Source organism: Phalangium opilio, unplaced genomic scaffold (assembly GCF_054372755.1).
Source record: "Phalangium opilio isolate 3A_F unplaced genomic scaffold, DU_Popi_V2 ptg000002l_1, whole genome shotgun sequence".
Lineage (NCBI taxonomy): Eukaryota > Metazoa > Arthropoda > Arachnida > Opiliones > Phalangiidae > Phalangium > Phalangium opilio.
The window spans coordinates 8044885-8333242 of record NW_028324144.1 but is presented as its reverse complement, the minus strand read 5'-3'; the positions used below and the strand labels follow the sequence as shown (position 1 = coordinate 8333242).

At 35.4% G+C, this 288358-nt stretch overlaps 13 protein-coding genes and 2 long non-coding RNA genes across 31 annotated transcripts; 9 read left to right on the top strand and 6 right to left on the bottom strand.

Moving 5' to 3' along the window:
- Nucleotides 1–23494: 23494 nt before the first annotated feature.
- LOC149718629 (uncharacterized) lies at nucleotides 23495–53980 on the bottom strand. 2 transcript variants are annotated; one of them, XR_016372358.1, is made up of 7 exons: nucleotides 53830–53980; nucleotides 53057–53168; nucleotides 52831–52927; nucleotides 32259–52671; nucleotides 28509–32159; nucleotides 23637–26937; nucleotides 23495–23509 (listed from the first exon to the last, which is right to left on the bottom strand). XR_016372358.1 is itself a non-coding variant. In XM_089850866.1 (3 exons), the coding sequence occupies exon 1, from the start codon at nucleotides 53664–53666 to the stop codon at nucleotides 53307–53309; it is 360 nt and encodes a 119-aa protein (XP_089706992.1). In that variant the 5' UTR covers nucleotides 53667–53968; the 3' UTR covers nucleotides 40393–52671; nucleotides 52831–52927; nucleotides 53057–53306. The 2 variants fall into 2 exon arrangements, 1 of the variants encoding a protein (XP_089706992.1); XM_089850866.1 differs by lacking the exons at nucleotides 23495–23509; nucleotides 23637–26937; nucleotides 28509–32159 and having other exon boundaries at nucleotides 40393–52671; nucleotides 53057–53968.
- A 535-nt stretch (nucleotides 53981–54515) lies between these two features.
- LOC149718628 (uncharacterized) lies at nucleotides 54516–57089 on the top strand. Of its 2 annotated transcripts, XM_089850717.1 has the most exons (4): nucleotides 54516–55196; nucleotides 55262–55402; nucleotides 55631–55930; nucleotides 55992–56130. In XM_089850717.1, the coding sequence occupies exons 1-4, from the start codon at nucleotides 54792–54794 to the stop codon at nucleotides 56022–56024; spliced, it is 879 nt and encodes a 292-aa protein (XP_089706843.1). In that variant the 5' UTR covers nucleotides 54516–54791; the 3' UTR covers nucleotides 56025–56130. The 2 variants fall into 2 exon arrangements, with proteins under 2 accessions (XP_089706843.1, XP_089706842.1); XM_089850716.1 differs by having other exon boundaries at nucleotides 55631–57089.
- Nucleotides 57085–59323, bottom strand: LOC149718627 (uncharacterized). 4 transcript variants are annotated; one of them, XM_089850865.1, is made up of 5 exons: nucleotides 59003–59323; nucleotides 58761–58906; nucleotides 58086–58689; nucleotides 57953–58011; nucleotides 57844–57894 (listed from the first exon to the last, which is right to left on the bottom strand). In XM_089850865.1, exons 1-4 carry the CDS (start codon nucleotides 59167–59169, stop codon nucleotides 57999–58001), a joined length of 930 nt encoding a protein of 309 aa, XP_089706991.1. In that variant the 5' UTR covers nucleotides 59170–59323; the 3' UTR covers nucleotides 57844–57894; nucleotides 57953–57998. The 4 variants fall into 4 exon arrangements, with proteins under 4 accessions (XP_089706881.1, XP_089706918.1, XP_089706991.1 ...); XM_089850792.1 differs by having other exon boundaries at nucleotides 57695–57894; nucleotides 57953–58689; XM_089850829.1 differs by lacking the exon at nucleotides 57844–57894 and having other exon boundaries at nucleotides 57931–58011.
- A 5129-nt stretch (nucleotides 59324–64452) lies between these two features.
- Nup133 (nuclear pore complex protein Nup133) lies at nucleotides 64453–68236 on the top strand. Its single transcript, XM_089850655.1, has 2 exons — nucleotides 64453–64611; nucleotides 64709–68236. The coding sequence occupies exon 2, from the start codon at nucleotides 64730–64732 to the stop codon at nucleotides 68159–68161; it is 3432 nt and encodes a 1143-aa protein (XP_089706781.1). The 5' UTR covers nucleotides 64453–64611; nucleotides 64709–64729; the 3' UTR covers nucleotides 68162–68236.
- A 1426-nt stretch (nucleotides 68237–69662) lies between these two features.
- Nucleotides 69663–72311, bottom strand: LOC149718625 (THAP domain-containing protein 2-like). 3 transcript variants are annotated; one of them, XM_089850715.1, is made up of 7 exons: nucleotides 71973–72311; nucleotides 71792–71909; nucleotides 71528–71708; nucleotides 71284–71454; nucleotides 71011–71207; nucleotides 69965–70152; nucleotides 69663–69846 (listed from the first exon to the last, which is right to left on the bottom strand). In XM_089850715.1, the coding sequence occupies exons 1-3, from the start codon at nucleotides 72309–72311 to the stop codon at nucleotides 71578–71580; spliced, it is 588 nt and encodes a 195-aa protein (XP_089706841.1). In that variant the 3' UTR covers nucleotides 69663–69846; nucleotides 69965–70152; nucleotides 71011–71207; nucleotides 71284–71454; nucleotides 71528–71577. The 3 variants fall into 3 exon arrangements, with proteins under 3 accessions (XP_089706841.1, XP_089706840.1, XP_089706839.1); XM_089850714.1 differs by having other exon boundaries at nucleotides 70007–70152; XM_089850713.1 differs by lacking the exon at nucleotides 69663–69846 and having other exon boundaries at nucleotides 69942–70152.
- Nucleotides 72312–72736: 425 nt separating this feature from the next.
- On the top strand, nucleotides 72737–83192 carry BBS8 (tetratricopeptide repeat protein 8). Its single transcript, XM_089850699.1, has 11 exons — nucleotides 72737–72887; nucleotides 73255–73431; nucleotides 74575–74913; nucleotides 75699–75833; nucleotides 75900–75985; nucleotides 77214–77301; nucleotides 77892–78002; nucleotides 79414–79553; nucleotides 80280–80451; nucleotides 81751–81873; nucleotides 82940–83192. Exons 2-11 carry the CDS (start codon nucleotides 73291–73293, stop codon nucleotides 83138–83140), a joined length of 1536 nt encoding a protein of 511 aa, XP_089706825.1. The 5' UTR covers nucleotides 72737–72887; nucleotides 73255–73290; the 3' UTR covers nucleotides 83141–83192.
- Nucleotides 83193–85736: 2544 nt separating this feature from the next.
- Nucleotides 85737–105091, bottom strand: Past1 (putative achaete scute target 1). The gene is made up of 5 exons (XM_089850613.1): nucleotides 104834–105091; nucleotides 104401–104715; nucleotides 102094–102604; nucleotides 93664–93923; nucleotides 85737–88345 (listed from the first exon to the last, which is right to left on the bottom strand). Exons 1-5 carry the CDS (start codon nucleotides 104920–104922, stop codon nucleotides 87910–87912), a joined length of 1611 nt encoding a protein of 536 aa, XP_089706739.1. The 5' UTR covers nucleotides 104923–105091; the 3' UTR covers nucleotides 85737–87909.
- Nucleotides 105092–107931: 2840 nt separating this feature from the next.
- On the top strand, nucleotides 107932–116037 carry Ype (yippee zinc finger protein). Of its 5 annotated transcripts, none has more exons than XR_016372193.1 (4): nucleotides 107934–108518; nucleotides 110379–110566; nucleotides 113548–114918; nucleotides 115227–116037. XR_016372193.1 is itself a non-coding variant. In XM_089850612.1 (3 exons), the coding sequence occupies exons 1-3, from the start codon at nucleotides 108358–108360 to the stop codon at nucleotides 113261–113263; spliced, it is 357 nt and encodes a 118-aa protein (XP_089706738.1). In that variant the 5' UTR covers nucleotides 107932–108357; the 3' UTR covers nucleotides 113264–116037. The 5 variants fall into 5 exon arrangements, 2 of the variants coding, with proteins under 2 accessions (XP_089706738.1, XP_089706736.1); XR_016372192.1 differs by having other exon boundaries at nucleotides 115124–116037; XR_016372190.1 differs by having other exon boundaries at nucleotides 115091–116037.
- A 3445-nt stretch (nucleotides 116038–119482) lies between these two features.
- GEFmeso (Guanine nucleotide exchange factor in mesoderm) lies at nucleotides 119483–259143 on the bottom strand. The gene is made up of 14 exons (XM_089860605.1): nucleotides 258414–259143; nucleotides 174695–175449; nucleotides 138159–138262; nucleotides 128399–128515; nucleotides 127807–127864; nucleotides 127637–127729; nucleotides 127386–127547; nucleotides 127158–127313; nucleotides 124619–124714; nucleotides 124405–124534; nucleotides 124130–124276; nucleotides 124017–124027; nucleotides 123789–123926; nucleotides 119483–122359 (listed from the first exon to the last, which is right to left on the bottom strand). Exons 1-14 carry the CDS (start codon nucleotides 258697–258699, stop codon nucleotides 119672–119674), a joined length of 4941 nt encoding a protein of 1646 aa, XP_089716731.1. The 5' UTR covers nucleotides 258700–259143; the 3' UTR covers nucleotides 119483–119671.
- On the top strand, nucleotides 196661–198939 carry LOC149718621 (uncharacterized). The gene is made up of 4 exons (XR_016373413.1): nucleotides 196661–196827; nucleotides 196907–197184; nucleotides 197477–197513; nucleotides 198747–198939. It is a non-coding gene; the product is annotated as an uncharacterized LOC149718621 (long non-coding RNA).
- On the top strand, nucleotides 199871–201191 carry LOC149718620 (uncharacterized). 2 transcript variants are annotated; one of them, XR_016373139.1, is made up of 3 exons: nucleotides 199871–200172; nucleotides 200250–200555; nucleotides 200632–201191. It is a non-coding gene; the product is annotated as an uncharacterized LOC149718620 (long non-coding RNA). The 2 variants fall into 2 exon arrangements; XR_016372409.1 differs by having other exon boundaries at nucleotides 200250–200679; nucleotides 200755–201191.
- Nucleotides 259144–268399: 9256 nt separating the features above from the next.
- Nucleotides 268400–283088, top strand: LOC149718616 (uncharacterized). Of its 2 annotated transcripts, none has more exons than XM_089850609.1 (6): nucleotides 268400–268669; nucleotides 270800–270900; nucleotides 273396–273578; nucleotides 273664–273747; nucleotides 281145–281312; nucleotides 282880–283088. In XM_089850609.1, the coding sequence occupies exons 2-6, from the start codon at nucleotides 270835–270837 to the stop codon at nucleotides 282973–282975; spliced, it is 597 nt and encodes a 198-aa protein (XP_089706735.1). In that variant the 5' UTR covers nucleotides 268400–268669; nucleotides 270800–270834; the 3' UTR covers nucleotides 282976–283088. The 2 variants fall into 2 exon arrangements, with proteins under 2 accessions (XP_089706735.1, XP_089706734.1); XM_089850608.1 differs by having other exon boundaries at nucleotides 268413–268669; nucleotides 281142–281312.
- Nucleotides 274861–277447, top strand: LOC149718618 (uncharacterized). 2 transcript variants are annotated; one of them, XM_089850604.1, is made up of 4 exons: nucleotides 274861–275554; nucleotides 275620–275760; nucleotides 275989–276288; nucleotides 276350–276519. In XM_089850604.1, exons 1-4 carry the CDS (start codon nucleotides 275150–275152, stop codon nucleotides 276380–276382), a joined length of 879 nt encoding a protein of 292 aa, XP_089706730.1. In that variant the 5' UTR covers nucleotides 274861–275149; the 3' UTR covers nucleotides 276383–276519. The 2 variants fall into 2 exon arrangements, with proteins under 2 accessions (XP_089706730.1, XP_089706729.1); XM_089850603.1 differs by having other exon boundaries at nucleotides 275989–277447.
- LOC149718617 (uncharacterized) lies at nucleotides 277443–279527 on the bottom strand. Of its 3 annotated transcripts, none has more exons than XM_089850606.1 (4): nucleotides 279361–279527; nucleotides 279119–279264; nucleotides 278311–279047; nucleotides 278056–278252 (listed from the first exon to the last, which is right to left on the bottom strand). In XM_089850606.1, the coding sequence occupies exons 1-4, from the start codon at nucleotides 279525–279527 to the stop codon at nucleotides 278199–278201; spliced, it is 1104 nt and encodes a 367-aa protein (XP_089706732.1). In that variant the 3' UTR covers nucleotides 278056–278198. The 3 variants fall into 3 exon arrangements, with proteins under 3 accessions (XP_089706731.1, XP_089706732.1, XP_089706733.1); XM_089850607.1 differs by lacking the exon at nucleotides 278056–278252 and having other exon boundaries at nucleotides 278289–278369; nucleotides 278444–279047; XM_089850605.1 differs by having other exon boundaries at nucleotides 277443–279047.
- A 1548-nt stretch (nucleotides 283089–284636) lies between the features above and the next one.
- On the top strand, nucleotides 284637–286687 carry LOC149718615 (uncharacterized). The gene is made up of 3 exons (XM_089850872.1): nucleotides 284637–284803; nucleotides 284907–285119; nucleotides 286397–286687. Exons 1-3 carry the CDS (start codon nucleotides 284696–284698, stop codon nucleotides 286637–286639), a joined length of 564 nt encoding a protein of 187 aa, XP_089706998.1. The 5' UTR covers nucleotides 284637–284695; the 3' UTR covers nucleotides 286640–286687.
- Nucleotides 286688–288358: the final 1671 nt, after the last annotated feature.

Below are 288358 nucleotides of genomic sequence, written 5' to 3'. Positions count from 1 at the left end.
GGGTAAATGTCAACTGTCATTTTGTAACACCTCAATTGTAATTCAAATGTCGCTTTATCATACCTTAGTTCTATTTCAAATTACGCTTAATCTTGATATTACCATAAATGTCGCTTTACCATACCTTAAATGTATTTCAAATGTCGATTTATCATACCTTAAATCTATTTCAAATGTCGATTTATCATACCTTAAATCTATTTCAAATGTCGATTTATCATACCTTAAATCTATTTCAAATGTCGATTTATCATACCTTAAATCTATTTCAAATGTCGATTTATCATACCATAATTATGTTTCAAATGTCGTTTTATCAAACTTTTCCCTTATTTCAAATGTCGCTTTATAATAACTTAAGTTCTATATCAAATGTCGCTTAATCATACCTTAGTTCTATTTCAAATGTCGCTTTATCATACCTCACTTCTATTTAAAATGTCGATTTGTCATACCTTATTTCTATTTCAAATGTCGTTTTATCAAACTTTACCCTATTTCAAATGTCGCTTTATATACCTTAGTTCTATTTCAAATGTCGCTTTATCATACCTTAGTTGTATTTCAAATTACGCTTTATCTTGATTTTACCATAAATGTCGCTATATCATACCTTAATTCTATTTCAAATATCGCTTTTTCATACCATAGTTCTATTTCAAATGACGCTTCTTCTTTATTTTCCAATGAATGTCGCTTTATCATACCTTAAATGTATTTCAAATGTCGTTTTATCAAAATTTACCCTATTTCAAATGTCGTTTTATCAAACTTTTACCCAATTTCAAATGTCGCTTTATCATACCCTAGTTCTATTTCAAATTTCGCTTTATCATACCTTAATTCCTTTACAAATGTCGATTTATCATACCTTAATTATGTTTTAAATGTCTATTTATCATACCGTAATTAGGTTTCAAATGTCGTTTTATCAAACTTTTACCCTATTTCAAATGTCGCTTTATAATAACTTAAGTTCAATTTCAAATGTCGCATTACCATACTTTAGTTCAATTTCAAATGTCGCATTACCATACCTTAGTTCAATTTCAAATGTCGCATTACCATACCTTAGTTCTATTTCAAATGTCGCTTTATCAAACCTTAGTTGTATTTCAAATTACGCTTTATCTTGATTTTACCATAAATGTCGCTTTATCATACCTTAAATGTATTTCAAATGTCGCTTTATCATACCTTAAATTTATTTCAAATGTCGCTTTATCATACCTTAAATGTATTTCAAATATCGATTTATCATACCTTTAATCTAATTCAAATGAAGATTTACCAAACTTTTACCTTATTTCAAATGTCGCTTTACCATCACTTTACTTCTACTTAAATTGTCGCTTTATCATACCTTAGTTCTATTTCAAATGTCGATTTATCATACCTTAGTTCTATTTCAAATGTCGATATATCATACCTTAATTCTATTTCAAATGTAGCATAATCAAATCATAGGTTACAGAAAATATAAAAAAAATTAAATGTCAAAGATGCCTTAATTGCCGTATATATATACATTTAGAAATTGTTTTTCATTAAATTGGGGAGAGATATTTAATTGCAAATTTACGGGTAAAATTATAATATTTAATTCATTGTTGGGGTAAAAATGTTCTACTTTTCTAGGAGTTTCCTGTTTGGGGTAAATGTCAAATGTCATTTTGTCAAACCTCAATTGTATTTCAAATGTCGTTTTATCATACCTTAATTCTATTTCAAATGTCTATTTATCATAAATTTGTTCTATTTTAAATGACGCTTTATCATAACTTTAGTTCTATTTCAAATGTCGCTTTATCATACCTTAGTTCTATTTCAAATGGCTATTTATCATACTTTAATAATGTTTCATATGTCGATTTATCATACCATAATTATGTTTCTAATGTCGTTTTATCAAACTTTTACCCTATTTCAAATGTCGCTTTATCATACCTTAGTTCTACTTTAAATGTCGCTTTATCATACCTTAGTTCTACTTTAAATGTCGCTTTATCATACCTTAGTTCTATTTCAAATGTCGCTTTATCATACCTTGGTTCTATTTCAAATGTCGCTTTGTCATACCTTAAATCTAATTCAAATGTCGATTTATCATACCTTAAATCTATTTCAAATGTCGATTTATCATACCCTAGTTCTATTTCAAATTTCGCTTTATCATACCTTAATTCCTTTACAAATGTCGATTTATCATACCTTAATTATGTTTTAAATGTCTATTTATCATACCGTAATTAGGTTTCAAATGTCGTTTTATCAAACTTTTGCCCTATTTCAAATGTCGCTTTATAATAACTTAAGTTCAATTTCAAATGTCGCATTACCATACTTTAGTTCAATTTCAAATGTCGCATTACCATACCTTAGTTCAATTTCAAATGTCGCATTACCATACCTTAGTTCTATTTCAAATGTCGCTTTATCTTGATATTACCATAAATGTCGCTTTACCATACCTTAAATGTATTTCAAATGTCGATTTATCATACCTTAAATCTATTTCATATGTCGATTTATCATACCTTAAATCTATTTCAAATGTCAATTTTATCATACCTTAAATCTATTTCAAATGTCGATTTATCATACCATAATTATGTTTCAAATGTCGATTTATCATACCATAATTATGTTTCAAATGTCGTTTTATCAAACTTTTCCCTTATTTCAAATGTCGCTTTATAATAACTTAAGTTCTATATCAAATGTCGCTTAATCATACCTTAGTTCTATTTCAAATGTCGCTTTATCATACCTTACTTCTATTTAAAATGTCGATTTGTCATACCTTATTTCTATTTCAAATGTCGTTTTATCAAACTTTACCCTATTTCAAATGTCGCTTTATCATACCTTAGTTCTATTTCAAATGTCGCTTTATCATACCTTAGTTGAATTTCAAATTACGCTTTATCTTGATTTTACCATAAATGTCGCTATATCATACCTTAATTCTATTTCAAATATCGCTTTTTCATACCATAGTTCTATTTCAAATGACGCTTCTTCTTTATTTTCCAATGAATGTCGCTTTATCATACCTTAAATGTATTTCAAATGTCGTTTTATCAAAATTTACCCTATTTCAAATGTCGTTTTATCAAACTTTTACCCTATTTCAAATGTCGCTTTATCATACCCTAGTTCTATTTCAAATTTCGCTTTATCATACCTTAATTCCTTTACAAATGTCGTTTTATCATACCTTAATTCCTTTACAAATGTCGTTTTATCATACCTTAATTCTATTTCAAATGTCTATCTATCATAAATTTGTTCTATTTTAAATGACGCTTTATCATAACTTTAGTTCTATTTCAAATGTCGCTTTATCATACCTTAGTTCTATTTCAAATGGCTAATTATCATACTTTAATTATGTTTCATATGTCGATTTATCATACCATAATTATGTTTCTAATGTCGTTTTATCAAACTTTTACCCTATTTCAAATGTCGCTTTATCATACCTTAAATCTATTTCAAATGTCGATTTATCATACCCTAGTTCTATTTCAAATTTCGCTTTATCATACCTTAATTCCTTTACAAATGTCGATTTATCATACCTTAATTATGTTTCAAATGTCTATTTATCATACCGTAATTAGGTTTCAAAAGTCGTTTTATCAAACTTTTGCCCTATTTCAAATGTCGCTTTATAATAACTTAAGTTCAATTTCAAATGTCGCATTACCATACTTTAGTTCAATTTCAAATGTCGCATTACCATACCTTAGTTCAATTTCAAATGTCGCATTACCATACCTTAGTTCTATTTCAAAGGTCGCTTTATCAAACCTTAGTTGTATTTCAAATTACGCTTTATCTTGATTTTACCATAAATGTCGCTTTATCATACCTTAAATGTATTTCAAATGTCGCTTTATCATACCTTAAATGTATTTCAAATGTCGCTTTATCATACCTTAAATTTATTTCAAATATCGATCTATCATACCTTTAATCTAATTCAAATGAAGATTTACCAAACTTTTACCTTATTTCAAATGTCGCTTTACCATCACTTTACTTCTACTTAAATTGTCGCTTTATCATACCTTAGTTCTATTTCAAATGTCGATTTATCATACCTTAATTCTATTTCAAATGTCGATATATCATACCTTAATTCTATTTCAAATGTAGCATAATCAAATCATAGGTTACAGAAATTATAAAAAAAATTAAATGTCAAAGATGCCTTAATTGCCGTATATATATATATTTAGAAATTGTTTTTCATTAAATTGGGGAGAGATATTTAATTGCAAATTTACGGGTAAAATTATAATATTTAATTCATTGTTGGGGTAAAAATGTTCTACTTTTCTAGGAGTTTCCTGTTTGGGGTAAATGTCAAATGTCATATTGTCACACCTCAATTGTATTTCAAATGTCGCTTTATCATGCCTTAAATGTAATCCAAATGTCGATTTATCATACCTTAATTCTATTTCAAATGTCGCTTTATCATACCTTATTTCTATTTCAAATGTCGCTTTATCATACCTTAATTATGATTCAAATATCGATTTATCATACCATTATTATTTTTCAAATGTCGTTTTATCAAACTTTTACCCTATTTCAAATGTCGCTTTATAGCAACTTAAGTTCAATTTCAAATGTCGCTTTACCATACCTTAGTTCTATTTCAAATATCGCTTTATCATACCTTATTTCTATGAGAAATGTCGATTTATCATACTTTAATTCTATTTGAAATGTCGCTTTATCATACATTAGTTGTATTTAAAGTTACGCTTTATCTTGATTTTACCATAAATGCCGCTTTATCATACCTTAAATGTATTTCAAATGTCGATTTACCATACCTTAGTTCTATTTCAAATGTCGATTTATCAAACTTTTACCCTATTTCAAATGTCGCTTTATCATACCTTAGTTCTATTTCAAATGCCGCTTTATCATACCTTAAATGTATTTCAAATGTCGATTTACCATACCTTAACCCTATTTCAAATATCGTTTTATCAGACTTTTACCCTATTTCAAATGTCGCTTTATAATACCTTTATTCTATTTCAAATGTCGTTTTATAAAACTTTACCCTATTTCAAATGTCGCTTTATCATACCTTAGTTCTATTTCAAATGTCGCTTTATCATAACTTTAGTTCTATTTCAAATGTCGCATAATCAAATCATAGGATACAGAAATTATATAAAAGTAAATGAAAAAGATGCCTTTTTTTCCGTATATATAGAAGTTGTTTTTCATTAAATTGGAGAGAGATATTTAATTGCAAATTTTCGGGTAAAAATATAATATTTAACTCAGTGTTGGGGTTAAAATGTTCTACTTTTCTAGGAGTTTCCTGTTTGGGGTAAATGTCAACTGTCATTTTGTAACACCTCAATTGCAATTCAAATGTCGCTTTATCATACCTTAGTTCTATTTCAAATTACGCTTAATCTTGATATTACCATAAATGTCGCTTTACCATACCTTAAATGTATTTCAAATGTCCATTTATCAAACTTAACCCTATTTCAAATGTCGCTTTATAATAACGTTAGTTCTATTTCAAATGTCGCTTCATCATACCTTAGTTGAATTTCAAATTACGCTTAATCTTGATTTTACCATAAATGTCGCTTTATCATACCTTAAATGTATTTCAAATGTCGATTTATCATACCTTAAACCTATTTCAAATGTCGTTTTATCATACCTTAGTTCTATTTCAACTGTCGCTTTATCAAACCAGAATTCTATTTCAAATCGCTTTATCATACCTTACTTCTATTTAAAATGTCGATTTGTCATACCTTATTTCTATTTCAAATGTCGTTTTATCAAACTTTACCCTATTTCAAATGTCGCTTTATCATACCTTAATTCTATTTCAAATGTCGCTTTATCATACCTTAGTTGTATTTCAAATTACGCTTTATCTTGATTTTACCATAAATGTCGCTATATCATACCTTAATTCTATTTCAAATATCGCTTTTTCATACCATAGTTCTATTTCAAATGACGCTTCTTCTTTATTTTCCAATGAATGTCGCTTTATCATACCTCAAATGTATTTCAAATGTCGTTTTATCAAAATTTACCCTATTTCAAATGTCGTTTTATCAAACTTTTACCCTATTTCAAATGTCGCTTTATCATACCCTAGTTCTATTTCAAATTTCGCTTTATCATACCTTAATTCCTTTACAAATGTCGATTTATCATACCTTAATTATGTTTTAAATGTCTATTTATCATACCGTAATTAGGTTTCAAATGTCGTTTTATCAAACTTTTACCCTATTTCAAATGTCGCTTTATAATAACTTAAGTTCAATTTCAAATGTCGCATTACCATACTTTAGTTCAATTTCAAATGTCGCATTACCATACCTTAGTTCAATTTCAAATGTCGCATTACCATACCTTAGTTCTATTTCAAATGTCGCTTTATCAAACCTTAGTTGTATTTCAAATTACGCTTTATCTTGATTTTACCATAAATGTCGCTTTATCATACCTTAAATGTATTTCAAATGTCGCTTTATCATACCTTAAATTTATTTCAAATGTCGCTTTATCATACCTTAAATGTATTTCAAATATCGATTTATCATACCTTTAATCTAATTCAAATGAAGATTTACCAAACTTTTACCTTATTTCAAATGTCGCTTTACCATCACTTTACTTCTACTTAAATTGTCGCTTTATCATACCTTAGTTCTATTTCAAATGTCGATTTATCATACCTTAATTCTATTTCAAATATCGATATATCATACCTTAATTCTATTTCAAATGTAGCATAATCAAATCATAGGTTACAGAAATTATAAAAAAAATTAAATGTCAAAGATGCCTTAATTGCCGTATATATATATATTTAGAAATTGTTTTTCATTAAATTGGGGAGAGATATTTAATTGCAAATTTACGGGTAAAATTATAATATTTAATTCATTGTTGGGGTAAAAATGTTCTACTTTTCTAGGAGTTTCCTGTTTGGGGTAAATGTCAAATGTCATTTTGTCAAACCTCAATTGTATTTCAAATGTCGCTTTATCATGCCTTAAATGTAATCCAAATGTCGATTTATCATACCTTAGTTCTATTTCAAATGTCGTTTTATCATACCTTAATTCTATTTCAAATGTCTATTTATCATAAATTTGTTCTATTTTAAATGACGCTTTATCATAACTTTAGTTCTATTTCAAATGTCGCTTTGTCATACCTTAGTTCTATTTCAAATGGCTATTTATCATACTTTAATAATGTTTCATATGTCGATTTATCATACCATAATTATGTTTCTAATGTCGTTTTATCAAACTTTTACCCTATTTCAAATGTCGCTTTATCATACCTTAGTTCTACTTTAAATGTCGCTTTATCATACCTTAGTTCTACTTTAAATGTCGCTTTATCATACCTTAGTTCTATTTCAAATGTCGCTTTATCATACCTTGGTTCTATTTCAAATGTCGCTTTATCATACCTTAAATCTAATTCAAATGTCGATTTATCATACCTTAAATCTATTTCAAATGTCGATTTATCATACCCTAGTTCTATTTCAAATTTCGCTTTATCATACCTTAATTCCTTTACAAATGTCGATTTATCATACCTTAATTATGTTTTAAATGTCTATTTATCATACCGTAATTAGGTTTCAAATGTCGTTTTATCAAACTTTTGCCCTATTTCAAATGTCGCTTTATAATAACTTAAGTTCAATTTCAAAGGTCGCATTACCATACTTTAGTTCAATTTCAAATGTCGCATTACCATACTTTAGTTCAATTTCAAATGTCGCATTACCATACTTTAGTTCAATTTCAAATGTTGCATTACCATACCTTAAATGTATTTCAAATGTCGATTTATCATACCTTAAATCTATTTCAAATGTCGATTTATCATACCTTAAATCTATTTCAAATGTCGATTTATCATACCTTAAATCTATTTCAAATGTCGATTTATCATAAATTTGTTCTATTTTAAATGACGCTTTATCATAACTTTAGTTCTATTTCAAATGTCGCTTTATCATACCTTAGTTCTATTTCAAATGGCTAATTATCATACTTTAATTATGTTTCATATGTCGATTTATCATACCATAATTATGTTTCTAATGTCGTTTTATCAAACTTTTACCCTATTTCAAATGTCGCTTTATCATACCTTAAATCTATTTCAAATGTCGATTTATCATACCTTAAATCTATTTCAAATATCGATTTATCATACCCTAGTTCTATTTCAAATTTCGCTTTATCATACCTTAATTCCTTTACAAATGTCGATTTATCATACCTTAATTATGTTTTAAATGTCTATTTATCATACCGTAATTGGGTTTCAAAAGTCGTTTTATAATAACTTAAGTTCAATTTGAAATGTCGCATTACCATACTTTAGTTCAATTTCAAATGTCGCATTACCATACCTTAGTTCAATTTCAAATGTCGCATTACCATACCTTAGTTCTATTTCAAAGGTCGCTTTATCAAACCTTAGTTGTATTTCAAATTACGCTTTATCTTGATTTTACCATAAATGTCGCTTTATCATACCTTAAATGTAATTCAAATGTCGCTTTATCATACCTTAAATTTATTTCAAATATCGATTTATCATACCTTTAATCTAATTCAAATGAAGATTTACCAAACTTTTACCTTATTTCAAATGTCGCTTTACCATCACTTTACTTCTACTTAAATTGTCGCTTTATCATACCTTAGTTCTATTTCAAATGTCTATTTATCATACCTTAATTCTATTTCAAATGTCGATATATCATACCTTAATTCTATTTCAAATGTAGCATAATCAAATCATAGGTTACAGAAATTATAAAAAAATTAAATGTCAAAGATGCCTTAATTGCCGTATATATATATATTTAGAAATTGTTTTTCATTAAATTGGGGAGAGATATTTAATTGCAAATTTACGGGTAAAATTATAATATTTAATTCATTGTTGGGGTAAAAATGTTCTACTTTTCTAGGAGTTTCCTGTTTGGGGTAAATGTCAAATGTCATTTTGTCACACCTCAATTGTATTTCAAATGTCGCTTTATCATGCCTTAAATGTAATCCAAATGTCGATTTATCATACCTTAATTCTATTTCAAATGTCGTTTTATCATACCTTAATTCTATTTCAAATGTCTATTTATCATAAATTTGTTCTATTTTAAATGACGCTTTATCATAACTTTAGTTCTATTTCAAATGTCGCTTTATCATACCTTAGTTCTATTTCAAATGGCTATTTATCATACTTTAATTATGTTTCATATGTCGATTTATCATACCATAATTATGTTTCTAATGTCGTTTTATCAAACTTTTACCCTATTTCAAACGTCGCTTTATCATACCTTAGTTCTACTTTACATGTCGCTTTATCATACCTTAGTTCTATTTCAAATGTCGCTTTATCATACCTTGGTTCTATTTCAAATGTCGCTTTATCATACCTTAAATCTATTTCAAATGTCGATTTATCATACCATAATTATGTTTCAAATGTCGTTTTATCAAACTTTTCCCCTATTTCAAATGTCGCTTTATAATAACTTAAGTTCTATATCAAATGTCGCTTAACCATACCTTAGTTCTATTTCAAATGTCGCTTTATCATACCTTAGTTCTATTTCAAATGTCGCTTTATCATACCTTACTTCTATTTAAAATGTCGATTTGTCATACCTTATTTCTATTTCAAATGTCGTTTTATCAAACTTTACCCTATTTCAAATGTCGCTTTATCATACCTTAGTTCTATTTCAAATGTCGCTTTATCATACATTAGTTGTATTTCAAATTACGCTTTAACTTGATTTTACCATAAATGTCGCTATATCATACCTTAATTCTATTTCAAATTTCGCTTTTTCATACCATAGTTCTATTTCAAATGACGCTTCTTCTTTATTTACCAATGAATGTCGCTTTATCATATCTTAAATGTATTTCAAATGTCGTTTTATCAAACTTTTACCCTATTTCAAATGTCGCTTTATCATACCTTTATTCTATTTCAAATGTCGTTTTATAAAACTTTACCCTATTTCAAATGTCGCTTTATCATACCTTAGTTCTATTTCAAATGCCGCTTTATCATACCTTAAATGTATTTCAAATGTCGATTTACCATACCTTAACCCTATTTCAAATATCGTTTTATCAGACTTTTACCCTATTTCAAATGTCGCTTTATCATACCTTTATTCTATTTCAAATGTCGTTTTATAAAACTTTACCCCATTTCAATTGTCGCTTTATCATACCTTAGTTCTATTTCAAATGTCGCTTTATCATAACTTTAGTTCTATTTCAAATGTCGCATAATCAAATCATAGGATACAGAAATTATATAAAAGTAAATGAAAAAGATGCCTTTTTTGCCGTATATTTAGAAGTTGTTTTTCATTAAATTGGGGAGAGATATTTAATTGCAAATTTTCGGGTAAAAATATAATATTTAACTCAGTGTTGGGGTTAAAATGTTCTACTTTTCTAGGAGTTTAATGTTTGGGGTAAATGTCAACTGTCATTTTGTCACACCTCAATTGTAATTCAAATGTCGCTTTATCATACCTTAGTTCTATTTCAAATTACGCTTAATCTCTATATTACCATAAATGTCGCTTTACCATACCTTTAATGTATTTCAAATGTCGATTTATCATACCTTAAATCTATTTCAAATGTCGATTTATCATACCTTAAATCTATTTCAAATGTCGATTTTTCATACCTCATTTCTATTTCAAATGTCGTTTTATCAAACTTTACCCTATTTCAAGTGTCGTTTTATCAAACTTTTACCCTATTTCAAATGTCGCTTTATCATACCTTTATTCTATTTCAAATGTCGTTTTATAAAACTTTACCCTATTTCAAATGTCGCTTTATCATACCTTAGTTCTATTTCAAATGCCGCTTTATCATACCTTAAATGTATTTCAAATGTCGATTTACCATACCTTAACCCTATTTCAAATAACGTTTTATCAGACTTTTACCCTATTTCAAATGTCGCTTTATCATACCTTTATTCTATTTCAAATGTCGTTTTATAAAACTTTACCCTATTTCAAATGTCGCTTTATCATACCTTAGTTCTATTTCAAATGTCGCTTTATCATAACTTTAGTTCTATTTCAAATGTCGCATAATCAAATCATAGGATACAGAAATTATATAAAAGTAAATGAAAAAGATGCCTTTTTTGCCGTATATTTAGAAGTGGTTTTTCATTAAATTGGGGAGAGATATTTAATTGCAAATTTTCGGGTAAAAATATAATATTTAACTCAGTGTTGGGGTTAAAATGTTCTACTTTTCTAGGAGTTTAATGTTTGGGGTAAATGTCAACTGTCATTTTGTCACACCTCAATTGTAATTCAAATGTCGCTTTATCATACCTTAGTTCTATTTCAAATTACGCTTAATCTTGATATTAACATAAATGTCGCTTTACCATACCTTTAATGTATTTCAAATGTCGATTTATCATACCTTAAATCTATTTCAAATGTCGATTTATCATACCTTAAATCTATTTCAAATGTCGATTTATCATACCTTAAATCTATTTCAAATGTCGATTTTTCATACCTCATTTCTATTTCAAATGTCGTTTTATCAAACTTTACCCTATTTCAAATGTCGCTTTATCATACCTTAGTTCTATTTCAAATGTCGCTTTTTCATACCATAGTTCTATTTCAAATGACGCTTCTTCTTTATTTTCCAATGAATGTCGCTTTATCATACCTTAAATGTATTTCAAATGTCGTTTTATCAAACTTTTACCCTATTTCATATGTCGTTTTATCAAACTTTTACCCTATTTCAAAAGTCGCTTTATCATACCCTAGTTCTATTTCAAATTTCGCTTTATCATACCTTAATTCCTTTACAAATGTCGATTTATCATACCTTAATTATGTTTTAAATGTCTATTTATCATACCGTAATTATGTTTCAAATGTCGTTTTATCAAACTTTTGCCCTATTTCAAATGTCGCTTTATAATAACTTAAGTTCAATTTCAAATGTCGCATTACCATACTTTAGTTCAATGTCAAATGTCGCATTACCATACCTTAGTTCAATTTCAAATGTCGCATTACCATACCTTAGTTCTATTTCAAAGGTCGCTTTATCAAACCTTAGTTGTATTTCAAATTACGCTTTATCATACCTTAAATTTATTTCAAATGTCGCTTTATCATACCTTAAATGTATTTCAAATATCGATTTATCATACCTTTAATCTAATTCAAATGAAGATTTACAAACTTTTACCTTATTTCAAATGTCGCTTTACCATCACTTTCCTTCTACTTAAATTGTCGCTTTATCATACCTTAGTTCTATTTCAAATGTCGATTTATCATACCTTAATTCTATTTCAAATGTCGATATATCATACCTTAATTCTATTTCAAATGTAGCATAATCAAATCATAGGTTACAGAAATTATAAAAAAATTAAATGTCAAAGATGCCTTAATTGCCGTATATATATATTTAGAAATTGTTTTTCATTAAATTGGGGAGAGATATTTAATTGCAAATTTACGGGTAAAATTATAATATTTAATTCATTGTTGGGGTAAAAATGTTCTACTTTTCTAGGAGTTTCCTGTTTGGGGTAAATGTCAAATGTCATTTTGTCACACCTCAATTGTATTTCAAATGTCGCTTTATCATGCCTTAAATGTAATCCAAATGTCGATTTATCATACCTTAATTCTATTTCAAAAGTCGTTTTATCATACCTTAGTTCTATTTCAAATGTCTATTTATCATAAATTTATTCTATTTTAAATGACGCTTTATCATAACTTTAGTTCTATTTCAAATGTCGCTTTATCATACCTTAGTTCTATTTCAAATGGCTATTTATCATACTTTAATTATGTTTCATATGTCGATTTATCATACCATAATTATGTTTCAAATGTCGTTTTATCAAACTTTTACCCTATTTCAAATGTCGCTTTATCATACCTTAGTTCTACTTTAAATGTCGCTTTATCATACCTTACTTCTATTTCAAATGTCGCTTTATCATACCTTAAATCTATTTCAAATGTCGATTTATCATAACTTAAATCTATTTCAAATGTCGATTTATCATACCATAATTATGTTTCAAATGTCGTTTTATCAAACTTTTCCCCTATTTCAAATGTCGCTTTATAATAACTTAAGTTCTATATCAAATGTCGCTTAATCATACCTTAGTTCTATTTCAAATGTCGCTTTATCATACCTTACTTCTATTTAAAATGTCGATTTGTCATACCTTATTTCTATTTCAAATGTCGTTTTATCAAACTTTACCCTATTTCAAATGTCGCTTTATCATACCTTAATTCTATTTCAAATATCGCTTTATCATACCTTAGTTCTATTTCAAATGTCCCTTTATCATAAATTGGTTCTATTTCAAATGACGCTTTAACATAACTAAGGTCAATTTCAAATGTCGATTTATCATACCTTAATTCTATTTCAAATGTCGTTTTATCATACCTTAATTCTATTTCAAATGTCGATATACCATACCTTAATTCTATTTCAAATGTCGATATACCATACCTTAATTCTATTTCAAAAGTCGCTTTATCATAACTTTAGTTCTATTTCAAATGTCGCATAATCAAATCATAGGATACAGTAATTATATAAAATTAAATGTCATAGATGCCTTTTTTGCCGAATATATATATTTAGAAGTTGTTTTTCATTAAATTGGGGAAGCAATTTAATTGCAAATTTTCGGGTAAAAATATAATATTTAACTCATTGTTGGGGTAAAAATGTTCTACTTATCTAGGAGTTTCCTGTTTGGGGTAAATGTCAAATGTCATTTTGTCACACCTAAATTGTATTTCAAATGTCGCTTTATCATACCTTAGTTCTATTTCAAATGTCGATTTATCATACCTTATTTATATTTCAAATTACGCTTTATCTTTATTTTACCATAAATGTCGCTTTATGATACCTTAATTCTATTTCAAATTACGCTTTATCATACCTTAATTCCATTAGAAATGTCGATTTATCAAACCTTAGTTGTATTTCAAATTACGCTTTATCATGATTTTACCATAAATGTCGCTTTATCATACCTTAAATGTATTTCAAATGTCGATTTATCATACCTTTAATCTAATTCAAAAGCCGTTTTACCAAACTTATACCTTATTTCAAGTGTCGCTTTACCATAACTTTACTTCTACCTAAATTGTCGCTTTATCATACCTTAGTTCTATTTCAATTGTCGCTTTGTCATACTTTAATTCTATTTCAAATGTCGCTTTATCATACCTAATTTCTATTTCAAATGACGCTTAATCTTTATTTTACCATAAATGTCGATTTAACATACCTTAAATGTATTTCAAATGTCCATTTATTAAAATTAACCCTATTTCAAATGTCGCTTTATAATAACGTTAGTTCTATTTCAAATGTCGCTTCATCATACCTTAGTTGAATTTCAAATTACGCTTAATCTTGATTTTACCATAAATGTCGCTTTATCATACCTTAAATGTATTTCAAATGTCGATTTATCATACCTTAAACCTATTTCAAATGTCGTTTTATCATACCTTAGTTCTATTTCAACTGTCGCTTTATCAAACCAGAATTCTATTTCAAATGTCGCTTTATCATACCTTAAGTCTCTTTCAAATGTCGCTTTATCATACCTTAAGTCTCTTTCAAATGTCGCTTTATCATACCTTAGTTCTATTTCAACTGTCGATTTATCATACCTTCGTTCTATTTCAACTGTCGCTTTATCATACCTTAGTTCTATTTCAACTGTCGCTTTATCATACCTTATTTCTATTTCAATATCGCTTTATCATACCTTAAGTCTCTTTCAAATGTCGCTTTATCATACCTTAGTTCTATTTCAAATGTCGCTTTATCATACCTTAGTTCTATTTCAAATGTCGCTTTATCATACCTTAGTTCTATTTCAAATGTCGCTTTATCATACCTTAGTTCTATTTCAAATGTCGCTTTATCATTCCTTAGTTCTAATTCAAATGACGCTTTGTCATACCTTAACTCTATTTCAAATGTCGTTTCATCATACCTTAATGCTATTTCAAATGTCGTTTATCATACCTTAATGCTATTTCAAATGTCGCTTTATCATACCTTAACTCTTTTTCAAATGTCGATATATCATACCTTAATTATATTTCAAATGTCGAATTATCATTCCTTAATTCTATTTCAAATGTCGCTTTTTCATAACTTTAGTTCTATTTCAAATGTCGCTTTTTCATAACTTTAGTTCTATTTCAAATGTCGCTTTTTCATAACTTTAGTTCTTCTTCAATTGTCGCATACGCCATTATCAAATCAAAGGTTTTAGTAATTATATAACATTTAAAAGTCAAAGATGCCTTTTTTGCCGTAAATATACATATACTGTATTTAGAAGTTGTAGTTCATTAAATTGGGGAAGATATATGTTGGCAAAGTTTCGGGAAAATATTTAATTTATTGTTGGGGTAAAAATGATCTATTTTTCTAGGAGTTTCCTGTTTGGGATAAATCTCAAATGTCATTTTCAAATGTCGTCTTATCATACCATTAATCTAATTCAAATGCCGTCTTATCATACCATTAATCTAATTCAAATGCCGTTCTATCAAACTTTTACCTTATTTCAAATGTCACTTTACCATAACTTTACTTCTACTTAAATTTTCGCTTTATCATACCTTTATTGTGTTTCAAATGTCGCTAACTGACACCTTAATTGTATTTCAAATGTCGCTAACTGATACCTTAATTGTATTTCAAATGTCGCTTACTGATACCTTAACTCTACTTCTAATGTCGTTTTATCATAACACAATTTTATTTCAAATGTCGATTTATCATAACTCAATTCCAAATGTCGGTTTATCATAATTTCAATTTCAAATGTCGGTTTATCATAACTTCAATTTCAAATGTCGGTTTATCATAACTCCTATTCCAAATGTCGCTTTATCATAGCTCCTATTCCAAATGTCGCTTTATCATAACTTCCATTTCAAATGTCGCTTTATCATAACTAAGGTCTATTTCAAATGTCGCTTTATCATCCCTTTAATCTAATTCAAATGCCGTTTTACCAAACTTATACTTTATTTCAAGTGTCGCTTTACCATAACTTTACTTCTACTTAAATTGTCGCTTTATCATACCTTAGTTCTATTTCAAATGTCCCTTTATCATAAATTAGTTCAATTTCAAATGACGCTTTAACATAACTAAGGTCAATTTCAAATGTCGATTTATCATACCTTAATTCTATTTCAAATGTCGTTTTATCATACCTTAATTCTATTTCAAATGTCGATATATCATACCTTAATTCTATTTCAAAAGTCGCTTTATGATAACTTTAGTTCTATTTCAAATGTCGCATAATCAAATCATAGGATACAGTAATTATATAAAATTAAATGTCATAGATGCCTTTTTTGCCGTATATATATATTTAGAAGTTGTTTTTAATTTAATTGGGGAAGCAATTTAATTGCAAATTTTCGGGTAAAAATATAATATTTAACTCAGTGTTGGGGTAAAAATATTCTACTTTTCTAGGAGTTTCCTGTTTGGGGTAAATGTCAAATGTCATTTTGTCACACCTCAATTGTATTTCAAATGTCGCTTTATCATACCTTAGTTCTATTTCAAATGTCGATTTATCATACCATATTTATATTTCAAATTACGCTTTATCTTGATTTTACCATAAATGTCGCTTTATCATACCTTAATTCTATTTCAAATTACGCTTTATCATACCTTAATTCCATTAGAAATGTCGATTTATCAAACCTTAGTTGTATTTCAAATTACGCTTTATCATGATTTTACCATAAATGTCGCTTTATCAAACCTTAAACGTATTTCAAATGTCGATTTATCATACCTTTAATCTAATTCAAAAGCCGTTTTACCAAACTTATACCTTATTTCAAGTGTCGCTTTACCATAACTTTACTTCTACTTATATTGTCGCTTTATCATACCTTAGTTCTATTTCAAATGTCGCTTTGTCATACCTAAATTCTATTTCAAATGTCGCTTTATCATACCTTAGTTCTATTTCAAATGACGCTTAATCTTTATTTTACCATAAATGTCGATTTAACATACCATAAATGTATATCAAATGTCCATTTATCAAACTTAACCCTATTTCAAATGTCGATTTAACATACCTTAAATGTATTTCAAATGTCCATTTATCAAACTTAACTCTACTTCTAATGTCGCTTACTGATACCTTAACTCTACTTCTAATGTCGTTTTATCATAACACAATTTTATTTCAAATGTCGATTTATCATAACTCAATTCCAAATGTCGCTTTATCATAACTCCTATTCCAAATGTCGCTTTATCATAACTTCTATTCCAAATGTCGCTTTATCATAACTTCCATTTCAAATGTCGCTTTATCATAACTAAGGTCTATTTCAAATGTCGCTTTATCATAACTAAGGTCAATTTCAAATGTCGATTTATCATACCTTAAATCTATTTCAAATGTCGTTTTATCAAACCTGAATTCTATTTCAAACGTCGCTTTACCATCCCTTTAATCTAATTCAAATGCCGTTTTACCAAACTTATACCTTATTTCAAGCGTCGCTTTACCATAACTTTACTTCTACTTAAATTGTCGCTTTATCATACCTTAGTTCTATTTCAAATGTCGCTTTGTCATACCTTAATTCTATTTCAAATGTCCCATTATCATAAATTGGTTCTATTTCAAATGACGCTTTAACATAACTAAGGTCAATTTCAAATGTCGATTTATCATACCTTAATTCTATTTCAAATGTCGTTTTATAGTACCTTAATTCTATTTCAAATGACGCTTTAACATAACTAAGGTCAATTTCAAATGTCGATTTATCATACCTTAATTCTATTTCAAATGTCGTTTTATCATACCCTAATTCTATTTCAAATGTCGATATATCATACCTTAATTCTATTTCAAAAGTCGCTTTATCATAACTTTAGTTCTATTTCAAATGTCGCATAATCAAATCATAGGATACAGTAATTATATAAAATTAAATGTCATAGATGCCTTTTTTGCCGAATATATATATTTAGAAGTTGTTTTTCATTAAATTGGGGAAGCAATTTAATTGCAAATTTTCGGGTAAAAATATAATATTTAACTCATTGTTGGGGTAAAAATGTTCTACTTATCTAGGAGTTTCCTGTTTGGGGTAAATGTCAAATGTCATTTTGTCACACCTCGATTGTATTTCAAATGTCGCTTTATCATACCTTAGTTCTATTTCAAATGTCGATTTATCATACCTTATTTATATTTCAAATTACGCTTTATCTTGATTTTACCATAAATGTCGCTTTATCATACCTTAATTCTATTACAAATTACGCTTTATCATACCTTAATTCCATTAGAAATGTCGATTTATCAAACCTTAGTTGTATTTCAAATTACGCTTTATCATGATTTTACCATAAATGTCGCTTTATCATACCTTAAATGTATTTCAAATGTCGATTTATCATACCTTTAATCTAATTCAAAAGCCGTTTTACCAAACTTATACCTTATTTCAAGTGTCGCTTTACCATAACTTTACTTCTACTTAAATTGTCGCTTTATCATACCTTAGTTCTATTTCAAATGTCGCTTTGTCATACCTTAATTCTATTTCAAATGTCGCTTTATCATACCTAATTTCTATTTCAAATGACGCTTAATGTTTATTTTACCATAAATGTCGATTTAACATACCTTAAATGTATTTCAAATGTCCATTTATCAAACTTAACCCTATTTCAAATGTCGCTTTATAATAACGTTAGTTCTATTTCAAATGTCGCTTCATCATACCTTAGTTGAATTTCAAATTACGCTTTATCATGATTTTACCATAAATGTCGCTTTATCATACCTTAAATGTATTTCAAATGTCGATTTATCATACCTTTAATCTAATTCAAAAGCCGTTTTACCAAACTTATACCTTATTTCAAGTGTCGCTTTACCATAACTTTACTTCTACTTAAATTGTCGCTTTATCATACCTTAGTTCTATTTCAAATGTCGCTTTGTCATACCTTAATTCTATTTCAAATGTCGCTTTATCATACCTAATTTCTATTTCAAATGACGCTTAATCTTTATTTTACCATAAATGTCGATTTAACATACCTTAAATGTATTTCAAATGTCCATTTATCAAACTTAACCCTATTTCAAATGTCGCTTTATAATAACGTTAGTTCTATTTCAAATGTCGCTTCATCATACCTTAGTTGAATTTCAAATTACGCTTAATCTTGATTTTACCATAAATGTCGCTTTATCATACCTTAAATGTATTTCAAATGTCGATTTATCATACCTTAAACCTATTTCAAATGTCGTTTTATCATACCTTAGTTCTATTTCAACTGTCGCTTTATCAAACCAGAATTCTATTTCAAATGTCGCTTTACCATACCTTAAGTCTCTTTCAAATGTCGCTTTATCATACCTTAAGTCTCTTTCAAATGTCGCTTTATCATACCTTAGTTCTATTTCAACTGTCGATTTATCATACCTTCGTTCTATTTCAACTGTCGCTTTATCATACCTTAGTTCTATTTCAACTGTCGCTTTATCATACCTTATTTCTATTTCAATATCGCTTTATCATACCTTAAGTCTCTTTCAAATGTCGCTTTATCATACCTTAGTTCTATTTCAAATGTCGCTTTATCATACCTTAGTTCTATTTCAAATGTCGCTTTATCATACCTTAGTTCTATTTCAAATGTCGCTTTATCATACCTTAGTTCTATTTCAAATGTCGCTTTATCATACCTTAGTTCTATTTCAAATGTCGCTTTATCATTCCTTAGTTCTAATTCAAATGACGCTTTGTCATACCTTAACTCTATTTCAAATGTCGTTTCATCATACCTTAATGCTATTTCAAATGTCGTTTCATCATACCTTAATGCTATTTCAAATGTCGCTTTATCATACCTTAACTCTTTTTCAAATGTCGAATTATCATTCCTTAATTCTATTTCAAATGTCGCTTTTTCATAACTTTAGTTCTATTTCAAATGTCGCTTTTTCATAACTTTAGTTCTATTTCAAATGTCGCTTTTTCATAACTTTAGTTCTATTTCAAATGTCGCTTTTTCATAACTTTAGTTCTTTTTCAATTGTCGCATACGCCATTATCAAATCAAAGGTTTTAGTAATTATATAACATTTAAAAGTCAAAGATGCCTTTTTTGCCGTAAATATACATATACTGTATTTAGAAGTTGTAGTTCATTAAATTGGGGAAGATATATGTTGGCAAAGTTTCGGGAAAATATTTAATTTATTGTTGGGGTAAAAATGATCTATTTTTCTAGGAGTTTCCTGTTTGGGATAAATCTCAAATGTCATTTTCAAATGTCGTCTTATCATACCATTAATCTAATTCAAATGCCGTCTTATCATACCATTAATCTAATTCAAATGCCGTTCTATCAAACTTTTACCTTATTTCAAATGTCACTTTACCATAACTTTACTTCTACTTAAATTTTCGCTTTATCATACCTTAATTGTGTTTCAAATGTCGCTAACTGACACCTTAATTGTATTTCAAATGTCGCTAACTGATACCTTAATTGTATTTCAAATGTCGCTTACTGATACCTTAACTCTACTTCTAATGTCGTTTTATCATAACACAATTTTATTTCAAATGTCGATTTATCATAACTCAATTCCAAATGTCGGTTTATCATAATTTCAATTTCAAATGTCGGTTTATCATAACTTCAATTTCAAATGTCGGTTTATCATAACTCCTATTCCAAATGTCGCTTTATCATAACTCCTATTCCAAATGTCGCTTTATCATAACTCCAATTCCAAATGTCGCTTTATCATAACTTCTATTCCAAATGTCGCTTTATCATAACTTCCATTTCAAATGTCGCTTTATCATAACTAAGGTCTATTTCAAATGTCGCTTTATCATCCCTTTAATCTAATTCAAATGCCGTTTTACCAAACTTATACTTTATTTCAAGTGTCGCTTTACCATAACTTTACTTCTACTTAAATTGTCGCTTTATCATACCTTAGTTCTATCTCAAATGTCGTTTTATCATACCTTAATTCTATTTCAAATGTCCCTTTATCATAAATTAGTTCAATTTCAAATGACGCTTTAACATAACTAAGGTCAATTTCAAATGTCGATTTATCATACCTTAATTCTATTTCAAATGTCGTTTTATCATACCTTAATTCTATTTCAAATGTCGATATATCATACCTTAATTCTATTTCAAAAGTCGCTTTATGATAACTTTAGTTCTATTTCAAATGTCGCATAATCAAATCATAGGATACAGTAATTATATAAAATTAAATGTCATAGATGCCTTTTTTGCCGTATATATATATTTAGAAGTTGTTTTTAATTTAATTGGGGAAGCAATTTAATTGCAAATTTTCGGGTAAAAATATAATATTTAACTCAGTGTTGGGGTAAAAATATTCTACTTCTCTAGGAGTTTCCTGTTTGGGGTAAATGTCAAATGTCATTTTGTCACACCTCAATTGTATTTCAAATGTCGCTTTATCATACCTTAGTTCTATTTCAAATGTCGATTTATCATACCTTATTTATATTTCAAATTACGCTTTATCTTGATTTTACCATAAATGTCGCTTTATCATACCTTAATTCTATTTCAAATTACGCTTTATCATACCTTAATTCCATTAGAAATGTCGATTTATCAAACCTTAGTTGTATTTCAAATTACGCTTTATCATGATTTTACCATAAATGTCGCTTTATCAAACCTTAAACGTATTTCAAATGTCGATTTATCATACCTTTAATCTAATTCAAAAGCCGTTTTACCAAACTTATACCTTATTTCAAGTGTCGCTTTACCATAACTTTACTTCCACTTATATTGTCGCTTTATCATACCTTAGTTCTATTTCAAATGTCGCTTTGTCATACCTAAATTCTATTTCAAATGTCGCTTTATCATACCTTAGTTCTATTTCAAATGACGCTTAATCTTTATTTTACCATAAATGTCGCTTTATCATACCTTAGTTCTATTTCAAATGACGCTTAATCTTTATTTTACCATAAATGTCGATTTAACATACCTTAAATGTATATCAAATGTCCATTTATCAAACTTAACCCTATTTCAAATGTCGATTTAACATACCTTAAATGTATTTCAAATGTCCATTTATCAAACTTAACTCTACTTCTAATGTCGCTTACTGATACCTTAACTCTACTTCTAATGTCGTTTTATCATAACACAATTTTATTTCAAATGTCGATTTATCGTAACTCAATTCCAAATGTCGCTTTATCATAACTCCTATTCCAAATGTCGCTTTATCATAACTTCTATTCCAAATGTCGCTTTATCATAACTTCCATTTCAAATGTCGCTTTATCATAACTAAGGTCTATTTCAAATGTCGCTTTATCATAACTAAGGTCAATTTCAAATGTCGATTTATCATACCTTAAATCTATTTCAAATGTCGTTTTATCAAACCTGAATTCTATTTCAAACGTCGCTTTACCATCCCTTTAATCTAATTCAAATGCCGTTTTACCAAACTTATACCTTATTTCAAGCGTCGCTTTACCATAACTTTACTTCTACTTAAATTGTCGCTTTATCATACCTTAGTTCTATTTCAAATGTCGCTTTGTCATACCTTAATTCTATTTCAAATGTCCCTTTATCATAAATTGGTCCTATTTCAAATGACGCTTTAACATAACTAAGGTCAATTTCAAATGTCGATTTATCATACCTTAATTCTATTTCAAATGTCGTTTTATAGTACCTTAATTCTATTTCAAATGACGCTTTAACATAACTAAGGTCAATTTCAAATGTCGATTTATCATACCTTAATTCTATTTCAAATGTCGTTTTATCATACCCTAATTCTATTTCAAATGTCGATATATCATACCTTAATTCTATTTCAAAAGTCGCTTTATCATAACTTTAGTTCTATTTCAAATGTCGCATAATCAAATCATAGGATACAGTAATTATATAAAATTAAATGTCATAGATGCCTTTTTTGCCGAATATATATATTTAGAAGTTGTTTTTCATTAAATTGGGGAAGCAATTTAATTGCAAATTTTCAGGTAAAAATATAATATTTAACTCATTGTTGGGGTAAAAATGTTCTACTTATCTAGGAGTTTCCTGTTTGGGGTAAATGTCAAATGTCATTTTGTCACACCTCGATTGTATTTCAAATGTCGCTTTATCATACCTTAGTTCTATTTCAAATGTCGATTTATCATACCTTATTTATATTTCAAATTACGCTTTATCTTGATTTTACCATAAATGTCGCTTTATCATACCTTAATTCTATTTCAAATTACGCTTTATCATACCTTAATTCCATTAGAAATGTCGATTTATCAAACCTTAGTTGTATTTCAAATTACGCTTTATCATGATTTTACCATAAATGTCGCTTTATCATACCTTAAATGTATTTCAAATGTCGATTTATCATACCTTTAATCTAATTCAAAAGCCGTTTTACCAAACTTATACCTTATTTCAAGTGTCGCTTTACCATAACTTTACTTCTACTTAAATTGTCGCTTTATCATACCTTAGTTCTATTTCAAATGTCGCTTTGTCATACCTTAATTCTATTTCAAATGTCGCTTTATCATACCTAATTTCTATTTCAAATGACGCTTAATGTTTATTTTACCATAAATGTCGATTTAACATACCTTAAATGTATTTCAAATGTCCATTTATCAAACTTAACCCTATTTCAAATGTCGCTTTATAATAACGTTAGTTCTATTTCAAATGTCGCTTCATCATACCTTAGTTGAATTTCAAATTACGCTTAATCTTGATTTTACCATAAATGTCGCTTTATCATACCTTAAATGTATTTCAAATGTCGATTTATCATACCTTAAACCTATTTCAAATGTCGTTTTATCATACCTTAGTTCTATTTCAACTGTCGCTTTATCAAACCAGAATTCTATTTCAAATGTCGCTTTACCATACCTTAAGTCTCTTTCAAATGTCGCTTTATCATACCTTAAGTCTCTTTCAAATGTCGCTTTATCATACCTTAGTTCTATTTCAACTGTCGATTTATCATACCTTCGTTCTATTTCAACTGTCGCTTTATCATACCTTAGTTCTATTTCAACTGTCGCTTTATCATACCTTATTTCTATTTCAATATCGCTTTATCATACCTTAAGTCTCTTTCAAATGTCGCTTTATCATACCTTAGTTCTATTTCAAATGTCGCTTTATCATACCTTAGTTCTATTTCAAATGTCGCTTTATCATACCTTAGTTCTATTTCAAATGTCGCTTTATCATACCTTAGTTCTATTTCAAATGTCGCTTTATCATACCTTAGTTCTATTTCAAATGTCGCTTTATCATTCCTTAGTTCTAATTCAAATGACGCTTTGTCATACCTTAACTCTATTTCAAATGTCGTTTCATCATACCTTAATGCTATTTCAAATGTCGTTTCATCATACCTTAATGCTATTTCAAATGTCGCTTTATCATACCTTAACTCTTTTTCAAATGTCGAATTATCATTCCTTAATTCTATTTCAAATGTCGCTTTTTCATAACTTTAGTTCTATTTCAAATGTCGCTTTTTCATAACTTTAGTTCTATTTCAAATGTCGCTTTTTCATAACTTTAGTTCTATTTCAAATGTCGCTTTTTCATAACTTTAGTTCTTTTTCAATTGTCGCATACGCCATTATCAAATCAAAGGTTTTAGTAATTATATAACATTTAAAAGTCAAAGATGCCTTTTTTGCCGTAAATATACATATACTGTATTTAGAAGTTGTAGTTCATTAAATTGGGGAAGATATATGTTGGCAAAGTTTCGGGAAAATATTTAATTTATTGTTGGGGTAAAAATGATCTATTTTTCTAGGAGTTTCCTGTTTGGGATAAATCTCAAATGTCATTTTCAAATGTCGTCTTATCATACCATTAATCTAATTCAAATGCCGTCTTATCATACCATTAATCTAATTCAAATGCCGTTCTATCAAACTTTTACCTTATTTCAAATGTCACTTTACCATAACTTTACTTCTACTTAAATTTTCGCTTTATCATACCTTAATTGTGTTTCAAATGTCGCTAACTGACACCTTAATTGTATTTCAAATGTCGCTAACTGATACCTTAATTGTATTTCAAATGTCGCTTACTGATACCTTAACTCTACTTCTAATGTCGTTTTATCATAACACAATTTTATTTCAAATGTCGATTTATCATAACTCAATTCCAAATGTCGGTTTATCATAATTTCAATTTCAAATGTCGGTTTATCATAACTTCAATTTCAAATGTCGGTTTATCATAACTCCTATTCCAAATGTCGCTTTATCATAACTCCTATTCCAAATGTCGCTTTATCATAACTCCAATTCCAAATGTCGCTTTATCATAACTTCTATTCCAAATGTCGCTTTATCATAACTTCCATTTCAAATGTCGCTTTATCATAACTAAGGTCTATTTCAAATGTCGCTTTATCATCCCTTTAATCTAATTCAAATGCCGTTTTACCAAACTTATACTTTATTTCAAGTGTCGCTTTACCATAACTTTACTTCTACTTAAATTGTCGCTTTATCATACCTTAGTTCTATCTCAAATGTCGTTTTATCATACCTTAATTCTATTTCAAATGTCCCTTTATCATAAATTAGTTCAATTTCAAATGACGCTTTAACATAACTAAGGTCAATTTCAAATGTCGATTTATCATACCTTAATTCTATTTCAAATGTCGTTTTATCATACCTTAATTCTATTTCAAATGTCGATATATCATACCTTAATTCTATTTCAAAAGTCGCTTTATGATAACTTTAGTTCTATTTCAAATGTCGCATAATCAAATCATAGGATACAGTAATTATATAAAATTAAATGTCATAGATGCCTTTTTTGCCGTATATATATATTTAGAAGTTGTTTTTAATTTAATTGGGGAAGCAATTTAATTGCAAATTTTCGGGTAAAAATATAATATTTAACTCAGTGTTGGGGTAAAAATATTCTACTTCTCTAGGAGTTTCCTGTTTGGGGTAAATGTCAAATGTCATTTTGTCACACCTCAATTGTATTTCAAATGTCGCTTTATCATACCTTAGTTCTATTTCAAATGTCGATTTATCATACCTTATTTATATTTCAAATTACGCTTTATCTTGATTTTACCATAAATGTCGCTTTATCATACCTTAATTCTATTTCAAATTACGCTTTATCATACCTTAATTCCATTAGAAATGTCGATTTATCAAACCTTAGTTGTATTTCAAATTACGCTTTATCATGATTTTACCATAAATGTCGCTTTATCAAACCTTAAACGTATTTCAAATGTCGATTTATCATACCTTTAATCTAATTCAAAAGCCGTTTTACCAAACTTATACCTTATTTCAAGTGTCGCTTTACCATAACTTTACTTCCACTTATATTGTCGCTTTATCATACCTTAGTTCTATTTCAAATGTCGCTTTGTCATACCTAAATTCTATTTCAAATGTCGCTTTATCATACCTTAGTTCTATTTCAAATGACGCTTAATCTTTATTTTACCATAAATGTCGCTTTATCATACCTTAGTTCTATTTCAAATGACGCTTAATCTTTATTTTACCATAAATGTCGATTTAACATACCTTAAATGTATATCAAATGTCCATTTATCAAACTTAACCCTATTTCAAATGTCGATTTAACATACCTTAAATGTATTTCAAATGTCCATTTATCAAACTTAACTCTACTTCTAATGTCGCTTACTGATACCTTAACTCTACTTCTAATGTCGTTTTATCATAACACAATTTTATTTCAAATGTCGATTTATCGTAACTCAATTCCAAATGTCGCTTTATCATAACTCCTATTCCAAATGTCGCTTTATCATAACTTCTATTCCAAATGTCGCTTTATCATAACTTCCATTTCAAATGTCGCTTTATCATAACTAAGGTCTATTTCAAATGTCGCTTTATCATAACTAAGGTCAATTTCAAATGTCGATTTATCATACCTTAAATCTATTTCAAATGTCGTTTTATCAAACCTGAATTCTATTTCAAACGTCGCTTTACCATCCCTTTAATCTAATTCAAATGCCGTTTTACCAAACTTATACCTTATTTCAAGCGTCGCTTTACCATAACTTTACTTCTACTTAAATTGTCGCTTTATCATACCTTAGTTCTATTTCAAATGTCGCTTTGTCATACCTTAATTCTATTTCAAATGTCCCTTTATCATAAATTGGTTCTATTTCAAATGACGCTTTAACATAACTAAGGTCAATTTCAAATGTCGATTTATCATACCTTAATTCTATTTCAAATGTCGTTTTATAGTACCTTAATTCTATTTCAAATGACGCTTTAACATAACTAAGGTCAATTTCAAATGTCGATTTATCATACCTTAATTCTATTTCAAATGTCGTTTTATCATACCCTAATTCTATTTCAAATGTCGATATATCATACCTTAATTCTATTTCAAAAGTCGCTTTATCATAACTTTAGTTCTATTTCAAATGTCGCATAATCAAATCATAGGATACAGTAATTATATAAAATTAAATGTCATAGATGCCTTTTTTGCCGAATATATATATTTAGAAGTTGTTTTTCATTAAATTGGGGAAGCAATTTAATTGCAAATTTTCAGGTAAAAATATAATATTTAACTCATTGTTGGGGTAAAAATGTTCTACTTATCTAGGAGTTTCCTGTTTGGGGTAAATGTCAAATGTCATTTTGTCACACCTCGATTGTATTTCAAATGTCGCTTTATCATACCTTAGTTCTATTTCAAATGTCGATTTATCATACCTTATTTATATTTCAAATTACGCTTTATCTTGATTTTACCATAAATGTCGCTTTATCATACCTTAATTCTATTTCAAATTACGCTTTATCATACCTTAATTCCATTAGAAATGTCGATTTATCAAACCTTAGTTGTATTTCAAATTACGCTTTATCATGATTTTACCATAAATGTCGCTTTATCATACCTTAAATGTATTTCAAATGTCGATTTATCATACCTTTAATCTAATTCAAAAGCCGTTTTACCAAACTTATACCTTATTTCAAGTGTCGCTTTACCATAACTTTACTTCTACTTAAATTGTCGCTTTATCATACCTTAGTTCTATTTCAAATGTCGCGTTGTCATACCTTAATTCTATTTCAAATGTCGCTTTATCATACCTAATTTCTATTTCAAATGACGCTTAATGTTTATTTTACCATAAATGTCGATTTAACATACCTTAAATGTATTTCAAATGTCCATTTATCAAACTTAACCCTATTTCAAATGTCGCTTTATAATAACGTTAGTTCTATTTCAAATGTCGCTTCATCATACCTTAGTTGAATTTCAAATTACGCTTAATCTTGATTTTACCATAAATGTCGCTTTATCATACCTTAAATGTATTTCAAATGTCGATTTATCATACCTTAAACCTATTTCAAATGTCGTTTTATCATACCTTAGTTCTATTTCAACTGTCGCTTTATCAAACCAGAATTCTATTTCAAATGTCGCTTTACCATACCTTAAGTCTCTTTCAAATGTCGCTTTATCATACCTTAAGTCTCTTTCAAATGTCGCTTTATCATACCTTAGTTCTATTTCAACTGTCGATTTATCATACCTTCGTTCTATTTCAACTGTCGCTTTATCATACCTTAGTTCTATTTCAACTGTCGCTTTATCATACCTTATTTCTATTTCAATATCGCTTTATCATACCTTAAGTCTCTTTCAAATGTCGCTTTATCATACCTTAGTTCTATTTCAAATGTCGCTTTATCATACCTTAGTTCTATTTCAAATGTCGCTTTATCATACCTTAGTTCTATTTCAAATGTCGCTTTATCATACCTTAGTTCTATTTCAAATGTCGCTTTATCATACCTTAGTTCTATTTCAAATGTCGCTTTATCATTCCTTAGTTCTAATTCAAATGACGCTTTGTCATACCTTAACTCTATTTCAAATGTCGTTTCATCATACCTTAATGCTATTTCAAATGTCGTTTCATCATACCTTAATGCTATTTCAAATGTCGCTTTATCATACCTTAACTCTTTTTCAAATGTCGAATTATCATTCCTTAATTCTATTTCAAATGTCGCTTTTTCATAACTTTAGTTCTATTTCAAATGTCGCTTTTTCATAACTTTAGTTCTATTTCAAATGTCGCTTTTTCATAACTTTAGTTCTATTTCAAATGTCGCTTTTTCATAACTTTAGTTCTTTTTCAATTGTCGCATACGCCATTATCAAATCAAAGGTTTTAGTAATTATATAACATTTAAAAGTCAAAGATGCCTTTTTTGCCGTAAATATACATATACTGTATTTAGAAGTTGTAGTTCATTAAATTGGGGAAGATATATGTTGGCAAAGTTTCGGGAAAATATTTAATTTATTGTTGGGGTAAAAATGATCTATTTTTCTAGGAGTTTCCTGTTTGGGATAAATCTCAAATGTCATTTTCAAATGTCGTCTTATCATACCATTAATCTAATTCAAATGCCGTCTTATCATACCATTAATCTAATTCAAATGCCGTTCTATCAAACTTTTACCTTATTTCAAATGTCACTTTACCATAACTTTACTTCTACTTAAATTTTCGCTTTATCATACCTTAATTGTGTTTCAAATGTCGCTAACTGACACCTTAATTGTATTTCAAATGTCGCTAACTGATACCTTAATTGTATTTCAAATGTCGCTTACTGATACCTTAACTCTACTTCTAATGTCGTTTTATCATAACACAATTTTATTTCAAATGTCGATTTATCATAACTCAATTCCAAATGTCGGTTTATCATAATTTCAATTTCAAATGTCGGTTTATCATAACTTCAATTTCAAATGTCGGTTTATCATAACTCCTATTCCAAATGTCGCTTTATCATAACTCCTATTCCAAATGTCGCTTTATCATAACTCCAATTCCAAATGTCGCTTTATCATAACTTCTATTCCAAATGTCGCTTTATCATAACTTCCATTTCAAATGTCGCTTTATCATAACTAAGGTCTATTTCAAATGTCGCTTTATCATCCCTTTAATCTAATTCAAATGCCGTTTTACCAAACTTATACTTTATTTCAAGTGTCGCTTTACCATAACTTTACTTCTACTTAAATTGTCGCTTTATCATACCTTAGTTCTATCTCAAATGTCGTTTTATCATACCTTAATTCTATTTCAAATGTCCCTTTATCATAAATTAGTTCAATTTCAAATGACGCTTTAACATAACTAAGGTCAATTTCAAATGTCGATTTATCATACCTTAATTCTATTTCAAATGTCGTTTTATCATACCTTAATTCTATTTCAAATGTCGATATATCATACCTTAATTCTATTTCAAAAGTCGCTTTATGATAACTTTAGTTCTATTTCAAATGTCGCATAATCAAATCATAGGATACAGTAATTATATAAAATTAAATGTCATAGATGCCTTTTTTGCCGTATATATATATTTAGAAGTTGTTTTTAATTTAATTGGGGAAGCAATTTAATTGCAAATTTTCGGGTAAAAATATAATATTTAACTCAGTGTTGGGGTAAAAATATTCTACTTCTCTAGGAGTTTCCTGTTTGGGGTAAATGTCAAATGTCATTTTGTCACACCTCAATTGTATTTCAAATGTCGCTTTATCATACCTTAGTTCTATTTCAAATGTCGATTTATCATACCTTATTTATATTTCAAATTACGCTTTATCTTGATTTTACCATAAATGTCGCTTTATCATACCTTAATTCTATTTCAAATTACGCTTTATCATACCTTAATTCCATTAGAAATGTCGATTTATCAAACCTTAGTTGTATTTCAAATTACGCTTTATCATGATTTTACCATAAATGTCGCTTTATCAAACCTTAAACGTATTTCAAATGTCGATTTATCATACCTTTAATCTAATTCAAAAGCCGTTTTACCAAACTTATACCTTATTTCAAGTGTCGCTTTACCATAACTTTACTTCCACTTATATTGTCGCTTTATCATACCTTAGTTCTATTTCAAATGTCGCTTTGTCATACCTAAATTCTATTTCAAATGTCGCTTTATCATACCTTAGTTCTATTTCAAATGACGCTTAATCTTTATTTTACCATAAATGTCGCTTTATCATACCTTAGTTCTATTTCAAATGACGCTTAATCTTTATTTTACCATAAATGTCGATTTAACATACCTTAAATGTATATCAAATGTCCATTTATCAAACTTAACCCTATTTCAAATGTCGATTTAACATACCTTAAATGTATTTCAAATGTCCATTTATCAAACTTAACTCTACTTCTAATGTCGCTTACTGATACCTTAACTCTACTTCTAATGTCGTTTTATCATAACACAATTTTATTTCAAATGTCGATTTATCGTAACTCAATTCCAAATGTCGCTTTATCATAACTCCTATTCCAAATGTCGCTTTATCATAACTTCTATTCCAAATGTCGCTTTATCATAACTTCCATTTCAAATGTCGCTTTATCATAACTAAGGTCTATTTCAAATGTCGCTTTATCATAACTAAGGTCAATTTCAAATGTCGATTTATCATACCTTAAATCTATTTCAAATGTCGTTTTATCAAACCTGAATTCTATTTCAAACGTCGCTTTACCATCCCTTTAATCTAATTCAAATGCCGTTTTACCAAACTTATACCTTATTTCAAGCGTCGCTTTACCATAACTTTACTTCTACTTAAATTGTCGCTTTATCATACCTTAGTTCTATTTCAAATGTCGCTTTGTCATACCTTAATTCTATTTCAAATGTCCCTTTATCATAAATTGGTTCTATTTCAAATGACGCTTTAACATAACTAAGGTCAATTTCAAATGTCGATTTATCATACCTTAATTCTATTTCAAATGTCGTTTTATAGTACCTTAATTCTATTTCAAATGACGCTTTAACATAACTAAGGTCAATTTCAAATGTCGATTTATCATACCTTAATTCTATTTCAAATGTCGTTTTATCATACCCTAATTCTATTTCAAATGTCGATATATCATACCTTAATTCTATTTCAAAAGTCGCTTTATCATAACTTTAGTTCTATTTCAAATGTCGCATAATCAAATCATAGGATACAGTAATTATATAAAATTAAATGTCATAGATGCCTTTTTTGCCGAATATATATATTTAGAAGTTGTTTTTCATTAAATTGGGGAAGCAATTTAATTGCAAATTTTCAGGTAAAAATATAATATTTAACTCATTGTTGGGGTAAAAATGTTCTACTTATCTAGGAGTTTCCTGTTTGGGGTAAATGTCAAATGTCATTTTGTCACACCTCGATTGTATTTCAAATGTCGCTTTATCATACCTTAGTTCTATTTCAAATGTCGATTTATCATACCTTATTTATATTTCAAATTACGCTTTATCTTGATTTTACCATAAATGTCGCTTTATCATACCTTAATTCTATTTCAAATTACGCTTTATCATACCTTAATTCCATTAGAAATGTCGATTTATCAAACCTTAGTTGTATTTCAAATTACGCTTTATCATGATTTTACCATAAATGTCGCTTTATCATACCTTAAATGTATTTCAAATGTCGATTTATCATACCTTTAATCTAATTCAAAAGCCGTTTTACCAAACTTATACCTTATTTCAAGTGTCGCTTTACCATAACTTTACTTCTACTTAAATTGTCGCTTTATCATACCTTAGTTCTATTTCAAATGTCGCTTTGTCATACCTTAATTCTATTTCAAATGTCGCTTTATCATACCTAATTTCTATTTCAAATGACGCTTAATGTTTATTTTACCATAAATGTCGATTTAACATACCTTAAATGTATTTCAAATGTCCATTTATCAAACTTAACCCTATTTCAAATGTCGCTTTATAATAACGTTAGTTCTATTTCAAATGTCGCTTCATCATACCTTAGTTGAATTTCAAATTACGCTTAATCTTGATTTTACCATAAATGTCGCTTTATCATACCTTAAATGTATTTCAAATGTCGATTTATCATACCTTAAACCTATTTCAAATGTCGTTTTATCATACCTTAGTTCTATTTCAACTGTCGCTTTATCAAACCAGAATTATATTTCAAATGTCGCTTTATCATACCTTAAGTCTCTTTCAAATGTCGCTTTATCATACCTTAAGTCTCTTTCAAATGTCGCTTTATCATACCTTAGTTCTATTTCAACTGTCGATTTATCATACCTTCGTTCTATTTCAACTGTCGCTTTATCATACCTTAGTTCTATTTCGACTGTCGCTTTATCATACCTTAGTTCTATTTCGACTGTCGCTTTATCATACCTTATTTCTATTTCAATATCGCTTTATCATACCTTAAGTCTCTTTCAAATGTCGCTTTATCATACCTTAGTTCTATTTCAAATGTCGCTTTATCATACCTTAGTTCTATTTCAAATGTCGCTTTATCATACCTTAGTTCTATTTCAAATGTCGCTTTATCATACCTTAGTTCTATTTCAAATGTCGCTTTATCATTCCTTAGTTCTAATTCAAATGACGCTTTGCCATACCTTAACTCTATTTCAAATGTCGTTTCATCATACCTTAATGCTATTTCAAATGTCGTTTCATCATACCTTAATGCTATTTCAAATGTCGCTTTATCATACCTTAACTCTTTTTCAAATGTCGATAAATCATACCTTAATTATATTTCAAATGTCGAATTATCATTCCTTAATTCTATTTCAAATGTCGCTTTTTCATAACTTTAGTTCTATTTCAAATGTCGCTTTTTCATAACTTTAGTTCTATTTCAAATGTCGCTTTTTCATAACTTTAGTTCTTTTTCAAATGTCGCATGCGCCATTATCAAATCAAAGGTTTTAGTAATTATATAACATTTAAAAGTCAAAGATGCCTTTTTTGCCGTAAATATACATATACTGTATTTAGAAGTTGTAGTTCATTAAATTGGGGAAGATATATGTTGGCAAAGTTTCGGGAAAATATTTAATTTATTGTTGGGGTAAAAATGATCTATTTTTCTAGGAGTTTCCTGTTTGGGGTAAATCTCAAATGTCGCTTTTTTCATAACTTTAGTTCTTTTTCAAATGTCGCATGCGCCATTATCAAATCAAAGGTTTTTGTAATTATATAACATTTAAAAGTCAAAGATGCCTTTTTTGCCGTAAATATACATATACTGTATTTAGAAGTTGTAGTTCATTAAATTGGGGAAGATATATGTTGGCAAAGTTTCGGGAAAATATTTAATTTATTGTTGGGGTAAAAAATGATCTATTTTTCTAGGAGTTTCCTGTTTGGGGTAAATCTCAAATGTCATTTTCAAATGTCGTCTTATCATACCATTAATCTAATTCAAATGCCGTTCTATCAAACTTTTACCTTATTTCAAATGTCACTTTACCATAACTTTACTTCTACTTAAATTTTCGCTTTATCATACCTTAATTGTGTTTCAAATTTCGCTAACTGATACCTTAATTGTATTTCAAATGTCGCTAACTGATACCTTAATTGTATTTCAAATGTCGCTTACTGATACCTTAACTCTACTTCTAATGTCGTTTTATCATAACACAATTTTATTTCAAATGTCGATTTATCATAACTCAATTCCAAATGTCGGTTTATCATAATTTCAATTTCAAATGTCGGTTTATCATAATTTCAATTTCAAATGTCGGTTTATCATAATTTCAATTTCAAATGTCGGTTTATCATAACTTCAATTTCTAATGTCGGTTTAACATAACTCCTATTCCAAATGTCGCTTTATCATAACTCCTATTCCAAATGTCGCTTTAACATAACTTCTATTTCAAATGTCGCTTTATCATAACTAAGGTCTATTTCAAATGACGCTTTAACATAACTAAGGTCAATTTCAAATGTCGATTTATCATACCTTAATTCTATTTCAAATGTCGTTTTATCATACCTTAATTCTATTTCAAATGTCGATATATCATACCTTAATTCTATTTCAAAAGTCGCTTTATCATAACTTTAGTTCTATTTCAAATGTCGCATAATCAAATCATAGGATACAGTAATTATATAAAATTAAATGTCATAGATGCCTTTTTTGCCGAATATATATATTTAGAAGTTGTTTTTCATTAAATTGGGGAAGCAATTTAATTGCAAATTTTCGGGTAAAAATATAATATTTAACTCATTATTGGGGTAAAAATGTTCTACTTTTCTAGGAGTTTCCTGTTTGGGGTAAATGCCAAATGTCATTTTGTCACACCACAATTGTATTTCAAATGTCGTTTTATCATACCTTAGTTCTATTTCAAATGTCGCTATATCATACCTTATTTCTATTTCAAATGTCGATTTATCATACCTTATTTCTATTTTAAATGTCGATTTATCATACCTTATTTCAATTTCAAATGTCGCTTAATCAAACTTTACCCTATTTCAAATTACGCTTTATCTTGATTTTACCATAAATGTACCTTTATCATACCTTAATTCTATTTCAAATGTCGCTTTACCATACCATAGTTCTATTTCAAATGACGCTTCTTCTTTATTTTCCAATAAATGTCACTATATCATAACTTAAATGTATTTCAAATTCGATTTATCATACCTTAGTTCTATTTCAAATTCGATTTACCATACCTTAGTTCTATTTCAAAAGTCGATTTATCATACCTTAGTTCTATTTCAAATGCCTATTTATCAAACCTTAGTTCTATTTCAAATGTCTATTTATCAAACCTTAGTTCTATTTCAAATGTCTATTTATCAAACCTTAGTTCTATTTCAAATGTCTATTTGTCATACCATAATTATGTTTCAATTGTCGTTTTATCAAACTTTCACCCTATTTCAAATGTCGCTTAATAATAACTTAAGTTCAATTTCTAATGTCGCTTTACCATACCTTAGTTCTATTTCAAATGTCGCTTTACCATACCTTAGTTCTATTTCAAATGTCGCTTTACCATACCTTAGTTCTATTTCAAGTGTCGCTTTACCATAACATTACTTCTACTTAAATTGTCGCTTTATCATACCTTAGTTCTATTTCAAATGTCGCTTTGTCATACCTTAATTCTATTTCAAATGTCGATTTATCAAACTTTACCCTATTTCAAATGTCGCTTTATCATACCTTAGTTCTATTTCAAATGTCGCTTTATCATACCTTAGTTCTATTTCAAATGTCGCTTTATCATACCTTAGTTGTATTTCAAATTACGCTTTAACTTGATTTTACCATAAATGTCGCTATATCATACCTTAATTCTATTTCAAATATCGCTTTATCATACCTTAGTTCTATTTCAAATGTCGCTTTGTCATACCTTAATTCTATTTCAAATGTCCCTTTATCATAAATTGGTTCTATTTCAAATGACGCTTTAACATAACTAAGGTCAATTTCAAATGTCGATTTATCATACCTTAATTCTATTTCAAATGTCGTTTTATCATACCTTAATTCTATTTCAAATGTCGATATATCATACCTTAATTCTATTTCAAAAGTCGCTTTATCATAACTTTAGTTCTATTTCAAATGTCGCTTTTTCATAACTTTAGTTCTTTTTCAAATGTCGCATGCGGCATTATCAAATCAAAGGTTTTAGTAATTATATAACATTTAAAAGTCAAAGATGCCTTTTTTGCCGTAAATATACATATACTGTATTTAGAAGTTGTAGTTCATTAAATTGGGGAAGATATATGTTGGCAAAGTTTCGGGAAAATATTTAATTTATTGTTGGGGTAAAAATGATCTATTTTTCTAGGAGTTTCCTGTTTGGGGTAAATCTCAAATGTCATTTTCAAATGTCGTCTTATCATACCATTAATCTAATTCAAATGCCGTTCTATCAAACTTTTACCTTATTTCAAATGTCACTTTACCATAACTTTACTTCTACTTAAATTTTCGCTTTATCATACCTTAATTGTGTTTCAAATGTCGCTAACTGATACCTTAATTGTATTTCAAATGTCGCTTTCTGATACCTTAACTCTACTTCTAATGTCGTTTTATCATAACACAATTTTATTTCAAATGTCGATTGATCATAACTCAATTCCAAATGTCGGTTTATCATAACTTCTATTTCAAATGTCGGTTTATCATAAGTCCTATTCCAAATGTCGCTTTATCATAACTCCTATTCCAAATGTCGCTTTATCATAACTCCTATTCCAAATGTCGCTTTATCATAACTCCTATTCCAAATGTCGCTTTATCATAACTTCCATTTCAAATGTCGCTTTATCATAACTAAGGTCTATTTCAAATGTCGCTTTATCATAACTAAGGTCAATTTCAAATGTCGCTCTATCATACCTTAATTCTATTTCAAAAGTCGCTATATCATACCTTAAATGTACTTAAAATGCCTCGTTACCATACCATTATTCAATTTCAAATGTCGTTTTATCATACCGTAACTTTACTCGAAATGTCGCTTTATCATAGCTTAGTTCTATTTCAAATATCACACTAATATTATTTCAAATGTCGCTCTATCATTCCTAAATTCTACTTCAAATGTCGCTATATCATTCCTAAATTCTACTTCAAATGTCGCTTTATCAAATCACGGTTAATATGAATATTTAATCGTCAAAAGATGTCTTTTTGGGCCGTATATTTTTTCTAAGGTGTCGATTAAAAAATAAGGGAAGACATTTTCTATTTGTTTGTAATTTTTCGGGCAAATATTTAATATTACACTTAATGTTTTGGTAATTATTTTCAAATTTTCTTGGCGTTTGCTGTTTGGGGTAAATATGTATGTAGGCTTTTATTTACATTGAAGTTTGTAAATATTTTAATTCGTGAGTTGGGATGAATATTTCAACCTCCCTTGTGCATTTTCATTGAAAAAATTATCCTGTAATATATTGAACTTAATATGTTTTCAACTCATATGTCTTAGGGTACATAATTTACAGTTTTACCCTATATCTAACCTTCAATAAATTTCAAAAGTTGGCATTTCATACGTTATTGTAATTACATTTGCTTCTTTTTAAGATATTAATTCAATTTCAAGCTATTAAAAAGCAATAACTGCCATATACCATATTTTAAATTTCAGTTGTTAACAATGGAATCAGCTCTAAGAGTTGTTGCATATCATTGATGTTAATTTCAAGTCGGAACCGGACAGATATCAACAGATCATAAACTTTAATTTCAATCTCAATTGTTATTCACTAGCAAGTCCTTTTCAAGCGTTATATATTTCTTAAAATATAAGCCAAACAAGTCCTACAAATTGGACACATTTTAAGTGTTCCTGTACTATGTATTTTAATTTCAAGCCTTAAATTACTACCGTTCAAGTGTTACCATAAATGCGTCTTAAGTTTTTAAGCATTACCGTATGTTATATATCTTAAGTCAGGTTTCCTTACAACATATTAAATCATTTCATAGTGATCTGTATCTTAAATTCGAAGTACCATTTTAATTTACCGTTCACAAAATCAATAACCCCATCCCATAAAATAATTTTAGAGTTAAATATATCGTGTTTACCTTATAAGTCAATTTGAAATAAAAATTGAACTTTTTTTACCCTATACCTTTCATCAGAAGGGGATAATAGAAGAAGGATGACACTCTGTATCCTCTTAATACTTTAGTTATGTAACGTCATTCTTCCCAGGCTCACCCCTTTTAGTTTGCTTTCCCGCTCATCAAACTACAAATGGGCATCGCACCGTGGGGTCAAATCTATAACTGTTTGGTACTAAATCCTCAGCATTCAACCCTCAAACCTTATCTTGACATGGGACGAAAATTCACAAGCGTGCCTTGGCAAATAATTAAGCGTAATAGAGTAATAATGAGGGAACTATTTATCGCGTATGTGATTCGGTTTAGTAACCTTGCTCCAAATGTTCCGATGTTAGGAAGATTGACGGTACACTTAACCCGTTTTGTGGAACACTTCTCTCGAAGAGAAGTATTATATACTTCTGCTTCCATTAAATCATTTCTTGAAGTGTGAAACTTATTTTAACAGATCTTAACATTGAAACTACCTTAATTCCATTTAAAGCTTAGCGTTTAACATGGCATTTCTTATATCAATTTGAAATGTTACTTAGTTCTTCTTGACTCATTATTAGCGCAATTTAAGAGTGATTGAACCACCCAAATTTCATTTAAAGTGATATTTACATTATTTTTTAAATCAACTCAATATGTTACCGTTTACGATCTTTATAACTTAATTCGCAATTTGGTGTTAGTTTCAAAGTAATTTTTACAATATCATTGAGATTCGACGTACGGATATCATACATTATAAATTTCTAGTGCGAACTAAACCTTACGCACGTAAGTCAAATCATGTTGTTAATTTCGTCGAATTATTTTACCTTACAACATACCTTGGGGAAAAATTAACTTGTTAATTAATATAGGTTTAATTTATACCATCGAAGTATTTTTTAACCCTATTAGGGCGACTCGACGTAGGGATATCATACATTATTAATTTCTAGTGTGAACTAAACCTTACGCACGTAAATCAAATCATGTTAATTTCGTCGAATTATTTTACCTTACAACATACCTTGGGGAAAAATTAACTTGTTAATTAATATAGGTTTAATTTATACCATACCTTAACAATTTCAAAACTCTTACCATGTTTAGTTGCTTGAAGCTTGCATAGTTAAAAAACGTTTAACATGAAACTATTATGTTAATGTGTTTTTTTTAACTGGGAAAAATTATAAATCCACAAAAAAAACAGTAAATTATCCGAGTTTTAATTTAACCGTTAAATTATGGCGGATCATTTGATTTTATATTAGTGTTAGTTTCAATTACTACAAAATACTAAAGAGTAAAATAACACTTATGTACTTACTAGAAATATACTGGAAAAATGTTTCAATATTATTAAGACCATTAAACTCACCACCAACGATTATCAAAACCTACCTACCTAGTTATCTTTAAGAACCATCTCGATTTCGAAAGCCCTTGTACCAAAATAAGTTCTCAAATTTACGAATCGGAGAAGCTAATAAGCTTAAATTATTATGTAAAATATCATCATTATCAAGAGACAAAAAGCGACTCGAATGAGTTTAATTTAAAATTAATTTAATTATTTTTCTTTCTCTTATATTTTTTGTCATTTTTTTTTCAGTTTACAGGGTTAATCTGAACCCACTTTTAACTGTTTTTCATTTTTCTTATTTATTTTTCATTTTTTTTTGGTTATTTTTATTCTGTTTTTTTTTTCGTTTATGGGTAAAGACCCGTTTTTTTTTTGTTTTCGTTTTTTTTTATTTTTGCTTTTTCAATGTTCGTTACCAAGGGTTATTTAACAAACCCATTTGTTACCATATCACGTTTCATGAAATATAAAACAAAAAACCACAAATGTGGGAGGTTGTCGGCAAACTAACGGATTTTAAGGATTTTTGGGTGTTGTTTTACAAACAGCGAATTATATTCTATATTAAAGCAGGATTTGGTTTTTAAAACCCATAAATTAAGTGCGAAGATGAAAACAAAGCGTTACGGTAAGTGTGTGTTAAAAAGAAATGGAAAAAAAAACGAAAGGGAACACCTTGGGTTTGAATCAACCGAATTTCAATAATCTATACTCAAAAATGTTTTGCCATATTTACGAAACGAGGTATCAACCTAAGAGTGTAATTCAATATTTTGAATACCATAGCGATCAATATTTTGAATACCATAGCGATCAATATTTTGAATACCATAGCGATCAATATTTTGAATACCATAGCGATCAATATTTTGAATACCATAGCGATCAATATTTTGAATACCATAGCGATCAATATTTTGAATACCATAGCGATCAATATTTTGACTATTAAAATAATTTCGTTATATCTACGTGATTTATACCGTTATTTCTTAAGTTCATGTAGAATTCACATTCATCGATTGGTTTTGGGTACAGAAAATTGATTCAAACCTAATCCTTGATATAAAAAAAATTGAAAATATACCGTGATAAAAAAAAAAGAAAAAACACCTTTAACACCTATTATCATTCATAAAAAAAAGTTCATAATTATAGAATAATAATCATACCTACTATTTGTAAATCATACAGCTGATTAAAATATTAGAAGGAAAAAAGATTATTATTAGAATTTTTCACTGCCTTGTATGGCTTTTACCTTAAAATAGATTCACGCTCATATTTATCGAACACAACCTAAACAACAAGAATTTAAGATCACTCCTTTTACGTTTGGGGGAAATAGTCAATTCTTTGACGTACTTAAGACTTAATAATCTTAATAGCATGTTAATTTTTAAAATAATGTCGGCGCATTTACTTCTACTTTCGCTTTTAGGAACAATAAAACGAATTAATTTTCTGGGGTTACGTTAGGCACTTTGGGTTAGGGGAAACAATTTGGTTGTGTAATTTCATCAGTTACTTCTCTATTTCATCAATAAGGGTGAAAAAAGTAGGAATTTATATTATCCTTAAGTGTTTAGACAAAAGAATTTTAGCATTACTATTCATTAGTGTTGAGACGATTTTCCTTCATTGATAATTAAAAACAATTTTTTTAGATAAGGATATCAATTAATTTCGTGTAATTTTCCAGTTCATTCAGTTTAGCGTAACATGTTTTATAAATTCATAATATTCGGTGGAAAAATTTTCCAATTTCAAAATATGCGGTGGAAAAATATTTTCTAATTTCATAATATGCGGTGGAAATATATTTACTAATTTAGTAATTTTATAATATTCAGTGGGAAAATGTTTACTAATTTTATATATTCGGTGGAAAAATGTTTTCTAATTTCATAATATGCGGTGGAAAAATGTTTTCTAATTTCATAATATGCGGTGGAAAAATATTTTCTAATTTCATAATATGCGGTGGAAAAATATTTTCTAATTTCATAATATGCGGTGGAAAAATATTTTCTAATTTCATAATATGCGGTGGAAATATATTTTCTAATTTCATGGTATTCGCTAGAAAATATTTTCCAATTTCATAATATTCCGTGGAAAATATTTTTACGTTCAAGATATAATGGGTAAAATATTTTTACGTTCAAGATATAACGTGTAAAATATTTTTACGTTCAAGATATAACGTGTAAAATATTTTTACGTTCAAGATATAACGTGTAAAATATTTTTACGTTCAAGATATAACGTGTAAAATATTTTTACGTTCAAGATATAATGGGTAAAATATTTTTACGTTCAAGATATAACGGGTAAAATATTTTTACGTTCAAGATATAACGGGTAAAATATTTTTACGTTCAAGATATAACGGGTAAAATATTTTTACGTTCAAGACATACGGGGTAAAATATTTTTACGTTCAAGACATAGGGGGTAAAATATTTCTACCTTCAAGATATAGGGGGTAAAATATTTTTACTTTCAAGATATAAGGGGTAAAATATTTTTACTTTCAAGACATAAGGGGTAAAAGTTTTTTATTTTCAAGATATAAGGGGTAAAATAATCTTACTTTCAAGATATAAGGGGTAAAATATTTTTACTTTCAAGATATATAACGGGTAAAATATTTTTACTTTCAAGATATATAACGGGTAAAATATTTTTACTTTCAAGATATATAACGGGTAAAATATTTTTACTTTCAAGCTTTCAAGATATAAGGGGTAAAACATTTTTACTTTCAAGATACAAGGGGTAAAATATTTTTACGTTCAAGATATAAGGGGTAAAATATTTTTACGTTCAAGATATAAGGGGTAAAATATTTTTACGTTCAAGATATAAGGGGTAAAATATTTTTACGTTCAAGATATAACGGTTAAAATATTTTTACGTTCAAGATATAACGGTTAAAATATTTTACTTTCAATATATAACGGGTAAAATATTTCTTATTCCAATAATGTACGGGTTACAATATTTCCTATTCCAATCAAGTACAGGTTTCAAAGATGTACAGGGTAAATAATATTGTAGTTTCGAAGAAATACATGGTAAAATGTATTTTCAACGATGTACGGGGTAAAATGTATTTTCAACGATGTACAGGATGAAATGTATTTTCAACGATGTACAGGGTGAAATGTATTTTCAACTATGTGCAGGGTGAAATTTAGTATTTTCAACAATGTTCATGGTGAAATTTTGAATTTTCGACGATGTACAGGGTGAAATGTATTTTCAACAATTAACAGAGTGAAATTTTGTATTTTAACGATGTATACCGGGTGAAATTGGGTATTTTCAACTGTATACAGGGTGAAATTTCGTATTTTCAACTGTATACAGGGTGAAATTTCGTATTTTCAAAGATGTACAGGGTAAAATATATTCGTTTTTGCACTCTGTGCTGGGTAAAATGTATAGCATTTGATTTTAAAAACTGTACGGGGTGAAGTATTTTCTATTTTTAACTATGTATGGGATGAAACATTTAGAACTTTACAATTGTGTACAAGATAAAATAATTCGCTTTTTTTGTGAATGTACATGGTAAAATATTTCATTAAATAATTCATACTTTCAGTGAATGAACTGGGTATGTTTTCCTACTTTCAGTAATGTACAGGGTATAACGTTTTCCCACTTTCAGTAATGTACAGGATATAACGTTTTCCCACTGTCAGTAATGTACAGGATATATGTTTTCCACTTTCAGTAATGTACAGGATATAAGTTTTCCCTACTTTCAGTAATGTACAGGATATGTTTTCCCTACTTTCAGTAATGTACAGGATATAAATTTTCCCTACTTTCAGTAATGTACAGGATTTAAATTTTCCCTACTTTCAGTAATGTACAGGATTTAAGTTTTCCCTACTTTCAGTATTGTACAGGGTATAACGTTTCCTACTTTCAGTATTGTACAGGGTATAACGTTTCCTACTTTCAGTAATGTACAGGGTATAACGTTTCCTACTTTCAGTAATGTACAGGATATGTTTCCGCTACTTTCAGTAATGTACAGGATATGTTTCCGCTACTTTCAGTAATGTACGGGGTATAATGTTTCCTACTTTCAGTAATGTACGGGGTATGACGTTAACCACTTTTAGTAATGTACAGAGTATGTTGTTTCCTCCTGTCAGTCGTGTACAGGGTATGTTTCTCGTTGTCATTGATATTAAGGGGTATAATTTCTATTTTCATTGATGCAGAAGGGAAAATATTTCCAGTCATCCATGTTGTGTGGCCAATTTTGTATAAATTTAACTTGATGTTCTTTTAAAATTTCAGGCTATAAAAGCATTAGATCATTCGGGTAAATATTTTCTACGTGAATTTCTAACCTATACTTTCCGTGGGCTAGCATAAATACGGTAAATTTTCCTGTCTCTTGGGTATCCTTGGTTTTTTGGGTACAAAATTGCCATTTTAGTTTATATATCCTCATTTTCATAGATTTTTTATTGCGTATTTTCATCTACATGTTCATGGCTTTTTAGGGTGTATCTTTTCATGGATTTTTAAGTTGTATCTCTATTTTCATGGATTTTTAGGTTGCAGCTCTACTTTCATGGATTTTTAGGTTGCAGCTCTACTTTCATGGATTTTTATGTTGTAGCTGTATTTTCATGGATTTTTATGTTGTAGCTGTATTTTCATGGATTTTTAATGTAAATATTTCATTTTTCTCTTTGACTTTAATGTAAATACCACATTTCTTTGAATTTATACCTAAATATTTCATTTGTTCTTTGAATTATAATGTAAATATCTCATTCTTTAGGGTTAAAATTAAACATCCTTTTTTTGGCTTCTACTTTTAATTTTCTTTGGTTTTCCTAAAAAACATCTTAATCTTTTCTACAAAATTTTGGGGTAAAAAGTTTCTACTCTTAAATCAGATTGACTTATGGGGTAATTATTCTTCTTTATGAGGAAATGTCTTCATGACACATGGAGTAAATATTTATTGACGTTTTTGGGGTAAAAATTATCTTGACGTTTTTGGGGTAAACATTTTCATGTGGTTTTTCGAGATAAAGTTTCCTTCCGTTTTAGGGATTAAATTTCCTGCCGATTTTGGTGTCAAATTTCGAGCCGTTTATTGGGATACCCAGTAGAAATTTTCCTGCCTTCATTGGGGTAGAAAAGAGTTTTTGGGTTTTAACTATTCACTTGACGTGATTTTGGGATTATCTTTCTCTTGATGTGTTTTCGGGTTAATAATTTTCTTGGAGTGTCTCTGGGTTAAACATTTTCTTGACGACTTTTTGGGTTCAAATTAATTTCTTGATGTGGTTTTGGGTTCAAATTATTTTCTTGGCTTGGTTTTGGGTTTAAACTATTTTCTTGGCTTGGTTTTGGGTTTAAACTACTATTTTCTTGGCGTGGTTTTGGGTTTAAACTACTATTTTCTTGGCGTGGTTTTGGGTTTAAACTACTATTTTCTTGGCGTGGTTTTGGGTTTAAACTACTATTTTCTTGGCGTGGTTTTGGGTTTAAACTATTTTCTTGGCGTGGTTTTGGGTTTAAACTATTTTCTTGGCGTGGTTTTGGATTTAAACTATTTTCTTGGTGTGTTTTTGGGTTAATCATTTTCTTCGGGCTAAACATTTTCTTGACGACTTTTTGGGTTAGAACATTTTTTTGGGGGCTTTTCGGGCTAAACATTTTCTTGGCGACTTTCAGGGTTTAAACATTTTCTTGGCGTGGTTTTGGGTTAAACTATTTTCGTGGTTACTTTTGTGTTAAACATTTTCATGATTTTTAATTATTCTTTTTTTTTTTTGGTTAAATCTTCTTCGCATTTTCTTCACATGGTTTTGGGTTTAAACTATTTTCTTGGCGTGTTTTTGGGTTAATAATTTTCTTGGGCTAAACATTTTCTTGGCGTGGTTTTGGGTTTAAACTATTTTCTTGGCGTGGTTTTGGGTTTAAACTATTTTCTTGGCGTGGTTTTGGGTTTAAACTATTTTCTTGGTTACTTTTGTGTTAAACATTTTCATGATTTTTAATTATTTTTTTTTGTTAAATCTTCATCGTATTCTCTTCACATTTAGGATAAAAAGTTTCTTCGGATTTGGGGATTTAAATATTTTCTTTGGATTTGGGGATTTAAATATTTTCTTCGGATTTGGGGATTTAAATATTTTCTTCGGATTTGGGGATTTAAATATTTTCTTCGGATTTGGGGATTTAAATATTTTCTTCGGATTTGGGGATTTAAATATTTTCTTCGGATTTGGGGATTTAAATATTTTCTTCGGATTTGGGGATTTAAATGTTTTCTTCGGATTTGGGGATTTAAATGTTATCTTCGGATTTGGGGATTTAAATGTTTTCTTCGGATTTGGGGATTTAAATGTTTTCTTCGGATTTGGGGATTTAAATGTTTTCTTCGGATTTGGGGATTTAAATATTTTCTTGGCGAGGTAAACATTTTAATAGTGTTTGGCGTATTGTTTTCCTAAGGTTTGGCGTTAATATTTTCCTAAGGTTTGGCGTTAATATTTTCCTAAGGTTTGGCGTATTGTTTTCCTAAGGTTTGACGTATTGTTTTCCTAAGGTTTGGCGTATTGTTTTCCTAGTGTTTGGCGTATTGTTTTCCTAAGGTTTGGCGTATTGTTTTCCTAAGGTTTGGCGTATTGTTTTCCTAAGGTTTGGCGTATTGTTTTCCTAGTGTTTGTGTCTAATATTTCCTTGAGGCAAAATATTTTCAATTTAAAATAACATCGGTAAATACTCTGTAGACATAGTTTCGATTCAATTGTGATGAAGATTTTCAACTTCCTATTAGTACTACGTACTTTTATTGATGAGTATTACTAAATTTCGTGTGTTGTGATGAATAACTTCTATTTTCACAGTGAAATGGGGGATTTTCTACTTCCATTGGGTTTTTGATTTATTCTCTTTTTCATTTTGCTTTGTCTTTGCTTTCCCGATTTTAATTCAGTTATAAATAACTTGTAAATATTTGGTATTTTCATGATATTATAAAATGCATTGCTACTCTTCAGCTTCCTTTGCCTAAGTAAAAAACTTTAAATGAAAACTTGCATCGCGTTTAGTATTTTCGTAATTTATGGTTGGTTGGGATGAAATTCTTGATTTCTTGCATTTTACTTCTTTTTCTTGAGAAAACTAACTACTTTGTGTGTTTAAATTGGAATACATCTTCGACCATTAAAATTATCTTCTTCGGTCAAGGGGGCAAGCTATTTTAACAACGCGTACTTGTTTTTAAAATCTTCTTTGATCTTGGAGTGATGAGTGGGTTCATTGTAATTTCTCAACCTTGAACTAGAGGCTTTAAATAATAGAAATAGGTACTTCATATCTTCTAAATGGTTTTCTAATAAAAAATATTACAACTTCTTCGAAAGTTTCCTTTTAACCTATAGGCCGTTTCTTTACGACGTCTGAATTAGAATTTTTTAAAGCTAACTTCTTCATCTCAAATCTCTCCTACGAGCAATTTATCTTCTATATCTTTCAGTATTACATATTTGTATATTTATAATATATTCATTACTATTGTTTATACTTGTTTAATTCCTACATATTTATACTTCTAAATTATTTTCCGTATCCTGCATTCTTAACGTTCTAGTTTTCCTACTTGTGTTATCTTTATTACAAAGACCAGTAATTTTCCGTATTCTAAATTTGTCACCATCTAAATGGTTTTTCTACTTGCTTGAGACACTCTCCTCTTGATGTTTTCTATCAATTTCTTTATTTCCGTTTTCGCTTATCCACTCTTGAAAAAGGGGTTTCCTACTTGTAACCTCACACGTATAAAAGATTTAACGATTTTTCTATCAATTTCTTCGTATGACTTATCTTCACTCTACTCCTAGACCTACTTGGTTTCTTACTAGTTTTTAGTGCTGCTAGAGGAAGTCTATTGTTTGCTTCCCTAACCCGACTTGATTACCTTTATCTTCAGTCTACAATTGATTGGTATCTTGTTAATTTCTACTCTTGGAACCTTATTTCTTCAAAAATCTTCATGTGGTGATTATTTCTGACATTTTAGTTTCCCTAATTTATATCTACTCTTGGAAACAACTTCCTTATGTTCTCTATTTCTATTATCTGTACTCTTAGCTAGTTTAATATTATATTCTTGTAATGGTTCCATATCGAGAATTATTGGTGTAATTTCTTCTTTGAATATGTTTTAACCCTACTCTTGTTAATTAGTTAATTTTCTTGTAATAAGAAATTTAAGTTGTTTTTCGTAACTTTAAGAACTTGTTTCTTACCACTCTTACCTAAATTTTTATTCTCGACGCTGTTCTATTGTCAGTTTAAGTAGATGGTTTCTATATTGACCTATTTTTGTGGGTTGATATACTATATTACTTCTTGTTCTTGACTTTAAAAAAAAATACTAGATCTTTCATAATCTCTTTGACGAGTCCGTTCAATCGAGTGTAAATTTTTCTTGACCCTTGATTATGCATATTGCATACTTCCTGAATTTTGGACATTTCTGCGATAATTAAATTCGCTTGTTTTTCTTTTCCTTGTAAGTAGTTATCCTTTCGTCATAATCCGAACAAAGACGTCTCATACATAGCTTGGCAAAAGTTATTCTCATTCCAACTGAATGTTTAAGATTTCAGCAATATCTTGGCAGCGTGACCTTTAACATATTGGCTCAATACTCTTTACCGAGGGCTCAGCCCTTAAGTGAAGATCTAGCTCTATGGCTTTTATTTCTTTTAATTGCCAGATACATAATTGTAACAGCATCTTTGTATTTACTTCCCCACTTTGGTGGTTTCGTGATGGTTATTTTCCCTTTCTCGCTACTACATTTTAATGAACCTTTAGTCATCCGACTATCATTGGCTTAGAGGTTGCGAACATCCTTGTAGAGCGAAATTTATGTACATTTTCTTCTTAGATCTTGGGCTTTTACACTATCTCCCTTTCATACCAAAATTAGCAAGGGAAAATTCCTTATCATACTTTACGTCACTTAACGATATATCATTTAGGGGGTAGACGGGGGGGGCATATGTACAATCAAAAAAAAAATGCAATTTCAATTTCCATTACGAAATTAAACCATTAATGCAAATTAAATTCTTAATTTTAAACCAATGAAAATAATTTTTGATTGTATTATTTAAAGCAGTGATCTTAAATCTTCGCGAACTAATAATAATTCCGTATTTCTTTTCAACAATAATTAAGCAAATTACCTTTGATTTCTTCTATTTTTCCTACAATTATAATTTGTATTGTAATTGAAAGATTAAATTTAAAATTTTGATACGTAAAACACTTAAAAATAACTTGTTAAAAATCGCTTTCAGCGTGATTTTGTAAAACCGTACAAGGTCATTTCAACCAGCGTGTTAATTAAGTCTTTGCATTGATATTAACTCAAACGAGAAAGATTTCACGTAAACAGAAAAGTTCAGATGATGAGAGAGTAGACCGTCCTGCGAGGGGGCACTGCGTAGAATAATCGAGGATTATTGGGCCCTGGTAGGTAGACGATAGATTCCGCTTCGCTAACTGGGACACTGCTAGGATGGATGGATGGATTCCGGAGCAAATGGGGATCATGGCACGAGATAAAACTCCCGACGCTTAACCCAGGCTAACCACTGAAGACTGGCTTCCGTTATTATGGAAACTACGCTCGCTAATGAAGGGCTGTAGACCCGATTGAGAGCAGCAGGAAGATCCGAGGTCGCTGACGGGGACGCAAACATTTGACGCTATACTGAAACTTTTATCACCGGTGATCGACCTCCAAAAGCTGCGTGAACCCTTCTCTGAAATTGACTTGGCATCGCGCAAACACCTTCCCCATTTTTCCTACTTCACTTTTCTCGACATTTCGGACTCTTTCGCTGCATCTCATTCACTTCCTTTTTTTTTCAATTTTTTAAGACTGCCCAGAATTTTAGAGCTAAAAATTTCCCTATATCCCTAATTAGGAACAAAGTGTGTTAGAACTGCTACTGATGTACCAGAATTTTTACGCATTTTTTTTTTCAAACGATTTGGGTATATTCTTTAACGAATCCATCCAGCTGCGCTCCCGTTCGAATATGACTAGATCATTCGGAACCTCCCATTAGTAGTTACTTTGCGACGCAGTCCATTTAAGAAACGACCTCCCAAGGATTAAAAACGAAACTCTAGACGCCGAGATACTGTGTTACACGTCTCAATCAAATCCGTTTAAAAACACCCTTAGCTCCCACTTTTGATTGCGCTCTTTTTTTTTTTAACCGCTTTAAGCTTGGGAAGAAAATGTTACGCATGATGTAGGCCTAACAAATATTTTAAAAACGAAAAATTTTCAAACTATGGACGTGTTATGAAATGGCCGCTTGGCTCTTTGACTTTCCAACATGGCATCCAGGAAATCTAATATAAAATACTATTTTGCGAGGGGTTAGAGTATAAAAGGGAACCACATCTACCATTACGAAGTTTGATACAATCTTATCAGCTCTGCATTTTTCTAAGGGGAGATTTTTATGGCTTTATATTATGTCCTAAACTGTAGCTTCTATTTAAAAACAGGTTACAATTAACAGAAAGAATGGCGTAAGACAATAAAAGTGAAAAAACAGGTTCAAACTCCATCCGTAAGAAAGGCCTCCAACGCACTTCAGATCGAGCATTGCTCAAGGTCCGGTTAAACCACGCTACTCAATATCCTTAACCTTATCTGAGTTTGTGCAAAAGAACCATAGTTAGTTACACTACATAATTTTTGGTCTTTCAAGTAAAGTTGAAGAGTTAAGTTTTCAAACTATATTGAGTCCATTTCTGAGATACAATCTCCAGCGTGGAACGTTTTTCTAATTGTTCTACATTTTCTTAAAAAGATACTTTAACCTGGCAACCAGGAAAAGAAATAAAATTAGTTCACAACTACCGAAGTTGTCTAAACTCAACAATCATGTTAAATTGTTCAACTTAGTGATACTCTTAACCCGGCTTAGCCGGTAAGCTTCCTCGTTTAGCCCAGAGTTCAGTAGCAATCGAGGTTCAGACCTAATAATTTTCATTTTAAAAGAGAAAGACGCTAAGCCTAACATTCTACTTTTAAGTTAAACGTCAAATTTTGTTTAAAAAAAACTTCTCGGTCCCAATGATCACGTGGAAACGTTCTCCAGCGTCGAAATGTATAGCTCTACCAAATGACTTGGGAGAAAATGAAGTCTGGGACCGTAGAAAATCATTACATTGAAAAACAAGCTAAATAAGGTGGTATTCGTTAATGTAAAATTTAAAAATAAGGCTTTGCTTTAAAATAATTAGAAAAAGAGCCTTTGATACAATGATACCACCACATCCGAAGTGATTAAAGCCTTGGATCCAAAATTAATTAATACAAAAGCATCCAGATCAAGGATTAAAAAAAAACCATTACACGTTCACCACTAGTGACAAAAAAATGTGAATATTAGCATTTTTACCTAACCTATGGTTGATCACACATTCATGCTTAAACTTTAAAAAATATTTTAAACGAATTAAAGCATACTGCGTGAAATTATATATTGATCATGTGAAAAATACGATACGGATCGATTTTTGGATACTTTTCTTTCTCGTCTCCCACCAACATGCAGAGCTGTAAAACTTTTCTTATCAAGACACTACTGGCACGTAAAAACCTACTTCTCAATGGGACTATAGACCTGAAGCAAAAATAGGTTTGGAAAGTCATTTTAGTGATAACTTTTCGGGAAAAATAATTATTAATAACTCATTAAAACGATACTCTTGACCCTTAATTTGTAATTAAAATTAAGTTTCACTCGAGGGAAAGAATGTCAATTGAGCCCGTTATCCACTCCGTGAGTTTAAAATGAAATCATGTCTCCCGAGTTTAGACCAAACCTATTAAATTCACATGACAAAAAAAAAACGACAAAATTGGTGTCAAACCCATTAGCTGGCAAGCGTGAAATATTTTTCATGGCCTGATTAATTTTCGAAGATAGTAGTTGAAAAAGGAAGTAGACTTTAACACGAGGATTTGGTTTGAGCAAATGCACGTGACTCATCAACAGTTTACATAAATAACCGTATGGTTTCTTTAAAGGGACACCTTAAGATGTTGAAAGAAAAATTTAAGTGAAATGCGCAGTAACACAGTACTTAACTCAAACCCATAAGTGAAAGCGATACTTCTTAAAACCATCGTGACGCAGTTGACGCGAGACTAGCATTATACTCCCTTAACAACCTGTCAATGGATTTGAAAAGATTCCCCAAAAGTCACACGGTAAGGAGGAAGCGCCACCTATAACGAGATCTCCCAAACCCCGGGACATGCGCACGAAACCTGACCAAGGCTTAATGGAAAATGAATCTCTCTCTCAGAAGAAGAATGGCTAACGAAATCTGCAGGATGTCCTTTCACGGACAAAATGGGACGATCTGTAAATTAAAGGGAAATTTATTTTTTAAGGATGGCTATCCCGCGATAGCCAACCATTCCTAATTTCTAAAACCTAATTGTTTAGTACGCATGTTTTTACTAGTAACTCAAGTTTCATATCTAGAAATATTAAAAATCTTAAAACATTAGGTGCTTACGAATCTCCAAGTCAAAGTAGTAGTTTTTCCAACAGGTTGAAATTTTAAGCGTTTCATCCTCCATCTCCAAGGTATGTTACGCTCTCAATAACGTTTACTACAAATTGGTTAATTTAATATAAAAATATTTAATTATCTAACAATTTATCTTATTTACAAGTAAAAAATCGATAGTGGTTATTTAAAAATGTCTGTCAAGCGCTTAATTCTCAAAAAAGACAATTACCATAATTAATTAAATGGTCAATTGGTTGCCTCCGTAGTTTATTCAAAGAAAGGAACTTAGAAATTTTATCCTTTAGTGGCATCTTGTGGGTTTGCCACAGTCGGATTTATGACTGAAAAAAGAACCCTTCGATTAGCTTGTGGCATATGGCACCATTCTGACCCTGAGGATTCTGTTATCACAACGTTCGAAATATATTTGAACTTCAATAATGACTTGTTTGGTATTGGTAAAAATGTCGTTTGCCCGTTTATCGTACACTGACAGTTTTTAACTTGGAAAAAAACTCATCTAAACCAAAAGGGTCTTCTTCAACCGACTCTGCCATAGGTATACGCGTATCAACCTCTTCTCGGCGGCTGGTTACGCACTTAAGTTTCTTAATACAAAGTTCGTTTCTAATTTCGCTCCATCTACGCTTTCTGCGACTCTGTCTTCGACGTAGTTCCTCGTCAACCCATTGATAAGTGGCTTTAAGGATAGCGTATTTTCTTAAATTGTTTCTCGCGTTCTTTTGTTTTCTAGCGACGCTAGTTATCATAGTACCGAGGGACGGAGAATAACGTTCTTCGGAATAATTATTTTTAGTAGAACCGCCATCGCTACCCATCTCAACTTTGAGATACAAAATACCGTATCTATATATACACCTAGACGCAATGCCTAGGCGCAAATGTTCCTTCAATACTGACGCGAACAAATTCAATCGCGGTAGTTCAGAATATCCACCGAAATACGCTTAAAGCTATATAAAACAACTAGGTTTAGCTTACCTTAGCTACGAAGTTCCTTGAAATTGACCTCGATAGGGCCCGTTGCGATACCTTTGTTCTGATTTTGGAACGCAACGTCGACTAACGCAACTTCAGATACGAAGGACCGACCGAAAATGCGCTTTTCCTGCGCCAGTACTCTCTTATATGGGGAAAATGGGCGCGTTACTGTGACGTTACGCCAAAGAGTCGTAAAGAGTTCCTGTGGTTTTTGTATCTGAATAATTAAATACTCGTAAAATTCGTTATATTTTCAGTCTAGCGTTTATAACTTTGTTTTCTTTAATTATGAATTTAAAATTAACTTATAAAAATGTCTCTGGAAATTAAAAGTTAAATACACGAGCGTTGAGGAGTAAATTGGTCGGAAAGCGTTTTGCGTCTCTTGTTGTATTCGGTGGTGATTCGGCTCAAAATATAGTTCTAGTGTTTTTAGAGAATTGAAGTAAAAATTTCATTTAAAATTTCAAAATTAGTAATATTTATTAAAGTAATATAAGTGTTTAAGTATGTTTCATTTTCAATTTCTCAATTTAATTTAAAACGTACAATTTTGAAAGTCGATATAACAGTGACGTCAATAATGCGTCAGTTGCTCCTCCACGGAATTTTCCAGAAATTTCCTGTTCCTTAGAAACGCGGTGAGGGTCGTGGGGGGGGGGGGGGGTATGAAGAGCGTACTGCTCGATAATTCAAAAAAACGGTCAATTCATCCCCCTCTTAGCACGAGCTATTTTTCGAGGAGATGGCGTTCGCCATTTTCGGAGTAGCAGGGCTGCCAAGCCTGCCATTAGAGCATCTACACAAAGACCATATAGTCGAGCAATGTGTCAGCTATAGTCTGTGGTTATTTTTATCAAGGAAAACGTCGTCTGCTAAAACTGTTAACGGTGATTTAGCTTCGTTAATAAAATTTGCTTTTTAGATTAAGATAAGTGATTTAAGATAAGTGATTAATAATAATGAGTATTAATAGCATTCCTAAGAGAGGTAGACCTTCTAAAACGTCCAGTAAAACTTCCAAAAACTGTTTTTACACGAACTGCAGATCTTTCAGTCGTAAAGCAGACCTTAATGAGGCGTTGAAAGATGATCATGATCATAATTATTGTTTAAAGATTTCTTCAATCACTTTCTTCCCTTTTTATAAACCGTGTTTGAAGTTTAGACAGGGCGATCCTACACATGATGAGTTACAATGTGACGTGTGTTTAACATCAATTAAGTGGCTTAGGTGCTGTGGTAGGCTGGACTCGTTAGATAGTGTAACAAAAAATCGGTATGTTTGCTCACTGCATTTCGTTAACCAAGATGGCCCTACAAAAGAAAATCCATACCCGGTTCCATACTTTGAAAAATTACAACTAGTAAGTGGTTCAAGCATAAGTTAATTACAAAATATTTGGTTATTAATGAGGTCTTAATTTGAAAGGACTCAAATAACGATGAAAGTGTTAGTTGCGGCCAAAAGAGGAAATTGATTGACATGAACACCTCTGATAATCAATTTAATTTTGATGATAGCGAAAACACACCTCTACCTAAAAAAAAAATTTGTCTCTCACCGAATTTGGTAAGAGAATTTATGGACTATTTTTTCACTAAAGGTATTTCAACCATGGGGCCAGTCACTCTAAGCGTAATAGGTGTGCATTGCAGAATATTTGACTGTACTAAATCAATGTACAGGGAATATGAGTGTGATTAGCCCCTCGCTCGTTGAAACCAATAGTGAATTTTTCTTCATTGAAATAGTGCCTATGTAGTTTTGAATTAACTTGAGTTTAAAATTTATTATCAGCAATCGACATCTGATGGTCAACTAAGCTGCTCTACTTTTGAAGAGGTTGTTTCAACAACTGTACCTTGTTCAACACCTTCTGCCAAAATTATTAATAATTCAACTTGGCAATCAAACGAGACGTTTCTTGCCACTTCAACTCCAAAGGCTAACCAACTTAGTGCTAATTTTACTAAAACCCCTGGCCGCAGCATTTCTCCAGTTAGTTCATTAACCCCTCACCATTCAGCTTCATCGCTATCCAGAAAAGAAGGCAGTGATTTTCTAAAAATAAGGATTAATAGAAAGAAAGGGTTTAAGGTTTGTAGCACTCAAACCAATGAAATTAAAACTAAAAGCGTCAAAGTTGACTGCATTCCAGCAAGAGCAAATAAGCAAACACAGACGACGTTAGATTTCGTAGAAGAAAATAAGGCATTGAAACTGCGAATTGAAGCCTTGAATAGTAAGCTTGCCAGCTGTGTTTGTGGAAAAACGAGTAAAACTGCCCAGATAATGGCGTTTGAGTCCAAAATTAGGACTGATTCTAAAATGTGCCTGTTTTATACTGGATTGTATTTCTCGCAAATTTTGACAATTTTTGAATTTCTTGGTCCTGCTGTATCAAAATTAAAATACTGGAAAGGACAGAAAGAAAATGAGAAAACTCCACATAAATTTGGAAGGTCGTCAAGGTTTAGCCTAATTCAACAACTAATTATTACTCTACTTCGATTGCGATGCGGTTTCCTTGAGCAAGATATTGCGTATCGGTTTGACCTTAGTAGAAGTACGGTTAACAGTTTTGTTACAACATGGGTGGTTTTTCTATACAAAGAATTTCAACTTTTGAAACCTCGAATGTTTCCACCGCGCTCAGTCATTCAAGCAAATTTACCATCTTGTTTCCGTTACCACAAAAATGTTCGAGTAATAATTGATTGTACTGAATTTTTCACCGAAGCACCGAGCAATTTTGCTCAACAAGGCAACATGTATTCACACTACAAGAGCAATACAACTTACAAGGTTTTATACGGTTGCTCACCCACTGGAGCAATAACTTTCATTTCTAAAGCTTTTGAGGGCGCAATCACGGACCGCGAGATATTCTTAAAATCTGGATTGAAGGATTTGCTGGACCCCCTTGACTGTGTGATGGCAGACCGAGGTTTCACTATTGCAGATTACCTTTTAGAGAAGAAAGCAACTCTAAACATACCACCATTCTTGCATGGTAGAGATAACCTCACTCCGCAAGAGGAAATCCAAACAAAAGAAATTGCAAAACTAAGAATTTTTGTCGAACACGCAATCGGTCGGGTGAAACGATGGAGAATTTTGAAGAAAAAAATACCATTAGCTTCACAAGGAATTTTTAATGAAATAATTTTTGTTATTGGGTGTCTTGTGAATTTTCAAACACCAATTGTTAAATACTGACTTCTTGGCATTAAAACCAAATTTTAAAACAATTTTATTTTTAGGAACTTTTATTTAAAATAGGAAATTAATTTTGTATCCAACAGTAACATTTATCACAGTATCATTAAGTACTTAGCAGACTAGTTTACCACCCACTACATATTTCCTCAGATCAAAGGGCATGAGCTTTCTAGGTATCCGTTGTTCAAAATATTCAGGAACAAGGAAGCCTTGGTGAAACTCAATTAATTTTGGGTTAAATCTTTCCCACATTTCTTGGTCAAATTGAATTCGTTGAGATGAAAGACCTTTGGGTGTCCATACAACAAAATCACACCATTTTCTTTCGGTTATGGCCATTTGCATTTGTATTTGATAAAAATATTTGTGGTTTTGTTTCAAAGTTAGGTGGCCATCCTTCAACTTGCAGCAGAAACTGTTTCTTTGGGTTGGTTTCAGATTTTCTATCTCTTCAGGTTTAAGAGCTTCAAGGACTTTAGGGCATTTAATTTCAACTAAACCATCGGGTGGTAAAGCTGAAGAGTCAGTAACAAGGCCATCAGGTGAAGCTGCAAGCCCAGGATATTTTGGGTTTACCCACAGACCAGTGTTTTGTACTACAACCAATTTTTCCTTTTCATAACATTTTAAAGCAATGGGCTCGTGTTTTGTTCCATACGCCATGGCCCTAGTTTGAAAAAAACTTTTTTCCCAGAGAATGCTTTTAATTAGATTAAAAAAAGGCTTCATATTGTTTCCGGTTTTTAGCATGTGAGTATACACATCCCTACACCTTGAAGCAGTGACTAGCACACAACGGACGCTTTTCCAAGTTTCGGATTCCCCTTGTGACATTGTAGCTTTAACCATGTACGGGCAATTTTGAGCTTTTACAATATTTTGCATAAATATATTTACTTGTGCAATTAGAACAGAAAGATGAGCTGCATCTAGTTCATAGTCATCATAGTGAATGTCTAAAATTTGTTCCCACATGCAAGGAAATTTTAGATTTTCAATAACAGTTGTGCGTTGCATGTTCACTAACAACCTGTTGACTCTATCATTGTTAATTTCACTTGTGATGTACTCTTCCGGACGTGGCTCATAGTCTTTCCTCCCATTTGTCGCCTTCTTATTATAATTAGCTAATGATATTTCGGTTGGTGATCTTTTGGATTTGCGTCCTTGATTCCATCCGCACATTTTGCTTGTGCAGCTTACGGGTTCATTCCCAAAAAGCGTGACATAGTCTTCCAAGGCAAAAAGCACTGCAGCAACGTGGTTGCAACGCGCCATAGCTGATGCTTTGCAATGGCAACTGGCATCTACAACTTTTCCTTGCATAGATAGCATGACTAACACACTATAAGTAGTTTCCATATGGTACGATGACATGACATCAGCTTTCAAACAATAAAACTTCTCGTGATTGCTAACATTCCTATCTTTTAGATTTTTTACATTCCCAGACGTAAAATATACACGTCCTTTTTTTAAGGGCTTTGATGTATGGATGTCAGGTTCATCATCGCTGTCCCGTAAAGTTTCGCCACCATTGAGTGTGATGTTAACAGAGCTAGTAACAAGGTGTTCATGAATATGATGATATGAAAAGTTTTGTGGTATTGATACCGAGGGAAACATTTTCCAACCTATCGTTAAATATAAATGTACCCATTATTTTAGATGACTTTATTTAACTAAAAAATAATGTGGCACATACCAGTTACAGGAAACTGAGGTGGTCTGTTACATTCAATATTTGACAAAATTTTTGATCGAGCAGCTTTGACACTATGTCCTAGCAGTTCCCCATTATCAACAACATTATTAATTGACGAATTACCAAGTTTAATAAATTTGTTACACCTAAGAAAATACATCAAAATATATCACACGTTTTCCACGAAAAACTGCTTGGCAGAAGAGCCAAGGCTTATGTTTTTACTACACTTATTTACTAACCTTTCTATTAGTTCTTCTTTCTTCCCTTTTACTGGCAATCCCCTACATTGGAGCCACCTTTTCAACTGAATTACACTGTGCCTACCAATATCTTCATGGACAAAAACTGCACCAGGAACATCATTTTCACTTAAATTAACTGCAGCATAGGGTAAAGAGGCCGCCATTTTCAACCACGACCACCGAATCCGAATAGGCCGAAATCACAGGAGCAGGTTTGCCAGATATAATTTGAAAAGAATATTCCACTCCGAAAATGGCTGACAACCACGGGAGGGGACACCGCGTGCGAAAGGGGGGGGATTATCGAACAGTACTATTCTAGCAGTTTCTAGACTGCCGAGCCTTTCCCACAATACCAAAATCGAAATACGAAAATGAAAAATGTGATTGTTGTTGGTTCTGCCTGATGTAATACTTCGACCTTATTTCCGTAAAAAATTTGCTTTTTTGGAATCTCAAAAAAAGTTATATATATTTCGGGCCTTATTTTGGATTTTTTTAAAACCAGCCGCCCTCATTAGTGAATTTGATACTAGTGATGTTAGCATATTATAAAATTTGGTTTATTTCATAAAAAATATAAGCCTATTTAAATTCTCTATCTACATTTTCACGTTTGTTGTAGTGTTTCTGTTTATTTCATTAATTTCGGTTATATCAACTGAAATAGTGATACTGCCTTGATTAAAAACCAGGACAAGGCACAATCTGCTTGCTTGGATTAATCCAAGCTGCTTGAAAGTTGTGGCGTCCATTTTATGATTCTCTTTTTTCATGATTTAATCAGGTCAATAAACAAAAATTTTTACTAAGCCTCGGTGAATAATACAAGTGGCGCCATCATAAAATAAATTTGAAACTAATTAATTTAAATGTTTTAATAAAAATAAAAAAATAATAATTAAATTTATATTAATTACATTTATAATAACTATCAATTGATAATTAGAATAATTATATTATTAATTATAATAAGTAAAGATTTTCCCAATTTAAAAGAAAAAGTAAGCCTCAAATTCCTAAATTCTGCTACACGCTTCTCAAAATACCTTCGCCAACATTATTAATACTTTATTATTAATAATAATGTTGGCGAAGCAAAAATTAAGTGACGCGACCAAGGGACGAAGCATTTTGGTTATTGTCAAAAAATGCTTCGCACTAGGCGAATGCGACCTGCCTATTTCCTTCACAGAAAAACGGATTTTATATACTCCAGGCTTGGAAATAAGGTTTATTTCTGAACTAGTCCTCCGGACCAGTGACCCCTGATGTCTTAAATATAAAACTGGTCCCGGGACCAGTGACCCTTCCCCTATTTATTTTTCTACTAGTCCCAGACTTGTGATCGTTCTCTCTTCTAAAAAAATCTCTCTCAGCTTAGGGTTGTATACACAACTGGACTCATGGAGTCGAAATTTATGTTAAAATGAAAATAATTAAAGAGGTCCCCATATCAATTTTAATAAAAGTAGGAATTAATAAACTAGTCATTGGGTCCAGTGACCCTCACGTTTTGAATAAAAAAAGTGGTCCAAGCTATTAATAAACTGGTTTTTGACCTGTAAACCTGTCTTATTTCCTAGCCTGATATACTCTCTCTACAGCGGGAGCAGCTTGCTCCGTTGAGCGCTTTTTTTTTTTTTTTTTTTTTTTTATTTAGTTCAGTACAGGTAAGCCATTAGAGCTTGGTTAGTACAACCGAGAGAGATTAACGATTTAGTTATACAGAGATTAACGATTTAGTTATACAGAGATTAACGATTTAGTTATACAGAGATTAACGATTTAGTTATACAGAGATTAACGATTTAGTTATACAGTAGTAAAAAAAGAAAAAAAAAAAAAAAAAAAAAAAAGAGATAAGTAACAAAGTAAAAAAAAAAAAAAAAAAAAAATAAGTGACAAAGTAGAAAAAAGATAAGTAACAAAGTAAAAAACGGTATGACTACAGGTCAATTTGGGGTATTATTGAAGTGAGCCGATAACTTAGCGCGAAATTTTGATTTATCTGAGATGGTAATAATAGATTCAGGGAGTGCGTTCCAATCTGAGATAACAGTGTGGGTGAAATGATGTTGGCGGATAGACGTCAGGGCGCGTGGTTTTGCAAGTTTAAGGGAGTGTCCACGGGTAGAGGGATACGGTGCAGGGTGGAAAAAAGTTTCAACGTTAAGTGCCAATTTGTTATTAAAGAAGTCATGAAGTAAACATAGGTTGTTAATTTTATGGCGGATAATGACGGGATCAATTTTAAGTTTTTCTAATCGAGAAGGGGCTGGGAGTTTATCTAATTTTTGAGTTAGTTTAGTAAATTTGTTTTGGGCTTTCTGTAGGGCAGTAATACCAAGGGAGGAAGATGGTGTCCAAATAGGGGAGGCATAGTCAAAAATAGGGAGGGCCAATGCATTATAGAGGGTTTTAATGAGGGCTGGGGAGCGGTTGTTAAAATTACGACGAATTAAGCCTGATAGGGAATAAATCCTTTTAGAGACTTTATTGGTGTGGGAGGTAAATTTAAGGGATGGGTCCATTGTAACACCCAGGTCAGATTCAGATAGGGTGGCACGGATAGGTTGACCGTAGAGACGATAAGTATACCGTGGGTTAGAGGATCCTAGGTGAAGTACAGCGCATTTATTAATATTGAAGCTGAGGCCATGTTCAGAGGCCCAAGCTTCTACGGAATCCAGGTCAGTTTGCAGGTTTAGGGAGTCAGATAGGGATTTTATACGGGATGAAAGCTTCGTATCATCTGCAAATAGCAAAACTTGCGAAAATTTAACAACACTAGGGAGGGAGTTGATAAATACATTGAAGAGTAGTGGACCTAAAACTGAACCCTGGGGGACACCTTTCTCAATGGGGGCCCAGGGAGAGTGCTGACCCTGTAGGACAACTCTTTGGCGGCGGTCAGTTAGATAATGGGATAACCATTGCAAAGCCTGGTCAGTAACTCCGGCTAGAAATAGGGCACGCAGTGATCGAGTGGGCTCTGATAGAACGGGATTAGCGCGGAGCAAGTGGGCTGGGCTGTGACTGTGGTTTAAGATCAAGGTCAGGGTGAAAAATAATGATTTTTATTAAACTGTACATTTGACCAGCAACCCCCACCCCTGGCCTGTAATAAATAAACTGGTCCATGACCATTGACCAGAGCACGTCGTCTGCTAAACTCAAGAAGTGGATAATTAAAATAGTTGAGTTAATATCTGAACTCTGATTACCCTTGAATTTTCTTAGTGGTCCCGTGGACCACTGACCCCCATCCGATTTAATTTTTAAACTGGTCCAGGCAAATTTTAAACTGGTCATTTGCCCTGTGCCACCGCCTTATTTCCTACACTGTTCAAGGTAAGAGAAAAGCATATGGTTCAAGATCTAGGTGGCTATGCTCTGTGGAACACCGGAACAGTGATGCCAGATTGAGGCAAATTTCCCATATCTAGGGAAATTTTGACTTCTAAAAACGGTAAAAAGGGAAAAGGGAAATTGCACCAAAAATTTGCTAAATCTAGGGAAATTCCACGGGAAGAAATATTTTATTGAAAACCATCAATCTCAACATAGAAAACTAAACAACTTCATGGGAAATTCCACGGGAAGAAATATTTTATTGAAAACCATCAATCTCAACATAAAAAACTAAACAACTTCATGAAATTGACTTATTAATTGCGTTGGATTCACATTAGATGGCAGCCCTGTTACTGTTTTTACTAAGTCCAAACATTGAATTATTGAAAGTCGTCTGCTAAATAACTGACACTGTGGTCGTTACGAAAATGCATTGCTAAAAACAGTTGTCACGCGAGCTATATCAGTTGAAGGGGGGAAACGTCACAGTTGGGCCTGCCAATAAACGGAGCCGGTTTTCACCCTCCCTCCGTGCGGGCCGCTGAAGAACTCTATGCTAAATTTCCCGCACAATACGGGGCCTAGGCGGGGACTACCGAAACCCCGCCTCAAAATCTCTCCTTTCCCCCCCCCAATTGAAATAGCTCTATTATTCTATCATTTTCTATCAGAGTTGGGCACTCCTCCTTAGATAGATTTTTTTCCTATCAAACTATCATAGATGGCGAAACTATCAATTCTTCTGGCTATATTTTAGACTGACACTGCTGGTTAGATAGATATTTTTCCTCTCAAACTATCATATTTGGCGAAACTATCAATTCTTCTAGCTATATTTTAGACGGGCATTATTTGTTAGATAGATTTTTTCCCTCTCAACAAATCATAGATGGTGAAACTATCAAATCTTCCTTCAATATGTTAGATTGGCTCTCATTGTTAGATAGATTTTTTGCCTATCAAATCAAATTGAAATCTTTAGGAACGACTAAATTAATCGATTATTTAATTTCCGGACTTTAAATTTGATTGTTTTCGATCAAACTGATTTGGGCTCTACCTACTTTTACTCTGTTTAATCGATTCCTGATATTTCCTGATTTTGTAGAATTTCTAATATTTTCATATATTCATATAATTTCCATAATCTCATTTCTCAAGTTTGACTTTTAACTGTCTATAGTTCAAAAGCTACTATCCAAACTTTTTCAAATTATTCGCCCTTGATTTAATCTAAACCATCTACTATAAACGGTTAACTAATAATAATTGAAGGCAAAAATTGCAATTAAAACTGTGGGTAATAAAAATCAGAAAATCTACACTTTAATTTATCTAATTCTACGTTTGGATGATTTCGTGGAATCGTTCTTCCTCCTCGAGTAGTCGTTCACATCAGTGACAGCACGGAGCTTCTATATACAAGAAGCTCCGTCTTCACAGTTTGAACTGTTGAACCATCGTTTATTTTATTTTTATTTATTTGTTTGAGAGGGTTATAACGACCACCAAGTACAGAATCTTCTTATAGAATAAACCTACACTTGCTAACGTTCAAATATATTAAAAACTTCGATATCATTCAAAAAACGACTTATCTTTCCAGAAATTTTCATAACTATCAAAATTGCCTATCAAAGATTAGCACATAATTTTTTAAAATGAAATCAGAAAACAGATGTCGCCAAATAAACTCACTCAAAGAATCAATTTATTTCTCAAGGAATAATGCCTATCATTTTTTATGATTTCTAAAAGATGGGGTTAGTAGCCAGATCACGTTGAGAATCGATATTTTTCTCTAGAAGATTTCAACGAATCAATGAATCATATCAACTTCGAGTGCACTTTCTAAGCTATCAAACTCAATCGATCATTATAATTCAAATTTTTCTCGAAAATAACTATCAAAATTGATACTTTGATAGGGGCAGATTTAGTTTTCTATCGTATCAAGTGGTAAAACTATCAAATGATATGATAGTGCCCATCTATGTTTTCTATGCGCGGAATCTGGCAGCCCTGAACTAGGGAAATTTTGGTCCAAAAAGGGAAATTTTAAGGATTGGAATTTTGGAAAGGGAAATTCCATTTTTCCCACCTGGCATCACTGCACCGGAACTCAAAGGATCCATTTTGAACTAAAAGCAAGTTAATCCGGAAAATTTAAATCTTCCCCTTGGCATTTTTTTCCCTTATAAAAAAGAATTATATCTTGTCCTTTGAATTACCTTGTGAAATCTGCAACGGTGGGTTAAGTTTTTAATTAAATATTTATTATTCTCATTCGAGACGTAATTGTCCTTAAAGTCTTTATAGAAAAATATTTATTTTTGTTATAAATAGATTAGTAAAACAGCGCTTGAAATGTTTGCCACTCCTTCAAACCCACGAAGTGGAAGTCACACGCCGGGTAAAATGTTATCATCGAGAAAAAGAAGCGCATTTGGTGGACGTTTTTCAATTGGGGCTTCGTTAATCGAAAGTGGTGCTGGGTCACCCTATGGTTCTTCCAGAAGATCAAGAGGTTTCTCAATGGGAGGCACCTTAAACTCGTCACTGACTTCGCAAAGGTCCATCCTTGTCTCCGAAAGTACATCGTACCAGCTCGAAAAATATGGGACAACGCTGCCAGCTCTAGTCACGGAGGCTTTGACTTTAGTAGACAGAAACGTACAAGTCAGCGCTAAACTCTCCGAAACTGGCTGGGGTTGGCTAGTCTGTAATCGGCGCCTTTTCATTTGGAAGTTCAAAAATATGGGTTCAAGAAATTCAGTAACTTTCTGTAAAGAGCTCACTCTACCACCGAGTGATTTGGCTCACAAAGCCGAACTTGTTAGCGTCTTTAGTTTAAAAGAGACCCAAAGTCCCTCCGCTATCGCGGTTTCTCCCGAAGGAATAGTTAGATATTGGGCCAATATAGCTCACGAAGTTGCCTCTTCAGAATCATCAGCGGATTTACAAGGGCAAGAATGTTACTCATTGACGAATATGCAATCTTTGGGTTGCATTCTAGCAACTACTACCAGTTCCCTCGTACATTTAATACCTACAGTTTTAGATGGGCAGCATACAATTTTAACGCAAATATTACGGGCGCCTCAAGGGATCCTGGCAGGTCTAGGACGTCGAGTTTCTTCATTTATATTTGGAGCAGTCCCAAACCAGTCATCGGAAACCAAACAGCTTTCCCGAGTTCTCGCCGAAGATAGTGACGATGAAGATTCCAAAGAAATCTACGTTGTAGTCGGAAACAGCCTTCAAAAATGGCTTTTAATCGCAGATGAACCTGAAAAATTACTCTACGAAGTCGATTTGGATAGAATCCTTAATGACGAATTCCTCCAAGCTTTCTCGTGTCAAGATAGCCTTCACGTACAACGTTTAAAAAATTGGATCATAGACACTCAGTTATCCGAAGATGGAATATTTTTACTAGTAGCCAGTGTCAACCCTCAAAGTTCGCAACAAATCAACTACGCTTTTTTGACTATTGATCGCGACTCCCCCGGAACTGTCGTCTCTTTTACAATGATTAAACATACGGAACAGTTTAACGAAAGATTCAATGATCGGAATGAAGATATGCAAGAAAGACCCATGAATTTTCGCCTAATCTTACCTGATTTGCGAAGCAAGACCGCTTACTTTTATAATGATCATAAAATTGTTTGCGTTTCTTTGACTACTCGAGAAGCCAGTGTCCTCGAATTTATGAGTTACGAAGATAAAATTATTGGCTCTGGAGTTTGCGAAAACTTGCCATTGTTTTTTTCCAACATTCATGGAATTTTATCAATTGTTAACGTAGACGATAACGTATTTATGATGAATTCATCCATAATGGAAAATACATTCGAAGACGATTTAGAAGAACTAAGCGTAAGCGAAGATAAAACGTCTCGTTTAAGAGTGGCGTTCTTACTCTTTTGCCGAAATGATATGGTCAAATGTCAGAGTATAATTGAAGAAGAGTTTTTATCAGAAAACGGTGGTCAAAGTCCGAGGATTGATTCTAAAATTGATACCGCCGTGGTTGCTTTGAGTGAAGAGATGATTAACGACTACCCATCATTGGATCCCCGATGGGCTGATTCGGCCAAAGATAAATCGAGTTACTCTGGCTCTCTCATCTTGCAAACTCAGCTAAACAATAAATTGAAGGCCCACGAATTACTAGTGAAATTTTTGAAAGGCACTGGATTATGGAATGAGTTGTATCAAATTAACGTCCGAGAAACACCGATGGAGACGAGAATCTTGCTCTGCGAACACGCTGAAAAGCTGAAAGCTGCTTTGAGCTTAAAAGAACTCCACAACCAGCACGTGGCTTTGTTAGAGGCCGCTATTCAACGCATCGTAGATGCTAGGAATGTCAGTGTTTCTGACAAGTTAACGGCTCAAGATATTTTTTATCGGGACATTGCTAGTATAGATGAAATATATCTCTCACTATACGACATGGAGCAACAAAAACTTCCCAGCATGAATGAAGAAGAAGCCCTATCATTCATCTCGACCATCAATTTGATATTCATAGAATCCTTGCAATCTGTAATCCAACACCGCCAGTCTAGTACTCAAATGTACCAGATTTTTGAAAGCGAGTTCTCTTTGGAATATATTCCATGGACTTCCACGGAAGGAGTTTCTGGCTTGAGAACCATTCTAACTAAGCAATATTTAACGACAGTTGATCAATTTCAATCTATTTCCGGAAAAACTGACCAGTCTCTCCTGTTCCAACAAGCGTTGGAGATGGCCGATCTTATATTGGATGGTTACAGATGCCAATTAGAATCTTTACGGAAATCAGAGAGCCGTTACGAAGAAGTTAATGAAAAATATATCAGGGACAGACATAACCTAATCAGTCCATTGTTAGACGCGAACCAACACGAAAGAGCCATGGCCTTGGCTGAAAAATATTGCGATTTCGGAATATTAATCAAACTATGCGAAAAAATTAATAACCAGGAAAGATTGCAAAGATACGTGACGCAATTTTCCGAGCAAGGGTTCGCTGATTTCTTATTCAAATGGTATCTTGATGAGGGGAAAAGGGGTAAATTACTATCGCAACCCACAAATCAACACGGAGAGTTAACGAAATTCTTGGCTGATCACGAGAGCTTGAGCTGGTTACATCACATCAACACGGGAAAATTCGATACCGCTCACAACATACTGAAAAAATTGGCTCTGGAGGAAACTAAATATATGGCGAAAAAGAAAACCATCCTCAGTTTGGGAAAGCTTTCCATCTTAGCCAGTGACACGAGTATGAGTGCCAAAGAAAAAGCCCTCAACATTATTAACGATGAACAGAATTTGCTTTTGCATCAGGAAACTCTACCGGCGACAATTTTGGAAACTTTCGATATGGACTCTGAGACTATGAGAGTTTTAAAGCCCGAAGAACTAATTGAAATGTACATTTGCGACGAAAATGTTAATGCGAATGAATACGATTTCAAAAAAGCTTTAGATTTGCTAGATTATTGCAAAAAAAGCCTGTCGGAAGAAAGAATTAATGAGTTGAGGTTAAATATTTGGGGTAAATTAATTTTAAGAGATGCCTGGAGTGATTTGGATACTGATAATGCCTTAGAGTCAGTGAAAGAAACCCTCTTTTTCAAAATAGTTGATTTAGCCAGTTCTCAAGGGGTGGATTTACAAAGATTTGTTATTCCCTACGAAGTTACTTCAAATATGCCCGAATTACAAGAGTTAATTAAAGAAAAAAAGAATTTGTTTCTCATTAAAGTGTGTTACGAATATGTTAACCAGTTTTTGTAATTTCAACATAAATATCTTTTGTAATTTCAACATAAATATCTTTTCTACTATTAAAATTCTAACCTTTTACTCTGAGCGTAGCCTTTGCTTTTTGACTTACTAGTATAATAATAGACCTTGAATAGACATTAAAGGGAGAATGAAGGGGTCTGACACCGGCTATTTGTTTTAGATTGATGATAGAAAAATTATTGAATTTACAAGGTTTAATACGGCACGATCGCGGAGTCCCTAAGCGTGTGTTATAGGGTTAAATTCTTGTGGCGCCATCTACACGCGTAGATATAAACTAAAATATTACTTAAACCATGATAATACTCGTCCGATCATGGAAGTTAAGCAGTATAGAGCGCGGTCAGTACTTGACAGAGGGATCATTCACGATTTAATTCCGCCATTAGAGTGTTTCTAGGATGCATGGTGGTTGTTAACATTTACATTTCTTTATGATTGAAATTTAATATATCCTTCGCTAGTCGACAGATGGCGCTACGAAATTTACACCCGCCTTCGAAATATTGTTTTGTAGGCTATTAATGTTCTAACATCAAAGTCGTTAACAAAACTTAATTTGCCAACATTTTCCGTTAATTTTTATAAAGTTACAATAGTTGACATGTTAAAGTGTTAGTGACATAATTTTCGTCACCCACAAACTTAAAATGCGACAAAATCCTTGAAAAATCTAGTTTATTATGATATGTTTACTTTTTTATTTGGTTTCGTAGCAATTTATAAAATTGCAATCAAAGTACAGTGTTTGTAAAAAGGCCTAGTTAAAATTTTGTTTCGTTTGATGACGTAGTAAGGAGAAATTTTCTCTCTAGATATCGCTCACGTGATATACTCAAGAGAGTATAGGGGAGGAGTGGAAGCTCCCCCGCTCCACAAGGCTAAATTAAACTAGTGGTACGAGGGAGTTTCCGGCTCAGTCGCGCCACCTACGATACCATTTAATGTCTCAAACGGAAATGCCTCGGTACTGCGCATTGAAGATGCGCGGTAGAAAAGAGCAACAAGATTTTCCCCTCTTTCCACTCCTCCCTATACTCTCTTTGCTTTGTGACAGATGTCCAAAGACATAACTGCCAACCTGGTGTTGGTGGAGCGATTGTGTGCCAAACAATATAGTAGGGCGCCATATTACCGACGTAAAGTCAATATTTAGCACTATATATTTCCGTTTGAGACATTAAATGGTATCGTAGGTGGCGCGACTGAGCCGGAAACTCCCTCGTACCACTTGTATAATTTAGGGGCAACATTGTAATTTAGCCTTGTGGAGCGGGGGAGCTTCCACTCCTCCCCTATACTCTCTTTGCACAAAGTGAACAACTTGGTTCCCGCTAGTGATTTCTATGATCACTGCTGTGTCAGTTGGACGAAGGGGTTTTATCTTTTGTACTTATCAGTTGTCTTTTTTTTTTCTTGTTGATAATTTCACACACGGTATAGGCTAGGAAGTAGTCCTAGACCTCAAATGTGAAATAAATAAATTGACTTTTGTTTAAAAAATTTTATTTTTGTCATGGTCATAAACAAAGAACTATTTTTCTTCCTTAAAACGCCGTCGTTCGATAGCGTGATAGGCCTCAACAGATGAAGTCTGGCAAACTGATGACATTTGTTTTACATCTTCCTGCAGAGACTTCACAATTTTTTGCAAAATAAGGAAAGGTTTTTCCCTGGAAAAATACTGATTATTAGCTAAGCGGTTTTCAAATGTAACGGGCGTAAGTAACACTAAAACTATAGTTATCTTCAAAGATCTTAGAAATAGTTCTTAGTAAATATGTCACGCACTGCATAAACTCAGCCTTGTTGTGTTTCATCGAAATAACAAACCTAATTCCAACCAATATTTGGGTCTTTCCTCGTCTAACTCTCATTGGGCGCACTCATTGTATGGCATTCCATGATCCTTATGTTGGTTAGTGACATGACGTAACACAGATAACCATTTAGATTTCATGAGTTCACCATCTCCACCACTGGAATTGGCCAACCAATACATATGATTTTGTATACTTCTACTCCAAGACTTAACATCTCGCATGTATTTTTTTGTCCCGCACGCTTGAGCCATGGATTAACTAACGCTAGGGATTGTTCACTAACCGGGTTTCTCATGTAATGCTATCGCCAACTACATGTTCCGAATTATTCCTTGATTCCCCCTCTTCATTCCCCCAATTTATTGGACCAAAACGGATGTAATTATAGCGCCATCTCTAGGCAAAATAAATCATTTTTGCCCAATTTAGGCAGTATTTCAATTTTGACGTCATAGAACACGTGATATTTGGTCCAATTTTCTTAAAACTTCCTGTTAGGGATAGTAGCTGCTGCTAGGGGGCGTTTGGAACACGCATGCTTTATCTTTTGGGGGGAACAAACTATCCCTAGCGTTAGTTAATCCATGCTTGAGCAATCTTAGATTTCAGGGCTAAAAAAAGTTTTCACTTACTCGATTCATGGATTAACTAATGCTAGGGATAGTTTGTTCCCCCCCAAAAGATTAAGCATGCATGTTCCAAACGCCCCCTAGCAGCAGCTACTATCCCTAACAGGAAGTTTTAAGAAAATTGGACCAAATATCACGTGTTCTATGACGTCAAAATTGAAATACTGCCCAAAATTGGGTAAAAATTATTTATTTTGCCGAGAGATGGCGCTATATCTACATCCGTTTTGGTCCAATAAATTGGGGGAATGAAGAGGGGAATCAAGGAATAATTCGGAACATGTAGTTGGCGATAGCATTACATGGGAAACCCGGTTAGTGAACAATCCCTAGCGTTAGTTAATCCATGCTCGATTGAAAATTTGAGAATTAAACTAATTCTTACATTTCACTATAAGTACCAGCAGTCAAATAAATGCGTTGTTCTAGGATAGTTTTCCTTGAGATAGTAGCGCCTTACTTGCTTGTGTCTATCCGTAACTAAATACGCCACAGTCATACCTTTATCATATAAATATTAACTTAGCCCCTTTTTTAGTCCTTCGAGTTCCATCGCTACACTGTTTTAGCTACTTGACTACTCTATAGGAAAAAAAAACAAGAATCATTATATTTATAATTCTTCAGGTGTTGTCCAACAGGCGTGGCAATTGATTACCTGTATCAAAACCAGGTGAATTATTTTTTTAATGGAACTCTCTAAGAAACAGTAGCTGCCATATTTAGCAGAAAATCCGGGACTGTGGCATCTTCCATCCCCACCCAAGCAAAGAGCTAGGTTTCCCCTGCAAAGGACTCGAGAAGACATCTTTGTTCGCTCTGACGTGAACTACACAAATGGTAAAATTCCATCAAGAACTTTTTTCGCCAGGCACTCGTTTCAAATAATTATAAACTCATACAGATTGACTTCATCTTCGGATAATTGGGAAGGAGTGTAGCTGGGATCTCATTAATTCTCCAGCATCTGGGATTTCCTCCTCTTCCTCTTTGTAATCGTCATCTTGGTCTCATGTAGATAATTCAAATCTTCGTCTGTTTGCGTAGATGCCTCTTTAGTCTTTATTGGGTCAGTTTGGGTTACTACAGATTTGAAATTGATTGAAAACAGGTATAAATTCATTATAGGTTGAGAATAGCAATCGAGCTAGGGCCTAAATTTTCACCTCTATGAGACACAATCCTACAAAGTCGTTCATCAGTTTGAACTTTTTTTGACTGATTTTCAACACCAAGATTTTTAGGAGTTTGCGTTTCTACCTTTACTCTTAGAAGACTAAATTCCTGGCAAAAAATACTAGATGATGAATATAATTTATTATAATATATCTAATGAGAACATCTTACCATTTCCTTAACTCGTGACATTGAGGGCTCGTTTATAAAGTCAAAAATAGTGGGTACCACATTTGGCAATATATTACGAAATCCAGGAACTGAGCTAGCACTGAAACTAGATGCAGCATCTCTGTTTCGTACAAAACACTCGGACTCAAAATGTAGAGAACATATTTTGCTTGTTTTTGTAGGCTTAAAATTTGGTTTTTTCACGCTTGCCAACCATTTATTTCTTAGTTCAATATCACTTGGAAAAGAATGAAACGTAAGCCTTTGGCCTTCTCGATTGGTATTACTATTATTTCCACAATTTGGAGCGACACAGCGATATTTCACTGATTTCTTCATTCTAATAAACACAAGGGGCCTAAAAGTTGAACTTGGTCAAAATCTCTAAACTACTAAACTCTTGTGAACTTTCGTCTTACAAGTAGCAAGCCCGAATCGTCGGGACTCGGGAGCAGGGCCGGAAATAAGCACAGGACACTGGACATTGTCCAATAAAATTTTGTAATGTCCCATAATTTTTTTAAAAACTAAGGGGGTCACTGGACATTTTGACCTATAAATTTTCCGAAGATTTAATACCTTGACTATGGAGAAGCGACACCATTTTTGCACACTCCAGTGGACAATGTCCTATAAATTTTCCAGTCAAACAGGGGGTCACTGGGCACATGTCCTATAACCGATTTTTCTTATTTCCGGCCCTGCTCGGGAGTCTCGGGCGCGCGCGCGCTTGGCTTTTCCGCGAGATGCCGTGAGTGACGTAGCAAGGAGAAAACCCGCCAAAAATCTTCTCCGCAAATTTGCTTTTGCCCCCCAAATTTCAAGTTTTCAAAGTGTTTTTTCTGTGTTTTCCTTCATATTTAAATATTAATCAAGCATATTTTTGGAATCAGAAGAGTTTAAACTCTCAAAAAAGTAAGGTTTTCTTTAGATTTGAGATAATTTTTAAATCACGTCGCTATTGTTTAAGCTTAAAAATCATTTTTGATAAACGAAGCGTGTATTTTTATTTCAAATGCTTATAACAAATTACCGCCAATTGGTTATAGGTTTCCGATAAAAAATACGTTCCATTCAAATAAATTTGCATTAGCATAAATTACAATTTATTTAAAATTAACGGAGAGCGTTCTTTAACTATTTTGATGTTATTTTATCAATCTAAATTGATGAAAAAGTGGTTGTCTAACCAATTCAATCTCCCTTTAAGACTTATATGTGGGTCTACATGTTCGAAAGAATCGAAACCATAGTAACGGTTTGTTTACAAAATAAACTTTAGTGTATTTCCAGTTTGCGTTGTAAGCGGGTGCAAAAGATGGACTCAAATCAAAATGTACCGACTAAAACTGGTGTTGTCGATCCCTTGTTTAAAGCTTTAAGTTATTTTCGAAAGAGAGAATATGAAAACTGCGTTACTCTGTGCACTGAAATACTCGAGAAGAATCCTTATGATCAGGTAATGATTGATTAATACTGCCAAAGGGTTCATTAATTTAGGTCTTTTTAATCACAGTCAAAAAAAATTATTTAATGTGCGAGACTAAAGGGACACTAAATTGCATATCAGTAAACATCAGTGTGGCGTTCCTTACCAGGGATTAGTTATATCACACCACTAATAGGATAAAATGAAAAAAAAAAACCTATCTGCAATTTTTATAGGGTTTAGGTTCAGGCAAGAAGTGATATCTAGTTTATTAGGGAGAAGGTATAAATTCCTCACATTTCCAGCTTTATTTCCAGTCCAAAAGTAGGTCCGGAGTTAATCCCCGCCTCTAAATTATAACCAGCATTATCTCATTTGTTCTTGAAAACTCACGTCAACGCGACGTGAATGACGAAAACTACTATACGTATTTTCCGACTGAGGAGAGGCGAAATAGCCCGGCCTACTTTTACGCCCCCCCCCCTTGTATTTTGAAAGGGGGACTGGGACTATGGCGCGAGAATTCTTAGGCATCTTATACCTTCTTCCTAATGAACTAGATATCACTTCTTGGTTTAGGTGAAGGTAGAACGAAATAGACAAACCCTTTTTAATGGATTTAGATTGATGAAACGTTTTCCATTAATTTTGTGTATAGGGAGCTGCCAGAGAGGAGTGGCTTAAGATGACTCCTCCCCTTTCCATCAAAATGGCGGCAAACTTCACAGAGTTAAAAGCTAGTGGGGGAAGGCTCCTGATTGGTATAGAGCTATATCAGTTGAAGGGGGGAAACGTCACAGTTGGGCCTGCCAATAAACGGAGCCGGTTTTCACCCTCCCTCCGTGCGGGCCGCTGAAGAACTCTATGCTAAATTTCCCGCACAATATGACGCCTAGGCGGGGACTAGCGAAACCCCGCCTTAAAAACTTTCCTTTCCCCCCGAATTGAAATAGCTCTATAAGTGAGGGTCTGACGCTTAGTAGGGGAGATTTTCACCCCTTTGCCCACTGCCTATAGTTTCAAACTTGAAGAACTAAGCCAAAATCTCATCTTTTTATGTATGAAGCAACGCCGCCTATGCATACATATTTAAATTGTTTCAGTCACCCTGGCCAAGATGTTAATATTGTTAAGAAAATTTTATCAATTATTAGTTTGGATTTCATTTGAAAGGGAGTTTGGACGCTAAAAATGCGAGCACTGACGGAACAAGTTTACGTGGATGATTTGGAAGCTGATGAGGAAGGAATAGCTGAACTGTTGATGGATGAAAACGCGATAGCGCAAGTGGCCAGACCTGGAACGTCTCTCCGTACGCCGGTTAAATCAACCGGGACCAGTCAAGCTATACGACCAGTTACCCAGTCGGGTAGACCTGTTTCTGGAGTAGTCCGTCCAGGAACCCAAAGTGGTAGACCTGGCACAATGGAGCAAGCTATGAGAACGTCCAGAACAGCTCGAACCGCTAGACCAGTTACAAGCGCTTCTGGTAGATTCGCGAGGCTTGGAACTGTAAGTACCTACAAATTTCCAATGAGATTTCCGAGAGACACCAGATTAGCTAGGTCATAATAAATATTTCACATTTGTCCAACAGTGATCTGACCTTTAATAGACTTAGGTCAGTGGTATATTTTGGCGGCCATACTGGTGTGTTTCAGCTTTCGCTTTACATTCAAACCCACCAGTATTCCGTTTGAATTAGCGCCTTCCTCAACTGAAAGCGCACTATTTTTCAATCTTTAGTAATGATATTCAAATTTTATACTTCATGGACTTGCCAAAACATTTTGTGTCCTATTTTTATCATTTATGTAAGCTGTATATCAGATCATAAGTTTATAAGATAAGTTTCGGCTCCTGACGCACAATTTTTACCTTGCCAAAGGTAATAGTCAATCAGAACTCGTCCATGAGGGAGGAGCTAAAACTAGCCTTCGATAAGCTTAGAGTGTCAGTCAACTCCACCCCTCGATTATGGGTGGACATTTGTTTAAATTTAGCCACATCCAAGACTTACTTTAAATATTTTCCCTCACTAGTAATTTAGAGACCACTGATGGGTCCGTAATCTGAGGGAAATCGGCCCGCTAACTGTGGAACGACTCAGGTCCGATGGGACACTAGAAATGGGGGAGGAATAGTCGGAAAAATGGGGGGTGGTCTTCCTGATTCGTCTAATGTAGACCACCCGCCATTTTCCCGACTATTCATCCCCCATTTTTAGCGTCCCACTGGACCTGAGTCCATCATCTTGGCCATTAATAAATTTAGATTATTCTATGATCGACTTTCAGGCTTCAATGTTATCTCAACCGGATGGCCCTTTCATAAACTTAGGAAGACTGAATTTGTCAAAATACGCTGCAATTCCGACTGTTTCTAAAGCCCTCTTCGAGTACATTTACTATCATGAGAATGATGCTAGACACGTAATTAACTTTCACATTAAAAATACGTTTTTGGCATCCATTATTACTTTATCTTTTCCAATTTAGGCTTTAGATTTGGCAGCTCAAGCAACCCAGTATTGTAAATTTCAAGATTGGTATTGGAAATTAAATTTGGGAAAATGTTATTATAGGTAGGTGTTATATAAATATAACTAAATAATAGTTAAAAATGCGTAAGAATTTATTTGATATAAGCTGGAATATGTGCAGTTTACCAGGCACTTTTTAAAATTTGAAAATAAAGTTCAACGGGACTGTTCGTTCCCCCTAAAAGATAAAGTATGCATGTTCCAAAGGCCCCCTAGCAGCAGCTACTATCCCTAACTGGAAGTTATAAGAAACGTGTACTATGACGTCAAAATTCAAATCCTGCCTAAATTTGGCGCGGCCATCTTTAAAATCCGCAAAAACGATTTATTTTGCCTAGAGATGGCGCTATATCTACATCCGTTTTGGTCCAATAAATTTAGGGAATGAATAGGGGAATCAAGGAATAATTCGGAACATGTAGTTGGGGATACCAATACATGGGAAATACGGTTAGTGAACAATCCCTAGCGTTAGATAAAGGGATTGCGAATTTACAATTTCATATCATATTTTTTTCCACGAAAGTGGTATTATCTTACACTTTCAAGTCTCTACTTTTAAAATATCAAGTTTTTAATATAATTGAACCAAATTTTCTATTTTTAAAATCCATTGAAAAATCACGAAAATCAGTTTCGATATATCAATATTTTGTCTTGTCGAGCTTGTTCGCCCGTTTGATGACATCACTATGACGTGAGGAAAAAAAGCGCGGGAATCCTAATCTTATACGCGTCTCGAGCTTCTCGCCAGTCTAAACTCTGGGTCTGATAGCGGAGAGAGTGGCACCATCTCGCGTGAAAAATATATCTGTGACGTCAGCCTACGGGAAACGTTTTAGCCTTTCATAAAAAGGGGATTTCAAATAATTTCAAATGAAGCATTTTCAAATGCATATTGCCAAATAACCAGAAATCGGCGAATTAAAAGCTTGATATTTTTGAATTCACAGAAATTAATTCTATCTTTTGTTATAAAATTCAGAGGTTTTTCAAACGAAGCTTCTCGTTCCCTTTAAATATAAATGAAGACAGGCTAAACTTCTTAATAGAAAATGTTTTTCTAATTTTTTTTTCATAACCAAATATTTTCGGACAAACAAATTTTATTGTTTCTGATCTATTTGAGGGTGTTGAACACTACATTTTCAATTTGAAAAAGTGCTCGAAAACTGCACTTATACCGGAATGACGCAATGAGGTCAACTAAATTTGTAAAATTGTGCCACGCGTATTAAACTATATAAATTTACACTTCAAAATCTTTTAGGTTTTCAATGAACCGTGATGCTGAAAGACAATTTAAATCGGCAATTGAACAACAACCAATAGTGGAAACTTATTTGTGGTTAGGGAAAGTATGTAATAATTCAACAAAATTTAGTACATTGGAAAGCAATGAGAAATTGGCATCTGACAATAGCTACCATCTGCCATCTATCACAAAAATTTAGGGGTCCAATTTATTCTCGAATATTTTATAATAGGGACTTTGCAGTACTAAGTCATGCAACGTCACGCTACCTTCCACTAGTGCTAAAAAACAGGAGGAGGGGCTTATAGCTTTCATTCTGTAAAAAGAAAACATGCCATAATGGCGCTGGGGGCGGAGTTAAGCCCGGATTGCCAAGTCCCTATTCTAGACTTTTTCCTCAAGAAACATATTCGAAATCACATTTATTATTTGAAGTTTTTAGCGACTATCCATAAAAATTTGAAATAATTGACCATTACTAAAATCTCACATTCGACTCGACAATTCGATTAAGCGATTCGAAATGGACGAAAAATATTCGCGCTCAGAAAATAGCGTATATTTCTCGTCTTTGTCCAAACTGGTTAATTACTTAATTAGTTTTTAAAATATACTGCAATTTTTTTCAATGTTTGAACATTTTCCTCCGAATTTTGCAATTTGTCTTTTAATATAAAATTTTATTTATTAAAGGTTTACATTAGACTCGACCAACCTCTAGCGGCTCTTGATGTTTATAAAAATGGTTTAGAAAAATTCCCAGGAGAAACGGCGCTACTAACTGATATTGCCAGAATTTACGAGGTAATTTTTAAGGGATAGTAGTGTTTAATTTCGACTACCAAAATCAAGTTTGAAATACTTCAAAATGGGAATAGTTTAGCCTACGATCTTGATCGAGGAGAGAGGGGTGAAGTGGTAACCCCATACCTATAACGTTGCCTCTGCACCCCCACCTACGACACTGAAGTCCTCCCAGCATCCTCAGCGTTTAAGTAGCGTTTAATGTATATGTATTAAACCTAGAGTTACAATTCAAATCGGCTTACCGCGAAACACATTGTTTTATCAAGAACGTTAATCAAAACATGACGGCGCCACCTGGGAGCCTCTAGCGGAACTAATTACAACTTTTACTTGCTTATTTGCAATCAGAAACATCGTTATGATTTTTATTTCATCTATTTATTAGATTAAAAAGGACTAGAGTTTTTTATTTAACTCTCGTATTTTATTTAACACGTTTAAAAAACTATCTTGACAGCTTGTTACGCTGATTATTGCAGCACACGGTAATAAAAAAATGTTCTTCAAGTGATTAATAGGTGGCGCCACCCGTATTTGATAAAGATTCATGCTCGACAAGAAGTGTATGGCGAAACGTCGATCTCGAGATCCCACGTTGTGACTCTAGGTTTAATACATATATTTTATCTCATTGGTTCGTAGTTGTACAGTACGAAATCGTCTTAAAAATAGAAGCTGGTTCTCAAAGGTTCTCGTACAAATACAACGGCGCTACGCGGCAGCACTTAACAATCGCCTAGCAAATGGTAGGTGCGTGCGCGAGGTAAATTGGGAGAGTTTCGGTGCCGCAGGTCGCCCATTATCTTTTATCATTAAAATCAGGTATATTTCTCTAAATATTTGTTTTAGTATTTCAAAGATTTTTTTAAATTCTATTGAAAAAAAAAAATGTTTCAGTCTTAAAAGTTAATGAAGGAATTATACACTACTATGATACTATCCCTTTAATCATAAGTATATAAGATATGTTCCATAAGTATGGCACTACCTACACTTCGTCATACTAGAGACTTACTGAGAGATAGTTCGAGAACGACGTGTCAATTGACTACAATCGGTTTTGCAGTCCATCCTTCTATTTAGTCTGTTGAAAGCCCCTCACCAGGCTTCGTTTTACGAGAATCTATGACGTTTCACTTCATGACAAGATCTCAGTAACCAGTGACAAACTTATGGAACATATCTTGAATATGAACTTATGCTTTAAAGGGCTCCTTCGGACCCTTAGACACATGGCCCCGCGGATTTCCGAACCCCCCTACCTAGCCAGAGAGAGGGAGAGTACTGAGGAAGATCGTCTATGAAGAGGGGATGGAAATCCGCGGGGCCATGTGTCTAAGGGTCCGAAGGAGCCCTTTAATATAAATCAATTTTGAGCTCAACAATTAACACACGTGTTAATGATTAGGCACTGAATGATCTCAATGTTGCTGTGAAGTTCTACAAAGCCGTTCTGCAACATGACGCCGTTCATGTTGAAGCCATCGCTTGTATAGCCCTGCATCATTTTTACGCTGACCAGCCCGAGATTGCTTTAAGATTTTATAGGTACTTATAAAGATTTTGTTTTATTTAGTGGAAGGTCATTGTTACCAAATTGGATCCAATGTCTAGTGGCAGTTATGGCTTATCTGTATTATTACTTATAGCATAAGTTCATAAGATATGTTTTCCATAAGTTTGTCATTGGTTACAAACTGGAGCTTTCATGAAGTGGCATAGGTCATAGATTTAGATAGACGCCTGGGGTGATGGACTGCAAAATTAACCGAGTGTAGTCAATTCTGGCTTGTCGTTCTCGAACTAGCTCGTAGTTTCAAATACATGTAGTAGGTTGTAGGCAATTTCACACGCATTTGAAACTAAGGTCCGTGCACTCGAGCTAAAAAAACTCGTGGATATTTTAAATCCTGAAGATCCTGAAGTTTATTGTCTCTTGTCAGCACGCACAAACTTAAGTTGCATAGAGACCTAGCATTGCGCGTGCTGACAACCGATGTTGTAACAGAGTATATACAGAATAAGCTGTCGTTCGAGATACTAGGGAGTTGCCTATTCTGTAGAGTGAAAACAAATTTCCTCACGCGCATTCTTTATCCATGGTCATACATATTGAACATATCTTATAAACTTATGCTTAGGCTTATAGTGATGGGAATCAGCTGATCTCTGATTGGTAACACTAATACAATGACCATCCGCAAAAAGTGTGTTTTTCACTCGAAATCATTAATACCGTTTGTTTGAAAGTAATAAATTTATTGCACCAAACAGACGATTACTTCAAATGGGAATATGCAACGCGGAACTCTACAATAATTTGGCATTATGCTGCTTCCATTCGCAGCAGTACGATTTAGCGGTCACGTGTTTTGAAAGGGCATTAAACATGGCGTCGGATGATACCTTAGCGGACATATGGTACAACATAGGACAGATTGCCATTGTAAGATTGTCTTATTCTCTAACCAAGATCGGAATATTAGAACATATAAATCATGATTTTGGTAGAAAAAAATTCTCCCTCCCAATTATTATTATTATTAATACATTATTTTATATCAGCATTTATTTAATTCAGTGTGGAAATAAGATTATTTACTAAAACCAACCAATTGTTTACAATTCACTTTTCCTAACTTTGATAAAAGGGCCCGGGTTATTCATAAATTACGTCATCACAATATTATTCAAAGGGAGAATGAAGATTGGAAATTTTATATTGGCCAAAATTAACCAGTAAAAAACTGGAGTTCCTACGGCTACGGAAAGTCAACTTGTAGGAGAACCACGTGACCCGCGCTTTACTTTAAAATTGAGCTGTCTTAAAGGAACTGCAAAGAAGGCATCGGCGGGTGGGTAAAAATTATTTGAAATACGTCACAGACATCACGTGATGCCAAGATACAAAGACTCTTCATGGAATGGAACTGGACATCTAGTCCTTGTTTTTTACCAAGATTGCAGCGCCAATTCCATGAAGTGGTAGTTTTCGAAATGAAACGAACTAAGCTTCTTTGAACCACGCCTCTCCTCGGTCACGTGCCTCTGACGTATTTCAAATAATTTTTACCCAGCCGCTGATGCCTGCTATACAGTCCCTTTAAAGCGACTGAAAGATGGCAGCAGCGGTGATTAGATGAAATATTACAGCATAACACCGTGCAACGCCATAATCCAAAGACTATATGGATTGGAGTGGGACTGCTCTCGTAGTACTTGAAATTAGTAAGCTTAGGTGGAAAGGGGCGTGGCTTAGATTCAAGGTGTTTCATCACCTTTTTTCTTCTTAGCCAAACATTTTTTGATTATTTTCCAATGAACAAATTGTTTTTATATAGTGATGGGCAGAAATTGATCTAAGATCGGTATTGGTTTCAGCTTAATTTACTGTATATTCCGATTTATTGGAAAAACCTCTTACCGATATTCTAAAAAAGTCGAGAAAAATTGCCTTTTTTTAATTATTAGCTAATGACATCACGCTATTTTTTAATCATGTCATTTGGTACTGATAAAAAAAATTTGCAACGGTATAAAATAGATGTCAGTGATAGTTTGCTACTGAAACTAAAACATTTGAACTAATTCCCATGACTTCATTCTCCCTTGAAACTCGTGGTTAAACAGAACCCAAAGTTCTTAGCAGGTCCTCAAATTAATTAATAATACCTAAAATTGTGATTATTTTTATCGTTCGTGTTCTCAAAGAACCAAATTCAATTTTTTTTAAAAAATAATTTAGGGTGTTGGTGATCGTAATTTGGCATCTCAGTGCTTTCGTCTTGCTTTAGTCGCTAATAATGATCACGCTGAGTCGTACAACAACCTTGGGGTCATTGAAATGGCCCGAGGAAGATCGGAACAGGTAAAAAATATATCATCATTCTTGGATTTTCAAGAAAATTTTTGATAGGCACGGAAAGAAAATTGTTAGTGATGGGCACAAATTTATATGAGATTGGCATCTGTTACAGCTTAATTAACAGATTTTTTTCAAATTAATAGGAAAAATCCTTAAAATCCATTTTTACCGATATTCTAAAAACCGTTAATAGATGACGCCCTATACTTATTTAATCATACTAGGCCTTGGTGTAAATATCAGTCAGTAAATTAGCCTTATTCCTGATCAGCGCCACCTACCCATAGCGGCGACTTTGAGAACTACCGTAATCGGCGAGCCAACCAGATGTCGCTAAAAATCTGGTGACGTCACTGACGGGCACTCTCGGGGTCTGACCAAAAATTAGCACGCTTTAAAGCTCGTTGAAGTTAATTTCAGCGTCATTATTTGAAAAGGTAGAAACCTATTTTATGGCGCTTTTGGAGCTTTTAAAGTAGTGCTACTAGCTAAGCCTTGGCGAGCTACTTTAAATAAAATAAACCGGGCTAATTTTTGGTCAGACTCCGAGAGTGCCCGTCAGTGACGTCACCAGATTTTTAGCGACATCTGGTTGGCTTGCCGATTACAGTAGTTCTCAAAGTCGCCGCTATGGGTAGGTGGCGCTGATCAGGAATAAGGCTAATTAGTTCAGCAAGTAAGCAACTTTGGAACGACTCAAGTCTGGTGGGACGCTAGAAATGGGGGAGGAATATTCGGGAAAACGTCGGGACGAATCAGGAACTCGCAGTCTGGGAAATTAGAATATTATTTAAACTAGTCCTTGGGACCAGTAACTCCCTTAGTGTGCAAAATAATAAACTGGTCCCGTATTAGTTTTGCTATACAGTTTGCAATGAATTAACTGGTTCCGAGGACCAGTAATCCCAACTTCTTGAATTTAAAAATAAGTCCAACTACTAAACTATAGGTAACTGATATTTACACCAAGGCCTAGTATAATGATTAAATAAATATACTGCGTCATCAGTATAAGTTTTAAAACACTAGCCATCATTAAAAGTTATTTTAAAAAATTCAAATCATTCAGGCGAAAGCTTTCTTTCAAACTTCAACTAATCTGGCTTATCAATTATTCGAACCTCTTTACAACAACGCTCTCTTGGCTGAGCAAACTGGAGACCTTCAAGGTTGCTACACGACAGTCCAGAAAGCCATCGAAGCGTTTCCGGAACATGTCGACTCGAAAGATTTATTCGATAAAGTGAAAACTTTATTTTCCGCGCTCTAATAATGCATCAAATATGACAAAAAATAAGTTGAAATAAAGATAATTTTTTTACATAGGGGTTTTTTTCCTTGATATTTGTAGTGCGGGAACAAAAAAGTGAAGATTTTCTTATAAGAATTAGAGATTTATGTAAATTTTTCTATAAAACAAAGGCACTTTCGTGTTCGGTAAAAAATTAAAACCTTTAGCGTTTTAAAGGGTAACTGAAAAATTCAATTCCTATTTATTTATTTATAGGTTAATTAATAAGATAATTTTAATTAATTTTCTAATTAAAACAATTAAGGAAAAATTTTGAAGGGATAGTAGCGTCTACCGTGTTTTGGTAGTTTCAAATCCACCTTATTCCCTTTCGCCGGAAGTTAGGCTTAGCTCCGGATTCATGGGGGTGAGTAACGGGAAGAAATTAGTCTGTCGTCTGCTACAAAAGCCAAAAATATGTACTGTAGCGGACGACAGACCAATTTCTTCCCGTTACTCACCCCCGTGAATCCCGAGCTAAGCCTAACTTCCGGCGAAAGGGAATAAGGTGGATTATTCAAAATGTGGAAATTGAGTCGATTAAGTTGAGTTGAAAATCAAAAAAAAAAAAAAAAAAAAATACGAAATTGCAATGACGTCACAGTCACTTTAGTGTCGACATCTGGCGTAGAAGAGCCGCAGTTCACCATGCTGAAACCATAGCAACAGCTAGCGCGACATCATAATGATATGTCGTTTAATTTCTTCTCAATGTTTCTTTCCAAAGATTAATTAAACCGCAACAAAACTTAATGAAGTTTAAATCAAAGAATTTTATACTGGTAATAACAGAGGAACAATCGTGTTGTATTTTGCAAGTTTGCAAAGCTACAACAGGATCGACTGTCTCATGAATCTATAGGCCTACAACAATGAATATACATCAGCAACCTCTGGGTAAGATTTGGGTGGGGCTTGGTTAAAGACGAAGTAAGTCACGTGGTAAGTTTATTTCTCAAGTTTGAACGTGAACGTGAGGCTAAGAGCCACCAGTGACTGCATGCATGGATATACTAATAACTAGCGTTACTGGACTGATTACTGAGTGTGAAACACGGCCCTTGATTTTCTTCTAGCGCCGGCTGGCGAGAACATTGCGAACTTTTAACCGGAAATTCTACCCTGTTCCCGTCGTTCATTGACTATTTCGCGATAACGTATTTACATTTTGGACTGATTACTGAGTGTGAAACACGGCCCTTGATTTTCTTCTAGCGCCGGCTGGCGAGAACATTGCGAACTTTTAACCGGAAATTCTACCCTGTTCCCGTCATTCATTGACTATTTCGCGATAACGTATTTACATTTTTTCCTGCTAATTCGTGCTTGAAAGAGAGAGGAATGGAGTGGAAACCCCCATACCTATAGCGTTGCCTGTATACCCCACCTACGGCACCGTAGTCCTCCCAGCATTCTCAGCGGTTAGGTAGGGTCGTACGTCACTCGTACAGGAGGAAATTGTAAAGGGCGCTCCCTCTATCTTAAAAATAGAAACTAGCTCTCATACAAATAAAATGGCGCTATGCGGCAGCACTTAGCAATCGCCTACCGAAGGGTAGGGGCGTGCGCGAGGTACATTGGGAGAGATACGGTGCCGCAGGTCGCTCATCATCATTTCCAATCCATCTCAACTCCCTTATCCCTGATTCGTGCACAGCTACAAATTTTAGTCAATGAATGACGAGCGCAAAAGACTACCGTTTGTACCATCGTAGAACTTCCGGTTGAGTTCATACCCCTTGATGCCTACCCCACGCCCTACTCATAACATAGCAGAAATTAACGTTTGGATCGCCAGCATCGTGTAATACTTTCTAAAGAAGACCAATGACAGCCGGGAGTGTGGCGCACTCCTGTAAGCCAAGCTTCTGGGCGGCAAAGTTTGAGGGCATAAGACACATGTCGGCGATCCTACCCTACAGGTGCCGACTGCCCCGTGTCCGCCGGAGGTGACTTGACCCCCACAGGTGACTTGACCCCCACACCCCGTCCGTCACCTCCCAAGCAAAGAAAATATACGCTCCAGGAATGGAAGGTATGTCTCGGGGTTGGGTTGACAAGGAACTTCCGGTCTATGCAAGTTCGATGTAGCCGGAAATACCTCGGTCGACCGAGCCTGCCTTTGGAGCGTACTAGGAGGGGAGAGACAAAAATTTACACTAGAGGAAGCTACAGTTTCCATTCCTGGGGCGTGTATCTTCTTTGTCCCAAGTAAACCTAATTTCCTTCCCCTGCTTACACACCTACTGAAACCAGAGTAATCACATCCTTGCCGCGGTCCACTGATCCTATTCGCATTGAAACCTCAAAAAAAGAAGAAAAAAAAGAAAAAAGACCTATGACGCCAAGAAGCTCTTCCCTGATTGGTTAGTTCGTGTAGGGAGTTGAGAGGCGGATAGTTTGCTTCTCAATTTACATGTCGTCTACAACCAAAGGCAGGGAATTGTTAATGAAGCGTACTTTTGGCAATACGCGTCATAGGCTTCACTCAAACTGACAGCAGAGTTCATACGAAATTTCCAAAATGAATTTCCCTGATATTTCCAGAGCACTTCTGATAATTTTCCAGACGAAATTTTTACATTCGAGGAGTCCAAGTGGTGTTTTCACTTTATGTAATTTCCGTGATTGTTTGAGAAAAAAAATCATTTTCCCTGAATTTTCGAAGTTATTTTAATTTTCCCTGATCTTTTCCCTCTATACCAATTTCCCTGATATATCCAGGTTTTCCCGGTTTTCCATATTCGTATGAAGCCTGGGTAGAAGGCGGGGTTCATAAACAGATGTATATTCATTATTGTATAGATTCAGGATGGTAATTAATCTTCATTAAGAAATTAATCAAATAGAAAAGTAAAAATTTCAGCCCTTACATAATCTAAAATACCATAACGTAAGTATTCTTTGGATACTAATACCTTCTTAACTATCAGGAAATTTGAAAGTATTTCGAAGGATACACATATATATAGCACCATCCGTGTCCGTGTCCGTATCGAGCGTATAGTCATAAAATTTTTCATTTCCATGATCAAGCTACGCAGTTAAATTTAATTTTAAACTCCTTCAAAAATACTTTTTATTTTATTTTAGATATATCTTTTTAAATAATTTTAAATAATAATAACAACAACAACGAAAGCTTTTTATAATAAATCTGTAAATAACCCCATATTATTTTAGAGCAGATAATTATAATAATAGAAAAAAAGAAAAGAATTATTTTACAGGTATTCGAAATTATTTTAAAAAATAATACGTAATATCAGTATGACTTAATATATTTTTTTTTCGTTGCTACATTGTTTTTTTTTTGGATTGAAAAAATAAGCTAATTTAACAGCTTTTTATTTAAACTAATGGCTGATACTAATTAAAGATAGTTATACAAACAAGTATGACGACATTTTTCGCGCGTTTTTCTTCTATAAGTACAGCCATTTATTTATTTACTTTATACAATTAATTAACAATCGCGGCAATGAAATTTTTTGGTCTAATTTTTGCAATATTTTAATATTAATAATAATATAATATATTTTAAAATAAGAACTTTTTAATTTTTATTTAAATAAGCTGTAAGAAGCTAAATTCTTAAATATATATATAGCAAATTACTGGGCAGGACAATATTATTTTTAAGCTATAGAGAGAGAGAGGCCATAGGGGGTGTGGTTTAATATGGCTTCTCCCCCTCCCCTTTCCACCAAAATGGCGGCAAACTTTACACAGACTTGTGGGGAATGCACCTGATTGGCTAAACGAAGGCTGGTTAATTACTGGACAGGACAATATTATTTTTAAGCTATAGAGAGAGGCCATAAGGGTGTGGTTTAATATGGCTCCTCCCCTTCCCCTTTCCACCAAAATGGCGGATCGAAGACTTGTGGGGGAATGCACCTGATTGGCTAAACGAAGGCTGGTTAATTACTGGGCAGGACAATATTATTTTTAAGCTATATAGGGAGAGGCCATAGGGGTGTGGTTTAATATGGCTCCTCCTCTTTCCACCAAAATGGCGGCAAACTTTACAGAGACTTGTGGGGGAATGCACCTGATTGGCTAAACGGAGGCTGGTTAATTACTGGGCAGGACAATATTATTTTTAAGCTATAGAAAGAGAGAGGCCAGAGGGGTGTGGTTTTAATATGGCTCCTCCCCTTCTCCTTTCCACCAAAATGGCGGATCGAAGACTTGTGGGGGAATGCACCTAATTGGCTAAAAGGAGGCTGGTTAATTACTGGGCAGGACAATATTATTTTTACGCTATAGAGAGAGGCCAGAGGGGTGTGGTTTAATATGGCTCCTCCCCTTTCCAAACTTTACACAGACTTGTGGGGGAATGCACCTGATTGGCTAAACGGAGGCATGACGTTCAATGGGGGATATTTTGACCCTTTTGCCCATACTCCCTATTATAAGTGTGTTCAAGTAAAAACCACAGATGTTATATTAAAGGTTACGGGTTTTTTTTTTATTTTTGAGAGTTCTGTATTCCGTAGATATTTAATTTTATTAACTTTCTTAATAGCTTAAAAATAATTAGTCACTCTCCAAGTATTCATCGCTGGAATGCAAATTAAGTTAGATCAAAAAACTTCAATCCCTTGAAAAAAAAATGGAGAGATTTATAACCAAATTTGCCTATCATCGAATTTTGGTGCGGTAGAGAGAATATCGCTTGATTGGATTTATTTAGAAAATAATAATCTTTTTTTTTTTAATTAAAGTAATTTAATTTTAATTTATCAAGGATGAAAGCCTCTTTTGCCAGGCGGAATTAAATGATCCGGTAATTCAGTGGGTATATCGTGGCCCTCTAACTTAACGTTAATAAGATGCATGGCCAATGCAAATTCATCAGCGTCTAACATGCCATCCTTATCAATGTCCGATAGTTTCCAAATTTTACCCAAAACTGAATTAGGTAATTTCGTCTTGACCATTTGCGCTTTAGCAGCGGCACCAGTGATTTTTCCATCAATCGGATTGAGTTGGTTGAATACTTCGTCAGTCTTGTATCTTTCCTTGGCTACTATCCATTCGCAATCGAGGGAACCGGCATCGGCCCCTTCGCCTCGGCCGTAACCGAAAGGACTCTTGTCCATTCCGTCAAAGGCACCTCCGTGAACATTGCCTTGATCTTTATGCTCAATTTGCTCTTGCGGAATCATAGACATCAGCCTAAATAAAAGACGAATATTCCGTTAATTAGTCAATTTCAAACTATATCATGCCTAGTTAATGAAGAGATAGTACAATACTCCACTAGCAGCTTAAACCCCCGTAAGTATTGGTTTAGAGAAAGCCGGGAAAGCAAGCATAGCCGGAATATTCTCAGAAAGATTATGAAGCAAAGTGACCGTCGAACCAATTAAATTACACTCCTGGTTGACGTATTCTCGCTTGCGGGGTGGTTCAGAAATTAACTAACGCCTAATTTTCCGTCACCCCTTTGCAACAAAAAGTAACAATCACCACTTCGATGCAATTAAGAGGGAAACACACGGGGTAACCTTTCTCCTCCCATCTTGCTTTTTTGGAGCATACTGTGAGTGCGCAGAAACGACAATATATCAACCCTCTCGTACGCCTCGATACCGAGGCTTGCCCAACCCTTTTTTTACATCGAAAAGGTCTATAGACCACTTCGAGCAGAGACGGCAAGACATCAACCACCTTGATACCTAAGACCATTAAACACAGATGAACTGGAATGATAAGCTAAAACTCGTGTTCTTCCAATGGCATCGCCTGTCGTCGCCCTTAGAAGGAGAGTCCTGAAACTTTTCGACTCGCATAATGTTTGAGTCGATAAAGTTTCAATACTGGTCGCGACATGGCGCTATAGAGGCGCTGCCCTAAAAGAACCACGCGCGGTATTCTCCACTCCAGTTCATCTGTGTTTAATGGTCTTAGTTGATACTGAGGGTTGCCTACCTACTTTTTTTACAACGTAATAGTCTATTACGTAAAAAACTTCTGAACCCCCCCTATGACAATAGTCTTCTGCTTTATTTCACATTGGGAACACATTTATCATGTTTTATAGTCTTAGGCCATCTCTTTTTACATGGTAATGTGAACGAACATGCTGGGAAACGCCTTTTATGATCTTAAGTTTTCCTATATCAGGGATAGATTTAATTTTCGAAGTAGGAATGGAGAACGGTTAGTATTTACTTCAGTCCGACTCACAGCCCAGTATAGAGCCCCGCCCTCCAACACGTAACGAAAAGTTTAAATTATCTTACTGGCTCACTTAAGCTACGTTTTGATGACGTTGCTGACGGGGATGGCGAAAAATACGCAATTCCTTTTTACCTCTGTCGCTATGACCCGTCCGCCTCTTCTTTCATACCCCTCCGTCCAGTGGAAGGAGGTCCGGGACTTTGACGCGCGCCCACATTACTCTGTTCCCCATTCCTACTTCTAAAATTAAATCTATCCCTGCCTATATTGATTATTGAGGTGGTTCATGCATGATTTGTTACGTAACACTTTAGTTCCTTACATATCCCTCTCTCAATGTAACAATTAGTAGTAACACTTAATAAAACCCACTCCCCGTCTCTGCATTACGTAATTTGTGAACAGTTCCTTTAGTGAGTCAATGGAAGAAGTAATATAAAAGGACACTAAATTTCAAAAACGTCATTTAGCGTTATTTCCTTTTTCACTGCATAGTTTCACCAAGAAGTTATATCTAGTTTATAAGGAAGAAGGTATAAGATGCCTAAGTATTCGCGCGCCATAGTCCCAGTCCCCCTTTCAAAGGAGGCCGGGCTATTTCGCCTCTCCTCAGTCGGAAAATACGTAATTTTCGTCATTCGCGTCGTGCTGACGTGAGTTTTCAAGAACCAATGAGATGCTGGTTGTAATTTAGAGGCGGGGATTAACTCCGGACCTACGTTTGGACTGGAGATAAAGCTAGATTATAAATGTGGCGAATTTATACCTTCTCCCTAATAAACTAGATATCAACTCTTGGTTTCACCCTCTCATCTTTTACAGACAAAAAGATGACGTGTTTTCAAAATTTCCCTAATAAACTAGATATCACTTCTTGGTTTCACCCTCTCATCTTTTACCGACACAAAGATGACGTGTTTTCAAAATGTTTATTTCCGTGCATCTTTAAAGGGAACGTGAAATGCTTTGTATAATTTATTATTAACTAAATAGCATTTTTCATTTATGGCTTTATGCGCTCCTTTGAATGGTAGGAAGTGAAATTAAAAGGGTCACTGTGCAAACCAGGAAAAAGTATGTAGTATGGTAATGGAAGATCGTTCCCTTCCCTATTATGTCGAATATTAGAGTACACGCTACTGACATATTGTTATATACGAGTAATGAACTCGTTACGCGTGGCTGATTTTTACTCCCAACATGTAGGCCTATGAATAAAATATACGCGGACAATTGTTTGTATAGGGTGCGACGACTCTTGTCTATGGGCGTGTAGATTTCAAGGCTAAAAGATATTTAGAGGTCAGATAGGTCGAATATTTGTATTTGCTTAAAAAACTGTTAAGTGAAGTTTGTGGCAAGGCTCTCATTCGGGGAAAGAGGATTTTATAGGACTTCTTTCATTTCTTGTTACTATTCAAATGCTTGTACAAAAAGACTAGCTTGACCGCTATTTCGAATTTTACTCAAGTTAAAATTGACCACGAGTGCAAGACACTGGAGTTCTGGGAAAAACTAAAACTGAAATATGCCAAAGACATGATTGTTTTTAATTATAGGTCTTTAACTAGTTAAGTTTCTTAAACTATTACTTGGAATCTTAGAAAACATTTTTTAGAAATAAAAATAAATACTTGATTTTAATCAAATGATTTTTTTAAAAAAATCGCTTGATTTAAATCCAACTGATTTAAGTCAACAATATAATTTAATTAGTCTTAAAAATGAGGGCTACTGCGCCGCCATTGTTATAATTATAATGGTACGAAATGTATAGAGGAATGCGTAAGCTTTCATTTGGTAATGCAGTAACAGGTGGTTTTCTTCAAAATTGCGATAGTTTTCCTTTTATATTTATAAAAAAAAGCCGATCATTTAAGGTATAATGTTATGTTACCTCTGACCTTTTTCTTTAAATACGACCCTGATTAATTGATTTTATGAATTTAAATAGTAATTATGAACAAAACTAAGTGAATTTTGCTGTAATTACGAACTACCTTCAATTTTGCTATATACAAAATTTACCTTTTAAATTTTAGGCCTAACGATACACAAAGGACTAAGGTGAAAGTTCAGGCTTCTAGGGTTAATGTCGTAAAAATTCCAAAAAATATAGGGCTTTATCAGGGATAGATTCAATTTTAGAAGCAGGAATGGAGAACAGTGTAATGTGGGCGCGCGTCAAAGTCCCGTACCACCTTCCACGTGACGGGACGAAGGGGGGGGGGGTATGAAAGAAGAGGCGGGTCAAAGCGACAGAGGTAAAAAGGAATTACGTATTTTTCGCCGTCCCCGTCAACAACGTCATCAAAACGTAGTTTAAGTGAGCCAATAAGATAATTTAAACTTTTCGTTACGTGTTGGAGGGCGGGGCTCAATACTGGGCTTGAGTCGGACTGAAGTAAATACTAACCGATCTCCATTCCTACTTCTATAATTAAATCTATCCCTGGCTTTATATAGCACCTCTGAGGGCCCTCTAACTTGCACACACGAGAAACGTTTTTCCCGTATCCCTGGACATGAATGATCTGGCACGATTTGAATAAACAAACGCGAAATAAATCCTATTGTCATAGGCCTTAGGTCGGCGAAACACCGGAACAAATACAATGATAATTTATATGAACTATTTGTTTAGCCGTATCTTAAAACAATTATATTTACCCCGCCCCCCTTCCTCCATTCCTCTATCGTATTGTTATTGTTATAGTTTCTTCTGCACGGTTACTAAAATTCAGAACCCAAATACATGTAAAATCTGGAATACATACAGCTTATAGGAATAATTGTGTAGTTGTACTATTCTCAGTGTATCTAGGAGGATTTTGTTGGAACAGCTAGACTAATCATTGCGCGTTTGACCAGGGATAGATTTAATTTTAGAAGTAGGAATGGAGAACAGAGTAATCTGAGCGCGCGTTAAAGTCCCGGACCCCCTTCCACGGGACAGAGGGGTATGAAAGAAGAGGCGGACGGGTCATAGCGACAGAGGTAAAAAGGAACTACGTATAGGGAGCTAACAACTGGCTAGGGGGAAGAGATAGTATGACGTCACGCAGCCCCCCTCTGGTTGGCATTTTTGCGCGTAGAATACTGTTTCCAACCGTTAGGGGGGATGAAACTCCAGTAAGAGATAGAAGGGTGTGACGTTTCAGGGTCAGAACTGTTAGCTCCCTATTTTTCGCCGTACCCGTCAGCAACGTCATCAAAACGTAGTTTAAGTGAGCCAATAAGATAATTTAAAATTTTCGTTACGTGTTGGAGGGAGGGGCTCTATTCTGGGCCAAGAAGTGATATCTAGTTTATTAGGGAGAAGGTATAAATTCGCCACATTTATAATCTAGCTTTATCTCCAGTCCAAAAGACGTAGGTCCGGAGTTAATCCCCGCCGCCTCTAAATTACAACCAACATCTCATTGGTTCTTGAAAACACACGTCAGCGGCGACGCGAATGACGAAAATTACAGTCATATTTTCCGACTGAGGAGATGGGCGAAATAGCCCGGCCTCCTTTTACGTCCCCCCTTGTATTTTGAAAGGGGGAATGGGACTATGGCGCGCGAATACTTAGGCGTCTTAAACCTTCTCCCTAATAAACTAGATATCACTTCTTGGTTAGACTAATCATTATGTTTGACGAATACTCTATCTCGCTGCACCTCGAAACATACGCGTGCCTTGGAACTCGCTTTGCTACCAACCAATGAAATCATCAATCGCAATTATGATTCAAAGCGTGAAGGTCGGAGTACATAAGCCCCGCCTACAAAACACGCAGAGAAATTAACAGGAAAGATATAGGGCACAATGATTGTTATTAGTTGTATGTATTCCGTTTCACCTACGTCACACTTCATGACAAGTTCTCAGTAACCAGTGACAAACTTATTTATGAAACAAACTTATGAACTTATGGTATGAGTGTTGGACTGATTAGGCAACAGGTTTGCCATAAATTAAAGAGGTGTGATATGTCATGTTACTTATAACCAGGGATACATGTAATTTTAGAAGTAGGAATGGAGAACAGAGTAATCTGGGTGCGCGGCAAAGTCCCGGACCCCCTTCCCGGGACGGGGGGTATGAAAGAAGAGGAGAGTCACAGCGCCGCCCCCGTCAGCAACGTCATCAAAACGTAGTTTAAGTGAGCCAATAAGATCATTTAAAATTTTCGTTACGTGTTGGAGGGAGGGGTTATGAGTCGGACTGAAGTAAATACTAACCGTTCTCCATTCCTACTTCTAAAATTACATCTATCCCGGTTATGACACAAAAGAATAATAAAAAAATTACTATGTTGATACCTTGATATATCTTCGGAAAGCATATGATCGACGGTATCTAAAAGTTTCTGCCTCAATGGACTAAATTTGGTAAAATCGTGATCTATGAGTTTTTCTTGCATCTCGGCAATATCGGGGAAATCTCCGGGAGATATTTGATGTTCGTGTTGAATTTCGCTGTAGACTTTGGAGAGTCCTCTAATAAGCTCTTTCTTTTTACTTTCCTTTCCAAACATGGAGGGCATTTCTTTCCGCAAAGCGCTGATGATAAGAGCGTGAACCTATATTTAAAACGACGAGGAACCAAAGGAATTAAAATTAATTTAACAAGGATGTTTAAATTTAATAAAATAAAATATAGATAAACGTTATCACATAAATAAATTAACAAGTCAAAGCAGGAACTAGACTTCAAAAATTAAATTTATAAATTAAATTTAAAATAAGTTACAAGCATGACTTTTAATCCTAAGGGAGGGTGAAAACTAAAAAGGAGGAAAATTGTTTAATAGTGATTTTTGTTTGATTCTACTGCGACTGCGCGAATATTAAAATCAGAAGTATATAATACTTCTCACGGAGAGAAGTGTACCAACCACAAATCGGGGTAATTGCAACACGATTCTTCCCAACATCATTTTACATTTGGAGTGCGCAAGGTTACTAAAACGAATCACATACGCGATAAATAGTTCTCTTATCATTACTCTATTAGCGCTTAACTATTTGCCAAGGCGCATGCGCTTGTGGATTTTGGTACCACGTCAAGATATTCAAGGTTTGTGGGTTCATTGCTGGGGATTTAGTAAATACCAAACAGTTATAGAATTCACCCTAGCACGGTGCGATGCCCATCTGAAGGTTGATGAACAGGAAAGCAAACAAAAAGGGCTCATGTGCCTGGGAAGATTCATGTTACATAACTAAAGTATTAAGAGGATACAGAGTGCCATCCTTCTATTACTATTATCCCCTTCTGATAAATGTTTTAAGAAAGTTCGCGCATCAAAATTCAAAATAGGAGCAGTTGTTTGTAATGACATAATACAAAAAACGATCTGAAGAAACCAATCTATGCCTTTCCTTAAGGACTTAACAGCTCTACGTCATACAACCTCAAGCTAGCTTCCACTATAGCTAGACAAGATACCAAGAGAGGCTAAAAAAAGGAATACCAGAATGGCAGCAGAGGGCGGAGTATAGTACATATGATAGTAGTGGACCTCATTCAGGGTTCGAATTAAAAAACCCAGCCCATAATAAACCCACTTAATAAAACCCATCACCAAGATCTTCAATCGTGATGAATTTGTGGTTTCAATTTCAAAATTATTATTTTTTTATGAAACATTAAGCACAGTGACATTTGAATGACAATTTCTACATTCTACAACGCAAAGATAAAACCCGGGTTTTTTCGAAGGTTCGAATAAAAAACCCACATAAAAGTAACCTATCACCAAGATCTTCAATTTTTGAAGAATTTGAATTCTAAGATGAAAAAACCTAATGAAACTCAATAAAACCCGATGGACTGGGGGTATAGATTTTGAGGCTACACTTGCAAGAGCCATCTTTAAAAATTACGACACAAATGTATCAGTATGTCCCGTAGCAGGGACTTGGCAATTCGGGCTTAACTCCACCCCAGCGCCATTATGGTATGGTTTTTTAACAGAATGAAAGCTATAGTGTGCTACCACGAAGCTAGGGGGGAAAAACTGTGACGTCAATATTGGGTCCCGAATTTGTATTGCCCAAGCTGACGACGTCTCTCGACTGCCAATATGGTCGCCTGAAAATAAGGTAAGAGATAAGAGCATGTGACGTCACTACAAAGTTCCTCCTGGTATGTTTTTTAGCACTAGTGGAAGGTAGCTTGACGTTGCATGACGTAGTCCCTATTTACTGAGCACTAGTTACTATTTATTCATCAGTTCATCATAAAAATAAAAAATCAATTTCCTTTGGCACATAAAAACTCCGTAAGCCTAAATCGATGTTTAAATTCAAATTCCACGGGGGCCATTAAAAATTTAAAATAAGTTTAACAGCAAGTAAGTACAAGGGAGAAACTACAAAAGAAAAACAGAATATTCTTTGTCCTAGAATAGAATCATTTCAAAACAGAATCATAGTCTGTTAATCTGCCCCACCACCCACGATAATACAATAATTCCATTTAAAAGGAGCATTCAGAAGCAGAGTACGTGAAACGCTCTTTCAACACCCTCAACTCAACTAGGCCTCATTTTTAAAGATGTTATTCATTCATTCAGCTCAGCTTTGTAGGCTACTTTAAAGGGAATGAGAAGCTTCGTTTGAAAAAAACTCCGATTTATATAACAAAAGATAGACTTAATAAATATCAAGCTTTTAACTCTCCGATTTCTGCTTATTTGGCCGCAATATGCATTTGAAAATGCTTCATGTGAAATTATGTGAAATGCACTTTTTATGAATGGTTAAAACGTTTCCCGTAGGCTGACGTCACAGATATATTTTTCACGTCAGATGGTGCCACTCTCTCCGCTATCAGACCCAGAGTTTAGACTGGCGAGAAGCTCGAGGCGCGTATAGGATTCCCGCGCTTTTTTCCCCTCACGTCATAGTGACGTCATCAAACGGGCGAACAAGCTCGACAAGACAAAATTATTGATGTATCGAAACTGAGTTTTCGTGATTTTTCAATGTGACAATAAGCATTTGAAAATGCTTCATTTGAAATTATTTGAAATCCAATTTTCATGAAAGGCTAAAACGTTTCCCGTAGGCTGACGTCACAGATATATTTTTTCACGTCAGATGGTGCCACTCTCTCCGCTATCAGACCCAGAGTTTAGACTAGCGAGAAGCTCGAGACGCCGCGTATAGGATTCCCGCGCTTTTTTTTCCTCACGTCATAGTGACGTCATCAAACGGGCGAACAAGCTCGACAAGACAAAATTATTGATATATCAAAACGTAGTTTTCGTGATTTTTCAATGGATTTTAAAAATAGAAACTTTGGTTCAATTATATTAAAAACTTGATATTTTGAAAGTAGAGACTCGAAATAATAATAATACCACTTTCGCGGGAAAATATGATATGAAATTGTAAATTCGCATTCCCTTTAATAAAACCACAAAGCACTTGATAATAGCAGACGCTAAGGGAATCTTTTTCTCTCTTATTTTTCATCCCTTGGAGGAAATAATACTCCAAAAAAGAAAAAAAAGACCTGTTCCATTTAGATACGACTAAACTGATAGACCTAGCCCCTAAAACAAGAGCAAATTTAAAGGTTAAACAAAGTCGGCTAGCTGACACAGCTGGCTGCTGTACCGTATTTTCAATTTCATTGGTAATTTCTATGACGATGGTTTTTCGTATTTACAAAATTTGATTTGAAGGAAGCAAACATAACATTATACATTAAAAGCACAGCCTTTTTCAAAATATAAAAGGAAAACTATTAAAATTAGATTATCTCTTACTAAAAAATAATTAGCATTTAATTAGTCTTAAAAACGAGGTTTAGTGGCGTCTGCTAAATCGAACCTCTTACCACTACGGGATTGGTTGAATTCTAACAATGGCTGAGAGAGATAAGGGTAAGGTAGGAAGGAGTAAGAGGTTCGGTTTAGCAGACGTCACTAAAGCAATGGCGGTTTAATTAGTCTTAAAAACGAGGACTACTGCGCCAACCACCATTGGTTTAGTGGCGTCTGCTAAAACGAACCTCTTACCCCTACGAGATTGGTTGAATCCTCACAATCGTGACGCGAGACATGGAGCGTGCCACGAGAATTTTGTTAATAAAAAGGCAAGGCGTTACGCAATTGGTCGGAGGTCCTTTAAAATTATCCTTAAAATCTGAACCTAATTTGAATTTCAAAATCATTCAGAAGTATTTCCTGTGCAGACTGGTCTTATAATTTGCAGAAGAATCGATAAAAAAATCACTTGATTTTCTACTTCACCCTCCCTTTAAAATGTAAAACGTCAACAAAACTTCGCGTTGCATTTCTACTTGAAATCGCAAGTCTCATTAATACATCATATTAAAATCTTATTTTTTCAAAATACCCATAAATCTTAAAATATATTGAAAATCTCATTAATTTAATTCCCAGTCTTTTTTTATAACTCTCAAGATCTGGTGTTAATTAAGTCCGTTTAAATGAATGTGGGCCAGAATTTTAAGTACCGACTGCAACTACCCTTTCGTAATTTAAAAAAAAAAAATTAACGTAGACCTAATTTGAATAAAAGATTTTAAAAACGATATAGCGGAAGCGTAAGTTTGACAATGGTTGAAACGACGTCACAGATTATTCTGAAGTGACTCCTAGTGAGACAGAGACTCGCTTTAAAGTGTCAAACGTATAGAATTTATCTTATAATGAATTAATGATATAATATACGTGGAATTTGGCATTAAATATAGATTAAGCAATTAGTTATCAATTTGTAAACTCCCATTGAGATTACCTAGCTAATTATCTACTCTAGTTTTACAGCGTTCCTTGATTATTACAAAAAAACGGAAGGTTAGAAAAACAATAGGGTGATTTCACCCACATAGTAATATAATCAAAGTGTATACGCAACACCATTGATACAAAAATGACACTTTTTTCTAATAATGTGCATTCCAGTGGAAAATGATGGTAATAACAATAATAATAATAAATTCGAAATAAATGAAAAAATGTGGTTTGTAAAGGTTAAAATAGCCGGTAAATATAGGGGTAAAATAGCGGGTAAATCTAGGGGTAAAATAGCGGGTAAATCTAGGGGTAAAATAGCGGGTAAATCTAGGGGTAAAATAGCGGGTAAATCTAGGGGTAAAATAGCGGGTAAATCTAGGGGTAAAATAGCGGGTAAATCTAGGGGTAAAATAGCGGGTAAATCTAGGGATAAAATAGCGGGTAAATCTAGGGGTAAAATAGCGGGTAAATCTAGGGATAAAATAGCGGGTAAATCTAGGGTAAAATAGCGGGTAAATCTAGGGGTAAAATAGCGGGTAAATCTAGGGGTAAAATAGCGGGTAAATATAGGGGTAAAATAGCCGGTAAATATAGGGGTAAAATAGCCGGTAAATCTAGGGGTAAAATAGCGGGTAAATCTAGGGGTAAAATAGCGGGTAAATCTAGGGGTAAAATAGCGGGTAAATCTAGGGGTAAAATAGCGGGTAAATCTAGGGTAAAATAGCGGGTAAATCTAGGGGTAAAATAGCGGGTAAATCTAGGGGTAAAATAGCGGGTAAATCTAGGGGTAAAATAGCGGGTAAATCTAGGGGTAAAATAGCGGGTAAATCTAGGGGTAAAATAGCGGGTAAATCTAGGGGTAAAATAGCGGGTAAATCTAGGGATAAAATAGCGGGTAAATCTAGGGGTAAAATAGCGGGTAAATCTAGGGATAAAATAGCGGGTAAATCTAGGGGTAAAATAGCGGGTAAATCTAGGATAAAATAGCGGGTAAATCTAGGGGTAAAATAGCGGGTAAATCTAGGGGTAAAATAGCGGGTAAATCTAGGGGTAAAATAACGGGTAAATATAGGGGTAAAATAGCCGGTAAATATAGGGGTAAAATAGCCGGTAAATATAGGGGTAAAATAGCGGGTAAATCTAGGGGTAAAATAGCGGGTAAATCTAGGGGTAAAAATAGCCGGTAAATATAAGGGTAAAAATAGCCGGTAAATATAAGGGTAAAAATAGCCGGTAAATATAAGGGTAAAAATAGCCGGTAAATATAAGGGTAAAATAGCGGGTAAATCTAGGGGTAAAATAGCGGGTAAATCTAGGGATAAAATAGCGGGTAAATCTAGGGGTAAAATAGCGGGTAAATCTAGGGATAAAATAGCGGGTAAATCTAGGGTAAAATAGCGGGTAAATCTAGGGGTAAAATAGCGGGTAAATATAGGGGTAAAATAGCCGGTAAATATAGGGGTAAAATAGCCGGTAAATATAGGGGTAAAATAGCGGGTAAATCTAGGGGTAAAATAGCGGGTAAATCTAGGGGTAAAATAGCGGGTAAATCTAGGGGTAAAATAGCGGGTAAATCTAGGGGTAAAATAGCGGGTAAATCTAGGGTAAAATAGCGGGTAAATCTAGGGGTAAAATAGCGGGTAAATCTAGGGGTAAAATAGCGGGTAAATCTAGGGGTAAAATAGCGGGTAAATCTAGGGGTAAAATAGCGGGTAAATCTAGGGGTGAAATAGCGGGTAAATCTAGGGATAAAATAGCGGGTAAATCTAGGGATAAAATAGCGGGTAAATCTAGGGGTAAAATAGCGGGTAAATCTAGGGATAAAATAGCGGGTAAATCTAGGGGTAAAATAGCGGGTAAATCTAGGATAAAATAGCGGGTAAATCTAGGGGTAAAATAGCGGGTAAATCTAGGGGTAAAATAGCGGGTAAATCTAGGGGTAAAATAGCGGGTAAATATAGGGGTAAAATAGCCGGTAAATATAGGGGTAAAATAGCGGGTAAATCTAGGGGTAAAATAGCGGGTAAATCTAGGGGTAAAATAGCGGGTAAATCTAGGGGTAAAATAGCGGGTAAATCTAGGGGTAAAATAGCGGGTAAATCTAGGGGTAAAATAGCGGGTAAATCTAGGGTAAAATAGCGGGTAAATCTAGGGGTAAAATAGCGGGTAAATCTAGGGGTAAAATAGCGGGTAAATCTAGGGGTAAAATAGCGGGTAAATCTAGGGGTAAAATAGCGGGTAAATCTAGGGGTAAAATAGCGGGTAAATCTAGGGATAAAATAGCGGGTAAATCTAGGGGTAAAATAGCGGGTAAATCTAGGGGTAAAATAGCGGGTAAATCTAGGGGTAAAATAGCGGGTAAATCTAGGGGTAAAATAGCGGGTAAATCTAGGGGTAAAATAGCGGGTAAATCTAGGGGTAAAATAGCGGGTAAATCTAGGGGTAAAATAGCGGGTAAATCTAGGGGTAAAATAGCGGGTAAATCTAGGGGTAAAATAGCGGGTAAATCTAGGGGTAAAATAGCGGGTAAATCTAGGGGTAAAATAGCGGGTAAATCTAGGGTAAAATAGCGGGTAAATCTAGGGGTAAAATAGCGGGTAAATCTAGGGGTAAAATAGCGGGTAAATCTAGGGGTAAAATAGCGGGTAAATCTAGGGGTAAAATAGCGGGTAAATCTAGGGGTAAAATAGCGGGTAAATCTAGGGGTAAAATAGCGGGTAAATCTAGGGGTAAAATAGCGGGTAAATCTAGGGGTAAAATAGCGGGTAAATCTAGGGGTAAAATAGCGGGTAAATCTAGGGGTAAAATAGCGGGTAAATCTAGGGTAAAATAGCGGGTAAATCTAGGGGTAAAATAGCGGGTAAATCTAGGGTAAAATAGCGGGTAAATCTAGGGGTAAAATAGCGGGTAAATCTAGGGGTAAAATAGCGGGTAAATCTAGGGGTAAAATAGCGGGTAAATCTAGGGGTAAAATAGCGGGTAAATCTAGGGGTAAAATAGCGGGTAAATCTAGGGGTAAAATAGCGGGTAAATCTAGGGGTAAAATAGCGGGTAAATCTAGGGGTAAAATAGCGGGTAAATCTAGGGGTAAAATAGCGGGTAAATCTAGGGGTAAAATAGCGGGTAAATCTAGGGGTAAAATAGGGGGTAAATCTAGGGTAAAATAGCGGGTAAATCTAGGGGTAAAATAGCGGGTAAATCTAGGGGTAAAATAGCGGGTAAATCTAGGGGTAAAATAGCGGGTAAATCTAGGGGTAAAATAGCGGGTAAATCTAGGGGTAAAATAGCGGGTAAATCTAGGGGTAAAATAGCGGGTAAATAAAAGGGTAAAATAGCCGGTAAATATAGGGTAAAATAGCCGGTAAATATAGGGTAAAATAGCCGGTAAATATAGGGTAAAATAGCCGGTAATTAAAGGCTAAAATAGCCGGTAAATATAGGGTAAAACAGGCGGTAAATAAAGGCTAAAATAGGCGGTAAATAAAGGGTAAAATAGGCGGTAATTAAAGGGTAAAATAGCCGGTAATTAAAGGGTAAAATAGCCGGTAATTAAAGGGTAAAATAGCCGGTAATTAAAGGGTAAAATAGCCGGTAAATAAAGGGTAAAATAGGCGGTAAATAAAGGCTAAAATAGGCGGTAATTAAAGGGTAAAATAGCCGGTAATTAAAGGGTAAAATAGCCGGTAAATATAAGGGTAAAAATAGCCGGTAAATATAAGGGTAAAAATAGCCGGTAAATATAAGGGTAAAAATAGCCGGTAAATATAAGGGTAAAAATAGCCGGTAAATATAAGGGTAAAAATAGCCGGTAAATAAAAAGGTAAAATAGCCGGTAAATAAAAAGGTAAAATAGCGGTAAATAAAAAGGTAAAAATATGGTTTATAAAAGTAACTGAAAATCTCCCCTATTAATCATCAGACCAGTGAGTATATTTATCCTTATAGCAGTTTAATAATAAAAAAGGTAGCATATTACCTTGGCCAATCTTGCTCTCTTGATTAAATCATTCAATTTTCTAAGGGCGGCATTTCTTGGCAAACTTTGAAGATCCATAAATAGATCCTGTTCTTCGGCTTCGAATAGTTTGCGATTCATGTCGTATCGCAGAGGTTGATCCCAAAATGATCCGATATAAACTCTGGCTACTTCGGGAGTATTAAGAACTTTTCCTAGCGACCACATGAGCGCTCCGTAAACTCGCATTAATTGCTGATGATCGATCATGTCGGCTTTGTTTAAAATAATACGGATTTTATCATCGTGGCCGCGTAAGGCTTCGATAGACCGCCGAAACTCGTCGGAAATATCCAATTTGTGGGCGTCGAAGAGTAGGATAATACGATCCACTCTTTCGGCAAACCATTCTAAGACACCGGTGAAGTCGTAGCCGCGATCTAACCTTTGTTTTTCTCCCGATAAAATACCGGGAGTATCTACTATCGTTATACTTTGAAGAACCGGGCTATTTAATAAGGAACATTGAAGTCTGAAACGAAATAATTGCCGGCGCAATTAGCTAATTATATTATTAAACGACGTAGATTGAAATGGCCTGACAACCCTCCTATAATTGTTTTAGATAATAAAATACACTAATATCATTGACAACTTATCGAACAGTTTATTAATTTAGCGTAAATTTTCTAAGTTTAAGCATGGATAAAGAATGCGCGTAAGGAAATTTGTTTTCACGTTATAGGATAGGCAACTCCCCATATCCGACGGCAGCTTATTCGATCAGGGTTCATACAACTTTTGGAAAACAAATTTCCCCGAATTTTCCAGGTTTTTATATCCCCATATACTTCCCTGAATTTTCCAGGTTTTTATATCCCCATATACTTCCCTGAATTTTCCAGGTTTTTCCCGTATTTGGAGTATCCTATGGAGCAAATGTTAATGAAGGAGGGGGCGGGCAAATAGGACTATTACATAATCAAAGGACATCCCCGTATCTCTAATATAACCAGAGTTATGAGCCTCCAAAGTTGGGTGTAATGTTAATCCTATGGAGGGAATGTTCACGAACATTTTGCTTAATTACTCGGCCACTGTTTGACGCAAAGTTCCCTGATTTCCCTGAATTTTACGAAAAATTCTAAATTTCCCTGAATTTTCCCTTTGGTTTTTGTCAACTATAATTTATTTCCCTGATTTTTCCAGGTTTTCCAGGTTTGCATGAACCCTGTCGATATATACTGTACGTATACTGCAAGTACGTTTTGTTAACAATTTTGATTTTATCATCTATAATTACTATCACAAAATTTTTTATAGGCAATTTCACTTTCCATTAAAGGACGCGCGATTATCCAGATCAGAATTACTATTTTTGGTTTTGAATCAAATAATTTAACCAGCTACTTAAATTTCATAAACCTGACATTATCAATCATTTATAAAAACTATCAACTATTTTTGTAATATTGACAAATAAATAAACATATAGGTACAATAGAGTGCTGTCAGTTGTGACGTCAGATCCAAGGTTAAACGTCACGAGTCTGCCTTTAGCAATGAGCGGCCATGACAGTTACCGTTTTTTCTTTATGGGAAAACAGCATGGGTGACGTCACACCGGCTCTTCTGATAGCACTCTATTATATTTTGGGGATAACCAGCCATAACAGGTCTAATTCGCCTTGTATCAAGTGGAAACTATTTTAATACGTGGTTTAACAGGGTTCGACGGTTCGTACGAAATTTTTACATTGAAAATCCCTGACTTTTCCAGGTTATCCCTGACCAAATGTTGCCTATATCCCTGACCATTTTAACGTGTTTACCAGAGCCAACTTCATCACACCTGGCTCATATTTAGCATTGCACGAAGAATGGTTTGATATACCAAACAAAATCCCTGACATATCCCTGACTTTTTAGGGAAATGTTTTAAATCCCTGACTTTTTCCCCTATTTTCCATATCCCTGACTTATCCAGGTTTTCCAGGTTATCCACGTTCCGTACGAACCCTGTTTAAGCTAAAAGGCAGTTTTTTGCCATTCTACCAGTGTTGTCACGACGCTATTGAGTCAAAATATTGCAGAGAGAAATGCTATCAACCCTATTCTTGGTATCTTTTCTAGCATGAGTGGAAGCTAAAGTGAGTAACACTGAAATGTCAGTTAAATCAGACTTCGAGGACTTCCAACTTATTTAACTTTAACTAAACTTAACCATACATCTACCAACTTTTCTATGTTAAGGCTGGTTATCCATAAACTATAGGCCTAATTTCACCCCATTCGGAAACCCTTATAATATATATGAAAGATTCTCACCTATTCAAGAAGGCATTACCGAATTTGGATAACGGTCTATATTGTTTCTTGGGGTCTACAACTAGAGCATTTCCAGGTATAACACCATCTTGGTCACCGTACATAACCGCTATAAACCTATCTGTCGTTGGTTCTGGCCCAATTCTTATACCAGGGAAATCTCTTTCCAAAAGATGCTTGATAAAAGTGGTTTTTCCCGTTGAATATTGACCCACGAGTAAAATCATGGGTTTAGCGTCAAAATCGGGATCATCCAACATCGGCGAGTGAAAATCGTGGAACATGTATTCTTGTTCCAACGGTAAAATCTTCGTCCTGAAAAAAAAAAATTAGGAGGTGTCAATTAAGTTACAGATTAGTCATATAGTCGTGTTGGTTTCGTTTGTGCCATACTGCTAGGAAGTTGGAAACTATATTAGTTAAGCCTTGTTACCTGTAAACTTTTTTAAGTCCCTCGGTAACATTTCCGTATATTTCAGGTTGTCTTTTACGATTTTCGTCTTTACCTAGCCAGCTAAACATGGCTACTTTTTCGAGGATTAAGTTAAATTACTTTTTCAAAAGCGTCGTGGACTGTACGCCCGTTTAGATTGAAGACGAGAACGCTCCTCCGCTACGAACGAAGCCAATTTTCTAGGCCAATGCCTTGAATGTCGCCGAAAAATACCACTGCCCCTTTTCCCGGGAAAAAAAAAAAGAGCGTCATAGTTGTATTAGGCGCTCACTGGCGCCCCCCAGCGAGAAACATCCTTCCTTTTTGCTTAGAGGAAAGAGGCGAGAAGCCTCGAGATGGAGACTACAGTCACTAGTAGTCACTACAAGACTAGAAATCAGTCTGGGAAAAAAGGATATTTTTTAAACTAGTCCTTGGGACCATAGAGATACAAGAGGAACAGTTGAGAGTCATTTTTGTGACGGTTTTAGGGCATTCGCTCCTTCGCATGTGTGATGGGGTGAAAGACTGGTGGCGCCCCCTATCGACGAGCGAAGGAGTTATTAATAAGGTTGAGCTTAGAGTAGTGGCACTCTATGTTAACTCCCTATAGGGCATAATAAGTCAAACCCTCGGAGATGCCATTACTCCATTTTATACGAGCTAAGAGCGGAAAAACGTATTTTATAAATTTTACACCTGTAAAATCTTTTAAAAAACACTTGGAACTTGTATTTCTACTTACTTTCGAGGAAATACCACCGTTTTCTGAAGGTAAGAGTCTTTTTTTATACATTTATTAGTAATAAAAACATTTAAGGCGAGCTAAGCCTTGGTCTTGTAAAACACGGCAGATTAGTGATTAGCGCGAGGATTAGCGTCGTTTTCAAAATCACTAATCTGCCGTGTTTTACAAGACCAAGGCTTAGCTCGCCTTAAATGTTTTTATTACTAATAAATGTATAAAAAAAGACTCTTACCTTCAGAAAACGGTGGTATTTCCTCGAAAGTAAGTAGAAATACAAGTTCCAAGTGTTTTTTAAAAGATTTTACAGGTGTAAAATTTATAAAATACGTTTTTCCGCTCTTAGCTCGTATAAAATGGAGTAATGGCATCTCCGAGGGTTTGACTTATTATGCCCTATAGGGAGTTAACATAGAGTGCCACTACTCTAAGCTCAACCTTATTAATAACTCCTTCGCTCGTCGATAGGGGGCGCCACCAGTCATTCATCCTATCACACATGCGAAGGAGGAGAAGCGAAAAATCCCTCACAAAAACGTTCAAGGACCGCTTTCCCCAATAGTTTGTCTAGGCTTTAATAGTGTTATAATGTCTATGCTTGGGACCAGTGACGCCCCTAGTGTCCTAAATAATAAACTGGTCTCAGGACTGGTTCCTGCCTTTGTTCTCCTATAAATTTGCTATTAATAAACTGGTCGCGAGGACCAGTAACCCCACTTGAATTCAAAATCGGGTCCAAGCAATTAATATACTGGTTTCGGACCAGAGGAAGCGTGCCATTTCTCAGACTGCTCCCCGTAGCTGTCTGGGAAATAGCACACTTCCTCTGGTCCAAAACCAGTTAATTAATTGCTTGGACTAGTTTTTTAATTCAAGAAGTGGGGGTTACTGGTCCTCGGGACCAGTTAATTAATTGCAAATCTATAGGAGAACAAAGACTGGGACCAGTTCGGAGACCAGTTTATTATTTCGAGCCCTAGGGGGTCACTGGTCCCAAAGACTAGGTTTAAAAAGATCCTTATTTCCCAGACTGCGGCCCGTAGATGAGGGTGCCATAGCTTACTCGATCACGCGCTCACAGAAGCAAACTGCTCGCGCTATAGAAGCCAGTTTCATCGCAAAATAAATAAAATCAAAATAAGAAAGTTTTTCTCGGATTATCGATGGGAAATTCAAAGAAACCCGAGCGAGTTTGGAGAAGGCCCGTTTTTTGGTCTAATTCAGAAAATACTGGGAAAAAATCTCTTGAAATCTTAATATGACACGTGTAACATAAAGTTTCTCATTGTTGTGCAAAGTTTTAAAAGTTTCTTTCACATAGATTTTGTTCTTGTAAAAACATAAAAACGGAAATTAGCCATAATTTATGGTGTATTCTTCGGTTTCACTGGTTCAAATCTCTTGCAATTTTAGTGACAATAAAGAGTTTTAAGCTATCGCGCAAAGTTTCAAAACTAATAGTTCTTTTCCAAAATGAATTAAAATTTTGTTTACGGATAATCACAACCTAATTATAAACAAAAAGCGGATAGATCTAAAAAACAATGAAAGAAAAACTTTGCACAAAAATTAAAAAGAAAATGCTTTTTTTATTATTTTGCTAATCTCATTAAAATTTCAAGAGATTTGAAGGGATACTTACAGAATTAGGGCCAAAAAACTGGGGTTCTCCCATAGACGGCCTGATTTTTCGAGCGGAAACTGAAAAGCCAAAAAGCGCTTTCACATAGGGAAAAAAATTGTTCAGGGGGCTTCTATCAGACGCTTTTCAGAGTAGAGCTGGGCATTTTGCAGAAAATGTCTGGCTATAACACCGCTTGAAGACAAAGCGTGATCTAGTGGGCTGTAGTAGCGCGGGATCCTGTGGGCTATGGTGAACAGAGCCGGAAATAAGAAAAATTTCTTATGGGACACGTGTCCAGTGAACCCATTTTTACTGAAAAAAATTATAGGACATTATCCACTGGGGTGTGTAAAAATAGTGTCGAATCTTCATAGTCAAGCTATCAAAACTTCGGAAAAATTTATTGGTCAACTGTCCAGTGACCCCCTTAGTTTATGGCAGTCTGGGAAATAGCACACTTCCTCTGGTCCAAAACCAGTTTATTAATTGCTTCGACCCGTTTTTGAATTCAAAAAGTGGGGGTTACTGGTCCTCGGGACCAGTTTATTAATTGTAAATCTATAGGAGAACAAAGGCTGGGAGCAGTCCTGAGACCAGTTTATTATTTAATACACTAGGGGGGTCACTGGTCCCAAGGACTAGTCTAAAAAATATCCTTATTTCCCAGACTCGTTTATGGGACATTTTAAAATTTTATTGGACAATATCCTGTGCTTATTTCCGGCTCTGAATTGGTGGAATGAAAAGAAGAAATTTTAGGAAAACATTGACATTCATTGGTCACTGCGACTTTCGAGTGTACTGTCGAGTTTTGCCACGATAGAACTAAGGTTTCGGTTTCATCATCATTGTTGCTATGCGGTTTTCCTTAATTAAAAAACTTTAAAAATTTTGTCTTGAACTTGTATTAATATTTAATGCTTTAGAGTTCTTTCAAGAATACGGGCCTAATTATATATGTTTCGCAGAATTCCGAAGCAGTTCCAAGAAGTTCAGGAAGCCTAACTTTAGTGAAGAGGCTAGGCCTCATTTCGCGATCTGTTTGTTTTGGTTTTTTGCATCGCAATTGCATTGCCAATCTTGCAGCTAAAGTTTCGAGTATTTGAGTCGACTATAGAGACGTTATTATAGAGAATATTCTGGAACAATAACGCAATGGGGAGAATATTTTTGGATCACATTGGTGGATGCCGATTATTCTCGTGCGCAAACTGCGATACGATTCTGACAAATCGTAATGAACTAATTAGCACAAGATTTACGGGAGCCACTGGTAGAGCCTTTCTTTTTAGCAAAGTCGTCAATTTAAACTATAGGTGATTTGGTTTAAATAATAATTATTTAAATGACACAATTTGAGTGTAAAATCATGATATTTTTGCTCAGTATGTTGCTTTGAACGAAGTCAATATTTGTGTTCAATACCCTCAAATTTGGGCAAAAATCGGTTTTTTTTTCTCAATTAGAGCTGTTAATTTTTTAAGCCTAAATTGACCCTTAATCAACTGACCCCCAAAATAAAAATATAGGGTAATGGCAGCCCTCTGCCTTTGACTGTATTAAGCTCTATGGGGAAATAACATGGGGTACCATTAGTCTATATTAGTTACTGATAAGGTTTAACAGATGTCATGTGATCATCTATGCAATTAGGTTAGGTTTAACTGCTTTGGATTTTTTCCCATTGTTTATAATTTCTATTATGTAATATGTTGCTGAACACAAATATTGGGGGACAATTTTGCAATTTTTTAATTGAGTTATCATCAGTGATAACTTTCAATTAAAGGGTTTGTGTTGTGATTTTATGAAAGCGAGAGATAGATAAAAGTAGGCGAGTTGCTATGAAGAGGTAGTAATATTGTCGTGACGTCGCCTCTTATCTAGTACCTCGGTTCTGGCAACCATATTGGAAGTTGTCAGATTTGGCAATAGTGCTATCTCAGTTGTGACGTCAGAGCCTAGGTAAAACGTCACGGGCTTAGCTTAGGCAGTCGGCGGCCATGTTTGGTACCGCTTTGGTTCTATGGGCAAATAGCATGGGTGACGTCACACTAAGGCTTCTGAGATAGCTCTATACAATTTAGACCCCCTATAATATTGACATCACCGTCATGATTTTTCACTTTTGCACTAGCTCGTGCACTTTTGGCATTTCACTAAAACAAAAAGGGGTCAAATTAGAATTTTACTGCTTTTAATTACAAAGTAATATTTTAATTAAGGGTTGAGCCATTCATTTATTTATTATCACTCTTTTGATCATTTTAAATGGTTAAATTATAATTTGACCACCTAGTTTTATTAGCACGATAGGAATTGGATTCAAGATACCACCATCGCTTACCTTTCAAATTCCAATGGCATCAAAAAACGAATCATTTATTTACCTATTGCTTTCTCATGATAAAACCGCAGTTTAACGCTAGTTATCCAGGGTTCATACAAACCTGGAAAAATCAGGGAAATAAATAGTTGACAAAAACCTCAGGGAAATTTCGAATTTTTAGTAAAAGTCAGGGAAATTTCGAATTTTTAGTAAAAGTCAGGGAAATTTCGAATTTTTAGTAAAAGTCAGGGAAATTTCGAATTTTTAGTAAAAGTCAGGGAAATTTGCGTCAAACAGGGGCCGAGTAATTAAGCAAAATGTTCGTGAACACACCCTCCATAGGATTAACATTACACTATACTTTGGAGGCTCATAACTCTGGTTATATTAGAGATAAGGGGATTCCCTTCGAGTATGTTATAGTCTTATTTGCCCCCATCCAACAATACTATAAACTTGGTCTTTCGTCAAACAGGGGCCGAGTAATTAAGCAAAATGTTCGTGAACATACCCTCCATAGGATTAACATTGCACTATACTTTGGAGGCTCATAACTCTGGTTCTACTAGAGATACGGGGATGTCCTTTGATTATGTAATAGTCATATTTGCCCGCCCCCCTCCTTCGTTAACATTTGCTCCATAGGATACTCCATATACTGGAAAAACCTGGAAAATTCAGGGAAGTAAATGGGGATATAAAAACCTGGAATTCTCAGGAAAATTTGTTTTCCAAAAGTAGTATGAACCCCATGACAACTCAATACAAAAAGAATCGACCTCACTGCATTTCGTATGATTTGGAAAATAATAATGTTTTGTTTTGTATTTCCGATAATTTATTATAGCGAAGTTCAAGATCGCGTCATGTTGACGGGACGTCACATGGTTCGCGACGTTTCCTGCAAAAATTGCGACACCAAATTGGGCTGGATTTACGAATTTGCCACCGAAGAGAATCAAAGATACAAGGAAGGGAGAGTCATCCTGGAAAGAGCTTTGGTGACGGAGAGCGATGGAATTGAAGAACGAATGGGTGATGATTGAAACTAAACAAACAAACAAACAAACAAACAAATCACTATTTGATACTAAATATACATTTTATAATTTTTGCTCATAAGGCCTACTATATATATATATATCTTATCTCCCGGTTTTTCACACAATCATCTTTAGTTTTAAAAGGCCTAAACGTTTCATAATCGTAAAAAGAATTTAAGAAAAACAAAATAAATATTTTATATATGACAACACACGAAGTATAATTACAAAAACAGTAGTAAAAGTCATTTTAGATTAGATTGTACAACATTTCAGAGTTGTATCATGAATCTATATAACTATGAATATACAGCTCTATCATATGCCCCTTCTATAATGTCGATTTGGTTTGGGTGTTACCCTCGTAGCTTTGACGGGTTTTGCGTAGCCAATTACAAGACAAGAGGAAGTGACCTTTCGAATTTACACACCCCCGGACTCTCCCTCCCTTCTCCCGCTCCTAACACTAGCAGACACGTGACTGATGTCGTCTTCTTTCGCTAAGCCCCGCCCAAACCTTATCGGGAGCTTAGACAGCGTAACGCAGCTGTATATTCATAGTTATATAGATTCATGGTTGTATTTAATAGGTTTTCTTAAGTACCAAGTCAAACCTCCTTTGAAGTAACGTTATTTATTTTGTTCACTAGTGTTGGTCAGGGCCGGAAATACGGCGGTGGCACAGGGCAAATGACCAGTTTAACTATTGCCTTTACCAATTTATAAATTAAATCGGAGGGGGGGTCAGTGGTCCACGGGACCACTAAGAAAATTCAAGGGTAACCAGGGTCCAGACATCTCAAATATTTTAATTATCCACTTCTAAACTTTAGCAGACGACGCGCCCTGGTCAATGGTCACGGACCACTGGACCAGTTTATTTATTCCAGGCCAAGGGGGTTGCTTGCTGGCCCAATGTCCAGTTTTAATAAAAAAAAATCCTTATTTCCAACCCTGATTTGTTCACCAGTGCTGGCTGGTCAGGGTCGGAAATAAGTGCAGGATACTGGACATTGTCCAATAAAAATGTCCCATAAATTTTTGGAAAAATAAGGGGGATCACTGGACAGTTGACCAGTAAATTTAAACTATGAAGACTATACACAATTTTTTCGCACTCCAATGGACAATGTCCTATAAATTTTACAGTCAAAGGTGGTATCACTGGACACATGTCCTTATTTCTGGCCCTGGTGCTGGTGAACAAATTATGTGACGAAGTTTCCAAATTGAACCATGTTTATTTGCGCCCATTTAGTTTTGTCCTTCCTCATTTTACCATTTGTATGACACAATATTATCCGAAAACGTTTTTCTAAAATAGCATTGAGTTGTAAAGACATTAATGTTCTCCGTGGGGACATGGGTTCTGGCTTCTGGTGCTCTCAAGGACATTGCAACTGTCTTGATTAGTTTTATTACTTATCTGTTGTTCATAGACTGCGTTAATACAATGCAATTTAACAGACAGTATACCCTTGGTAAATTACGCTAGATGGCGCCAGTGAAAGCAGTTCACACCTATCTGTACAACAGGCTTCGAAATAAGGATTTTTTCCAAACTTGTCCTCCAGACTAGGGACCCCAAGTGCCTTGAATAATCAAACTAGTCCCAAGGACAGTATTGAAGTTGGAATTATTAAAGTAGTCCTTGGGACCAGTGAGGCTCGGGGTTAAAATTATAAAACTGGGTTTTTATTTCGCAGCCTGCTGTAGAACATTTATTACCCCTTATGTTTTATTTTCACTAATAAACAAATTTCCAGGGTACAGTTATTCAGCTAAAGCCCCTCCCCCCCTTTTTAAACTTATTTTGGATCGATTTTTCTACGGATTATAAGACCAATTTGCATAGTGAAACATCCAGGAAATTGGCCTACCTCCGAATGATTTTAAAATTCAAATTAGTTAAATTAGATTTCATAGATAATTTGAAATTTGCACCTCCGACCAATCGCGTAATGCCCTGCCTTCTTGTTAACAAAATTCACGTAGCCCGATCAATGCCGAATGAAATTTGGTGCGAGATTTGATAAAAACTGGGCTCGATGTGACGATTGTTGCGGGAAATATCGAGCGTGCCACATAAATTTAGTTTACAAGAAGGCAGGGCGTTATCATTCGGGGTTATTTCCTGGATGTTTCACTATTCAAATTGTTCTTATAATTAGTAGAAGAATTGATGAAAAATTACTTGATTTTCCTTTTCACCCTCCCTTTAATACTGACGAGCGTCATATTTCTTAATATATTTGGAAATTAGTTTAAGCAGGAGTTCATAATAACCCCAACCGAAGAGGGGTTATTATGAACTCCTGGTTTAAGTAATTATCAAGAAGTTATATCAGTATCTCAGAGAGAAGGGATAAGATGCCTTTGTATTCGCGCGCCATAGTCCGAGTCCTCCTTTCAAAATACAAGGGGGGACGTAAAAGGAGGCGCCGGGCTATTTCGCCTCTCCTCAGTCGGAAAATATGACTGTAATTTTCGTCACTCGCGTCGTCGCGCTGACGTGAGTTTTCAAGAACCAATGGTTGTAATTTAGAGGCGGGGATTAACTCCGGACCTACGTTTGGACTGGAGATAAAGCTGGAAATTTGGCGAATTTATGCCTTCTCCCTAGTAAACTAGATATAACTTCTTGTAATTATTTTATGTTTCAAAATATGGTCCATTTGCAGAATTATAAATATTTTCTTGAGAGAAAATATAAATTGGCACAGAGTTGAACACTTACCACTTACCAGTCTGTTCCGTACAAAAACTTTTACTTCAAAGGAGGCCTTAATCACGTCTGATATATTATTATTATTATTATTATAATTTCCCTGCGTTGTAATAAGCAAATGAACAAAAACAAAAACATACACAAAGACATATTGGAGAGAAATACTAGAATATTATTCTCTCTCAAACTTTTCAATATATATATCGTAACGAGAATGTTGAGATACCATTTTCAAACGCCCACAGGATTCGTACCATCGCATTTCAATACGCTATGAAGTTTTCGGAACCGTGGAGATAAAAAACAAATATTAATACCACTATATTTTAAGATCGCAAATAAAAAATTTTGCTAAATTCAAAACCAATGTGACAAAAAAAAAAAAATTACGCAAGAAAAATGCTATAAATGAAGAATTAATGCATATTTCCTTAATTAATTTGTCAGGGATTGAAAGTTTTTAAAATGATAAAATTAAAAAAAAAAGTGCATTAACAATTAATATTGTATAAAATCGAATATTAATTAAATTTTTAACATCTTAATAATTACTTGTGAAATTTATCAAACGTTGAAAAGGTCGGTCACGTGACCAAACATTTTAGCATCTTTTTTTTTTTTTTTTTTTTTTCAATTTAAAATTTGATATTAACGTCAAATTACGTAAAACTAAATAAAAATAAGCAGACGACGTTACAGGTTCAATTAGCTTTATGATTCGTTTTGAACCAATTAGCCTTATTCCTGATAAAGCGCCATCTACCCATAGCGGCGACTTTGAGAACTACTGTAAGCGGCAAGCCAATCAGATGTCGCTAAAATCTGGTGACGTCACTGACTGGCACTCTCGGGTCTTACCAAAAATGACGTCACCAGATTTTAGCGACATCTGATTGGCTTGCCGATTACAGTAGTTCTCAAAGTCACCGCTATGGGTAGATGGCGCTTGTCAGGAATAAGGGTAATTTTTTTAACCAGCATTATTAATTTTGACATTTCGATGATGTAAATGTACGTGTTAAAAAATGTTTTTTTTTTTTTTTTTTCGTTCTGCGAGTAAATAAGGATAAGATATACTTTGAAATTCATAATAATAATAAATTACGGGGGTTTAAAACGTACGTGTTTTTGATAAACTAAAATTTGAATAAAATTAATTGTGTCAACGGAAAATTAAGTCAATCGAAATTGGGGGTACGGCTAAATATTTTAGTTAGTTGTCTTAATTGATTCACCAAATCATCTTTACGTTTTATTTCAAAATTCTGGTGTCTTTATTTCGACTTCGAGTGAATAATAAGGGATGATGAACTTACAGTGAACATCGGATTTCTACGAAGATCGAAAATATCCTTGGAAAATTTCTCCTTTAAATATCTGACATTTTGGATTTAACTTTGACAGTGACGAGATTGACATAAATAGGCTGTAAAAACTAAGAAAGAGTGTAATGACGTAAGACCATGATGAAAAATAACAAAATTTAATATAATGCCTTGAATTTTGTCTATAGGCCTACTTCTTTAATCAAAATAATGATTTAAAACGTTGATTATTTAAGAAATCAAATCAGAGCTAGAAAAAATCTACAACAAACTAGAGTTCTTAGCCCCAAGGCAAGGCTTAAAACTAGAGTTCTTAGCCCCAATTAGCCAAGGCTTAAAATTAGAGTTCTTAGCCCCAAGGCAAGGCTTAAAATTAGAGTTCTTAGCCCCAAGGCAAGGCTTAAAATTAGAGTTCTTAGCCCCAAGGCAAGGCTAAGATAAAACTAGAGTTCTTAGCCCCAAGCCAAGGCTTAAAACTATAGTTCTTAGCCCCAAGCCAAGGCTTAAAACTAGAGTTCTTAGCCCCAAGCCAAGGCTAAGTTAAAACTAGAGTTTTTAGCCCCAAGCCAAGGCTTAAAACTAAAGTTCTTAGCCCCAAGCCAAGGCTTAAAACTAGAGTTCTTAGCCCCAAGCCAAGGCTTAAAACTAGAGTTCTTAGCCCCAAGCCAAGGCTTAAAACTAGAGTTCTTAGCCCCAAGCCAAGGCTTAAAACTAGAGTTCTTAGCCCCAAGCCAAGGCTTAAAACTAGAGTTCTTAGCCCCAAGCCAAGGCTTAATAGTTAAACAACTGAATTTTTTGCATAACCCTGTCCATTTATTTTGGTATTATGTACCTTAACGTAAAAATAGACTAAATTTCAAGGCTTTATATTAAAATTTTGTAACCTTATCACAAAATTTAACAGTTCATTCATTCAGATTGTGTTAAAACTTTCAAATAGTGAAATTATATAAGAAACCCCAACCAACCTATGATGATATACAGGATGCCTTCCAAAAATTATAATTAAGTTCTACAATAATTTTGACGTATATGTAGTGAATATAGTGTTTTTTCACTCGAGTTTAAACGTGTCCAATCAACTTTCAAAGAAGAAAACCCCTATTTCATCATCATCTTAACTAAACCCCAAGGCCCACTTTACTAATGGTGGTCATCTTAAATGTTACTGAGTATGGTTATGGGAATATATAGATTGTTAAGATTATAAGAGTGAAATCCTTTTTAGTCCATGGATTAGAACAGTTACAATCTAGAAAAATAATAATGGAAACATAATAATTAAGAAATAAAAATCCAGTGTAATTCGTATCCAGTAAAACTGTTAAAGAATAAAAAAACGAATTTGAATTTTTGTTCAATTTCAATTTTAATTGTATATTGGAGAGAATTAAATGATAATTTCCTACACATTCTGCATCATTTAGTTTCTTTGTATCAAAATGTAAGGATCGACTCTTTTTGAGTGTTTTCCTTATTTACACTTAGTTATATATTGTTATTTACAAAAAGTAGTAGCTGAAGTACAAAATTTTAATTAGCATTTATTTTTATTTTTATAGCGTACAGCATTTGCCTATGTGCTTTCAAAATTCAAATGCGTTGATTTTTATTAAAAGGCACAAATTGTTCGCGTAATTTTCAATGTTTAATGGTGGAATTCATAAATGTCGGACGCAACGCAATTTAGTACAGGCGAAGGCATAGCGTCGTGCACGAACGTCCTGCCTACTACTGTACTAAATTGCGTTGTGTCCGACGTTTCCGAGCTTCACCTTAAATTATTTAAAGGGAATATAGCCTCTAAGGGGTTCCTTTGACTAAAGTATGCATATCTTCTTGTACCAACTGCGCGTTCTTTCACTATCAAGGGCGATAAGTGAATACCATAGACCACGAACGAACGAACAACAAGGAATTGTTAATTCTCATTTAAAATAATGTCTGGGCCTTTGTAACCTCAAATATTGCTCGAGGTCGTGCCCATGGTATTCACCTACTGTGTGACCGATAAGTGAATACCATAGGCCACAAACGAAGGAACAACAAGGAATTGTTCGTTCATTTAAAATAATAACGACTGGGCCTTTGTAACCTCAAATATTGCTCGAGGAGTCGAGGTCGTGCCTATGGTATTCACCTACTGTGTAACCTATAAGTGAATACCATAGGCCACAATTAAACGAACACTATGGGCCTTTGTAACCTCAAATATTGCTGCTTGCTGGAGGTCGTGCCCATGGTATTCACCTACTGTGTGACTCCGCCTCATCTTACCATTAAACTTTCGTTTGTGAGTTACGAGTAACGAATGAGGATATATTCCCTTTTAACAGTGACTAGTACTTATAAATTGGTTTTTCTTAAATCTGGAGATCACGTACTGTTTCTTTCTAAAATGGATTTTAAAAAATGGGACACTAATCGTGATATGTTTCATATTTGTCGAGCTACTTGTTTATTTTTGGTCTTTTAAAGTCTTGGTATTTAAGTTTAGAAATTGATGGATTTGGTCCCTAGAGGGCGCTTGCTTTTACTTCTTGAAAAGCTTACCGTGCCCGCAAGATTGGTTTGGTTAAACTACGTTAATTAAACCGGGTGAAATTAAAATATTACATTGATAATGTTAGCAGTTTGGCCTAAAAACCTTATAGATTCTTTCAAATTTCTTGGCCCGTAAAAGAGATCGTGCCACTACAGTTGGTATAACAATTAGTGAACGTAACTTCGATACCTCTTGTGGAAGTTGCACTTGGACTTATGACCGCTAATTGACTATTGGCAAAGAACCGGGTTATATAAGCGTGATTAAACCTAAGACCATTAAACACTGTGTTTAATGGTCTTAGATTAAACGACGTTTTGCTGGAACCGGAAGATTAAGTAGCGACGTACGTTTGTATTTTTATAGTTAGAAATTGCATCTGTTGATAGTTGTATTGGCAGTACAATAAGGGTTAAACAGTTCAGTGAGTGGTCAAGTGGTCAAATTTCTTGGCCCATAAAAGAGATCGTGCCACTACGTACGTAGAGTTGGTATAACAATTTGAAACATTACAAGTGAACGTAACTTTGATACCTCTTGTGGAAGTTGCACTTGGACTTATGACCGCTAATTGACTATTAGCAAAGAACCGGGTGATTAAACCTAAGACCATTAAACACTGTGTTTAATGGTCTTAGATTAAGCAATACATTCAATTGTAAAACGTTTTGCTGGAAACCGGAAGAGACAGTAGTTATAGTTAGAAATTGCATCTGTTGATAGTTGTATTGGCAGTACAATAAATGTTAAACAGTTCAGTGAGTGGTCAACTGGTCACTCGGACGTTTTAGTTAAAATTATTGTCAACTTCGCTGAGACAACAACCCGATTGATTCCTCATTCACTGGGTCACTGGTCACGAATACCGGTATTTAATAGCTAGTAGCATGAATTTATTTATTAACATGAATATATATGTGTATCATTAGCCTTTCTATCATGTTATTCGGGGATGGGAGGGACCTTTCTATTACATACGCGTTTAACGTCATCGCGGTAGCCAATCAACATCAAGACACCTGGAAGTTCGAACAGCAGACGACCAGTTTAACAAAATTGTATGAGGGATACAATTTTCGGTTAGGTTCACCAAACTGCGTCAACTGAATATTAAAAATGATCGCCAATACGTGAATAAATATCTCAACATGATGTCCGAAAGTGATAGTGATCTTTTAAAGGAAATTATAATAAGTGCCTGCAATGTTTTTCCTAATCTGAAACTGAAAACTGTTGGTAAAGTGCTAAGCCTTGGCCATTATGAAAATTAATGTAACGGTTGAAAGTAAACTACTAACATTTTAAATCGTGAGAATTGATGATGCTGGTTTTTCCCTGCTGTTGGAGTTAAATTAATGCGGTAGTTGATCAATTTACAAGCATAATTAGCCTTCCGCGTGACAAGAGCTTTAGCTTTAAAAACAAACCGACAGAAATCCTCTGACGTCACTCAAACTAAGCCCCTCCCATCCCTGAATATGTAGTTTAACTAGTCAATGCAGATATATATTCATGTTAATAAATAAATTCATGCTAGTAGTAATTGAGTTACAAACTCTTAGATAGATTTGGACGTATTATACAATTACAAGTATTTTTAAATTTAATCAAAATAATTAAGGCCTCTCAGTATATTATATTTCGCTTCTTAAAAATGGCACATGTTTTTATTTATTTGTTTTATTTATTTATTTAAGTCAAGAATTGAATTAGGCTGTAGCTACGTACGTTATAAAAAAACGTTTAATCGTTGTAGTGTGCATCAATCAAAATACGTCGATCATAATAAATTACTTTAACCTAATAGAAAATACACAATATTACTTTAATTTTAATTTTTCATCCAAAATTTACTAAACACTCTAATATTATATTATATTATTATTATTTTTCCATTCCTTTTAAAAAAGGCAGGATATGATAAAAAATTTATATATATATTCATTTTTGAAAGCGGGTCTCAAAAAGTTAAGTTTCACTACGAGAAAAATGTTTTCTAGAAAACTATAAGTTTTGCTTTGATATGTTAACTTCTTGGTTATTAATTTTCTCTTAACGAGGTTAATTTTTATAAAACGAAACTAATTAGGCCTAATATCTACATAAAATATTTTACCTAAAATTGACTACTTTTGGTAAAAAAAAAAAAAAAAAAGAGGGGGAGGGGCCTAAATAAAACCACCGATAGACGACAAAACTACAAAAGTTTTCTTTCGTGACTAGAGAAAGTAGAAATAAAATTTGAGAGTCAGTTAAAGCAAAATTAAATTACCGAAACAGTTCTTTTCATCAATCAATCATTAACAATACTTGTTTTTTTGGTAAACTTTTAAAAAATAGCCTTTTTGGTTTTGAAAAAGGGCGATGTGTTTGATATTTGGCACACTGTTCTGTTCAGCAAGGCACAGTATTTATTATATAATCACTAAGCGAGCAATAAATATTTTTGGCACAGATGGATATTGAATATGGCTGCAATTGCTGCAATTCGATTTTTTTTTACAAATGCTCCGATTGTAGCTTATGAACTACGTGTTTAACCCAGCCTTTCATTTTTGGAGCTCCGATCTCGGGGTTTTCCGCTAAAGTAGTAGTAGTTGCGGCGGTTTCTTTCCATTTTGAAAGTACAGAATTAGCAAAATCATTCTCATCGTTATTGATCGCCGTTTCCTCGGTTTTCCCTTGGGCCAAACATGATTTTTCCAACTCCTGTCTCCGTTGCCTAATACTTTTGATACCTTCTAAAGTCGATCGTCCATTATTTGGATCACCTTTACGAAATTTCGAGTTTTCTTCCAAGATTTTCAGTCTTTCCATTATGATCGATTCGGTGGTTTTTTCGTTCGTAGTTAAAGAAATTTCGCAATTCATATTTTGTACGTTATCGATAGAGAAATGTTCTTCGTCGGTTTTGTAATTATTTGTCAGCTGCGAAACATTAGCCTTTCCTTTGTTCTCAATCAAATGATTTTTCAATGTGAAATCGCGAGAATGACGGTGATATTGATGGTAAACTTGATTGTTTAATTCCGTCGAACTTAGATCGGCTTCTTCAGGATCGCTATAAATGGCCGAGTCACGGAACATTTCATCAACAAGGGCGTTTTCTATCGCTTCAAAAGTTCTCTCGTAATAGCTATCACCGGAAGCTACACTGGTATCAGAGGGCGAGTCATCCTGGTCTAAATCTACGTTGAATAACGGATTTACCGCAGCCAATACCTCTGGAACGATACTGTTCCGAGAGACGTATGTAGAATCCTTCTTCTTGTCACCGTCACTGGAAGATGTCGTGTTGGACGATTCGGATAAAACGCTATCAGGACGTAGGTCCTCTTTCTTGCGACTAGTTGATGGCGATGGTAAATGCATCAAGGTTTTAGGAACGCAGTACTCGCTTTCCAATGGTCTGGCCATTCTTGCACCGATAACGGAACTGTTAGGAGATGGTCTGTAGGGAGGCATGCCTTTGCGAATTGAAGCCGGAGTATTAGAACCACTTTCAGGTAGCTTTATAGGGTAATTTTCCTTTCTAAGTCTTTGTTTTATCATAGCTGAGTAAGCCTTGGCGATGGAGTTCATAACTTTGTTAGTCAAGGTACTGGGACTGAGTTCTCGATCAAACTGACTGCTGCAACGGCTTGGAGAATGGTCAACGTACAGATTTCGTTTTGAGTTGAAGAAGGATGGCACTTCACTGTCGCCCGACACTGTTGAACAGGATTCCGCGGCGGTTAGATCACCCCCTCCGGAAGTGTTTGGCGAGACCGAAGCCTTTAAAATAGCAAACTTTGACCCAACATTGGAAAGAACGTTTTTAAACGCTGCGTACTTCGACGCTGAATGATGGTATATTTTATGCTCAGGGTGAATAGTGTGGTTGACATTTTCCAAACTAATAGACGGAGAATTTATTTTAGGGAGGTTCTTTTCTATTCCACTTTCAAATTCATCTTGTTGAACTGGAAATCGGTAGGACCTCCTTTTCCGACTGGCATTGTCCATGTATCCCTCAATGTCATCCATAAAATCCACTTGCATAGGTTTATCAGAGGCAATTGTAATTGGTCTTTGCTCCATTTGGTGGTTCATGGGATTTGGACGAATGATGGAACCTTCGGAACGCATCCGAGGCCTACACGACGTTTCTTTCTCTATAGCAGTTTCATCCGAGACTGACGCGATTGTAGAGGATGAATTGCTAGCTATGGAATTTGCCAAAAATTCGTCCGTGAATCCCAATTGAAAACTACGAGGCAGAGAACCGCATTTGTTTTTACCATCCGATAAGTGACCTTCTTGTCTCTTCAGCCAAATTGCCGGAGCAGTAGGACTTAAGACCTCATCAAAACTATCTGCGGGCAAGAATCTACCGCTGCTGCCCTCCGGGTCTGACAACTGACCACTTCTGGACGGACTTTGTTTAAAGGAAAACGAGTGCTGAAGTGAGGCCACTTTGGCGCGAGCTAAACCAGTGAAGGACTGCACCCGTCTAACTGCCGGGTTTCGTCTCCATGAAAAGTTTGTCTTAGGGTTTCGAATGGTAATTTGCTCCAAGTCTGTACTGAAACTGGCACTCTCCAGAAGTACCGGCGGTGGTAGTATAGATGGTGGGATATTGTCGTCGCAGTCTGATTTCTCTTCTTCGTCAGTTTCTAAGTTCTTGAGGTTTACCGTACCAAGTTCAGCCCATAAAGCCGTTAAGTTATCGTAATTGTCAGACTTCTTACTAGTTTTCTTTCTTGGCAATGGCGCTTTCTCGGGCTTGATATCGCGTCGAAATATTTCATCATCATCATCCCCTTGGTCAGCGAAGGCTATGCTACTTCGATCCCCCGCTGCACAAGCGGCTAAGTAGGAATTGTTAGCGGCAGCTTCACGATAAGCGTGGGCTTGCGCAAAGAATAAAGTGACATATTCGTCTTCCACAGAGGCGGAATGATGCAGGCCAGGAATTCCACTCCTCGAAGTTGGAGGTCGATACTGAAGAAGTCGACGGACATTGGCTTGGTCATTTCCGTCTTCATTTTCGGTATCGGTAGTTTCTTCGGGTAAGCTTTTCCAGGCTCGGAATGCTGGATGCATGGCTTTTTTTGGTTTTGTATCTTTATTCGCCTCAGTCTCGTTAGTTCTCGAACTGGAAGTTGGTGAATAAGTTTTGACTGACACCCCATGGTTGTTCTCGACCTAGGATATAGAAAATTAATTACAAACTACTAACGAGAGATCTTTACTATCAACCCAATTTCCCCTTATATTTAAAGTTTTAAACCAATCAGAATGAAGATTTTCAAATCTAAAACGGTTTCTGTTAATTTGATACAAAGTTTCAAAGTTTTAGAGAGCTTTCAGATGGGATAGTAGTACGTCACACTCTCCCAAGTCTTACCGCTGTTCTGGCAGCCATATTGGGGGGTCTCAGCTTCATTCCTGCTTTAAACCCACCAATATGGCAGCGAGACTCAGCTCCTCCTCCAACTGAAAGCTCTCTATATTTGATAGGGTCTTAAGCAAGTAGTCCACTAAACCTTGTGAAACCGTACCGTTAATATAACGTCACGTATCCAAATACGAACAGAACGCCATCTGATAACGTTTCTTAAACGATGCTTTCGGATTTAGGTAATGGGCGCCCTCTTTCGGATGATTTACGAACTTAAAACGGTAACGATACGGTTTCGCAAGGCTAAGTGGACTACTTGCTTTACGCTCATTTTTGATAAATGAAACTCGATATACCACTAAAAAATTACAGCACCAGTAGGCCTATATTTCGGTAATAGAAAGCGCAACCTAAATGCTGAAACGTGACAGCAGTGTTGCAATCGCAAATTGGTTACTGGTTTCCAATAATTAACTATCCTGGACCTGGACATTGGTTTCAGACTAGGAGATTTGATACCATTTACACCAGGAGGCCAGGGTACTTGGAGGACCAAGTGCAGAACCAAGTACCATGGCCTCCTGGTAAACGGTATCAAACCTCTTAGTCTGAAACTAGGAGAATTGATACCATTTACACCAGGAGGCCAGGGTACTTGGAGGACCAAGTGCAGAACCAAGTACCATGGCCTCCTGGTTAACGGTATCAAACCTCTTAGTCTGAAACTAGGAGAATTGATACCATTTACACCAGGAGGCCAGGGTACTTGGAGGACCAAGTGCAGAACCAAGTACCATGGCCTCCTGGTAAACAGTATCAAACCTCCTAGTCTGAAAACTATTTATAGAAACTTTGACAATTAATCTTAAATTAACACAGAGTTTGGTAAGTTAATGACTTTCATTCTTGTTTTATCAAGAAAAATCAATTAAAAATGGTATTCTGGTCATTTCTTTTTCCCTTTAAAAGCATGCAGTGTTCATTTAAAAACACGTAATGTTTACAGCCAACAATACAAAAATAGACAATAGAGGGCTTTCAGTTGGAGGAGGAGCTGAGTCTCTTGACATAATTTACCATGCCATATTGGTACGTTTAAAACAGGAATGAAGCTGAGACCACCCAATATGGCTACCAGAACAGCGGTAAGACTTGGAAGGTTTCCCATCTGAAAGCTCTCTATGGGTCCTTTTGACAAAGGCGATTTCTAATATTTCGTCACCATCTACTTACCGGGCTTGTTAATCGTTTGGATGGACTAGAATTGGTGGTCGTGTCAGCGTGTCTCGATTCTTCGCAACTCAAATTACTATCTTCGTTATCTAGCGGAGCTTGTTCTTGAGTGCTGCAACTACGAGTGCGCCTTGACATCTGATAATGATCATTAAGATTTAAAATTAAATTTCCGAGCTAAGCAAATGACTTAATTAAGTTATAATTTTAGTTAGGACAATTAATTACCTTTTTCGAACCTTCATTTTTTTTTTCATGAAAAAAAAAAATCAAATTTATTTCAAATTTTAACAAAACAAAAATATTATTTTACAAAAAATAAATAAATAAATAAATAAACTAACTCTTTCGTAGCTTAAACGCTCTGTTTAAGCTAATTTCGGATTTTCTACGATCTCTATCGTGTTTTCTCCTTTCTAAATATTCAGGAGCGGAAAGTAATCGACTTCTACTACTACTATTGTTCGTTTTTTCCATACTCAGCATTTCTAAACAAAAAAAAACCACAAAAATATGCAAATGATGAATAAGAAATATATTTTATTCAGTTCAAATTACGAACAGCGTTCCAGATTATTATAATACTTAATAAAAATTAATTAATAAATTAAATTACCCCCAGGTTTATTTTGCCCCAATTCCATAACCAATTGTCTCGCGTGTGACGGAATAACAGCGTTGTAATTCTCTAAGATGACACGTTTCAACTGTAGACACCATTCTCGTTTTTGCTCCAAGTTTCGCGCCTGCAATATTCAAACGAGTAAATATTAGCAACGCGTTATCCCTATGCTTTTTATAATTTAAAACTTTGGAATAACTTGGTTTACCTGAAAGGTGTATTGCAATTTCGGATAATCAAATGGTATGACGTGAAAACACAATGGCTCTCCTTGTATACTTTCAATGAGCATCAGATTGGAACACTACGAGAAAATAACAGAAAATGTAAAATAATTATCACGAGAAAAAGTAGCCAAAAATTTATAGGAATTATAGGATTTTATAGGAGAAAAAACGTGTTCTTATAGGAAAATATAGGGCTAAAAATGCTCATTTATAACACTATTTTGGCTTAAACAGGGCTCCCACCATGTCCCTAAAATACCTAAAACCCCCTACTTTTTTTTGAGGTCCCTAAACCACCATAGAATTGTGATTTGGTCCCTAAATCACCATATTCCTAGTTTAATGTGCCATCAGCTTGTAATATTCAACCCAAAGTCCAATTTACACATTTATATTTCTTATTTAATTGAAAAACGAAAAAAGACTGATTGTTAAGTGTGATAGAATTGTGATAGATGAAACGTAGTAATGTAATAAACAAAAACTAAGTCAGTTTTATGATAAAATATTTTTACAAATATCTGACTGTCATTTTGTGAAAACAGGGATAGATTGGTGAAAATATGAGTTCAAATAAAGATCCCATTTTGGTTCCTATTTGGTCCCTAGTTTAAAAAATTCGGTGCCTATTTCACCCTATTTCTAGCCTAAAAAATCCCCTATTTCCCTACTTTTTTTTAAGATTTTGGTGGGAGCCCTGCTTAAACTATACAGAAATATCTCAAAAAAATGAACAAATTGGATTTTACATCGAAAAGAGGAAATTATAAGATAGGTTAAAAAATATAGGATTACAAAAGACAGGTTCCAAAATATAGGATTATTTAAGACAGGTTCAAAAATAAAGGATATTATAGGACAGGATCAAAAATAAAGGATTATATAGGACAAGTTCAAAAATATAGGATTATATAGTTCAGGTTCAAAACTATAGGATATTATAGTTCATGTTCAAAACTATATAGGAAAAGTTCAAAAATATAGGATTATATAGGAAAAGTTCAAAAATATAGGATTATATAGGAAAAGTTCAAAAATATAGGATTATATAGGAAAAGTTCAAAAATATAGGATTATATAGGAAAAGTTCAAAAATATAGGATTATATAGGAAAAGTTCAAAAATATAGGATTATATAGGAAAAGTTCAAAAATATAGGATTATATAGGAAAAGTTCAAAAATATAGGATTATATAGGAAAAGTTCAAAAATATAGGATTATATAGGAAAAGTTCAAAAATATAGGATTATATAGGACAGGTTGAAAAATATAGGATTATATAGGACAGGTTGAAAAATATAGGATTATATAGGACAGGTTGAAAAATATAGGATTATATAGGACAGGTTGAAAAATATAGGATTATATAGTTCAGGTTCAAAACTATAGGATATTATAGTTCAGGTTCAAAACTATAGGATATTATAGTTCAGGTTCAAAACTATATAGGAAAAGTTCAAAAATATAGGATTATATAGGAAAAGTTCAAAAATATAGGATTATATAGGAAAAGTTCAAAAATATAGGATTATATAGGAAAAGTTCAAAAATATAGGATTATATAGGAAAAGTTCAAAAATATAGGATTATATAGGACAGGTTGAAAAATATAGGATTATATAGGACAGGTTGAAAAATATAGGATTATATAGGACAGGTTGAAAAATATAGGATTATATAGGACAGGTTGAAAAATATAGGATTATATAGTTCAGGTTCAAAACTATAGGATATTATAGTTCAGGTTCAAAACTATAGGATATTATAGTTCAGGTTCAAAACTATATAGGAAAAGTTCAAAAATATAGGATTATATAGGAAAAGTTCAAAAATATAGGATTATATAGGAAAAGTTCAAAAATATAGGATTATATAGGACAGGTTGAAAAATATAGGATTATATAGTTCAGGTTCAAAACTATAGGATATTATAGTTCAGGTTCAAAACTATAGGATATTATAGTTCAGGTTCAAAACTATATAGGAAAAGTTCAAAAATATAGGATTATATAGGAAAAGTTCAAAAATATAGGATTATATAGGAAAAGTTCAAAAATATAGGATTATATAGGAAAAGTTCAAAAATATAGGATTATATAGGACAGGTTGAAAAATATAGGATTATATAGGACAGGTTGAAAAATATAGGATTATATAGGACAGGTTGAAAAATATAGGATTATATAGGACAGGTTGAAAAATATAGGATTATATAGGACAGGTTGAAAAATATAGGATTATATAGGACAGGTTCAAAAATATAGGATTATAGAGGGCAGGTCCAAAAATATAGGATTATACAGGGCAGGTTGAAAAATATAGGATTATATAGGACAGGTTGAAAAATATAGGATTATATAGGACAGGTTGAAAAATATAGGATTATATAGGACAGGTTCAAAAATATAGGATTATATAGGACAGGTTCAAAAATATAGGATTATATAGGACAGGTTCAAAAATATAGGATTATATAGGAATTATAGGACCTCCTGGCGTCCATAAAAGTATTAATTTACCATTATATGCGTCTTATAACTAAGTATCGCTTCTTCCTTCTTCTTGGCAATAACCAGCATTTTGTCAAATAGGAAAATATGACGTAAAGCTTTGGCTCCTAACATTCGAAAAGATCCTTCAGCGACTAATTCACCGTAAGTTGTTAAATCATGACCCTGAAAATATATTTATAAAATTTAATATTAATTTAATTAAATTTAAAAGGTAAAAAGGGGCGGGTATTTTACCTGCCAACCGTATAGCAATGATTGAATTTCTTGAACTCTGACTGCGTGTTCATGTTTTCGTTTCATATCATTTATATGATAAGCGATACCAGTCATAACTGACAGAGCATTTTTAATATCAGGATAATCTCCGCTTTCTTTGTCTGAATGTTTGACAATATTCTAAAGGGCATAAAATAAATTCATTTTAAAAAATGTAAACGAAAAACAAACATGATAAAGTATAATAAGCCAAAATTTAACAAATTAACCTGTAATAGTAAGTGATATTTTAATATTCTCTGCACCGGTTTTAAAAGATACGATCCTAATGGTAAATTATGATGCAATGCAGTTTGCCTTTCCTGTAAAACAAAAATAGAAGAAAATTAATTAAAAAACCATCTTTAAATAATAATAAAATATTAAAAATATAATTTACTTTAAAAACCTCCGCAGTCTTTGGTTTACCCATAAGTTCGGTAAGAACTTCTACAGTCCTAGTTAGGGAGAAAAAAATTGTAAATTTTTGCACACAAGCAAACATGGATAGATTTAATTTTAGAAGTAGGAATGGAGAACAGAGTAATGTGGGCGCGCGTCAAAGTCCCGGACCCCCTTCCACGGGACGGACGGGTATGAAAGAAGAGGCGGTCATAGCCGCAGAGATAAAAAGGAATTACGTATTTTTCGCCGTCCCCGTCAGCAACGTCATCAAAACATAGTTTAAGTGAGCCAATAAGATATTTTAAACTTTTCGTTACGTGTTGGAGGGAGGGGATCTATACTGGGTTATGAGTCGGACTGAAGTAAATGCTAACAGTTCTCCATTCCTGCTCCTAAAATTAAATCTATCCCTGCTTCAACTATAAAAAACCCACTCCGGTTCTGATTATTCAATATATATGGGGAAAAACGTAGAAACTTCATGGAAATATATGGGAAAAAACCTGGAAAACTCAGGGAAATCGGTTTTCCAAAGGTTTTTTCCCCTGGCCTTACTGAAAAGTTTTCAATTTTAAAAATGTAAAAACCTTGGATAATTGGTGCAGTATTGTGTGTAAATTGCGAATCCATTACTGTGTTGTACAAACGCTCTGGCTACACCTACAGGATCAAAACCACATTGTTCCAATTCGGAGAGGAACATGCTAAAATAAGAAAATAAAACATAAATAAATTAATGATTAAACGTAGCAATAACAAATAACAAATTACCAACTAAAATAAACTGTAGCCATTGACCCACAATTTTTGTAAATTTTAAAATAAAACCCCATATTAGTGGTAGCAGGAAAAAAATTCCAATTCCGCTTATGTAATCTAAAAAGCATATCCTTTCCCTTTCAACGTCGATTTTTTTCCCGCGATGGATTTATAGTTGAGTTAAAGAATAAATTAATTTATAAAAAGTTTTCCCAGGTAGCTTAAAGACCGACTTCCAGCGAAACTGAAAACCGAGCATCGAGACTAACAATGAAGCGACCGTGCCGATTTTCGAAGCCCCGCTGGGTCAAAAGTTGGAAGGGTTCTCGCTAACCGAAAGCGGTGCAATGTGGTTCTAGCGAACTGAAGATGAACAATAGAAATCCTTTTAAATTTATTTCCTCTCGAATTTTTGCTTCCCCCTGAAGGAAATTCTCTATTGCGTATCTTCAGTTCGCTAGAACCACATTACACGGCTTTCAGTTAGTTAGAACCCTTCCAACTTTTGACCCAGCGGGGATTCGAAAATCGGCACGGGCGCTCCATTGTTAGTCTCGATGCTCGGTTTTCAATTCGCTGGAACTCTTTTCGATGGAAGTCGGCCTTTAAACAACAAAAACCAGAATCTAAAATGGGTAATCAAGCGTAACTGATATAGAGAATAAGAAGCGGAAAACTTTTCGGTATAGAATCTGTGGCTAATGGAAAAGCCAGTGCCACCCACGTATTGTCTGCCACAGTTTCAGGAGGCTTTTACATGTGTTTTCGTTAATTCATTAGGAATGTGAAGAAAGCTTCGGAAATACATCCGAGTATCTCATTTTCGCGTCGCCTATTTAAACCTAAGACCATTGTTTAAAACTTTCAGCGCTGCAAAGACTGAAAAGCTGAAACACTACAGCAGCGAGTCAGTCAGTTACTTTTCACCAGAGAAACACAGAAGCAAAACAGGGAAATCTTGCTGTGCTCCCATGATGCTTAGAAATGTGGGAGGAGCTTGTATAATACACCGTAATGACGTCACGTCACCATGGCCAAAGCATCGTGAGTTGATCTGCCATACCTCAAAGTCGCAGTGGGGAAATAAACATTACCAGAGCTGCTTCTAGTTTTTTCTGTTTTTACTATAACTTACTTAACCTGTCTATTTCGATATTACCCGTTTCAAATGGAAGTCTGCATGCCATCCAAAAGGGTATACATGTCAAGGTTAATTTCAAAATGAAGCTTGTTCTTATTTTCAACTATTATAAAACTGAGAAGTGTTTGTAGTGATTTTGGGCCAGTTCTTTTTGAAAGTCATAACTCAGGCGACGACGTACAACGCAAGAATTTGTACTTAGTAATAAGATACTTGATGATGGAGTTATGGAAAATTACTGAAACACGTACTTTCAAAGCGTAGACCTAATTCGTAAGAATTTATATTTGAATTCTTGTAATTCTTTCGCGTATTTATCTGAAGTGTTTTCTAAGCTACTTAAAATTCCAATTAAATTTGTAAGTCAAGTTTAATTATGCACTACACGTAATAGGATTAGGTTTACTTTATTTTTTTGGTAGATAAAAACATTGGGAAGAAGGTAATGTTTCACAAGTGCTGGTGGTGACATTAATCAAGAGAAAGTTATAAATCTCCTCCTCCCTCGCGTTTCATTGGCTTATAGGACAACCGTGGGGTTACTTGTTTAGAACATGCAAAGAGAACTTGTTTACATTTGGGTTCTACACGTCACAGGTTGTGGAAGTGTTGGCACAGATCGCTAGCTACGTCAATATCGCGTGATATCAATGTTCAAATACATTATGCATGACGTCAGGGGTGACGGTTTTCATAGGTCTTCCCCTTCAGTTCAAGCAGAAAGGTTCAGAAAATGGCCCGTTAAGGATTCCAAGTCGAAGAAATCTATGTAGTTCCCGCATAAATTTAAAATATTAATCCCACGCTTTATTTTGACTAAAACAAAAAAGTTTGTTTGTTTCCGAGTGAAGATTGTGTCCATTCGAAAAATCGTAGGGATTTAAATTCTGCAGATCTAATGAGACTCGCTATACACTAAAACAGAAGTAGGATGGGGACTAGAAGTAAAGGGCTGTAGGAGTAGCACTGGCAGTAGAGCCTGCCGTTAGTGAAGAAATTTCGGTATTTTAAAGGGGCTTCCGTTGTGCGTAGTCCTGAGAGAAAACATTGGCCAAGTTCTAAAATTTTTGACAGCCTTCTTTGCCCTCCTTCTAAAACTTTTATCTCTGTCTTCTCTGTGGCGAGGACCTACCCTCCCTCATTTAGTTTGACCATAAGTTCATAAGAAATGTACCATAAGTTTATCACTGGTTACTGAGAGCTTGTCATGAAGTGACGTAGTTGAAACGTCATAGATTCACGTAAAGCGACGCCTGGTGAGGCGCTGTCAAAGGCTTAGTTCAGACTAAAAAGGAAGATGGATAGTCAATAGGGAGTGAAAATTTCCCCCACTAATCGTCACACCCCTGCTAAGCCAATCAGAGTATCAGACTCATTCCCTCACTAGACTTCCACTCAGTAAAATCCGCCGCCATTTTGGCGGAAAGGGGAGGAGCTATTTAAAGCCACACCCCTCTGGTTTCTCCCTATTCTCGCTTGTCGTTCTCGAACTGGCTCGAGCTGTAAGTCTTTAGTATTACGAAAAATAGCGTTGCCTACGTTATATCATATATAACGTAGGCAACACGTATAAGTTGTGTCATATACTTATGGAACATATCTTATAAATTTATGGTTTGACCATATTCCGATTGGAGAGCCTTTCGTGTTCTTTTCGAATAGAAAATTCAGAACCACTACCTGGGGTCAGCTCAACTGTCGATATCTTTCCCAGTTTATTTATTTATTCCAATCAAATGAGAAATTGGGTTTCCTTACACAAACTTCTAGTCTTCATATCCTACTTCTGACTTTACGTGTAATGAGTTGTATACCCACGATGGTCGTGATAATCTAAATGAGGGAAACGAGTAGTTTTTCGGGCGACATAATGTCTGACAGATAATTTGGATAACACCACGGGAAGCTAAAAAGCAATTTTTCAAATGAAACCCACGTACAAAATTAGAAAAAAAAAACAACTCGATTTTCTAACAGTTTACGAGCGTCAAGCAAATTACGAGGGAAATTTTTAAATGCATTCGCCAACGCAATTTATCTGCGTACTATAATTTATTCCGAAGTAACAGATATTGTAACAGAACCGCTATGTTTTGGCCGCGATCTAATAATAATAAACTCGAATAATAAAAATTCGAAACTAGGTGCATAATTTGAAAAAAAAAGACATATTTGATTTCAAATAGATAACGAGTAACATGGTGATACAAAATCACTATGAGGACTATACTTAAAAGCATAAGTTCATAAGATCAGAAGTAAATAATACTTCTCTTTGAGAGAAGTGTACCACAAAGCGGGGTAATTTGTAACATGATTCTTCAACTTCAGAACATTTGGAGCAAGGTTACTAAACCGAATCACATATACGCGATAAATAGTTCCCTCATCATTAGTCTTTTTGCGTTAAACTATTTGGCAAGACGTACTTGTGGATTTTTCTCTCACAGTCCCACCCCAAGACGAAATTAGGGAGTTGATTGCTGGGGATTTGGTAAATACCAAACAGTTATAGAATTCACCCTAGCACGGTGCGATGCCCATCTGTAGTTTCTGATAAGATATATTCCATAAGTTTGTCACTGGCAACTGAGAGCTTGTCATGAAGTGACGTAGGTGAAACGTCATAGATTCTCGTAAAGCGACACCTGGTAAGGCGTTGTCAAAGGCTTAGTACAGACTAAATAGGAAGATGGACTGCAAAACCGCGTGTAGTCAATTCTCGCTTGTCGTTCTCGAACTAGCTCGAGCTGTATGTCTCTCAGTAGCATTACGAAGTATAGGAAGTGTCATGTTTATGGAATATCTTATAAACTTATGTTAAAAGTAACAATATTTGTGTGGCTAAGAACTTAGCAATCATGACAACAAACAGAAGAGTTTGAGAGGAGCACAACGATCGATGTGTTTACCATACTTGTGTTGGTGTAGGAACTCTACAGTCTACAACACAATGTTCCATACATTTTCAAGCGATCCAGGAATTATCGGTAACTCTCAAGCATTATGCCATATTGTTAATTTTATATCGCCCGTAATTACTCATTACCCAATAAAACGATAATTGACAGTTATAATCAAAGACATCTTGCTTATTTCCAATTGCGAAAAGTGCTCGCGCCAGTTCGTTAAAAGTAACCACAAATGAGCAAATCATTGTGCTAATTCATTATCACACTTCAACGTGACAACTCATTAGGGTGTAGGCATGGAAAATAAAATTTTCATAAACAGTTATATAAGTCTCAATAAAAACCACTTTCCTATAAGGAGTGAGGGTGGAGTTTAACACGTATTTTAGAAGCGAAAGTTTGTATTGACCCCGGCTTTTCAAACTTAATCAATGAGACTCAAATTTGACATGATTTATGGGGTTTTCCGGTTAAAACTTCAAATCGTCAAAAAATCAAAAAATAAAAAATAATATTTCGAAATTGACATCCTTTTCGTTTCTAAATAATTTAGGTTCGACGAAATAAATAAAAACGATGACCCAAAAATCAACGTAAATTTTAAATTTAAAAAGGGTTAGAAATGACTTAAATTGCGCGATAAATTCTGGAAACTTATTTTAAATAGAGGGTAAATAAAAATATTTAGAGAAAGATTTAAATCTTGAAGGTGGTAATTTACCAAATAGGAAAAACCAATGCAAATTATACTGATTTATAACATATGGTAATTAAACAATGAGGCAAATTACTAATAACAGAAGTAAGATGAGACTAGAAGTGAAGAGCTCTAGCATTGGTAGTAGATCCTGGCACTAGTGAACAAATTTGAGGATTTTATGCCGCTTCGATCGCGCCTACACTAGAGAGAAAAAAATTGGTCGAGCTCCAAAACAATTTCCTACCCCCTTCCCCTCATCCTAAAGCCGTGGAACACGGACGCGGGTGCTTGAATCTAGTTCGGCCGTCTACCGCCCCGAGCGTCTCACGTTTTGGAGGGAAAATTCAGAAACCGCTACCAGAGGGCCAACCGTTGGTGTGTTATCAAGAATATTCACTTTCGCCAAGTGAAGAATTTGGTTAGCTCGATTTTTAATTTTACACGGAATTTTTCCGTTTAAAATTTAAGAAACGGCACCAAAACCCCTGTCCCTGTCCCTGTCCCTGTCCCTGTCCCTGTGCCGGACGCGTCCGCGAAACGAACGCTTACGATAAGAGAGGGAAACCGGTCGCGTCCGCGAAACGTACGCTTACGATGAGAGAGAGAGATCGCTAGCGTACGCGGTGGCGATACGAAGCTCCGCGTAGAGAGAGAACTGCCTGCCTGGTATATTAGTGAGAGGGGGAAGAGGGAGAGGGGGCATCCCGCTCGGAGAGAGAGGAAAGAAAGGTAGTTTAAATCTCGCGGGCTTTTTTGAGTGAAGGGAAACAAGATGATAATTTTCGTGCACTACTGCACTTTTTTAATTTTACACGGAATTTTATTCCGTTAAAATTTTAGAAACGGCACCATGCGCGTGATACATCAGAGATTATGCTGAATGGTTAGGTTAGGTTAGGTTAGGTTTCGTAAAATAGAGGGGACGGTTTACGGTCATAGTGATTTCTGGTTTAGGGGATCCAGGATTTGGTTTTAGATACATTATTTGATTCGTATGGTTTTGAAAAATTATACTTTAGTGGGGTGCACAATTTAGTTTCATTAATATTATTTGAAATGTGACGTTATTAGAAATTAAGGGGATACACGATTGCGTTTCAGAAATGTTTTTAGTTGTACGATTTATTGGAGATCAACTATACGGGGGGTCACGTGAGCCGTGTAAAATTACTATTAAGGCCCAGCCCTTGGGCCATCTTGTTCTAGTCTCATCTTACTTCTGCTAATAATTGATGTCAATGATTTTATTTTTGACATACAAGTCCTACTTGTAAATCCGTAACGGTGCTAATATACCAAATATCATTGCAAAATAAGGATTTATAATGGTAATTTGGCCGATTAATTAACATTCGTTTTTGTCAATGATTTAGTATATATGGCGCTAAAAACCTACACGAAAAAACCTTTAATTACTAATAACATAAGTTCATAAGGTATGTTCCATAAGTTTGTCACTAGTTAATGAGTGTTTGTCATGAAGTGAGTGACGTAGGTTATAGATTCGAGGTAAAGCGACGCCTGGTGAGGTGCTGTCAAAAACTTAGTACAGAATAAATAAGATGGACTGCAAAACCACCGAGTGTAGTCAATTCTCGCGTCGTTATCCAACTCGTTCATGCAGTAATAGGGACTTGGCATTACTACGTCATGAAACGTCAGACTACCTTCCACTAGTGCTAAAACATACCAAGAGGAGGGGCTTATATAGCTTTCATTCTGCAAAAAACATACCATAATGGCGCTGAGGGTGGAGTTAAGCCCGAATTGCCAAGTCCCTATTAAGTCTAGCATTACGAAGTAAAGGTAGCGTCATACTTATTTAATATATCTTATAAACTTATACTATTAATTACAGACAAAACACTAATTAAATTAAGCCTGGAATTTCAAATTCATAATTTACTCGGTAAATTATGATATTTATAAATCATGGTAATTGAGCAGTTAAACTATGAAGACTTTTGACGCTACTTTGTTTTGGATTGAAACTTTACAGTTCCATCAACCCTTTAAATAATTCATCCCGTAGCAGACTGAAATTCGAGGCCACCAAATTAGCGGCCTGGTAAAAAAGAAACCGAAAAACATTTTGGCGCCAACCATACATTTGACGAGGCTTAAGAAATCGCAGCTGGGTCTTGTTTCCAAAAAGAAAAGAACTTTGAACTTTGTTCACTGCATTAAGTGACTGCATAAGTTTATCATGCCTATAAGTAGAGATATGGCTGCTTCTCCTATGGCAACCCTATACTCTCTCCGTATCATTTATTACCTCAACTTCAATACAAAATTGTACTGCCTATCCTAGCGTTTCTTTTATCCCATTTAGAATGTTTCAGGACTGAAACCGCCTCTATCTCACGAGAGAGAGTTAGGGATTTTGACGTTGCTTAAGTAAAATTCGTGCCCCCCCCCCAATTCCTGCCTATACGAAACGTAAAAGTCTCCTTTATTCCATTGGATGATTTTCTTCCATGTGACCCATTTAGTAATCGTCTCGACCGTTTGGTGGCTGCACCGCGACAGAAATTTCAAAATTTTCTCTCTTCGGATCTTAGCGCTATACGAGTTCTGACGTCACAGTAGCCTGCGGAAGATGCCCAGTTGTAACCCATATTTGTGTACTTAGAGGCATGATAAACTTATGGTGACTGCGAAAAAATACTAGGAAATTTTTTTTGTGTGTGTAGAAATGATGGGGTATCCAAATTAATGATAACCTTTAATTACAAGATTATTTAAATTAAGATTCCTTTCATCGCGTGCTAAGTGTTCGATAATTTCCGCGCCACACAGGGTGTAAAAAATATCAAGGGTATGAGATCACCGAAGATCAAAGAGGGAAAACAAATAAATTTGGAATTAGAACTTTAAGCGGATTCGACAAATTCCTAGCATTTTTCTGGGTGAAATTAACGGAAGTCATTAGATGCTTTTAGGTATTAATAAACTTAAAATTAGAAATAGTATAATCAACTACTTCTAAGAAATAATACGATTCAGAATTGCAATATTCCATACAGGTGGGGGGTTCAGGAAACATTATTCATTAAAAGAATGACGTTTTTTCAAAAAATAGAAGGGAAAATATTAAAAAAAACTCTTTAAAAGTAATTTAGTTGGTCTTAAAAAGGTGACTACTGCCTCGCCATGTTTAGAGGTGTCTGCTAGCCAGAACCCGCATGGGATTGGTTCAACGTATGTTGAGAAAACGTCTACACCATCATTCCTTTTAGCTGTATCATAAGTTTATAAGATATATTCCATAAGTATGACGCTACCTATACTTCGTAATGCTAGAGACTTACTGAGAGCAAAGATAATATACCAAGAGGAGCAGCAAATTTAGCCTTTCACAAGGCTTTTGAAAAGAACGGGCAACAGCTTTGGAGTAACTAAATCCGGTTTTTTTTTTTCTTTTTTGAATGGCTAAGCAGCGACATCTTTAACTGGTTAAATTAGGTCGACTGCTTATTTTTGGTGGTTACAAAGGGCTGATCTCCGGGTTGATAGTTGTCGCACAAAAGGTAATTTTTAAGTAGACAACACGGTCACGTGAACAACCGGAAATAGTTTCTCCAAATTCAGAGCCGCTCCCTATTTCCAAAGTTTCCTCTCCCCTTGGTATATTCTTTTTGCTGTGAGCTAGTTCGACAACGACAAGCGAGAATTGAAGTCCTATACTCGGTTAATTTTGCAGGACTACCATCTTCCTATTTGGTCTGTACTGAGCCTTTGACAACGCCTCAATAGGTGAATCTATGACGTTTCACCAACGTCACTTCATGACAAGCTCTCAGTAACCACTGACAAACTTATGGAACGTATCTTATGAACTTTTGGCTGTATGAATTTCTGCTTTTATATATTAATGTCATAGGTTTTGAGAAAAATTCTAAAATCTTCGTCCATCTTGATGGAAAACAACCCTTATACTTATGACGTGTTGTTATGGGTAATTACTGCCTGCTAACTCGAATGAGGTGCGCACTTCTATGGAGTCAAATGTCATTCATAGTTACAGAGATTTTGAAGCAGTAGGCGCCACAATTATGGATGGATCTTTCCGAAATATTTATGTTTCTTTCAAATAACAATACGCTCAAATTTCCCCATTTTCAAATATATAATAAAAAGGTTCAGGCAACATAACATAACACCTTAAATTAAAAGAACGGCTTTTTTCTAAATATGAAAGGAAAAATAATATTAGCAAAATAAACAATCTCTTATTGCAAAATAATTCCCATTTAATTAGTCTTAAATACGATATTACCGCGCCGCCATAGGTTTGGTGGCGTCTGATAAATAAAACCTACTAGTGCTAATTATTTTGCAATAAGAGATTATTTTTTTTAAGGATTTTTTCTTTTATATTTATTAAAATGCAGTTCTTTAAAGGTAAAATCAAGAAGTGATATCTAGTTTATTAGAAAGAAGGTTTGAGACGCCTAAGTATTCGCGGGCCATAGTCCCAGTCCCCCTTTCAAAATACAAGGGGGGACGTAAAACAAGGCCGGGCTATTTCGCCTCTCCTCCGTCCTCCTCAGTCGGAAAATACGTACTTTCGCGTCGCGCTGACGTCAGTTTTCAAGAACCAATGAGATGCTGGTTGTAATTTATAGGCGGCGGGGATTAACTCCGGACCTACGTTTGGACTTGGAGATAAAGCTATAAATGTGGCGAATTTATTCCTTCTCCCTAGTAAACTAGATATCGCTTCTTGGTATAATGTTATGTTACCTGACCTTTTAATTTAAAACTATGGGGGAACTAAAATAATACTGTACCGTTAATTATCATTCGTCGAAGATTAAAATATTGGTACTGACCTGTTAAATCTGTATATGTCTTCTATATTTCCAAAAAGTTCGGCGAAATCCGATTCGCTGATCTTGGCTTCACGACCCGTAGTTGGAATTCGTTTCAGGTAACCCTGAAAAAACAATAAAATATGGAGAACTTTAGAATTCAATTAAATGATCAAGTTTCATTTAAAAACAAAAGCACATTTATTTTATAGCCACAGATTCGGTCGGTAAAAGTGGATGCAAGTATTGAGTTACAAAGAGAGACATAGATATAATATCTCTCTATTACACATTCACACAAAATCCCGAACACTTCTAGCGAAACGCTTGAGATGAAATCCCAAACCAAAGTAGAAATCATAAAATCTAAAAGATTTCTAAAACAAAAACGAAATTTGTTAAATTTTGGAATTAGTTCCATTATATCTTATGCTTATAGTTAAACTGAATCGAGTTTGATTAAAATCCATGTTAATATCGAAAAATTACGGTTAGAAAAGTAATTAAAACATTAACATAACGGGTTGGAATTTTAACCTATTTGAACAAAAAGTATTTTTTTTCGTAGAGAATTAGCGATACCAACTGAGAATCGATAATTTTAAATCGACACGAATGGCTTATCAATTTGTAAAATGGTTCAATTAAACCAATATTTAACAGATAAATTTTCCAATATCAATATTATCATAAGTTCATAAGATATGTGCAATAAGTTTGTCACTGGTTACTGAGAGCTATAGCATTACGAACGAATTATAGGAAGTGTCATACTTTTGGAACATATCTTATAAACTTATGATATTACCAACAAATAAGGAACTTTAAGCGCAAATTGAGCTTGTTAGAAAGCTTAAATGATAGATTTGTCAGCTAGTTATCACGAAATAATAGAAAATAGAACCTGAAAAGGGTTTAATGACATCCTAAACATCTCTTGTAACGACATCTATGATTACAATTGGTGAAATATATAAAACCTGATGGTGCTATTAATATAATATCGATTATTTACGAACCGATACCGATGTATCGGTACATACCCAAATACCGGTATTTATTTCGATACAACATCGGAACTTAACGCCCATCTTTAAGGACAAACAGCTGTAACGTAGATAAAATTAATCGTATGATTAAACTGAAGGAGCCTCTGCATAAATTTATTTTAAATCCACAAAGTGGGCGTTCTTTATGTTTTTTTCTGATAAAATCTAATATCTGCAGTGAGCAAAACCTCTACACGGAGGAGAAATTTCTTGAATGAAATAGTTTTATGGAGGTCATGAAATGAGGCATATAATGCAGTTATCTACAGAAGTCGAACAACTCCGCAACTCCTACTCATAACGCGTGGGCAATATTTATTTTTTCTTCAGCTTCACCATTTTACTCTATCAAAAAATATCACCCTTAAAAATTTGTATCTCAAATTTATCTTTCTTGACAGTTTTTTCAACCTCGTTCGAGTGACTTCCGCTTTTTTTTTTCAAACTGCCACACTATCTTAATGCTTGCACTTCATAGAGCGAGTCTTTATAAACCGAATGAAACCTTTAAAGGTCGAGTTCCAACGAAAAAGGTTCTGGGGAACTGAAAACCAAGCATCAAGACTTATAAACAATAGAATAATCGTGCCGAGCAACAGATACCTGCACGGGCCGAGTTTTTCAGGACCGATCCGAGCCCGGCCCGGGATTGAGCATTTAGAAAAAGTCCGAAACCCGGCCAGGGTCCGACTAAATAGGTGGTTTCCCGTTACATGCATTAACCAAGCCCGACCCGACATATTGCATGAATTTAACAGGCTCGGCCCATTACGCGTAGTGCAGTTGTAATTTTAATATTTTTTACATAACATCAATGAATTGAATTCATATTTGCTTTAGCGTCGTGTATTATTCATTTCTTTTGATAATTGTTTGTCACATTTGTTCTTAGAAGCTTATAAGTTATCTTTCATTTGAATTTTGGATTAAACGAGAATCAAGTTCTGAAAATTTTGAAAAATGAAAAAAAGCCCGGCCCGGCCCCTTAATTTCCAAAATTTGAAAAGCCCGACCCGGCCCGGCCACTTAATTTCCAAAATTTGGAAAGCCCGACCCGGCCCGGCCCCTTAATTTCCAAAATTTGAAAAGCCCGACCCGGCCCGGCCCCTTAATTTCCGAAATTTGAAAAGCCCGACCCGGCCCGGCCCCTTAATTTCCGAAATTTGAAAAGCACGACCCGGCCCGGCACCTTAATTTCCGAAATTTGAAAAGCACGACCCGGCCCGGCCCCTTAATTTCCGAAATTTGAAAAGCCCGACCCGGCCCGGCCCCTTAATTTCCGAAATTTGAAAAGCCCGACCCGGCCCGGCCCCTTAATTTCCGAAATTTGAAAAGCCCGACCCGGCCCGGCCCCTTAATTTCCAAAATTTGAAAAGCCCGACCCGGCCCGATACAATTTTCAAATGTGGAAAACCCGGCCCGTGCAGGACTCTGCATGCCAAGCAAAACTTTTGAGGAGTTTTTTAAAGCTAACTGCGGTTCTAACCATGTGAAAGCCGTGCTTTCTAACGAACTGAAGATAAACAAATCTAGACTCTCTTAATTATTTTTCATTCCCAATTCATAATTATTGTATCCCTCTGACGAAACATTCTCTATTGTTTATCTTCAGTTCGGTTCTACTTGAACCAGAAGGAAACCAACCTCCCCTAATCCTCAGATAATAGAATCTGACGTTTGACACGAGTAGAACATTTGAAATATTTTTTCGATACATTTTTATTTTCTTTAGGTGTAAAAAATAAAAGGAAAAAAAAACCTCGGTCATAAACCCACGATCGGATCAAGAAAGAATACTTTTAGGGATTTTAGGTCTGCGGGATCTTTAAAGAAAACCTTCAGCAGAGTGGAATGGGATCGAGCTACCAGATTCGCTTCTTAATGTTTTAAAATGGAGTCATACTAGGGGGTCTCTTTTCAGATCCGTTTAAAAGATTTCTTATTTTTATTACTGGACTGTTGGCTGTTGTGGTTATGTTTGAGATAGAGATTATGGAATAAGTTTTGCTTTTTAGTAGAGGTGATTGACATTATAACATTTGCCCATTACATTACATGAACGTGCAGGAATATTGCGTTTCAAAGAAACTGGGGAAAACGGAAAACGATATACTTGCATCCTCGGATTTCAGTGTCAAATTGAACTATGAAAATTGTTTTTTTCTTAAAACTTGTGTAAAGTAACCTTAATCAAGTATTGTAACCCGATGTATGAATTTTGTAATTTTAAACCCATTAAACCTAATTATGGAGCAAAATGTCGCCGCTAAAATATGCCTTTCGCAACGCCAAGGGTCGGGGTTGGGTTTTTCCTGGACAAAACTCTTACGGCCGGAAAATCTTTCAAAACTCTCTTAAAGGCCGACTTCCAGCGAAAAGGGTTCTAGCGAACTGAAAACCGAGCATCGAGACTAACAATGAAGCGAACGTGCCGATTTTCGAAGCCCCGATGGGTCAAAAGTTGGAAGGGTTCTCGCTAACTGAAGATGAACAATGGAAATCGTTTTAAATTTATTTCCTCTCGAATTTCTGCTTTCCCCTGAAGGAAATTCTCTATTGTGTATCTTCAGTTCGCTTGAACCACATTGCACGGCTTTCGGTTAGCTAGAACCCCTCCATCTTTTGCCCCAGCGGGGATTCGAAAATCGGCACCGTCGCTCGCTCCATTAGTCTAGATGCTCGGTTTCCAGTTTGCTGGAACCCTTTTCGATGGAAGTCGGCCTTTAAAACACAGGCAAGAGACATCCTATATCCCAGGCTTGTCCTATAACTATTATCTGAATTGAGAGTTAATTTAAAATTAAACTTAATTTATTGACATGGTACGATACCAATCTGAAGTTTGATAAGCAGGAGAGCAAGCAAAAAGGGTGAACCTGGGAAGAATCAAGTTATGTTACAGAACTTAAGTATTACACAGTGTCATCATCCTTCTAACATACCTTTCTGCCTACCTACTAACGCCTCAGCAAAATTTCAGCTTCCTAAGTAAATCGATTTGGACTGGATGTTCTTGAAGTAGTCAGTCAGACGGAAGTTTAACTTACAAATAGCAATGTTTTAATTGCTATATATTTCCCGAACATTATTTTTAATAGCTACTCAATCGCTCGAGAGAAAGTGTCACGTCATGCGTAACAAAGTATTACCTCCTTTTTTACATTTATTCTCGATACGCCCAATAAAACTATACTGATTAAATAATCGCAATTTAAAAAGCCGTAAAGTTTATAATAATTATGCAAATTATCTGTCCTATTCGCAATTAAGAGAACTTGAAAAAAATTATTGTAGTAATTTATTCAATGAACTTGGAATTTAAAATGAAAATCACTCGAGCGTAGCGAAAAGAAAGAAAGAAAAAATTTTAAAATGAAATAAAAGCAAAAACCGCAAGGTTAAAAGATTTAAATTACTGTAAAATTATTCGCCCATGTAAACGTGATTCTAAAATAATAAAAAAGGGCTTTTCTTTTCGTATTTTTAAACAAGTTGGGAAACCAAAATAAACCTCTCCGAGTCGAGCCCGGAGCTATCTTACCAACGGTAGAGGCTTTTCTTGAGTAATTAAGTAAATATAATTGATTTTAATTATTTTAATCGTCAGTAATTTACCTTAATTCCAGTTAAATCGTTTTAAGAAACTTTATTCCTAAAATCATTTTAAACATAGCTATTGTTGACGTTTGAATTCAAGCGTATGCCTCTTTAATAATTTTTGGAAATTTAGGGTATACAGGGTGTTTCTGAAAAGTCCATCACAAATTAAGGGGCGTGTTTATGGGACCAAACTGAGCGGAAAGTACCAAAGAACATGGGGTGTACAACATTTTGTTACGGAGATATGGCCTTCCAAACATTCGCCCCTAAAACAAGGAAATATCCAAAAATGAGGAGTAACACTTAAGACCGACTAACCAGCTTGTTTAAAATTACTAGACAATTTCAATAGCCTTTAATCGAACAATTGATTTCTACCTTTACTAATCAGAAGCGTATAAATGAGTAGAAGTATGCCTACGGTGGTAATGTAAAATTAATCCCAAGTGACATGATGTTTCAAGATCTTCCCAGCACCAAGTAAAATGGTTCTGATTGAAGGGACTTTTATTAGCACAGCGTAAACAACGTTATTTTCAGGAATTAGTCCAAATGTCCACGGGCGGCATTACAAAAACGAGGCAGTCTTTCGAATGATACTTGGACATGTTGGAAGATCCCTGGCTTGTTCCTGTTATCTCAAACCGTAAAAAGCTACGCAAATCTTCATCATCACGGACAACACTCTTGTACGTTAGGTATGACCTTGAGAAAACCTAAAAGGACATCTCGAATGTATTTGAAAAACCCATCTCCAATTAAGGGGCGTGTTGTTTGTTTCCAACAGAGTAAACTCGCCCAGAGAACAATTACAATGCAGAGCCACGTTTCGGCGTTAATGGCCCACAAAGGTGGTCCCAAAAACAAGAACAAACTTTAATTTGTTTCGTTCAGTAAGTGTTTCATGTGTCATAGATAAAACGCCATGATTAATGCACGAAGAAAATGAATTTATTGACAAGTTTTAACATTTAATTGCAACTAGTTACAAAAATTGTTCAAAGTGTTCACCACCCGCGTTAAGGCACACATTAGCACGTCTTACAAATGATTCCCTTACACGTTGAAAAATGCCTGGAGTTTCGCGAATTGTTTGACAGCCGTGAATTATTCGTCGACGTAGCTCTTCAACATCGGGCACTTCAGTCTGATAAACTAAGTCTTTCAGGTGGCCCCAAAGAAAGAAATCACAAGGGTTCAGATCGGGTGATCGAGCAGGCCACTCCACAGGTCCACCTCGACCTAACCACCGCAAAGGGAAGGTCGCGTTAAGATAATTTCGGACCGCGATGCTGAAATGTGGTGGTGCACCATCGTGCATGAACCACATTCTGTTTACCAAACCTAAGGGTACGTCTTCGAGTAGTTCCGGTAAATCGTCCCGTAAGAACTGCAAGTAAGCCACACCGTTTAACCTGGGCTCTAGGAAATTTGGCCCAATTAAATTGTCACCCACAATACCACACCACACGTTTAAACTGAATTGTACTTGGTGACTTCTAACGCAAGTTGCGTGGGGGTTTAGCTGGGACCATTGATGTTTATTATGTAAGTTAATAATACCATCCCGTGAAAAGTTAGCTTCGTCAGTAACCAACAAATCCCGTGGGAAATCGATATCGTTTACTTTAGCCAGAAACCACTGACAAAACGCCGTGCGTCGTGGGTAGTCCGCTGGATTCAAACCTTGAACTTTTTGAACATGGAAAGGATGAAACCGGTGGCTTCTGAGGATTTTCCACACGAGCGTGTGGTTTACGCCTAATCGGCGACCAACTTGGCGGGTACTTGATTCAGGCTCGTCCTCGAAAATGGTGAGAACTTCGTCTTCTACGGCCTCTGGGATGGCTCTCGCTCTAGGTTGAGGTCCAGCCGGTTGGATTCGTCCATCTTGCCTCAAACGTCTGTCCACAGCCTCGAACGTCAGTCGATTTGGTAGTCGCCTCTGCGGAAATCTTTCCTGATACAAGCGTACAGCTGCAGCGGCATTCCCCTCGGCTAGTCCATACATTAGGTGCATATCCGCATATTCGGCATTTGTGAAGAAAGGCATTGTAACAGACTTCGTTGAATTATGAGTTTAATAAAACAAACACATGTACGTGAAACCTCTTTTATTCCTTTCTTAAAAAACATAGTGCTCTGTTTTAGTGCTCTGTTTTTTAAGAACAGGCGAAGTTCTCACTATTTTCGAGGACGATCCAAAAACAAGCAGCCGCCAATTGGTTTGCTGATTAAGAAAAAACCACACGCAACTTGCGTTAGAATTCACAAAGTACAATTCAGCTTAAACGTGTGGTGTAGTATTGTGGGTGACAATTTAATTGGGCCATATTTCCTAGAGCCCAGGTTAAACGGTGTGGCTTACTTGTAGTTCTTACGGGACGATTTACCAGAACTACTCGAAGACGTACCCTTAGGTTTAATAAACAGAATGAGGTTCATGCACGATGGTGCACCACCACATTTCAGCATCGCGGTCCGAAAACTTGTCAATAACATTTTCTTTGTGCATTAATCATGGCGTTTTATCTATGACACATGAAATACTTACTGAACGAAACAAATTAAAGTTTGTTCTTTTGTTTGGGACCACCTTTGTGGGCCATTAACGCCGAAACGTGGCTCTGCATTGTAATTGTTCTCTGGGCGAGTTTACTCTGTTGGAAACAAACAACACGCCCCTTAATTGGAGATGGGTTTTTCAAATACATTCGAGATGTCCTTTTAGGTTTTCTCAAGGTCATACCTAACGTACAAGAGTGTTGTCCGTGATGATGAAGATTTGCGTAGCTTTTTACGGTTTGAGATAACAGGAACAAGCCAGGGATCTTCCAACATGTCCAAGTATCATTCGAAAGACTGCCTCGTTTTTGTAATGCCGCCCGTGGACATTTGGACTAATTCCTGAAAATAACGTTGTTTACGCTGTGCTAATAAAAGTCCCTTCAATCAGAACCATTTTACTTGGTGCTGGGAAGATCTTGAAACATCATGTCACTTGGGATTAATTTTACATTACCACCGTAGGCATACTTCTACTCATTTATACGCTTCTGATTAGTAAAGGTAGAAATCAATTGTTCGATTAAAGGCTATTGAAATTGTCTAGTAATTTTAAACAAGCTGGTTAGTCGGTCTTAAGTGTTACTCCTCATTTTTGGATATTTCCTTGTTTTAGGGGCGAATGTTTGGAAGGCCATATCTCCGTAACAAAATGTTGTACACCCCATGTTCTTTGGTACTTTCCGCTCAGTTTGGTCCCATAAACACGCCCCTTAATTTGTGATGGACTTTTCAGAAACACCCTGTATACTTATTGTTCAACTACCACGACTTCAAGGCTCGGAGACAATAAACACGTTCAATGAATCTCAGTTTTCTCCGTAATGTTTTCCATAAGCTTACTTCCTTAACTCTATCTTCCGCACGCAAGATATATCGAATAACACGTCCCTTTATATAAAATTCAGTGAATTACCCATTTTGAAAGCTGAATCTTAACCTTGACTTAGAAATTTAAAAGGATCACGTTCTAACCCAGGTAGCCAAATACGTAATATTTTAGTATAAAATGTAGAAGTGCAGGGTGAATCTAATCCCGCTTCCTTTTCTCTATAAAATACGGTTTCTAATTTCAAGAAATTTAATCCCGACAATGCGGAGAAAAATCTCCATAAAATTGTAGAAAATCCCTTATTTTTTATCATAACTCTTCCATCCGCCTGATTAAAATTTCTAAGCTTTTTACCTCTCCTAGTGACGATGGCGTCACGGAGAGGTATTACACTGGACCTGTCTGTGTGTCTGTCTGTTTACACCGTGTTCGTAGTTGACAAATTGGAGCAAACGTGTTCGCAGTATCCGGACCGCGTTTGCAGTTCTCAGAAAGAAATATTGGTTTCTACTTCATTATCATCGTTAGGGTAAAGATGTCCTCGGCAATCGGCTATAGGGTTACGAGAAACGTCTAGCCTCCCAATGGCAGGGCTTCCACCAAAGGTTCACGAAATTGCGCTATGTCTTACCCTATATCTGGAATCAGCCAACTTATACAGGGTGTTTCTGAAAAGTCCATCACAAATTAAGGGGCGTGTTTATGGGACCAAACTGAGCGGAAAGTACCAAAGAACATGGGGTGTACAACATTTTGTTACGGAGATATGGCCTTCCAAACATTCGCCCCTAAAACAAGGAAATATCCAAAAATGAGGAGTAACACTTAAGACCGACTAACCAGCTTGTTTAAAATTACTAGACAATTTCAATAGCCTTTAATCGAACAATTGATTTCTACCTTTACTAATCAGAAGCGTATAAATGAGTAGAAGTATGCCTACGGTGGTAATGTAAAATTAATCCCAAGTGACATGATGTTTCAAGATCTTCCCAGCACCAAGTAAAATGGTTCTGATTGAAGGGACTTTTATTAGCACAGCGTAAACAACGTTATTTTCAGGAATTAGTCCAAATGTCCACGGGCGGCATTACAAAAACGAGGCAGTCTTTCGAATGATACTTGGACATGTTGGAAGATCCCTGGCTTGTTCCTGTTATCTCAAACCGTAAAAAGCTACGCAAATCTTCATCATCACGGACAACACTCTTGTACGTTAGGTATGACCTTGAGAAAACCTAAAAGGACATCTCGAATGTATTTGAAAAACCCATCTCCAATTAAGGGGCGTGTTGTTTGTTTCCAACAGAGTAAACTCGCCCAGAGAACAATTACAATGCAGAGCCACGTTTCGGCGTTAATGGCCCACAAAGGTGGTTTTCTCAAGGTCATACCTAACGTACAAGAGTGTTGTCCGTGATGATGAAGATTTGCGTAGCTTTTTACGGTTTGAGATAACAGGAACAAGCCAGGGATCTTCCAACATGTCCAAGTATCATTCGAAAGACTGCCTCGTTTTTGTAATGCCGCCCGTGGACATTTGGACTAATTCCTGAAAATAACGTTGTTTACGCTGTGCTAATAAAAGTCCCTTCAATCAGAACCATTTTACTTGGTGCTGGGAAGATCTTGAAACATCATGTCACTTGGGATTAATTTTACAATACCACCGTAGGCATACTTCTACTCATTTATACGCTTCTGATTAGTAAAGGTAGAAATCAATTGTTCGATTAAAGGCTATTGAAATTGTCTAGTAATTTTAAACAAGCTGGTTAGTCGGTCTTAAGTGTTACTCCTCATTTTTGGATATTTCCTTGTTTTAGGGGCGAATGTTTGGAAGGCCACACTCTTAAAACTCATGGGTTGAACGAGTTGGGCTATTTGAGTTTTAACTAAAATTTGGTTAAAAAATAACCCAGTAGCAGTTGAATAAACATTCCCTGGTAGTTTGGGATGGGGTTGTTTCAAACCCAAAAAATTTGGTTATTGCATTAACCCAAATTGGGTCATTTGCAATTTTAGGCAAACCTAGCATACAAATACACGATATTGTACACTAGATGGTTGTTTAGGCGACTTTGTTACTCTTTCTCTATTAATTTTGAGTTGATAAACATGATAATCTTAAATATTAAGAAAAATACAATTACTATTACACATTTTCTTCGATAGTTATTTACTTTATTGCGGGTTGCATCGTTTTAAAAAATAACTATTGAACATTATTGAGATACGGACTAATATTGACGTTTTAAATAAAGTATACGCCTGTTGTTTCGTCTTACTCAAATACATAAGGCTTCGAATCTTAGTAATGGATCAGAACAGCGCAATTGCGTGTACCTTTGGTGGAGCCCCACAATTGGTATGCAATGCATTTGAATGCAAATTTCCGGGACCTGTAAATGCGGTCCGGAAATTGAGAGCACGTTTGCTCCGATTTTCCAACTGCGAACGCGGTGCCCTGGGGTGTAACAACGGACGAAATTAGAACCACTCCGTGACATACGTCAGGTAAAACTAATCAGCGATCTTACAATATGGTGGAAGCTGAAATATGGAACGTGAGGTGGGAAAAAACGCTTAGCTATGTAATAAACAGCAATTTGGGTTCTATTTTGAGAGGTTTTAAACAACACAAATTAGGGTTTTGTTCAACCCAAAATTATGGAAGAATTTAACCCAATTTGTGGCTACCTTTTATCCCAAAGTTGCGTCAAAATTACAAATAACCCTTGCTAGGGTTGTTTTTTACCCAAATATGATTTTACAATGTAGCCAGTAATAAGGTTACTGTTTAGCCCAAATCTGAGTTATCGTTTACGTTGACTCAACATTGTGTTAAATAAACAACCAATTCTAGGGTCAAGGATCAACAACCCAAAAAATGGGTCGGTTAAATACTGACCCAGCAAAGAGTTGAAAAATAACCCACTTTGGGTCAGAAACAACCCAACATTTTTAAGAGTGCATATCTCCGTAACAAAATGTTGTACACCCCATGTTCTTTGGTACTTTCCGCTCAGTTTGGTCCCATAAACACGCCCCTTAATTTGTGATGGACTTTTCAGAAACACCCTGTATAACAACTGGTCATATAAACCAATTTTGGTACCTCTTTACCCTTCTTTTAAGCCCATCTGATTTCGATGAATTGTGCTATAAATTAGAAATTTCTTTATTTTATTTATTTATTTGGACTAGATACGTACAGGCAAGCCGTAGGCTTTTGGGGTACGGACGGAATGGTTGTAACATTAGTAAACAGATAGCGGAATTAAATGAACAAAGTGCTTATAAGTAAATTGATGAGAGATTATAACATGAGAATTGTAAAAAACATTAACATTAAGAAATAAATGAACAAAGTGCTTACAGGAAATTAACTAATGATTTTAACATGAGAAAAAAAAAAGTAAACAAGTATTAAGATTTAAAAGAACAGTGCTTATAGGGAATTAATTTATGATTTTAACGTGAGAATATTAAAATAAGGATTTAGAAGTAAATTAACAAAGTACTTATAGGTAATTAATTATTAAGTTTAACATGGAATAATAAACGAATATTAGGAATTAAGTGAACCTATTGCTTATAGGTAATTAAATAATGTAGGAATTTTTGATTTGGACATGAGAGTAGTAAACAAAGTTAAGATTTAAACTAAAAGTGCTTGTAGGTAATTGATGAATGAAGGAATTTCCAGGACTAGAGGAGAGGAGTGACAGGTGGATTATATTACAAGTGGAAATGTTGGGAGAGGGCAGCGCGGAACTTAGACCTTAAGGTGATAGAGATTATAGACTCCGGGAGTGCGTTCCAATCAGAGATGACCGAGCTTGTGAAGTGATGTTGACGGACTGAGGTCAACACTCTAGGTTTTAGGATTTCGAGGGAGTGACCCCTGGTAGAAGATAAAGGTGCCGGTTGGAAGAATGTATCGATATCCAACGCGAGCTTATTGTTAAAAAAATCATGTAATAGGCAGAGATTATTAATTAAATGTCGCGTGGGTACCGGGTCTATTTGGAGTTTTGATAACCTTATATGGGCAGGGAGCTTCTCAAATTTGTTGGTTAATTTAGTGAATTTGTTTTGGGCTTTTTGCAAGGAGGAAATGCTGGAAGAGGACGACGGTGTCCATATGGGGGAGGCGTAGTCAAGAATTGGTAATGCTAGGGCGTTGTAAATAGTTTTAATGAATTTTTGAGACCGATTGTTGAAATTACGACGAATTAGCCCTGAAAGGGAGTGAATACGTTTACAGATTTTGTTAGTTTGAGAGGTAAATTTTAGGTTTGGTTCTATGGTGACACCCAAATCAGATTCGGATGGTTCACGGGTAGTTGAGCGGTTTTCAAAAGAGCGTTTTGGAATAAAGCGGTGCCCAAAACAGCGGTTTGCAAAACCGCGTGGAAGCAAAACCGCGGTTGCTGTTTCCGCGTTTCTCAATACAGCGCTATTTCCCAAAACAGCGGTTGCTGTTTCCGCGTTTCTCAATATAGTGCTATTTTCCCAACCAGCGGTTTAGCACTACAGCGTTTCATAACCGTTTGTGATTCTCAGGTTATGGACTGGTTCGCGGAATATATTTTGGAAAAGGTGGCAGCAAATTAATAAGAGTATATTTTGGAAAAGGTGGCAGCTAATTAATAGGAAAATATTTTGGAAAAGGTGGCAGCTAATTAATAGGAAAATATTTTGGAAAAGGTGGCACCTAATTAATAGGAAAATATTTTGGAAAAGGTGGCAGCTAATGAATAGGAAAATATTTTGGAAAAGGTGGCAGCTAATTAATAGGAGAATATTTTGTAAAAGGTGGCAGCTAATTAATAGGAGAATATTTTGAAAAGGTGGCAGCTAATTATTTCGAGGATATTTTGGAAAAGGTGGCAGCTAATTAATAGGAAAATATTTTGGAAAAGGTGGTAGGTAATTAATAGGAGAATATTTTGGAAAAGGTGGCAGCTAATTAATAGGAGAATATTTTGGAAAAGGTGGCAGCTAATAGGGAAATATTTTGGCAAAGTTGGCAGCTAATCAATATCAGAATATTTTGGAAAAGGTGGCAGCTAATCAATATCATAATATATTGGAAAAGGTGGCAGCTAATTAATAGGAGGATATTTTGGATAAGGTGGAAGGTAATTTATAGGAGTTCAAAAAACCCATCCCAACAAAACATTAAAACGCATTAACACACTAGACCACGAAACTGTTTGTTTGACAACCACTAAAATTCAAACCTAAAGCTGAAATTAATACTAATTAGAGCTCGGCATTATCCATCCGTTATCCGTAAATTAGTGAATAATTGACTATTTATAGATAAATGTTGTGGACATAATTCGATTTAACATACAACTTCTGTTGATAATTATGGATTATGGATAAAATAACGTGGATGATGGATAGATAATGCCGAGCTCTAATACTTATACCTTCAACAACACGAAACAACGCTCAAGATGTAAACGCTGTAATCAAAATGCGCTGAAACGAGAAATGGCTATAATGGCAAACGCGTTTATGAAAAAGCTGTTTTGGACAATGCTGTTTTGATAACACGCCCAATCGATAACATACCGATTCGGATAGGGTGCCTCTTATGGGCTTACCGTAGAGGAGGTAGGTATGATGCGGGTTAGAAGAACCCAGGTGGAGTACAGCACATTTGTCCACATTGAAGCGAAGGCCATGATTAGTGGCCCAGGCTTCAACAGAGTCCAAATCCGCTTGGAGGTTGGCAAAGTCTAGACCAGATTTAATGCGATAAGAGAGTTTAGTGTCGTCTGCGAAAAGCAGAACGAGCGCGAATTTCACAACAGATGGAAGTGAGTTAATAAGGACATTAAAGAGACGGGGACCTAAGACCGAACCCTGAGGACACCTTGCTCGATAGAAGCCCTGGAAGATTACCCTTTGTTTGCGATTGGATAAGTAATTAGTCAACCATAATAGAGCAGTGCCAGTAATTCCCGCTGTGAATAAGGCCTCAAGTAGTTTATAGTGGGGAATGCTATCAAATGCTTTGGCTAGATCTAGGTATATGACATCGACGCTAAAGCCATCGTCGAGCCATTTGGTCCAATGGTGTGTAGCTACGAGTAGGTTAGTCACGCATGAGTGTTTGTGGAGAAAGCCATGTTGGGCTTGGGAGAAGAAAGTATTCTTGTCGAGAAAAGCTAATAATTGGTTTTTATTCAACAATTTATGTCCCCTGGTTCTCCAGGTTTGTATGAACCCTGGTTCTAGTGTTCATTCAAAGAACTTTCTAGATCCAATGTTTTGAAAGGCTTTTTGTTATTTGTCCGGGGCAGGCGTCAAAAACACCCTAACAGAAGCGAAATGCTCCATTTATGGCAATGAATTAAAGATGATGATGACCTAATTTTATTACTCTCCATAGAATAGCAAATTTAATTAAAAAAACTGTTTACGAAACTCAAATAGTTAATATTAAGAATAACAAATTAGAACTAGAAGGGTTAAAATTGGCGATCGTTGTTGAAACGCGTAAATATTTGAGACGAGGCAAATTGAGTTTTCGTTATGTCACTAATAGGAAAGTTTATGTTTATTAATTAGTTGGACCACTTAATTTCAACCCCGAACCTCACTGGTCCCAACGACTACTTTAAAAATTCCAACTTAAATACACTGTAAAAATGTGAGGTTCATCTTTGAATGCTTAGGCGTGCGTAGCCCCGACACTGTGGTGGTACGCTTTAACGTTCAAATTTGAATAATTTCTTTGCGTTCAAATTTGAACAGAACACTATTGTTCAAAATAAGACGCTCACACATTCACATTTGAACGGTGCGTAAGAGGTAAGTATATCGTGTAAATTTAAGCACAAAACCGCTCAAATTTAATTGGAAAATTAAACGTTTAATATTGAACCTTTATGCATTCATTATTGAGCAACATCGGAGAGTTTGATCAAGCGTTCATATTCAATTGCTTACGTTCACAATTGAGCAGTTCAACATTTATTAATACATGGTGGACAAGCGTTTGATGAAGCATTGAAATTTGACAGTTATAGCGTTGAATTTTGAATAGAGAAATTTGATTTCAAATTTCATCGCTGAATGCCTCATGATAGGGCATACCATATTAAATATACGCACTGATAAGGAAGAAATCTAATGTGTTTAAAGCTTGTACATCTTCTGAGGGCGGGTAAATTTGAAACACATCAATCGTTGTGTTAAATAATAATTCAGTTATATGAAGAAAGTCTGCACTTAAGGAAAGTGTTCATTATGAAGTTCTTTCCGATTAAAACGTTGTTGCAATAAATTATATTATCAAACTATTTGAAGGTCTATGTAAACATAAGGGAAAGGTGAAATACGCAATAATCCGTAACATTTCGTTTGATATTATTGTATAATTATGTTTATACAGACAAATACATATTTAATTCACAGTAAATAAACAAGTTATAGTTAATTGTTGAGAAGTTATTGTATTTTTATTGAAAGCTTTATTTGTAGTAGAAATTTAGAGCAGTGGAATCAAGTAATTTTAGGGCAGAATTAATTTTGTTTTGCACACCTTTTGCGATTGAACAATTTCGTTCACATTTGAATACCCATTAAACGCTTTTTTCTTAGAGTGTTGTTTTAAAGCCAAAAACAATTCCATTTGAACGCCCATAACGCTCTCGTGTGAACGCCCATATCGCTCTCGTGTGAACGCCCATATCGCTCTCGTTTGAACGCCCATATCACACTCGTTTGAACGCCCATATCGCATTCGTTTGAACGCCCATAATGCACTCGTTTGAATGCCCATAATGCACTCGTTTGAATGCCCATATCGCACTCGTTTGAATGCCCATATCACATTCGTTTGAACAACCACAATGCACTCGTTTGAAAGCCAAAAAGTCCTTATTTGAGCGTTTGAAACGCTCTTGTTTTAATACTAATACTATTCCAATCCTATTAGAACGCCAAAACGACTAAATCTGAACACTTCATTAGCGCAAGGCGGTTATTGAAAATTGAATGGGATAAGGATTCATTTTTGAATGGTAATATATAAGCTGTCTAAAAATGAATGCTAGAGTTAAGTTTTGATCGATATGACGGTAGTTTGTTCAAAAATGAATGCTCATGGCTGGTTTTGAATGCCTAAAACACTCCTTGTTCAAAATTGAATGTCTCTGGTTAAATGTGAACGCGTCAATAGAGGATTGTTCAAAATTAAACGGCCACTATAATTTTTGAATGCCAAAAGTACGCTTATTTTTTACAGTGTACAAAGGGTAAGGGGAACTGGTCCTTGGGACAAGTTACTTTATTTTAGACACCAGGGGTACCAAGTCTTGAGCACCAGTTTGGAAAAAAAATCTTATTTGGAATCTTGCACTTTGTGTACGTTTCCTCTGTTACAAAAACACGCATAGATTTCTCTAAAACAGTTTTGTGTTTCTGTCAAGGACCCATGTCTCCCCGAATAGAGCTTACTTAATTCAGTTTATGAATTAGTATATCCCTTTAACACTGCAGAAAAGAGGTACTCATAAGTATCATCACAGGTTTATAAGATATGTCCCAAAAGTATGACACTTCCTACACTTCGTAATGCTAGAGACTTACAGCTCGAGATATAGTTTGAGAACGACAAGCGAGAACTGACTACACTCCGTTAATTTTGCAGTACTTCCATCTTCCTATTTGGTCTGCATTACTAAGCCTTTGACAGCGCCTCACCAGGCGTCGCTTTACGAGAATCTATGACCTACCTCACTCACTTCATGACAAGCTCCAGTTTGTAACCAGTGACAAACTTATGCTGAACATACCTTACGAACTTATGGTATCATTTCTCATATAGATGCAACTCTAACACCAGGAAGTTAAAAGTTGAACAAAACCCCTTTTGAAAAGCTCATATTGAAAAGAGAGAAAGAGAGAGAGGAAACTCTAATCCGGCTCTCATTCGAAGAGATTAGCCGAATGTCTCGGTTGTCATTTAAACGAATTATTTTTCGGCCTGTTTTTACTCGAGCTAAAACTCTAATTCGTTATTTCCCCCCTCCCTCCCTCTCTCTTGAGCCGAATTCAATCCACCCTTGGTTTCATTACGGGCCATTATGTAGCACTTAAAAATCGCCAAGACAGACGCCGACATTTCCAGATTTGGTCAGTAGAAGGCGAGGTTTTGATACGTAGACGTAATCAACGGGCGCCGACAGGCCGTACCGACATCTAAAAGGGCCACGAGCGACAATGATTACAAGAAGAGGTCGCTCGACCCATATTTTTTGATCCTCGATGAAAAGGGGTGAAAGGACTTCTTCGACACGCTGATAAACAGTGTAATGTTGTCTAATTTGGTTCCTTCTTCGTTCAATATTATATAATATATGTTTTCAACAACTAGTTTAAAGTGAAATGGTTACGTTTTTTATATAAATGAAATATAAACGATTATTCGACAGAAATTTTCAACTAGAGCAGGAAAAGCTTTGGCGATACTAAGAATTGCATTAACAAATAACTTGTGCTTTTACAATCGTATTTGGGTACCAAAAAAAGATACTGTTCAATTTAAATATTGCACACTCAAGGTTCATACAACTTTTGGAAAACCCATTTCCCTGAGTTTTCCATTTTTTTCCCCATTTATTTAACTGAGTTTTCCATTTTTTTCCCAAATATCGAGTAATATCATTGGGAGTTTTTTTATAATTGAAGCAATTACTACAGGGCAAACTCACTCAAACTTGAAAACAAATTTCCCTGATTTCCTAGAATTTTACTGAAAGTTCTAAATTTCCTTGAGTTTTGTACGTTTGTATGAATCCTGACAATATACGTCATCATTAAAATCATCATGAAGTTATGTCATAAAAGTAGAAACCTCACATTACTTCATGCAGTATCTTACGGGTAAAATACGTTTTCGTAAGGATTATCTCTTTAAAAAAAATCCGGCTAACATTCGCATATTGTTGAAATGTAGATTACCAATTGCGGTGGCCCAATGGGACTAGGCAAACATCGCTTTCATTTTTAAACACTTGACAAGTCCCGTATTATCTGGCCCAATACAGAAACGGAAAACCAGAACGGGTACGATAGTTCTATATTTTCTTTGACCGGAATATGAGGTGTTAAAAATTTGACGAAGAATTGAAGTATTCGGAGACGTGGTTTTTTCAACCATTATGGTAGGAAGATACTGTTTGACTCAAATACTCCGCCATGTACGTCATCAATAAAGTCACGTAATAAAACTAGAAACCGGACATAATAACTTTTTTCGCTGGTGAAATATTTGGGTCTACATTCAGTATCGAAGTTTACCCTGTTGGGAGCGGCCCAACAAGACGGTAAACATCACTTTCGTTTCGATAAAGTTAAAGTATGTTTTAACTAAATATCATTTTGATTTGACAAGTGGTATAAATCTGGCACAAATACTCTGCAAACATGCCAAGAAAGAAAAAACAAAGTTCTGAAGTTGTAGGTAAAAGCAGTCTAAGAAGTTGATTTTTACGAACCGAGTATTTAAACAATCTCTTGAACTTTATTTTGAATGCAGAATAATAAGGCTAAATTATACTTGTTGAACTAATGAAGTGACAACTAAAGCAGTCCCAACTTGAAATTTCTAATAGGCCGTCTTGATTTTTCCTGAACATCCTACGTCATTGGTATCAGGAATAGATTTAATTTTAGAAGTAGGAATGGAGAACGGTTAGTATTTACTTCAGTCCGACTCATAGCCCAGTATAGAGCCCCTCCTTCCAACACGTAACGAAAAGTTTAAATTATCTTATTGGCTGCTCACTTAAACTACGTTTTGATGACGTTGCTGACGGGGACGGCGAAAAATACGTAATTCCTTTTTACCTCTGTCGCTATGACCCGCCTCTTCTTTCATACTCCCCCCCCCACCCGTCCCGTGGAAGGGCTCCGGGACTTTGACGCGCACCCACATTACTCTGTTCTCCATTCCTACTTCTAAAATTAAATCTATCCCTGTTGGTATCTAATAGTGTTTATTAGCCGATAGATCACTAACGAAGATACGAAAGCAATTAGCGTAAAGTTCAATTTATATAGATATTAAATGAACGTTTCTCAGCTATCTCAGATAAAACTTCAATAATATAAATAAGATTGACAGGTCGTTGTTTGAAGAGGCACTAAATTCCTATATAGCGACTCCTTTGTTTTGTTGTATTTGGAGGGCGGAGGCGACACAAAGTCTAGTCAAACAGAAATTGCAAAGTTTTAGCTATACACCGCGTTATTTAGCGGCCAGTCATTGCACGATCGATTTTATCAATGAAAGATATTGCTTCTTGCAACAAGGTCAGCTAGAACAAATCACGATTAAGAATCTTCCATAACGTCATTCTTAACTGACAGATCAGTTATCGATATCTTCAAATCAAACGCATCAAGCCTATAGCAAGATTGTATAGGCCTACATCTTGGCGCCAAAATATAACTTCAAATAAGCGAGGAGTCTTCTGAAGCCGAAAATAATAGAACCAGAACGTAAAATGTCAATTTTGGCGACTTTCAACTCTGAAAACTGTTTCATTAAACTATAGGCTTAGTGTTCAAAGGGTTTTAACGATGGCGAAACAACAATTGCTAGAGAATCCCGGATCCAAAGTCAATGTACACTTTGACCCTGATAGTTAAGGAGTCCTTTTGTCGTCTGCTATAGTCGTAAGTTACGACTTGCAAACGCAATTAGGTTTACATTTAACCTAACACTATATTTGAGTAATCATCTTAAGTGTTGTTCTCACTCAAAAACACAGAAAGCTTTAATATACAGGGCGTTTCTGATAAGTTTGCCATAAATTAAGGGGGATGTTCTTTGGGTGCACGATTTCGAGTCAAAAATGTAACTTCTATGACATTTTGTAGTCCGGGACACTGTTTTCAAGTTAAGATTGTTCAGTATTTTAAGAAGGGTCCGTTAAATTTAATTAAGAAACTGAGAGACAATGATTTCTATTTTAATTAAGGGGTCTTCCCCAAAATACTCAAATCATAACTCGAAAACATTGGCGCCGGACGCCAAAATGTCAAAGAAATTACATTTACAACTCAAAATCGTCCAAAGAACATCCCCCTTTATTTATGGCAGACTTTTCAGAAACACCTTGTACATGTGCCATAATTGTTGTGCATCATCAATTATAAGGACGATTAAACTTGAGTTTAATTTCACATCACAGCACAGCAGAGCTCTTAAAGGGGTCCATTTTTACCCTATCCCTTTGTATCGAGCTCTACAAGGAAAATTCGTTGTTTGCCACACGGCCCCTAAAACTTTCATATCTTTTTCTATTATTTTCCCTATTCAACGGGCTAGACATAAGTCTGGATTGGCGCCCGCAGATGGTTTAATGGTTTTGAGAAATTGTTTCAAGCACCATAAGCATGCCCCTTAAAAAACGTTTTTGACGAGCGAGCCTCCCCTCTTCTTGTTCCCACTAATCTTTGCAAACAAAAGTATCGCAGTTTGTTGGGATGACGAATGAGAAGAGGGAAATGGTACAGACACTGAGCATTCATCTATAAGGGGAGCCTCGGAGTTGGACAAAATTCGTAAAGATCCTCATTCCCTAACACATATTAGCAAAAGAGGATAATTATTAGAAGGATGACACTCTGTATCCTCTTAATACTTTGGTTATGTATCACGATTCTTCACTGGCTCATGCACCTTTTAGTTTCCTTTCCTGGTCATCAAACTTAATTTAAGATGGGCATCGCACCGTGCCAGGGTGAATTCTATAACTGTTTGGTACTAAAACCTCAGCAATCAAATAGACACAAACCTTGATTGTCTTGACGTGGGATAAAAATTCACAAGCGCATGCGCCTTGGAAAATAGTTAAGCAGCGCTAATAGAGTAATGATGAGGGAACTATTTATCTCGTATGCAATTCGATTTAGTAACCTTGCTACAAATGTAAAATGATGTTGGTAAGAATCATGTTACAATTACCCCGCTTTGTGGTTGGTACATTTCTCTCGAAGAGAAGTATTATATACTTCAAATATTAGCAAAAGTGTTAGTCGTTACATAGCAACCTGTACCCGTTGTTATGTATTTGTGAAAGGCTTGAAAAATATATTTAAGCAGAAGTTCTCTTCTCTATTTGAGAGATGTGTACCACAAAGAGGGGTAATTGTAACATGATTCTTTCCAACATCATTGTACATTTCGAGCAAGGTTACTAAACCGAATCACAAGCAATAAATAAATAGTTCCCTCATCATTACTCTATTAACGCTTAACCATTTGCCAATACATGGCAATTGTGAATTTTTGTCCAACGTCAAGACAATCAAGGTTTGTGGCTTGATTGCTGAGGATTAAGTACCAAAAATAGTTATAGAATTCACCCCATGGTGCGATGCATCAACTGAGAGAAACAGGTAAAATTATTTCGTTCTCAAAATGAATTGTTTTACTAATGCATACCAACTGTGGTTGAGTTATATTGTTTGGCGTGTCCTTCACGAAGTTTAAAATATTACTTTCTTGTTTATCAAGGTTTGAAAATATGAAGTTTGTAAGGGTTATAATAAATTCCGTGTCTACGGCTATTTGTGCGAGTAAATATAGTATTTAGGAAAGGGTTCAAGCTGTCGAAATGATTTGTATCAAATTTTAAACGCCACTAATTCAAGGATACATTTCAGTTACACTACCGTATTTGGAAATTATATTAAAAATAAATTAAATAAAAAAATACAGACTACAATTTTTATCTACAACTCATATTTGAGAAATGGGTTGTTTGTTCGTTTGTTCTTTTTGATTATACCAGGGATAGATTTAATTTTAGCAGTAGGAATGGAGAACAGAGTAATCTGGGCGCGCGTCAAAGTCCCGTACCCCCTTCCACGGGACGGGGGGGGGGTATGAAAGAAGAGGCGGGTCATAGCGACAGAGGTAAAAAGGAACTACGTATTTTTCGCCGTCCAGTTAAGTAAGCCAATAGGATAATTTAAACTTTTCGTTACGTGTTGGAGGAAGGGGCCCTACACTGGGCTATGAGTCGGACTGAACTAAATGCTAACCGTTCTCCATTCCTACTTCTAAAATTAAATCTATCCCTGATTATACATAGTCAAAATTCGCTACAGAAACACAGAAGATGACCAAATTACATTAAATTAATTAAATTGATTAATTAACACCAGGGGAAGCTTTTAGAAGTGGATTGTTTAAGTTCAATGAGGTTAGGTTCTCGCAGACGCCAAGTTATTAGGTTATTGAAATTTCTAAAAACATGATAAAAACGTATCATACGCATGGGCCAATACTTTAAGGAAGTGTTGGCTACTGTGGCGCCCCTAACATGCTGGCTAAACTTCTAGACACGAATTTTACCTTGCCAAAGGCAGGAACCTATCAGAATTCGTCCAGGAGGGTGGAGCTAAAATTAGCCTTTGCTAAGATTAGCAGGCCAGTCTACTATGGGAGCATCTATTAGAATTTGTTTCAACTAAACCACAGCCCAGACTTACTTCAAAAAACCAGGGCAACGCATACCAAATTACATAAATACTAATAGAAAAGACCTCTATGCGGCGACAAAAGCAACTAAATAGTGTATTTATACGCTATATATTATTTATGATAGCACTTAAGTACCAAATTATTAATCGAATCCAATCTGAGAAACAACACAAGAATCTAAACCGTATATAAATGCAACCTAAAAAAACTAGTTTAAAATTCAGGTCCCGGTCATCATTTGGCGGTAAATTTCACCGCCATTTTCATTAAAATTTAAACTATTTAGACCACAACAAAAAGCATGATTGCAATGAATGAAAACGGGCCTCCGCATTGCAAGAAAATAAATTCTGAGAATGCATATGGGTAACGCGTTTTTACACCGAGAAAAAAAGGAAGTTTCAGTTTGACCTTTAAACCTTGCTCAGCGAGGGTCTTTTTCTTCATCGCCTTAAAACCACTTTCGGATCATGCATTCAAGACGCAAAAAAAACAGAACCTGAATAAAAATCGTGGTGCAAATAAAAATGTGGCTCTTTATACCAAATAAAAAATATATAAGCTTTAAAGGAGAATAGAGTATAGACTCTTCGAAAATTTTAAGCAAAGCATAATGTCACAAGTACCGTAGCTCAATTCTCGGTCAATAGACCATTTCAATGCTTTTTGTCGCCTACGCTGTATCTTTTCCAGAGACAACTCAGGCTATGTAACATTGACGGTCAAAAAGTTACTGCTAAAACATTCTGGAGGAATAACGTTAGGACATTTGAACCATTTTTACAGGGTTCGTACGAAATTTTTACATTGAAAATCCCTGACTTTTCCAGGTTATCCCTAACCAAATTTTGGCAATATTCCTGACCATTTTAAAGGCCGGGAAACGGCTAGAAGGGTTCTTGTCAAACTGAAAACCGTGCATCGAACTAACAATGGGCGACCGTGCTCCAAACTTTTTAGGGGTTCTTGTCAAACTGAAAGCCGTGCAAAGCGGTTCTTGTCAAACTGAAGATAAACAATGGACAGTCTCTTAAATGGGGGATGCAAAAAGTCGGGGAAACAAAATTTAAGAGACTGTCCATTGTTTATCTTCAGTTTGACAAGAACCGCTTTGAACGGCTTTCAGTTTGACAAGAACCCCTAAAAAGTTTGAAGCACGGTCGCCCATTGTTAGTTCGATGCACGGTTTTCAGTTTGACAAGAACCCTTCTCGCCGTTTCCCGGCCTTTAAGGTCTTTGCCAGAGCCCACTTCATCACACCTGTCTCATATTAGCATTGCTAAAAGCATGGTTTGATATACCAAACGAAAACCCTGACATATCCCTGACGTTTTAGGAAAAACTTTTAAATCCCTGATTATCCCCGACTTTTAACCCTAATTTTCATATCCCTGACTTATCCAGATTTTTCAGGTTATCCAGGTTCCGTACGAACCCTATTTTAAAAGGGATTACAGCGACCATGCCTAGAACCTTTGCAACAAGCAACAAGCCTTCACTAGATAACTGGAATCTTCCCAAGGCCCAAAACTGGAGTTTAACCATAACTAACTACAAACGAAACCACAAAAAATTTACTTTCAGTTCTCCTTTATAAAATAAAAACCGCAAAACGTTTTCAACGAAATCTGGCGTAACGCGTATTAAGTAATTCGCGTAAAACATTTTGGAGAAGTATAGGGCTGGCACTTTCGTACCTTTTACAGTGTTTTACTCATTGGAAGAAACACATGGGGTGCCACGGCTTTAGAAGATGATTGATTCCCCAGGGTGATTGTGTACGAGTGCTGGGAGAGAAAAAGAAGTCTTCTAAAAGCCTTGACAATGGGGGGTGTAGCTCTTAAACGATGGAAACCATTAAGTTAAATATTTATTCAATTATAAAAAAATTTATTTATAAAATTTTTATAATGCGAGACCTGTTCGATTCGGTATACTTAATCATATACTCGTTTGTATACATGCATATGAGTAATATAAAGGCCTCCCAGTTTGTTAGGTCGCACCTATTTGTAACAATACAATCGTAAGTAACATAACAGTTATAAGCATCTGAACGGAGCTTGCTTATTTGAATTCACCTCAGACAACCTACCAGGTGGTCCGAGGTATTCACTCAAATCTGACCAAGTTCAAACACTTTTTTCTCAGTAACAGACCAGGGTTCGTGCAAATTTTTGAAAACCGATTTCCAACATCAAACTTACTCAAAACTCACAAATTTCCCTGAATTTTACTTAAAATTCTAAATTTCCCTGAATATTTCCTAAGTTATTTGTCAACTATTTATTTCCCTGAGTTTTCCAGGTTTTCCCTGTTAAAGTTTTCAGGCTTTGTATGAACCTTTCCGACCCTAACCAAAGGGGAAGCAAATAATTCTCTTTTCAGGTCAGTTGCACCAGGAATTTAAATACTTAAAAGCAGGAATAAATAACTGTTTATGTTTCCTACAAAATTGGCAATAGGAGACGATCTTCTACGACATTACGTACGCATTAAGCGTTGTCTTTTGTCAGGTAAGCTTATCTTAGATTGGGCAAATGTAACAGATATGTGGCATGTGGTTAGTTATTAATTCCAAAGCTTCAGCAGTACGTTGTCTTGCCCTAAAATCTTCAAAATAAGACGCACTAAAATACTCTGATGAAAAGTGCATCGTGAGGAAGTTTCTTTGTGATAATAGCCCCTTTTTAAAACGCAATAGCAGCTAGGCCTAGTATTGCATATTTTCAATTTAAGGAAGGAACAATTCTCTTCACATCCTTTTACTTTACGGAATCGATCCAATTTTTCGATGAAAAGGTTTTTTTTCATAGTACGATATAAATTAAGAAACTTTTATTTGAATGCTCTAAATAATCTATAAATAACGTAATGGGTGCAAAGATAAAATCAAGGGATCCGACACTGCAAAAAAATTAAGGATTAGATTTTGTGATTTCTTCGAGCATTTCAGGAGCTCGTCTTTCATTTCGAGCATTGTTTAAAGATTTCTGGACTTCAGACTTACGAAATCTTTGACATTTCAAAGTAATTTCTGAACAATTTTTAGGTGATCACCAGAGTTCACCCAAAGAAATCCCTCACTTTTTCTCTCCATTACAGGATTTGTCAAAGATTTCGTAATTTCTTCAAATACTTCGAAATCTTTCTGAACAGTTCGCAATTTCTTCAAAGATTTCGAAATCTTCCTGAACAGTCGGTAATTTCTTCAAAGATATCGAAATCTGCCTGAACAGTCGGTAATTTCTTCAAAGATTTCGAAATCTCCCTAAACAGTTCGCAATTTCTTCAAAGATTTCAAAACCTTCCTAAACAGTTGGTCATATTTTCAAAGATTTCAAAATCTTCCTGAACAGTCGGTAATTTCTTCAAAGATTTCGAAATCTACTAAAAAGTTCGCAATTTCTTCAAATATTTCAAAATCTCCCTAAACAGTTCGCAATTTCTTCAAATATTTCAAAACCTTCCTAAACAGTTGGTCATATCTTCAAAGATTTCAAAACCTTCCTAAACAGTTGGTCATATCTTCAAAGATTTCAAAACCTTTCTAAACAGTTGGTCATATCTTCAAAGATTTCAAAACCTTCCTAAACAGTTGGTCATATCTTCAAATACTTCAAAACCTTCCTAAACAGTTGGTCATATCTTCAAATACTTCAAAATCTTCCTAAACAGTTGGTCATATCTTCAAATACTTCAAAACCTTCCTAAACAGTTGGTCATATCTTCAAATACTTCAAAACCTTCCTTAAACAGTTGGTCATATCTTCAAATACTTTAAAATCTTCCTAGACAGTTGGTAATTTCTTCAAATATTTCAAAATCTTCCTAAACAGTTGGTCATATCTTCAAATACTTTAAAATCTTCCTAGACAGTTGGTAATTTCTTCAAATATTTCAAAATCTTCCTGAACAGTTCGCAATTTCTTCAAATATTTCAAAATCTTCCTGAACAGTTCGCAATTTCTTCAAATATTTCAAAATCTTCCTGAACAGTTCGCAATTTCTTCAAATATTTCAAAATCTTCCTGAACAGTTCGCAATTTCTTCAAAGATTTCGAAATCTTCCTGAACAGTTCGCAATTTCTTCAAAGATTTCGAAATCTTCCTGAACACTCTGTAATTTCTTCAAATACTTCGAGATGATGGAGATTCCTTGTAAATGTCGGATCCCTCGGAAAAACATGTACACTCGTTTTGTTTTGATAAATTAATAAAAACGCTGGCTTATTTATATCGAACTCGTAAAATAGTTTTAAATTATTTTGATAGAAAACCGCATTCAGTGATGCTGAATGAATTTTCATTATTAGGGGCAACCGTTTTCTCCACAAAAAAATCTCCATTCACTCGTGATTGACGCAAATTACGATTAAAAAACAAAAGGCGATAAAAAATACCGGTTAGCTAAATGATTTCGTTTAAAATTCCGGACAAAATAGTATTAGGAAGTAGGTAGCACACGATATTGACCCTTGAACTTGACGGAGAAAAATCCTCAATTCCGCATTAATTAATTTCAGGTATTTTGAGGGAAATATATACTATACGGAAGCCAATGAACTTTGATTTATTGCGTTAGAGTTTCCAGAATATAAAAGGAATCTATTCAGTATTACACGAGAAACAATTTTGAAATCAAAATATTACCTCTCCGAGTCCAGAGGACCATATCACTATAGCCACTTAATTACCTGAATATGCAATGTAATTAATGTAATTAATGTTATTTATTGATAAGCAACTGTAGCCATTAAGATTAAAATAATGAATTATTCAAGCTATATAAGAAGTTCTATTCATAACTCGAATATTCAATATTCTTAGTTTTCCTGTATGATAGCTTTGTCTATATTAGAGCTGACAATGAGAATGTGCAAAAAAGATCGTACCAGGGTTGCAACGAAATTTTCACTCAAATTCCCTGAGTTTTCCAGGTTTTCCCTGACCTTTTTTTTTACGATTTACCGTCCGGTCCACTGTTTTTAAACTTAAGATAGGAGTATTTTAAGGATGTCCCCTTAAAATTAGTTGAGAAACTGAAAGATAATGCTATTTTAATTAAAGGGAGGGTGAAGTGGAAAATCAAGTGGTTATTTATCGATTCTTGTTCTAATTATAAGACCATTCTGCATAGTGAAACATGCACCCGGGAAATATCTTCGAATGATTTTAAAATTCAAATTAGGTTCAGATTTTATGGACAATTTGAAATAAGGACCTCCGACCAATCGCATAACGCCCTGCCTTCCTGTTAACAAAATTTCAGTTGTACGCTCCATGCCAAATGAAATTTAGCGCAAGATTTGATATGACAATCGTGGCGCGAGATGTAGAGCGTGCACCTGGAATTTTGTTAACAGAAAGGCAGGGCGTTACGCGATTGGTCGGAGGTCCTTATTTCAAATTATCCATAAAATCTCAAACTAATTTGAATTTTACAGCCGTTCGGAGATATTTCCTGAATGTTTCACTATGCAGAATGGTCTTAAAATTTGTACAAGAATCGATAAAAAAAAATCACTTGATTTTCTTCTTTAAGGGGTTACCCCTAAAACACTCAAATCATAATTCGAAAAAAGTGGTCCTTACAGCAAAATGTCATACAAGATTTTCAACTTAAAATCGCCCAAAGAACACCCAGCTTAATTTATGGTAGACGTATCAGAAACAACCTGTATATTCAGATATTTAATAAACAAATTAAGAACATTCTAAGGATCTGCTTAACCAGACTACACAAATATTTTCGTTTATAAAAAGATGGTATTGCTCTATTTTGATTTTAAATGACCCAGTAAACTAATCAATATACTAATAAATAGATAATACAAGCCAAGGAAATATTTGAAATATTATCCACATTGCACCAATGATGATAAAAGCGAATAATTTCAAAACATTATGAGTAAAATTGGATAAAATATAAAAGTGACAGACTTCTAGTGTTCAAAGGACCTTATTTTAGAGTGATAAGGCATTGATAGAAATACTGGGCTTCGTCGCTTTATCGGTTGTGAGTCGAATTCCGATTGAAATTAAATTATAGGGGGGGAGGGACTTAGTAGTCTCGAAGGGCGACAAAAACCAGACTCGACAAGTATTAAGTTACAATAACAATGCCATATACACGCATGCAAAATAACAAAATCACCATTTCTCAATTCGCTGTACAACTAAAGCCTGGTTTTCACTGGCCTAAAACGCAGGAAAACCGCGTTCAGAGTTAAACTGCCGCAAAATGTCGCGTTGTCTGGGCTGCAAAGTGCAAACACGGAATTGGTTTTCTATTTTTGCGCAAATTTTTACGGAATGGAAAGCGGTGGCCAATAGGAATCGACGAATGCGTGACGTCATAGGCTTGGTTTTAGTCAGTTCGCGAGAGCTTTATTTTCGACCCCATTTTTTTTAAATTGAAGGCGATTGTGTTGTTGAGTTAAATTTCTAAAAGTGTATAGTGAACGATTTGTTTCGCTTAATCGTTATTTATATGATAAAAATTTAACGTTTTTACAAAGAAAATAAATTCTAAGAAACTTTTTAGGTTGTTATTGGTGCATTTTCGACATAACTGGTGGTAAGCCTTGGTCTCTACGAGCTCGCACTCTTTGATATTACAAGTTTTAGTGAAAACATTTTGCCGCCGTTTCTTAAGGAATTTTCTGCAAACGTTTGTGGATTGTTTTTACTTTTCCGTAAAATTTTCGGCATAGAAAACCAGGCTTTAAGGCTTGGGAAGACTTTCATCTGCGATATGTAAAAGTTCTCTGTTCAACAGCACTTTTTTATGAAACAGCTTGGTAAGCTTGATAAGGAATTTACTGCAAATTCAATGTTCAGTGATTCGCAAACACAGGTCTATTTACATTTACTTTTTCCCCCATTAACGCTGTGAGCTTTAAATGGCTTCACCGATAAATTAACTTCATTTTACCTAGGCTGGTAGAAAACTCCGTTAACGAAGTGTAAATATTTTATCTTTATGAGATAATTGCGGTTTTCGAAAATTACAAATACCAGACTTAACATTAAATATGTACGTATTTTTGGTCGATTTACATTATGTGGTACCGTGATTTTGCCATGGTAATTCACCCGATAAAGTGTCATTGATTTCAGTAATTTTGGGTGACAGCAAAATGTCATAAAACATTTTCCTATGAAAATAGCCCAAAGAACATCTCCTTAATTTCTGACAGGCCTTTCAGAAACACCCTGTATATAAGATTTCGTTCAATTATATTCAGAGATTTAAAATTATAATAATAGAGTTTGGAGAAAAATTATACTTTGCAAACTTTTCTTGTACGTACCATACCTAGAAGCGATATCTAGTTTATTAGGGAGAAGGTTTAAGATGCCTAAGAATTCGCGCGCCATAGTCCCAGTCCCCCTTTCAAAATACAAGGGGGGACGTAAAAAAAGGCCGGGCTATTTTGCCTCTCCTCAGTCGAAATTAAATACGTAATTTTCGTCATTCGTGTCGCGCTGACGTGAGTTTTCAAGAACCAATGAGATGCTGGTTATAATTTAGAGGCGGCGGGGATTAACCCCGGACCTACGTAACGTTTGGACTGGAGATAAAGCTAGAAACGTGGCGAATTTATTACCTTCTCCCTAATAAACTAGATATCGCTTCCTGATCATACTTCAAAAACATAATGCGATCTATTAAAACTAGTTTTATTAACGAAATACTGTCGCTTATTTAAATTTAAATTTACCTCATTTCTTTTAAAAGGGGAAAGTATTTATTTGCTTTATAGGATTATGGAATATTTCCAAGTGTTTCCGGTCTGTATGAAAACCAGTCGTTAAGTACGTTGTTCAATCGAGTCTGATGAGTTTCCCTAAGAAACCCTACAAGTATGAGAATGATTGAAATACGATATTAAGTACATGTGGCCCCTTTTCAACTAAAGATGGTCTTACACATTTTAAAAGAGAGTTTTTATAGACTCTATTTTCGGTATAATATTAAGTTTAAATGAAAATATCCCATTGTGAATTTAAAATAAAGTTGTACTTAAAGATCATTAAAGTAGTTTGGCCTAGTTTAAAGACATTTTTATTTTTTATTTTTGGGTATTTACATAACAAAACGGTAACTGCCTAAAATAAATATCAATAGTATTTAGTAGTAGCTTGGGAGATATTTATTTATTGAAAGTTCTTCTATCAACTCTGACTATATCTATTCATAAAGCTCGGGGATAAGAATTAAAGAGTCTCAATTTATGATTAATGATAAGTTTGTTATAACTCCGATATTTTAAATTCCATGAATTTGCCCCTAGCGTTTTTGACTAATTTTCAAAATTTATTTTGTCCCCATTGAGCCAAAATTTCCTGATGTTTTTTACACATAAAATGTTTTTAATACTGTAGAATTTTCTATAAGAAAACAACCCCTAGAAAGTCTGCTGATATATTTGTAACAAGCTATACCGAGTTTTGAAACTGTCAGAGATGTCACGTTTGACTTAACTATATAATGAATTTATTTAAGCAATTAAAGTGATGTACACCAATTAAGTCCTTTGACTATCAAATATTTATAAAGCGCAATATATAACGACATTACAGGTACTAAATTAGTAAAGATCTTTCTATTAAAATACAATAGAGATTAATTATAGCTACCTACAGATCGCTATTAAAAATCGCTAACATTGGCTAACATAACAAAACACTTGTATGCTAACAAAGGGAAATTAGCTCAACTAATTCCCACATCGTCAAGGCTCATACTGATTAAACAATAGTTGATCCCCACTCAATTTGGTTAAAATCATATTTAGAGAATATAATACTAAAACAAGCGAACGTTATCTCTCTAATTAATCCCAATTGTTCCAGAAATTACGCAATAATTACCCAAGAGAATCTAATCCCACGCCAAAAACGGTTGTCACGATCTCAGCTGCTTATTATCACAATACCGAAGCTCCGATTTAATTACTTGAAATTAAAATATGAAACACTCGATCCTCATCCACATTAAGAATTAAAGGAAAAGTTCAGCCTGTTCAGGTAACATAACATTATACCTTAAAAGAACGGCCTTTTACTAAATATAAAAAGAAAAAAATAAATCATTTCTTATTACAAAATAACTAGAATTTTATTGGTCTTAAAAACCCTAAGCCGAAGTTTGAAAATATTTAGAAGAATTATAGGTATTTTTTCATGAAAATAAAGGATTTTATAGGAGGTTTTTCCAGAATTATAGTATTATATGGGACACTAAAATATAATTTTTTTAATTTTTTAAAGAACCAGTACGGCGAAAAAAATTATTATTTCCCACCATTTTCTGATTTAGTAGACGACATTCACGACAACTAATAGATTTCCTATAGCTTCCAAACGAAAAGCACACCATGGTGGTGAGCACTGAATAGTGAACATACATTTTTCTTAACCATAATATACCCAGGCATTTCTAACTAGTTAAGCAACAATATTGGGGAACCCATCCCCATTTTTTAGACCCGAGTCCTGATTTAACCGATGGGTTGCTTAAAATTTCAAAATTATAGGATTTTTGCGACTTTTGCCAAAAATACTGGATTATATAGAACAATTTTAAAAATATAGGATTTTATAGGAATTATAGGACCTCTGGGGGCCATGAAAAACGAGAACTGGTAAACCGAAAACTCTTACCCCTACAGGAATGGTTGAATTCTGACAGGCTGAGAGAGGGAAAAGGGTAAGAGGTTCGATTTAGCAGACGCCACTAAACCCATGGCGACTAATTAAATGCTAATTACTTTTAATTAAGAGAACCTTTATTATTTTTAAATATTATTCCTTTTATATTTAGAAAAAGGCCGTTCTTCAAAGGTATAATGTTATGTTACCTGAACTTTTCCTTCAAATAAACTAGAAAAGAAAATCATGAAAAATCGTGGCGATATTTCAAGCTGATTCGCGTAGGATATTTTTTTCGCGTTTCTCATTAAGTTCAACCATATATCATTCCAATTTAGGCCCCTCGTAAACCGATAAATAAAGGCGATAGAAAACAAACGCACGATTTGACTAAAACGCAAAAATAAAAAATAAAATATAATTTAAATTTCAAAAACAGATAAAGAATTAAGAGGAAAAAGATCACGGCCGTGCCACGAATTTCGATCTCTCGTCTCTCCTTAACAAGTCTCTCGTAAAACGGAGGTGGGAAGGGGCAGGGAGGTAAAGGAAAGGACTAATAAATATTTAAATGGGAATGCATCTATCGCTGAATGCGTGTTACTTTGTTTCACAGATGTTCAAGGCACAATCTCAAATTTATTTCTAACAAGTTTTACCACCTTTACTTGTCAGTTTATATTCTACATAAATCTCAAATTTTATCACTTTAATTTGTCAGTCTAATTATCAATCTCAAATTTTATGACTTTAATTTGTCAGTCTAAATATCAATCTCAAATTTTATGACTTTAATTTGTCAGTCTAAATATCAATCTCAAATTTTATCACTTTTACTTGTCACTCTTTCCATATCTTAAATGCCCAATCTCAAATTCCATAGCTCTTGACACATTTTTAAGGCCCAATCTCAAATTCCATAGCTCTTGACACATTTTTAAGGCCCAATCTCAAATTCCATAGCTCTTGACACATTTTTAAGGCCCAATCTCAAATTCCATAGCTCTTTCCACATATTAAAAGCCCAATCTCGAATTCGATAGCTCTTTCCACATATTAAAAGCCCAATCTCGAATTCGATAGCTCTTTCCACATATTAAAAGCCCAATCTCGAATTCGATAGCTCTTTCCACATATTAAATACCAGGAGAAAATAGCTATTTTCTCCTGTAAATACCCAATCTCAATTCCCTAGCTTTTAAAAAAAATATCAGGTTTAAATAATGAACCATCCAAATTCCTTCGTTCTCCAGTCCTTAAAATAGAACTCTACTTGTCTCAAATTTCACACGACTTTTAAATAAAAAAGATGAACTTTAAACTTTCAACAAAGTTACAAAAATAAACATTTCACAATTCCTTAAAAATTTTACGCGCAAATTTTAATTGTATTCAGTGGCAGTCCAAGGTTATTTTAATCGGCAAATCGAGATAGAGAGATTAAAATAAAAGAAAGAAAATAAATAAGTGATATAAAGATAAGAACAAAGAGCGACGAAGTAAATTTGAAATCGGGGGAGGATCGCCGTTAACGATTCTAATTTAATGTAATCGTGACCGTACTTGGGCGCAAAAAGCGCGCGCCTTATCTGCAACTCCCATTTATATTGTTGTTCTCAATTACAAGGCGCGATCGACTTGACTGCTGTTGCTAAATATTTGTTACCTTCCCAAAAATATAGAACTGGTTTCTATTTCCCTATCAACAAAAAATAAAATAAAAATGTAATTTGTTTCCCGAAACCTATCATTATTATAATAATTTCTTTCGAAAGTATAATATTCTGTTTCGTATCCCGGAAATGTATTTATCGCGTGTCTGTCTGTCCTTTTAAAACAAAGAGCTGAGTATGATACGTTAACTTAATTAGCGATGGAATTTTCATTGGAATTTTTCAACAGCTGAAACTAGTTTTGTTGACTTATATGTATTTCCAAAGAATGATTTTTAAATTTTTCCAAAATGACGTATAGAACTGTAAATAAACTTTTATTACGGAAGTTATTTCGTATTTTTCAACGGATATTTACAGCACTGTTCAATGTATTGTCCTAAGGGCTGCATGGTACATGGTCTCAACATGCAGCCATTTTTTAAAATGGCGGCAGAAGTAAACTGTATGGGTTAACTTTCATACATCTCAATGTCATTGTAAAAGTACCATGAGCCGTGCAACCCTGATAAGCATTACTTCTACACTTACACAGGGTGCTTCTGATAAGTCTACCATAAATAAAAGGGGATGTTCTTTGGGTAAATTTGAGTCGAAAATGTTCTATGACATTTTGCCATCTGGACAACTACTTTAAAATTATGATTGGAGGGTTTTAGGGATGACCCCTTCATTAAATTAGAAGTCATTGTCTTTCAGTTTCTTTTAATTGAATTTAAGGGGTCATCCATAAAATACCCCAATCTTAACTAGAAAACAGTGTCCCGGACAGATAAATGGAGATAGAAGTTACATTTTCAACTCAAAATCGTGCACCCAAAGAACATCCCTCTTAATTTATGGTACACTTATCAGAAACACCCTATATATTTTAAACCAGGGGTGGATTAAACTGCATTGTTGATATCAATAACACTAGAGGAAGGTTATAGAAGTGGTTTGGTTTCTCAAGGTGGGGTCCTCGAGCCCTTTTACCATATTAAGCATGTTACAAACATCCTATTCTAGACTCGTAACATTTTAGCCTTATGAAAAAAACGGGTAGTTGTTTATGTAAATTATAAAATTCAGAATTATTTTAATTGATTTCAGATTAATTTCGAATTTAAACTATTAATTTACATAAATCGTCCAAATGTGCATGCACATTTCTTGGTCAATGTTTATGTAATAGGTTTTATTTTGAGGCTCTTATAGCACAAATTTTCCTTTTCACGACTTTTGCATTTGTTCAACACCAATTCAAAGCCAGTCTGTAAAGTGAGAAAGTAAATACATTTTCCCGTCTTTCTTGGCATGGGAATATTGTATTACATCACATTACATTCGAAGTGACACCCTTGTAAAATACCGGTAAGAATAATAATGACTTAATGAGTGACAATTAAGTTGAGGGCAAGATATAATGGAAGGGCCTTGAAGAAGCGAAATTTAGAGGCGCGCCCCTTTAAAATAATAGCCTTCGGCTAAAATTATAAAAGGTAAAGCTTACATTCATTTATATAATAATTGAATTGAGAGATAATTGTTTAACCCCATAGTTAATTAACCAGCTGGAAACCGCCACTATTCAAAGTGACACGCGAGAGGAATATAAACCGTCATTCACATATTTTTTTAACAAGCTTACGAAATAGCCCCTAATTGTTAATTGTAATTCACGGATAATAACAATATAGGGAGATTAAAGCGAAAGAGAATTTTGACAGGAGGAGTGGAAGATTAAGCCTTTGCCCTGGCTTATTAAAAAGTTGCCTTCCAGCATAAGTTCATAAGATATGTTCCATAAGTTTGTTACTGGTTACCAACTGGAGCTTGTCATGACGTGAGTGACGTAGGTCATAGATTCTCATAAAGCGACGCCTGGTGACTGGGCGCTGTCAAAGGCTTAGTACAGACTAAATGGGAAGATGGAAGTTCTGCAAAATTAACCGAGTGTAGTAAATTATCATTTATCGTTCTCGAACTAGCTCTCAGTAAGTCTCTAGCATTACGAAGTTAGGGTAGAGTCATACTTATGGAACATATCTTATAAACTTATGCTTCCAGTTATAGAGAATTATGTTTTCACTTCTGGTGATTGGTTTATTCGCTACGTATGTCATTGAATTATGTCGTCTACTTAAATATTAAAATCATTTTACAACCGAGTATTAGCTTTACCAATACGAATATGTTTTTGAGAAAAAAAATCAGAGAGTAAATAATGATAATAGCATAGGAACGATAAGCGAGAATGGACTACTCTCGGTTTTGCAGTTCATCTTACTATATAGTCTGTGATAAGCCTTTGACAGCGCCTCACTAGGTGTCGCTTTACTTCGAATCTATGACGCTTCACCTACGTCACTTCATGACAAGCTCTCAGTAATCAGTGACAAACTGTAAGTGTAACAATCTTTCGTACCAATGTTGCAGCCTAACTGAGACCTAGTTCGAGAATGACGTCTTTATCAGTCCATTACCATATTTAGCCGGTACTATGAGTTAACAGCACCTCACCAGGCGTCGTTTAAGGAGAATATACGACACTTCATTACGTCACTGCACGACTTACTCTCATAAACCAGTGTCAAACTTATGTAACATTACCTTATAAACTTCAAAACACTAATAAGAACATCCCCGAAAGAAAAATATTATAAGCTCACCTGAATAATTTGTCTCAAATCCGACACGTAAGTCCTTTCAGTCTCGACAATTTCAAGGAGAACTCTGTCGATATGAGTCAAACCGGAACTGGACACAACCGCGGACGATATCACTCCACCGCTACTTCCGGGTAGGCACGACGCGTTGGATGACGCGATGGACGCTAAAGTCGAACTGGGCGAAGGCGTCACTAGTCCACGAGTATAAGGCGGGGTCGTATCTAACGTCATGGAACCGGAAGTGGTTTGCGAAGCACCAGCACCACTGACCTTGGACCCTTTAACTTCATCCTCACTGGCGTCATCATCTAGGCTCTCGATACTGGCCAAATAGGATTTCTTAACGTCCATACCGTTACGAGGCAACGACGATGAACTGGACGAAGAGCTGGATGATAGCGAACTGGCGCTCAAGGGTCGTCGGTTCTTGCCGCCCACACCACTGTCCGAATAGTGAAGACGTCCGGCAGCCCCCGCCGTGCTACTCGAGACGCTACTTGAGGAGGAAGACACCGAGGTAATTGTGACACACGGGACAAAGCGGCATGGCGAATCGTTGGGGCTCGCGCTCGAGGTGGTCGAATCGGGATGGCAACTTTCTTGGACGGGTGATAAGTTACCGGGACCCGAACGGAAGGCGTACGAGGACGAAGCCTCGGGACTGTCGTTGCCGTTTGTCTCTTCATCGTCCTTGTTTTGAGCTATTAGAGAGTCGTACATGTCCAGCAAGGCGGAAGCGATGTCCACTGACTGACCTACGAAAGAAAAGAACAACAAGAGGTTAAAAAAATTAAAGAATTAGGTTTCAAGAAAAAAGATTACTTAAGACTAAGTTCAAGACTAAATTAGGTTGGGTTATCCTGTTCAGGAAACACATCATGCATTTCACTTTCCTTTATATTCTTTGCGTAACTTAATTGCTCTATTTTAAAATTTCGGAAAGGGGACTTCAAAGTTTAAACAAAATTCCATTCAGAGTCGCTTCTGTAATCATTACATATTTGCTGATTTAAAAATTCAACACATTCAGAATTGGCTTTAAAAAACCTTAACAGAACTTTTATGCATCAACCTAAAAGTCCCAGAACATCAAATGACATTCATAAATTTTAATTCGTCGCCCAACATTTGTGATAGGCTAACAACTTAGAAATTTAATTGGTCACCCAATAATTTCCACTTGTGATAGGCTAACAACTTAGTAAAGGCTGGCCTATTGGCTTTCCATGCAAATGCATCTACCAAAAACACCTAATTCACTAATTCCGGCCACACCCACTTTAGCACTCACAACACTATTCAGCATAAAAAGATTTGAATTGATTTTCGCGTTGCTTTTAACCGCTATCAACCACGCATATCCGACATTTTTACAACACATGTCAAGAAATGTTATTTATTCTTATCGTAAAAATGATATAACTAAACTCGACATAGGGACTTGATCCACTATCGAGTCGACCCCTAATTAACCACCATCACGTTCAATTTTGAATCCATTACGCTATCACATTTCTACCGCTCGCTCACATCTGGCAGGATCGTGCAAAACGTTACCTGAAGTTAGTTTCGAAGTTAAAAGAGACCGCAAAACCAATTATGAATATTAAACGCGAGATAAATTAAACGTGTTAGACACCAACGCGATAATTTAACGGCTAACAACCTTGGATATTTATTTGCCCTTCGTTAAAATAAAACGTAGCTATAGATCTTTAGGTTTACGTGATCCGAGTCTACCAATTTTTCCACACATTTGCGCGTGCAGTTATAGATGACCAGACTAGCAGACGACGTAAACGCTTATTTCACGGGATATTCAGTTCAATGGTTCGACCAGGGAGAGACAGACAGGCATTTTTAAACCTTCCGTTTACATTCCTGACCGAAAGAACTTTCAAAACAGTATAGAATAGAATAGAAGAGTCAGGGCGATCTCTTTTGGTTGGGTACGTTCAGAGCAAAATACCGATAGAACCGGTTCTACGATACTTTAGAGGTATAGTTTCTTTGAATGTACTTGGGCCACTTTCGATATACACGACGACATGACCTTGAACTCTTTAACCAACGTCACGAGGACTTAATTCATTCATTTCAGACCTTGCAGCTGGGTGATGGTTTTTTGTGTATGCTGGTCTAATATCAAATTCATGCACAATAGTTGATTAAATAAATTACATAATGAAGAGAATAATGTAAAGGATACTTCAAATTTGAAATTCGTATTTATCTAAAATATGGATAAAGATACGGGACTTTCTTCATTATTTTATATGCTATTTCGTTTAAATATGCCAAAATTCTAGATTGTAATTAAGAAACTGAAATGTCAGTCAAAGCGTAACTCTCTTGACCTTTCTCTACTCAAAATTATTTAAGTTTAAAATTTCTAAGATATTTATGCATATTTATTTCCCTGGGGATTCCAGGTTTCTTCCCCGATATATTTCCCTGGGGATTCCAGGTTTCTTCCCCGATATATTTCCCTGGGGATTCCAGGTTTCTTCCCCGATATATTTCCCTGGGGATTCCAGGTTTCTTCCCCCGATATATTTCCCTGGGGATTCCAGGTTTCTTCCCCCGATATATTCCCCTGGGGATTCCAGGTTTCTTCCCCGATATATTTCCCTGGGGATTCCAGGTTTCTTCCCCGATATATTTCCCTGGGGATTCCAGGTTTCTTCCCCGATATATTTCCCTGGGGATTCCAGGTTTCTTCCCCGATATATTTCCCTGGGGATTCCAGGTTTCTTCCCCGATATATTTCCCTGGGGATTCCAGGTTTCTTCCCCGATATATTTCCCTGGGGATTCCAGGTTTCTTCCCCGATATATTTCCCTGGGGATTCCAGGTTTCTTCCCCGATATATTTCCCTGGGGATTCCAGGTTTCTTCCCCGATATATTTCCCTGGGGATTCCAGGTTTCTTCCCCGATATATTTCCCTGGGGATTCCAGGTTTCTTCCCCGATATATTTCCCTGGGGATTCCAGGTTTCTTCCCCGATATATTTCCCTGGGGATTCCAGGTTTCTTCCGCGATATATTTCCCTGGGGATTCCAGGTTTCCTCCCCGATATATTTCCCTGGGGATTCCAGGTTTCTTCCCCGATATATTTCCCTCGGGATTCCAGGTTTCTTCCGCGATATATTTCCCAGGGGATTCCAGGTTTTTACCCCATATATATCCCTGAGTTTACCAAGTTTTTTCCCATATATTTCCCTGAGTTTTCCCATATAGGCCTACGTAGTAATAATAACAACGAGAATTGTATTTTATAGTTGAAGTAACCGCTTCAGAGCAAGCTTACTCAAACCTAACAAATTTCCATGACTTCCCTGAATTCAACTAAAAATCTCAAAATTTCCCCCGAGTTTTTATTATACTATTTATTTCTCTCCCCGAGTTTTCCAAGTTTGTATGAACCCTCATAACCCAATGCTAATCTTCAACCAAAAGCTCTAGAACATAAATATTCAAAAAAGACAAACATACAAGTACTCAATTGGGTAATTCCATCGATTGTTCAACATTCAACGCATAAAAATGCACAGCAAACTTTCATGATTTTTTAATTTAACTATATCGAGACTGAACAAAATCAAAACCTCTGTCTGAATATTTAATAACAAATCTGCCCGACCCTTTCGGTATGTGTTTTGGAACGAACCCATTGTCACGTTGCTCACGCAAAGGAAGGAGCGACCTTCGATGAGTCATACAAACTCCAGCTCCGCATAATAATAATAAAAAAATGGTATTTTTCAAGGGGGATATTACATTGTATATAAAATGATAAAATACATATTACGGAATAGGGGGGGGGGCTGAATGTTCATACTTAGAATCCCCTAGTATACCTTGAAAAAAAAATATGTGGATTATAATGGCATGCATGGGAGTCCGGTTCTTTAGTAGTATATAGAAGCCGCGCCGTAGAGTCTGACCCAAAGTATCAAAATATCAAAAGGTATCATCTACGCTTCCATGAACCAAGCTTTTAACGCCATTATTCGCAACCTTCTTTTATATTAGATTAACATCAACTTTGCCCGACTCGCGCTCTTTAAACGCATTTCCTATTGCGATTAAAATTCAGATAAATAAATATGGTTCGAACTGATGCGGTTTTAGCAAAAATATTCGATGGAATTACATGGTTGTCTCTCACACTCTTTGAGTTTTCAGTTAATTTCTCTATTTTTTCGTACAAAACTAACATCGTTATTGAGCAGCGTTCGAAAAAAAACGGGTTTTATTGGGTTTTTATTTTTAGCAGTTGGTTGCACAATAAAAATTGTCATTCAAAAGTCACTGCTTAATAGGAAAATGGTCTTAAAATGTTTCATAAAAATTAATAAATTTTATTCAGGGTTCGCACGAAATTTTTACATTGAAAATCCCTGACTTTTCCAGGTTATCCCTGACCAAGTTTTTGCAATATCCCTGGCCATTTTAAGGTATTTACCAGAGCCCACTTTTCAAACCTAGTTCATATTTAGCATTGCTCGAAGCATGGTTTGACATACCAAAAGAAATCCCTGACTTTTTTAGGAAATTTTTTTTATATCCCTATTTTCCATATCCCTGACTTATCCAGGTTTTCCAGGTTCCGTACAAACACTGTTATTAAATAACACTTTGAAGTTGAAACAATAAATACCTTGAACTACCTTCAAAATTAAATTATTTTAGCATTGAAATTCATTAAAATGAAGATTTTAGCGATGGGTTTTATTAAGTGGGTTATTTGGTGGGTAAACCCAATAAAAACCCTGTGTTTTTGAAAGTTGTCAAAAAATAAATAAAAAATAACTTTCTTAAAAAACACACACATCTTTCATACTTCCTGAGAATCTTCCCAAAGTCCAATTAGTGTCTACATAGAGACATCAGGAAACTCTTCAAGTTCCCAGTCCCATTAAACATCCGGGCAACACCAAGTAACTTAACTAGTATATTACATTTGACACTACCCTATTAACAGCAAATGCAATAAATAACTCTTTAGTCTCTTATAAAACCAAAACCGCAAAAGTTACTTTCCGTACACATTTTCCCGTTTTTCCTCAAAAATTCAATTACACTATAGCTTACTCCCACACCCACTTGACATGCCAAAAATAAAACGCATTTTCGATATATTTTCAACAAAACCATCCTCTATGTTATTTTATTTTATTAATATAAAAATGCGATAAAAATTCCAGGGGTAAAATTGTGGACATTCCTGTCTAACCTGAAAAACGCTAAGATCGAGGCGTTGATGTAATAATGTACCAAGTACCCCGGGATTTCTATTGGCGAACCTAACCTTCCTTATAAAAATATTTACCGTTTCTCGGTAAAGCGAAATCCATTACCAATATTTTTATAAGAAAAATGTGTTATGGCGCATAGCCAGATTACACCCAACAACGTAAATAACGTGATAACCAGAAGTATGTCTATTCTTGTTTAAATGTTAAATTTTGTAAAACTTAACAAATAAAAATTAATTTAACATATTTCTCTTCTTCGTTGTTAGCAATATAAGAGTACCAATTTAACAAGTCACGTAAAATAACTTACGTATTAGCTAGGTGTGGTTGGGGTGGGGAGGGCGTGTTAGTTTCGTATGTGTTAATGTAGTACAGTATTCATGTTTGCTATAACTCGCTTAGGTAATATTCGAGGTGGCCCAACGGTTGGGGTAGATTAAGGTCTTACCACATCTAGCTAAAAAGGTCTTTTCGTCTATACCTCCACAGACAAAGAACCGTCAATCTTATTCATTGAAGACTATTCATTTATATCTTTACATTTTAATTTAATTAATATTTTAGATCGCATTTGTACTTATTAGTTAAATTGGTCAAACAAGGCGTTACAAAAAGGGGGGTAAGAATGAACCACAGTCCTATGGGTGATGATTTTGAGTATAAAATGTTCTATGACATTTTTACCCAAGGACCACCGTTTACAAGTTATAACAATTGGAGTGTTTGACGGATGACCTCCGTTATTAAATAAGCATTTACTTTCGGTTTCTCAAATAAATTTGAGGGGTCATCCGTAATACACTGACTCGCTCTGACTCTAATCAAAAACTTTAGGAAAAAAAATCAAAGCACATTTTCAACTCAAAATCACTCATAGAACCAACTCACTGTACTTCGGTTCTACCACCCTTTTCGCAACACCCTGTATAATATTATAGGTCCTATAAGACAACCGAGAAGACAACTTGATTAAGCGAAAATTTGTAAAATTGCTTCCCACTCAATTTTATTACACACTTTTCGTTGTTACGTTCTTTAAAAGATGTGAGGTAGAACTAGAAAATATATTTCTGGCAATTTGTCTCGGGATTCTTGAGCTACAGCTAAAAATCGTGTCTTTCAGAGGAGGGAAACCTACATTGCTTATCCACCTTTACGAATCCTGAATCGAGTATTTGGGTATGTGAGTCATCCAACAAAAATAATAAAAAAATAAATATATAAAATATTATTTCTAGCGAAGAGGGAAACATTTATTTTGTTCCCCCCCCCCCAAGCCACTAAATTATTGCCAAATATTACTGTTAATAAAGGTACATACATCTATGATGAACAAAACCGCCCACAGCGATGAGCTTTTGAGAAAAGGTTAAGTAATTACTTCTAGAAGAACTAATTGGACCGATTCCCAAATTTTAAATTAATTTATGCGATAAATGTTTCCATAAGGAACGTGTCGCAATTCTTAAAACAAAATTTTTCATCCTCATTTATTCCAACAGGACAAATTAATACGACAAATTGATCTCATTCCAAGAAATCAAAGGGTTTATTTTATTTAAAGGGTTAGTAGCAAGGGTTCATACAAGTATACAACTTTTGGAAAACAAATTTCCATGCGATTTCCAGGATTTTCCCCATACACTTCCCTGAATTTTCCAGGTTTTTCCCGTATCCTATGGAGCAAATGTTAACGAAGGAGGAGGGGTAAATAGGACTATTACATAATCAAAGGACATCCCCGTATCTCTAATATAACCAGAGTTATGAGACTCCAAAATTTACTGTAATGTTAATCCTATGGAGGGGGATGTTCACGAACATTTTGCTTAATTACTCGGCCAATGTTTGACGCAAATTTCCCTGATTTCCCTGAATTTTACTAAGAATTCTAAATTTCCCTGAGGTTTTTGTCAACTATTTATTTCCCTGATTATTCCAGGTTTTCCCTGCATGTTTGTATGAACCCTGGTAGCACCTAAAATCAAATGCCATAAAAATTGTTCGAAACATGCGGTGTAATGCATTTAGTTTCAGAAATTAACGTCAGTTTAATTTGCAATGAACCTCTCTTATACTGTCTGGTTTGGAACTATGACGTCATATCATCACTATGACAGCCTCTCACTGCGCAATCGCAAGCTTTGTTTGGGTTATTGGCTCGCTTAAATTAGAAATCATACGTCAGAATTGGAATTTACGAGGTAGTAATACGAATGCTAAGCCTAGGCCAAATTAAGATGCCTAAGTTGTTAATTATTTTAAATATCTTTATAGAACGTCAAACTTTGACGTCACTACCACAGATTTGCTAAAATTCCTATTTAGATTTATTACATCAAAATGCTGGGTTTTGTTTTCTAAAATACTAATTTAAACCTCGATTCTATTTTCATAAACCACAAAATAGAAGAATATTAAATTTCAGGTACTACTATCACTTTGATAATAAATTGCCCATAGGGTAAAACAAGAGGTATTAAATTAATTTATATTCAAGATCAAGCTTACTCGATAAAATTGGCAAAGCTGATGCGTATGAATACGTAATGTTAAATATAATACAAAAGAAAGTAGTGTTTATCAAGTCCGTTGTCGCGTGAGAATTTACAGTAAATACGATTCAAGTTCGTCACCCAATTTGATTTGTTAAAAGGAAAGAAAGAAAGAAGTATTTGATAATTTTACCGCATTCCTTTTAAAGATTTCAGGACGTAATGCCTGCGGAAATGTATACAATTGAAGCTTTGGACATTCAAAACTAGTCTATAATGGCTATATAATAAAAATATGACATCTAATCTTGAGCGTTACGAGCTATTATTTCAATATATCCTCTAATTTCGTGACAATTTCATTCATTTTACTAGATATTTTCCAGCCTGATTTTGGCAAGAAAGTACGGATTTTAGTGTTCAAGAAAGACGTTGAGCTTCCTTAAGATTTTAGCTACAAAATTCAAGCGACACCTTCAGATTCGAATTAGGTTTATAACAAGTGCAAGATTTACTCTCTATTGTTTGAGTGATTGCAGTGAAAAAATCATATTTACATTGAACAAACACTTGGGAAATTAAAAATTTATATATAAGTCTGCCATAAGTTAATTGAATTAGAGTCGAAAATGTTCTATGATAATGATGACATTTTTCTGTCCGGGCTCTGTTTCCGAGTTACGATTTGATTGGTGTTTTAGGGAAGACCACTTAATTAGATTAGAAATCATTGTCTTAAAGCTTCTTAATTAAATTTAAAGAGTCATACGTAAAATACTCCAATCTGAACTCGAAAACAGTGGCCCGAATGGCAAAATGGCACAGAACAATTAAAGAGTGCTGTATAAATAGTGTGCCGTTACACGTTGACGGTCACATTTTCAAGTCAATTTCATGCTAAACTCTATATATGACCATAAGTTTATAAGATATGTTTCATAAGTATGACACTACCTATACTTCATAATGCTTGAGACTTACAGCTCGAGCAAGTTACAGAACGACAAGCGAGAATTGCAGACTACACTCGGTTAGTTTTACAGTCCAGCTTCCTATTTAGTCTGTATTCCTAAGCCTTTGACAGCTCCTCAAAAGGCGTCGCTTTACTTTAAATCTATGACGTTTCACTTACGTCACTTCATCACAAACTGTGAGTAAGCAGTGACAAACTTATGAAACATATCTTATGACATGACCTATAACCTTTTCACAGAAACTAAATGGTCAAGACTATAGACTAATGGCGGTAGAGAGGGGTGTAAACTGTGTATCCCTCCCTCAGGGCGCGCTCTTGTAAGAGCGGATACTGTACGCGCCCAGTAGGAGGATGACACTGAGCTAAGAGATAGAAGGGTATGACGTTTGCATACGTAGTACTGCCATTATTCTATTGAAATAAACACAAACACAGTTAACACTTCCTTGATAATTAAAATTTAAAACCCTAACCTTTCTACTATAATCATTATTATATTACGATATCAAACAATTGTAAAGAAATATGGGATGGAAATAATGTTGAGTCATCTTGTAATTACACATGTATTATTTTGTAATAATAATTATTATTTCTCCTTCAAAAAATAAAATTCAATATTACGGAAAAGCCAAGCCAGCCAAGGCAACGACCGCCACTGCGCTTTCACGAGTTTACGACAAAAGTTTTAATTCTAATATAAAAACTTGCCAATATACCTCACAAGTCACAAGAAAATTTCCAGTTTCTCTTTCGAAAAATAAAATGATTTCACATCTTACTTTGTAGTAATGGCGTGAAAGGTGTTGTCAGTTTTAAAAACTTTTTCTCCCTCTTTTGGCAGCATGTATTATTCGACCTTGATGCAGCTTTTTGTCGATTCCTCCTTTTTGGGGATGTCATTAACGCGGGATTAATGCTGCCGCAGTTATAGTTGCCCGGGGAGGCCCATTATAATGCCTTATAGCTTTCGAGACGATAACCCTTTCTTATTATCCATCCAGTTCTCGACACTCCTTCTTAGCCGGGGAGCGAACGACTAATCCAGTTCTGCCTCAGATTATTTTCTACCACAGCCAGATTGTATCAAGTTTTTTTTTAACTTCTTTCTCTGGTATCGGTTTAATAAGCTAAGCGCACCAAGCGCGAAATGACTGTTCAGGGCTAGATTTCATTGTAAGATTCAATTACTATATGAATGAAGCTGTATTTAGTCAGTCGATCGCTTGGTTATATTGTAATTCAATATATTGCATATTTTAGATACCCCCCCACCCCTGTTTCTGTTTGCAAGGGAAATCGCTTTATAATTGCCTTATCGGTGTTGTCAGAAGTGAGATGAGACTAGAAGTACTGAGCTAACCAAATTCTTCACTTGGCGATAGTGAATATTCTTGATAACACACTAACGGTTGGCCCTCTGGTAGCAGTTTCTGAATTTTCCCTCCAAAACGTGAGACGCTCGCGGTGGTAGACGGCCGAACTAGATTCAAGCACCCGCGTCCGTGTTCCGCGGCTTTAGGTTGAGGGAAAGGGGGTAGGAAATGTGTTTGGAACTCGACCAATTTTTTTCTAGTGTAGGCGCAATTGAAGCGGCATAATTTCATAAAATCCTCAAATTTGTTCCCTAGTGCCAGGATCTACTACCAATGCTAGAGCCCTTCACTTCTGGTCTCATCTTACTTCTGGTGTAATTTTTAAAATCCTTCTTACAATGCTAACATGATAACTGTGAATAACAAACAAAGGTACAAACAACAAATCACCTTCAGAGAAATTTAAGTTATTTCATGAATATTACAGTTATTTTAACAGGGTTCGTAAAACATTTGAAAAACAGATTTCCCAGGGTTTTTCCCATACATTTCCCTGAGTTTTCCAGGTTTTTTCAGATATATTTCCCTCAGTTTTATAGGTTTTTTCCCATATATGGAGTAATAACAAAGGGATTCGGTTTTTATAGTTGAAGCAACACCTCACAAATTTCCGTGATTTCCCTGAATTTTACTAAAAATTCTAAATTTCACTGAGCTATCCAGGTTTCGATGAGCTCTGTTTCAGACTGTAAAAAAATGGCAGACGCTAAATTTGCTCAAAATATACTTTGAAGTATTTCCGTCACTTTAAAACTATTAAATAGCATTGAAAGTAAATTTGTAACATCGACTCACTCGTTGACATATCACTTTAACTCCGTAACCATTTGACAAACGATGCCGAAAACCTGATTTAAAGTACTATAGAAACAAGCTAATAAAAAATTTTATTACTACGCGGCCATGTTTAAAAATGTTAGGTCAAATAATTTACTAAATCCCTGACACCGTAAATATTTAAACTACACTATTTATTACCTTTGTTTACATTATTAAACACTAAATTGTTTGACGACGGAATGTTTATATAATAAAACTTAATTGAACATATTTACCAAGAATCGACGACTGTAAACAAATTTACCCTAAAAAAGGAAGCAGTAAATCCTAATTATATATAACCGTTTATTAGTTTAAATTCTAACCTCAAAAAATAAACGCGTTTAACTATAACTTCGTTCTCGCAAAAAAAGAACAAAATTCTTCGAGACTTTTAAAAACAAGAGAAAAGTTAATTTGGAGACTGAAAGGCATGCACATGCTTATTAGGCGTAAATTAGTTGGCTCATAAACCTCCTTTTGAGATATAGATTTAAAGTACGCACAACGACTTAAAAACGTATTAGAAAAATTCCAAGAGCTTTTTCTGTTTTTCAAACGGGGACAATTGGGAAGACCTACATCGCCGAAACCCGCGAAATTCTTGGTTATTTTAGCGGTTGTGGATCAAATAACAACGAGACGTCAGAGGGAAAGAGCTAAAAAGAAAAAAAAAAAGGCTAAACACAAAAGCGGCGCCTTTCAAAGAGATTAATTTTATCGTGAAATTATTAAATTTATCCATGAGTGTTGTTGCGATTAAGTTTTTTATGGTGATACTAGTTTTGACCTCAGTTACGAAAAGCTTACAGAAGCTCAACATAAATATTTGAAGGATAATTTTGTATGAAAAACAATTTAAGAAACTTCTAAATTATTGATTTTCTATGAAGCCTAAAATTTAAAATCCGTTATTATTTAATAGAGTAGTGGCACTCCGTGTTAATTTCTCATAGAGCGTAACGTAGCCGAAGGCAGGCAGGTGCCATTACTCTATATGGAAATTGTCAATTAATTATTATTCACGAACGCATTTTTTTTTTTTTTTGAAAAATAACCATGTGCTTCACATTCTCGCCACCATCATGCAGCTTTAAAGAAGTTGGCTATGGTTAAATTGGCGCTAGTTACGTTAACAAGTCGTCGCCAATGATAGCAGACGAATTTTCAATGGCGTATAATGGCTCTTGCCGTTAAAAAGATGTTTAAAGCGTGTTCAAAGCTGCTACACCTGATGTTCAAATTTGTGTATGGACAATGCATGTTTAGCAGTCGTTTAGAGGAAATTGTATATTGATTAATTAAGTTAGCAAGCAAGCTAACCAATTTTAATTTAATCTTAAAACTATGTAAACAAAGGTAAAAACGATTATTGTCAAAATATTACTGGCGTCAGGAACTTTCAAAATGTTATTTGGTTGCCATGGAAACGGTCATACGGATTTAATAACACTTGATTCATATGAAATTATTTTCAGCATTTTAAATCAAGTGGTTCTTGATCAGTCAGCGAATTTCACAAATACATTTATTTACGTGTAAAGATTTGAGTACAGCATTAAGTTTCACGATGGATTGATTACCTGCACTTTCGATAAGTTAAACGTTCATGGGAGAGCTAAGGAAATTCATGATATTAGTATTACAAAGCTTAATATCCGAAATGGTAGATTTTAATTCTTTCGTTCTATAAACACGCGAAATTCGACAAGCGGCAGACTTCCGTTTTATGTCGGATTGTTGCCGGGCTTAACGACGCCAACGTCTGGGAATTGATTACATCTAAATGACTCTGCCCTGCTGGCGACGCATTCAAATACGCAATCAAGAAAAGTTCATGATATGTCATTACAGTGAATGAAACACCATTTTTCAGTGACTTCATCAGGCATTTTTATTTGCCTAAGTTCACGCTTATATAAACAACGTAGCTTATAGGAACGTGGTTTAGGGTTACCTTGTGTGTGTGTTTGTTCGAGCAGTTCGGATAAGCGAAAACCATTGACACTTCATAAGCTCATACAGGGTTGCTACGAAATTTTCAGGACCAAATTCCCTGACTTTTCCAGATTTTCCCTGACATTTTCAGGCCGAAAGCGTAAATGTTTACAGCACGTTTTAAGTGTTATAATTAAATAAACTCTCTACAACTTTCCAATGTATTTGTTGCACCAAAATGATTAAGAAACATTTTAACTATAAATAACAGTCCGAGAGATTTTTTAAAGGCATTTACTTTACAAAAAAAAATTCTAGACATTTTTAAGGATTACTCTAGAGATTTCTGTGTTAAGAGAGGATGAGAAGAAACTTTCACTACTCTTTCAATAAAGATTTATCCCCAGAAATTTTACCAACTAAAATCAAATTCCCTGACTTTTCCCTGACCTTTTCGGCCCATTTTTAAATTCCCTGACTTTTCCAGGTTTTCCAGGATTTCCAGGTACTGTGGCAACCCTGAAAGCACGTTGCTAACACAATATTCTCTACTACAAGCTAGAAAGAACATTTTCCACATACATTGGTTTAGAAAACACGGGTACCGTACTACACGTTAGAAAATTACGTGTCCCTCGCCTGTCACACACGTAGCTATTACGAAATGCTTTTCGTGACACTTGTTTTATATTACAAGAATAACAGAGGCGACGGTATTAAATATCCATTAGAAACTTTGACGTAGATCTAAATCCCAGAGCGCATGCAATATCAAGTGTGTTTTGCATCAAAATTCGTGTGCAATGATTCGTGTAATGTTTAACTATCACAGGGGTCTATATTTAGTCATAAATATTCAAATTTAAATGCAATCATGATGATTTTTCTACAAGGAAACAGTTTCAAATAAAGACATGGGAACTTACTTAACATGTAAAGTTTGTTTGCTTTATAGATGGGAATATTCTGATATTACTCTAAGAATGAAATGTCAGTCGATACAAATAAACGATTAAAGGTATTATAAAAGTAAATAACGCGAAACGAAGTTTGAAGACTAGGAGGTGAGGCTACTTGGCGAACAAAGTTCAGTACCACCAAGTAGCCTGGTCTCCTGGTGTAAATGGTATCAAACCTCCTTGGTCTGATAACTACGCATCGAGATAGCTCATTTTGCTGCGCATTCCGCCTGAATTGTTTTATAAATCAAAAACTTTTCGTTAGCCATGGAGAATAGGTAATTTAAAAGAATTTAAACGAAGACATGATACATGGACCATGGTGATTAAAAATATACGAATTACTTTATTAAATATATAATTAATTCGTAATCCGGATAAATTTAATAAAGTAATTAGTATATTTTTAATCACCGTGTGTCATCTCTTCGTTTAAATTATTTTGAGTTGTTTTACTAGAGTCAGGGACACAAAATATAAACACGCTTGAAAGACACTCTAATATGCAAATGTTAACCATGGGTAACCTAGGGGGGGGCGTTAGAATACCTCTTTTTCCTAAGGGGTCTGCATAAAGGTCTCTTGTCGATAATCAATACTGACCCCTATAAAGTCTCCCAGACTTCGTGAACAACAGTCTGAGTGAGGGGATAGAAAATTCGACACTCTGATCTCAGAGTCCTTAAGTTGTAGGCAACTCATGCAGCTAGCTATCATTTCGGATCCTATTAGAGTATGGTACTCGCTTACTCGTGAAGATTGCGGATCGGTGGTAACTGGTAATAGAGAGCTACGAATTTCAGCAGATCTAACCTTGGTAGTAGCCATTCGAGCACAAGAGCCATTCGAGCACAAGTTCAGGAAAGGTGTGGACTAGACCCCCCACTGAGACTTTGCCTCTATTCAACTTAACGCTGCCACCTACTGGACAAGATCACCGTACCAAGAGAAAACATGATAATCACGAGAAGCAGAGAGAAATGGAGGGGAGAGAAAAACTCTCTTTGAAAGGTTGACAGTTAAGATGCGGGGACAAACAGAATACCGTGCGTCAAGCTATGCGAAAACGCGATTACTACAGAGTAGTGGAACTCTGTGTTAACTACCCATAGAGTATAATACAGTCAAAGGCTGGGTGGTGCCATTACTATACTTCTTTTTTAGGTTCTAAATGGGATTGTCCAATCAAAAGCTTAAAATTCGTTAAAAGACGCCGAAGAGTGAGAGAGAGAGAGAACCCTATAGTCTCACTCAGACTACCGACGCCACTGAAAAATGCACCACAAGTGGCAATTTTGGGAACAGAAAGACGACTTCGGAATTGTACAAAAAGGAATGTCTTTTCAAACTAATGGCTTTCTCCCACAATGCAAAAGCCACCCAAATTTAGAGAATTAGATTCAAATCGCCTATTCAAGGTCGGGTTATTTTCGGCTCTAAACAGTAACTCGGACCAAGAGGGTCAATAGTTCGGGAGATGAAAATGTCTGGTAATATTTCATTCAACTGTCAACTATATCACAATAAGACCTTTTCCATTATAAGTCGGATCTTGGATGTGTATTTTAACCTTAAATCAGCAGGAACGAATCGAATTCCCACACTATTCTTAATTATCCTTGCTTTGAAATTTCATAACGCCCAATTTGCACTCCATGCTTTACCCTTTATGACATTTATGAACAATATTTGAATTGTAACGGAAAGACAGACAAATTTAGCTAGGTTAAAGGTTAAGGGTGACCACAACAAAGCCTTGAAAATATAAATGGTGTTCACTAAAGTGGCTAGAGAAATTTCCTCCCATGCAGTGTCTTAACTTTAACTGTTCTTCACGGTTGCCAGTAATTTGTGAGAGCACCTAAGGAAAGGTTTAGAATTGAATCAAACTGAACTACAAGCTTTTCTCTCTGTTGTACATAGCGGTTGAATTGCACTCACACTTAACTGCATGCTATTTTATTACAGCAATAATACAGGAAAATTAAAATATTGAAATTATAGGAAATTAAAACATTTCAAAGATTTTTCAAGAAACCTTTGGTTTTTATCAAGGAACATCGGTTTGAATGACTTGTAAACCTCATAGACTAAACTAAAACTAATCAGAGTCACTCTGTATCTTGGTGTCCACCAAAACAAAAGAACGTGAATGTAATTCCCAAACAAAAACCTCTAGTGTCAGTACATGGCCAACTTAGATTACCGGTAATCTAAGTTGGCCATGGTCAGTAACACATCATGTTTTTCAGTGTCATCTAGCACTGGAAACGCAATTATTGGAATTAAAATTATTAAATGTAGGTAGTCACCCTATTAAAAATAACACGGAAATTACGTTTGTTACATTCCTGTTTAAATACAAGAAAATTATCTTAATTATCTGATGCCATCTGCTTAAAGTAACCGCTGTTTTTGAAAATATACTATAGTAAACCCGGCTCAAACATTACAAAAAAAATCTAACTAGAAACCCTATCAAAAGGCATCAATAAAATATTCACAGTTCAACGAACGACTTCATTTATACCGCGTTTCTTTGTTAGTTAGGTTTAACTATACTTAAGTTGAATTATTTACCATCCATTTCTAAGAATAACACTCCCATACGTATATCATTAATATTAGTCAAGTCTATTCCTTTAATTACTTAAAAAATAGAGCAATTACTAAAAAAGAAACCGACTAGAATAGATAAGAGGGTAAAAAGAGGCCCAATCCAGTTTATGCCACATTATATTAGTTAAAGAAAGCATAAGAGACGCAAAAAACTAGAAAGAAATAGTCATGGGAGGCAACGCAACACTAGAAGAAACTTTCTTAATTTATGTAAACGGCCTGACCTGAGATCGGAATGTTATAGAGTAATGGCAAGGCTTCAATTTAACTCGGTTAAACGAACCTAAATCTAACCCCAAAACACTAAAATACACGCCATCATTCTACAAGTTTTAATTCCCTTGGTAATTGAAATTTAATGGAAAGGGTGTAATAGTTATAAGCCTTAAAACTAAGTAACAGGCGTTGCGAAGAGGCGGGGTTTGTATTTTCTTCTAGATGAAAACAGATTGCGAACTCATACCCATCTTCCCCCTTAAATTGTTGCGTAAATCCCGCTGTAAAATTCGGCTGTTAAGATTAGATTACATCATGGATATAGGGTGGAGATTACCCATCCCTAAAAAAATCTAAGATCCATTTTCAAATTTCACGCCTAAGTGACAAATTACGTAAGCTTAGCTATATGGGCCCCCTGGAAAACCAGTATCTTAGTATCTGGTTTAAAAACAGCCTACAAATGCTAAGCTAAGCCTAAATAGCGGGAATGTGGTGGCAATACGCGTTAAAACGACCCGCCAAATTTGGTTAGACACAGAACGCTATCGTAACAAACGAGTAAAGTTCTAAATATTTTTTAAAATGCACGAAACCGCGTTGAAAACTTGTGACAACTCACAAAGCATTCCCCAGATTTGTCAGACTACAAGAGAGAACTGCCAAATATCAGCTATTTACAAATTTGATACAACTCAAAACAAAATCGTGGCTAAGCCTTGGTAAAAAAAAATTAAATATTCTCTACCTTTAGTGGAAAATGCGGTGGATTTCATATCCAAATGATCGCGAACTCTGGGAATGTTCGTTTGAGGTTTCCGCGTTGAAAAATACACAATCACTTAACTTTAACGCGAGATAGACAATCATGATTTTTTTTTAAACTGGGTTGTTGAAAAACGTAGCGATAAAGACAGCTGCTGAACTATAAAAAAAAAACACTAAAGCTTAATAAAAGTTAAAACATCAATAAACTATCGGAGTGTTCCTAGAACAAACCGTTGAAGAAACGTTTCACCATCTGCTCGACGCTAAATCGTTTAAAAAAAATTCACTTTTTCTTTAGGAAAAGAAGTTTTTCGAAAGACGCTCTTGGCTCTAAACAGAGCTACACTCGTCTCTTTCTTTCCTTTTTCGTTAGAGGGAAAATTTGCTATCCTCCCGCTAGACAGTTCCCTCCGTCGGATTTATTCATCTCCGCCTACTCTCAGACGAGTCCATTGTGAAATCCCCCCGTTTTAAGAGGGTTTTTTAGTTAGGGGTGACGGCAGAGAACAGCTCACCAGGTGAGAGGCAATTCCCGATTGCTGAATGTCCAGAGTTTCTATCAGGGAGCAGACTGATCGGATCGCCCTGGATGGTGACGAGGGGTCCGACATCACTATGGATCGAATTTATAACCGATTGGAATATTATTGTTGATAGGAATTTATCTAATCGTAACTTATTATTTCGGGGATAAAGTATCCGATCGCAACCTATTTCAGGGATAAAGTATCGAATGGCAATTTGTTTTAGGGATAAATAATCGAATGGCAATTTGTTTTAGGGATAAATAATCGAATGGCAATTTGTTTTAGGGATAAATAATCGAATGGCTATTTGTTTTAGGGATAAATAATCAAATGGCAATTTGTTTTAGGGATAAATAATCGAATGACAATTTGTTTTAGGGATAAATAATCGAATGACAATTTGTTATAGGGATAAATAATCGAATGGCAATTCATTTTAGGGATAAATAATCGAATGGCAATTTATTTTAGGGATAAATAATCGAATAGCAATTTATTTTAGAGATAAATAATCGAATATAGAACAAATGTTTCATTCGTAAATAAAACAGTTGTTGAACCCCTTGGATGGTGCACTGCCAAGTTAAAACACCATCGCCCCCTACCGACATATTTTGGCGTAAATAGGGAAGCCGGGCTCAGAGCAAGTTCCCGAATGCGCCCGTAACCGTTCAGCTTACCGCTTTCCTTTGTAGTGTAAAAATTGTACCCTGTGTGTAATAACTTACTCGGGGTCAGTTCAGTTTTAAAAACAGCAACGCAATTTTAAGGTACGAGGACGAGTCGCGAGCGATAACGCATCAGCATCACCCACCCCTTCTATAAAATAAAATCTCACGATTTTTCTTAGCTTTCTTTAGCTCTTGAAATAAAATTACAATTTCTTTTTTTTATATTATGAACATTTTAAAATAAACTTTTTGAAAGTTATTTCATGGTCTGTTAAGATATTAGCAAGTTTTTTTAATGGCGAATGAGTAAATGCTAAGGTAGTTTTTGGCACGATTATCGTGGATTTTAGGATAATAGGTATTTTTAATTGAAATATCGCGTTTTTTGAAATAAAATGTGGGCGAATTTATGTAAAGAAATGAAGTTAGGTTTTTTTCGTGTTTTTTTTTTAAATACTTTGTGGGTGTTTCTTATTAATAAGGTCTTTAAAATGCTAGGTCCTGATAAATTATTGGGCGACGGTCTAAGTATTGTATTAATTAAAATAGACTGCGTTTTGCGATACTGTATAAAAATGAACGGTTGCTTATCAATGGCAAGGTATTGACATCGAAGCAATTATTGACAATACTAACGTGTTCAGTTGGTCACCCACGAAATATCTGAGGGCCTATATGGCGCTTGCTATATTGAATGTTGCTATTACCATTATATTAACGGTTGTTAAAAATGAATTGCATTATCTCTTTTCGTAAATTATTCAAAATTAATCGAATCGTTGAATAAATTTTTAAATAGAGGGTGAAAAGGAAAATAAATTAATTTTTTATCGATTGTTTTATTATTTATTAAAACTACCTGCATTAGGGGAAATATGCAGGAAATATCAACGATGGATTTTAAAATTCAAATTTGTTTGAGATTTCATAGATACTTTTAAATAAGCACCTCCGACCAATCGCGTAACGCCCTGCCTTCTTGTTAACAAAATTGCCGTGGATGCTCGTGCTAAATTTCATTCCACGTCGAGCGTCCACGGCAATTTTTTAACAAGAACGCAGGGCGTTACGCGATTGGTCGTAGGTGCTTATTTGAAATTTTTCTATGAAATCTCAAACTATATTGAATTTTAAAATCATTAGGAGGTATTTTCTGGAGGTTTGACTAAGCAGATTGGTCTTATAATTAGAAAAACAATCGATAACAAATCGCTTTTCTATTTCACCCTACTATTTTGGATCGAAACATTTTCAATAATTCGAAATACCATTAACCTAACCTAACCTAATACTGTAAATCCTTTAACACAACAAAAGCTAAATTTTCTGGAGAATTAACATAAAATTATGGAAGATATTAAAGCCGTCACAATTATTTCAAACAAAACCAAATTCAATGAAAATAAAACATCTTCCTAATATTAGGTAATATACCATTAATGGTCGAATTGCTACAGCATCCTAGATACACAAGGATGCAACCAAACAACGCATACGACGTCATCAGAGTTTAACGGCATAATTGCACTATGACTCTCCTCGACGGCAAACATTTTGTGTGGGTTGGTTATCTTATCAAAGAGAGGCACCTTTAAGGGAAAGCGAACCAAGGCGCGCTTTTAAAAAGAGAGAAAGAGAGAGAAAAGAAGTAGCTGCCCACATATTTCAATTGATAGTAAAAGTTTTAAAGCGGCGCTTAAACTTGGAAACCGCGGTACTACAATCTCCCTCTTATGCATCATGCATGTACACGTACCAGTAATTTTTACTATATTCTGTATTATATGAACGTATAACAGGAACACATAGCCCCTAATAGGAATCATTGTATGCCCCCATATCTCCCATGTTCAGTGGCGTCGCTATAGCGCCCCCCCCCCCCATTTCAAAGTTAGCCCGCTCAAAATAATCCGTAAACTATACCAAAAATTGCTCGTAGCCCCCTAAAATTCTGTACCAATATAGTGTATAAAAATTATAATGATAAGTTCGTTAAGTTTCATCTTTGTAGAGATGAATTTCAATATGAAACAGTAGTGGGGACTAAAAGCAAACGAAAACTAAACTTATAAAAGACGAGTGAAATTCTTTCATCCATAGTCCCGTACTCTTTATCAATAAAAGTTTGTATTCCTTTAAAATACGAATAATTTCACGTGGTCACAAATTTTCGGATAGCTATAAAGGTCTACACATGTTCCAATGAACAAATTATGCAAAAATTTGTTATTAAATACCTATAACAACTTTCAAATAGTTTGCCCAGATTAAGCCCCCCCCCCAATTTCAAACCCCTAGCAACGCTACTGCCCATGTTAATATTGTTATTAATGTTGTAGGCCGGCCTTGAGTACTATCAGTCACGCTACATAATTCTGATGTATTTCTAACTGTGATTTAATTGGTTTGTAGCAACGCGAGGTTCTACGCGAGTGCAAGATGCAACAGGCAGCGAGAAACATTATTCGAGAAAGTGAAATTCGTCATGTGTAATGATTAGTCTAGCTCTCCCACAAAATACGCCTAGATACGTAAAGAAAATCTGTACACAATTATTCCAAATAGCTGTATGTATTCCAGCGTACAACCATAAGAGTCAGACTGTCTATTACTTAATTTTACCTAAAAAATAAAAGCTAGAGTTATCAATATGAATAGACACTTTCGACGCATAAAAGTGGATAGGCAACCCTAAGTATAGGGTCATACGAGGGTTAACACAAAAGGCCTACAGGCTACAGAGCAGGCAACAAAAATTGAGATGGAAGCTAAGCCTTTGCCTCTTAGAGTCATTGAAATGGTGTACCAGATAGAAAAATGTTTACCCGAAAAGAGGTAACACTTTCGGCAATATCAACTTACATATACATGGGCCAGGTCAAACTAACACCCGCATAGTCAAATATCTGGCTAAAATACGGTAGATCAAATCTTGTAATGCTTCAAAAATGAAAACGAAACCTTCAACAACAACTTGCACTACTACGACGCCTCATATGAAAGTAATATCCTATCATACATACACGATGGTGTGGCTAAAAATATTTTACAATTTTAATACCTAAATTGAGGAAGAGTTAGAGCACAAGGCGCCATCTGCTGAACAGAAAATTGGGACGTAAAAAAGCCGCTTTCTTGAAAAGCGTTAAATATGCATTATTTATGGTGATAAACAATAGCGCTTGATAAAATATGGAAAGCTGAGGCGTATGAAAGTAAAAAAATAGTGTTAATCACGTGCGCTTGAATAGGAGCTGTCTATTTAGTTGTTATTTATTGTACTTTAAATAGGAAATTGTTAAAAGTTTGCTTTACGATGTTTTTTCTTCTTGTGGGTACATTTAAGCGATTAACGCAAATGCAAAAACACTCATATTTAGAAAATCTCAAGATGACGCGTAAATTATGTCTTACTAACAAACCCCGCCTAACCGCAAACAACAAATATTGAAAATAATTCAAAGGATAATACGTCTGAGTCTCGGTTCAGGTTCATACAATCAAAAGGTCATTGCACTAATCATGTTCTTAATCTTTTAATGCAAATTAAGTATCGTTTAAGAGTTTAAAAATAATAATATTACAGCGTTGTGTTCGGCAGATCCTTTTACAGGCTTCAAAAGTTGACAACTTTAAGCATAAGTTTATAAAATATGTTCCATAAGTATGACACTTCTTATACTTTGTAATGCTCGAGACTTACTGAGAACTACTTTGAGAACGATAAGCGAGAATTGACTACACGCGGTTTTGCAGTGAAGCTTCCTATTTAGCACCTCACCACGCGTCGCTTTACGAGAATCTATGACGTTTCATCTACGTCACTTCATGACAAGCTCTCAGTAACCACTAACCTGTGACAAAGTAACGTCAACTATTAGGAATAGACCATTTCGGAAATTACATACAGAGAAACCGTGACACAGAGGCGACACCGCCAATGGGGTACTGTCCCTCTCGCCAAGAAACAACGCCGGGGTCCAAAACGAGCTTACTAGCGAACTCTCACTGCCTCTAGCGGAGCTTCTTGGCGCGAGGGACAGAGCCCCATTGGCGGCATTGTCCCTGTGTATTGGTTTCTCTGTATGTAATTTCCGAAATGGTCTATTGCTTTTAGACCTCTTATCACGCTCAGTTTTTAAAATTTTAAGCCTAGGTTGCTTTTACGACGACGGAACTTATTGACGCCAATGGTCAGTGTCTTTTCAATGTTTGTCAGAGTGCTTACGAAAGACTTAAGGGACTCAGCAAATAGTTGCTCGGGAATCTCCAAACATAGTGTGTCTGGCGCCCAGTTAATCGTGATTTAAGCTCACGTCATTTATCTTAAATTATAAAGCCTAATAAGGCGTTAAGTCACAAGACGAGAATTAAATGTAAAAATCCTTGGTATGCATCTTTACCCCGAACCAGGATGTGCCGGGAGATTAACATACCTATTGGCCAAACGTTTATTTCAAGAAGTTCCAATTCTAGAAGCAACGGACTCAAAATAGTGAAGTGCTTAAGTTTACTAGGCATTTGTTCAATAGAGCTATTTCAGTGGGGGAAAAATTTCGTCTGCTACGAAAATTGGGCCTGCCTTTGAGTGTAGGGCGGCCATTTTATGAGGGTTTTCTCTATGGGCAAATAGCATTGGTGACGTAGCCATTACCCCCTCTGAAATAGCTCTATAGACCATTTGATGTAACTAAGAGAGGGAAAGACACTGGGGTGAATCCTTCCCTTCCATCTCGTTTTTGGCGCTTGCGCTGTAGTCTTTTTGTATCAGAGAGTGCGCAGAGACGGCAATGTATCAACCACCCTTGTGCACTAGAGGGGCTAGAGAATTTTCCATTCCCGTTTCTTAACTTCAACTGTTGCCTCAGGTTTGGATATGAATGATCTGAATCGAAAAGAACTTCAAGCTTTCAGTCTGTTGTAGATAGCGGTTGAATTGCACTTACAAATGACTGGCAACACTTATCTACACAATATCTATAAGTTAGCCTCTGGTTACTGAAAGCGAGTCATGGTTAGATTTAAGGCAGAGATACACAATTTTCATTTATCTTCGTTGAAAAGACGAACAAAAGTAGCCATGAAAGACTAGCGTTAAGTATACGAAGAAGTAACTTATCGCATTATACACGCCAAAAAATATAGTCTAGGGATCCATTTTTGACCTGCATAGCCCAGAAAGCGTGCGTATCTAATTTAAGACTATTGAACTAAAATTATACACGGCTACTTAGTGTGGTAGCAAAACTCCCTTAGGCCCAGGAGTAAACCCCAAAAAATTCTATTGATAGAAGAACTTTGGGGTTATGGATTCACTTTTGTTTCGCGTGTACAAGGCCTATAGTCGACGCCGTCCGTCCCTAATCACAGTCATAAATAACGGACGATTTGACAAGAGGTTCTTCTAATTTCTACTAACTTCCCAGCTCGTGTTCTAAAAGGCGACTTCGAGGCGATGAGGGGACCAAAGAGGGATAGGCCATTTGCCAAGGCTTAAATAGAAATCCCCGAGATAAAGATGGTTGGTAATAACGTCCTCACTGAGAAAAGCACGCGGTGACAAAGCAACAACTACCGAACCTGGGTGCTTATGCTTGTAAAACAGAACTTTCTGACGTGCCTCGTAACTTTAGTGAGACATTTTTTTAGTATAGACAGGGAGATTTAATTTTAGAAGTAGGAATGGAGAACGGTTAGTATTTACTTCAGTGCGACTCATAGCCCAGTATAGAGCCCCTCCCTCCAACACGTAACGAAAAGTTTAAATTATCTTATTGGCTCAGTTTTAAACTACGTTTTGATGACGTTGCTGACGGGGACGGCGAAAAATGCGTAATTCCTTTTTACCTCTGTCGCTATGACCCGCCTCTTCTTTCATACCCCCTTTACCTGGGAAGGGGGTCCGGGATTTTGACGTGCGCCCAGATTACTCTGTTCTCCATTCCTACTTCTAACATTAAATCTATCCCTGGCATAGAGTAATGGCAGTACTACGTATGCAAACGTCATACCCTTATCTCTTAGATCGTTGTCATCCCCTCTTACAAGAGTGCACCCAGAGGAAGGGATACACCGTCTACACCCCTCTCTACCACCACTAGTCTATAAATATAGGAAGGAAAGCCTATTTTAAAACAGAGTACGTTTAACTAAGAGAGTTAGAGGACATAGATGGCATCATCATGCCATTTTAAGGAACATAAAGATGAGTTTTCAAACAACCGCGTCTGAAACGCATTTTTTATAAACCACAATTAAACTAAATTAAACAATAATTCATAATTTTATGCCACATTTCTTTCACATAATTCACAACTTCACACGAGCCAACTTTCAATCCAACCTCCGGGCGTTGAGTGAACTGAATCTGAGTGAAATTGCGAATGAAAGTCTTAAAGTATTGGCTCATTACAAACTTTGAGTCAACAACCTTATTTACTTTTCAGAATGGATTTTCAATCTTCGGATCAAGGATACCCAAAAATCTGGCAAGTGTTTCGCAAATTCAAGTACCGACATAGGTGTCACTACGCGAAAAATGGCAATTGTCCTTCCCCTTTTAACTTCACCGAAAAAGCGCTCCAAAAAATGAAGAGATGGTGATTTTTGAGACGCCAGCTGTGTTTATAACTATGGACAGATTTCAACCCCTCCTCTTGGCCTGTTTTGGCTTTTCTTTGGTTTGGTAAAGGGCGCACTCGGTTGCCGCCTCCCGTAATTCGGACCCAACATCCAACTGCGAGTTGGAAGGGTCCCTCAACGTCCAAACCACAGGGAATCGGCAAAAATACAGCGGATCTTATTGTGGCCCGCGCCAGAAATCTGAGAACTCGAGGTTTCTCGTACGCACATGTGCGTGACCTGATTCAGGCAACCTATTTCCATACTAGAATCTTTTTCATTCAAATTAATGTTATTTCATTTTCTAGTTGAATTCCAAATTGAAATCAACGTACACAGGTTGATAAAATGGATAAATTTCATTAATTTTTACAAAATTTGACCACCAGTTTATCTGTTTTCCATGGCATAAGCAAATTTTGGTTCCTTAAGCACGATTTTCCAAGATGCCGTATAAAATTCAAACCGAAAACGTTTTTGAAAATAGACCATTTCATAAATTACATGCGGAGAACCCAACACACAGGCGGGAGACCGCTCTCATAAGTTATTTCCCTCGCGCCAATAGGAAACACCAGACGGAGCCACTAGTCTCGCACTGCCTCAAGTAGATGGTGCCTCAGCCCCTGTGGTGTTTGCATTTCTTATGGCATTATTGGAATGCTCTATTAAATATTAATGCTTCAAAAGGCCAAACACCAGACGGAGCCACTAGTCTCGCACTGCCTCTAGCAGAAGGTGCCCAGCCCCTGTGGTGTTTGCATTTCTTATGGCATTAATGGAATGATCTATTCAATATTAACGCTTTTAAAGGCCAACTATCTTCGGAGAAAGGAGACGAAAGCAACTAGAGATTAAAACGAGACTTCAGGTGATGAAAATCATACTGGACACTACGGAAAGCTGCCATCCACTCAGGAGCCAGCCGCCTCACTTTCTGTTTTCTCTATATGCCCCGGATGACAGTGATAAAACTTAATTTTAGGTTAGTAATAGATTGAAAGTCCCCATGACGGTTTTCTTTTAGCAAACATTTAGTGTTTGGCTTAGCATATGAACTTTGAAAATACTGAAATCTTGTCCCCTCAAACCAAAATTTCCAAAAATAACGAGCTGTTAGTTCCCTGTGACGTACAGTACAAGGTGAAAGTTTTACAAGAACTAAGGCTTAGGCTTAAGCCTAATCTTAGGTGTAATGTTATTACTAAGCCTAGTTTCAAACTTCAAATTGAAGCGCGGGACTCACGAGAAGTCGCGCATGAGCAAGCCTCTTACGTAATTATGAAGCAGAAGCGGGGGAAAGAAAATAGTTCCGGCGCATTTCGAATATCACAATGGTTTTGTTAGTGAAACCGATTTTTTATTTATTTTAACGAAACCCGTCTTAATTTTGAAGTAAAAAATAACCCATAACTCTCCAAATTGGATTTAAAACAGCACACTTTAAATGAGAAAGGTTTACCCTTCTATGATATTGGCGTTCTTTTAAATGAATAATGGTTATCTATTTCACACTCCCTTTAAACTGCCAGTTAAATTTACAGTGTTAAAGAAAGAAATAAATGTAACCCCACAGGAAAATGCACCCCGTAGAGTATTATTCAAATTAATCCGAAGCTAGGGAGCAAGCATATGGTCAGATGGGGCCCTTTTTTAACATCCACAATATTTACGTACACTCTAAGAGTATATACTGTACATACATAGTAGGCCTACACATCGTGCACATGTTAGTTCGATTCGCGTGCATGTATCCTCCATTCCTCCTAAGCAGGTGAAAACCAAGGAAAAGCATTGAAAAGGGCGTCGGGAGATGACTAAATTGACCACTTTTCTCTCTCCTCTCTCACTTGAAGCTTTTTTTCACTATAAAAGTACGTGATCCCGGCGCGCGTGAGTTAGACCCATTCGAAGGGATATGGATGCGGACGGGTCAAAATAGAATAACATGATCAAAGAGCCTGGGCTAAGCAATATTCTCCACCCCATAAAGCGCGGCGCAACCAACTATAGGACCATGGTTTTTCTATTGCAAGAAGTATCATTTTTCTCTCAAGAATATTGAGCTTCAACATACTGAGTTTGTTCAGTCTAACCACTGATTTTTCCCCGGACGTTTATTGACAGAATTTGTTAGAATAGTGACTCTACAGACAAAACTTTTAGTATTTCTACTTCTTGAAGATCTATTCTAGTAATTTTCAATCGTTGTAAATTTTGCAAAAGTTTTAAGACTAGTTTTTATTAGTTTTACTTTTTGCAAATGTTTTTGGTAATTTATTTACTAGTTATACCATACTTTTACCGGACTTTTCGGCTAAGCTTCAATAGTTCTACCTTTTTCAGAGGGGAGGAGCTACAGGGACGTGACGTCAATATTGGTAGCCTAAAGTGTATGCACTGAGCTGATTACTTCCAATATGGTTGCCAAAATCGAAGTTAAGAGATAGGAAGATGTGAAGTCACGAGAAAATTCGTAGTAACAGACAATTATCGACTAAACTTTAATAGTTTTACTTTTTCGAATAATGTTTAATATTTCTTTTACCTCTTCCAGACATTTTCCTGCAAAATTTTAATATTTATCCTTCACCTTTATCTCCTAGATAATTTTTTCTTACTTTTTCCAAATACATTCATACTTAATTTGATTAATTAACCATAAGTATAATTGAATTTTAATAATTCACTTACTCTTCCTCAGACAGATTTCGACTAAATATTAATAATAATTTATTCTTATACCACTAATTTTTAAAGTTCTTCCAATTTTTCAGGAGTTTTCTAAATTTTCAGATTTACCCTGCTTCTTTTCAAACTAAATGCTAATTTTTTCGCCTACCAATATCTTTACGAAGACATCCCTATTATTCGCTGCAATCAATTTTAGACCTAATTTTAAATCAAAATCTAACAATAATTTTGCTACCTCGACTTACACTGAATAAGTCACCGCACGGTGGTATCTTCGAAAACCTCAACATCCACGTGAGACCTGAACTACTTCATTGCGAATATTCACGTAAAAAGGAGGATTTTGAAGTTCGGAACACGAAAAATAGAGCCGGGGTGTAAAAGCAGACCAGCAGCTGTTTCTTTAAATAAGGAACCAGACCGTCCAGGACTTCCGGTTCAGCACGCGTGAGGCGCGTGGCAGGTTTTGATGGGGAACCTTAGAGACTCCCTGTTTCATTCATCTATGTCCGCGTAGGTCAGATTAATACGACCAAAGGCGCCCTAATTGACCATACTTATCGTACAGTCAGGCTTAGACTTTATTACAAGTTTCCACGCGGTTATCTTGGTTAGGGATATGAGGAAAAAGCGTGGGGAGATGGAGACAGATTCGGGAAGAAGGATGAGACTTAAATTCTTCATCCGGTAGTAGTTTTCTACGAGGGGCAAGTCATTCGGCCAAATTTTGTACACCTGATTTCTGAATTTTCATGAGAATTCCGTTGATTGCTGAATGAATTCGTTGATTTCCGTGATTACGATTATTTTCGGTGATTTCCATAATCGTTACACTGATTTCCCGTTATTACTTGTGATTTCCCCAATCAACAAATCTTTTGAATTTCTATAACGGCTCAGATCTCGAGCTCGGGTTTTGAGGTGAGAAAATGATCACCTGATTGGCTTGATTTTGCCATGCGCAGAACCCGTTTAACCCCAAGAGTCATACTCTAATCCAATCAGAAAAATTAGATTTATTTTCGTCGCTCAACGACAGATGGTACTACAGTCAACTTTGTTAGTCACATGATCATATCCCTCAGATGGAGACTAGACCAAACCAACTTGTTTATTTGTTGGGTGGGTCTCTATTCCCGTGATTTTTTGGTGAATGCCGTGATTACCACTGCATTCTTCGTGAATTACGAATTTCAACGTACTGATTACGATTTTTATTTTGGATTTTCGAATTCCTCCATTGATTATGTGTGATTATTTCACGAAAGGTGTGATTTCCGAGGTGATTACAAAAGATTACTAGTAAATTATGTGACTATTTCTGATTTTCTTAAGATTTCACAAGATTTCCAGTGATTATCGGAGATTTCTGATTACCCACAAAAAATGATTGTGATTACCGATGATTTTCTAAGAATTCTAGAATTCAAGAAATCGATTTCTGCAGTTTTGTACATTTGATTATTCAAGTGACTAACCCCTCGGTTTTTATATGCAATTCCAGTATTCCACGTAAGGTGACACTCATTCTCCACCAAAAACCTTCACTTGGTTTTTTTTGCCTCTTCAAATAAAAGATACGCCACACAGATTGAAATCCCACAAAATGTGGGTTGGAACTTTACGACTTGAGGCCTCAAAATATATTTTAAAATTTCTTTGGTGACAAGGGATAGGGGGCTGTTCATAAAGTCTATAGAAATCCATTTTAATAAGAAACGAGTGTTATTCTTAGTACGAGCGTTATTGAACTGTGTCATAATTTCATTGGTGCCCAAACGAGTCAAAAAACATCACTTAATCACAGCCTCACTCCGCCACCATTGACAGATTATGGTAAATAATATTTTGAGCATATTTCATAAGTTTTTTTTCGACATGTGGGTGTGAATACGGAAATGAAGGTTACAGGAAGGTGTAGTGAATATCTTGAGTAACATGAAAAATAACGTTGCTTGATGGCCCCTTAAGATTTGAATAAAAATTGCTATTGCAGGTAGTATTTCAGTCAAATACATTAAAAGGCACCAGCTGCAAACACTATTCTTCAAAAGATATTGTTGGATAGGTTATGATCGTGTGGGAACATCATACAAAAATATTACAGGGTTCATACAACTTTTGGAAAACCGATTTCCCTGAGTTTTAAAGGTTTTTCCTCATATCTTTCCCTGAAATTTCCATGTTTTTCCAATATTTTTCTCTGAAATTTCCATGTTTTTCCAATATTTTTCTCTGAAATTTCCATGTTTTTCCAATATTTTTCTCTGAAATTTCCATGTTTTTCCAATATTTTTCTCTGAAATTTCCATGTTTTTCCAATATTTTTCTCTGAAATTTCCATGTTTTTCCAATATTTTTCTCTGAAATTTCCATGTTTTCCCAATATTTTTCTCTGAAATTTCCATGTTTTCCCAATATTTTTCTCTGAAATTTCCATGTTTTCCCAATATTTTTCTCTGAAATTTCCATGTTTTCCCAATATTTTTCTCTGAAATTTCCATGTTTTCCCAATATTTTTCTCTGAAATTTCCATGTTTTTCCAATATTTTTCTCTGAAATTTCCATGTTTTTCCAATATTTTTCTCTGAAATTTCCATGTTTTTAAAATATTTTTCTCTGAAATTTCCATGTTTTTCCAATATTTTTCTCTGAAATTTCCATGTTTTTAAAATATTTTTCTCTGAAATTTCCATGTTTTTCCAATATTTTTCTCTGAAATTTCCATGTTTTTCCAATATTTTTCTCTGAAATTTCCATGTTTTTCCAATATCCTTAGTACTAACAACGGGAGTGGTTTTTTATAGTTAAAGCAACCCCTTCAGAGAAAACTTACTCAAACCTGACAAATTTCCCTGATTTCCCAACCTTTTACTAAAAATTCTAAATTTCCTAAGTTTTCGTCAAGTATTTATTTCCCTGAGTTTTCCAGGTTTGTATGAACCCAGTATTAAAAGCCCGCGGCCGTAGGTTCCCCGCCATCTTTCAAAATGTCCTCCGGGAATACTAGCAAAGTATTTTTCACAAAAATATGAAAACTGCCAGTATAATGATTAACACATGAACATCGAGGCCCTAGAACTCAAAATAACCCAAGATTCTTTAAATTGTAAAATGTAAAACTTTTAATAATTCAGCTGGGTTTCTTGAACTAGGGAAATATGTGAATAACCATAGGGTTAATAAGAATAATTGGTGTTCTGTTGTGTAATTTCTTTCTCATATCGTTTTTCAAGATTAATACACAAAAATGACTTCTGGAGATTTTTCCCAAAACCTAAGTAAAGAAATAAAAACCCAACTATCACGATTAAACTATCCAGTTCAATTTCATTATAAATTTAAATCACGAAATATGAATGTATGAACAGAACTTAACCCTAAAATGAAAACCACTCTTTTTACCTCCGGCAAGCATGAAATCGATCAAAATTCAAAAATTAAATTGCGAGAACTTTTATTTCTTTAAAAAAAATGTTCGCAGTTATTTATCTATACGCTCGAAATATCAAAATCGTGAATTGATGCTATCATAAATCTCGGTGAGAACCCGGTAATGTCTGTCTGACCTCTGACCCCCCAAATAAGCTGCAGCTCTAGTGAAGAAGACACTAATACTCATTCTTTATCCAGAATAAAACCCTTATCAGAGTCAACTTCTTAACCGAGTTGTCTGTCACGTGTAGTTGACCTTTAGCCGTCAACAATCAGAGGTCATTTGTCATTGACCCTTAAAGTTTAAGAGAAAGAATTTGCAAGGTTTGATGATAAGCAAAAGTGAAGACCTTCAGAATTCTCTTTCGTTAGATTATAAGTAAAAGTAAAGATTAAACTTGAAAATCGTAAACCACCCAGGTGTACCAGATATATTCTAGTAAAGACTGAGCAGTCGATCGTGTTATGTTTTCGGCTAAATGGCGCCATAAGGGTGATTGACCAACGTTTCTCTGTCAATACCCAAGGCATTAGAAGCCCATAATTCAAGAAAACAATATCAGTTTTAAACGCGGTTACTGTTAAAAGATTAAACCATTGAAGTCAAATTTAGTTCACGGCTATATATCTTGGTTCACAAATTGGAAACTGACGGCAGAAAATACGTAACAAATGCTGTGGCGGTAACAGTTGTCGATTTCAAGATATTGGACTTATATTACATTTTTTGGAAGAATTGATAGCTCAAGGTTCACCGTTCAAGTCAACGACTAATGGCGACTAAATTCTTCCTTGCTCGGCCCAGTATCATTGATTCAACAAATTTTTCTTTCAAGAAAAGTTCCTGACTTTGACAATATAAAACATGCTGCGTAGCCACATAGAATTTTAAATAAGAAAATTTACAATAAGCCATAACAATTTCTCTTCTATTTATGTTCTTCTGTTATTCGCTATAGCAAAAACTATGAGCTCCCATAAGTTTCACATTAACAATTAACGATGGGGACTATAAGAGGACTCTTAATAAGGCCGCGCTTACTAGAGGAAGACTTATGAATTATCCGCAATTTAATTAAAATATAAAACATGAGAATTTCTGGCGAAATATAACCAAAAGTTCATAGATTGAAAACAAAAAGTGCACTTCGTTCACAGTTCCCAGCCTTTGGCGGTAGACGCCACGTAAAATGGGAAGCAAGCGACACTCCAGACGAACCAATCAGAGAAAAGGTTTTTAGGGGTCGAAAGTTTACTCTATGGTGGCGGTTCAATGGTTAACTCTTGGTACAAGAGCGAGCATCTTCTATTTCAGGAGCCTATTCACGCGTGTTGACTGTGCTACGGTCGTGAAGGTAACCATACGTAAAGGGGGTCGACACTATTCTTAGAGGTACAGGGGATTTCTCATAACAGCTTCAATGATGTTTATCCATAAACTTTTGATATAATTGATAGATGGCATTAGAAGCCGTGATAGAAGAAAATGCTCATTATATAACCAAAGAAGCACGTGTCGAACCAAAAGTTTATAAGATATGTTCCATAAGTATAACACTACCTATACTTCGTAATGCTAGAGACTTACCGAGAGCTAGCTCGATAACGACAAGGAGAATTGACTACACTTGGAGGATAATTTTGCAGTCCATATATTCCTATTTAGTCAGTACTAAGCCTTTGACAGCGCCCCAGTCACCAGGCGTCGCTTTACCCAGAATCCATGACCTACCTCACTCACTACAAGACAAGCTCCAGTTTGTTACCAGTGACAAACTTTATGGAAAATTTCTTATGAACTTATGTTCGAACTCATATAGGGAGCAATATATTTATTCCAACGATTGCTACATAACCATCAAACCACACTGCCAATATATTTAACATTAACACTTGTTCGTCAATATAGAAACTCTTAAGTAATTTTTAATCGTTTCATTCAAACGCAAGTAGAATAAAATAATCGAAGTATTTTTTATCATTTCCAGGCTTTGATTAAAATTCGCGCACGCTTCGTAAATATAATTCGTTGGGGGCCTCTTAACTGGATTTTAATCAAGACACCCTTAAGAGATGATGATGATGATGATGGTGATCAGACATCACGGGACGGGCGTCGGAGCTAGGAGCGGGGGCCAGCTAGGCTGCAAGCAAATGACAAACACTTCTAGGAACCAAAAATTGCACGAAATTTATAACTCTCACGAGCTGACAGCTTTAACGAAGCGTGTTACGTAAGGGTTGCGATAACGAATGAACTGCTCGGAGTAAACGAAAATATTTTTTCAGCCGTTATTATAGAGACAGGATATGCGATTTTAAACAGCTTTACTGGTTTATATATGAAAATAAGAAAGTGCACTCAGCCCGTAATGAAGAAACAACCGATTGATTACTGTTAATTTAGTAAAGAGCGAAATATTTACTTCCAAATCATTTTAGTTTTAGAGAATTTTTCTACTTTTTTCTTTTACTTCAAAATTCGTACTCTTGAAGAAAATCTTCCAAAAAATCATTTTTTCAACTTCAAAATTCGTACTTTTGAAGAAAATCTTCCAAAAAATCTTCCAAAAAAAATCTTTTTTTCAACTTCAAAATTCGTACTTTTGAAGAAAATTTTCCAAACAAATCTTTGTTGTAAACTTCAAAATTCGTAGTTTTGAAGTAAATCCTCGAAAAACTTCTACTCTTACTTCAAAATTCGAAACTCATATTTTTGAAGAAAATCCTCAAAAAACTTTACTCTATTTAAAATTCAAACTGATTCACATATTAAAAAGGAAATTTCCTTCGCTTGATAGTGCACCGAAATCATACATTTTTTTAAACTCTCTAATTAACAGATCTTCGTTAAATTATAAAATGCGAATAGGCAACTTAAAAATCATTGTTAACATTAATAAACGCACGCAATTCCTTCGTTTGTGCGAACAAATCTTCTTAAGAGTCCCTAATTAATCAACACTTGCAAAAACGTCTTTAAGGAATAAATTACCATAAGATTCCCAACCCATTAAAATTATGAACATTAATTACCTAGCATCTTACCAGGATATAGCATGGAAACAAGATTAATCATTAAAATATATTAACGGGGGTTACTGTATCCTAATAAACGTTTAAATGTACGTGTGAAATATCCCCTCCCTTTACGAACAAAAAAAGTTTCAAAAAACTTGAAACAAAAGATTCTAGCACCCAACCCCTTCATTACGAAATTTAAAACCTAACATTAATTAATGTCAAAAAACGGCAGGCACCTAAGACTACCAGTGTTCTTCGAAGAAATGGTTTGAAAACCCTTTGTTACAAAACTAGAAGGCAATCCTCCGGGATAGGAAACTGAACTTGACCTTCTATCAGAGCCGGAAATAAGCACAGGACATTGGACATTGTACAATAAAATTTTAAAATGTCCCATAATTTTTTTGAAAAAAACTAAGGAGGTCATTGGACATTTTGACCTATAACTTTTACCGAAGTTTTGATAACTTGACTATTAAAATGCGACACTGTTTTTGAGCAGTCCATTGGAAAATGTCCTATAAATTTTCCAGTCAAAGTGGGGAGGTCACTGGACACTTATCCTAACCCTACCCTTCACCATCAAAAACTTGCTAATAGACGGCAGCACATTCTACAGAAAAAAATCAAGATAACAAATCAACAAATATGGCGGTTTATGTGCGATTTATTTGTCTGTCTTATAATCCTCTTTGAATTTCAAAAACATTATGGGTAGGCTGAATATAAAAAAAAAATTGGGCTTCGTCACGACATTGAGCTTTACTATTTCTAACAACATTCAAAGTTTCATTTTAAATCTGTGTAGCCGTTACTGGGGAGATGTCGTTGGAAAAAAGGCAGATATGAATCCAGTTCCTTAAAGGGTCTGTGAAGCAGACACTGGGGGTGTGTAAAAATTATTTGAAATACGTTACAGGCACATGACTGAGGAAATGCTTTGTTCATTTTCACCACTTCGGGGAATTAGCACTGTTATCTCTCAAAAAACAAGGACTAGGTGTCCAGTTACACTCCACGTGGTGTCTTTGTATCTTGGAGTCACGTGGTGCCTGTGACGTATTTCAAATCACATTTACCAACCCGCCGATGCCAATTTTACAGTCTCTATATGAAATTATTCAAATACGAATCTGGTAAAGAGAATAGAACTTTTCCACGTAAAAAGGGGGGAGGCTGATACATTGCCGTCTTTGCGCACTCTCACGATACAAAAAGACTACTGCGCAGGCGCCAAAAAGCGAGACGGAAGGCAAAGTTTTACCCCCCCCCCCCCCATGTCTTAACTTTTAATTCCATCGAAATGGTCTATTAGATAAAAGAAACAATTTTTACATCTATAATCTTTCCTATAGCGCCATCTTTACTATTAAATTCATTTGGTAAAATCACTTTTACACAAAATCAAATGTGTTCTTTAACCATTAAATCAAGGAACCCTGTTCAACCCTTTTTCCTAAGAACAGGATTAATGGCGAACCAGAAGAGGGTACAAGGAGTGGGGGCGACGACTTCTTTCCCCCATAATGAGACTTTAAAGAGACTCCACCGCGCCTCATAGCTTGGCGCCACCATGTTCCGATTCGAGCGATATTGTTCGGCCAAGAAAAAACTTTTCGTTCCCATTTAGATTAATTTAAGTCGAGTCAAAACTACCAAGGAGGGAAGCGAGGGGACACTTAAATTAAACACGATCTAACTTGCACATTCCCCGCCTTACGCTTTGGTACACGTTCCTGGTTGAATTTAATAGGGAAAGGGAGGGAATCTCATTAAGGTTAAGTGGTTTATCGCAATGAAGAAAGAAATATACGCTTTTTTGTCTCGGAGCGAAATTTGTACAGAAAATTTATTTAATTTCTCATTTTGAAAAAAAAAACTATTTCATTTACACCTTGTTATAAAAAGATTCGTTTAAAATAAAATGGATCATATTTTAACAAATGTGACTGGTGTTTGTGCGCATGCGTATATGGGTGGCCTAGTATACTGGAAAACGTGTTTTGGAGCAATATATTGGAAAGTATTGCGCAATTGAATACGATGAAGTTATGGATTGTACTTTGGTTTATTCTAAATACATAGTTCTCAAGAATTACGATCAAATCAAAAAATTCTAAATAGGTTAAGCAATTTAAAGCCACTTTTGTCAATAAATATGGTTAGATAATTTGCTTATTATTTTTGTTAGCATTAAAGTGAACTCCTACTATTCATCTTTTTGTTTTGGGTTTGCTTGTGAACACTGTGACCTGAGGGAAGACATCTCTCTTGCTGTGCACCTACCATTTCTAGTGACCTTGATAAACCAGAATAAATGCAGCGTAAACTAGCATTAAACAATATACTATAAAATTTGAAATGTCCTTGATAACTGAACCCTTTACTCGTGTCATTGTTTTTAATTAGTGGCGTAGGCAGACCCCATGACGCAGCAGGAGGTGACACAACCCTCCGAAATGGCGCACTATTGCCGGCCTGTCTCGCCTAACTCACACTAAGGTGGGAAGGTCAGGGTAAACCTGAAACAGACCTTTTAGACGTGAAAAAAAGGGTATGTAACCATCAGTATCGGGACATACAAGGGGGGGGGGGTTGATACATTACTGTCTCTGCGCACTCTTACGATGCAAAACTACTACAGCGCAGGCGCCAAAACGCAAGGTGGGAGGCAAAGTTTTAACCACGTGTCTTTCCCTCTCAGCTACAACGCAATGGTCTATTACAAAATGGCCCCAATAGGCGAGGGAAAAAAATCAGGGAATTTGATCATAGTGGCTAATAATTTTAAACAACATATTTCAACCATACAACCAGGAATTGAACTTCTGATACAACTGGATGACGTTATAAGCACCGTTTCAACGAGATCACATTTGACCACAGTCACCACACACATAAACGTGTAAAATATTTCAGATCTCTCTATAATTTAACTACAGATTGTAGGTATAGAATTTTCAGGGACACAATTTATATTCTAAATTTGTCACAAATTTCAATATTTATCAAGAACTTACTAACCGAGTACTGGCCTACGGCAAACGTTTCAACACTGTACATTGGCCTACCTTTTGGACGCAAATACCTTGCGACTAATATAAAAATAAAAAAAAACCAGCAGAGAAGTATAGTATAAATTACAGAGACCCTCTTATTCAACCCTCCCACAGCACCAAATTCCTTTAAAAACAATTTAGCCTTTCAAATTATGAATTGGAATTTAATTTAGCATACAGCCAGACCTAGGAGGAGGGAAGTTAGATTCTGGAGTGGTGAGAAAGGTTAGGGACATCAGAGGCTGTTTAAAAATCGCAACATGCTTTTCAAGGTTAGGCATCAGCAAGGTCCGTAAAATCGCAAAAGCTCTATTTGAGGCATCAGTGAGTGTAGCCACCTCTCGGCAGAATTTAGTACCTTAGTAACGGGTGAATAATAGTACTTGTTGCTATAACCAGATGTAATCTAAAGCTTATACCATACCAAAAACCGGGATACTACTGGTAAATTTTACTTCTACGCATTGAAAAGTTAATCGATTGAATTTACCACTCCAGAATATAACTTCCATCCTCCAAGGCCAGACGAGGATTCATTTTAAATTTATTCGAGCACCTTTGGACTTGTCTCCCATATATCTTGTAAGCAGAAAATCCATTCATTCATGGATAGTTGTTTTTTTTTTAAATATCTTAAATTCCCGAGCGCTTGATTCGAGTTGAATCCTCAAAGTGATATTTTAACCATATGCATAATTTCGACGAAGTTTGTAATACAGTTTCAGGCGTTGCCAGAGTAAAGCTGGCTAGTTTATTGGGCAACCAATTTCAAAATAGTCGCGGATTCAAAATCAAAACCCATACATCTTTTCTATAATTTGTTTATAGAATATTAGTCAAATCGGAAATATGGGTCAAAGTTGTTATGTACCCCGCCAGCTGTCACAATTATTGTGAACACTATTTTGGCCAAAATTTTTAACATTTTGAAAATTCAAAACAAAAAAAAATCACAAAGTCCGTGCACCACTACACTAAAGTCAGTCAAATCAGTTGAAAAGCACTTAGTTACACCTTGGTGCAGTTTCTTTTTACATTTCTAACCGCCATTTTACAAGATGTCCGTAGACAATAATATCGTTCTAAATTTACACCTAACATTGATTGATTTATTCATTATTTTACAGTACACGCTCTTTCGATTTAAAAATAAATTTGTTTTAATAAAAGAGTCAGTCAAATCAGTTAAAAAGTATATGAAGTTATTCCTTGGCGCAGTTTTTTTACATTTCTAACCGCCATTTTACAAGATGTCCGTAGATAAAAAATATCCTTCTAAATTTAAACCCAACGTTGATTGATTTATTCATTATTTTACACGCTCTTTCGATTTAAAAATAAATTAGTTTTAATAAAAGAGTACCCACTAAAATGTCATGTAAAGCGACTGGGCGTTGAACACTCAAGACTTATTGATAAACCCTGCATAAACCGTTTTACGCAATCAATGATCCTACGTAAACGCAATCGTGGGCGTCAAAAATATTCAAAAAATCATTGAAATTTGAACTCCCCGAAAACAGTTCTTCAATTTCTTTTATTATTGATCTTCGTTTATATTATTGGCCTTGTGATAGTTAAATATCCGGTCTCGCTAAATAGGAACGCCATACACTAGACTTTACAAAACATTGGGAAACTATACGTATTTACAGAAGTATATAATACTTCTCTTCGAGAGAAGTGTACCACAAAGCGGTGTTAAGTGTATTGCCATTCTTCCTAACATCTGAACATTTGGAGCAAGGTTACTAAACCGAATCACATACGCGATAAATAGTTCCCTCATCATTTCTCTATTAGCGCTTAACTATTTGGCAAAACGCGTTTGCGGATTTTTGACCCACCCCAAGATGTGGTTTGTGGGTTGATTGCTGGGGATTTAGTGCCAAACAATTATACAATTCACCTTACGGGTGCGATGCCCGTCTGAAGTTTTATGAGCGGGAAAGCAAACAAAAGAGGGAGGCTGGGAAGAATCATGTTACACAACTAAAGTATTAAGAGGATACAGAGTGTCATCCTTCTTCAAATATCCACTTCTGGTATTTAAAAATAAAAATAAAAACCTTTAAGTCTATGTTAATTTCGTGCGAAAAACTTTATCGTGTCACGAATACGAAACGTTTTCGTCGGGTCTTTAGCCCCAGACTTCATTAAAGAAATTTTTCTTTCGCCTTTCAAGATGAATGTAATGATAATTATACCGATTCCCACAATTTAAAAAATAAAAAAGAAAGAAATTCGCTACCCGTCTATAATGAAGGCTAAACAAAAGGGCGTTGAGATTTTTATAGCTTAGATTTTGTGGTCGTTGCGTTTTGGTATTTCACGTGATTAGGCGGAAAACGGGTTACTACTTTCTTCAGGAATCCATACTGCTACAAGGAATCGTTGCGTATTAATTTTCTCAACGTACCTATTCGGATTTTGTGGGAGGAGTTAGACTAATCACTATATATGTCGAGTTTTACGTCACGAATTACAGATTTTCGCTCGCCTTACCACTCGTTTCGAGATGTGAAATTACCGTAATTTTTTAGAATGGTAATTTACCGGCTAAATTACCGATTCAAATTTTGGAATAACCAAAACTTACCGTTCAGTCGGTAATTTATGCTATTTTATATTTTCACAGGCTTATTACCGCGGTAATTTAACGTTAAATTACCATTGTAAAATTACGGTAAGATATAAATCTGTAATTAACGCGGTAATTTACGGACGTTAAATTACCATTGTAAAATTACGGTAAGATATAAATCTGTAATTAACGCGGTAATTTGGTATCGTTCCTTTCAACCGAATTCCCAATGGACCGAAATCCCATTCGACCGAATATCCCGCAATGATTTTAGATTTCCAGCCCAATGGCTATATTCCCGATGGACCGAAATCCCAATCGTCCGAATATGCATATATACATATGAATATAACTTGTAGCCGTCAGCGACTCGGTGGTGTAGTGGATACGATGTTGGACTGCGAAGCGATAGGTTGTTGGTTCGAATCTCCGAAAGGTATGTTAATAATATTAAAAGTAAATGGTTCGTGATACTAATTAAAACGCTCACTTTCATTCCTTTCAAGGCAAGAGATATATAGAATTAATAATCAAATTGTGCTTAAAATGAAGTACAGTCTTAATGGTAGTTCCATCAATGTCTTTAAATTTTAAATTAAAATTTTAATATTTTGGTTTCGGGTGGGTTAGGTTAGGTTAGGTTAGGTTCGGTTAGGTTAGGTTAGGTTCGGTTCGGTTAGGTTAGGTTAGGTTAGGTTCGGTTAGGTTAGGTTCGGTTCGGTTAGGTTAGGTTAGGTTAGGTTCGGTTAGGTTAGGTTAGGTTAGGTTAGCATAGGTTAGGTTAGGTTAGCATAGGTTACGTTAGGTTAGCATAGGTTACGTTAGGTTAGCTTAGGTTAGGTTAGGTTAGCTTAGGTTAGCTTAGGTTAGCTTAGGTTAGGTTAGGTTAGTTTAGGTTTGGTTTGGTTTGGTTCCAATAATTCGTTGACACCTTTTCCAAAATATGCTCCTTTTAATTAGCTACCACCTTTTCCAAAATATTCTCCTTTTAATTAGCTACCACCTTTTCCAAAATATTCTCCCTTTAAATAGCTACCACCTTTTCCAAAATATTGTCCCTTTAAATAGCTTCCACCTTTTCCAAAACACTCTCCTATTAATTAGCTGCCACCTTTTCCAAAAGATTTTCCTATTAATTAGCTGCCACCTTTTCCAAAATATGCTCCTTTTAATTAGCTACCACCTTTTCCAAAATATTCTCCCTTTAAATAGCTACCACCTTTTCCAAAATATTGTCCCTTTAAGTAGCTTCCACCTTTTCCAAAACACTCTCCTATTAATTAGCTGCCACCTTTTCCAAAAGATTTTCCTATTAATTAGCTGCCACCTTTTTCAAAATATTCTCCTATTAATTAGCTGCAACCTTTTCCAAAAACATTCTCCTACTTATTAGCTGCCACCTTTTCCAAAACATTCTCCTATTAATTAGCTGCAACCATTTCCAAAACATTCTCCTACTAATTAGCTGCCACATTTTCCAAAATATTCTCCTTTTAATTAGCTACCACCTTTTCTAAAATATTCTCCTATTAATTAGCTGCCACCTTTTCCAAAAGATTTTTCTATTAATTAGCTGACACCTTTTCCAAAATATTCTCCTATTAATTAGCTGCCACCTTTTCTAAAATATTCTCCAATTAATTATCTGACATCTTTTCGAAAATATTGCTATTATTGCTAATAAATTGTTCGTGGTAAGAGGCGGGCTTTTAATACTCATATAAATAATCTTTTTACCTCCAAACAAGGTTGGGTTGGGTTAGGTTAGGTTAGGTTAGGTTACGTTTGGTTTGGTTAGGTTAGGTTAGGTTAGGCTAGGGTAGGTGAGGTTCGCCGTAATTAAAACGTAGTTAAAATAAGTGCAGTAATACATTTTCAAATCAAATTTATTTTAACAATAATAAGTTGTGAAATTAAAAATATATTTAATGCAAAACCACACAGTATGTCTTCTTCCAGTTCAATAGAATTTCGGTCCAATGGGACAATAATAAAATCGCACCTTTGGCTACGTTCGGTCGAATGGGACCCCAAAAAAAAACCCCCTTCTGTCGAATGGGAATTCGGTTCAATGGGACCAAAGCGGTAATTTACGGACGGTAAATTACCATTGTAAAATTACGGTAAGATATAAATCTGTAATTAACGCGGTAATTTACGGACGGTAAATTACCATTGTAAAATTACGGTAAGATATAAATCTGTAATTAACGCGGTAATTTACGGACGGTAAATTACCATTGTAAAATTACGGTAAGATATAAATCTGTAATTAACGCGGTAATTTACGGACGGTAAATTACCATTGTAAAATTACGGTAAGATATAAATCTGTAATTAACGCGGTAATTTACGGACGGTAAATTACCATTGTAAAATTACGGTAAGATATAAATCTGTAATTAACGCGGTAATTTACGGACGGTAAATTACCATTGTAAAATTACGGTAAGATATAAATCTGTAATTAACGCGGTAATTTACGGACGGTAAATTACCATTGTAAAATTACGGTAAGATATAAATCTGTAATTAACGCGGTAATTTACGGACGGTAAATTACCATTGTAAAATTACGGTAAGATATAAATCTGTAATTAACGCGGTAATTTACGGACGGTAAATTACCATTGTAAAATTACGGTAAGATATAAATCTCAGAAATCTGTAATTAACGCGGTAATTTACGGACGGTAAATTTCCATTGTAAAATTACGGTAAGATATAAATCTCAGAAATCTGTAATTAACGCGGTAATTTACGGACGGTAAATTACTGACTCACATCTCCACTCGCGTTGCTACCAACCAATGAAATCATAGAAAGAAGTCAGAATTATGGCGTTTGACGTATGGTACTCCAAGCCCGGCCCACAAAACCCTCATAGAAATTAACATGGGAGATAAGGGGGGGATATAATTATTCCTAGTAGCTGTATGTATTCCTGCTTTCATTTTTAAATTCTGATAACAAGAAAAGTCTACGATGATAAGGTAAAGTTACATGTCACGGTGATAGAGCTGAAAACTATATTTAAAAAATTGCGCGATGCATTCTGGGTGACTGAGAAAATTTAATCATATTAATTCATAGAAAATGGGGAGGGTAAACTATTCAAACTGGATTTTTAGGTGAATTTTGGTTCTGAATTTAGCAGTCCCATTGTTGATTTTTCTCAACAGAAAGTTTCACGTCTGTTCCGGCAGAGAGAACATTGAAAAGGGAGAAGAAACTTAAGCTTGATAAGGCTTCTGTGCTCTCTGTTTAAACTTCGGGTTCAGACTTCAAAGGTATATTTTTCAACGTTATTAAATACATGGTTTTTTGATAACTCTGCCATAATTCAAGGGGATGTTTTTGAACTATTTTCGAGTCGAAAGGGTTTACGACTTATGATTTGAGCATTTCACTGATGAACCCCATAGATTAAAGGGGTTATCCCTAAAACACTCCAATCATAACTCGAAAACAGTTTCCCCTTGTGGCAAAATGTCATGGAACATTTTCGACTCAAAATCGCCCAAAGCTCATTCCCCCATAATTTATGGAAAAGTTAACAAAAACAGGCCTGTACCTTATGGACATAAACAAGACTTAAATTGAAAGATCTTTTTCATAGATCGCTATATAGAATTTTCATACGATCAATATCTTAAACGCTCTATTAATATTTGTTTAACCCTTGTAATGTTTTCCTGATATACAATATTAAAATAAAAACATTTCAAGGTGGATGAACAGTACAAATTCCTTCCCGTCTAATAAACGGTTTTCCAAATTATCGGGGATACATTTTTGTCTTTTACGCCGTCTGTCTCGAACCTGTTCTCAATTAAAAAGAGATTCCTCAAAGGGTCAAATTAGGATCAGGAGAACGTAATAATATAATCCTATGGAGTACAGAGTACAGTGAACGAGTTGGGCGGGAAACCAAAAAACTGCCGCGGCTACAATAACATAACATTGCGAAACCAGTTCAAGTCTCTTTTTTTAACGGTGTAAAATTATTCTGCCGCCGGAGGCCCTCATCAGGTATAAAATTTAATGATAGGTGTCAATAGCATCCCCCGTATCAGATCACGAGACCAGCAGACAAGAGAGAGGCGAATTCAACTAGGATAAATAAGAATGGTGCGTGCATGGAGATGGGAGTGGTTGAAGGAAGGAAGCCGAGAACGAGAATCGGGAGAAATGATCATGATAATCGAGATGATTAAAAAGATACGGGGGACCATGAAGTTTTTAATCTCATTGTTAGAATAATATTCTCTAATCTGATTAAATGTAGAACCGTTTCCTGTCTCTATATAAAGGGGTATCGTTATATTTAAAAATGTCTATAGTGGTTAGGTCATAAAGAACCTAATAAGTATTAGTATAACAGTTCGAAAAACGATATTTGAAATAGTTCTCAATTAAGTGATTATCTATTTTAATTATTTCCTGAAGAAACATTAAATTTACAGTTTCCTGTTAATATGGGCATAAGTTTGTCACTGGTTAATGAGAGCTTGTCATGAAGTGACGTAGGTGAACGTCATAGATTCTCGTAAAGCGACACCTGGTGAGGCGCTGTCAAAGGCTTATTACAGACTAAATAGGAAGATGGATACTAAACCGAGTGCAGTCAATTCTCGAACTATAGCTCTCAGCAAGTCTCTAGAATTACGAAATATAGGAAGTGTCTTACTTATGATACATGTCTTATTGACTTATGATATTGGGTATCGTTATATTTAACAAGATGGCCCCGGCCATATTACAGTTTTGCTCGGCCAAATTAGTCACAGCAAAAACTAACATCAACTTCTGGTAGAGCGAAATTTTGGGGATATTCTTTTGAGGGAACAAAATTTCTATTTGGTATATAAGGTGAAATTTTCAAATTATTTTAACTATTATTGTATAGACATGTTTAACGGAATTGTTAAAATTTCACGATTTAAATGAGGCTTTCCCTTTAAGAGATAGTGAAATTTTAACTTATAGTTTTTATTTTATAATTAGACTTGTTAATTAAAACCTCATTATATTGTTTGCAAATTGCAACTATTCAATATTGAATTTTACTGCAAATCAATTTATTCCCAGTTAATAATTAAAAAAAATTCCTCATCTTACTTTTTTCAACCACATTTCCATCAAAACACTTATTTTCCAGGGAGTACACGTTGCCGTTAAACTAACAACACTTGTCTGCGAATAAATTCCATAAACTTGTATACCAAGATATCCAACACACTTTTACCTTTATAACCTTTCGAAAAGTAGAAAATAAATTAGCATTACTCGACTTCTCCAAACGCCATAAAGCGGGAAAACTTAAAGCTTATCGTAATGCAACGATTAGATTAAAGTTAAACCTTTAAACCCAATAAATTCCTCGTTGAGATTTAACAGAGACCTCTCTCTATTCAAATACAATAGAAAATAAATTGAAATCACATAAGCTTTGGTTTGGATAAAAATAAAACTGGTAAAATACATAAATCTTTATAATACGATAACTTTATCCCTTAAAAATAATGATGATAAAACGTTTGCTTTTGGATAGAAATTTATCGGCGCAGTTAATCTGGCTTGAAAAAAAGGGAGTTAAAATTGATGAAGAAACTGTCTATATTAGAGCCAATTTGGTCGCCGAGGAAATTTAAGAGGGTGGGCCTCCCTAAATACAACGACTTGATTGCGAACTTCAAAATCTAGAAAATAGTACTACCCCTATGCTTTACTAAATAACGTACAGTCGAAGAAAGGTTAAAGGAGAATTGTCATTAGTTTTAGCAGGGATAGATTTAATTTTAGAAGTAGGAATGGAGAACGGTTAGTATTTACTTCAGTCCGACTTATAGCCCAGTATAGAGTCCCTCCCTCCAACACTTAACGAAAAGTTTGAATTATCTTATTGGCTCACTATCCATGTATAGTGGGAGAGTTTTTGTCGAATTTGTTCTGTGATATTTTTCCCTAAGGACCAGGCCCACTGTTCACAAGTTATGATTAAAGGGAAAGGAATTCGGAGGTCAAACAACTCAACATATCCCTACGTTTTGGGTTGAAAAAACAAAATCAACCAAAAATATTGCGTTAAATGGTTTTAACTATATTTTTGGCTATTTTCAACCCAAATGGTGTCAAAGATCTAACATTTTGTTTGGGTTGAACAACAACCCAACTAATAACAACCCAATAACTATTAACAACTACATTTGGGTTTGATACGGCTCAAATCTGGGTTGAGCAAAAACAACCCAAAGTTTTTTAACACTGTGTTTTTAAGAGAAATAAGTTATGACCAAAATTCATCATTCTTTTGTCTGATAAAAGCCATACTAGTTCGGTGATTAATTTACAATATTTTACTAATAATTCCGTGGCCATAAACATGTCCACACTTCATAAACAATAAACAAATTAACGGTTATTATAACCCATTCAATGTTTTAAAACCTAAATTAGCCACTTTCTAAAAAAAATTGTCTTCTGTTTTATGATAAAAGTATAATTTTGGCTAAATCATAGATGTCGCCAAAATAAAAAGAATCTCTAACCCTAGAAAATAGAAAATGGTGGTCGATCGTAACAATTTCATTGACCTTTGCACGACAATTCTCCTTTACAGAAAGTAAGAACTGAATGAAAATTTTCCCCATTCAAGATCCCAGCTGATTTCCCCTCCTTGCATTTTCAAGAGAAAAAATAAATAATATGAAGTATAATATTTGTATAAAAATATTTCCGTGCCTGGAGAATCTCCAAAATGCAAAAACCACGCATGAGCCGCCTATCTTGACACTCCAGTTTCAAGTTCAAACTATTTCAAACTACACCCTATAATTCTAACATCTTTTGTTCCGAGGTTAAGGTGTCGTTTTGGGTGGCTCGCGCATCTTTTAGGCCTAAAATAGAAATATCTGGGGTGTCATAGCTTAAAGAGAGAAATTTATCACAAGACTACTTATTTCTGTACGCTGTGTTACTACGCTGTGGCTTTCGTTTTATTGTAGGCTTTTTACGTAGCTCTGTTACTTATCAGGAATAAAACTTCAACTTCACTGTAGGAGTGTTATATGCATTTGACGCTTTACTAACCAGATGGGCTCTCACTTTTTTTTTCGTTCGTTCAACCTCTGTTTTGTAATCTAAACACAAAACTGACTTATGGATTAAAGTATTGTTGTAAGGCGGTTCTCCCTCTTTGAGGTTTCCTACGATAAATTAAGTGTATTTAAGCTTCACCTGAAAAAATATCTTTTCAATTTATGGACTCTCTAGTTTGCAGTTCGAAGTATTAATTTACTGTATTTATATTAGGTGGAAAACTTAGAAAGCGAACTGAATGGCTACTTCTCCTTAATGCCCATTCAGACGTTATCGATGGGGAAGTCGTTTTGCTCATCAAATCAGATGTGTTCACACGTGTCAACGAGTATACAAAGGATTTACGGGTTCAGTATGAAATTTTTAGTTTTTTGGGCAGTATCGAGATGGCACCACCTTGTTAGCGCCTATTCTCTAGTCATAGCTCACTCGATCATGTCTTATGGCGCATGATCACGTGAGCTATGTATTAGCAGTGTATGTCATTTTGTATTCGGCTATTTTGGTATTCAAATATCTTGAATTCGTTCAAAAACATATATGCGACTCGTTTTAAGTCGTCTGCTCTCACTTCTGAACAGGCAAATGAACGTTCTGAGGCGACCGAAACTAAATTAACGAGGGCACCGACGGGAACGTAGTAGTCTGAACCTTCAGTGTTATGCTAGGATAATGTGTGAATAGTAGAGAATTTAAACCTAGAAAATATATTGGATGAATTAAATTGGGTTTCCTCAAAGGTGGATACACTATGTTTATTAAAATTAGAACACATTCGTATGATCATGGAGGTTGTATTGTATGATTAGCGGTAAGAGCTCGCCTTCTGATGTACAATTTGTCCATCACCGAGTCTCAATGGAAAACGGCAATAAATCTCGCTATTAAATATATAGGTCTGGTGGAATGCGTATCTAATGATTGCATTTAATGTGCTGCAGTTATTTACAATTCATTAAGCGTTGGCGTTGTGTAACTTACTTGCCCTTGGCTTCTCTCTTGAACCTTTCATCCGCATTTAAAGGGCAAGCCTTATAAAATATTTTATGAAACTAATTGTAAGTTTAAATCAAGGTTCCTGGTAATTGCTACGACTCGAGTTTCATGAGACTGTAAGGTGAAACGACACTTAATTCTAAAATCCCATTCTCTAAATTGCCACTCTTTCTACAATTCCGCCATTTCTGTAAACGAAAATTGTTGTCAGTAGACAGATAAACAATTTAGGGAACGGTATTAAAAATATATGAATAGGCTTAGGTGCTCGCGGACCCCAACTTGGATCAAGAGTGGAAAATCCAAATTTTTACCGTCCTATAACAACTTCTCAATGCCTTTGGTCAAAAGCATTGCACATCCATAGAGGCGCTAGGAACTCGATGTACATAAAATTAAACACTAAACTTGAAACCTTTGCAACAAAAGGGCATTTCTGCGGGATTCGTCCTTTAACTCACGATTGTGTACACAATGCGAGCAAAAAACACTCGACGCCTCGCCCAAAAGCACGCTCTCGTTATTATAGCAATTACTCAAGGTAGGCCAAGGCTTAACTCATTTCTTTAAACGGTTTATACAAGAAGTCAAGAACAGAACCATACACAAACCAGAGTTCAACGTCCCTAGTCCTTTTCTCGTATTCGGATAACACGCCTAAGTTAAAACACTCGCAAAGATAAGTGTCAAACCCTTTGTGGTGAAAAAACAGACATTGAAGGGACTGATCCCAACTTAATATCGTAGCCAAGTTAACAGTTAGTCCTAACCTTTTAAAGCGGTACACACTTCAATTGATAATGGTGTACAACTTTGAAACTTTAGAAAAGACCGCAATTGGAGACCCGTGGTGGTTTTGATAAAAACTTAGTTCCTTATGGGTTTTTCTTTCGTTCCGAGATAGGATACGAGACAACCTTCGTTGAGGTTAAAATAAGTTTTGTCTTTACGTAATGGACTGTTATCTGTACGCTGCAACGAGCGACTGTCTACGCTAAACCCTTCCCTAACTTACAGCGCATGCATGCAGGAATGCAAATCTTTATTATCTTGTCTGGAGCTAGACATTCTGTGGTCGTTACTTTCTTGAAATTTACAAAGAAGAAAAAAAACATTGCCGAGAAATCTGGTTTTAATAAAAGGCTTCATGAAGTACTGTTCTAACTGAGACTAACAAGGAATAATGTTATCTTGGTGTAATTACAAGATATTTATGAAAGTGAGAAGGGGCCATTTTATTTGATCAGGAGTAAATCAACTTAAGTGTAAGAAAGGAACGTTGGCTAGTTAACGAACCAGTATCCATGACAATGGACATTTTTGAGTAAAGGTGCGTGTAATAGGTGGGTTTCGCAAGAGGGAGGTTTAAGCCGCTCCTCAAGATTTGGCCCCCATTACAATTCCTATGCTGCATGGTTATAACTAGGCCTGTGCGGGTATTTGAGTCCGAGTATTGGGACTCTAACTTTGTTTTTTTAGGACTCGAACGGGTACCGGGGTCCTTGGTCAAGGCCTAAAATTACCTAAGGAGAGCTGGACGAGTAAATATTTCTTCACCAACTGGTCCATTTTTCTGGACGATTAATTTTTTCACAAGGGGGCCAACTTAAACAGGCTAACTATAAAACTAGAGAGATTCTAGTTAGTCGTGAACACGTGACTACGTCTAGCATTGGGTACAATTTATTGTAAACAAGTAGTAAATTTGGACTGTAAGAAGAATTTTGGACTCGAAACAGACTTGATTAAATATTTTTGACTGGAAACGGACTCGATACCATGTTTAGGGACTCGATGAGTCCTGGATAATTAGACTAGAGGTCCCCACTTTTTCAGGACTCCCTCTCACGACTCAAATATCCTCTGGCCATTGTGACCAATTACTTGGGGTAATCAATATACACGCTGTATTAAAAGGGCTACGAGTATATTCAACGTTCAATTATGATTATCAATAATAATTTTATACGCGGTACCGAGTAATTTAAAAGGGCTATAATGTTTCCTAGTAATTATTCCACATACAGTGAATGAGATCTGATGATTAGAACCTCTCTTCCACTCTTGAGGTATGGAATGGTAGCAATTGTATTCGTGTAACATAACTATATTTCTATGCAACTCGTACTTACCTTTAACTGTAAATAACTCCGTTTGGTTATTACGTAACCAGACGAAGTAAAAATGCGAAAAATCGTTTGTAATGCGCATTCCCCAAAACAAGGAGAAATTCGTAATTCAGGTAACGTTTAGAAGAATGACTCAGCTCTATTATCAAGAGAGATCGGGAAAACTGGAAAAATACACTATAATCCTAAATTACTGTTCGGCTACTTAGCGTAACGTGTTAAATTTTCCATATCGCTATTAATTGCAGTGTGGCTTAGCTATTTAAAGATTGTCAAAATCAGTCAAGATAAACTTCCGTTTCAATTTTTCAAAGGTAGCGTGAATGACTCAAATAATTTAATTTATTCGCTATAGAATGAAGTTAAATAAACATTAAAAAAATTGCTTTGATTTTTATCCGATCTACAATTCTCGACCACTTTACTCTGCATTTTCTTATAATATAAGAAGTTTCAGCCAACCAAAACTGTAAACACGAAAAAAGGCTAAAACTCAATGCAATTGTTCTATTGAGTTTACCAAAGTTTTTGAGTTTATTTTATCATTATAAAGCCAATAAAATAAAGCTATTTGAAACCCTCGCTTTAGATCGTTATTCTACATTTTCAGTTCAGTTCTGTTCAGGAAAGCAGTAGATTGTTTAACATGATGAAAGAGCTAACCCAATCTTTATACAGGGTGTTTGTGAAAAGTCCATCAATAATGAAAGGGCGTATTTATTGGGCCATTTTGAGTCGAAAATGTTCTATGACATTTTGCCGTCCGAGCCACGGTTTTCGAGTTATGATTTGAATATTTTAGGGATGACCCCTTCATTAAATTAGCGCTGTCTTTCAATTTCTTAATTAAATTTAAGGGGTCATCCGTAAATTACTCCAATCATAACTTGAAAACAGTGGCTCGGACGGAAAAATGTCATAGAACATTTTCGACTCAAAGTGGCCCAATAAATACGCCCTTTCATTATTGATGGACATTTCACAAACACCCTGTATAGATGACTCTGAAGAGAGTATACATTGAACCTCTGACAGTAGAATTATTTGGATAATTGCGTTGAATTCTCTATCAGAAGATGGAAAGCGAATGTCATCGTACCGCCGCGCTTTTTGGCGATATGATCGATGGGCGCAACAACGTTCCCCAGGGTTTGTTAAATAACATCCAGAAACTAGATGTTCAAAAAAATCTCAAGTGGAAACAAAGAGTATCTACCAAGAGGAGTAAGAGATAAAGCTTTATCTAGTTTTAGGGTTTAAGTTCCGGCGAGTCACGTGATTCTTGTAGTCCGCGTTATACTGTAAATATCATATTTTTGCGCGTTTGTGTTAATATAGTGATGGGCACAAACCGATAAGATATCGGTGGGTAAAGGGTCGAAATCCGTCGGTAACGGGTCCAACCAACGAGAGGCGTTGTGAAAAGTTAAGACAATTTCTTTAGAAGCTTTGGTAAAGGCTTAATCTTCTACTCCTCTTGGTAAATTCTCTTTGGTGCTAACAAATTCTGAGCGCAATGAAAGAGTGTTTTCATACCCCATCAACTCTTTCCTTGCTAAGCGAATCTAGTTTACCTTTTAAATTACTCAGCTCTTTTTATGGACAAATCTTTTAGTTGTATGGTTAAGGAAGTTTATAAGAAACCTAAGGACGGTGTACGGCTCGCCGTAACCGAGGTATTTCAAGTGTGCCTTCGTAAATTAATCTTTTTTTACTTCGTCCGTAAACGCCAGGCAACAGCTGAAAACACACAACTCTGCATGCTGCAATGGCTGTGGTTTCACCCTCCTGCAGTTTTAAATATAGCTTCTTTTTTTGGGGATATATAGAGCTAGCAACGGACGTATGTGAATAGCACTTGGCCGCAATGAGGCCGGTATGCTACATTCAACAGTGAAAACTAAGTCTAAACTTTGACACATTTTACGACGTAACGTCCATATGTTTAAACTAATTTCAGTATTGTTCATTATATAGTATTATCAGAAAATAAATCAAAACATCCTGATAGAGTGTGTTGAGTAGCCCAAAGTTGGGTCCGCGAGCACCCAGCCATTGAAAGGACTGACTGCAAAGAAGGCAGCGGTGGGTGTTAAAATTATTTGAAATACGTCACAGACACCACGTGACACAAAGATCGAAAGACTCCTTATGGAGTAGGACTGGTCAACTAGTCCTTGTTTGTGGCGGGAATGCAACGCGGTAGTTTTTAAAAAAAAAGCTATTGTTAACGTTTGAATTCAAGAGAACACCTTTTTCACAATTTTTGTAAAATTAGGGTATATAAGACGATTGATTCACAGTAAATAAGAACAGCCGCAATTGCGTGAACCTTTGGGAGGCTAAACGTTCCTCGTAATCCTACATGTTAACCCTAACGATGATAATGGAATAGAAACCAACATTGCTTTCTGTGAACTGCGAACGCGGTCCGAATATTGCAAACACGTTTTCTCCAATTTGCCAACTACGAACGCGGTGACAGATACACACACACCCATATCCAGTGTAACTCCTCTACGTGTCATAGTAACTCGGAGAGGTAAAAAAGAAAGTGTTGATAAAAACGTCATCTGCTCAAAAAACCAATAACCCAAGGCCAACCCTAGCTTGAAAAAATACCAAAGCTTACGTTACATACCATAATATACAACCTAAAGGTTCCTGTCACACAACACATATTAATACCTCAAAAATATCCCCACACACCATGCAGCTATAATAACTTTAACGGCCATTATTTGTTTATCGTCACGCAAAACTCCAATTGGAATTGGTCCTTCAAGTTATGAACTACGGTAATATTGCTAACGGTTCCCACTCCAGATTTATTTCAAAATAAAACCATTCCCATTTATCCGTACCAAGAAGTGATATCTAGTTTACTAGGGAGAAGGTATAAATTCGCCACATTTCCAGCTTTATCTCCGGTCCAAACGTAGGTCCGGAGTTAATCCCCGCCGCCTCTAAATTACAACCAGCATCATCTCATTGGTTCTTGAAAACTCACGTCAGCGCGACGCGAATGACGAAAATTACGTATTTTCCGACTGAAGAGAGGCGAAATAGCCCGGCCTCCTTTTAAGTTCCCCATTGTATTTTGAAAGGGGGACTGGGACTATGGCGCGCGAATATAGGCATCTTATACCTTCTCCCTAATAAACTAGATATCACTTCTTGTCCGTACCCTATAAAAAACCCCCCAGCAAATGGAAATAATATTGTGGCTGCATGGAAAATATGGGTAAAGCTTTTCCCATTCGTATAAAGGTCGAGAACTTTTATTCGAGCGAGTCCGATTCGCGGACCCTTTGCGCCCTCACGTTCGCAATACATGTAAGTATACACAGAGGCTGACGCTAGTTCAGGATAACCTGAAAATCCGGCCTAATATAAATGGCTTTTCCCAAATAGACTCGGACAAGTTCTCTCATATAATACAGCGTCATTATTCAACGGGCCAACTGTGAGGCGAGGCGACCATACCGAGATAAAGTGACGAAAGTTTTTGGTGGTCGATATTTCCATCTGGAAAAAGGATCTAAGCTTTTTACGATCGTAAGTTTAGGAACTTAGCCCCCCCTCTCCCTCTGAAGCACAGGGTGTTGCGATGAACTACATGCTCCTCTGAACCACCAAAACTAAATGGTGAACAGAGAAAAAAATCATTTATAGGTTGGGGCTTAAGGTTAGTTTCCATTCATGCATCGTCAAATCACGACCACAGGAGACGTCGGCGATAAGTAATAGACCTTTTCGACTTAAAAAAATAGTGGGTAGGCAACTCTCGGTATTGGGACATACAAGGGGGTTGATACATTGCCATCCGTATACAAAGACTACTGCGCAGACGCCAAAAAGGGAGATGGAAGGCTAAGTATTACCCCCGTGTCTTGCCCTCTTAGTTACATCGAAATGGCCTATTCTTACTGCAATGAAACTGCAGAGCCTACGTGATCAACAAATAAAATGAACGGACATGTCTGCAATTACTTCAGTATCAAAAGCTGTAAATTTTACAATAACGACTTCTTTATTTTTTAAAACTTGTTCAATTAAAATACTTATATAATTAAATAGAATACATTAATGTAATTAAACAGAATACTCTTTGCGAGTTATCTTTCATATTCGAGTCTTAGTAATTTTCTGTGCATTGATCATACAATTAGGAGCCGCGGTTCAACGAGACGAGCGCAATAGGGACTTGGGCAGTACTACGTCATGCAACGTGACCAGGAGGAGGGGCTTATACAGATTTCATTCTGTAAAAAATACTATAATGGAGCTGGGGGCGGAGTTAAGCCCGAATTGCCAAGTCCCTATTAAAGATAAGTCATACAGAGGTTCAAGCGCATTGCAGGTTTTATTAAATAAGTGTACCGAACACCCTGTATACACGAAAAAAAATTCCCCGTTTATTTTTCTGGTGCAACCCTGAATGAGTGGTATAAGGTACACAATTTCCATGACATAAGCAGCACCAAGCAAAAGGGGGAGTCACTTTCATTAGAATTGCATCCTCTAGTCTTCGGTATAAGTTGAGACACGTACACAAATCTGAGGGCGGCGAGCGACCACCCGGACCATTAATGATTCCATTCGGGTCTTGGTCCATTGCGAATGTCCTAGGCCTTGACCCCCTTACTATGGCGTTACAAATCCCATCATCCGTCTACGATCCCGGTCTGTCCATTCACGGCGGCCCCTCCGAGTCGTCGTCTAGGCCTCTCATCTATATAGAAAGTTCCCCTAGGATTTACTAGGAAATTTTTTACCTCTGCCGAGTGACGATGACGTCACGGAGAGGTATTACATTGGACGTGTCTGTCTGTCACCGCGTTCGCAGTTGGTAACTCTTCTACTCAAATCGTTTGGATTAAGAGGTAGACGGCGATCGGCTAAGGTTACGAGAAACGTCTAGCCTTCCAATGGCAGGGCTTCTACCAAAGATCCACACATTTGCGGGTTCTCTTATCATTTATATTAAATACCCTAAATTTCGAAAAATTGTTAAAGAGGCATACGTTTGAATTGAAACGTCAACAATGGCTATGTTTAAAATCATTTTAGGAATAAAGTTTCTTGAAACGATTTAACTAGAATTAAGGTAAATTAATGACGATTAAAATAATTAATATCAATCATATTTATTTAATTATTTAACAAAAAATTCTTACTCGCGTCTCGACTCTCGTCTCGGAGAGGTTTAATTTTTGGTTTAATTTTTGGTTTCCCAACTTGTTTTTAGTGTCCCAACATTTCCCAAAATGTGTTTTTGCCATATTTTTCCCGTTACGTCGTCCGTTCTATCCTCTCCCTCTCAATCTAAAACCTTGCCTCGAATTCTTGCCGAGTTATCAACGCGCGCAAAATATTTTAACGTTCTCTTTTATCATGTAAATGCAGCAGTTTTGCTTCTTTTTTTCTCTTTTTTTTTGTCGTCGAGGATTGCTGGCTTGGAATTTGAGTTTTTCTAAGATAAGATACATTATTCAATACAGATATTTTTCATACTTATTTTTTGACAGTTGGAAATCTGGGTCGCATTTCTCGGATAATATAAGGTTGCAAATTATTATATCAAATTATTACAAACGTCATGGATCGAGGTATTTCAAATAGTGGATACGACCAGGGATAGATGTATTTTTAGAAGTAGGAATGGAGAACGGTTAGTATTTACTTCAGTCCGACTCATAGGTCAGTATAGAGCCCCTCCCTCCAACACGTAACGAAAATTTTAAGTTATCTTATTGGCTCACTTAAACTACGTTTTGATGACGTTTCTGACGGGGACGGCGGAAAACACGTAGTTCCTTTTTACCTCTGTCGCTATGACCCACCTCTTCTTTCATACCCACCCTTCCCGGGGAAGGGGGTCCGGGACTTTGACGCGCGCACACATTACTCTGTTCTCTATTCTTACTTCTAAAATTAAATCTATCCCTGATACGACTAGCACTTTTGAAATAACTTTGCAGCAAAAATAAATTAGGGATTTCTTACAGACGTCACAGACTGATTAATCATTTCGAAAAACAGTATTGTTAATTGATCAGTTTACGAAGAAAACCACTACACGAAACAATCAATCAGAGAAGACGTATTTGGGAGTCAAAGGTTTATAGAAAATAGGACTCTATTGTGGCGATCCAAACGTAAGTTCTTGACATCGGCTACTATATTGAGCCTATTCACGCATGTTCCCTGTGCTACGGTTGTGAAGCTAATCCTACGTCGACACTATACTCCGAGGGTAAAGCGGATTTCTCATGTTACAGGGCGCGAGCAAGCTTCAATGAAATATACTTTTTGCATTAATCTATGAACCTTCGGTAATAGCAACCCAAAACTATAGAAAACTGCATAGCTAGGGTACGTCACGGTCACTCTATCTCAAAAGTTGTGAAGTTAACTCGATGACAATTCTTCACTGGCTCTCCAAATCTCGACGATCTTTGGCACGAAGAGCAACTGTCACAAAACACAGTAGCTTTTGTATATCATCAGAAAAACCAAAGACAGAGAAACAATTTCCTCGAGAAAGCCATAGCCCTCATTAAAATTTGATTTACAATGCATTTAGTCCTACATCTTCTTCGTTACTCAAACCAAAGAGAATATACCAAGAGGAGCAGAAAGTTTAGCCTTTCACAAGGCTTTTGAAAATCCCGGCCACGGTTTTGGAGAAACTAGATGCGGTTTTTTGTTGATTGGCTAAGCAGAGACGCCTTTTATTGGTTATATTACGTCGGCTGCTTAACTTTGGTGGTGGAAAAAGGTTGATCTCTGGGTTGACCGTTTACGTACAAAAATTATTTTTAAGCAGACAACACGGTCACGTGAACAACCGGAACTAGTGTCTACAAAGTCAGAGCCGGTCCCTATTTACAAAGTTTATGCTCCTCTTGGTATATTCTCTTTGCTCAAACGGTACAATGCTGCAATTTCCACTATACCTTAGGCTTAATCATACCATAAAATCTAGAATTTCTCGGATGAAATTTTAGAGTACGTACTGCGCGTGAAGGCACGAGCTTCCCTCTAAGATTCCAGACTCGAGTTTTTAGATTGAACCTAAATGGAGCCCCCAATATTTTAAGGTCATTGTTACTTTACCTCGAGTGAAATATTTTCATTTTCTTTCAATTACAGAAAAAACAACAACGCGTTTATTAATAGTTATTTTTCTTTTCTCTCGGTTTTCTATTTAAAGAACTTTTTAAAGGCATTTAAGCGTGGTCACGAGTTGAAAGTGGACCATCTAGATATTGTTAGGAAAGATGAGCCGGCCTGGTGTCGCCAGATGGATTTACCACCACATAACGGGAATTCGCTTCTGGCATTTAACTAACTCGCATCGCATTTACCAAAAATGTCAAATTCCAAACTGGATACAAAAGTAAATATAATAGCTCAAGATGTTCTACTCGAAAAGCACCTTCTAACCATTGACAGTTAATCTATAGCCCCAATATGTCAAGTAATTGGACGTTTTAAATTGTAATAACAATAAATACGGAGCCTTTGATTTTTTTTAATAATAAATTTAATGGTAAATTTTGTTTGGAAACGTTTTTAATAGTTCGATCAAAGTTAGTTTGTGATCGAAATGGAGTGATTATAATATTTTCCTTGATCGGTAAAAATTCTGACAGGGTTGCGTTTTTTGCCTATCGAGTTTTGTACAAAATGTCCATGTGATGGAACTATGCTCTTGTTCCACCTATATTATCTACAAAAATGTTCTAGACGCTTATATTTGACCAATTTTGATTAGCATAAATTTTGTTTCATTTGTCGAGAAAAATTGTGCTATTTTTTGATCAAAGGATTAACTCGAGTTCGATCGAATAAGAAATTTTATAAATCGAAGACGATCACTTAGGACTGTCTTCGATAGCACAGAACACTATTAAATCGACCCAATTGTAGTCAAACACCTCGCGTCTGGCAAAACGTGTCTCTAAAGCTCATCAGACCAGTATATTTCTCGATATACTGTAGCAATTAAAAATTAAATACTAAAATTCGTGGGTTTCAAAAAATGCAGACCAGACTATGAACGGTTGAAAGGTTAACATTAAGGAAAATGACATTTAATTAGGGAAATTCTACGTTTCAGTTCAAGCTGAGAGAATTCAGTATCGTCCATGGTGAAAATACTTTTATAACAGACTTTTAAACATGATATTAACCAGGAGAGGATTACTTATCGTTGATAGGTAACTTTATGTTCACATTTAACCATTGGGCTCCTAAACCCCAGCAATATTGATGAGATGAGAAGTATATACGCGCCTAATACAAAAATTAAGAACTTAACGGACAATATCAATATCGATGGATGACCTAATATTAGATAAGCAAACGCGGCCACCTATAACGGTAAAATTTAATCTTTCGTGGCCATCTAGAAAACAAAGGTTGGTAGAACATAAAGGAGATGTTGGATATTTTTCATTCTCACCCAAAACAATTTTACAATGAGACATTAAAGAGAGTATTTTTACCTTCCACTCAAATGATCAAATCTTAATTGACCTCGAGTAATGTTTCTCAAATACTACAATACTGATTAAAATGAAAGTTTTAATAACATGATTAGAATTAAATCGGTAATTTCATACCGATTATTTTCGAACACTAAAAAGGTGAGTCGTATGGTTGTTATTGTAAGTTACTCTACTAACGGTTAAATACGGTTTAAAATGTGGTATTAAAGCGACCCACTCTAAATGTCGATCTTTGGACTTCATTTAACGGGATTCATATATATTAATTTTTAATATTGACTATTTATATTGTGCTACTGTTTATAAATAAATCTGTTAAAATCAAAAGGTAATGTAATGCTTAATTGCAAATCAATAATAGCATTTCATGTGTCTAAATTTAGTTATACCACAATAAAAGTAGACATGTATTTTGTCGAACTCTTAGACCAATTATGTCTAGTTACTTTTAGCTGTAATTTTGCAGCTATGCCTAAGATAAACAAACTTGCGTTCTAATTCATCATTTCTCATTAATCTTAACATATAAAGTTTAACTTTACATTTATTTTTATTTTCTTATCGCATTCAAAATAGGTCAATTTATTATTTAAATTTCTTCAATTAACGACACAAAAATGGCGACTATAATCAAGTCATTAATCATGTAAGACGAGAAACTAAAAACACGAGTATTTAGTTACTATAAATGATTTTCATGAAAAAAAAATATTGCTGATAGACAAATCTAATGATACATGGTGGTACATTTGCGAAAATCAAATAGTTGGAGACGCAGTCATTAGACTTAATGAAGAGGTTCATAATAAATAATATGCAAAGAGTATAATCGTTTTCGTCTCGGTTAAATTTTGAATAATTTAAAATGGTTTATAAATAACATTTTCGGTCCTAAGCACTAGTCAAACGAAATTAACAAATCGGAACGACTAAAGACACAAGAACAGTGTATCTGGTTGCTTTTTAAACCGAAATTGGTGATGCCACTACGACGTAACTTAAAAATTACTTTTAAAATGTGTTTATGACTGATTTGAAAATTATAGGTAAAAAATGTATGGAAAAATATAGGCAAATTGCTTTATAATTATAATAAATTATACAAATTAGGCAATATAAATAGGACAAATTGAATATATGGCAATTCTGAGGTGGTTCCGCGGGTCGTACGGAGTATTTTGCATTGATTCTCAAATTAAAATGTCGTGAGATTTTTAAGTAAACTTTTAAATTTCAAAAAATTCAAAAAAATGGAAAATGGGGTTCATGAACAAAATCACACTTTGACAGAGAAATTGTTCGAAATAAAAAATTTGAAATGGGGTTCATGAACAAAATCACACTTTGACAGAGAAATTGTTCGAAATAAAAAATTTGAAATGGGGTTCATGAACAAAATCACACTTTGACAAAGAAATTGTTCGAAATAAAATATTTGAAATGGGGTTCATGAACAAAATCACACTTTGACAGAGAAATTGTTCAAAATAAAAAATTTGAAATGGGTTTCATGAACAAAATACACATTTTGATAGAAAAGTTGTTCAAAATAAGAAAAAAATAAAATGGGGTTCATGAACAAAATTCACATTTTGATAGAAAAGTTGTTCAAGATAAAAAATAAAATGGGGTTCATGAACAAAATTCACATTTTGATAGAAAAGTTGTTCAAGATAAAAAATAAATAAAATGGGGTTCATGAACAAAATTCACATTTTAATAGAAAAACTCTTCAAGATAAAAAATGCACGCAGAAAAATGAGTCATATTTATAATCGGGCAAAATATGCGCGATGGCAACTTGTAAAATATTGACGAAAAAACACCATTCTATTTAAACAAACTCGCCATTGTCTTAATGCGATAAAACTCCAACCTCCCCTTTGAGCAATGACAGAACCTTGTGTGAACACAAAAAAACCGTTCATATCGTATTAAGTCGGCGCATTCATCCGAGGTCGATCATCTTTTCCCTCTCATCTGGACGCGTGCAAAACAATTATTCTCTTCCCTCTCTCTCGCTCTCTTTCGGCTTAATGATTTTGAAATGGAAATTAGTTTTCCCTCCTCCTGCCCCTTTCCCATAAATAAACCTCAAGCGATCTACCCTCCTCCATTATAATTGTTTGAAGATCGCCTACAATAAATCTCTCCATCCCTCGGGACTTTGTTGTTAAGTATTGACCTTAATTGATTTAAACATGAAACTTTGATGATAGAGATATTCATTCTACGTTAACAAAACGCTTTTCTCGTTGATATTGTTTACAATTAAGCCCGAGGCTTCGTGTTTAATTTAAAATTTAATTATTTTCGTTCATTATAGCATACTCAATACTAAATATTCGCATGAAATTTATTTTAGTACTTGCAACAAATTATATCATATATTCATTAATTGGTAGTACCTAAATATAGAGATAAAAAAATTACTTTCAAGTGGGAAATATGGCGGTGGCACAGGGCAAATGACCAGTTTAAATATTGCCTGGACCAGTTTGTAAATTAAATCGGAGGTGGGTCAGTGGTCCACTGGACCACTAAGAAAATTGAAGGGTAGCCAGAGTCCAGACATTAAGTCCAATTTATGTAATTATCCACACTCTAAGAAATTGGAGTGTGATTTAACACCTTTTTAAGTACTTTATATGGGTCCAAATTTGACACCGTTACAGGTGTACATTTACTCCCCTGAAGGGATTTAATCACACTTACACTCAAAAAATGGGGTGTGCTTTAACACCTTTAAAAGTAGTTTATATGGGTCCAAATTTGACACCGTTACAGGTGTTCATTTACACCCCTGAAAGGGTTTAATAACACTTATTTGAGCAATTGGTGGCAAAGATAAGTATAAAATTGTGCAACAGAGGTGCAGTTTAACACCTTTTTAACACTTATATCGCACTGAAAGTGAATTTTTACTCTCATATTAGTGTTGTGCAACTCCTTAAAGGGTGCGGCATAGCACCTTTCAGACTGTCGCTTCACACCTTTAAGAGTGTCGCGTAACACCTTTAAGAGTGGGAGATTTTTGGTAGGATAGTAGTAGAAATTCTAGTACTTTTCCTAGACTTAAAGCAAAACCGATGACATAAAAAACACTATAGTAGCAACATTTTGACCACTCATGAGGCATAACTCAAATATCGAGTATGGTTTTCCTGTTTAATTAAATTTTGATTATCCGCCATTCCGCAGTATTATTAGCAATCAATGCTATATTCATAGCAGGGTTCCATCTTGAGAGAACTTCATCACCTATAGGGAGGAAAGTTCTCACATGCAGAACTATACCTCTTTAGGCGAGGGTTGTTGCATATAAAGTCATTTTTAAGGGTTTATACACTTCTGAAATAGGCAGAAAGTTTTTAATTCGTACAAATGCGTAGAGTATTAAATTAGTTTTGGAGGCTATAATATTCAAGCAGTAGATATAGACGTTCTTGTTAAATTTAATAATCTCTTTTCACTAAGAGTTTTTCGAGCACCAGAAACGCGTTTAATCTAATTTGCACTAAAGATTTTACAAAAAACAAATCCATTTAGTACTCTAATATTTCTCAAAATAATGATAAAACATGTCACAAAAGCAAGTGCCCCACTTTGGCTTCTCAAGCTGGCCCTACTGTGAGGCCAGTATGAAGCCTAGTCTCGTTTTTTAAGAGTATTGCTTAACACCTGTAAGAGTGTCGCCCAACACGTTTAGCATAGTTTTATGGATGTACAACACCGCCAGATTACCAATTTCTTTGTTAATTTTATATGAAGGATAAAACTGTTTTCTTTCATGGATATCATCTTTAAAAAAGGTTTAACAATTACGTTTTTCAATAATTTTTTACTATTTGTATTGACTTTAATATTAAAATATTAATGAAAGTGAAAGTCCTTATTTAAGAAACCCGCAGTATTATAATTTTTCATGTTTAATTTCGAACGGTGTTTTAATAGTGTTATTTTACACCGAATTTACACTTTAAATTGGCCCCTAAAAACTCAAGGTAATAAAACTCTCTTTTGGGTGTTTTTACGGTGTTTACACCGTTTTAACACGTTTTTAACACTTCCATTTCTTAGAGTGCACTTCTTTAGTTAAGCAGACGACGTGCCCTGGTCAATGGTCATGGACCAGGCTGGGAAAAGCACACTTCCTCTGGTCCAAAACCAGTTTATTAATTGCTTGGACTAGTTTTTTAATTCAAAAAGTGGGGGTTACTAGTCCTCGGGACCAGTTTATTAATTGCAAATCTATTGGAGAACAAAGGCTGGGACCAGTCCGGAGACCAGTTAATTATTTCGGGGACTAGAGGGGTCACTGGTCCCAAGGACTAGTTTAAAAAATATCCTTATTTCCCAGCCTGGTCATGGACCAGTTTATTTATTCCAGGCCAGGCTGCCAAGGGGGTCGCTAGCCTAATGTCCAGTTTAAAAAAATCCTTATTTCCCACCCTGGAACTTTATATTCCTGTTCAGACATGTAAGCAGACGACTTAAATCGAGAAGCAAATATGGCGATTTTTTTGAGCCAAGACTTTTGAACTTTTGAATACTAAAATTGTCAAATCTAAAAAGACAAATACGAGCGCCAAGAATCCTAAAACTCTTCATATATCGTCTGCTAATGCATAGCTGACTCGATCATGCGTCAGTAAGGTACGATTGAGTGAGCAAAGGCTCTAACTAGGAGGCGCCATCTCGACACTGCCCGACGAAACTGAAAACTAGTTTTCAAACTAAACCCGCGAATCTTAAGTAGTCGTTGACAAGTGTGAACAATTAAGTCTAATTAAGCGAGTAAAGCGACTACACCGTCGTGAACACAAGCTCTTAGTCTAAATGGACCTTTAATAAATTTGAACAACTTATTCTCGTTATTGTTATAATTATAATAATATTAAATGTTTTAATATTTTCCAATTTAGCTCCGGAATTTGTTTATTTAAAAAAGTAAGAACAATTAAAAGGCCTAATTGGACAAACGTTTTAGTTAACGATACCTTCCATGGGATATTCAAGATAGGAAATTGACAATTCTTATTTTCAAGATATTCTAGGTAGCAAGGTTCATTGCCTGGTTATAATCTATGCTTTACAGTAACATTACTGGATCGCAATTCAAGGTAAATTAAAATTAGAATTAATAACATAAAAATTCTACTTCCAATTTGAATATTCAATTTCTATATTAATGTTTATATAACCCCGCAAAAAAAAAAAAAAAACGTTTTCCCTACCACACTACATTACCAAAAATGAAACCTAATCGTAGATTATGACCCTAAAAATATATTCCCTCATATAGTTTTCTAAAAATCTAGTTGTGTATAAAATCTATGAATTATATAATAGTGGGGTCATGAACTCTACATCAAATGTACACCCAGCTTTGACACAGTTCTCGAGTACAATCTCCCTTATAGGAAAATTTGGCTCATAGGAAATTTTCCTACTCTAATTTGAGTTTGGGAGAAGCGTAATTTTTCCATTCAAACATTTCTCTATAATTCATAGTACGTGTCCGGCGCAAAAGCTTTAAAGACGCGCTCATTCAAAACAAATATAATAAATGATCTTTTAAATTATCCTCATATCACGATTGAAATGGCAATAATTCGATCACGAATCTGGTATTAATGTAATTTCCGTATTCAAGATATAAACTGCTCTTTATTTAGCGGAAAACTGGTCATAACTCATTTTCTGGTTCGTAAAAATCTGCCAGACATATCTAGAGGGGAAGTTTACACTATAAAGCATGCCTAAATGCAATAGCCCCTCGAGTGGGGGCCCTTAGGGCCTCCGGATACTCTCTGCATCGACTAACTTGATTCTAGTCTGGTCTCAATCTTTTTATTAGCCATTTACAAAGATCAAACTGAAGTTATAAGAAACTAATTAAGCTATCCGGTGTTGCCCATGCAGTTAATTGTTTTCAAGGGAATAGGAACCAGGAAGAGCTTCCTGTCTATGTAGACACTAAAGAGTCTTTGGGCCAATCCGTATTAAATATTTGAATTATGATATGATTAAGAAAATAACCTTGCTACAACTTTCCAAATTCAAAACACCTTGCTTAGAAGTTAATGATGAAGCTAAAACGATAAGGGTTTATTCTTACCATGCTTAATGGCTAGGGGTTTGCACGAAGGATGATCTAAAATGTCTAGACATTTTAAATAATCCTTGTTTGCACATACAATATTGAGGATCAAACCACTTCTAGTGAATCTTCCCCTAATATTACCATAAGTTTATCATTCAGTAACTAATTGTGCCCGTTATGTGCATGAAGAACGGGCATTCAAAGAAACAAATAACGTTTCGAAATATACATGTAAGAAATAGGTATGCTACTGCCAAGCACTGCTTGGGTGTTTTAAGAGTCTTGAAACCGTGAGTTTCCTGAATATGTAGATACCCATTAAAAACCCAGTGCAAGGCTTCAACCAAATATAAGGACCACTGGTAGAACAAAATAACACCTTTAATACCTAAAAATGTCTTGAACTTGCACGTTTTTAAATATTAAGTGAACATTATATCACGCTTTTTTTATTTCAACCAAATAGAGTTATTTCGAACTTCATTTTGCAGCTATTCTAGAAACCTCCCTTGACCAGGAGCCTTGACTAATATCAAGCAAATGCTTTTTTCTGCGATTTTTGGAAAAAGGGGGCGATTACGGACCTAATACCGATTTTAAGGTCGATTAAGGACCTTTCATTAAAATAGGGTTTAATAATAATAATAATAATAATAATAATATAGTAATATAAGCTTTGTCTATGAAGGGATTTCCACACTAAGCCTGTGGCTTGTTTACGGGTGGGTCCCTTTACAATGTATAGAGGGGTGGTGGCTAGCCCCTATGCCACAGCTAACCGACAGCGCCCTATACTAACTATTACCGTTAACCTCTGCAAGTTTTGATGGGACTTGGTGGGACCTAGGGTTATTAACATAAACCACGCAGTTAGGAGAAATACGGTAACTAATAGTGTGTAAAGAACAGTAGACATCCAAACAAACAAACAAAGAACTTTTACAACAACAGCAAAGAAAAGGTACATTTTGCACGACCAATATAAATTACCAAACCACTTCGGATACCTTCACCCAGTATCAATAGATCAACCATAAGTAATAAACCATTCAGTTGGAGAAAATCGGTAACTAATTCTGTCTATACTTCAAGACCAGAACTTGTACAATTTGTACAACAACCGCAAAGAAAAGGTACATTTTGCACGACCGGATATAAATACCTTCGCATTTATGTACTTCTAATCGGACTTTATTAATAAAGGTCGAAAATCGTAATGGTATAAGGGTAACGTAAAAGAATGGGAACATGCATGGTGATATCGTAAATATAACTCGTCCGTCTGGTGATAAGCGCGACGGGCATTGGGCCAAGCAGACTCGTCAAGGGGGATGGGGGAGGAGAGAGGGTCAACTAAATAAATAAATCAAGTGAAGTCTCACTCGCTTCTGGCGCGCGAACTCCAGGCTGGCTCACGGAATGAGTATTAATGAACATATTCGCCGCCGTGATTTATCGAGCGACTCACTAAACATCCCAACTATGTATATACGAAAAAAGATTGAGATCTATCTATATGGATTGCAAACTAGTTTTAAGCTTTGCCATAGCGTCGGTGTCAAGGATCCTAGAAACTCTAATTTATGAGTTTTAAATATAGGCCCTAGCTATACTCTGTGTTAGTTTTTAACATTTTTTCGTCATAAGATTGAATAATATTTCACGGATTAGGTTTTTTCTTTTTTTATTTTTTCATTTTTGAAATTGAACACCTTGGTTTAGCACTATGGTTTTGGTTTTAGATGTGTATATCAAATTTGTAGTTGACACTTAAATTGACACCCTAATAAAGGTGTCAGCATATCAGGATGTCGGAAATTTCGGTATTTGTGGTTTTAAGAACATTTTACAAAGTATATACTTTTAAGTTTAACTTACATGTTTTCGGAATTTCTGAGATTCGTGCGATATTTTATTTTTGGAATATTTTGACGATAAGGGGCCTTCTTTAAATAATTTTTGGAAGATTTAAACGTTAAAAGACATTTTTTTAAATAATTTTTGGACGATTTTGTCGTTAAGGGCCATTTTTAAATAATTTTTGGAATATTTTCGACGTTAAGGGCCATTTTTAAATAATTTTTAGAATATTTTCGACGTTAAGGGCCATTTTTAAATAATTTTTAGAATATTTTCGACGTTAAGGGCCATTTTTAAATAATTTTTGGAATATTTTCGACGTTAAGGGCCATTTTTAAATACTTTTTAGAATATTTTCGACGTTAAGGGCCATTTTTAAATAATTTTTGGAATATTTTCGACGTTAAGGGCCATTTTTAAATAATTTTTGGAATATTTTCGACGTTAAGGGCCATTTTTAAATAATTTTTGGAATATTTTCGACGTTAAGGGCCATTTTTAAATAATTTTTGGAATATTTTCGACGTTAAGGGACATTTTTAAATAATTTTTGAAAGATTTTCAACGTTAAGGGACATTTTAAATAATTTTTGAAAGATTTTCGACGTAAAGGGACATAACTTTTGGAAGATTTTGGCGTAACGGGACATTTTTAAATAACTTTAGCCTTAAGGTTTATGGTTCCAAAAAGACACCGTAAATTCATTTTCGCACAAATTATGTTATTCAAGAAACATAAAATACTTTTTGCCAATGTGGAACATTTTTATATTCTTTCCGAAGAATAATTAAAGACTAGGGATCTCAATTCGGAACTAATTTTGCCAGAAACAAATCTGTTTGCAAATTTTCCAAATACCACAAAGCAAAAGAAAAAAATAAAATTATTTCGCCATAATTGAATACGCAACAACGCAAGCCCTTTGTGTCAAAAAGAACACCTCTTAAACGCACGCGCTTTACATAAAAATTTGCATTTCTATTAGCACAGCGTTATAAGACCACAAGTAAGTACATACACTGTGGATAATTTCCGGAATAATTTCTCTTAATTTCCATACAATGTCACACTGCTTATTAAGTATATCGGCACCCCTACTCTCAACGTACCAGGCGACCCGGGGGAGGGTGGTACTGCTGCTTTCTCTCTAGGGTGAAGCGAAAGGCGAAACAGAAAGAGGCCTAGGAGCCTGCAGACACGCTCCTGCCTCATCCCTCTTGACGCTCCCTTATGTACCAACAAAGAGAATAAGCCAAGAAGGAGTAGAAGATCAAGCATTATTTAGCACAGGCAAAAGCAAATAAACAACTCAGGGTTGTCGCGAAATTTCCAAGTTCAAATTACCTGAAGATTTTAGTCAAAATTTAAATTGCTCTAAACATAAGGGATGACATAAGTTAACAACTAAGATTAAATCGCATTTTATGAATATATAACGTAAAACATTGCGAACGTGATGTCGCTAAAACGTCTCTTAGCCGGATGGTTGAACAGCAGATATTTTAGCACTTCAATCAAACTCCCTGATTTTTTTTTTGAAATTCTTAAAATTCCCCAATATCCGACAATTCTGAAATTCCCAGACTTTACAGGTTTATCCTGACCTGTGCCAACAATGACATATAGTTCCGGCAACTCAAGTGATTGGGTGATTAGCGTCGTCCGTTTAGTAGTCTGCTTAAGCAAGTTTAATTATTTGTATCGTAAATATACAATCAAATTTAGACAATTTTATATTATGATCCTTTGTTAGAGTTTCAATGTTTCAGTGTGAGAATTAGAGCAAATTGAAACTTTTCCTTGTCATCTTTTTATTGTCATTACTTTTTAATGACATTACTCAAAAATATTCGTTACTATAACGTTTCGACTCGGCTGCTCTAAGTCTAAACTGACTTCAGTCTTTAAGCAGACGACATAGTTCAACCAATAATGAGCGCCCAGAGAATAAGACAATTACCACCAGAAACCAACAGTATTTCTCTAAGACCCTAACACTCGAAGACACCAGCCTTCGAAGTCCACAAGTCCAAAACCGGTTTATTAATTTGTTGGACCAATTAAATCAAACTCAGAAACTCTATATAGTCCAGAAAAACACTATAAAAATTAAAATTTGAAAACATAGTTCCTTGGGACTAGTTTGAATATTCAAAACACCAAGGGTCCCAAGTCTTGAGGATCAGTTTGGAAAAAATCCTTATTCCGAAGCCTGTAAGGCACCTTTTATAAAGCCTTAGCTAAAGCCTCTCCATTTTCCACTCCCATTGGTATATTCTCTTTGGCACCGGAGTCTCCAATAACAGTGCCATCCTAAACAGAGTGACGCTTCCAGTCCCATCTCTGGTTCAACTGCACCCCCGCATTTCCTTCCGAGGTTGTTTTTGTCGATTGCACAAGAGAAGGGCTTTGTGCTCGACTACTGTACAGCAGGCAGGGCGAATAAATTTGCCCGCGGCTGAGGTGTGGTGTGGGTGCCTGATGCATGGGAGAGAACAGAAGTGAGATGAGACTAGAAGTACTGAGCTAACCAAATTCTTCACTTGGCGAAAGTGAATATTCTTGATAACACACCAACGGTTGGCCCTCTGGTAGCGGTTTCTGAATTTTCCCTCCAAAACGTGAGAGGCTCGCGGCGGTAGACGGCCGAACTAGATTCAAGCACCCGCGTCCGTGTTCCGCGGCTTTAGGGTGAGGGGAAGGGGGGTAGGAAATGTTTTTGGAACTCGACCAATTTTTCTCTCTCTAGTGTAGGCGCGATGGAAGCGGCATAAAATCCTCAAAATTTGTTCACTAGTGCCAGGATCTACTACCAATGTTAGAGTTCTTTACTTCCAGTCTCAACTTACTTCTGGAGAGAGTCATCCCTCCTGGGCACATTTCGCGCTTCCAAAAACACTCAATATCCGGCCGCTTCGATTTTCACATAGAAGAGAGTTCTCGGCTCTCACCATCGAATTTACTATTATGTACAATCGAGAACATTACATTGCCATCATGCACCAGGGAACTAAAGCCCTTGAGAAATTTGCAGATGGACAGATTTTCGTCACATGAACGTTTTTTTTTTTAAAAAAAAAACTAAATTAGGTATCCATGTGGAAGGGATTTAACTAAATATTCACTTTATTTAGTTTAAAGGACAACGAAATGGTAAGAAAACTATTTTTTAATCGATTTATATTGATAAAATAGCATCAAAATTCAAAATCAATTATAAAACTAATGAAACCATTTCTGTTAATTTTACAGTTTCAAAAGATAATTCGCTAAGCCTAAAACAATTTTTATAATAAAAAATAGAAGTAATGAGAGTGACAAATTAGCGACCTCACGTGCTTTATTCCGTCATTAAAAAAATGGCTTCCTATGCTTAGAGTTCCTCCAAAGCTCTCAGTAACCATTGACAAACTAATGAAGTTGTACCAAAGGTTTTCTTTATGGATTTCAAAAAACAACTAATCACTAACTAGCGCCATAATGGTGTAAAGCCAAAGCAAAACTGTGCGGAACGTTTATAAATCAATGTGCGTCTCATACTCACTTTAAATGAACTTCAAAAATGAGTATTGAAAGAGAAGAACAAGTTGTAATTAAAACCCCGCAATTAATTTATCGAGCTTGTGATATACTTTCTTACGGATAGAATTTCAAAGTAATCTACATAATAACGCACTTATCAAAATGACCCATACAATTTTCTAGTCTACTGTATCTAATAATGATTATGATTAATACAAAATTATTCTCGTGGGAGAATGTTACGCAAAACCCATAGTTTTGACCTAATATAAATTATGATTTTTTTTCTTGAAGGAAAATAGGCTAAAGAATGATTTATTATTAAACCTAGTATTACCAGAAGCATATAACACTTCTCTTTGAGGGAAGTGTACAAGCACAAAGCGGAGTAGGTAATTGCAACATGATTCTTCCCAACATAATTTTACATTTCGAGTGCACAAGGTTACTAAACCGAATCACATACGCGATAAATAGTTCCCTTATCATTACTAAATCTATTAGCGCTTAACTATTTGCCAAGGCGCATGCATGCGCTTGTGCGTTTTTGTTCCACATCAAGACAATTAAGGTTTGTGCCTGGTTGATTGTTAAAGGCCGACTTCCAGCGAAAAGGGTTCTAGCAAACTGAAAACCGAGCATCGAGACTAACAATGAAGCGACCGTGCCAATTTTCAGTTCGCTAGAACCACATTGCACGGCTTTCAGTTAGCTAAAACCCTTCCAACGTTTACCCCAGCGGGGATTCGAAAATCGGCACGGTCGTGTCATTGTTAATCTCGATGCTCGATTTTCAGTTCGCTAGAACTCTTTTCGATGGAAGTCGGCCTTTAAGAGCATACAGAGTGTCATCCTTCTTCTATTATCCCCTTCTGTTATTACCCATAAAAGCCCATGAGAGCCAGCCAAGCCTAAAACATGTTATAAAATAATGGACAAGTAGACAAGCAATGTTAGTTGGTAAACTGACCATGTTTTCAATCATAATTCTGTATGAAAAGGGACGCCGCCCTTATCCCTAAGCCATCAACAATCCCTAGTCTATTCGCCTTAGCGATTACCATTATGGGAATTAAGTTGGTATCATTTATAAAACACCGAGGATCAAAAAACACCGCGGGCAAAGACTACACAGACTCCCCCACTCATACACAATCTCTAGGTTATTCTTGTAGAAAAAGGTAATACAAGTAAAGGTGCGAACCATGCATTTCAAATTGAGCACGATTTCCCCTGGGGGTAACAATCATGTTCAGTATTATCTTACGCCAAAACATTATAATGGTCAGCGTCACTCAGAATTTTCAATATTAATAAAGGTATGTACAAGTCTAGCTCTTAAAATTTGAACTTGAGAATTTGTCTTCAAACAATATTTTTTTGGCTTATAAATTTTCGCTTTTTTTTTGACAACAGTCTCTTCAAAATCCAAAGGCTTGATTTGTTTGAAATGAACTATCTATAATAATCCAAATAATTAACTAAAACGAAGTTAAATGCTCGGTGACATAAATTCGACAAACCAATTGGAATTATTCATCCATCAACATTTTTAAAGAAGAAATAAACAATCAAGTTATGAAGCAAAATGACGTCATGGGACAAACGTTTCCAATACAGTTCCCATGGCTCTGACCTCATCTGCTTTAGAGAAAGGCCTCACTGGTAGGCTCCGGTAAAAAACTTAAATGCTCGTTTCTGACTAGCAGACGCCACTAAACATGGCGAGGCAGTAGTGAGCGTTTTTGAGCCTAATTAAATGCTAATTATTTTATAATAAGAGATAAATATTTTTTTAATATTTTCCCTTTAATTTATATTTAAACGAAGGCCGTTTTTTTAAGGTAACAGTGATCTTTTCCTTTAACATAAATCTTTGTTACTAAAAACTCATTCTATAGAGAAAGGCCAGAGGGATGTAGTTTAATATGGCTCCTCCCCTTTCCACCAAAATGGCGGCAAACTTTACAGAGTTGAGGCTTGTGGGGGAATGTATCTGATTGGCTAAGCAGAGGCATGAAGTTTAATGGAGGATATTTTCACCTCTTTGTCCACTCCCTATAAAGCCATATGTCCAAACCTGAACGAAAAATGCCCTAAGAGAAGTTAACATTATTTGCAGTGCATGAGAAAATGAAAGAAAACTGCGACTGTTTTAGCTACGAAGTCTACCAAATCCTCAAGGGATTATCGGACTCCGCCATCACAATTCGGATCCATCCCTAAAAGTTTGGCGATTACACCGATTAATCACGACACATTGGTATAACGCCAGCATAGACGAGTGAACGCGGTCAAGGTAACCTGACTGGCCAGGCATTGAAACGCCAAGTTGAAACAATGAGCCTTTGTGCGCCCTGAAAATTTACTATAGAGTTGCAGGGCGTCATAGCGATACCCTTGGGAGTTGAAACAACATTGAGTGTTGGACCACCGGGCAGAAGACCCCGCAACAGTTCCTGATTAATACGAGTATTTGGCCGCGAGGCGCTAAAGCTTAAGAATTACCCACTCCCTATGCTGGGTTAAAATATTCAAGGCGGCACTAACGTCGAGGGGCCGGTCACTCAGTGTACGACTGTACCTTCAACTGTGCTAAAATGATTACGCGTAATCTTTAAAAGCTATGCCCTTGACAGTGCAAAAATTATTAAGCGTAATTTGTAATCGGTGTGTGTACAGGGAATCTGATAGTGATTAGCCCCTCGGGCATGGTATATACGGGGCGGGTTTTTTCTTCTCTTTCGAAATCTTACATAATTCGAAGCTTCCTTAAATACTTCCAATCGACTAAATTATCTCAAGGGGGTAATTGTTCTATAAAAGAGCCAGACTAGCTCGTTCTCTATTTGCCCCAAGCATTAACAGCCACGAACTGGCAACATATGAAGTAAAGTAAACAGAAACCATAAGAAAAATTATGAAATTTAACACGGCGCTATCATTTTTAAGTTCGCCGGTGTTGCCAGTAATGTTTTGACGATAGCAAGAACGGAGACTTGTTCGGTTAAAACGTAATGTTTATTACTGGCTTTCACAGAGAGTATACTCTTCGATTTGATATTTTAGGCCAAAGGTTGTTTAATAAATCGAAAAACATTATCAGTAATAGTTTAGGTAACATTCATTGGTCTTTTAGCTATCGAAACAACTGGAAACCGGAAGTTTCCTGTTCATGAAGACACTAAAAACAAAATTGAATGAAATATCTTTATGATATTGTTATTTTTCAATTCCGGCAAAAATATGGTTAAGGGTTAATCATGAAGCTAAAATGCTACGGGTCTTGAATGAGACTTCCTTAACTTCCCAACTGCTTAAATTCAAGTAAACTACTTCAAAAACCTTCATCTGTTATTACCGATTTCAATCATAAGTTTGGTTATATTCAGCAACGATTTGTGACATACAAACAAACAATTTTCTAAAAAATAATTAAAATAGACAGTTTTCAGACTAGGAGGCCAGGCTAGTGAGCAGCACCAAGTAACCTGGCCTGGTGTAAATGTTATCAATCACCTTACTATGAAAAGCATAGAAGATAACGTTAAAACGCGGATTAAATTATTGGTAAGGGGATCTAATTACCAGGGAAATATTTTCAATGTTAAACTTAGTTTCAACAAACTTGGACTTGAGAATACTACGTCATTAGAGATTTGATTGAGTCGGTATATAATTTTACTTTCCAAGAATTACCAGTGATTTACGAAACACCGTTTTGAATTACTCATTTATAGCATACCGTAATTTTGCAACGTGGGATGGAATTATTATAAATACGAATTAATCGTCAACTATTGCCTTCCGTAAGCCTTTGCTCGATAAATACGTCATTCTCTATAGGCTTTTATCCTTTCCCGAAAGCCAACTGTTTGAAATTTAAGAAACTATAACGGGATAGGTGAAAAAAGAAGCTGATGACAAATGATGTATTTTACATCTTTGAGTTAATCTATATCCTTCTTGTACGTAATGAGGGAGGTCACGCATTGTTTTGGGATATATCAACGATTAAAACGAGTTTTCAAAATAGTAAAAACCAGCAGACGTGGATTAATTATTACATAACCAGGTACAGTTTTCATAAGTTGGAAATATGGTAGAACCAGTAAAATATAGAAACGACACAAGGAATCTCTATCTCCTTGTCAACACTGTGTAAGGGTGAAACTTAAACAAGTTTGCTAGGCTATAGAGTGACGTCAAAAAAGTGATACGAAAGTTACAAACTCCTACCAAAATGGCCCCTGGCGTTTAAATGTTTTCCTGCTAGTATAATGTTAACTGCTACCTGTAACTTGCAATTCAAGTTAATTATTTTAACAAGTAAAAATAATAGAGCTCTTTATAAGACTAGAAGACTATGATTTTTGTAGGGTTTTTTCTTTGTTATAGTTTTTAATGATATACTAAATTTAGTCATAAGCATATACTTATGATTTAATATAGCTCTGAGCCAATTTCAATTCGACGTTGAAGGCGTGGTTTAAATTGAAATTTAAAACTATATGACGTGTGTCGTGTCGTGACGTAAGGAGTAAAAGATTTGAGAGAAAAGAGGCTCTGTTCGGTTTCTGGAGCATCTAAGAGTGGTAGATTCAAGTCAGAGTTTTAAAATATTATTTTTAAAAAAATTATAAATCCTAAGACTAAAAAGCTACATAATCAAATTCAGCGTTTATAATATCATCATATCAAAATAAAAATTTATTTAATTACTTAGGTAACCCTTTAATTAAAGTTCAATCTATTGTATTATAGAGAGATTCCCTTGAATTAATAGAGTTTATAGAAGAAAATAACATAAACCTGCTTCTACATTCGAGTGTTTGCTGAGATTGCATTATTCCAATAATCTCCAAATACCACTCAGTCACTCACGAAAACTATTTACTTCGATGTTATTCCAAAAGTTCAATAACTCCTGTATATTCCGCATCATTCCTATAGAAAAATGTTGTTTTCCCATGGATACCCTGATCTTAGACCACCCTAACCTAAACTCAATCCACTTAATCCATACACCTTCTAAACTTAAACTTCGCTTGTTAGTTAAAGTTTGGTTAAATTGTTAAGCCTAATTTCCACCCACTTCCGCCGTAATCAGATGAAGTTTTCTCTCATCAACAAATGCTCTAATGAACCCACTTCATTAATTACTTTCTAAGGTAAAGTCATGTACCTCAACGTTGAGCCACTTCCACATTTCTTTCTAAACAAAACCTTAATATTATTTGATCCTAAGCAATTTGTCTGAGCAGAATTTTATAACATTTATCCTATGAAGTATACGACTAAATGCATTTTTAGCCACATCGTACATGATGGATATCTACGATGGGGCTCTTAGTTTGACCTGCCCTGTAGTAGTAGTAGTAGTAGTAGTAGTAGTAGTAGTAGTAGTAGTAGTAGTAGTAGTAGTAGTAGTGCCACAGTCCTGCCTTTGGCAGTATCAAATTTTTCGTTCGTCATTTTTGAACGTCGAGAGAAAATATTTTTCTTTTTAGTTAAAGGAATAGCGACGTGATTTAAAAATTATCTCAAATCTAAAGAAAACCTTACTTTTTTGAGAGTTTAAACTCTTCTGATTCCAAAAATATGCTTGAATAATATTTAATTATGAGGGAAAACACAGAAAAAACACTTTGAAAACTTGAAATTTGGGGGACAAAGGCAAATTTGCGGAGAAGATTTTTGGCGGGTTTTTCACCTTGCTACGTCATTCACGGCATCTCGCGGAAAAGCCAAGCGCGAGACTCCCGAGTTTACTAATGCGGCGCGCGCGCGAATCTGAATAAATTAGGCTTAACACTTAGGCTGAGACACTTATAGGCGTCACGTGCCAAGCGCGCGCGCCCGAGACTCCCGAGTCTACTAATGCTGCGCGCGCGCGAGCAAAGAAAATATAGAACTATCGTCTGCGCGCGAATCTGAATAAATTAGGCTTAACGCTGCGCGGTGACACTAACAGGCGCGTCACGTGAGCGACATCTAGAGTGAAAATTTCTCCTTACTACGTCATCAAACGAAAGAAAATCTCAACTAGGCCTTTTCCAAACACAAAACTTTGATTGCAATTTAATAAATTGCTACGAAACCAAATAAAAAAGTAAACATATCATAATAAACTAGATTTTTCAAGGATTTTTTTCGCATTTTAAGTTTGTGGGTGACGAAAATTATGTCACTAACACTTTAACGTTACAGTTCACAGGTGGGGTTTTAAACTTTTGAAACCATCTTCGTTGGTGAGCTTGTTAATTGAATTATTTTTGATCAACGCGCCCCCTACAGTGCTTGTTGGGAAACACGGACTTGCGACCCATGAGTGGGGACTAATAAAACTTTTAGACGTGGTCTCTGATGAGAGTTAACAGAATGAGAAATGAATAAACAGCAGCTGTTTCAATAGGTTTAGATCACCTGAATCACCGTTATAGTAAACTCAGTGACAGGGATGGAAAGAACCAGCCATGTGAGTTTTAACGGGTTCTAACCATGGAGAAAAAGCCGGGGTTAAAATAGTTTATCATTATTTATTTAATTAATGCAATGGGTGTATAAGAGACTCAGATTTAGAGGAGATAGGAACAAGGAACCATGGAATAATAATTCAAAAACAGAACCAAAAATCATAATTAAAAAGGGTTTCATTAGGCGAAACGAAACTAAAAACAAGTTAGGAAACCAAAATAAACCTCTCCGAGTGAGACTAGAGCTATCTACCCAATAAATTGGATATTATTTTAATCGTCATTAATTTATCTTAATTCTAGTTAAATCGTTTCAAGAAACTTTATTCCTAAATGTTGACGTTTGTATTCAAGCGTATGCCTCTTTAACAATTTTTGGAAATTTAGAGTATATGCTTGGTAAAAGTATCTTACAAGGGCTTGATTTTGCTATTATTCAACGTTTTAAGTGGTGTGGTATTTATACCATCTGGCTTTTATATCTTTGGGAAAAGCCGGATGTTTACCAACCCTGCTCAATGAAGGTCCGATCGAGAGACTCTTAACACGCTCTTAGCTCAAGAGCCATAACCTAAGGATCTTCCATGAGCTGAGAAACATTTCGCTATATAGTGTGGAAGGGAAATGCGACTCTTGTAAAAACAGAAAGTATTACAGTAATATACTTCATAGAAAGTAAGTCATTAACTTCTGGTTTCAGCTTTGTTTTGAAAACGTTTCTGACAATCATAGTGCACCCCTTGCCCTTGGCGTATGCAAGGTGTTTAAAGGTGACTATCAGAATTATCTTAAGAAAAACGTAGGCGAAAGGTTATTAAAAATAACGTCATGTTTTATAAGTTCAAGATGACGAACATTGATCATGTTAAAATTGGATTAATTGCTATTTATATTGTAAGCCTACTTATTGTAACTCAAATAAGTGTGATTTCTTAAGTTATGTCTTTATTATATCATAAGTTCAAAAATAAATTCCATAAGTCTGTCACTGCATGGTATCTGAGAGTTTGTCATGAAGTGACGTTGGTGAAACGTCATAGATTCTCGATAAGCGACGCCTGGTGAGGCGCTGTCAAAGGCTTAGTACAGACTAAATAGTTAGATGGACTGCAAAATCGAGTGTAGTCTATTCTGGCTTGTCGTTCTCGAACTAGCTCTCAGAGAGTAAGTCTCTAGCACTAGGAAGTACAGGTAGTGTCATACTTACGTAACATATCTTATAAACTTATGTTGTACGCATGACAAGCGCATTGTTGAACTTAATGAAACAAACGGTAAAACTGTAGGTGTTGTTCAAATTCTAACAAACTAAATCACTTTTTCGTGCCTTACATCACGAACCGATAAATTAAAGAAAACTTTCAAGTTGTGGTCTTGTCTTACTCGTTTGGAATGAGTCATAGCGGCGAATAGATCATTTGCAATTTAAACCCGTAACGAATTAGTTCAAACAATAACAATTTCTCATCTCCGAAAATACGCAAAATAACAAACATTATATGCATTGCTTTCTTTAGATTGTTAAAAGGTTACCGACAGCTATTTTTAAAAGTTGTTTTTACTAGTTAAAATAATAGCTTTGGAATACCTTAATACCAATTTTTTTCTGTTTTAAAAAATTAGAGAATATTAAAATATTATTTTTGAAATAACTGTTAATAGTAGAATTAAAAATATATGTATAGATAATCGAATTAAGCGATTTTATTATCATGGAGTTTTTTTTTAAAAATTAGGGAAAATTAAAATACTATTTTTAAAATAATTATTAATACCAGAAATATAAAAAAAATATAATCGAATTGACCGATTCTATTATCATGGAATTGTTTTTAAAATTAGAGAATATTAACAGGGTTGCCACGGAATTTTCAGAACCAAATTCTCTGACTTTTCCAGGTTTTCACTACCTTTTTCTGAGATTTTTAGGCCGAAAGTGTAAATGTTCACAGCACGTTTAATGTATTTGTTGCACCAAAATGAATAAGAAACATTTTAACTATAAATAACAGTCTAAGAGATTTTTAAAGGCATTTAACAATTCTAGACATTTTTAAGGATTGCTCTAGAGTTTTCTGTGTTAAGAGAGGATGATGAGAAACTTTCATTACTCTTTCAATAAAGACTTATCCCCAGAAATTTCACCCACTAAAATAAAATTCCCTGACTTACTGAAATTTTTAAAATTAAAAATAAACCTTTTCAGCCTATTTTTAAATTCCCTGACTTTTCCAGGTTTTCCCTGACCCATGGCAACCCTGATTAAAATATTTTTGAAATAATATTCAATGGTAGAATTAAAAAATATGTTTATAATCGAATTGAGCGATTCTATTATCATGGAATTGTTTTCAAAATTAGAGAATTTTAAAATATTATTTTTGAAATAATTATTAAACCTAGAAATAATAATAAAAAACTAAAAACAACAAATTAAGCTACTATAATATGAAATCAAAATTAAAAATAGAGCTAATTACGTTCGGTAACCCATTTGACCTTCCGAACCATTTTATATTTAGCAATTAAATCACGTTCTATATTATGCAAATTAATACTCGCACGCACCGCTAGAGCGACCTCCAAAAGGGACCCATACCATTTTCCATATACATTGCCGCAATACGGATTTTATTACGCTGTTTGTACAGACTCCAAACTCTGCAGATCGAGGTTTCAAATTGCTAATTTTTCATTTAACGACAGAAAACAATGGAATTAATTGTTGTTTCGACAGTTTTGTACAAGGATGTAAAAGTCAGCGAGAGTTGCCTAATTTAAACAACACCCCCCTCCCCCTCTCTCTAAGGAGCGACCCCTTGATGGTAAAAAGTCAAAAACCTCCGGCATTGAAGTCAAACGGAGCACCCTATAGGGTAGGGTAGGGTAGGGTGTAGACTACCGAATTAGAGACTTAACGCTAAGCTTCAAGGCCGTAATTAGAATTATTCGTAGCAATTTATTAATAAAGAACAGAGAGGTACTGCTGGCTAAATGAGCCGCATCTAACCGCCTTTCAAATAAGAGAGATCTTAAAAACTGGAGTGGAAATTAACGATTGTGTTCCGAGTGGCATGGGATCCAATCAAACAACTTAAATTAAATCAATCTATATCTATATCTATATAAATCAAAGTCCTGACTGACTGACTGCCTGACAGACTGACTGATAATCAACGCCCAGCCCAAACCGCTTGCCCTAGAAGGCTGAAAATTTGCAGGAACGTTACTCATAAGTAGTAGGCGCGTACTAAGAAAGATTTTTCCAATACGCCGCCATCTTAAAAAATGGCGCCCAGAAATGTAAAAAATCTTCTCTATGCAACAAAGTCCGCGCCTTTCAACCGATTTCGCAAATATTTAGTACACTGGTTTCCTTTAACCTATAGACGGGTTGAATGGTCTTTCGGGTTCGATGTGTTGCCATCTTTTTAAATGGCGGCCAAAAACTTAAAAACCCTTCTTTATGGAATAATGTCCGCGTGAAAAGTAGTAAAAAATGTCCCGACGGGCTGACAGGCAACGCCGAGTGCCTTCGCTCTTAGGGTGCTATACAAAAATATTAGTAACAGTAAAATGTACCATTCTTTACTTCATTTTGATGGAAGTTCTTATTACACGCGAGCGACGCCGCGGGTAGCAGCTAGTATTTCATATAAAGCGATCGCATAATTTCTTTATTTAATCGAAATAGCGATAAAGTACTTCGAATTGGAACCAAGTGTCTATTTTATTTGATGTTTTTAAAATAAAACAGTCAAAATTCTATAGTCTCCTTTTAAGGAAAGGGTTATACCTTAAAAAAATGCTCTCTTTCTAAATATAAAAGGAAAACTCAATTAAAAAATTATCTCATATTAATTAGTCTTAAAAATGAGGACTACTGCGCCAACCGCCATAGGTTTATTGGCGTCTGCTAAATTGAACCACTAACTCCTAGGGGATTGGTTGAATTCTCACAGGCTGGAGAGGTAAGGGTAAGGTCATGGCTCGGTTTAACAGACGCCATGGCGACACAGAAGTCCTCGTTTTTAAGATAACTATTTTATAATATGTGATCATTTATTTTTTTAATATTTTTTCCTTTCATATTTCGAAAATGGCCGTTCTTGTAAGGTATAATGTTATCTTAGCTCTACATGGATGGAAAGTATCATTTAAATGAAAAGTAAACATGTGCCAAGCTTCGCTTTGGAACTGCAACACCGTAAAAAGGTCTGAGACAGATCCCATGTAGAGCCAAGTTTTATACATGCAGTCTAGCGGATATAACTGTCTTAACTAATCAATACCCTATTTTGCATCAAATGTCAAAACGGGTTAATTTAAAGTTATTTTACATCTTGGACATCGTTAAATTTTTCTTGACCTTTCAAAACCCTGTCTGACGCGTGAGTCACCAGCTGAACATTTAATTGGTAAATATGTTAGCAAACAGAAAGCGTTTTGTTTAAATCTGTATTCTGCATAAAAATGAATATACGAATAAAATTATTGTTTGGTGTGAGAAGCCAATAAATAATCCCAAATCGTTTCCGGCGACTGACGAAATTAAACACGTTTCACCGGAAATGGCCCGGGATAGTGACCCGAGCCAGTCATTATTTCCCTATTTATTACATATTTCAAATATTGAACTTCCGATACAATGTTACAGATATCTAGAGATGTAAAATTACCCAAAGTTTTAAAGACGGTAATTTACCAAAATAATTTTGGGATTACATGATATAATCGCTAAAATCCTTTTAAGTAGACAGTGAAAGGTGTACAGGGAATATCAGAATGATTAGCTCGATCATATTTTTAGTCCAAGATCGAGTAGAGTTTAAAAGTTCGTGGGTGTAAAAGACACTGGTCTAGGAATACTTCTTTGTTCTTAATTAATTTCTTTTTAATTTTATAATTTGAAAACAGTAATTTACCAAATTAATTTTGAGATTACATGTAATCACTACTATAAAATCCTTTTAAGTAGGCTGTGAAAGGTGTACAGGGAATATCAGAATGATTAGCTCAGTCATATTTTTAGTCCAGGAGTGGAGTTTGAAAGTTCGTGGGTGTAAAAGACAATGGTCTAGGAATATTACTTTGTTCTTAATTAATTTCTGTTTTAATTAAATTATTTTTAATTTTATAATTAGCACAGTTAGCGTATTATAACTACCAATAAGTTAAACTTGTAATAACCAATACTTCAAAATTAACCTAATATAATCATCCATGTTTCAAAAATCATTATATTTTGAAGTCAAAGCCCCTAAAATTACGAATTTTAACCCGTAAAAAATATGTGGCATCACTTTAATCATAAGTTTATAAGATATGTTCCCATAAGTATGACACTACCTACACTTTGTAATGCTAGAGATTTACTGAGCGCTAGTTACTAGAGAACGACAAGAGAGAATTGACTACACTCGGTTAATTTGCAGTCCATGTTACTATTTAGTCTGTGTATTAAGCCATTGACAGCGCCTCACCAGGCGTCGCTTTCCTCGAATCTATGACCTACGTCACTACATGACAAGCTCCAGTTTCTAAGTTGCCAGTGACAAACTTATGGTGAACATACCTTATAAACTTATGCTTATATATATTCGCCTACTAAACTTAAACACTTAACGCTTATTCATATATAACATCCTTGAATTATTTACGCAATATTTAAAATTCGCCTTAAAAAGGAGAGCAAAATATTAATCAATCACACATACACAGTTTTCCATTACAACTCCAAGGGTATAATATAGTAAACCCTCCAAGCTTTCTCATTTTAACTGTAGCTATAAGCAAACCAAAACCAGGCACGTGCGCCGCGCTTAAATTGGCGGGAAGCCAGTACTTAGCTCGTATCGGTTCTCTTGGCAAAAGCGGGAAAAATACTTTCTCACTGAAATTTAAAACTCTCCGCATATATTTTTATATTTTTATATTTTTATGTTTTTAATTTTTGCATATTAGATCAAGGCGCGTAGGAGTTAAAAAAGCGACAGGGTTAAATTAAAAACAAAGTTGAAAATAAGCAACTTTTTGAGGACCCCCTCCTACGTAACGGGCCCATAGGCGTCACTAATTATTTTTTTAAAGTTTATTTTTATCCATTTTTTCTCTGTAAGCACTTAAGAGTGTAGAAAATAAGAGTCGAGATCGCAACAATAAAGTTTCATTGTTGATAAAAAAATAAAAACTCAAATGAGAGCAAAATATGCTAAAACGCGTTGGTTTTTATCGCCATAAAGATTAGACCTAAAGTAAAAGCAAGATAATCTTTTAACAAAAATGCTCAGTAACGGACTAACCTTTACCATTCTTTACTGATAACGGATATAACGTTTTTAAAAGCGGTTAACGTGAGATAAGATGAACAATCAGGGTTCCTATGAAATTTCCTTTACTATTTCCCTGATATTTGCAAGTTATCCCCGAATACTTCTGATAAATGTTCTGGTGAGCCATTTTATAATCTCACATAAGGGAATCTCAACAGAATTCAAGAGCTAAATGGCCAACGAACATATTTTTTTCTCTACAACAAATTTGGTTCTAGACACTCCTAAAGTTTGTTTCGTAGAATGGTTAGGAATTTAAATAATTATCCCTGATTTTCCAAAATAAAACGGAGGTTTTTGATCTTATCCAAATTACCTGATAGGCCTTTTTATCCATGTTCGTATGAACCCTGAACAATGCCTTAGGCCTATTTTGCCCTTGCCAACAAGACCATTTTGATTAATCTTAAATTTAAACCTTTGTGACTGTTTAACTACGTTTGAGAACTTCTTCTCTTGAATATTACTAGGTATTATAATTAAGAAGTTGATATTTGATCTTGTTAATATCCAAAATACACCTCTTGACAGCGGTAACTATTTATCCATTACGAAATTACAGTGAAAATACCGCGACTTTCAGCCCCGATTATCAACAGTAATATAAACTCACAAAAAGAGTTAAAAAACTTACCGAAAAACTCATCCCATTGCATAGATTCATCCGAAGATTCGATGGTGTTTTCTCCGCCAGTAACATCATTTGGAAGACGCCGATCATCAGACAAGGGTGAGCGGACATTAGGAGGTCCCAGGGGCGCACTTATAATACCTTTCACATTAGGCCTTCTACCACTAGCCGACGAATTATGCCGCGATGTAGAAGCCGAAGCCGAAGCCGCGGAACCGGACGCCGTCTCCTTAGAATGCGGAGGAATTGGCGGTCTTCTCATCCGAGAACTAATACCGTAATGCACCATCGCGACTCGAACTTTGACACGCCAAAAAAGCGGCAAAAACAAATACCCGGGCCCAAAGTCTAATCCATAGATAGCAGACGCTGCTTACCAAGCGTTAAGCCTCTGCTCGCCATAGCAAATTTCGTCTTATTTTTAGCAAATTTTCCACTTGAGTCTTCGATTTTAGACGTTAGATGATTTATAACTCACGATGGTCGTGTGTTTTCGTTAAAAGAAACGCGAAAAAATGCGCGTAAAACATGTAGCGGCGACCACGCGAGCGTAGCGAAAAATCGCAACAGTCAAACACTCGTACGCGAACAACGAAGAGATCAGACTGACTGAGTAGACGTAAGAATTTACAAAACGCTAGCGCGCGAGGCGCTGGAAATAAGTAGGAGGGGGAGAATATTACGCGACGCCGGAGCACGGCCACACACTCTCTCAGCTGTGCTGTGTGCCTCGATCCCCAAACAAACTGAAATTTTTTAGCCCGAGACGCAACAAGGGTGTATCGAAAGAGGAAGTAGGAGAGGGGAGTAAGGAGCGAGTGAGAGAAACTATGGGTGAAAAAATTGACTAGGACTTGGTGGGGGCTCCAAAGGGCGAGAGACTGTATTTTTGGGGATGCAAAAATTGCGATCCGGAGGAGGCGGAGTAGGAGAAGTTTAGGCGCTTTTTCGGGCTTGAAAACAGAGAGAGAAAGAGAGAAAAAAAGAGTGAGGAAAAAACGGGGAAATTGGGTGGAAAAAGTACTGAAATTCTTTTTATTCATTCTTGTCATTATGAACATTCACCCTCTTAACTATTGATCTAAAAAACCAGATGGAGTTCAATTTGAATTGAGTTGAAAGGGCTTGCCGGTGCCCGGTTTGTACTTAGGAAAGGGCAAAGAGTAAAACAGTTTTAGTAAACTTAAATGGGTTGAGGTTTATGCGGAGTTTTACAATAATGTAAATCGTGGTAAAAAGTAGTTCTCTAGGTTATATACACCAGACGCGCATGAATTAAGTTTTGTGCCCCTGTCCATTAACAGTCAACCTTGAGCAGCACCAACTGACAGCGCCTTTATCATATCAGAGCTGTGCTAATTAGATGGCAACTAATTACATTAGAATTAGCAAATAGATAAATGTTTATGACCTAATTAATTAGCTAATTAAATTCAATTAGAAATTAGGCACTTATTTTTCAAACTAATTAATTACAATTACTAATTTCTAACTAAGGAATAAAAGTAACCACAAGTAACAAATAACACTATAAAAGTGCCCATGTATTTCCTACTCCGCCTTCGGTAATGCAAAGTTTAATGTTTAATGTCCTCGAAAAAGTGCTACGGAAACCGTGGATTATTCTCGAAAAATAAGACAAGCATAGAGCTGTCAGTCATTCTAAATTTTTAAGCATGGGTCAATACTCGAGTAACACGAATAACTCGATCGAATATCGAGACGAATAACCGTCTCGATATTCGATAAGCCCCATTTCGGGTATTCGAACGAATAACGAATAGTGAATTTTACTATTCGAGCCTACTATTCGTTAAATATTCGACTAACTATTCGTTAAATATTCGATTAACTATTCGTTAAATATTCGATTAACTATTCAAGAAAACAAAAATATTAACCATAAAAATGTTTTAAAAAAGAAATGGCAGTTACACTTTTTAATGTATAAGTTTCTATGGGAAAATAGGCCTGAAGTGCTACTACTCTATAGCGCATCTAAATTCTAAATATAATTTAAATTGATTTTAATTAATCCTTCTATTTCTGACTATTCGATAACTATTCGATAAGGGCAATTTTAAGTTAAGCCTAATTATTCGATATTCGGTTCCCAAACAACTATTCGTCTCGGTATTCGATAAGAAAATTTTTCACTATTCGATATTCGTCTCGACAGTCAAAAACTGGTATTCGCCCATTCTTATAAATTTTGTATCATTACTTAGTTTTCTGGCCACAGTTCCTAGAGCGGACTCCGGAGATTAATTGAAAAACCAATTAAATATAAATATAATTAAGTTTTAATTAGATAAATGCTTGTCCGTTTCACACTAATTATTTATAATTACTTCCCAATTAGCAGTAAGGTAATTAAAATTCGATTACTATTTTCAATTAGTAAAAAATTCCAATTAATTAGAATGTAAATTAGTTAACTAATTAATTTCCTCATACAGTTGACCTGATATGTGTTCAATCAAATTCATAATTTTAAGAGCATTTTATTATTAATTCTCTCATTATAAACGTTTAAAAATCATTCCCTACTCGAATTTATACCCTTTTCAAAAACACTTCTTACAAGCAAAAGGGATAATTGTAGAAGGATGACACACTGTATCCTCTTGATACTTTAGTTATAAAATATAATTCTTCCCAAGCTCGCCGTTTTCTATAACTGTTTGTAACTAAATCCTCAGCAATCAACCCACAAACATCGTACGTCTTGACGTGGGACAAAAATTCTCGAGCGCATGCGCCTTGGCAAATGGTTAAGCGCTAATAGAGAAATGATGAGGGAACTATTTATCGCGTACGCGATTCGGTTTAGTATATCCTTGCTCCAATTGCTAATATAATGTTGGGCAGTGGCGTCTCTAGGCCTTTTTTGGGGGGGCTATAGCCCCCACAAATTCCAAACTTAGCCCCCCAAAATAATCCGTAACCCTACCAAAAAATTGCTGTTAGCAACCTTAAATTCTGTAGCAAAGCAATATAAAAAAAATTTCAATATCAAACAGTAAAATTTTGTAGAAAAAACAGATGGAGACAAGTGATATGTTTCATGTTCTTTCGAAGGGAGTCCCAATAGTGTGGACTAAAAACTAACCAAAACTAAAAATAAACCTAAGAGGAGTGAAAATCCTTCTTAATCGGTTCCGTAGTCCTTGTACATCTTTAAAATACGAAAAATTTCAAGTTGACACAAATTTACGGATAGTTTTAGAAAAGAACCCATTATGCAATTTTTAGGGACATCGTAGTATACGATAGGCTCTTAGTTTGACCCGAGCCGTAGTAGTACTGGCCGGGGTTTTCGCTTTCGTTATCGTCAGATTTTTACCTCTCCGTGTGACGTAGTCCAGGAGAGGTTCTGTAACGGCCGTGTCTGTGTGTGTGTCTGTCTGTGTGTCTGTGTGTCTGTCTGTCTGTTGTTACACCCACGTACGTGACCGCGTTCGCAGTTTGCGTATCGGAGCAAACGTGTTCGCCATTTCCGAACTGCTTTCACAGTCACGGAAATGGCTCCTCTACTCGAGTTCTCACACCACCATCTTCTGGTCTTTGTCCATCCCACACGGACACCAGTCTGTTCTTACTGGCTTCTAATCACCACCATCTTCTGTTCTTTGTCAATCCCAACATTGACACCAGTCTGCACTTACACTGGCTTCTAACACCACCATCCACTGGTCTTCCGTCTATTCCACATAGACACCAATCTGTATCATTGGCTTCTACTCCATTATCATCGTTTGGTTTTAGGATATACGCGGCGATCAGCTAGGGTTACGAGAAACGTCTAGCCTCCCTAAGGTGGGATCGCCACCAAAGGTTTTCGCAATTGCGCTTTTTCCTTACTATCATAATGGAAACGAATCGTATATATACCCCAAATTTGAAAAAAGCGGGCAAGAGGGGTACCCTTCACTTTAAACGTCAATATTAGCAAAGTTTGAGAAGATAATAGGTATAACTTTATTTTAAACGATTTAACTATTATTAATGTTAATTATTGAAGATTAAAATAATTAAAAATAATTATATTTATTTAAATATTAAAGATAAACCTCTCGTGCAAAGAGTGAGATTATCATTGCCTCCTATATCTACCAAGGCCCGTGCATGCGATATATTTCCTTCATTGCCTCCTATATCTATCAAGGCCCGTGCATTGTGATATATTTCATTCATTGCCTCCTATATCTATCAAGGCCCGTGCATTGTGATATATTTCATTCATTGCCTCCTATATCTATCAAGGCCCGTGCATTGCGATATATTTTTCAAAACAACAACAAAAATGGGAAACCCCAACTCAGAAACATAATAACGTTTTTATTGGATACTTAAGTTTATATAATCTTCTTGACACGGAGAGGTAATATTTTGGTTTTCCCAACTTGTAGCTTAAATGGAATGGAGCTGAGCTCAGTTAGAGATTTTATTTTAATAAAAAAAAATTTCACACCGCACCCGGGAATTGAATCCGGCTGGCTGGCGCAGAAGTAAGACACGCTACCACTGTGGGGTTTTTTGTTTAGGGTCTTTGAATTTTTTTCTTTATGTGCAAATTAAATAGGTAACGATGTGGCTACTATTAAGTCCCAGCCATTGGGCCATCTTGTTTATATTAAGTTCTTATAATAATTTTAAAATAGTTTGCCCAGATTTAGCCCCCCCCCCCAAATTTCAAACCCTAGCGACGCTACTGATGTTGGGAAGAATCATGTTACAATTACCCCGCTTTGTGCTTGTACACTTTTCTCGAAGAGAAGTATTATATACTTCTGTTACTAGCCAGTTCTTCCCAGTATTCGTGCAATGATCCCACTTCGCTTTGTGAATAATCAGATCCAGAGGATAATACAACGGGAGCGTGGATGGCTCTGTTGGGTCAGCAAGAAAGAGACCAGCATGCCGACATCTGTGCTTATCTCAGCCAAAATATTTCCCCTCTCGTGTTTCCTGGTTCCGGATGCTGATTCAAAAAGTCCAACCCAGTATTAGAGCTCCTTACTCCTAGCCGATTTACACTTGCTTACACAGAATGTTAGTGAAAAATAATTGTACTTCTGTGCATGCGCACTGAATGGATTTTTTTCTTGTGATTTTCAACATTGCGTATTAACGCACCTTAACATCATCAACATTAACTATATCAGAAGTTTATAAATAAAAACAAAAAGTATACTTCATTGAAGCATGTTTGCACCGTGTAATATGAGAAACTCCCCATTTCCTCTCAGAATAGTGTCGATCCCCCCTTTGCCTAAGATTACTTTAGCAACCGCAGCACAGGGAATATGAGTGAATATACGCTCAATATTATTGCCGATGCTTGCTCTACTCATAGCATGCTCTACTACGAAGAACTAACCTTTGGATCGCCACCATATTGTACTATTTTATCTAAACCTTTGACCTCAAGAAAGCTTTCCTCTGATTGGTTGGTTCCAGTAGGGGTTGAGAGGAGGGTGGTTTGCTTCTCATTTTGCATGGTGTCCACGGCTAAAGGCTGGCAACTGTCAACGAAGTATACTTTTTTAATCTATGAACTTTTGACTATATTTACAACATTAAGAGTTTTTCCAACTTACATCAAAAATAAATAAAATAACGAACGAAACATCTTCTACATCATCATCATCATCTTCTTCTACACACAAGGTCAAACTAATAGCCCATCATATACACGATGTGGCTAAAAACAAAAAGTTTATAACCTCCATGCAAGGCTTCCTGCCTATATTATCAGAAGTAAGAAAGAGACTAGAAGTAAAGTGCTCTAGCATTGGTAATAGACCAATACGAATATTAGCTACAGAGAAACAAACTTCCAGGGGCACGAATACATACTGGATAATTTCCCTGTCGCCACAAGACAGCACTAGAGAGGCAGCCCAAGCTCACTGCATCTGACAGGCTAGCCAACTCGGTCATGCCTCTAGCGGTGTTTCCTGACATCATTGAAATTATAAACTATAGAGGCGTGCCCCTCTAAGTTTGTTTCCCTGCATGTAATATTCGTATTGGTCTATAGATCCTGGCACTAGTGAACAAATTTGACGATTTTATGCCGCTTCCTTCGCGCCGACACTAGAGAGAAAAAAATTGGTCGAGTTCCAAAAACATTTCCTACCCCCTTCCCCACAACCTAAAGCCGCGGAACACGGACGCGTGTGCTTGAATCTAGTTCGGCCGTCTACCACCGCGAGCGTATCACGTTTTGGAGGGAAAGTTCAGAAACCGCTACCAGAGGGCCAACCGTTGGTGTGTTATCAAGAATATTCACTTTCGCCAAGTAAAGAATTTGGTTACCTCGATACTTCTAGTCCCTTGTATTACTTCTGATATTATGCTATTTGAAAGACAGAAGAGCACGATATAGAGGCTAGCCAATAAGTGTGTTTTCAATGAGGTAGGCCTAATCCTTTCCCCAAAATAGCACTCTCCCGAAGCAGGGATTCTAGATGTTTTAAACATCTAGTATCCCAGCCCGAAGGGATGGGATTAAAACTAAAATCACCCTGCGCTCGCGGAAATACGTAATCGATGTAAAAAAGGGGGTAGGCAACCCTCAGTATCCCAACATACAAGGGGATTGACATTGCCGTCTCTGCGCGTTCCAGTGATACAAAAAGACTAGGGATGAACATGTTTCCCGATAGTATCGTATCGGTTGGTTTAATATGATACTAAACCGATACCCGTTTAAAATTAGATGGCGCTACATGACATTTTTAGTTATTTCAGTAATGTATTGATGGTGATAATATCTCATTTCTATGATCAGAAGTGAGATGAGACTAGAAGTACTGAGCTAACCAAATTCTTCACTCGGCGAAAGTGAATATTCTTGATAACACACCAACGGTTGGCCCTCTAGTGGCGGTTTCAGAATTTCCCCTCCAAAACGTGAGACGCTCGCGGTGGTAGACGGCCGAACTAGATTCAAGCACCCGCGTCCGTGTTTCGCCGCTTTAGGTTGAGGGAAAGGGGGTAGGAAATTTTTTGGAACTCGACCAATTTTTTCTCTCTAGCGTAGGCGCGATTGAAGCGGCGTAAAATCCTCAAATTTGTTGACTAATGCCAGGATCTATTACCAATGCTAGAGCCCTTCACTTCTAGTCTCATCTCACTTCTGTTTCTATGAATGTCAATCGTGAAGTCTTGTCAAATTTGGAAGCAAATGAAAATGTACTACGTTTCATACTTATATAGGGAGCTATATGTTATTTTCTTATGGTGATAGTTGTACCGCATTAGGTGGTTTTCGAAGGTATGTTATCGATTGGGCGTGTTATCAAAACAGCATTGTCCAAAACGGCATTTTCATAAACGCGTTTGTCATTATAGCCATTTCTCGTTTTAGCGCATTTTGATTACAGCGTTTATATCTAGAGCGTACGAAAGTACGCCTTTTCCAAAATATTGTTGTTTATCTTCATTAACTTCCCAAAATAATATGCCTTTTCCAAAAAATTATATTTTATATTTACTTCCGATATAACATTACTCCTTTTTGCATAATATTGTTCTTTGTCCTATATACTTAATATAATAGATATTTCCCTTCCTATGAATCACAGTTTGGGCGGAAACAGCAACCGCTGTTTTGGGAAATAGCGCTGTATTGAGAAACGCGGAAACAGCAACCGCGGTTTTCCTTCCACGCGGTTTTGCAAACCGCTGTTTTAGGAACCGCTTTATTCCAAAACGCTCTTTTGAAAACCGCTCAACTACCCGTGAACCGTTTTCGAAAACCATCGTTTCGACGAGTCTAAGAGGGAAAGGCGCGGGGGTAAAACTCTTCCTTCCATCTCGCTTTTTGGCGCCTGCGCTGTAGGCGTTTTGGATCTGAGAGTGCGCAAACAAGGCACTTGAGCGACCCCCTTGTATCTCCCGATACTAAGGGTTGCCTACTCCCCTTTTCCCGTCGAAAGGGTGTATTTGGTGTTTTTCAGATAAGATAGTTTTTATCCACATCGTAGTATACTCTTAGTTTGACCCGAGCCGTAGTAGTAATAGTTATGGCCGGAGTTTTCGCTTTCGTTATCGTTAGTTTTTAGCTATAGGTGGAACTGAGCTTAGAGATTTTATTTTCATTAAAATGTTTTTGGTCGCGGTCGAGATTCGAACCTAGGTCGCTCGCGCAGCAGTACGGTACTCTACCACTGTACCATCATGGATTTATAATAGAAACTTACGCTTCCTGGATATTTCACTCACCTTAAAACGCGCTCAACATTTATCCCTCGTCTGAAATGGCGCGAGCTAGTACCAGCCTGGCACGCGCGTTTGTGACGTAGAATTTGAGGCAAATTCAGAGGGGGGTGGAAGTTTTTCACGCGATCGAGTTCTAATTTTGAATAGCGCGCAAAATAATTTTCTCAAAAGCGCGCGCGCACGCGCGCCGAGAGAAAAAAGTTTGCCTCAATTTCTACGTCATCAGGTCCCAGTCCCCACCCGCGCGAATTTTAATGACATAAATGTGTTTAAAATCGAAATGCCTTACTGAAGGCTAGAGTGAAATATCCATGAAGCGTAAGCTTCTATTATAAATCCATGGTACCATGAGGGCTTGTCATAAATACCGAGTTTTTTTCCTTTAATTTATCTCTAAAGGGTCGGGAATGCCTTATGTATTTGTGGGGTCGGATACTTCTGAATTTGCGTCTTTTGGTCTTTATATTTTTTTTTTTCTTTTTATGTGCTAATTAAATAGATAACGATGTGGCTACTATTAAGGCCCAGCCCTTGGGCCATCTTGTTAAGACCCCTTTGCGTTTTAACGGACCCTGACCTTTGAAATAAAACTCTCCTAGATCTATATCTTTATAAGTCCAAATCCTGTATGACTGATAATCAACGCCCAGTTCAACCCACCGCATTTTCCTAAAAGGCGGGGACGTCACTCTTCTACGCGCTAAGAAAGACTTTTCCAATACGTCGCCATCTTGAAAAATAATGGCGCCCAGAAAGGTGAAAAACCTATCGTACTTTATGGATGAAAAGTTTTACCAAAAGTATATAGTTATAAAACAAAAAGTACATTTGCTCGCGCTGTGTAATATGAGAAGCACTAGCTCCTTTATCTCAGAACTAGCTGTTACCCGCGGCGTCGCTCGCTTGAAATAAGAACTTCGATGAAAATGATATAAATAATGGGTAGGTTTTACTGATGACTAATATTTTTGTAGCACCCTAGGAGCGAAGGCACTCGGCGTTGCCCGTCAGCCCGTCGGGACATTTTTTTATTACTTTTCACGCGGACATTATTCTGTAAAGAAGGGTTTTAAGTTTTTGGCCGCCATTTAAAAAGATGGCAACAAATCGAACCCGAAAGACCATTCAGCCTGTATATAGCTTAAAGGAAACCAGTGTACTAAATATTTGCGAAATCGGTTGAAACGCGCGGACTTTGTTGCATAGAGAAGATTTTTTACATTTCTGGGCGCCATTTATTAAGATGGCGGAGGATTGGAAAAATCTTTCTTAGTACGCGCCTACTACTTATGAGTAACGTTCCTGCAAATTTTCAGCCTTCTAGGGCAAGCGGTTTGGGCTGGGCGTTGATTATCAGTCAGTCTGTCAGTCAGGACTTTGATAGTGTCGACCCCCCTCTGCGTATGATTACCTTCCCGACCCTGGCACAGGGAACAAGCCCTGAATAGGCTCATAAAGTAGCCGACCTGTAAACCTACGACTTCAAGAAGCTGGTTAGTTTTTCTATAGGCGGTTGAGTGGAGGGAGGGTATTTAGTTTGCTTCTCAGATAACATGTCGTCTATAGCCAAAGGCAGCTAAGGAATTGTTAAAAATAAAAAAGTGAACTTTTTGTTTTTATATCTATACACTTTTGGTTTTTACCACCGTAACTTTCCCTCTTATTGTACGTCGAAATGATCTTTCCCCAGAAAGGATGGGATGGGACGTGTCCGAAACCCAGCTCAATTCAGGCTTAAGAGCGTGCGAATGAAATGTTTTTCCATAGATAAAAAGGATGATAAACAACTTGTTTTTCTCTCCCCTCTCTAAGATCCACGACACTTTAAACTGGGCTTCCAACATTTCTAGTCGCGCGTTGTTTAACTCTCTACAAGGCGCATTATTTTAGTTTATTTAATCGCGTAGTTTCACGTAATAAAACAAATTTATTAAATGATTAAAACGATATTATACTATAACGGTTTTGGTTTCCTATTGGATGAAATTACAGATAAGTGTGCGCAAGGATTGCTTCTATTTATTAAGGTTAGTCTAGTATATTTATTATTTACCATCTCAATATTTATTATTTACCATCTCAATATTTATTATTTACAATCTCAATATTTCTTATTTGACTTTGATAATGCTTTTATTGAAACTTTTACTGGCAACCACTAAACTAACGCTAGTGTTTATTTGCTTGATTATAAATTGAAGATTGAACCTCGACTTTGGCTCTATAGATAGTTTTCACACATGGAGGATTCATGCCATTTACACCAGAAGGCCGGGCTATCTGGAGGACAAAATCAGACGGGTTTTTATCCTCCAGATAGCCCGGCTTCCTGGTGTAAATGGTATGAATCCTCCATGTGTGAAAACTATCCATACATAGGAGGATTGTTAGCCAGGAGGCCACTCTACTTTGTTCGCCATTAAGCGTGGTATCCTGGTGTAAGCCGTATCAATCCTCCTTGTCCAAAACTATAAATACGGAATACATTTTAACAAATAGAGCCAAAGTTCAAGGTTATTTCGGTACACTTAGTTTTGTAAGCGTTATTCCGAGAAAGTCGTCGGTTTCTTATAGATACGATCTCTGTCTCAGACAGATTGATTGCAAATTTGGAAAATAATCTAATAATCAATCAAAGAAATTTGAAAAATGTAGAATTTATAGGGGGGGGGGCTTTAAATATGAATGTATTTTCATTAAGCGTGAAACTTTAATAGCGTAATTAACTCTAGCGCGTGTTAATAGTGATTAATTCTTAGCATTAATTACGATCTATTTCCAATACATAATGAGCCTTTTAATTCTTAAGTAAAAACCAAAAGATTAAGGCAAGAAGTGTTATCTAGTTTATTAGGGAGAAGGTATAAGTTGCCTAAGTATTCGCGCGCCATAGTCCCAGTCCGCCTTTCAAAATACAAGGGGGGATGTAAAAGGAGGCACCGGGCTATTTCGCCTCTCCTCAGTAATTAAAAAATACGTAATTTTCGTCATTCGCGTCGCGCTGACGTGAGTTTTCAAGAACCAATGAGATGCTGGTTGTAATTTAGAGGCGGGGATTAACTCCGGACCTACGTTTGGACTGGAGATAAAGCTTAAGCTGGAAATGTGGCGAATTTATACCATCTCCCTAATAAACTAGATATCACTTCTTGATTAAGGTATAAAAGTGTAGGTTTACCGAAATAAAATCGAGGAAATTTTCAAAAATTATATTAATTATACTAGGAACTATGGAGGCCCTGCTAATCAAACAATATGAAAATCGAGTTTACCCTTAGGTTAAAGCATGGTTTTCACTTGGCGTAAATCACGACTTTTCGCCCGACGTCAAGCGACAACCGAAAAAAAACTTAGTTACGCTGGACAGAAATTGCGTTGAGTGTGGCGATATTAGCTTTCTATTTTTTCGGCCGTGTTCAACGTTAACGCTCTGCGCGAGCCAATCAGCAATAAGCTAGAGTCGTGACGTCATTTTCGACCACGCGTGTTCGGAAGATGCCGTCCGCGGTCCGCCATCTTTTTATTTATTTCGATCCTAATCGTGTCAGTAACTAGTACAAATCCCTGAGAATGCCGAAGTTCAATGCTGAAAGGTTTATTGAAGAGGTTAGGAACAATACAAATTTGTATGATATTAGAAACAAAGATTGCAAAAAAGAAAGACAATAGATGGGCCGCAATTAGTGCAGTGTTCAGTTTATCTGTTAAGCCTTGGTTCCATTATTTGTGGGAACTACGCTAAGTGAAAACGCTATAACGCTGGGCGACAACGTAAAAAGCAAATCTGACGTTTGACGTCCAGCTGCAAAGTAGTTTTTTTCGGTCAAGTGAAAACCATGCTTAAAGGGTTCAATTCTTTTGTAGCCCCTGGACCCTTGCTCAATATAAGAGATAAATTTTATACTATATTTGTCACTTTCCAATCTAAATCAACAAGATGTTTATCAACGAGTGCCTGCCTTTCCGACGATTTAATCTTTAGATAAGGGCTGAGGGGGATGAGAACAACATGGCCTTTGTATCACTGCACCCTTAAGTTGAGATGATAAATTTTCAGTTTCTGTCCCGTTTCAAAGCTAATAAAAGAATTGCGCTGATATAAAGCGATACTGTTTTGAAATTTTTGGTGGTAAAAGCGTCATCTCTATTCTCGCAAGGTTTCAACTAGTAAAGCCGACGGAAAGGTCACACCATGTCACGAGAATTCTCCGTTAGCGCCACAACGTGCTTCCAAATTGTTCAAAACATTTGCGAAATGGTAAGTACATTTTTCATTACTTTATCGTTAAATTAAGAAAATAATTTAAAAAGTTTTCCAACATGGGCAGAGTTGAGAGCTCCACGCTCCTTTAGTTTATCCTCGTTGATCAGAAAAGAAAATTAAAACTGGACTATGAGTTTATAAGATATGTTCCATCCTTGTAATGGTAGAGACTTACAGCTCGAGCTAGTTCGAGAACGACGAGCGAGAATTGACTACACTCCCTTAAAGGGAATACGAATTTACAATTTCATGTCATATTTTACCACGAAAGTGGTATTATGTTACACTTTCAAGTCTCTACTTTCAAAATATCACGTTTTTAATAAAATTGAACCAAAGTTTCTATTTTTAAAATCCATTTTCTATTTTTAAAATCCATTGAAAAATCACCAAAACTCAGTTTCGCTATATCAATAATTTTGTCTTGTCGCCCGTTTTATGACATCACTATGACGCGAGGAAAAAAGCGCGGGAATCCTATAGGCGTCTCGAGCTTCTCTCCAGTCTAAACTATGAGTCTGATAGCGGAGAGAGTGGCGCCATCTCACGTGAAAAATATATCTATGACGTCAACCTACGGGAAACGTTTTAGCCTTTCATAAAAAATGGATTTCGAATAATTTCATATGAAGCATTTTCAAATGCATATTGCCAAATAAGCAGAAATTGGAGAATTAAAAGCTTGATATTTTTGAATCTTTTGTTATATAAATCAGAGGTTTTTCAAACGAAGCTTCTCATTCCCTTTAATTTTGCACTGTCCATCTTCCTATTTTGTTTGTACTAAGCCTTTGACAGCGCCTCACCAGGCGTCGCTTTATGAGAATCTATGACCTTCGTCACTTCACGACAAGCTCTCAGTAACCAGTGACAAACTCATGGAAAACATATTTTATGAACTTACGATTAAATTTAAACGCGGTTAATTATGTTATCCCATGGAAGATAATATATAGTTTATAGACTAAGAGGATGAATACCATTTACACAAGGAGAGTAGGAGACCAGGCTTAAGGTGTTACACGAGGAGACCCGACTCACTGGTGATGTCAAAAGCCAGCTAGGCCTCTTTGTGTAAATGGAATGAATACACCTAGTCTGTAAACTATGTACAATAGAGAGCTTTCAGTTGGAGGAGGAGCTGAGTCTTATGATATAATTTACACTGAAATTGGTGGGTTTAAAGCATGAATGAAGCTGAAACCACCCAATATGGCTACCAGAACAGTGGTAAGACTTGGGAGGATGTGACGTACTATTATCCCATGTGAAAGCTCTCTATGAAAGGATGTAGCGGGCAATCGCGTATAAGACTACAAAATAATTGAGTATACAACCGCACGTTGAGTATAAAAGAAACAAATTTATTTACATGAGCTTAATAAAAAACATTCTAACCTCTCTCAACCTTATCTTGGTTAGAACTAAAGTTCTACCAAAGAGAGTATAGAAGAGGAGTGGAAAGAGGAGAAAATCTTGTTGCTCTTTTCTACTGCGCATTGACCGAGGCATTTCCGTTTGAGACATTAAATGGTATCGTAGGTGGCGCGACTGAGCCGGAAACTCCCTCGTACCACTAGTATAATTTAGGGGCAACATTGTAATTTAGCCTTGTGGAGCGGGGGAGCTTCCACTCCTCCCCTATACTCTCTTTGGTTCTACCTTTCCTCTCCCTCAACCCCGGCTCTTAACGCCTCTCGCGGACAAAAGGGGTTTTTGGGTAGGAACCATAGGTAAAACTTTCCAACGTGGTCCAGGGCGGGACCCGTGGGTTTTTTTTGGACATCTCTCTAGAGATGAGTAAGAGGTACATTTCGAGTAGGAAAAATACCGGCATTGAGATACTTTTAAATTGCTTGTTGTTGGGGAGGGAAGCCAAATACGGGTGTCACAAGGAGAATTGTTCGTTTTCCATTACGTTTGATTGGTCATAAAGTCGAAACATCCTTTACGAGGATCCAAAGACGTTAGATAGGGCTTGACAGTTACCTGTCCCCTTTTGTTTAGAGTCATACCTAAAGTCTTTGTTGTCCACGTGCCGGGTTTTTAGTTTTAAAGCCACAAATAACCCCCGAAGGTCAATGTTCACGCGTTCGATTTCAAAACAAATACCAATCTCAAAGGTCAACGAAAGACGTATTTGTGCGGCTCGGTTTGTTCCAAAGTCCAATTAAAAGCCCGCGCTTTTAATTTATAACATCATTTACATTACCTGGATTAAATTTATTATTATCATAAGTTTATAAGATGTTCCATAAGTTTGACACTACCTATACTTCTTAATGCTTGAGACTTACAGATCAAGCCAGAACGACAAGTTAGAATTGGCTACGCCCCGTTAATTTTGCAGACCATATAGTCCTATTTAGATTGTACTAAGCCTTTGACATCAGCGCCTCACCAGACATCGTTTTACAAGAATCCATGACCTACGTCACTTCATGACAAGCTCTTATGAACTTATGTTATTATTATTTTCATTCTTTCAGACGATGGCTTTGGTTATCGTATCGAACACGTGCGGAAACTTGGAAAAACACTTTATAACATCGTACGTACTACCATTATGGATGATGAACTTTGTCGCGTTTATCCTTGGCCTAATAATGTGTTTAGCCGTTGCTTTTAACGTTTACACTATGGTTACGAGGATAAAAACATTAATGTTTATCGTACGTTATTATTTAATTAATTCATCTACGGTTCTAAGAAGATTGCAATTTAATTAACGATCGATGGTTTAATTTTGATTTACAGAATATTTACGTCAAAATTATCTTATTGGCAATGTCGCAAATTGTTAGTTGCGTTACTTATAACATCTTCAACGCGCTGTGTGTGGTAAGTTGTTCTTACTCTTCCATTACAGGCCCGTTCAGATTACCAAACTTTAGTCATCTGACAAAGCCGGACTGATTAGTTAGGTCAGATTTTCAGGTAATATCAACGTCTCACCCAACTGTACTATTGTCAGGTCGAAGCTCGGATTTTAATCGGGTAGGTAGGCGATTTGAGTGGAGCCGACTGAAGTCAGAGAGGGAGCAAACCAATCACAATAGGCGAAACTATTACGTCACGAGACACGTGTAGTTTTTAGCCACATCGTATATATACGATGAGGCTATTAGTTTGTCCCGCGAGCCTGTGGTGGTGCTAGTGGTGTTGGTGGTGGTCGTCGTGGTCGTCGTGGTAGTAGTTTTTCGCGATTTGGAATGTGGTCAGAGTTACCCAAAGAAATGGTTATGTCAGAGCTAACCGAAGAAATGGTTATTTTATGCCTTTGGCAGTATAAAATTTTTCGTTCGTCATTGAAGGGAGGGAGAGTGAACGTGAGAGAATTGTGGTGAGGTGATATTTTTCGTTCGTGTATTTTAAAAGAATGGGGATTATAATAGCATGTTTAAGCATTGCATTTAATTGTACAGGTAAGGTTAAGCTTTGTGAATTGTGGTTTACGTTTCCTCGATATATTTAAAGCTAGAGAGAGGGAGGATTTTAGTATTGCCTTAATTTAAATGGAAGGTTTAATACTCCCTTTAAAATTCCGGTCACCCGTCGACAATACGGGTTTCACGCATTATATCATCCCGCTCCCCAATTTCAAAATTCAAAGAAATCGAGGGGAACTTTTAAGAAGCAAAAGCAAGTAAATACCGACGTTATATATAGAATGGTGTTTATTATTAGAATTTACGTGTATTTCTCCTCAAATCGAGAAGGATTTTAAAAGAAAGTCCGAGTGGGCGAGAGTTCTAGAAGCGCGCTTTGGAAATGTTTTAGTTTCTTCTTAGCTACAAGGTATCGATGGGACTAATAGTTTTACCTGAGTAGTAGTGGTAGAAGTAGTAGTAGTAGTGGGAGTAGTAGTAGTATTAGTAATTTAGTAACAGGCGTTGGTGATATTTGATTTTCTTTGCCAAGCAGCCATTGAAAAAGTATTCCCTCTGACCGGTATATAGTACTGCTCGATAATTCAAAAAAACGGTCAATTCATCCCCCTCTTAGCACGAGCTATTTTTCGAGGAGATGGCGTTCGCCATTTTCGGAGTAGCAGGGCTGCCAAGCCTGCCATTAGAGCATCTACACAAAGACCATATAGTCGAGCAATGTGTCAGCTATAGTCTGTGGTTATTTTTATCAAGGAAAACGTCGTCTGCTAAAACTGTTAACGGTGATTTAGCTTCGTTAATAAAATTTGCTTTTTAGATTAAGATAAGTGATTTAAGATAAGTGATTAATAATAATGAGTATTAATAGCATTCCTAAGAGAGGTAGACCTTCTAAAACGTCCAGTAAAACTTCCAAAAACTGTTTTTACACGAACTGCAGATCTTTCAGTCGTAAAGCAGACCTTAATGAGGCGTTGAAAGATGATCATGATCATAATTATTGTTTAAAGATTTCTTCAATCACTTTCTTCCCTTTTTATAAACCGTGTTTGAAGTTTAGACAGGGCGATCCTACACATGATGAGTTACAATGTGACGTGTGTTTAACATCAATTAAGTGGCTTAGGTGCTGTGGTAGGCTGGACTCGTTAGATAGTGTAACAAAAAATCGGTATGTTTGCTCACTGCATTTCGTTAACCAAGATGGCCCTACAAAAGAAAATCCATACCCGGTTCCATACTTTGAAAAATTACAACTAGTAAGTGGTTCAAGCATAAGTTAATTACAAAATATTTGGTTATTAATGAGGTCTTAATTTGAAAGGACTCAAATAACGATGAAAGTGTTAGTTGCGGCCAAAAGAGGAAATTGATTGACATGAACACCTCTGATAATCAATTTAATTTTGATGATAGCGAAAACACACCTCTACCTAAAAAAAAAATTTGTCTCTCACCGAATTTGGTAAGAGAATTTATGGACTATTTTTTCACTAAAGGTATTTCAACCATGGGGCCAGTCACTCTAAGCGTAATAGGTGTGCATTGCAGAATATTTGACTGTACTAAATCAATGTACAGGGAATATGAGTGTGATTAGCCCCTCGCTCGTTGAAACCAATAGTGAATTTTTCTTCATTGAAATAGTGCCTATGTAGTTTTGAATTAACTTGAGTTTAAAATTTATTATCAGCAATCGACATCTGATGGTCAACTAAGCTGCTCTACTTTTGAAGAGGTTGTTTCAACAACTGTACCTTGTTCAACACCTTCTGCCAAAATTATTAATAATTCAACTTGGCAATCAAACGAGACGTTTCTTGCCACTTCAACTCCAAAGGCTAACCAACTTAGTGCTAATTTTACTAAAACCCCTGGCCGCAGCATTTCTCCAGTTAGTTCATTAACCCCTCACCATTCAGCTTCATCGCTATCCAGAAAAGAAGGCAGTGATTTTCTAAAAATAAGGATTAATAGAAAGAAAGGGTTTAAGGTTTGTAGCACTCAAACCAATGAAATTAAAACTAAAAGCGTCAAAGTTGACTGCATTCCAGCAAGAGCAAATAAGCAAACACAGACGACGTTAGATTTCGTAGAAGAAAATAAGGCATTGAAACTGCGAATTGAAGCCTTGAATAGTAAGCTTGCCAGCTGTGTTTGTGGAAAAACGAGTAAAACTGCCCAGATAATGGCGTTTGAGTCCAAAATTAGGACTGATTCTAAAATGTGCCTGTTTTATACTGGATTGTATTTCTCGCAAATTTTGACAATTTTTGAATTTCTTGGTCCTGCTGTATCAAAATTAAAATACTGGAAAGGACAGAAAGAAAATGAGAAAACTCCACATAAATTTGGAAGGTCGTCAAGGTTTAGCCTAATTCAACAACTAATTATTACTCTACTTCGATTGCGATGCGGTTTCCTTGAGCAAGATATTGCGTATCGGTTTGACCTTAGTAGAAGTACGGTTAACAGTTTTGTTACAACATGGGTGGTTTTTCTATACAAAGAATTTCAACTTTTGAAACCTCGAATGTTTCCACCGCGCTCAGTCATTCAAGCAAATTTACCATCTTGTTTCCGTTACCACAAAAATGTTCGAGTAATAATTGATTGTACTGAATTTTTCACCGAAGCACCGAGCAATTTTGCTCAACAAGGCAACATGTATTCACACTACAAGAGCAATACAACTTACAAGGTTTTATACGGTTGCTCACCCACTGGAGCAATAACTTTCATTTCTAAAGCTTTTGAGGGCGCAATCACGGACCGCGAGATATTCTTAAAATCTGGATTGAAGGATTTGCTGGACCCCCTTGACTGTGTGATGGCAGACCGAGGTTTCACTATTGCAGATTACCTTTTAGAGAAGAAAGCAACTCTAAACATACCACCATTCTTGCATGGTAGAGATAACCTCACTCCGCAAGAGGAAATCCAAACAAAAGAAATTGCAAAACTAAGAATTTTTGTCGAACACGCAATCGGTCGGGTGAAACGATGGAGAATTTTGAAGAAAAAAATACCATTAGCTTCACAAGGAATTTTTAATGAAATAATTTTTGTTATTGGGTGTCTTGTGAATTTTCAAACACCAATTGTTAAATACTGACTTCTTGGCATTAAAACCAAATTTTAAAACAATTTTATTTTTAGGAACTTTTATTTAAAATAGGAAATTAATTTTGTATCCAACAGTAACATTTATCACAGTATCATTAAGTACTTAGCAGACTAGTTTACCACCCACTACATATTTCCTCAGATCAAAGGGCATGAGCTTTCTAGGTATCCGTTGTTCAAAATATTCAGGAACAAGGAAGCCTTGGTGAAACTCAATTAATTTTGGGTTAAATCTTTCCCACATTTCTTGGTCAAATTGAATTCGTTGAGATGAAAGACCTTTGGGTGTCCATACAACAAAATCACACCATTTTCTTTCGGTTATGGCCATTTGCATTTGTATTTGATAAAAATATTTGTGGTTTTGTTTCAAAGTTAGGTGGCCATCCTTCAACTTGCAGCAGAAACTGTTTCTTTGGGTTGGTTTCAGATTTTCTATCTCTTCAGGTTTAAGAGCTTCAAGGACTTTAGGGCATTTAATTTCAACTAAACCATCGGGTGGTAAAGCTGAAGAGTCAGTAACAAGGCCATCAGGTGAAGCTGCAAGCCCAGGATATTTTGGGTTTACCCACAGACCAGTGTTTTGTACTACAACCAATTTTTCCTTTTCATAACATTTTAAAGCAATGGGCTCGTGTTTTGTTCCATACGCCATGGCCCTAGTTTGAAAAAAACTTTTTTCCCAGAGAATGCTTTTAATTAGATTAAAAAAAGGCTTCATATTGTTTCCGGTTTTTAGCATGTGAGTATACACATCCCTACACCTTGAAGCAGTGACTAGCACACAACGGACGCTTTTCCAAGTTTCGGATTCCCCTTGTGACATTGTAGCTTTAACCATGTACGGGCAATTTTGAGCTTTTACAATATTTTGCATAAATATATTTACTTGTGCAATTAGAACAGAAAGATGAGCTGCATCTAGTTCATAGTCATCATAGTGAATGTCTAAAATTTGTTCCCACATGCAAGGAAATTTTAGATTTTCAATAACAGTTGTGCGTTGCATGTTCACTAACAACCTGTTGACTCTATCATTGTTAATTTCACTTGTGATGTACTCTTCCGGACGTGGCTCATAGTCTTTCCTCCCATTTGTCGCCTTCTTATTATAATTAGCTAATGATATTTCGGTTGGTGATCTTTTGGATTTGCGTCCTTGATTCCATCCGCACATTTTGCTTGTGCAGCTTACGGGTTCATTCCCAAAAAGCGTGACATAGTCTTCCAAGGCAAAAAGCACTGCAGCAACGTGGTTGCAACGCGCCATAGCTGATGCTTTGCAATGGCAACTGGCATCTACAACTTTTCCTTGCATAGATAGCATGACTAACACACTATAAGTAGTTTCCATATGGTACGATGACATGACATCAGCTTTCAAACAATAAAACTTCTCGTGATTGCTAACATTCCTATCTTTTAGATTTTTTACATTCCCAGACGTAAAATATACACGTCCTTTTTTTAAGGGCTTTGATGTATGGATGTCAGGTTCATCATCGCTGTCCCGTAAAGTTTCGCCACCATTGAGTGTGATGTTAACAGCGCTAGTAACAAGGTGTTCATGAATATGATGATATGAAAAGTTTTGTGGTATTGATACCGAGGGAAACATTTTCCAACCTATCGTTAAATATAAATGTACCCATTATTTTAGATGACTTTATTTAACTAAAAAATAATGTGGCACATACCAGTTACAGGAAACTGAGGTGGTCTGTTACATTCAATATTTGACAAAATTTTTGATCGAGCAGCTTTGACACTATGTCCTAGCAGTTCCCCATTATCAACAACATTATTAATTGACGAATTACCAAGTTTAATAAATTTGTTACACCTAAGAAAATACATCAAAATATATCACACGTTTTCCACGAAAAACTGCTTGGCAGAAGAGCCAAGGCTTATGTTTTTACTACACTTATTTACTAACCTTTCTATTAGTTCTTCTTTCTTCCCTTTTACTGGCAATCCCCTACATTGGAGCCACCTTTTCAACTGAATTACACTGTGCCTACCAATATCTTCATGGACAAAAACTGCACCAGGAACATCATTTTCACTTAAATTAACTGCAGCATAGGGTAAAGAGGCCGCCATTTTCAACCACGACCACCGAATCCGAATAGGCCGAAATCACAGGAGCAGGTTTGCCAGATATAATTTGAAAAGAATATTCCACTCCGAAAATGGCTGACAACCACGGGAGGGGACACCGCGTGCGAAAGGGGGGGGATTATCGAACAGTACTATTAGGGGATATTTCACTAGAAGTATATTTATTGTAGTAGGGATAGCGAGAGTACATAAACGATGTGGCTTAATTATGCACTAGACCATCTTGTTTCTTCTAGCTAGAGAGAGAGAGAGTAGCGCGAAGGGTCCGTCATTCGAAAAAAAACGTACGGGATTTTTAAATCCCTCGGATTTTTATGGATTTTTACGTATTTTTTTTATTTATATGGATTTGTCAATTTTTTATAAAAATCCAAAATCCAGTAGGATTTTCAAAAAAACCGTTGTATTTTTGAATTTTTTCATGGAATTTCGTATTTTTTCTCGGGATTTTGTATTTTTTTTCGGGATTTTGTATTTTTTTTCGGGATTTTGTATTTTTTTTCGGGATTTTGTATTTTTTAGGGAATTTTGTATTTTTTCGGGGATTTTGTATTTTTTCGGGATTTCGTAATTTGTTTTGGGATTTCGTATTTTTTTTTAGGATTTTGTATTTTTAACTGTAATTTTTATCGTCTTCCTGGATTTGTGAATTTGAAAATTTTGGATTTTTTGTGGATTTTCACAAAATTTTGGATTTTTTTGTGGATTTTCACAAAATTTTGGATTTTTTTGTGGATTTTCACCAAATTTTGGATTTTTTTGTGGATTTTCACAAAATTTTGGATTTCTAAAAAAATTTGAACACACTCCCGGATTTAATATGTTATTTTGGATTTCTAAAAAAATTTCGGTATTTTTGGATTTTTTCTGGATTTTCGGTGGATTTTTGGATTTTTTACATAATTTTATATATTTTGAAACTTTTGAAAGATCTTCGGATTTTTCAAAAAATACAAAATCCTTTTGTATTTTCACTGGAATTTTGGATTTGTTGTTGGATTTTTCCCCGAGCGTACGGGATTTTTTGGCAATGACGGACCCCTCGGAGTAGCGGCCATTATTTATTTGTCGCTGAACGCCTGAAAAACGATTTCGGGCCTTGGCCAGTTTTTAACATGAGTTAATTATTATGTTTTGATCGTTGTTCCTCATTGAATATTATCAGAAGTAATATAGTAGGGAAGTTTCTTATATTACTTATGATATTATTGACCTTTATTATGTTCCGAACTGCAGAAGTTTGGTTGGAATAGCTCTGATGCTCGTGAATTAATCGAATTTATTCGAGAATATGAGTTCATTAACAATCCAAAACAAATCACCGCTTTGTACGCCCTCTTGTGGTTGAAATGTAGTAGGCCCGACTGGTTGGGTCACTTGGGTGGTGTGAACGAGTGACCTGACTTGACTAAATTGGGTGTCAAGTTGGCCTGACAAGTCTATGGTTTGTCAACTGACTAAAATTGGGTAATCTGAACGGGCCTTATATACCAGGCGCTTTTACACATTTATTAGTGAATCTATGATCAATAAATTTAAACTTGGAAAGTGGTTCTACATTGATTAAGTTAATAGTTTTAATTTTGTCCTTGGCAGCAGGCACCATCGACACCGAAATTAATTGATGATTTCGAGGAAACTATAACATTTGCCCGCGTGACAGTCCTACTGAACACCGCGCTAACACCTTGGCAAGTAGATGAGTGCAATATTTTCAATAATATAACAAGTGCAGCGAATTTCCTACTTCTCAGCGGTATACTTTACGTAAGTTGTTATTGGTTAACGCCAGAAGTTAATACCATGGATAAAGAATGCGCGTGAGGAAGTATGTTTTTACTCTACAGGATAGGCAACTCCCTATCTCGGACGACAGCTTATTCTGTATATACTCTGTTACAACATCGGTTGTCAGCACGGCCAAAGTTAGGTCTCCATGTAACGTAGCTTTGAACGTGCTGTCAAGAGACCAAAAACTTCATAATCATCAGGATTTAAAATATCCGCGAGTTTTTTTAGCTCGAGTGTACGGACCTTTATAGACCTTAGTTTCAAATACGTGTGAAATTGTATACAGCCTACTACACGTACTTGAAGCTAAGGCCTAGAGGTCCGTGCACTGGAGCTAAAAAAACTCGCGGATATTTTAAATCCTGAAGTTTTTAGTTTCAGTATTGCTTTCGTCTCTTGTCATCACGCACAAACCTACGGTACATAGAGACCAAGCTTTGCGCGTGCTGACAACCGATGTTGTAACAGAGTATATACAGAATAAGCTGTCGTTCGAGATAGGGAGTTGTCTATCCTATAGCGCGAAAACAAATTTCCTCACGCACATTCTTTATCCATGTTAATACATTAAAAATAAGGTAGAATGAAAAACTTAACCCTTAACTTCAACCCCATGAGGAGGTTCACCCCGAAAGCGTAACGACCTTTAACAAAAGTATATAGGTTTAAAAACAAAAAGTACACTTCGTTGAAACTTGCTCGCGCCATGAAATATGAGAAGCCCAGCCTCCTTTATACCAGCTAGAATAGTGTCGATTACCTTCGCGACCGTGGCACAGGGAACGAGCCATGAATAGACTCATAATAATAATAATCTGGGCTTTGTCTATGAAGGGATTTCCACACTAAGCCTGTGGTTTGTTAACAGGTGGGTTACATTACAATGCATAGAGAGGTGGTGGCTAGCCCTTATGCCACAGCTAACCTACAGAGCCCTATACTAACAATTACCGGTTAACCTCTGCAAGTTTTGATGGAAAGGAGAAACCGGGTTAGGCCGCGGAGGAAAACCAGCGGGGAGAGAACTTGCAAACTCTACGCGGAAGGGTTTTTTCCCAGATTTTCACCCAGTGCCACAGTCCGGGATCGAACCTGGGACCCTCTTGTTGCGAGGCGAAAGCGCTAACCGCTACGCCACCCCACACTAGATGCTAGCTCCATTACCACAAATTAACGATTGGATCACCAGCATCATGTAAACTACTACTTTCTACAAACCTATGACGTCAAGAAGCTCTTCCACGATTGGCTAGTTCCTGTAGGCAGTTGAGCGGAGGGTAGTTTGCTTCTCAGTTTACATGTCGTCTACAGCCAAAAGCAGCTAGGGAATTATTGAAAAAGTGTACTTTTTGTTTTTATATCTATACACTTTTGCTCTAAAATATTCCTGATTCAATCAAACCATACATTCGTAGTGTTCGATACTTCGTCTATCAAAGACTAAAGACTTAATCAGAATTACGTTCTAAACGGTTAACCAAACCGCCAAGAACCTTAATTGCTAGCCCAATTTTAATAATAATTAATTTTGCTTTAATTGCAGGTATTCTCAGCCGCGTCCTCATCATTGTACTACTATTACGTCACTTCCACGGACGATATTGAGACACCGGAAGATGGCGATCACCTTTTGTCTTAACCCTTGAAATATTTCACTAGCCTAAGAAGGCTTAGAAATGTTTTTAATTAATAAGATAGACTGTAAAAAAGTATGAATTCCTTAATTTAAAATAAAAATCTTTTTTATCATAATATAGACTTTCCATTTGATATAAATTTATTGTCCCAGATTAAAATAAATGCTTTTTTTTTTTTTAAAAAAAACCATAACGACCTCGAACTCGCTCCTGGAAAGTTATTGAGAGTTTATCGAAACAATGGTGTGTTACCTTTGTTGTACTTTCCGCGAAGCTTCAACATTATTAGTGTTTTTCCTTGTTCCGGAAATAGTAAGTACCCGATATCCTGTTTTCAGGTCCTGTAACGGAAAGGTTCAAGTACTTAATACTGGGAGGGGGCTTAAATCATGCTAGAATATGGATTATACTATATTTCATAAGATGTGTTCCATAAGTTTGTCACTGGTAACTTAGAAACTGGAGCTTGTCATGAAGTGAATGAAGCAGCTCGAAGATTCGAGGTAAAGCGACGCCTGGTGAGGCACTGTCAAAGGCTTAGCGATGCAGACTAAATAGTAAGATGGAAGTCGCGCAAAATTAACGCCGAGTGCAGCCAATCAATTCTCGCTTGTCGTTCTCGAACTAAATCGAGAGCCTGTAAGTCTTTTAGAAGCACTACGAAGTATGGTAGTATCATACTTATGGAACGCATCTTATAAACTTAATCTTACCTCGTTGTTAAGCAAGTAAACTGGAGAATTATTAGTTGTCGATTCCAACGTTTTTGGCAAACTTAAAGGAATGCGAATTTACAATTTCATATCATGTTTTACCACGAAAGTGCAATACACCTAAAAATAAATTCATTCAAAATTTACAACGGCCATACGAGTTTCTAAACCAGGCTTTCACGAATGAGGGGTGATCTTATTGGTTCGCTTAGAAATGCGCAGAGGCAGAATTTTAGTGTCAGAATGTTTTCAGCCAATGAAAAAATGTCACCTTTGAGTTTGTATTTCTGTTCACTAGATGGCGCTTGCTTCATTTTCAATTTGCCCCTTAACGGGCGTATATATATGGCCAGCTTGTTTATTTTATTTTTAGGTCTATTATTATGTTACACTTTCAAGTCTCTACTTTCAAAATATCAAGTTTTAATATAATTGAACCAAAGTTCCTATTTTTAAAATCCATTGGAAAATCAACAAAATTCAGTTTCGATATATCAGTAATTTTGTCTTGTCGAGCTTGTTCGCCCGTTTGATGACATCACTATGACGTCAGGGAAAAAAGCGCGGGAATCCTATACGCGCGAGGTATACGCGTCTCGAGCTTCTCGCCATTCTAAACTCTGGGTCTGATAGCGGAGAGAGTGGCACCATCTCACGTGAAAAATATATCTGTGACGTCGGTCTACGGGAAACGTTTTAGCCATTCATAAAAATAGGATTTCAATTAACTAGAAATCGGAGAATTAAAAGCTTGATATTTTTGAATTCACAGAAATTAATTCTATCTTTTGTTATATAAATCAGAGGTTTTTCAAACGAAGCTTCTTAATTCTCTTTAATGAATGATTTAAGCCCAAGAAAACTTTAGCTATCCTCTCTATTAGTGTTAATTCAAAATATAAATACTTTCTTTTATTAGATAATCGCCATATCCATGATAGCCTTTTCCTGCATTGACTGGAAAAGCTACGTAGATTTTGAATCACCAAAGTTAATTTATGGTCAAGTCATGTTGCAATTGACCATAGCAAGCCTATCTATAGGTCTTCTCGCCTTTATATTGGCGCTCGTATCAATTTACGCCATCTGGAAACGGGGTTACTATTGTACTCTCATCGTAGGTGTCTAAGTCATGGACGAACCAATACATGTCTAAGTTTCTTGACGCTTGGCGTCAAAAAGGCGACATTTTTAATCCTCATTCTAATTAATCCTTTCAGAATTTTTGCCTCCGATTGATCTTTATCGTGGTTAACGCGATAGTCGGGGTCTATTTCATGAATTCGTACCACCAAATATGCGAAGTACCGCGCGGGTCGGATACCAAAGGCGACCATGAGCCTGTCCCAAATTCCGATATCTTTCTTGAATGCGTATTTTTCCCAAATCTAACGGATAGCGCTTTCATACTAATGGCCTTTGGGTTTTCTAACGTACGTTATACCAGAAGTATATAATTCTTCTCTTTGACTAGAGTGTACTACCATGAACCTTCAATTTAGAAGGACCAGAAACTGGGAGGTTTTTTTTCTGCTTACAACGTCTGTGCGCAGTTGCCCGCCAATTTCGCAGGGTACGCGCACCGCGGTACAACGTAAACAAACGTGACGCTTTTGGGAAGAGTACAAAACTTAGGTTTTAACATTTTAATTTCCCTGAATCACTTTCACAATTGCCAAACGCAAATTGATGCAAAAAAATTGACATTAGTCCTAAGGCTTAACGAAATGAGACCAAGCGGCCATTGTACCGTCTTTCTCCAAGACCTTGTCGTCTGCTAGCTTTTTTTCTTTAATATTTTGGGACACTTTAGCAAGAAAACTTTAACATTAGATTCTGGTACATTATATAGAGGTTCATGGTACTACCAATCATGGTAATTGTAACACGATTCTTCCCAACATAATTTTACAATTGGAGCAAGGTTACAAAACCGAATCACATACTCGATAAATAGTTCCTTCATCATAAAACTCTATTAGCGCTTAACGATTTGCATGCGCTTGTGAATTTTTATCCCACGTCAAGACAATCAAAGTTTGTGGGTTGATTGCTGAGGATTTAGTACCAAACAATTATAGAATTCCTCCTAGCACCATGGATAAAGAATGCGCGTGAGGAAGTATGTTTTCACTCTACATGATAGTCAACTCCCTATCTAGGACGACAGTTATTCTGTATATAATACTATATACCCTGTTACAGCATCGGTTGTCAGCACGCGCAAAGATAGTTAAAATTGATCACATGAGTGACAAGACAAACTTGGAGTTCTGGGAAATACTAAAACTGAAATATGCCAAAACCATGATTGTTTTTAATTAGAGGCCTTATCTAGTCAAGTTTCTTAAACTTTTTCTCGGAATCTTAGAAATCATTTTTTAAATAAATAAATATTTGATTTTAAGCAAATGATTTTTTTAAAAAAATCGATTGATCTAAATCGATGATTTAAATCCAACTGATTTAAATCAAACAATCCTGGTTCCAAATACGTGTGAAATTGCCTACTCCCTACGTGAAAACAAATTTCCTCACGTGCATTCTTTATCCATGCTAGCACCATCTGAAACTTGATTAGCGAGAGTGCAAAACAGGAACATGTGTTTGCCTGTGAAGAATCATTTTACCTAACTAAATTGTTAAGAGGATGCAAAGTGTCGTTCTTCTTCTATAATTAACATAAATTAATTTGTTTTACCATTCACAGACATTTGTTGCTTGCGCTTCTTACAATCTGCACGCTTGGTGTCGGAATCTGGAGAGAGAGAGCAGTGAGGAGGAAAATGAAAGGCTTATTGTTGCTCGACCTACGACACCGACTGACCAGTTAAGGCCAAGCCTTGACAGATTGAATTCCGCGGAACCAACAGTTGAACAAGAGCGCAATGATGGTAGTACTACATTGGAAATGACAACTGAGGTTTCAGTCCACAGTTACCATTTTGAGTGAATATGATTCAGTATGATGTACAAACACTTCAAAATTACTTAAAACTCTGAATTTTGAACAATTAAATTAATTAAAATTTATTTACAAGTTCATTCGAGATTACTTTTAATATTAAATTTAGTTAAGTTAACAAAAATATTCTAAATGTTTGCTGGAACCTTATTTCATTGAGCCCGAGCGCGAATTGAGCGAGGCTTTTCAAAATAATAGCCCCTTCCAAAAGGTTTGACTGCCTTGTGCATCTTGTTGTTTAAGTTCTTCGCGCATGCGCACTTGGAGCTAAAAAAACGTCATATCTAGGTTGTGAACTAGGCTATGCGGGGAAACTACTTCCTGTTTGTAGGAAGAACTGAACTGACTCAGACTAAGAACATTTTTTCAAAACTTTTTGGAAGGGGCTATTGATAAGCTCACGAGCCCGAGCTGAGCCTGAAAGTTTATGAAAAAGATTTCTGAGCTTGAGCCCGGGCTCATAATACGTCACAAACAAAGTGAGCCTTGAGCTGAGCCCAGGTTTAACTGTTAAATTAAAGAGAGCTTGCGCTGAGCCCTCTTACAAATGTTTTAGCTTTTTTGAGCTCAAGTGAGACCAATTCAAAACTATGAGACCGCTCATTTTGATAGGGCGCTCACTATTTTGAAACTGCGCTCAGATTGGCTCAGCGACCCATTCAGTGCCAACAGAAACTAGCGTAACTCATTGGTAGATGAAGTTTTTTTAATACAAAGGTAGTGCAAGTCATTTGGAAAGTAAATATATATTGTAGTTTTGCATTTATCGCGTAAAAATAGCTGCAAAATGATTTATTTCAACATCTACACTTCTTGGAAGAAATACTCTCCGGAAATATGAGATCAAGCTCGAGCTTGAGCTTACTAAACTGAATGAGCCCGAGCTAGAGGTGAGCTTAAATTCTATCGATTTTGAGCCCAAGGTGAACCCGTGAAAGATATTAGAGAGAGCTTGAGCTCGAGCTTAGCCCATCAAAATTATGTGAATGAACCCGAGCCCGAAGTGAGCTCATTTATAAAAACTAACTGAGCTTGAGCTCAAATTGAGCTTGAGGTGAGCTCGTTTTGAATTTCTATAAAGTAACGTGAGCTAAGTTGAGTCCAAGCGTTGGAGGACAGGTATGCAATTAACAGAACGCAATACTGGCTTCTACTCCATTATCATCGTTAGGGTTAAAATTTACTCGGCCATCGGCTAGGGTTATGAGAAACGTCTAGCCTCCCAGATGCCGGGCCTTCACCAAAGGTTCATGCAATTGCGGCTTTACTTATCATTTATTGTGAATCAATCGCCTTATATACCCTAAATTTCCAAAAATTGTAAAAGAGGCATACGTTTGAATTCAAACGTCAACAATAGCTATGTTTAAAATTATTTAAGGAATAAAGTATCTTAAAACGATTTAATTGGAATTAAGGTAAATTAATGACGATTAAAATAATTAATATCAATAATATTTATTTAATTATTTAAGAAAAACCTCTTAATTGCGTCTCGACAGTCGGAGAGGTTTATTTTGGTTTCTCAACTTGTTTCCATTGAAAATGGTCTAATAACAAAACGCCGTGATATTTTGCTATACTCGAAATAAGTATTTTTAATTTTTTTTACAGATTTCTACCGGATGAAGATTATGCTTTGAAACATGCTTTTATTTTCAAAGTAAAAACTATTTTAGGAAGAAACTTCTCAGTATGTTGCCAAAA

What these genes read in the sequence shown, in the direction of transcription:
- LOC149718618 (XM_089850603.1), top strand. Translation starts at nt 275,150, where the DNA reads ATGAGTATTAATAGCATTCCTAAGAGAGGTAGACCTTCTAAAACGTCC. An exon ending in ACTTTGAAAAATTACAACTA is followed by an intron (nt 275,555 to 275,619) that starts GTAAGTGGTTCA and finishes TTAATTTGAAAG; the next exon opens with GACTCAAATAACGATGAAAG. An exon ending in TTTGTCTCTCACCGAATTTG is followed by an intron (nt 275,761 to 275,988) that starts GTAAGAGAATTT and finishes ATTTATTATCAG; the next exon opens with CAATCGACATCTGATGGTCA.
- LOC149718628 (XM_089850716.1), top strand. Translation starts at nt 54,792, where the DNA reads ATGAGTATTAATAGCATTCCTAAGAGAGGTAGACCTTCTAAAACGTCC. An exon ending in ACTTTGAAAAATTACAACTA is followed by an intron (nt 55,197 to 55,261) that starts GTAAGTGGTTCA and finishes TTAATTTGAAAG; the next exon opens with GACTCAAATAACGATGAAAG. An exon ending in TTTGTCTCTCACCGAATTTG is followed by an intron (nt 55,403 to 55,630) that starts GTAAGAGAATTT and finishes ATTTATTATCAG; the next exon opens with CAATCGACATCTGATGGTCA.
- LOC149718629 (XM_089850866.1), bottom strand. Translation starts at nt 53,666, where the DNA reads ATGGGTAGCGATGGCGGTTCTACTAAAAATAATTATTCCGAAGAACGT.
- GEFmeso (XM_089860605.1), bottom strand. Translation starts at nt 258,699, where the DNA reads ATGGTGCATTACGGTATTAGTTCTCGGATGAGAAGACCGCCAATTCCT. An exon ending in ATTTGAGACAAATTATTCAG is followed by an intron (nt 138,263 to 174,694) that starts GTGAGCTTATAA and finishes TTGTTTTTTCAG; the next exon opens with GGTTACCTGAAACGAATTCC. An exon ending in AGACTGCGGAGGTTTTTAAA is followed by an intron (nt 127,730 to 127,806) that starts GTAAATTATATT and finishes TTTGTTTTACAG; the next exon opens with GAAAGGCAAACTGCATTGCA.
- Ype (XM_089850610.1), top strand. Translation starts at nt 108,358, where the DNA reads ATGGGGAGAATATTTTTGGATCACATTGGTGGATGCCGATTATTCTCG. An exon ending in GTCGTCAATTTAAACTATAG is followed by an intron (nt 108,519 to 110,378) that starts GTGATTTGGTTT and finishes AATTTATTATAG; the next exon opens with CGAAGTTCAAGATCGCGTCA. An exon ending in TGGAATTGAAGAACGAATGG is followed by an intron (nt 110,567 to 113,547) that starts GTGATGATTGAA and finishes AAACGCCCACAG; the next exon opens with GATTCGTACCATCGCATTTC.
- Nup133 (XM_089850655.1), top strand. Translation starts at nt 64,730, where the DNA reads ATGTTTGCCACTCCTTCAAACCCACGAAGTGGAAGTCACACGCCGGGT.
- LOC149718625 (XM_089850715.1), bottom strand. Translation starts at nt 72,311, where the DNA reads ATGAAGAAATCAGTGAAATATCGCTGTGTCGCTCCAAATTGTGGAAAT. An exon ending in TGTCACGAGTTAAGGAAATG is followed by an intron (nt 71,910 to 71,972) that starts GTAAGATGTTCT and finishes ATTTTTTGCCAG; the next exon opens with GAATTTAGTCTTCTAAGAGT. An exon ending in TAGGATTGTGTCTCATAGAG is followed by an intron (nt 71,709 to 71,791) that starts GTGAAAATTTAG and finishes TCAAATCTGTAG; the next exon opens with TAACCCAAACTGACCCAATA.
- LOC149718616 (XM_089850608.1), top strand. Translation starts at nt 270,835, where the DNA reads ATGTCACGAGAATTCTCCGTTAGCGCCACAACGTGCTTCCAAATTGTT. An exon ending in TTCAAAACATTTGCGAAATG is followed by an intron (nt 270,901 to 273,395) that starts GTAAGTACATTT and finishes TCATTCTTTCAG; the next exon opens with ACGATGGCTTTGGTTATCGT. An exon ending in TAAAAACATTAATGTTTATC is followed by an intron (nt 273,579 to 273,663) that starts GTACGTTATTAT and finishes TTTGATTTACAG; the next exon opens with AATATTTACGTCAAAATTAT.
- LOC149718627 (XM_089850755.1), bottom strand. Translation starts at nt 59,169, where the DNA reads ATGGCGGCCTCTTTACCCTATGCTGCAGTTAATTTAAGTGAAAATGAT. An exon ending in AAAGAAGAACTAATAGAAAG is followed by an intron (nt 58,907 to 59,002) that starts GTTAGTAAATAA and finishes GTATTTTCTTAG; the next exon opens with GTGTAACAAATTTATTAAAC. An exon ending in ACCTCAGTTTCCTGTAACTG is followed by an intron (nt 58,690 to 58,760) that starts GTATGTGCCACA and finishes ATTTAACGATAG; the next exon opens with GTTGGAAAATGTTTCCCTCG.
- LOC149718617 (XM_089850605.1), bottom strand. Translation starts at nt 279,527, where the DNA reads ATGGCGGCCTCTTTACCCTATGCTGCAGTTAATTTAAGTGAAAATGAT. An exon ending in AAAGAAGAACTAATAGAAAG is followed by an intron (nt 279,265 to 279,360) that starts GTTAGTAAATAA and finishes GTATTTTCTTAG; the next exon opens with GTGTAACAAATTTATTAAAC. An exon ending in ACCTCAGTTTCCTGTAACTG is followed by an intron (nt 279,048 to 279,118) that starts GTATGTGCCACA and finishes ATTTAACGATAG; the next exon opens with GTTGGAAAATGTTTCCCTCG.
- LOC149718615 (XM_089850872.1), top strand. Translation starts at nt 284,696, where the DNA reads ATGTTGCAATTGACCATAGCAAGCCTATCTATAGGTCTTCTCGCCTTT. An exon ending in GTTACTATTGTACTCTCATC is followed by an intron (nt 284,804 to 284,906) that starts GTAGGTGTCTAA and finishes TAATCCTTTCAG; the next exon opens with AATTTTTGCCTCCGATTGAT. An exon ending in TGGCCTTTGGGTTTTCTAAC is followed by an intron (nt 285,120 to 286,396) that starts GTACGTTATACC and finishes TACCATTCACAG; the next exon opens with ACATTTGTTGCTTGCGCTTC.
- Past1 (XM_089850613.1), bottom strand. Translation starts at nt 104,922, where the DNA reads ATGTTTAGCTGGCTAGGTAAAGACGAAAATCGTAAAAGACAACCTGAA. An exon ending in GGTAATGCCTTCTTGAATAG is followed by an intron (nt 102,605 to 104,400) that starts GTGAGAATCTTT and finishes ATTTCGTTTCAG; the next exon opens with ACTTCAATGTTCCTTATTAA. An exon ending in AGAGAGCAAGATTGGCCAAG is followed by an intron (nt 93,924 to 102,093) that starts GTAATATGCTAC and finishes TTTTAAATATAG; the next exon opens with GTTCACGCTCTTATCATCAG.
- BBS8 (XM_089850699.1), top strand. Translation starts at nt 73,291, where the DNA reads ATGGACTCAAATCAAAATGTACCGACTAAAACTGGTGTTGTCGATCCC. An exon ending in AGAAGAATCCTTATGATCAG is followed by an intron (nt 73,432 to 74,574) that starts GTAATGATTGAT and finishes TTCATTTGAAAG; the next exon opens with GGAGTTTGGACGCTAAAAAT. An exon ending in GATTCGCGAGGCTTGGAACT is followed by an intron (nt 74,914 to 75,698) that starts GTAAGTACCTAC and finishes ATCGACTTTCAG; the next exon opens with GCTTCAATGTTATCTCAACC.